Source organism: Delphinus delphis, chromosome 15 (assembly GCF_949987515.2).
Source record: "Delphinus delphis chromosome 15, mDelDel1.2, whole genome shotgun sequence".
Taxonomy (NCBI): domain Eukaryota; kingdom Metazoa; phylum Chordata; class Mammalia; order Artiodactyla; family Delphinidae; genus Delphinus; species Delphinus delphis.
Window position 1 is genome coordinate 372,380 of NC_082697.1, and position 270,726 is coordinate 643,105.

The 270,726-nt window shown below is 60.3% G+C and overlaps 14 protein-coding genes, 1 long non-coding RNA gene and 1 other non-coding gene across 27 annotated transcripts in view; 8 read left to right on the plus strand and 8 right to left on the minus strand.

Annotated features, from left to right (window-relative positions):
• The first annotated feature begins 3,341 nt into the window (after window positions 1-3,341).
• On the plus strand, window positions 3,342-58,207 carry ZBTB46 (zinc finger and BTB domain containing 46). The gene is made up of 5 exons (XM_060032611.1): window positions 3,342-3,528; window positions 22,871-23,839; window positions 37,387-37,671; window positions 54,547-54,722; window positions 57,669-58,207. The coding sequence occupies exons 2-5, from the start codon at window positions 22,903-22,905 to the stop codon at window positions 58,041-58,043; spliced, it is 1,773 nt and encodes a 590-aa protein (XP_059888594.1). The 5' UTR covers window positions 3,342-3,528; window positions 22,871-22,902; the 3' UTR covers window positions 58,044-58,207.
• A 2,950-nt stretch (window positions 58,208-61,157) lies between these two features.
• On the minus strand, window positions 61,158-64,886 carry SLC2A4RG (SLC2A4 regulator). Its single transcript, XM_060033256.1, is given in 9 exon segments — window positions 61,158-61,679; window positions 61,770-61,861; window positions 61,949-62,186; window positions 62,275-62,375; window positions 62,447-62,625; window positions 63,118-63,227; window positions 64,153-64,277; window positions 64,568-64,759; window positions 64,761-64,886. Coding segments are annotated over 9 exon segments (1,275 nt in total). The 3' UTR covers window positions 61,158-61,567.
• Window positions 64,887-65,644: 758 nt separating this feature from the next.
• On the minus strand, window positions 65,645-66,786 carry LIME1 (Lck interacting transmembrane adaptor 1; the record flags this gene model as incomplete). Its single annotated transcript, XM_060032849.1, has 5 exons — window positions 65,645-66,026; window positions 66,125-66,232; window positions 66,296-66,474; window positions 66,559-66,646; window positions 66,706-66,786. Coding segments are annotated over 5 exons (741 nt in total), but the record flags the coding sequence as incomplete, so codon positions are not given.
• Window positions 66,787-68,184: 1,398 nt separating this feature from the next.
• On the minus strand, window positions 68,185-80,415 carry ZGPAT (zinc finger CCCH-type and G-patch domain containing). 2 transcript variants are annotated; one of them, XM_060033263.2, is made up of 6 exons: window positions 79,363-80,415; window positions 70,393-70,526; window positions 70,016-70,171; window positions 69,238-69,357; window positions 68,743-69,151; window positions 68,185-68,598 (listed from the first exon to the last, which is right to left on the minus strand). In XM_060033263.2, the coding sequence occupies exons 1-6, from the start codon at window positions 79,944-79,946 to the stop codon at window positions 68,460-68,462; spliced, it is 1,542 nt and encodes a 513-aa protein (XP_059889246.1). In that variant the 5' UTR covers window positions 79,947-80,415; the 3' UTR covers window positions 68,185-68,459. The 2 variants fall into 2 exon arrangements, with proteins under 2 accessions (XP_059889246.1, XP_059889247.1); XM_060033264.2 differs by lacking the exon at window positions 70,016-70,171.
• A 109-nt stretch (window positions 80,416-80,524) lies between these two features.
• ARFRP1 (ARF related protein 1) lies at window positions 80,525-87,621 on the plus strand. 5 transcript variants are annotated; one of them, XR_009522248.1, is made up of 8 exons: window positions 80,525-80,673; window positions 81,164-81,262; window positions 81,530-81,617; window positions 81,825-81,907; window positions 84,948-85,029; window positions 85,212-85,277; window positions 85,781-85,881; window positions 85,950-85,986. XR_009522248.1 is itself a non-coding variant. In XM_060033267.2 (8 exons), exons 2-8 carry the CDS (start codon window positions 81,170-81,172, stop codon window positions 86,035-86,037), a joined length of 606 nt encoding a protein of 201 aa, XP_059889250.1. In that variant the 5' UTR covers window positions 80,525-80,673; window positions 81,164-81,169; the 3' UTR covers window positions 86,038-87,621. The 5 variants fall into 5 exon arrangements, 2 of the variants coding, with proteins under 2 accessions (XP_059889250.1, XP_069397560.1); XM_060033267.2 differs by having other exon boundaries at window positions 85,207-85,277; window positions 85,950-87,621; XR_011246734.1 differs by lacking the exon at window positions 85,950-85,986 and having other exon boundaries at window positions 84,860-85,029; window positions 85,207-85,277; window positions 85,781-85,848.
• Window positions 87,622-87,745: 124 nt separating this feature from the next.
• TNFRSF6B (TNF receptor superfamily member 6b) lies at window positions 87,746-89,418 on the minus strand. Its single transcript, XM_060033266.2, has 3 exons — window positions 88,875-89,418; window positions 88,581-88,784; window positions 87,746-88,164 (listed from the first exon to the last, which is right to left on the minus strand). Exons 1-3 carry the CDS (start codon window positions 89,269-89,271, stop codon window positions 87,875-87,877), a joined length of 891 nt encoding a protein of 296 aa, XP_059889249.1. The 5' UTR covers window positions 89,272-89,418; the 3' UTR covers window positions 87,746-87,874.
• Window positions 89,419-89,539: 121 nt separating this feature from the next.
• On the minus strand, window positions 89,540-118,136 carry RTEL1 (regulator of telomere elongation helicase 1). 6 transcript variants are annotated; one of them, XM_060033258.2, is made up of 35 exons: window positions 117,041-117,482; window positions 115,934-116,129; window positions 115,567-115,660; window positions 114,978-115,059; window positions 114,748-114,808; window positions 111,379-111,454; window positions 110,849-110,933; window positions 110,491-110,556; window positions 109,681-109,831; window positions 103,690-103,728; window positions 103,539-103,617; window positions 102,573-102,670; window positions 102,022-102,077; window positions 98,588-98,659; window positions 98,390-98,471; window positions 97,309-97,441; window positions 97,078-97,191; window positions 96,962-97,002; window positions 96,740-96,825; window positions 96,535-96,612; window positions 96,127-96,204; window positions 95,549-95,695; window positions 95,352-95,488; window positions 95,073-95,196; window positions 94,835-94,982; window positions 94,528-94,688; window positions 93,814-93,942; window positions 92,321-92,519; window positions 92,046-92,186; window positions 91,311-91,427; window positions 90,914-91,144; window positions 90,688-90,825; window positions 90,424-90,561; window positions 90,231-90,309; window positions 89,542-90,093 (listed from the first exon to the last, which is right to left on the minus strand). In XM_060033258.2, the coding sequence occupies exons 1-35, from the start codon at window positions 117,140-117,142 to the stop codon at window positions 90,006-90,008; spliced, it is 3,846 nt and encodes a 1,281-aa protein (XP_059889241.1). In that variant the 5' UTR covers window positions 117,143-117,482; the 3' UTR covers window positions 89,542-90,005. The 6 variants fall into 6 exon arrangements, with proteins under 6 accessions (XP_059889244.1, XP_059889245.1, XP_059889241.1 ...); XM_060033257.2 differs by having other exon boundaries at window positions 89,543-90,093; window positions 90,231-90,334; XM_060033259.2 differs by having other exon boundaries at window positions 89,544-90,093; window positions 90,231-90,334; window positions 95,352-95,467.
• A 2,574-nt stretch (window positions 118,137-120,710) lies between these two features.
• Window positions 120,711-130,891, plus strand: STMN3 (stathmin 3). Its single transcript, XM_060033268.1, has 5 exons — window positions 120,711-120,852; window positions 127,104-127,196; window positions 127,409-127,584; window positions 128,755-128,946; window positions 129,529-130,891. Exons 1-5 carry the CDS (start codon window positions 120,834-120,836, stop codon window positions 129,586-129,588), a joined length of 540 nt encoding a protein of 179 aa, XP_059889251.1. The 5' UTR covers window positions 120,711-120,833; the 3' UTR covers window positions 129,589-130,891.
• Window positions 130,892-131,586: 695 nt separating this feature from the next.
• LOC132438941 (uncharacterized) lies at window positions 131,587-138,075 on the minus strand. The gene is made up of 3 exons (XR_009522249.1): window positions 137,956-138,075; window positions 132,237-132,324; window positions 131,587-131,938 (listed from the first exon to the last, which is right to left on the minus strand). It is a non-coding gene; the product is annotated as an uncharacterized lncRNA (long non-coding RNA).
• On the plus strand, window positions 134,972-135,044 carry TRNAE-UUC (transfer RNA glutamic acid (anticodon UUC)). The gene has a single exon. It is a non-coding gene; the product is annotated as a tRNA-Glu (tRNA).
• Window positions 138,076-138,265: 190 nt separating the features above from the next.
• On the plus strand, window positions 138,266-161,383 carry GMEB2 (glucocorticoid modulatory element binding protein 2). The gene is made up of 10 exons (XM_060033269.2): window positions 138,266-138,363; window positions 147,012-147,176; window positions 147,541-147,638; window positions 148,193-148,320; window positions 154,026-154,129; window positions 156,547-156,704; window positions 158,525-158,596; window positions 158,955-159,092; window positions 159,408-159,530; window positions 160,026-161,383. Exons 2-10 carry the CDS (start codon window positions 147,046-147,048, stop codon window positions 160,682-160,684), a joined length of 1,611 nt encoding a protein of 536 aa, XP_059889252.1. The 5' UTR covers window positions 138,266-138,363; window positions 147,012-147,045; the 3' UTR covers window positions 160,685-161,383.
• Window positions 161,384-171,511: 10,128 nt separating this feature from the next.
• On the minus strand, window positions 171,512-172,501 carry FNDC11 (fibronectin type III domain containing 11). Its single transcript, XM_060032854.2, has one exon. It carries the CDS (start codon window positions 172,470-172,472, stop codon window positions 171,516-171,518), a length of 957 nt encoding a protein of 318 aa, XP_059888837.2. The 5' UTR covers window positions 172,473-172,501; the 3' UTR covers window positions 171,512-171,515.
• Window positions 172,502-174,587: 2,086 nt separating this feature from the next.
• Window positions 174,588-189,307, plus strand: PTK6 (protein tyrosine kinase 6). The gene is given in 17 exon segments (XM_060032861.2): window positions 174,588-175,056; window positions 175,059-175,236; window positions 177,857-177,981; window positions 178,138-178,270; window positions 178,318-178,348; window positions 179,528-179,886; window positions 182,727-182,845; window positions 183,134-183,297; window positions 183,833-183,910; window positions 183,912-183,987; window positions 184,620-184,697; window positions 184,700-184,765; window positions 186,076-186,257; window positions 187,365-187,541; window positions 187,776-187,823; window positions 187,826-187,978; window positions 188,966-189,307. Coding segments are annotated over 17 exon segments (2,493 nt in total). The 5' UTR covers window positions 174,588-174,872.
• Window positions 189,308-189,439: 132 nt separating this feature from the next.
• Window positions 189,440-191,008, minus strand: PPDPF (pancreatic progenitor cell differentiation and proliferation factor). Its single transcript, XM_060032612.2, has 5 exons — window positions 190,872-191,008; window positions 190,368-190,448; window positions 190,073-190,150; window positions 189,889-189,985; window positions 189,440-189,813 (listed from the first exon to the last, which is right to left on the minus strand). The coding sequence occupies exons 2-5, from the start codon at window positions 190,420-190,422 to the stop codon at window positions 189,696-189,698; spliced, it is 348 nt and encodes a 115-aa protein (XP_059888595.1). The 5' UTR covers window positions 190,423-190,448; window positions 190,872-191,008; the 3' UTR covers window positions 189,440-189,695.
• A 20,426-nt stretch (window positions 191,009-211,434) lies between these two features.
• On the plus strand, window positions 211,435-220,278 carry EEF1A2 (eukaryotic translation elongation factor 1 alpha 2). Of its 2 annotated transcripts, none has more exons than XM_060032613.1 (8): window positions 211,435-211,591; window positions 213,265-213,486; window positions 215,069-215,248; window positions 215,716-216,012; window positions 216,862-217,012; window positions 218,084-218,340; window positions 218,984-219,218; window positions 219,868-220,278. In XM_060032613.1, the coding sequence occupies exons 2-8, from the start codon at window positions 213,343-213,345 to the stop codon at window positions 219,993-219,995; spliced, it is 1,392 nt and encodes a 463-aa protein (XP_059888596.1). In that variant the 5' UTR covers window positions 211,435-211,591; window positions 213,265-213,342; the 3' UTR covers window positions 219,996-220,278. The 2 variants fall into 2 exon arrangements, with proteins under 2 accessions (XP_059888596.1, XP_059888597.1); XM_060032614.1 differs by lacking the exon at window positions 211,435-211,591 and adding an exon at window positions 211,632-211,764.
• An 11,476-nt stretch (window positions 220,279-231,754) lies between these two features.
• KCNQ2 (potassium voltage-gated channel subfamily Q member 2) overlaps window positions 231,755-270,726 on the plus strand; it is a 53,035-nt gene continuing 14,063 nt past the window's right edge. Inside the window, exons 1-11 of the mRNA XM_060033270.2 lie at window positions 231,755-232,053; window positions 246,398-246,488; window positions 248,160-248,286; window positions 248,554-248,729; window positions 249,708-249,833; window positions 253,712-253,822; window positions 254,501-254,596; window positions 259,800-259,894; window positions 260,992-261,021; window positions 265,603-265,671; window positions 266,529-266,558. Of these exons, the coding sequence (XP_059889253.1) occupies window positions 231,758-232,053; window positions 246,398-246,488; window positions 248,160-248,286; window positions 248,554-248,729; window positions 249,708-249,833; window positions 253,712-253,822; window positions 254,501-254,596; window positions 259,800-259,894; window positions 260,992-261,021; window positions 265,603-265,671; window positions 266,529-266,558 (1,247 nt within the window). The 5' untranslated portion in view covers window positions 231,755-231,757. The remainder of the gene's footprint in view (window positions 232,054-246,397; window positions 246,489-248,159; window positions 248,287-248,553; window positions 248,730-249,707; window positions 249,834-253,711; window positions 253,823-254,500; window positions 254,597-259,799; window positions 259,895-260,991; window positions 261,022-265,602; window positions 265,672-266,528; window positions 266,559-270,726) is intronic.

Sequence of the window (270,726 nt, forward strand, 5' to 3'; positions counted from 1 at the left end):
GGCGAGGGGGCTGGCCCAGGGGGACACTAGGAAGGGAGAGGTGAAGGGACATTTCTTCCCAAAGCGCCTCTGGGGCTCTGCCTCACAGGAGCAGCCCCCGGTGTGGGGCTGGGTCCCCTCCCAACCACTCTGCCCCCTGAAGCCACGCAGTGGGGGTGGAGGGCAGGTGGAGGGCTGGCTGAGCACGTGGTGCAGGGGCCCTGGCAGCCAGGCAGCTCTCGGGACTGAGCCTGCCCTTCAACGGCCCCGGGGTCTGCAGGTGGGAGTGAAGGCAGCGCGCTCAGAGGGGCAGCCATCGGCAAGTACATCTGCGGGCCTGGCCGCTTCTGCACCTCGGCCCCTGGGTTCCCAGCCCTGGCCTCGGGGATGCTTAATCTCTCCAGGCCCCCAAGGCGTCTCCTGGGCAGGCTCCAGAAATGCTCACACATGTGGCTGGGGGTGAACCTGCAGAAGGACCAGCGTGTGGCAGGGACCACCGACCATTCATTTGTTCATCTGTCTTGTCCTCCAGCGAAGCAAGGGGCGGGAGCCACGTCTGGTTCATCGTGGCATCTCAGGCACCTTATTCCCCAGGCCCTCCCAGACTCCCATCTGTTGGCTTTGCTGCCTCTGGACACCGGGTGCCATGGCTGAAGAGTGCCACTGAGGCCAACCCCACATGCTTGGTCCTGCCTGTCGCTAGCGCCACCTCCGGGGCAGAGCTGCCCTCATGGAGGCCACATTTCTACTGATGGTGAAGGACCCACTGGTTGTCAGGTGCAGATCCCTCCTAGGGTCTATGCCAGTATTAGGGGTGAAGTGCAGTGTGTGTCACCTGCTCCAGGGTCCAGGGGACCGCAGCAAGAGTGGAGGCTTTTTGACCAAGCCTGGCATCTGCCCGCTGTGAGTCCGAGCCTGGGCACTGATGGGCGTGGGGCCCCTGGGTCTGTGCTGCCAGCATCTCCCCGTCAGAGCAGATGCACCCGGGTGGCCCCAGGGAGCCCCGCCGCGTGACCCCCTCTTCCTCCAGCTCTGCCGAGAGGCCACAGCTGCTACTATTGGCTCTTTCTTCCTTCTTCTCTTTTCCCTTTCTTTTTTCTTTCCTTCCTCCCTTTGTCCCTTTCTTTCTTCCTCCCTCCCTCCCTTCCTTCCTATGATAGGGGGTTATTAGCTCCCAGAAGCTTCACTGTCTTCAGTTTTAGGCAAGGCTTGATCAGAGCTCCCTGGGACGGTCCTTGGTTCTGCCTTTGTGGTCTGTCAGCCTCATCCTCAGGCTGCTCGCCCTTCTGTTTGTTCTTGGAAGAGAAGAGACGAGACTCTCAGTCCCCAGTCACTGGCAGGGCTGCTGGGGTCGGGAGGGTCGATTCATCATCATGCAGGGCAGGGGAAGGGGAGAGAGAGTTCCAGGACCCCAGGGACTCATTCCAGAACTCAGTAAGACTTTCTACCAAGACCAGAAGCCCTAGGCTAGCTAACAGGTGGGGTGAGCCCTGGTACTGGCGAAAGAGGCTAGGTTCTCGTGGGCAGGCCTCCTGAGCAATGGCTAAGCACCACTGTGTGCTCCAAGGCAGCCTCTGCAGCTCTCCGTTCTGCAGGGACGATGGACGCGGCATCCTAGCAATGCTGTTCTCCTTGGAGAGTGTCTGGGGGTCGAACCTTTTTGGTGGTGAGGGGGGCTCTCTCCGGGGGTGGGGGGCAGCCATCAGGGGAATGGTCCTCCTCTGTTTGGCGGGCTGCCCTCCTCAGTCTCCCCAGCATCCTTTGCTCCATGGGCTACAACTGCACTCCAGGCAGGCAGGTGGGGGAGGACCCCCGCAGAGAGTGCCCTCCGTCCCGTCAGGAAGGACAGAGTGACCGGCCAGAACCTCCTGGAGGCCGAGAGGCAGCCACTTCCGAGGATGGCTGTACCCAGCCCCACCTGAGAGGGCCCAGGAAACGTGGGCCTGCGGTGCCAGACCCGGGATCCTCCGCAGGAAAGGCCTGGGAGGGGCCCTGTGCCGGCAGGGCCAGCGCAGGCAGCGGGGAGCGGGGTGAGGGTGTCTGCACAGCCATTTCCAGGCGCCGGCTGCAGTGAGGGAGTGTCCCAGCCTTTCATCGCTGGCTGCCAGACCGCGGCCGCCCTTGTTCACTCAAGGAGAATCCACACACCGCCCCCCCCCCCCCCGCAAGCCTGCCCTCCCCCAGCAGCCCAGTGAATGCCTCCTTACACATCCTGAGAAAGCATCCATAATGGCCCGCCGCCTCCCACCTTCCCAGGAATTCCGCGGCGCTGGGCCCGTAGGGAGGTAGGGCGCAGACGGCCTGCGGCGCCTCCCCATTGGATGGCCAGGTCGTGCTCGACTCCCTTGCCGCGGCTGGCCAGCCACAGGCTCACCTCCCTTCCCACCGTCGCGTCCGGGAGAGGAAGCGAGGTGGCCTTTGCCCCCGCACAGGCCAGCCAAGAATGCGGGGCCACGCTTCCCATTCTGTCCGCCCGAGGACTCGAGGACAGCGGGGGCGAGAAGGGACGCGCAGGGCCCATCTCGGGCAGCACGATTCGAGATCTTTTGCGGGGGAAGCGGGGCACCCGCTGCTTCGCAGGACTCCGCACCCCCCAGAGAGACCTCGCGGGGGGGGAAGGACCGACGCGTGCGCGGCCGCCGATGCTCCTCAGTTGGCCAAACTCAAGCCCCGGTGGCAGGCACCGTCCCGTGGCCCCTGCCCCGCGGTGCGCCTCTCGCTGGGAGCGCCGAGGTCCCCGACAGCTCGGCCCCGAGCCCCTGGGCGCCGTGGGAGCGCTTTTTCTCTGCACAGCGCGCAGCCAGCACAACCGGCGGGGAAGGCGCGAAGTTTGCGAGACACGCGCGGCCCGTCTGTGCGTTGAGGGGCGCGGACAGCCTGCGGCCCGGGGACCCCGCGCCCCCGAGGAACAGGCGTGTGGGCAAAGACAGGGGCGCAGTACGGGCGGGGTTGGGTTGCCCTAGTCCCGACCCGCGTCTCCCATCGGTGGTCTCCCGGCTGCTGGGTCCCCGTGGGAAGGGGCTCCAGCGCCTGGAGACCCCACGCCGCGCCGCCCCCGCCCCCCGCCAGCCCCGCAGAGGGGGCTTCCCACAATGCCGAGCGAGCTCCAGCCCGCACTTCCGCTGTCCGGCCGCCCACGGGGGGGCGGAGGCGAACCGACCCCCGCCGAGGCCCCCTCCGCCCCGCGAGCGGAGCCGGCCGACCGAGGGGCGGGGCGGCGGCCGGGCCGGCGGGGCGGGGCCCGGGGCGGTGGCCGGGGCCGGGGCCGGGGCGCGGGCCAATCAGCAGCGGCCGGGCGCGCGCCGGGGGGCGGGGTCAGGGTCCGCAGGCGGGGCGCGCGCGCGGGCGGCGGGGGCCGCGGGGTTGGAGCGGCGCGGGGGCGCGCGCCGGCCTGACGGACAGACGGACGGACAGACGGACACAGCAGCCGAGGCGAGCGCGCAGCTCGGACCCGCCCGGACGCAGCGCTCGCCCGGCGGCCGCGGCGATCACCCGCGCTGGTCCGGCGGCCGCGGCGCCCGCCCTCGCCCGCGCCCCATGGGGTCACAGGTAAGCGGCGCCGGCTCATTGTCCGCGGCCGGGCCGGCGCATCGCGGCGGGGCCGGGGCTCGAGCCGGGTCGGCTGCTCCGGGCCGGGGCCGCTCCGAGTCGGGCGCGCCCCCGCCGCCTGCCCCTCGCGCCCCGCCGCGCCCCGCCCCGCGGGGGCGCCCTCCCGAAGGCGATCGGCGCGCCCGGCTGCGGCTCCGGGGGTGGCGGTAGCGACCCCCGCCCGGCCCCCTCCGTTCCCTGAGCTCCGGTGGCGCGGGCGGGGCGGGGCGGGCGAGGGCGACGCGGGGTCCCCGCGGGGCTGCGCGCGGAGGCGGAGGCGGCGACGGGGCTGCCCCGCGCCCCTCGCCCTCGGCGCCTCCTGCCGCCGCCGCCGCGGTCCCTCCCCCGTCACCTCCGAAAGGGGAATTTTCCAGCTGGTAATTTCTGCTGCGTCAACGCCCGGCCCCAGGAGGCAGCCCGGGGGCGTCCTGGCGCCCCCCGCCCGCTCCGCCCCGCGCGCCCCCCGCCCGCGCCTGCGAGCCGCACCCGGACCCGCCCGCGCCGAGTTTGCCAGGAGTCTGAACTGCGGGAGGTGGGCGCGGCGGCTCCCCGCACCCCGCCGGGCCTTGGGGGTCATTGTCTCCCCCTGAAGCCGGGCACCGGCCTCGTCTCCATTTTAATTACTGGCTGAACCTGGGCGCAGGGGCCTCGAGGCCGGGTGGCTAGAGAAGCGCGGAGGGGACGGGGCGCGCAGAGCGGACGGGGCGCGCGGAGGGAGCGGGGTCCGCCGCGAGCAGCGTCTTTGTTTCTCTGTAAATAGACATGTCAGTTTCACAGGGTAGCAAGAGTCACTGTCTGACAACTCAATCCCGATGGCAAATGGGGGATTTTCTGCACCAGGAGGAGGATTCTGGCTAGTTGGGGTTCCTCCACCCCTGCTAACAAATTCATTATTTGTAGGTTTAACGGAGCACGCACAATAGGGCTGGACGGACGAGCCTGGGTACAAACCAAATGGGCGAAGAGCTGATATTTTCTGACACCGAGGAAATACAAACAAAAGAAAGTTTGACCGAGATTCGCAGCGAATTTCCTCACGCTTTCCGTGCTCCAATCTCAGCGACGCGTTTGTCGTGGATTGCGGAGGCAAGATTGTTATCAGCATTGTTTACAGAAATGCTAATTAGGCAACGGGTTTAGCGAACCCGGCTGGGCGCAGACACCTGTGCGGAGTCCTCGCGTGCGTTTTAATTGTATCGGTTGTAGAATCTTTCATACTGGATTTATCATCAAAGCTAACTTCCCTTTTGGGTAGCAGACTGTGGATTCACTCTGTCGCTGGCCTGCGTGCTGCCTGTGAAAGCAGTGTTTCCACTCTACAGGAGTGGGAAATAGTTTGTTCCCCAAAGGCAAATTTACGGAAGGGTTTTTCACATGAATAATGAAGTAAACAATAGAATTTTATCATAGTGGACTCCTTCCTTCTCCTTGCTATATTTCATGGTAGTTTTAGGTGCTGTGAACTGGAAACTTTGGGACACCTTGCTATTACAGAAAGGACTAAACGAGGGGCGTACTGAGGCAGAAGTTACTGGATTTAAGTAGGAACTTAGACACTGTGTTCCCCTAAAAAGCTAGTAATTATTTTTATATCGTTTCCTGAAGGGAAGGAGGTGTGTGTGTGGAGTTTGCTGTGAGAGTTCTCTTTAGGGAGTGGTGGAATGGACGCATTTAGGCTAAACCCAAAATTCAGCCTTCCTGGAGGCCAGCCTCCGGACAGGATTTCATTAGGCCTCATTGACATCACCCTGCATGAAAGAATTTTGTTTTGATGAGATCAGTTCTGTTCAGGTTTAGCTGTTTCGTGTTTGGAAATGAGCTGTTTTTCCACGTCCAGTTTCTGATGTTCAGGACTGGCGGACTGTTGGCTGCAGGGGCTCTTGGGCGCTCTGTGTCCCTGCTTGGTCACCCAGGGCAGGGGGCCACCGCCCTCTCCTTGGTCACACATTAGCACAGGAAGGTGAGGTCGACCCTGAGAATGGGTGAGACTCCTCCGGGGACCTGGAAGGACACTCTTTTACAGTCAGAAGATGTGTTATTTGCAAACACGTTAAACCAAATATTAACAAACTTTCCAACACTGTCCTTATGTGGGGTTTTTCAAATTAAGGGAAACTGGGCCACTGTGTCCCTGTGGTCTGTGTTTCTGGGGCAGCTGTGCTTCTGCTCTGCTCTCTACCAGAGGTCTTGGACCAGCTGAGGACAGCCCAGCAGAGCATCTTCAGCAGAGGCTCCGCGAGCCGTGAACTTGAACTCATTCCTCGTTTTGCTGATGCTTCATGTGCCCAGGTGCCCTCCTGGCCTCTGTGTTGAAGTAGGCGGAGAGTTCTTGCGCCCCGTTCTGGGGGCTTCATGTTCTCATAAAAACGAAGGCTTTTTCTTCTCTCTGATCGAACGTATTCTACTTTGAAATCGGTTGAGTGATGGTAGGTTGTCAAGAATTCCCTTGTGAATCTGCTCCCTCCCCTGAACAAAAGAGATTCTTCTTCTTGCCACAAGTGTGCTTGAATGGCCTAACTCCCAAGAATACACAGATGATTGAAAAATCGCTACTGAGGCCACAAGACTCATTTCGGTCTTTGCAACACGGTTGTCTTGTTCTGATCCTGGCTCTCGTGTCCTCTGCTCTTGGCTCCGGCTCTGGTGTGACCAGTGCAGCTGTGGGGTCTTCAACCGTGGGATCATTTCTGCCTTTCTAGCTTCAGTACTTTGTGCACCTGACACGTGCGTCCCCGGGCTTCGTGTTCTGCTTTGCTGATGATGACAGAACACGTCCTCTGGTTCTGCTCGTAGACAGAGAAATCATGGAAAAGAAAAATAACTGTTTCTCACAGACTGAAAAGTCGTTCTAGTAAAGGATAAGTTCAAGCTAGACCATTCAGATCCGACCTTAGTGTGATTTATGCGAAGCTCCCCCTTCAGTATCTCTCAACAGTGCCTTTAACTCTTATTAGATTTTTAAATGACTAAGTATTTTTAAATGCCGTTATTTGGATTTAAAAAATTAGCGACCTAGGCACTTCAGAAAGTTGAGGAACAATGTTACCATATTTTTCAACAGCATTTACGGGGGGGGGGGGGGTGTGTTTTGACAGGTGTGTTTTTTGAGTCATGTTAGACATTCCCAGAGTTTCTTACTCATGACGAGTTTTGGCCTTATCGAGGGCTTGCTGTGGACCAGCCTTCAGGCAAGGTTGGGGACAGAGTTCCCACGGAGGGGCCGGTGACCCGCTGGGAAGGGTGGGGGGGCAGGTCTACAGGAACCACTGATGGGACCTGATGTGGTGACAGATGCTAGTGAGAGCTCGGAGCAGGACGGGGTGTAGCCCACCTGGTGGGCTCTCTAAAGACTCTTGGAGGGAAAGGGTGTCCGTGCTGACACCTCCCCCGCCCCTGATGGGCCCATGGCGCCAGCCTCCGGTTCCAGTACGTGTGCAGCAAATTCTGTTCTAACTTCTGCTTTGCCGAGAGTGGGTAGCCAGTGAGAGGGCAGGACTCTTGGGGCCAGGCAGCTTTTGGGGGCTGATTGGCTGTCCGGATGGGGGCGAGAGGTGGTGTCGTTTCAAATGACGTCTTCCAAAGCCCATGTTTCAGCACAGGAATCTCTTCCTGAACATCCATGCCCACAGACCACCCTTCGTCTCGGGGAAGCTGTCCTTTTCCTGGCCCCCAAGTGACACCCCAGCACTGCTTGTCCGAGTGGACCAGCTGTGCAGCCCTCTCCTGAAAAGATCCGCATTTGTGTGTGAAAACCCTCCTGTCAGAGCCGCGTGGTGGCCTGAGGCCCCGCGTCAGACCCCTTCTGTGTAGAGCGGAAAGAAGGCACCTCTGTGTCTTGGGCCGCGGATGGACGGTTCGAGAATCTCAAGCACCCAGAGCTGCCTCTGTGAAGGTGCACACACGTGGGCGGCACGGCCCGGGCGGCTTGTCACCCTCTGAGCGTGTGTCACTTGGTGCGAGGAGGGTCTGACCTGTGTTCTGCGGCCGCTCTGAACGGTGTCCCACGGCTGAGCCTGGGGCCGGAGAGCACAGCCAGGACTGTCGCTCAGCGGAACACGCACGCTCCAGACCCGGCGCTCGCCGGCCTGCACTCCGGACAGACTCCCGGGGCTCATCGCCCCCAGTCCCAGCGGTGGCTGCGCCAAGTTGCACGGGGCTGGTGTGGGCGTGCACGCGGACGGGAGGGCTTTCTGGAAGCACACTACGGGACCCACTCTGGGCCCGCTGGGCAAGGGAAGGCACCGGGGCTCTGTGTGCACTGGAGGGTTGGCTACGGTGAGAGGGTGGACAGGGCGACGGACAGGCCACCAGGAGCGTGGCCCAGAAGGACCGGCACGGGGAGGGTGAGTGTCAGGCGTGCTGCAGACTCGGGGGGGGAGGGCCAGGTCGCCTGGGGGAGCTCAAGGGTGTGGGGCAAGTGGGCAGCGCATCCGCCTCTGGTGTGAGCGGGTCAGGCAGGCGCCTAGAATGGGCCTTCGCGTACCGCTGTGGCCCCATCCAAGTCTGAAGCAGGTGTATTTTGTTCTCTCATCCCGTCCCATCCAGAGCAATGTCGCTTCTGAGTAGCAGTTTCCTTTTCCTTAGGAGGTTTAAAGACAGCTCAGAAAGGACTCTGCTTCCTTCGGGGGCAGGAGGGAGCCGGCTCCTCGGGGAGCACTCCCAGAATCGTGGGGCCACCGGCTGCTCAGCCCAGGTCCCCGCCGTCCAGTCCCTGGGCCAGCGATGTCCGCTGTGCCCCAGACGAGGTCGAGTCACAGACGTCTGATGTTCAGAGTCAGCGCACAGGTGGCCGTCGCCCCTTCTAGGGAGCCAGGCACCTTGGCCTAGGACCCACCCTGACCCCCGGCCTCTAAGGAAGCCGCCCGTCTGTGCTTGAAACCCGGTCCTTCCCGGCAGCCCTGTGGCGGCCGGCTCCGTGGCCCACGCCCCGTCTCACACAGAAAGTGGAGCAGGCTGGCCAGCCGGAAGTAATGGTGTTTTTCCATTGCCTCTGGTGATATAGAAACATTTGTTATTTCATCGCTTTTATTTTATATGAAGACTTTCTCCCCTCAACCTCAGAGTGTTTTGAAGAACTTTTCAGAAGTTCAGGGACCACGTATCATGACAGGCTCACTAGGCACCTGAAGAAAGTGGGTCTTTAATATTGGGTACCTTGACCTTTCCTATTTTTTTCTTTTTCTTTTTTTTGGCCACACCATGCAGCTTGCGGGATCTTAGTTCCCTGACCAGGGATTGAACCTGCGCCCTCGGCAGTGAAAGCACAGAGTCCTAACCACTGGACCGCCAGGGAATTCCCCTATTTTTTTCTTACGTTGTTGGCAGAATGAGACCAGAACAAGGAGTGACAAGGTGACAGTGTCCTTGGACATCCCTTACCATTAAAGTCACTGAGCTCCACTGGCCAGTGTGATACACACTTGGCTGTGGGTGGGTGGTCTTTTAAATCTCTTTCCTTCTCTTCTCTGGTCTGGCTTCTCCATCACCTGCTGCTTTTGATTCCTTTGTGGGGTGGAAATCCCACCTGCCTGGACCTGGCAGCAGAGGGAGGGTAGAAGTCTCCAATGGTGGCAGTACCACGTGGCTGCGGGGACCGTGGTTCCTCTGTGATGAGCGGGGGGCCCAGGATGCCGCGGAGCTGGGAGCACTTCCGGGTGTGGGAGTGCCCTTGAGGGCCCGAGAAGCAGGTCGGGAAGGGTTAGTGCCAGCGGACCCGCCTTCGCTGTGGCCGGCAGATCTGCTCCATTGGGGCACAGGTGGTCCTTCAAAGACGGGGTGTCTTCCCCTGAGATCAGCAGACTCACCGAGCCTTGGAGAAGCAATGCAGGGCGAGCGCCAGCTCTCGAGCTCACCCGATGCAGCCCGTGGGTCACACCGACCTCACATTGACTTAACATTTCTTTTGCCTCGTCTTAAGAAGCAAGAATACCCGTGAAGTCGCGAGCTTGGTATCTCGGTTATATTCTTCTTGGTGCGCGCTGAAACGGACATGTAACTGTTAGGATAGACAACGATTTGTCCCTTCTCCTGCTTGGCAGGGAACATGCACTCCCCATATCCCCTCAGCTGCTCGCTGGGAGGGGACCAGCACCCTGGCCCAGGGTCCAGGGGTGAGGCCGGACTGTGTGGATCCTGGGTGGGAACCCCTCATGCCCCATCTCAGAGGCCTTTCCTGCCGTCTGGCCGGGGAGAGACGGTTGCGTTGTGACACCGTTGTTGGTGTAAGTTAGGCTGCTGTTTAAGTGCGTTCCCTGGGGCTGTCAGAGCACAGGGCCACCAACCTGGCAGCTTAAGACAACAGAGCTGTATTCTCTCACGGTCTGGAGGCCAGAAGTCCTGAATCAAGGTGCGGGCAGGGCCACCCTCTCTCTGGAGGCTCCAGGGAAGGACCCTTCCTGCCTCTTCTAGTCTCTGGCGGCTGCTGGCCGTCCTGGGTGCTCATGGCCAAGACACATCCCTCCTACCTCCTGTCCTGTTCTCATGGCCTTCACCCTGGTGTCCAAATTTCCCTCTCCTTGTAAGGACACCAGTCACGCTGAATTGGAGCCCACCGTAATGACCTAATCTTAACTCTATTACGTCTGCAAAGACCCTCTTTCCAAATGAGGTTACGTGCCCCTGCAGTCAGGACTTGAACGTATCTTTTGGGGGGACGTGATTCAACCCACTACACCGTTACAGCTTGTATTTGCCTGACACGTTACCACATACATTTCTCAATCCCAGCGTTTCCTGGGGCCTCTTCGGTGTCTCCAGCTGTCACCTCTCACTCCTGCCCTTCCCTTGCTGGTAGAGCAGACGTGGCCAGTGACAACGGTATTGGTGAGTTCGCTCTGCGGACCTGCACTCACCCCAACGCCTGCAGCAAGCCGGGCTCTTGGACCAGGGACACAGCAGCCAACAAGGTCCTTGCTCTGCGTCCCAGAGGGGAAGGGACAGGGCAGACAGATGTCGACACCTGCCACGGAGAGGGATGCGGCAGGGCCCAGAGGGAGGGCGTGGGGCGGGGAGCAGAGGCAGAGCCCAGGGTCCCCAACGGGGCCACTGGGGTGGGTACTGGCTGCCGCCGCTCCAAAGCAGGACCCAGCCCCTCCTGTGGACCCCTCTGCATGGCTGGATACCCGTGTGCCCGTCTGCCCCCCCAGGTCAGACCCAGGCCTTTCTCGCCCCCTGGCAGCTGGTGAGACTTGTGGCCCGTTTTCTGGATGGTGTTTTTATTGCTTCCTGTAGGAGACACTGGAAAACGAAGTGTAGCAGCTATTGAAACGTAGTCTTCACAATCTAGAAAACTTTCTTCCATGCTGTAGTAACAGGAGGAACTTCATGTACCATCAAGTAAGGCTGTCGAGTGGCTGGTCTGAAAGTCCTGATTCTTGCCGTGATGAGTGTGGAGGTGCCCCATGGTGACCAGCGGCCGTGGTTGTGGACAGGGCTGTTGTCCCTGGCGTGTCCTCCACATTCACGGGCGAAGTCCCTCTACGGTGGGTCCCAAGGTCACCAGGAGCCTGGGGGCCCCGCAACCTTGGGAGGCCAGGGTCCTTGCTGTCACTTCGGTTGACCTTCACGGTCACCCCCTGAATGAGGACCCTCGCCAGCTGGGGTGGGACGGGGCGGGTTGCACGTGGGGTGGCGCCTCTGAGATCTTTATTCTGTTCTGTGCTGTTTGTTGAAAAATCGGAGCTGTTGATCCCACGTGGTGGTCTGGCTGGTGGCATCCTCTGACCGTCAGGAGCCCTGCCCTGTTATCCCGTGAGGGGTCATAGGGCCAGGCGAGGGGGACCCATGTGTCCGGTACTCAGGGTCCAAAGTGTGACGGTGACGTCTGCATTGGAATTTCTGACTTAAAAATGAATCATTTTCATATGTGCTGCCTGCTGTGAAAGATACTTGTACCTTTTGTTAAGGAGATGTATATGTTTGGGGTTTTTATCTTTTTCTTTTTTTTTTGGTTGTGCTGCAAGGCAGTCGGATCTCAGTTCCCCGACCAGCGATCGAACCCGTGCCCCCTGCGTTCGAAGCGCAGAGTCCTGACCACTGGACGGCCAGGGAAGTCCCAAGGAGATGTATATGGAATTTCCAAGATAATTATCACCTATATAAGTTTTATTTGAAAAATTCTAGATTTGCCATTGGTTACTAAAGTATAGGAACATCTTGGAATTTTTTTTCACATAATTTGTTTGGCAAGATTATTCCTTTCGAATATTTTAATGTTTGTTTGGAGGCATGAGCTATTTTTACCTTAGTTTTTTCCCAGGTAAGTCGTTTTTATCCCTGGGTAAAAACCACTCCTGGGTCTGAAGTGTGAGAGCTGGCCCCTCTAGAGCAGTGGCGGCTCATGAAATAGGTGTATGGATGGGTGATGGGAGCTTGGGTCTAGAATTTCTGTCTCATGAGGAAGACACTGGGATTTTGGCCGAGCTGGTGAGGGAAGTGGGGTTTGCTCATGGTCGTGGCCCGGTTTCCCAAGTCCTGAGAAGGTGAGGTTCTCGGGTGTGTTCCTGTCCGCCGCCTGGACCCTGATACCAGCCAGCACAGAATCGCGCCGGGGCAGCCCCGGCCCCAGAGGATGACACGGTGGGTCCCTGCAGGGCCGTGCCCAGCGTGTGCTTACCGGCCGGCGGGTGTGTCCAAGCGGTCATGCGTCCAGCTCAAGGTCCTGGTGGGAAATGTCACATGGCTGCCACCCCCCTTCCTGGAGTCACTCAGCAATGTCACCGTATTTAAGGGGACCTACAAGGCAGCACAGCATGCCTGGCCACTGTTTCCTGAGCCTGCGCCTTCCTCCAGGCTCCCAGGAAATACCGGAGAAAGTGCTGGTTGTACCCAGGGCGCCAGCGAGGGGTTCCTTTTGCTCCTCGGAAGTCGGGGCTGCGGGCAGGAGGGAGCCGCCTGTGTCCCCGGGGGCCGCCCCAGGGCAGCCTGAGGTTCTGGATGAGACAGTGCGTCCCTGCGGGGCTCTGGGCCCGGAGGGGTGGCCCGTCCGCTGTCCTTTCAGGCAAGTGTGTGAAAGTCCAGCATGGACCACCCATCGTGTGACCCCAGCCCACACGCGTTCGGGGCCCGTAGGAGTAGGAAGGTCAGCGTGGGTTCTCTCTCATCAATGCCAATTCTGCCTCCTGGTCGTCGGTCTGGTGTCATCCGGCCCCACGCGAGCGGGTGGTGGACAGGCATGTCATCTCTGAGTCTGAATAAGGGACTGGCGTGGAGGGATGGGGGTTAGAGCACATGTGCCGGGTCCGTGCTGCTCCGATGCCCACTTATTTCTCATGAATTCTCAGCACCCCTGGCAGGCACGTTGTTCTTCTCCTCCGAGTTGGGGCGTGTTCGTTCTCAGCGTGCTGGGGTTATTTCCTTGGGGGAGGTTCCAAAAGTAGAATCGGGGCTGAAGATGCAGCACATCTGGGAGTCGGGGCACGCGTTCCAGAGGGACACCTTGCGTCACGGCACAGCCCCTGTGTGGGCTTTGTCCTGACACAGGGGTGCCCCCCCCCAGCAAGCGCTGCACGGTTCTGTGCCAGGGACGGCGAAGCCCCCGGGTCGGGTGGGGGACCCCTACCCGTGGGCTGCAGCCACTTGTCACCAGGGGAGGCTTGGGAAGCCCCTGCGTCCCTGAGGCCCTCCCCAGGTCAGTGGCAACTCCCAGGTCCAACCTCGTGAATCAGGGTTTCACATCTTAAAGCACCTTGGAGCTGTCCCAGCTGCACTTGACAGAGAGGGGCTTCCCTGGGGGAGGCTATCCCTCCCACGCCAGAGCGGGGACAGGGTGCCCTCAACCTCTGGGCCCTCCCTGGAGCCCAAGCCCGGCCCCAGCCAGGGGGGAGGAGGAACTGGCCCCCAGGGGCTCCTCCTCCCAGGGATTCTCCCCGAAGGAGCCCCCACCCCGGGGCCCGCAGCACCTGCTGAGCTGGCGCCCAGCTGAATCCTAGTGGGTCCAGGTAATCCCCATGCTGGGGCCCGTTTCCCGCCAGGTCTGTCCCACCTTGGCCTCCTGCGTCCACCACACGCCCCTGCCTCAGGTCCTGTGGCCTGGCCTGGGCCCCCAGCTGCTGCTGCATCAGCCCACCCCACCCCCATCAGGGGCCAGCGTGACCACTTCACTGCTGAGGCCTGGTCAGGTCCGGGACTGCTGGGTCATTGACGTCCCTGCTGTTGGAGGGCCGCGTGGTGCAGGTCCTTGTGGCGGACACACACTCTTCATTCACCCAGCAGCCGTCCACCCAGCCTTCATTTACTCAGCATCTAATGAGTGTTTACCATCTGAAAGGCCTGTGCGGAAGTGATAGCTGGGGACTTGGAAACATCCGATTAGTGGCTGAAATTCCGTTGGATGCCAGAGCAAACATCTGTGCTGGTCCAGGCCTGTGTGGTGCTCTCACCGCCGCTAGCCGGAAAGTGATGGACCACGTTTCTGCCCGCCCCGCGTCCAGGCCTAGCGACCCATCAGTACTGGGTTTCCCAGGCAGAACCTTGGGTTGTTGGGTGGCTTCTCTCGTTTTCCAGCGATGCAACTTTTAAGAAAAAAGAGACCTATAGGGCTTCCCTGGTGGCACAGTGGTTAAGATTCCACCTGCTGATGCAGGGGACATGGGTTTGAGCCCTGGTCCAGGAAGATCCCACATGCCACGGACTAAGCCCGTGCGCCACAACTACTGAGCCTGCGCTTTAGAGCCGGCGTGCCACAACTGAAGCCCGTGCACCTAGAGCCCGTGCTCCACAACAAGAGAAGCCACCACAATGAGAAGCCTGTGCACGCAACGCAGAGTAGCCCCCGCTCGCCGCAACTAGAGAAAACCCAGGCACAGCAAGAAGACCAATGCAGCCTAAAATAAATTTATAAACAAACAAAAGAGAAAGACCTATGAAAGATTCCAGCAGTTACTTGATGTAAACAAATGTTGCAAAATGTTAAAAAAAAAAAGTGGTGTTTCTGGTTAAGGGTTAGGTGGGAGTTCTCTGAAATTATTCTTATAAGTTTTCCTTAGGTTGGAAAGTGTTTCAAAGTAAAATGTTGAAAAAGACAACAAAAGATTCCATCCTATAGCTTGAGAACAGGCATTGCTTTGAGGTTATTTCCTATTTAGATTCTGCGTTTTCCTTGGCGGCAGGGCGCACAAGTGTTAGTTAACATTTCGAGTCACAATGTATCTCAGATTTAAAACCCTTGGAAAGCATTCTTCTGCCTTGTTAAGCCGATCAGCTTTCTTTTTAAGAAAAATTTACAAAAATTTTAAGTGGACGCGTGGCTTTTTCTAGGGCTTTTGTAACCAAGTGCCACAAAGTGATGGCAAACTCGACAGAAATGTTCCCTCTTAGCAAGGGCTCCAGGGCTGCGCCCCCTCTGGGGGCTCTGGGGGACGGTCCTTCCTGCCTCTTCAGCTCTTGGGGCCCAGGCGCCCCTGGGCTTGTGGCCACGTCCTTCCCATCTCTGTCCCTCTGTGCATGTCTGTGTCCAGATGTCCCCCTTTGGTGACACATCAGACCCACTTGGGTTATGACCTCATCTTAACTTGGTTAAATCTGCCAAGATCCAATGCGACAATGAGATGGGGCAGGGCCAGGGAAAGACCCCGCAACCAGCCAGGTCGCGGGCTTTCTCTAGTTGTGGCGAGCGGGGGCTACTCTTTGTGGGGGAGCACGGTGTCTAGGCAGGCGGGCTTCAGTAGTTGTGACTCACGGGCTCTAGAGCGCAGGCTTCAGTAGTTGTGACTCACAGGCTCTAGGCAGGCGGGCTTCAGTAGTTGTGGCTCACGGGCTCTAGAGCGCAGGCTTCAGTGGTTGTGGCTCACGGGCTCTAGAGCGCAGGCTTCAGTGGTTGTGGCTCACGGGCTCTAGAGCGCAGGCTTCAGTGGTTGTGGCTCACGGGCTCTAGGCAGGCGGGCTTCAGTAGTTGTGGCGCACGGGCTTAGTTGCTCTGCGACATGTGGGATCTTCCCGGACCAGGGCTCGAACCTGTGTCCCCTTCACTGGCAGGAGGATTCTTAACCACTGCACCACCAGGGAAGCCCGGTACTGTCGTTTTGTTGACCACCCCCCGCCCCGCCCCCGCCAAGGGTGTGCACCAGGACAGCGTCGAGATGTGGTCCCTGTGTGGAGAGGCTGTCAGATTCGGCGGGAAGATGTGAAGCTGTCGGGAGACAGAGGCGCCTTGCGAGCCATAGTGGGAGGAGCCCCTGGAGGCTCCCTGGAGGAGGAGGCAGTGTCACCAGCTGGGCGCTTGCATCCCTTTTGTATTCCACAGCAGGGTTTGCCTTTGTCGCTCCACCTGTAAAACGAGCACTAAGGGAGCTGACAGTTTAGCTGCCTGTTATGACGAAGCGTGGTTTAGAGACGAAACGTCCAAAATGGGGGTTGAGTGTAGCAGGAAGTGCCTGGGAGCACAGGTAAAGTGCTGACCTCTTCCTCTTTCTCTCCCCAGTCCCGCAAAACAAATTCCCCCGACCAGCTTCCCACCAGCAGAAGTGACAGAGCTCTCGGGCCGACGCGCCCGGCCGGGGCCTCGGCTCTGACTTAGGCCTTTATGGGAGGTCCCCCCTGTTCCTGCTTGGTCTCTTCTGTTCTCTCCCTGCCCCTACACTTGTTCCCAGGGCCCTGGGCACCCTCCCCTGTGCCAGAACCCGAATCAGGATGTCTGGGACCCCCCCCGGGGGGGCTGCTCTCCCCTGAGAGTCCAGGTCTCCCCTCAGTGTGTTGGGCCCTGGGCTCTTGGTCTTGGTGGCTGGTGCCACCCTGAGGCCCACACTGGCACTGCCCTGGCTGGTTGCGGGGTCTTTCCTTGGCCCTGCCCCATCTCACTGTCGCGTGCTCTCTCCCGCCAGACGCCCAAGGCGTTGTGCCGTCTCTGGGCTGCCTGTGTTTCGGCCACCGCTCGCTGCACACTCTGCCCACCCTGAAACACAGGGGCTCTTGTGTGCCGAGGTGCTGGGGCCGACTTCCGCGGTTCTTCCGTCGGTCAGGGCCGCGTCCTCTGGGGCTGGGCTGGAACAGCCAGGGCGGTGGCTCGGTGGCCTGGCACCTCCAGGGTCAGGGCTCGGCTGGGTCACTGGGGTCGCTGTGTTGTCTCCACGCCAGCGCAGACCTGGAGTGCGAAGGTGGACTCTGTCCAGCCCCCTTGAGGCTCGCTTAGCCCCAGGCCAGGGTCACCGTGGGAGGGCCCCCCACCCCGAGGCCCTGAACCCGGGAATGGCAGCTCACGGGGCCTTGTGTGGAGGCCAGCGCCACCCGCAATGTGCTGCTCCCTCCTGGGGCCCTCCCCCCTCCCTCCCACCCCCAGCGCCTACTCCCTTGTCCTGACTGGCCTGTGCCCCCTTCTGGGAAGTCTCCCCGACCCTGGCACCTGCCCAAGTGCGGGCGCCCTCGCGGCACCTGTGTGCTGCTCTGGAATCGTGGCTGGGGGAGCCTCGTCCTCAGCCTGGGCGCCAGCACCCAGCGCAGCTCCAAGGCTCCTGGGCACCGCAGGGGCCAAAGTGGAAACAGCCTGGGGAAACGCCGGGACGTGGGTGAGACCCTGGGACTCTGTGGGTCCTTCCTCGCTGAGAGCGAGAGCTGGGCAGGCGGGGGGTGGGGGAAGCCACCCCAACGGTCTTGGAAGGGGGGGTCCCCGTGGTCACAGGATGTGTCCGGCCCTACGCGGTCAGGGTGTGCGCAGGTAGGAAAGGCGGGGTGGGGGGCCGCTCCAGCCTGGATGGAGGCGGCAGCAAGGGAGAGGGCGGGGCAGGGCTCATCCTGGCGGCACAGTTTTGCCTTCTGAGATCACGCTGGTCTCCAGCACCCAAGGGCGTCGGACTGTGGTCACCGGAGAAACTTTGGGCGAAGCCACCCCCATCAGGCAGTCAAGGATGACTTCTCTTAACGCACGTGGAGTATTTCTTCCCAGGCAGGAGCTCGGTTTTAAATCTTAAAAGGCAGCCGTGAACACTGACAATACAATGTATGTAAACTGTGGGTTGTAACGTGATTTCCCATCGTTGGCGTCTTGACCTTGGGTTTTTCAGAAGGTCGTAGCCGTCGGGGTGAGGGAAGTGCTGTCCGTGGAGTGACGGTGCTGAGTTGCTGGGTTCTGCCCCGGGACACCCGGGGTGAGGCAGAGCGGGCTGTTCTTGTCGAGAAGCGTCAGAGTGCTTTCCATCCACGCCGAATCACGCCGTCGGCGTCAGTGGCGTTCCGTGGTAGACATGCTATGTCCCGGGGCTCCTGACGGAACCCGGGGCTGAACGTCTTAAACGACAGAGCTTTATCCCATCGCAGTCCCAGAGGCCAGAAGTTGGAGGGCAAGGGCCGCGCCCCCTCTGTCCCAGGCATCCCTCCAGCTCCTGCTGGTTCCTCGGCTGTGGCCTCATCACTGTTAGCACACAGCCGCCTCCCTGTGAGGTGTCTGTGTCCCCGTGTCCCCTTCCTCTAAGGACACGTGTCACATCGGATCAAGGCTCACCCTAACGACCTTGTCTTAACCAGTTACATCTGCAAGGGCCCTGCTTCCAAATACGGTCACATGCCGAGCTCTGGGGATGAAGGCTCCAGGAGTGAGTTTGGGGGATGCGGTGCGACCCCCAGCAAAAGGCAATAGACACGCACATGTTTGTAGCTGAACAAGGGTGTTTCCATAAAAATAGATTCTAATCGACCTTGTAACGATTTGTTTACGACAAACTACTCATCAGAGAGCGTAGTTGGGTGGGTTTGCACACGCCTGGGGTCTCCATCCCTCGCTGTCCCCAGGCCAGGCAGCCCCTGACCTTCCTCCTGTCCCCTTCCCTGTAGGTCGCCTTGCAGGTTCCGGTTTCATGGCAGGGACTCCCGCACTGTCTCCTTTGTCCAGCTGCTTTCACGCCGCGTAGTTATCGAGAGAGTCACCCGTGTCTTTGTGGAAGGGCCGTTTAGGTGGGCTCGGCCGGTTGGCCCTGCGGGAAGCAGCTTGGCTTCTGCAGACCAGCGTCGGGGCGGCTTGGTCCTAGCGCTAAAGGTACCTTGCTTCTGCTTTAAAACAACATTTGCCTGTTAGGTAACGTCTGAAGGAACATTTCAAGGAAGTGTAAATTGAGGGCAATGAAAGTGCAGAAGTGAGAAGGGAGGCGAAGCTGGGTCGGGAAGGAGGTTCTGGGGGTGTTGGAGGTACTCACCTGATAGCGTTGGGTTTTTCTGGACTGAGACTTGGTGACTGGCCCAGGGGAGGGGCCGGCCCACCAGGGGCCCAGGTCCCTGTACAGACCTGGGGCTTGTTCGGGTGCAGCAGGACACACGTCCAAATTGCATCCACTGTTTTACATTCTTATTAAAACCAGTTGCCTTCCAGGTGGAGCTCCTTAGAGACCAGAGGAAAAAAATACCCCGTCCAGCTCCCGGAATTACTGCTTTGAACACGCAGTGCAGCAAATGAAACATGCTCACGGCAGAGTCTCCACGTTTCATGGTTCTTGTGCGTTCCGAGGCTTGGCGGTCTATTAGGCTTTTGCCCACGAAGCATCAGTGGTCTCATGGACGCGCTGGTTGAGTAAGACACATAGCGCCTGCTGATAATTTGTGAAGATGGCTTTTGGTTGAGACCCTGTACCTTCAGATGATGTAGGGAAGAGGTTCGGGAGGTGCTCTGGGATTGAGGTGCCGGGGGCTCTGAACCCTGCAAGTGACAGACAGGGGAGCACCCCTGACACCCACATCGGGTACCTGCCTCTCAGAGAGGCTGGTGGCTCACATCTGAGTGCGGCTTGTTTGGGGGAGACCTCAAAGCCTCCCTCGCCCCTGGGTCACCGTGCTGAGCAGCCGAGACCTGTGTCTCGCAACAGTGAGGCTCGGGGGCCCAGGATGGCGGCTCCCCGACGGCCGGACTCTGGGAACCTCCAAGCCTCAGTTTCCCTGCCTGGCAGCTTGGAGACCACCTCCGCCCTTCCCGGAGGCTGCGGGATTGGAAATGGGTCCCGCAGCAGGCAGGCTGCCCGCTGGGCAGGACAGACCCGCGGCTGCCCCCTCCGTCACTCGCTGTGGGGTCTCTGGCATGGTCCCTGTGCCCCAGGTTGCCCGTGTGAGGGCGGCCAGCCCCGAGCCCCGCGCTGTGCAGGGCGACGCAGCGTTTGGAGTGTGGTCTGATCATGGATTCAAGTTGTTCTGGCACCAAAGTGGCCACGTTTCATAAGTGATACTGTCCGAAACTGAAGCGTCTTGAGATTAGCAAGCTATAAATAAAATAGACAGTAGAGACCCCGCAGGAGAAACAAAAACACTGGAGAGATGATGTGGCTTCCAGGTGGCACGTGGGTCACTTTGGTGAAGTCTCAGGTGCCGGTGTGGCAACAAATGCCCCTTGGTCTCAGCCAGCCTTAGCTGTTCCTGTCAGTGTGGCATCGGAGTCCCTGAGGACCGCAGGCTTCTCTCTGAGGGTCCCTTCGTCACAGGGCTGCCTGCGTGGAACTTTGTGCATGAACGTGCCCTGTGATCTGTGCAGCAGCCCCGGTAACTCAGAGATGACAGTCAGGTCATCAGTCCACAGGTGTGTGTCCTGTGAACAGGTGTGGGTCCATAGGTGTGTGTTCCCTGAACAGCTGTGTGACCCACGGCCAGGAGCATCTTCACTGGACGGTAGCAGATGCTCTGCTGCCCTTGCCCTCAAAGAAAAAGTGTGGTGAGCTGCTTTAGTCTGCAGCCTGCATCTTTCTTATCAGGCCATCATGTGACATGACCACCCAGATGCTTCCATTCTTAGGGTCACAGCTGCTGAAATGCAACTGGGCAGCCGCTCTTCTGCTGCGGTCAGGTGGGTGGGACCCTCATGACCGCCTACTGATGTGGAGACATAACCAGCTTTGTAATGCAAACTCAGTTATTCCCTTAAAGTTTCCTGGATAAATTGGATAAATTACGTGTATCCTTAATGTTTCCATAGCAGACTAATCTGCTTTTTTTTTTTTTGGCTGTACCGCACGGCACGTGGGATCTTAGTTCCTCAACCAGGAATCGAACCTGTGCGCCCTGCAGTGGAAGCGCGGAGTCCTAACCACTGAACTGCCAGGGAAGTCCCCCAGACTAATCTGTTTTTGATTATCATTCCTTTAGATGCCTTTTCTTTTTAGTGTACAGGTGACTTTTTTCCCTAATGAAAATTGTGTTTTCTTACGACAAAATCTCTGTGAAGTACATAACTGATTTTAAGCTGCTCTGACTGAATGTTAATTTATTTTAGAACTTTCCATATGAGTTGAAGTTATTTGAGAAATGCAAAAGCCAGCTGAGGTAGTTGTTACTTCTCTAAAATGGCCCCGGCATTCTGCCCCTTTTCAGGGTTCTTCCTAATTCTTAGGCTCTGTCTCACTGGCGAGAAAAGAGCCTTATTATTCATATAGGAAGTCAGGGGATGAAACATGCCTCTCCCTAACTTGAATATAGGGTCCTTAGGGCTCTCAGTACCTCCCCCCATGTTCGGCCGGAGCTCCGCATGGACTCGGGGCATGAAGCCGATGCTTTGAGTTTAAATGGTCGATTTCCTGGTTTGACGTGTGTTTCGGATCCTCCCTCAGCGTCTGACTAACCTGAGTCTGTAACGCCAGGTGTGCGGTGTGAAGCCACACCTGGACGGCCTTTCTGTCCCCCTCCCCGCCTCCCACGCCCTGGAGGAGGGGCAGACTGGCTGCCGACAACCCTCGGGGGTGGTCCACGCACCCAGGGCCGAGCACCGCAGCCAGTTCTGGGCTTGCCTGCTCTCCTCAGGGCTCGTCCGCGGGGTCAGGTCCCGCTGCTGTCACACGATCGAAGCAGAGTGTTTACTTCTGGTCTTCGAGTCGGGGGGCTGGTTGGAGTGGGGGGGTCTCTATTCTCGCCTGGCAGGGACGGAGCTGGGTGGGCTGTTGAGGGAGACAAGGGAGTGACAGGCTTGGACCCTCCCCAGCCTTGTTCTCCCAGCCTGGGGACTGTGGGTGTTTCCAGGTGACCTCAGATGGTGATGCGAAACGTAAAGTCTAAAGGAAGGTGTTGCACAAATGAGGTGGCCCCTGCCCTCCGCCCCTGCCCCCCCCCTCCCCCGGGGAAAGGTGGACGGATGTCCGCACATTTGACCAGCTGGAAAATGGTGTGTTTATCAGGGACGACCTGTCTTCTGCAGGGCATCTTATGCTGTGAGCCTGGCCCCAGATTTCGTACAGTGAAGTCCTAGCCCCCAGAGCCTCAGAACCTGAGCTAGTTTGGATGTGATTTGTACTGAGGTAGTAGGATGGGCCTAATCCGATAGGACCGTGTCCTTGTAGGAGGGGACACTGGGACAGACACGCACACAGGGAGGCGGCAGAGGCAGAGGTGGGTGACGCTTCCACGAGCCAAGGACGCTGAGCCAGTCACCACAGAAGCTGACGGAGGCCAGGATGCAGCCCCCGGTGGGGCCTTTGGAGGGAGTCCTGCCCGCACCTTGGCCTCGGTCGGGCTCTGGCCTCCAGTCGGGCGGCACTGAAGTTCTATTGTTTTGTCTGCCCAGTCCGGTGGCCCCGGGAAACTTCAGGAGCAGCAAAGAACTGGGGAACGAGTCTGGGGAGAGCAGCGCGTGGGGCCCAACTCGAGAAATGATTCGGGTGCTTGGGACCGCGAAGGGGGTTCTCATCACCTTGGGTCCCTCCCCCAAAGATACCTTCCTGGGGGCTGAGCTGGTCACAGGGCCTTCTCCCTCTGGAGCTGGCTTGGGCTGGAGTTTGGGAGTTTGTGGATGTCCAACTTCAGTCCTTACTGTTCTAGGGGTTTTGTTTGTGTAGGATGTTGTTGCTTTGTTTTTTGTTGGTTTTTTTTTTTGCGGTACACGGGCCTCTCACTGTTGTGGCCTCTCCCGTTGCGGAGCACAGGCTCCGGACGCGCAGGCTCAGCGGCCATGGCTCACGGGCCCAGCCGCTCCGCGGCATGTGGGATCCTCCCGGACCGGGGCACGAACCCGCGTCCCCTGCATCGGCAGGCGGACTCCCAACCACTGCGCCACCAGGGAAGCCCTGTCGCTTTGTTTTTAAAGGATGCTTCTTCAAGGGTGAGGGATGAAGGTGCCCCTGGGTTACTTGGCCTAGATGTTCTGATTTTCTGTTTGGGTGAGAAAGTCGCTTCGACTGTGGATGGGTGTTCTCCTCCTTTCTGGAATATTTGTTTGCTCGGAGGGTTGGCTGCAGCCTGTAGGATTCTGTTCAGAGCGCCACGTGCCCGACGACAGGTGAGCCTCAAACTGGACGCTGGTTCAGGTGCCCACCGTCGAGTGCCCTGTGCCCGGTGGCCGCCCTCTGTGCACCCTCCTAACTCCCTCGGTGTGTGTGTCGACCGTGCGGGTAACCCTTCCGTTCTTGCCCCACAGAGTCCGTAGAAGAGACCACCCCAGGATCCCAGATGAACAGCCGGCGGGAAGATATGGAAATCGCGTCCCACTACCGGCATCTGCTCCACGAGCTCAACGAGCAGAGGCAGCACGGCGTCCTGTGCGACGTGTGCGTGGTGGTCGAGGGCAAGGTCTTCAAGGCCCACAAGAACGTCCTGCTCGGCAGCAGCCGCTACTTTAAGACGCTCTACTGCCAGGTGCAGAAGGCGTCCGACCAGGCCACGGTCACGCACCTGGACATCGTCACGGCCCAGGGCTTCAAGGCCATCATCGACTTCATGTACTCCGCCCACCTGGCCCTCACCAGCAGGAACGTCATCGAGGTGATGTCCGCGGCCAGCTTCCTGCAGATGACGGACATCGTGCAGGCCTGCCACGACTTCATCAAGGCCGCGCTGGACATCAGCATCAAGCCGGACGCCTCGGACGAGCTCTCGGAGTTCGAGGTGGGCGCCCCACCCAGCAGCGGCGCGGACGCCCTCATCTCCGCCGTCATGGCCGGGAGGAGCATCTCCCCGTGGCTGGCCCGCCGCACGAGCCCCGCCAACTCTTCTGGGGACTCGGCCATCGCCAGCTGCCACGAGGGCGGGAGCAGCTGCGGGAAGGAGGACCAGGAGCCCAAGGCCGACGGCCCCGCGGACCTGTCCTCCCAGCCGCTGTGGCCTGGCGACGTGGGCTACGGGCCCCTGCACATCAAGGAGGAGCGGCTCTCGCCGGCTCACTACGGGGGCAGCGAGCCGCCGTCCGCCGGGGATGGGGCCGCTCAGAACTCCTTCTCAGAGCAGGCGGCAGGGGACGGCTGGCAGCCCACGGGCCGGAGGAAGAACCGCAAGAACAAAGACACGGTCCGGCACATCACGCAGCAGGTGGAGGACGACAGCCGGGCCGGCTCCCCGCTGCCATCTTTCCTCCCGACGTCCGGGTGGCCCTTCAGCAGCCGAGACTCAAGTAAGCCTTTGGTTTGTTACAGGCCGGGCTCAGGCGCCCTGGGGTCATGGGGAGCCCAAAGGCACTGTTTGTCGGCGGCCCCGGGGCCGCTCGTTTTGTCCATGCAGTGGCAACTTTCCAGGCTCACACTGGTGGCCTCCCGCGGGTCACCCCCTTTCATAGTAAATCGGTGTGAGCGCGGGGAAGGTGGCCAACGCATCCCAGCGGGTGCGCCAGGGCCGCCGACACACCGAGGCTGCCGGGCTGGGGAGTTTCTGGAGCTGGAAAGGGGGTGACCCCCGGAAGGAGCCCCAGCGTGGGGTGTGGTGGAGCCTCTCATAGGCACTGGGTGGCGTAACTTAATTTTTAAAGATTTAAACGTGACGGTGTTAAAAAGATGAAGAACTGCACGAAGTGGCGTGACTCGGGTGGAAGGGAAGGCCAGGCCAGGTGTGCGGGCTCCAGCCGTGGCCACGAGCTCCCCTCCTGATGAGGGGTATTTCCTCGTTGCCAACAAGTGCGGGTTCTGTGGTTCGCCCACAGGGCAGCCGGTGGGCGTTACCACACAGGTGGGGAGCCCCTTCTGGGCCCCGAGTCCGTCAGCCGTGAGGGCTCTCAGCCTAGCTTTGTTGACGCTGGCCCTCACCCTCTGGAGGATGGTTTTATCTGTCTCCCAGGCTAGTAAACAAGTGAAATGTTTACGAGATGCCATGTGCTAATTACGGCTGCACCGAGCTTTCCCCAGTGGCAGCTGGGACCACGCGGGCTGCGTTTGGAGTGGCGAGGGGCTTAGCAGGATGGAGGCTTCTCAGCAAGTGACCGCGTTGGGGAGGCCCCTCCAGGAAGGAGGTTAGAACCCAGTGGGGGCTCAGAGGTGGACAGAGGTGGAGAGAAGGCAGTGAACCGTGGGCACAAGCGCTGAAAGGTGTCACCAGTGCTAGGCCTGTGCTGGGGCTGGGAGGGCGCCCCGGGGCTCTTGATACACTGGCTTGATCACTGTGGTAAGACGTGCGTATCATGAACTTCACCCCTTTAGCCATCTTTAGGTGCATTGGCATTAAATACATCGCCACTGTCCGTCTCCAGAACTTTCTCATCACCCCCAGGAGACACTGTAGCCTTTCTTATTGCTTCTCATTCTCATTGCCCCTGTGCGTCCCCAGCCCCAAGCGCTGGGCCAGCCTCCTGCAGGTTCAGTCCAAGCGGGTTCCACCAGCGTCACCCCCTCGGCAGGATGATTCTGTGTGAGGTGGCGTCCTTCGCGCTGTAGGACATCGGCAGTGCCCTGGCCTCTGCCCGCTGCATGCCAGGAGCCGCCCACCCCTGCTCATGACGTTGCCAGTGTCCCTGATGGGAAGCCCCCCGCAGAACCGTTGAGTGTAACTGAACTAACTCAGAAGAAGGTTAAGTTTCTGAGATGATAGAAAGCCCACCTGCCTCTCTGCCAGCGGTCGGCACAGTGGTTGTCTGTGTCTGCTCTCTCCGTGACGACTAAACGTCCCTTTAGCTCTGACTAAAGCCTGGAGAGCAGCGTCCACAGGGACTGACTTCAGGAACCTTCTGGGTGGGTCAGGGCCGCAGAGCCTTCCCGTCCTGTCCTGCACCTGCTGCATCACGAGTCGTCCGGCCGGGCCGCGGGGCTGGAGGCCCTAGATCGGAGAGCCCACCAGCATGTTAAGAACGAGGATGCTCCCTAAGCCTGTGGGTTTGATGTTTTAAATGCAGTTGTCGAGCAGAAGGTGTTTTTAGAATCCAACAAGTGATTTCTCCTGGTGTACTCTTGCTAATGTCTGAAATCCCTTGGGTTACCAAGGCAACTGCGAGATTTCCCCTGAGTTGCTAAGACAAGGACCCGAGGTGTGGGCTTGCGTGGGATGGCTCTGCCCGTCACGGTGGCCATTTACTCCTCTGCCCTGGCCCTGGGCTGGGGTTTGGAAGCATAAATTGTGATCCCCAGTGGAGGAGAGTTTGCCTTCATTAAAGATCTATTACATCTTAGAGGACAGTATTGTTTCCTTCTCATCCCGTTTATAGGAGAAAAGGCCCTTTTCCAAAGGAACGTGTCAGGCGGTTCCTGCCGATCATTCAGGGCGCTTGACGAAGATGCTCTGATGCCAGCCCTGCAGCGGACCACCGCCCTGTCCCCCGTGTGTCCCCACCTCGGCGTCAGGGGCTCTGGGGCCTGTTCGCATTTAAAAGTGATTCTTCCAAGCAGGCAGCCAAGTGCTTTCTAACCCAGTAGCTTCCAAGAAAACATCCATTGAAATGTACCTCCAGGTTACAGCTGTGGGGAACAGCGTTTAAACGTGCAGGTGCGATGGACACAGGCCGGGCCCGTGGTAGCTGCCGGCTCCGGCCTCGGCCCCTATGATCCCAAGACCGAGAGCCTCCAATGCGGTGGCTTGTACTTTTTCAGAAGCTGGTGTCAGGAGAGCCCAGGTGCCCCATCCCGACATCCCACACGTGTTCCGAAAAGGATCTGCAGAAATAAAGTTCTGAGCTAGAATAAAGCGTGTGGGTCTTGTGAAGGAACTGTTCATCCCTGAACCTCGGTAAGGGTGGACCCTGGCGTCCTGGGATTTTGAAGAGTACATGGGGACCACAGAGCGGGTTCAGGGTGTGCAGGCGGCCTCTGGAGACTCTGGTGGGTGCTCTAAGCTCGCAGGTGCCGTCCTGCTGGGGCCAGGGCCCAGCCCTCCCCTGCCCAGGTCGGAGGGTCTCTTCCATCGCAGCTCCATGCTGGGGCTGAAGCCAGGCCGGCAGCTCCTCCCTTGGCTGTACCCCCAGATGTTTTCCTTTCAGAAAGGAGCGGAATTGCCTGGAATTCCTCTGGTCGACCTTGGGGCCGTGGTCAGGGGACAGCTGCCGCCCTGACACCTCAGCAGTGGTCTTCATGGGGCGGTATGTCGGTCGGGAGGGGAGCGGACCTGCTGCTGAGGAGGGAGGTGGGGGAGGGGCCCTCGTGCTGGCCCCGGAGGGCGGGATCGCTGGGCGCGGGGCCTGGGCGAGGGCGGGGCTCGGCCCTGACCGAGACCCTTGGCCTGTGCCCCCCTGGCCGCCCAGCCCTGGCCTGAGGCCACACTTCCGAGTTACCACCTGGACTGGAGATCCTCGTCACTGTGGCTTTGCTGAGTGGCCAGCGGAGCTTCTTTTCTGATGAAATGGAAGTTCCTGGACTTTCTAGAAAATTCAGTTCCTGAAGACAGAGCCCCTGAGGTCTCTCATCATCTAGATGTGGGAGCCGAGGCTGGTCACCCGGGGCCACCCCCCGACCCCGCCCTGAGAGGGAGCTGGAGGGTCTGGGTCTGGGTGCGTCAGGACAAGGCGGGGCCCCTGGGAGGCGACAGGTGGGACCCGCAAGGCTCCGCTCGCGACAGAGGGGTGGGGGTTGGCTGGGGCCCTGGTGCTGGCAGAGCCGGCTGGCAGCTTTTCGACGGCTCATTTGCTCCGGGGTGCGTTTCTGCTCTTCCTGGTCTCGCGGGCGCCCCCTGCTGACCTGACACAGAGGCCACCTGCCTGTGCTGCTTCCAGGCGGGTTCCCAGATGTGCCGCCACCTCGCTGGGTCCTGTGTTGATTTGAATTTGAGGGGTTTTGTCCTCTTCAACCAGGTGTGTGTTTTCTTCTGCTCTTTGGACACTGTGACAGTGACGCCCCCAGGGTGCCGACCGGGGTGGGGACCGAAGCCCCACAGGCACCCGCCTCCCAGGGACGAGGAGGCTCTGGCTGTGTTGAAGTGCCCGGGGAGATGCTCGTACATTTTGTATTTGCCGTATATACGTGTATTTATATACACACACTTAAGAGCACAGCTTGGGAGCTTACGTTGAAATGGAGATTTTAAAAGGAGCTGTGAGTGTAATTTTTAACTGTTCATTTGAAAACTTTTATGCTGCTGCTTTTATCAAACTTTTAAAAGATGGAAGCAAACATACACATTTGACTCCTTCTAGGTCAAATCCCAGATGTTCAGCCGGCGAGGGGGGCATGACCCACCCCCCCGACACCCCGACACCCGTCCTGGGGACCGCCTCCCCAGCCAGTGTGTCCTGACTTGGCCCCTGTGTGCTGGTTTCTCCCGGTCGGTCTGCTGTGGACGGAGCCCACGGGGGTGCCCGCCCCTTCCCCAGCCGTAGGCTCTGTCCTGACCTCGATGGGCCTGGCCGCCAGGACCCTCGGCGCCTGCCTTCTGGTGCTGGTGGCATGTGTGTCTTTGGTGTAGACCTAGAGGTGTTTCTAGGGGCGTGTCTGTTTCCTGCTGCTATGACGAATCGCCGCAGACTTAGTGGCTTGAAGCAGCCCAGCTATTATCTCTCGCCCAGATGTCGCCGATTCGCAGGGCCGGATCCTTCTGGGGGCTCAGGGGAGAATCCCAGTCTTTTCCAGCTTCCAGAGGCGCCACGTTCCTTGGCCCGTGGCCCTGTGTCACTCGGACCTCAGCTCTGGTGCCGCATCCCTTTCGCTGGCTCTGGCCCTCATGCCTCCCTCTTCCTCTGAGACGGACCCTTGTGTGGACAGGGACCCCTGGACTGGCAGGGTGATCTCCCATCACACTTGCAAAGTCCCTTTTGCCACGTGAGGTGACATGTTCACAGAGATTAGGACCCAGACACATGGGGACCATCATGGGAACACAGATAATAACGAGGTGTTTTGGTGAAAACTGCCATTCCCTTTCCTATTGTTTTAAGTATGGTATACATTCAATGAACTGCACAGGGCTTCCCTGGTGGCGCAGTGGTTGAGAGTCTGCCTGCCGATGCAGGGGACACGGGTTCGAGCCCTGGTCCGGGAAGATCCCACATGCCGCGGAGCGACTAAGCCCGTGCGCCACAACTACCGAGCCTGCGCTCTAGAGCCTGCGTGCCACAACCACTGAGCCCACGTGCCACAACTACTGAAGCCTGAGCGCCCAGAGCCCGTGCTCCGCAACAAGAGAAGCCACCGCAATGAGAAGCCCACGCACCGCGACGAAGAGGGGCCCCCGCTCGCCGCGACTAGAGAAAAGCCTGCGCACAGCAGCACAGACCCAATGCAGCCTAAAATAAAATAAATAAATTTACAAAAACAATAAAATAAACTGCACAGATTTCAAGTGTATGGTTTGAATAATTTATTGTCTCTCTCCCTGCCATTTTATTGGGGGAAATATTCATACTTACAGAAAAGATGAAAAAACGAAAGTGAGCCTGCCTGCGCTGAGGTTCTCCACCTGCTCACGTCTTGCTGCGCTTACATGTTTATGCATCTGATCATCCCACACCCACCTCGTTCTCTGAATTTCAGAGGGCCGACACCAGCACCTCGTCCCAGCCCTCCGGCCAGCCTCTCACCAGAGCCCGCATTCTCCACACCGTACACGTGCCTTTGGACGACGGATGTCCCCTCAAGACATCCCCTCAGCCTCTGGACACCCCCCACCCCACCCCGCCTCCTGCCAGCCTGGGGGTCGCGAGGGAGGGCGTCACACAGGGTGTGCTGTGCGGCCCGCCTGTGTCCATCTTGAGATGATGCAGATTTGCAGTCACTTGTGAGAAGTGATGCAGCGAGAGCCCGTGCACCTGTTGGGTAGCTTCCCCCGACGCTGACGTGTCAGCATCACGGCCAGGACACCAGCCTGGCCCCGCACAGTCACCACCAGGGGACCCCGGGCCGCTTCCCTCCACAGCCTCGGGAACTTCTCATCTGTCCCTGGCTGCGATTTCCAACATGCTCTCAGGGTTCGCTCAGGCCGCCACGTGCGTCCACCAGTCATCCTTTCACCGCCAAGGTTCCTCCGTTCTCTGCTGTAACACCCCTGCTGATGGACGTTTGGGTTGTCTGGGTGATTTCCGGCAGTCAGGATCAAGCTGCCGTGAACGTCCCAGGGCGAGTATCTGTGTGATTTCTCTGCTTTGCTCCCAGGACTGGGCTGCTGGGCCGTCGGGTAGCGTGCGTGCAAGAAACCAGGGGTGTGTGGGATGTACACTCGTGTCAGCGTCCCGCACACCGTGGATTGGTTTGTTTTTAAATCGTAGCGGTTCTGGAGGGCGTGGGGGCATCTCCTTACGGTTTTCTTTCTCTTTTTTTTAACATCTTCATTGGAGTATAATTGCTTTACAATGGTGTGCTAGTTGCTGCTGTATAACAAAGTGAATCAGACAGATGCATACGAATATCCCCATTCCCCTCCCTCTCGCGTCTCCCTCCCACCCTCCCTGTCCCACCCCTCTAGGTGGACACAAAGCGCCGAGCTGGTCTCCCTGTGCTATGCGGCTGCTTCCCACTAGCTATCTGTTTTACATTTGGTAGTGGATATATGTCCATGCCACTCTCTCACTTCATCCCAGCTTACCCTTCCCCGTCGGGTTCGCCAGCCTCCCCTGTCTTCCTCTGAGCGGTTTCTGCTCAGGGCTGTGCATGGTGGCGGGTTTGAGAGCTGGGCTGTCCAGCACCCTGTGCTGGCCGGGGTCCCGCTCTGACGACGAGCATTGTTTCCTAGTTGCCATTGACCCCTCTTCCTGGGGAAGCGTCTTCTGCTGAGTAGAGCGTCCTCCGAGTGTCCTGGCGGCAAGTCCTTCGTCAGGTGTGTGCTCTGAAAGCACTGTCTCCCAGCCTTTGGCTCGTTTCTTCCTGTAACGGTGTCTTTTGAAGAGTGTGCACATTTTAAATTTTCATGAAGGCCAGTATGTGAACGTTTTTCTTTTGTGGTTCATGCTCTTTGGGTCTAATCCAAGGGACCTCTGCCTAAGGTCACAGAGATGTCTCCCGTGGTTCCCCTGGAGGATTGGGTGTGACTACAGGCCTGAGATGCGCGTTGCTCTTTGCGTGTGGCAGGCGAGGGGCCCACCGTCACGGTCACCTTCTGCGTGTGGTGTCCAGCTGTTCTGATACCACCTGCCCATGGAACTACCTTACTAACTGTATATATTTTTTTAATTAAAGCGAATTTCTTCTATGAGGTGAAAACATTTTGGTAGTTAAAGAAAATGAGGTAACTTGATTTTAACTTGGATACAGAAGCACTTAAGAAATAATACACCTTAGACACATAAAGTAAGAAGGTAGATTTTGGACAAAGTGCATAATTACAGTTTTTTGAACTTTCTTTTGCATTGTTTGTGAGACCTAGCGGAAGTTAGGACTAAGGTCTGGTTTGAGCTGTAACTCAGGAGGGTGGAGTCCCCCGGGGAGACAGCCTTGGCCCCGCAGTTTCCACTCTTCCAGAAGGTTCCGCCGTGTTGCTGTTTGCACATCTGTGTTCGCGGGGTGCCTGTTCCCTGGATGAGAGGCCGCAGGCTGGGCTGGGACATCTGCAGGAAGCCTCTCAAAGGCAGCTTGGAAGCATATTTGAGAATCGTGAAGAGTGGAGATCTGGCGAAATCTTCGAAGCCGAGTGTCTGCTTTTGACCAGGCCCTCGTGGTGAGGCGGCCCCGTCCCATCACCCCCGGCCCTGGGCTTGTTCCCTCCTGTGCTCCATCATCTGTTTATTCCCCACTTTGCAGCTCACACAGCGTCTTCTAGTTTAATTGTTGAGACTTTCTGCTTATTTTAATTATGATCTCTTTTCTGCTTTTCAGCTGAAGGTTGTGAGTGAAATTTTCAGAATGTGATCATGTATCACTTATGGGAAGAAGGACCCCCCCCGCCCCAAACCCCTTTCTGCTCTAGAATCAATCTTTACATTTAGCACTTGGCCCTTTACAGTTAGACGTTGGTATTTTTCATCCTGGTTGCCTTGTTTATTAAAAAGAGGTCAGCCTGGGGAAGAAGCCCTGAGCGCCTTTTCCCCTGCCCTGGGCGGTCGGTGGGGGGACATTTCCTGCCATCACACGCGTGTGTGAAATGGCTACACACACTCTGTCCCTTGTCTTGGTGGCCGGTCTCCCCGTCCAGCTGCCGTGGTCTCTTCTGTACGAGGAAGCCCCCTGTGGCATCACCAGGTGACCCGGAAGGGGTCCACCGCCCCACAGCTAACAGTCGAGCCCGTCGCACCTCATCTGGCCCCTGGTTTGTCAGTTTTTTTTTTTATAGTTGAATTGCTGGCTCAGAGGGTCTGCACATTTTTAAAAAAATTTTTATTATTTTTGGCTGTGTTGGGTCTTTGTTGCTGTGCGTGGGCTTTTCTCTAGTTGCGGCGAGCAGGGGCTACTCCTCGTTGTGGTGCGCAGGCTTCTCATTGCAGTGGCGTCTCTTGTTGCGGAGCACGGGCTCTAGGTGTGAGGCTTCAGCAGTTGTGGCACGTGGACTCAGTAGTTGTGGCTCGCGGGCTCTAGAGCGCAGGCTCAGTAGTTGTGGCGCACGGGCTTCGTTGCTCCGCGGCATGTGGGATCTTCCCGGACCAGGGCTCGAACCCGTGTCCCCTGCATTGGCAGGCGGATTCTTAACCACTGCACCACCAGGAAGTCCCTGTCAGTTTTTTAACCTCACTATTTAAGGTTTTTTCTGAGTCACCGAGTCTGAGTTCATCACTGTTCAGAGGTAAAATGTTCGATGAGACGTTTTCAAGGTTGTCACTTAGTGGATGAGCTCTAGCAGCTGAAGGAAGGAGCCCCTGGGTCCTCGCTCAGGAGATGTCCCTGCCTGGAGGGGACTTGGGGACAGTCCTGTCACACACGGTGGCTGATGGCTCAGGCTGGAGGCCGTTCCTGAAGCTCGGTCCGAGCCTGGCTTCCCCGCTCTCCCGGCTCCAGCTGAGATCCACCTGAAAGCGGCACAAAATGAAGTCTGGGTTTAACCCGTGAATGTCAGGTTGCTAAAGGAAGGCCGCGGCTGCTAACGCGCAGGACAGCTGTGCTGGCGCCACCCCTGCCCCCACGGAGTGTTTGCAAGGGTTTTAGTTTTTTGATAACAATGATCTAGTAAGAGCCTATTTTGTGACTTTATGTAACATCAAATTCTTTATCTATGAAAGGATTTGTTGCAATGTTAACTATTGCTTTCAACTCCCTGTTCTGTTTGTAGAATTTCATTTTTGACCTCATCGTCTTAATCCCTCCTTTTGAAGTCAGGCTGTGGTCTGCAAGGGCCTGGGAAGGACCTGCTCTCTCTCCTGGCGCCTGGCCGGTGCCCCCAGGCGCCACCCCTGCCCCCTGCCCCTCGCCAGGCTCCCAGCCTGCCTGCCCGGCAGGAGGCTCAGGACCTGGGAGGGCCCAGGGTCGGCCTCACACCCTCTCCCTTCTGGGCCCTTTCCTCCGCTTTCTCATTTGAACAAGAAATTCTGGGGAAACTGGGTCTCCCTGCACCTCCAAAGTGGATGCCAGAGTGAGTGCAGGAGCCCACCCGGGCCAGCGTGGGGCGCCCTAGGCCGTGCTTGTGCGTGTGCCCGGCCCATCAAGATGACGTCGGAGAGTCAAGTCCCCTTAGCCCTTCTGGTCTCCTTCACAACTCTCATCTTCAGAATGACCAGTTCCTTCCAAGCTCCGTTGGACTGGTATCGTCCCTATACTGGGAGACGTCCCAAGTGCTGTTTCCAGAATTGGGGGCTTGAATTTCGACCTGGGTGCTCGGCCGACAGACGGCAAGGCTCGGGAGATGGAGGGTGCACTCGGGCGCTGAGAGCGTGTCCGCGTGTCCTACCACGAGCTGCTGGGGCTGTGCAGCTGGCTCTCCACTGGACCCGCGAGGGCTCCAGGTTAGGACACGGAGTGACCGCAGGTAGCCTGACACCTCACAGGCGTGTCTGGTCTCGATTCCCTGGACGGTGGTACCTTTCCTGAGTCATAAATATTCATGTGGGAATTTTTCAGTCGACGGCTTTCATTCCCTTCACTGTCACCTTACATCTCGTGGACCCTCACCGCTCACCCACGAGCATCTTCAGAGCGTCGACCCACGAAGTGTGTCTGTGGCTCGTGCTTGCCGGTCCCCCCCGCCCCTCGTTTCACGGCAGTTAGCAGCCGGTTCACCGTTTCACGGCAGTTCTCAGTAACAGACCCCAGACATCCTTCTTCGAAACCCAACTTTTAGCTTTTCACATGTGGTTGGAATCTTTCAGCTAATCTTGATTTCTTTAACACGCTTTTGAACTTAAACTGTTAATATAATTTCATTAAAATTTTGGTTTTGAAATCTGGTGTTTTTTAGTTTTCAGTCTGTTATGGGCTGAATGTTTGTGTCCCCTAAATTCATGTGTTGAATCCCTAGCCCTGGTGTGGCTGTATTTGGAGATGGGGCCGGTGAGAAAGTCATCAGGATAAACGGAGGCCCTCGGCATCTGCGTCGCATCAGAGCCTGCCCTCCGTCCGCCCACCCACCGAGGTGAGGCCAGCGGGCAGGTGGCCGTCTGCAAGCCAGGAACAGGGCCCTGCTGGACCCAGATCCTGGCCTTTCCAGCCCCGGAACTGAGAACCGCTTAAGTCCTACAGGAGCCCGTGCAGACAGAGGCAAAGCCTTCAACTCAGTTTGATTTAATCCCTACACTTAGTGGCTAGAAACGCAAAGTCAGTGCTGATATAGCATTTAGGGACTGGCAGGAAAATATGAAAAGGCTTATAGTTTGAAAAGAAGAAAGTATCCTTCCGGAGCTTCGGCCAGCAGTAGCCTGACGCTACACCTCAGCGGTGTCCTGAGTGTCTCGTATCCTTGGGGAGAGGTTAGACCCATCCAGGTGGTGGCACCCAGGGTGTGCTGCCCTGTGGGACGTGACGCCCCTGGTCGGGGCCCCTGTGATCTCTCAGCCTGTTCCCCGGGGCCCTAGTGCCCCCAGGGCGCTCGACACCTGAGGGGCTCTGCTGAGGTGGGCCCACTCCACACCCCAAAACCCAGTTCCTATGCACCTTGCGTGGACAAATGTGCCTTTCCAGTTCGGGAGTGTCTGTAAACATCGGTCAGTGGCCATGTGTCCCCAGGGTGCCTGGGGCCCTGGCTCCTGGCACCGCCTACCCTGGCTCTTCGGTTCTGGTCCTGACTCCTGTCCAAGGACCACAGTCAGAAATCCAGTCTGTTGCAGTTATCGAACTGTTGTGTGAAAGCTGTCTGAGGCATTTTGGGTGAGTCTGGCGGGTTGGCTGATGGTGGTTCTTGCCTCCGTGCCCTCTGGTTCTGCAGCTTCGAGTAATTTCCTCCAACACGAAGGCGCACCGTGAAGCAGGCTGGGTCTGAGTTTTCTCGTGCACCCATCAGGGCGGCTAAGGAGTGGCCTCGTCACGGAAGTCGCTCTGCCCTCTGGGGGCCGTCATGGGGCAGGCTGGCTGAGCCCCTTCAGGACAGAGGGGACCCTCTGTCCTCCCGCGTCTCCTGGGGAGGACCCCCGGGCTCTCGCCCTCGTCGTGTTCGGTTCAGCTTTCTGGAGCCTCCTGTGTCTTTGCCTCGGCGCTCAGCACCACCCTGGCGTGCAGGTCTCTGCGGGGAGCTCGTGCGCCCCCAGGCCCCCGCCGTCCTTGCCTTGCACACCTGGCTCCGCGGACCGGGTCCTGCGCTTTGTGAGCGGGCGGTCCACCCACCGCCCTCCGCTCACCTCCAAGCATGTGTCTGTGGGAGGAGCCATAGAACCACCACATGGGGCCCCCTGTGGTGCCGCCTGGCACCTGCTGGCCCCACTTCCCAGGTGCACGAGGCTGTGTCCGGTCCTGATGCTCAGGCTGGTTCGGGGTGTCTCTGATTTCCGCAGCCTTGGGCCCTGATTCCTTGGGTTCTGAGGAGGGACCTGTCGTTTCCGGGACCGGCTCACGGGCCCGTCCCACATTTGAGGCTGCCCAGCTTCCCCCCGCCACCAGTGACCCCGCTGCCCCCTCCCAAGACAGCCTGGGGGGTGGGAGGAGAAGGGGGGCCCATCCCTTTCCCCCCGCCTGCCTTCCCCTCCTCTCGGGAATGGTCTTGCTTCCCCATTTCTGTTGATTTCTCGAGTCACCACTTGTTTCCAGGGGGCCCTGGCCAGGCAGCAGCTCTCCCTGGGGTCCGTCTGGCGCCGGCCCGTTCTGGGGGCACCTCCGTGGCCCAGATGGTACAGGAGGCTCCCGGTCCTGCCTGTGCGGCCCTGAGCTAGAGGTTGTCACAGATCCTGTTAGTAGCAGCTTTCTTGAGACGTAATTCCCACTGCCGACGACTCACCCATTTAGAGTGTGGTTTGCTGGGTCCTCGTCTCTTCACAGGGCTGTGCAGCCGTCACCACAGTCGACTTCAGAACATTTTCATCGCCCCAGAAGGAAACCTGCACCCGTCACCCCAAGACCTGCCCCCTCCATCTCCCCCGGCCCTTGGCAGCTCCCAGTCTCCTTCTGTCCCCGTGGATTTGCCTTTTCTGGGTATTCCACGTGGTGCACTCGGACAGTGTTTGTCCCTTTCACCGGGCATAACGTGTCCGACGTCCATCCGCATCCTAGGCTGCACCGGCGCGTCGTTCCCTTTTACGGCTGAATCATGTTCCTCTGTGTTTATCCTTCATCGGCAGGTGGGCGTTTGGGCTGCTCCACTTCTTTTTTTTTAAATTTTTTTTTAACCAAACCCAGTTTTCATTTATTTATTTATTTTATTTTTTATTTTTTGTGGTACGCGGGCCTCTCACTGCTGTGGCCTCTCCCGTTGCGGAGCACAGGGTCCGGATGCGCAGGCTCAGCGGCCATGGCTCATGGGCCCAGCCGCTCTGCGGCATGTGGGATCTTCCCGGACCGGGGCAGGAACCCGTGTCCCCTGCATCGGCAGGCGGACTCTCAACCACTGCGCCACCAGGGACGCCCTGCTCCACTTCTGACCGTCAAAGGTGCTGTTGCTCTGAGCGTGGATGCGGGTCTTACCCCTCTTGGATGTCCTCCCACCAGTGGAAATGCCGGGCCGCGTGGCAACTTGGTCTGAGGACCCGCTACGCTCTTGCACCGCGGCCGCATCATTTTACGTCTTTACCAGCAGCCTGGAGGGCTCCAGGGTCCCACGTCCCATTGGCACTTGTGGGTGGCAGGCGTCGCAGAGGGAGTGGGAACGGCGTCCTGGCGCTGAGTCGCGTTTCCCTGGTGACGAATGGTGCCGAGCACTGCCCACTGGCCGTTTGTGTGTCCTCTTCGGGCAAATATCTGTTCATGTCCTTTGCCCACTTCTAAGCTGGGGTGTTTGTCTTTCTTTGGAGCAGTGAACTCCTCTGTAGTGTCTAGACGGGCTCTCGTGTCAGGCATGCAGTTTGCAGATGTACTCTCCCACGCATCCTCTCACTGTGTTGATGGTGTCCTTCGAGGCCTTCAGGGGGTTACTGTTTGACGGAGTCCAGTTTAGTGTCTGTTTTAGTGCTTGTGCGTTTGGTGTCGCAGCTGAGAACCCGTGGCCCAGCCTGAGGCCGCGGGGGTTTTCTAAGAGTTGTGTAGTTTGGGCTTTTTGGTCCATTTTGAGTGTTGCCCCTTCTCTGAGCGATGTTCAGCCCCGGCGCAGACCCGCTGTCCTGGGTGGGCGTCCATCCCCGGGTTCTGGGTTGAGCCCCACGCGAGGTCTCGGCTGTGATGTCACCACCGTCCTGGGACTTCGTGTCGGGCCGGGATCGGGCTTGAGGCCAGGCCGCTGGGGTTCAGGACGCTCGTGGCTCCGGCTTCTCCTAAACTTGCCTGCTTGCTGTTCGGAGGGTCCTGAGTCGCGGGCGAGGTCTCTGACGTGTGTTTCCCTCCCCAGACGCGGACTTGACCGTCGCTGAAGCCAGCAGCTCCGACAGCCGCGGGGAGAGGCCCGAGCTCTACGCGCATGTGGACGAGGGGCTCCTGGGAGGAGAAGGCAGCTACCTGGGAGCCCCGCTCACCCCGGAGAAGGACGACGCGCTGCACCAGGCCACCGCGGTGGCCAACCTGCGGGCGGCGCTCATGAGTAAGAACAGCTTGCTGGCCCTCAAGGCCGACGTGCTGGCGGACGACAGCTCCCTGCTGCTGGAGTACCTGCCCAAGGGCACCCACTCCCTGTCCCGTAAGTGCCGCGCGGGCGCGCAGTGTGGGCGGGAGTGGCGCGCCTCAGCCCGCGACGGGATGTGCTGAGGGCGCGTGCGTGTGGGTCGTGGCGGTTGCGGGGCCTTCGGAGAGGAGGCAGCGCTGTCGGGGCACCGGGAGGGAAGCGGCCGAGTGCCTGTGCGAACGTTCGTACTTGAAATCGAGGCATCTAACCCTAAACCCTGAGCGGGCTGACAAGTGCTGGGCCGTGCGGGCCCGGGACGGGGACCCCTGCTGGGGAGGCCTTGGGACGTGCCGGGCTCGGGCTCCCTCTGCTGGCCTCGCCCCCTGCCGGTGCCGACTCGTCCTGCCTGGGGAGCGTGGCCAGGCTGCAGATCCTCGCTTCCTGCCAGGCAGTGCCGCGGCACGTGAGATTTAACGAGGATTTGGGTGTTGTGTTTACACCTTGAGCGTCTCCAGCTAAATTCCAGTTGCTCACAGCAAATAACGGAGTAACCCGAGGAGCGGGTGAGGTACAGCGGTGCTGGCCGAGGGCCCCCAGGCGCCGGCCTGGGAGGGTGCCACGCCCCCTCGGCTCGGGTGCCCTGACACCATCCATCCTGGGTGCCCGGGTCCTGGGTGTCTGGGGCAGTGTGACCGTGTCTCCGGCGTCCCGAGAGAAATGCTCTGTTGGGTTGGTGTCTGTGAGGGAGAGTCGGGTGTGGCCCCGTTTCCCTCTTCGGGGCAGAGTGACACACCCCAAAACAGGCGGCTCTGAGTGCAGAGGGCGTGGGAAGGGCCCCGTCCCAGGGCCCTGCGGTCCAAGCGTGTACGGCTGGCGGGGCTGTGTGTGGGTCCCTGAGCACCGCTGAAGGAAGCAAGGGGAAAACTGCAGCCAGTGTTGGGGGTCTGGGGAGCGTGTCTTTCATTTTTACTCTAATCTTAAAAACAATATTTTCACGGCTTTGTTTTCACGAGCACGAAAATATCCAAAGGGTTGTGATGACAATTGCTTGTGGCTAATAAAGTCTGACCGTGGGGAATAGCATCACGTTCTCTTTATTTATTGTGCCGGGTCCGAGGCAGGTGGGACGCCAGGGCGGTTGTAGGGCTTGGCTGTGAAGTCAGATCCAGGGGTGCATCCCCGAGGCTGTTGGACACACTTTAGAAAATCCGTTTAGGCCTCATTTTTTGCATCTGAGAAATGGGAATGGCAACAGTCACTCACACAGTTGTTGGGAACGTAAAACGCGGGACACGTAAGCAAAGCGTGTTTGATAAACGCTCCACATCAGTCCACTTCCCGCTCAGCTCAAACCCTGAACTTGTCAGCAGACACTGTTGGGTTTGTGACGATCTGATAGCTTGAGGAGGTGGTCCTGGGGTATCTGCAGTATCTGGGGTTTAGAATCGGCGAGTCCGCAGGTGAACGTCCTGCTGAGGGGACGGCTGGGCAGCTTCACAGACGTCGTGGAAGGAGCAGGCTGGGTGTGTAACTGCAGCGCTGGACACTTGTTCTGGCTCTTTCTGGACGCTCCCAGTTGGTGGGAGTGAACCCCACGTGTCAGAGGCCCCGGGAGGCGCAGCAGCTCCTCCGGGGCTGAACCGCGTTGTCACGAGGGGGACGGTTTCTCGGTGTTTCTCCTCCTGTCCCCATGTCTGGCAGCCTTCTCCTCCGGGGTGGGCCTGTTCCCCAGGCCTTTGGTGCTCTGTGCAGAGCTGTGCTAGGGATGGGGCAGGCGTTCGGGTGGCCCGAAAGCACCGGTTGCACCCGCATTTGGTCAGGCCATTAGCCGTGAGCCAGGGGTCTGACTGTGGGGCTCTGGGACGAGTGAGGCACAGGGAGAGATGCTCTCCACTTCCAAGGGCCCCCCCGTCCTCCGGCCCTGTCGCTGCAGAGGCGCAGACCCGGCCTGGCAGCAGGTGGGGCAGCTGGGCGGAGTCAGAGGGCAAGCGGTGGCCCTGTCGGGTGGTCTGTTCCCAGTGGACTCGCAGTCGGGCAGTCGCAGCACCCCGGGGAGTCCCCAGGCCCCGTGCGCGCACGTGCCCCCCTCGCAGTTCGCAGGGAGCTGGGCGCGGGGGAGTACAGCCCCATCCGCTCTATTTTAGCACGTCCGTGACTAACCCGGGGTGAAGTCGACCAGTGGGTTTTGATATTTTGTTATTTCTATCATGTTTTAACCTCTTTGCTGTAAATACTCTAAATTTCCCACTTTTTTTGTTAGCTCTGCCCTTACGAGAGGGTTGAGAAGTTGGCGGCTGGGAGCTGGTGACTTGGGCCGTGTCCAGGGGGCCAGGCATGGGCTCCCATGTTCCCTCAGGCAGAGAGGCTGAAGGGCTTGCTGGAGGAATGGGTTGTTTTAGAACATTCTTTTCTGACATCCCAAGGAAAATCTGCCTGTTCTGGGCATACACTAAAATGAGGAATGGAAGTATTCAGAGAAGAACTTCATTTTCCAAGACTGTGCGGTCACCTCCCTGTGGCAGGTGTTCCGTCCCTGGCGGGCAGGTGGGCAGGGGTGGCGAGCTGCCTTCCTGTGTTGAGCCGGGGCTGGGCGGCCCCTGCGGAGCGCCCGTGGGCGCATCTGCTCCGTGCCGTTCAGTTCACAGGCGCCGGCATCTGTGCACGGATGTGACAAAGCATCAGGCCCCCCAGAGCCCCTGCATTCACCCCCTGCCACCGCTCTGCTTCCAGACGGGCCACGGTTTCCGTTCAGTTGCAGAAGTTGTCAGGGGTCGCCCAACGGGAACGTGCGGATGGGGAGACCCCTCCTGGGTGCCGCCCACCCCTCCTGGGTGCCGCCCAGTGGCGACGTGAGCCCTGAGCCCAGGCGACCCCCAGTCTGGGGAGCACAGGGGACCTAAAAACACATTCAAAGGAGAAAACTGGATTCACACTGGGCACTACTGACGGCAAAGCAGTGGCACCGCCCCCCGGGCTCCAGTATGGAGACACCCCCAAGCTCGGTGGGTGCAGAGCCTGGCGCACTTCCTCTGGGGAGGCCCGGAAGGGAGATGGGAGCCCTGCGCTGCTGTGTTGGGGGTCCCTCGCCCCTGGTCTGGTTCGAGGGCGTTGGGGGGGCTATTTCCTGGCTCCGGCCCCCAGGTTCCTCAGGTTGTTAACAAGATTTTTCCAGGGCTGAGCCTTTCGTTTTGTGATATTGGGGGGCCCGTAGGACTGGCGTCCCAGTAGCCATGACTCGTGGTTGGAGGAACAGGGGGAGGGTACGTCCCCGTCGTGATGTCTGACGGTGGCAGCTGTGTGGTGTGGGGTGTGCTGAGTGGGGCTCTCAGCCCTGCTGGGTCGTCCTGGTCTTGAGGTGGCGAGCCCTGCAGTGTGTCAGCGTGGCCTGCCGGGCATGCGGTGTTGAAGAAGAAAGGGGTGGTGGTCGCAGATGTTCAAATTAAATGCAGCAAATCCGCAGGCTGTGCAGAGCCGTAACCGATGGTCCTTTCTGGAAGGTTCTGGAGCCTCCGAGAAAAAGCGACTTTCCTTGCTTTCCCAAGTCTGATAGCGTTTGGCTTGGCAATTAAGTTCCACAGATGGTTTCGTTGCTGGATCATCACTGTTTAACTGATTTCTCCATAAGAGGACTTTTGTACTTTTTGTTTTGATTCGGTTTAAGTTGATTCTTTTGCTCTTATTACGTTTGCAACAGGCGGCTGGCATCCCACCGGTTAAAAGTCACTGTTCACTGAATAGAAACCGTGACCAGCATGTTCATGGCACACAAATGGAGCTATTTCCCTGAGCTGTGTTTGTGGGTGTGTGTTGATCCGGGAGGGACCTTGAAAAATGCTGAGAGAACACAAGTAACTTTGATTTCACGGGGATGAAGTGGAGATGAAGCAGCCGCCCTGGGTATTGGGGGCTGAGTGCCCGAGGGGCGGCGCCGTCCCCAAACTCCCAGAAACCCCGACTGTCCTGCGCACGTCGCCACCACGGCTCCGGCAGCAGTCGAGGATTCCTCCTGACGGCGATGGGCAGTGCTGCCCTGTCTGGCTGGAAGGATGTGCTGCTATGGAGGAGAGCTCAGACCTGGGGTGGTGGCGGGCGGGGTCTGCCCTGGACCGGGGGGCCACCAGCCGCGGGCTTCCCCCGCCCAGCTTTTCTCCGGGGACGCCCCCGACATCTGTCAGGGGACAGTGGCAGCTGAGTTCGCTCTGATTGTGGCTGAAAGAGTATTTCCTTCTGGTGTTTAAAATGATCAAGGATTTTACTTGAGTCTGGCTTGATCCTGGAATCTTAAGCAATCTCTTATGAAAGGGCATTTGATGGAAGTATTACCACCCTTTTAGGTAAATAGTCAGGTCGACACACCACGAAGGACTTTCCAGAAGATCCTTCTTCAAGCACAGGTGAGCGTGTGCCATGTCCACGCCACGGGTTCTGACTTCCTGTGCAGACACCCCATTGTAATCACGTTGCTTCTGGGAGAGAGATCCCGCCCCAGACAAGTCACGTGTGGACACCCTGGCGCTTGGGAGTGGCGAGCTGATAGAAGCCCCCAAACGCCCTCGCCCACGAGATCCGGGCCTCGCCACATGGCAGCGCACGGCTCACCGCAGGATAGCCAAGGACGGTGCTTCCTGAACTCTCTACAGCCCGCCAGCTGGTGTCCGTTCACGTGGGTGAGACTCGTTTCCTGTGTCCCCAGGGCCTGGCGCCAACCCGAGTCACCTCCCTCCAGCCCCTCCACCCTCCTGCACTCAGAGCCCGGGATGCCCGCTCTGGGGACCGGCCAGACGGAGCCCAGGGAGCCGGCCACCTCCCCAGCCCAGGTAAGACGGGAGGGCGGCCAGCCACGTCGGGGCAGCCCCGGCCAGACGCCCGTCCACCGCGCATGTCCTTGTGGGCATGGCGCCCCAGAACCCGCGTGCTCAGCATGTCCTGGGCGAGCCTGTGTGGTCACAGCTGCTTTCCCGTCCACCCTCTGCTCCACAATCCCCTCGGCCCCATGTCACTCAAAGTGACACAGGTGTCAGCTTTGCAGTAATAGTTGCAACATGTTGTATGAAGTTAAATCTGTTTTGATATTTAAATTAAAATAGTTTTTGGAGGCATTTCCCCCCTAATATACAGACTCATACAGCAGCAGGTTAAAAACCCAGTTCCTCAAACTGAGCAGCGCTGGCCCGTCTCCACCAGGTTTTGCCCCGGTGCCGATGGCTGCGCGTTAGTCCCGAGGCGTCTGAGATCCACTTCCTGTGCCTCAGGTCACAGCTGCTTATTTAAAGACAGGTCTGTTAGGTTCCACTGTTTCCCTGAAGGAAAAAATATTTAAGGAGGGAGAGCTTGAGCACATATTTTGTAATTTGAAATAAATCAAATGCTATTCCCCGTGCGTTTGAAAACAGGATGGTTTTGGTGGGAGGGGCAGGCGTTCGGTTGACGTGGAGTTTTCGCGCGTCCGTTCATCAAGAATTAACTGCAGCTTCCTTTCCAGACGCGTGGCGGTTTCCGTGCGGTGACTGGACGGGGACACGGTGAGTAGGGGGTGACGCGCGTCTGCACTCCAATCTTCCCGATTCCATCGCGTCCCGACGGCCTGTGACTCATCTGTCTCTCCTTCTAGGTCGACGTCCCTCGGACCGGGAGGCCTGGGCCGAGGGACGGGCCCCTCCGGAGGTGGCTCCAGCAGGTGCCTGGGGTTTCCACGGGGTCCGCCGGCCCGGCCAGGATGACCAGGGTCTCCTTCTGGCTCATTGTGTGGCCAGGAGCACTTTCACGGCCTCGATGGACTTGCCCAGGGCTCCACCCTGAAGTCAGCTAAGGAGCCCCAAGGAGACGGACGCCTCCGCTGCGGACAATGGTCTTGAGGCGGCCAGGCTGGAACAGGCGCTTGGCACTTGGGGGCGGACGCTGGCACGGGCCTCTCTGCCGCGGGCAGCCTGGCGTTGGGTCCAGGTGGCCAGCAGGTGACGGCAGAGCCGGCACCAGGCGTCGCTGTGAGCCTCTAGAACGGCCACTGCCCAATCCTGCACCAGGCCTGGTGAAGGCCTTTCAGTGCCCAGGGGTGGGCAGGTAGGACAGGTGTACCTCCAGCCTCCAGGCAGTGGGGAGTGCCAGGTCTTGGAACAAAAGGTCTCTGAGCCCGTTCCCTTCCAGAAAGATGTGAGGATGAAGCCCAGCCTCCACGACCTCGGAGTGCCCTGCCTGCCGCATGTGAGGGAGACAGAGTTACCAAACTGGCTGCCTCTCAGAAAGAGCACATTGTCCCTGCTGGTGTCCAGCCGCCCTGGACACGTTGGGCCCACGTCTGCGGGTGGCTGAGGGTGCAGCGACTCCAGGACCCTTGGCCAAGCAGCAGGTGGACTTAGGAAGGAAGCAGGCGGCCCACGCCAGGTTCCGAATTCCTGGAGTTGCCAGGCCCATTCCCAGCCCCTGTGGCTGTGGCCATGGTCAGGGCGTGGTCCACGTGCAGCTCAGGCTGCCCACCTGCCCCAGTCCCTGCAGTCTTTATAATCATTAGATGAGTTCTGAAGATGGAGAAAAGTTGGGCTTTGAGAGAGGCCCAGGATGCTTGTTGCCAAGGTGACCTCACCGGAGCAGTGTCCCCGGGAGTTCAAAGACCTGTCGGTGGTGTCACTCCTTCTGAGAGGGTTTATTAAGTGCCTGTTTGCATATAAACAACATTTCTGAGAAAAGGAAGCTTTCCTTTCCTTTTTTGCTGGTCACGGTGGGATTTTTGGCTGTTAGGTCGCAGAGATTGTGTGTCCAGACGGGGTTCCGCTGTTGTAGAATGCACGTGTGCACCACCCACGTTGGGCCCTGGGTTACCTGCGCCCCCAGGGATGCGACCCTGTGGCTGCTTCCCTGTTACTTGCTCGCTTGTGGGACTTTTCCCTGCGTGGGTGGAGCGTGACCTGCGCCTGCAAGGAAGCCTGCCCTGTGGAGAGGCCCCGCACTGTTGTGCGAAAAGGCTTTGTTAATTTTTTTAAATAATGAAGACATTTCAGAAAGTTTCCGTTGTACCTAAAAGAAAGAGGTTTGTTCATTGAAGCAGTATTTACAATATCCAAGATATGGAAACAACCTGAGTGTCCATCAGTGGATGAATGGATAAAGAAAATTCAGTGTGTATACACACACACACACACACACACACACACACACACACACGTGGGATATTACTCAGCCATAAAAAAGAATGAAATAATGACACTTGCAGCAACATGGATGGATCTAGAGCTTATCATACTAAGTGAAATAAGTCAGACAGAGAAAGACAAATACTGTATGATTTCACTTACATATGGAATCTAAAAACAAAAACAGACAAACAAAAAAAACAAACAAACCGGCCTTCCCTGGTGGCGCAGTGGTTGAGAGTCTGCCTGCCGATGCAGGCGACGCGGGTTCGTGCCCCGGTCCGGGAGGATCCCACATGCCGCGGAGCGGCTGGGCCCGTGAGCCATGGCTGCTGGGCCTGCGCGTCCGGAGCCTGTGCTCCGCAATGGGAGAAGCCACAGCAGTGAGGGGCCTGCGTACCGGAAAAAAAAACAAAAACAAAAAAACCCATAGGTACAGAGAACAAACAGTTTGGTGATTTCCAGGGGTGGGGGTGGGAGAAATGAATGAACTGTTTTGGTGCATTTTTTAGTTTACATGAGTTGAATTTCTTTTTCAGATATAGAGAGAAAGAGAGATAATATCTTTTCCTTTAAAAAAGATGTATAGATGGTAAAGTGATGGGAACATAGGAAACATTTTAAGATAGATGGCCCCTGAGTTTGTTCTTAGTTCTAATATTATTTCCCTTAAAACAGTACTGTCATCCAACATAAGAAATTTTAAGCAAGTTCATTTAGGTATTCCATTGCTTACATTTTATTGAATTTCTCATTGAAATATCCTGGCTCAGGAATTGATTTCAAAGAGTTTTGAAAAATTTATCAATATGTAATGTTAATCTTTCTTGAATACAAAGGATTGCAATAATAAAAGGTTGGTAATTTAGGTCTCTTTACTGCCACAAAACTTGCTCCATGTCTACAAGTTTACTGTGGGCTTCCTGGCCTATTACCACTTTCACAAAATGTGACTGGGTGACCTCACAAACTCGTGTACCAACCATGTGCTGTAGGGTGTGTGTGCATGTGTGTGTGTATGTGTGTAGAAATGGGGACTCCTACTTGATTGGGGATACTAACTTACTGTTTAGACTGCATTTAAAATATTTAAGAATCCAGTCTGGATCATTGTCAGTTTGGTGGTTGCACATAACTCAGGAGCTAAGAAAAGGCACTAATTTATTTTAAAGAAAGAATTCTGAAATAAAATTTGAATTTCCAGTTTTAACCATGACTAGCTTGTATTGGGCTTACCCTCCAGGCAAAAACTACCTGAAAAGCTGGCCTCCCAAAACCACGCACACATATACATACATACACACACTTACATACACATATACACAAATATAGACACACACACACACACATCCTGGGGAGCAATCAGTGCAGGTGGGACGTGAAGGCTACAGTCCTTGAGGGAAGGAAGAATCTGTAAAAAAGAGTCCAGCGAACCTGCTGGAACTGAAAATACAATGTGTGAGGCTGGGATCCATTAAGTAGTTTACAGCAGTCTGGGTACCACCTGAGACAGGACGAGGAGACTGGAAGACAGAGCGATGGAGAGGATCCAGGCTGAAGCTTAGGAAAGAAAAGCATGGGGACAAGCAAAGACACACAGAGGAGCAGTGCAAATGTCTAATACATGTGTAATTGGGGTCCAGAGGAGAGAGGAGAGAAAATGGAGCAGAAGCAGTACCCGAAGAGACAATAGCAGAGAACGTTCCAAAACTGATGAAAGATATCAATCCACAGATTCAAGAAGCTCAGCAAACCCAAAGCAGGATGAACACTAAAATAAAACAACCACCAAAAAACAAAACTGGGCATGTTGTAGTCAAACTACTGAAAACCAAAGACAAAAATAAAAATCTTGGTCTTCCCTGGTGGCGCAGTGGTTAAGAATCCACCTGCCAATGCAGGGAACACGGGTTCGAGCCCTGGTCTGGGAAGATCCCACATGCCACGGAGCAACTAAGCCCATGCACCACAACTACTGAGCCTGTGCTCTAGAGCCCATGCTCTGCAATAGGAGAAGCCACTACAATGAGAAGCCCGTGCACCGCATTGAAAAATAGCACCCGCTCGCCACAACTAGAGAAAGCCCGCGCACAGCAGCAAAGACCCAACACAGCCAAAAATAAATAAATAAATATTTAAAAATATAAAGGTTTTTTAAAAAAAAAAATCTTAGAAGCAGCCAGAGGAAAAAGACATTAAGAGGAACAACATCGAGATTGACATCTGACTTTTCAATGGAAACGATGGCGCTAGTCTCTGAGGCGCTGCAGAAATGCCGAGACCAGTATTCTATACCCAGCAAAAGTATCCCCCAGAGACCAAGGCTACGTGATGACAATGTCACACAAAGAAAAGAAAACCGAGGGGATTCATTGCCGGCCGACAAGAAGTACTAAAAACCAGCCCTCTGTAGAAAGATCTTAATCATTTAAGGCAATATTTACGGCTCCTTGTGGGGTTTTTGACTCAAATAGGAGCATAACGCATGACACAAACAGCACAAAGCGGGGAGGCGGGGGCGGCGAGCTTGGCCGTTGGATGAGTCTTGCCTTTTCTACAAAGTTGCAATGAATAATGGCAAAAATCATCACGTACAGCTCAAAGGCTTATGAAGAGAAGAATGGGATAATGCGTGATTAATATGAAAGCAACAAGCAAGGAAGTTTAAAGGAACAAAACCATAAAAGGACAGAATAGAACACACATAGGGAGATGGTAGACGTCACCCAACTCTACTAATAAGCCTGTTATTACCAATGGACTGAACACTGCAGGAAAAAGAAAAGATTATCAGCTTGCTTTTTAAAGAAAATTTGTTGTTTGTAGATAACATGTTTTGTAGATAAGAGCACAGAAAGGTTTCAAGCAAAAAGATAAAAAAGAGAAGGCAAGGAAACACCAGCCTAAAGAGGCTTGTTGATGTCAGCAGCAAAGTAAACTGGGAGGGGTGTTGCTCTAAGGCCACTACACGATGACGAGAGAGCTCAGTGGGAAGCGCAGACCCTGAAACGCATAGGCTTGCTTTCTAAATATATGGAGTGAAAACTGACAGCACTGAAAGGAGAAAGAAACAAGTCCACGATTAGAGTTGAGAATGTTTAACAAATTTCCTCAGTAACTGATAGATCAGCATACAAAATGTCAGTAAGGATGGAGAAGGTTTGGACACAGTTTTCACATATTAACCTGGAATTCCTGGAATAAACCCACCGAGTCACAAGATGCTGTTCTTTTTCTGTACAGTTGGACTCAGCTTGCTATTTTGTTCAGGAGTTTTGCATCTTTTTTCAGAGAAGTATTGGCCTGTAACAACATGGTTAACCAAGTCATACATTGCACCAAACAAGTGCAGAACATTCCAAATGCACAGGAAACATTTACAAGATAGACCAAGCGGGAATGTGACGCAGGTCTCAGCAAATCCCAAAGGATGAAATCATGCAGACTGTGCTCTCTAACCTCAGTGAAATTAGATTGAAAAAATCAACAATAGAAAGATACTAGAATAAGTCACAATGGAAATTATAAAATATTTTGAACTGAATGATAATGAAAATTCAACATATCAAAACTTGTAGGATACACCTGAAGTGGTATTTAAGGGAAATTTATAGCTCTAGTTGCACTTACTAGAAAAGAAGGAAAGTTCTAATTTGGGCGGTCAAGAAGTGAGAAAAAGAATAGCAAATTAAACCCAAAGAAAGCTGGAGGAGCAAAACAGAGAGCAAATATCAATGAAACAGAAGGCAGACAGACAATAGAAAAATGACCAAAGCCGAACGCCGGTGCACTGAAAGATGAATGAAACAGACAAACTCCTATCACAGTGATCTGTAAAAAGAGAGGGAAGTTGATTGTCAATAAAAGGTATAAAAAAGATCATTGCTAAGATCCTATAGACGTTAGAATGATAGTAAGAGAATATCGTGAACAATTTTGTGCTAATACCTTTGACAAGTTGGAAGAAATGGGCAATTTCCCTGAAAAACACGGTGTATCAAAACTGAGCAGAGGGCAGCCCCGTTGGGCACACGGGGCTGCCCCTGCTTGTCTGGTCGTGGGGTGATCAGGCTGGGATTGTGACTCAGAGTGTGAGAGCTGGTAGAGGACAGGGTGGCTCTGGCTTGGTCGCCAGGAAGCTGTGCTCACAGCCCGGTTATTTGTCATCTCTTGGAATGCCCCCCACCCCCCCGCCCCGGGAGGGCAGCCCTGCCGCGGTCACAGGGCCCCAGACGCCGCAGGGTGCAGAGACTGGGAACAGGGTCAACGCAGACAGCGGGGGCTCCAGGGGAGGAGGGGCAGACGCCCAGCCTGACAGCGGCCGAGGGGGCCAGGCAAGGAGGCCGTGGGTGAGGGTCTGACTGGACCGTGATGTGGGCCCCGTCAAGGACGCTGGGGCGGGTGGTCTTTCCATCATGGGGACCCGAGTGAGCTGGATGCTGGCGCGGATGAATCTTGATTCCTGCCTCAGAATTAAGATGGGAATGACCACAAACCTAAACGTGGTTCGCAGGGGACGGTGGTGCTTGTGATCATGGTGATGGGCAAAGTTTCTTAAGCACTTGTTTTTTTTTGTGGTACGCGGGCCTCTCACTGCTGTGGCCTCTCCCGTTGCGGAGCACAGGCTCCGGACGCGCAGGCTCAGCGGCCATGGCTCACGGGCCCAGCCGCTCCGTGGCATGTGGGATCTTCCCGGACCGGGGCACGAACCCGCGTCCCCTGCATCGGCAGGCGGGCTCTCAACCGCTGCGCCACCAGGGAAGCCCTAAGAACTTCTTAAGAAGCACTCGCGATGAAAGTTTGATAAAATTTTTTATTAAAAAAATTAACATATGGGACTTCCCTGGCGGACCAGTGGTTAGGGCTTGGAGCTTCCGATGCAGGGGGCCCGGGTCCAATCCCTGGTCGGGGAACTAAGATCCCCTATGCCATGCGGTGCAGCCAGAAAATTAAAAAAGCAAACAAACACAAAGTACCCCCAAGAATAAAACATCAAAGGAAAAGCAGCTCAGTGAAGGGTCAGAAGACGTGACAAGCACGTCACAGAAGAGGGCGTGCGAATGACCGGGGCGAGGCGTCGGCGGTGGCTGGGGGATGCTGACACAGAAGAAGGCGTGCGAATGACCGGGGCGAGGTGTCGGCGGTGGCTGGGAGACGCTGATTCCACTGGGGCCCACATGTTCTTCTCAGGTGCGCGTCCGGCAGAAGTGAGAGCCTGGCCCACTGCCCGTCGCTGCTGAACAGGCACGGGGTCCTGTGGTCACGTGGATGACAACATGGCAACGAGCAAGGCCACACCTGGGTGTCAGGTCCCCACAGACCGAGTTGTAGCCCAGCGTTTGGTGATGGGTAGCCGAGCGGCCGTCGCCTGGGGTGCGTGGTACTGACCGGCCGCAGGCCCCTGGGTGTGCGGCGTCCTGTTCGGGTGGTGGTTCCCAGGCCTTTCTGCAGGTGAAAGCTCACCGAGGGGTACACTTAAGGTGTGTGCGCGTCACGTATGGTTCAAAACCTTCCGAAAGTAACGTGGACACGTCATAGCTTCACTATGTTCTGACACACGATGAGTGGCGGCCGCGTGAATGTATAAATGGAAGAACAAAGTTTGGTCCACGTTAGAATCCCTTTCTGAAATGCACTTGAAGTGCAGTGTCTTGAGAATTACGATCGGAGGAAGAGTACAAATCCAGGACAGTGACGGACTAAGGACTTGAGTGCCCTTCCGGAGGAGCCTCCCCTCTGCTCGCCTGCCACCTGCCGGGGCCTTCTGTTCTCTGGCGGTCCCTTGGTGTCCTGTGCGTTGTCGTGAAATCGTTCTGGAACGTTCACGCGTCAGTGGCGTTTACGACAGGTCTGATTCTCTGCAGGGCTGCGCGGGGGCGTGGCTTCCTCTCAGGCTGCTTTGCTGAGTGGTTTTCTCGTATGTGCGTTTCTGCAAAGTTGTAGCTCAGTGATGCTGCACTTCATGCTTCAGACAATCTGGTGCCAGCGTCTGACGTCACTTCCTCATTTGCAAGCTTGCCGTTCATCCTGGACTCTTGGTTCCAGACAAAGGGGCTCCATTTTGAGGGCAGATGGGTAGAGAGTGTCTGTTTCAATTTGATGCTATTTGTGCTTTTTCATTTATTTCAATTACTTTTTCTCTATGTGGATTTTTAAGGCTTTATTAGTGTGTTTATGGGAGTCAAACTACATGACGTTGAAAGGTTTTCTAAGACATATAGACTGTAAACCACGCGTTATGGAAGTGTTAGCTTCTTTCCCATGTGAAGTTATTATTATTATTATTTTTTTTTTTTTTTTTTTTGCGGTACGCGGGCCTCTCACTGTTGTGGCCTCTCCCGTTGTGGAGCACAGGCTCAGCGGCCATGGCTCACGGGCCCAGCCGCTCCGCGGCATGTGGGATCTTCCCGGACCGGGGCACGAACCCGTGTCCCCGCATCGGCAGGCGGACTCTCAGCCACTGCGCCACCAGGGAAGCCCAATGTGAAGTTATTTTAATCATAACAGTCAATGAAAACTTTCCTCAGTACTGTTCATGAAAGTAGTGGGTTGCATGGTGCCCTCCACCCAAAAGACACGTACACATCCTAATTCCTGGTACCTGTGAATGTGACCCTTTTTGGAAAAAGGGTCTTTCCAGACATAATTAAATTAAGGATCTTAAGATGACATCACCTTGGAATATCCAGTTGGTCCTAAATCCAGTGATGGGTGTCCTTATAAGAGACAGGAGACACAGACACAGAGGAGAAGCTATGAGAAGACGGAGGCAGAGACGGGAGAGATGCAGCCACAAGCCCAGGGCCGCCTGGGCCTCCAGAAGCTGGAGGAGGCAGGAAGGACCCTCCCCTGGAGCCTCTGAAGAGAGTGCGACCCTGCCCACACCTTGACCTCAGATGTATGGCCTCCGGGACAGAGAGGACAGGTGTCTGGTGCTTTAAGCTGCCCAGTTCGTGGATATCTGGGACTTCCCTGATGGCGCAGTAGGTTCAGAAGCCTGCAGCTGTGTGCCCAGTGGAGGCGTGGGGCGGGGGTCACGCTCATGTTCGCGCAGCTGAACTGTGTTTCTGGGGAAAAAGTACAGCACTTATGTTCAGAGATGAGTGTTTTTTTAACATGTAGGTCTGAATTGTTAAATGCAGCCTAGAGTAAATAAGTCAGATTTTAATTTTATGTTTATAGAAGCAAAATAGAAAGCAGAAAATAACTCAAAAAAGTTATTTGAAATAAAATAACCTAAAAGCTTGTCTCCTCACCTGCCTTTTCCATCCCAGAGTGGGTGGTGCACTTGCTGTGTTCCGTGCTGACGTGAAAACCGGGGTCTGTGCTGGGGGAACCGGCGGGAGGCAGGTGTGGAGGGCCGTGCTGCTGCCTCGTCGACCAGGCGGGTTGGGCCGGGCCTGGTGGTCAGACAGGAAGGGAGACGTAGAGTGGGGGCTGCCAGGTGCGGTCCATCCAGACGTGCCAGGCTAGGTGCCCTTCCCTCTGTCCTGTCTTGGACCCTCACCCGGACCCACCTGTCTGCGGGCCCTCCGTGGGGAGGCTGGAGCTGCCACCCGGGAAGGGCTGCTTCCTCGTGGGTCCAAGAGCTGCCGGATGCTCTGGTCGCCCCTGCAGCTGGGACCCCGGCCTACAGCCTTGCAGGGAGCAGCTCTGCTAACAGCGGTGACCACCATCTGTGTCCCGCGTACCGGACCATGGCCTTGGCCCTCGGGAGGACTGAGGGTGCGTGGCCCACGGGGCCCGACGGCCGGCATGGCCCACTTCTCAGGATTTCTCTCCAGGGGCAAAGGTTCCTTTGTAAGCACTTTGCTGAAGCATTGTTCACAAGGGTAAAAAAATGGAAACACTTTACATGTTTGTTGAACAAATCATGGTGTACTCGCACATTTAAGAACTTAACAGTTAAAAATCGTAGCACGAAAATGTGGTCACAGCCGTCATGCTGTGAACTGTGGCCGCCTTGCGTGAAGGGGTACGGGCGACTGTCCATGCCTCTCGCCTCTCGTCTGCCCCGGCTCCCAGCCACATGCATGTCGAAAGCTCCCCCACGTGAGAAAATGCCTTACTTCTTAGGACAGGGCTTGGATTCTCAGAGACACCTGGTGACTGCCCAGCCTTTGTGGGGACGTGGGGCCCCTTCTGGGTGCACAGACACCGTCAGGCAAGCGGGCGGCTGGGCCCCAGGGGTGGCATCGGTCATGAGCTGTGATGGGGTCCGCACAGCCGTTTTGCGGCCGTGATGGCCTCCCCTGGTGAAGCTGTCTGGCCTGCGCGTGGACAGGGGTCATCCTGGGCGGTGTGTCCCTGGTGCCTGCCATCCGTGGGTGCGGGAGATGACAGAGTGAGAGCTCTTGGGTCCATGAGAATGGCCAGGCTCCTGGCAGGCCCTGCAGACGGCCTCACTGACCCGTGTTCTGGAAGATCAAGAAATCTGGTTGCTTGATTATTTAGGCACCCTTTAAGATGTCTCAGGAGAAAATGTACGGCTTAAGAAGCAAAATAAAACGTTACACCCAGTGTTGCCTGGTGTGTTTCAGGGATGGAGGCGCAGAGTGAGCGCCAACCTCTCGATGCTCAGGGCACCTGGGTGCGTCCAGGGCCTTGGGCTCCGTGTCACTGCAGTGCACCTTCCAGTTGGCACCATTTCCATGGCGACCTGCCCGGGGCTGGGTCTGAGCACCGGAATGGATTGGAGGCCTGGGGCACGCTTCACGCTTCGCGGAGATGGCGGCGAGGACCCTGCCCCCGTGTGATGTGCGGGGTGGCCCGGGGTTGGGGGAGCTGGGCAGGATGGAGCCGTCCCGTCGTTTGTGCAGCGGCCCGGCCGGCTCCCTCGAGTGAGAGGGGTCGGCTTGGGTCACCTTGGCTTCCCCGGCTTCTCCGCACGCCGTGGGCTGGGTCACTTGCAGCCTCTGTTTTCTTGCTTCCCTCTGGCACTTCCGGGGGCAGCTGTGGGCGTGGCCGGGGCCCGGCAGGCACGGACCCTTCGTGGGGTCTGACCGGGGCTCCCGCTGCTGCTGTGCCTTCCTCCCCCTGCCTGCCTTTGGCCTGACCGTCGGGACCCTTGGTCTGTCCCCTGGGTGCAGGTGCTGGGGTGTGGCCGGTGAGCGCTGTGGGTGGGGTGAGGGCTGGGTCCGCTTCCAGAGGCCCGAGAGCAGACATGGACCCGGGCTCCCCACCTGGACGAAGTGCTATCGAGCACCTGGGGGCTCCCAGCAGCCCTGGCGAGCTGGGGACGACCAGCCGGGGAGGCCTTAGGGCCGAGTCCTCGATGGATGCCCCTAGGCTCAAGAGGGGGTCACTGTGGTGTCCGCGGGTGCTCGGCACAAAGGGCGTCACTCGGGGTGAGCTGCCCAGTGCCCGGGGGCCTCGCAGAGCGGGCCTGACCCCACGGACCCCAACCCCTGAGCTCCCCCAGCCCCCTGGAATGTGGCCCCGGCCCGGGGGCCCAGGGTATCCCCGAAACATGGGGAGGGACAGCTTGCTGTGCATCGGGGGCTGGTGGCCTCTCGCTGGGCCGTGTCCACCAGGTGGCACCCCTGCCCTGGCTGCGCCGTGTGGACATGTGGACGGGGTGGAGACGGGTCCGCGCTCCCGTGTCTGTTGATTCCGCGCGTGCACTCGTGTGTTTTAGGGGCTGACACGGGAGGTACTGGCTGATGTGAGAAGCGTGCTTTCTTAGAACGTGGGAGCAGCCCTCTCTGCTCTGGGCCAGGCTGACTGGAGGCTCTGGACCCCCAGCCCCACGGGACAGCCGAGCGCGGGCGGCGGGTGGGCTGTGCAGGGTCCGCAGGCTGACCGGCCACCACCTGTCTTGCAGTGAACGAGTTCACGGTCATCAGGAAGAAGTTCCGCTGCCCCTACTGCAGCTTCTCGGCCATGCACCAGTGCATCCTCAAGAGACACATGCGCTCCCACACGGGCGAGCGGCCCTACCCCTGCGAGATCTGTGGGAAGAAGTTCACGCGGCGCGAGCACATGAAGCGGCACACGCTGGTGAGCGGGCGCAGGGCCGCGTGGGGCCGGCATGTGGCCAGTGGGGGCTCGGCGTGGGTCAGCATGGGGTCATCATGGGGTCAGCGTGCGGTCAGCGCAGGGTCGGTCCAGGGCACGCTCTGCATGGTGCTGCGGTGTCCGGGCAGGATGGGGCCCTGGGCTGTCCAGGATGCCACGGGAAGCCCTGAAGTGGGGTCCGCCCGGCAGTGGGAAAGACCAGGACAGCGGGGAGGCACCCCAAGCCCACATCCCTCCTGAGCAGCTCTGCCCCCGGCCCCAGGTGCAGAAGGGCAGGTGAGCACATCGCCCCGCAGCCCCACTCCTCAGCTTCCCCTTTGGGACCCCCTCTGCTCCAGCCCGGCCTCTGCAGGTGCTCCCTAACCTGCCAGGACCCTGCCCCTGCCCCCCGGCTCCTGCCACGTGGCCACTTCCTCCGTGCCCCACCCTGCAGTTGCCGTGGGACCCTGGCCTCTCTCCCCAGCAGCCCCTGGAAGGTTCTGACGGCCTGGCTCGCAGCTCAGGAACAGGTGCTGCGCAGATGAATTTGCTTGGCCAGGAAGTAATAGAAAAGGTCACCCTTGAAACAGGGAGGCAGATTCACCAAAACACAGCGTGAGGAACTCTTGGGTGGGTGAGAAACGAGGGAGGCCAGGCGGCTGGGGCATGGGTGGGGAGAGGACGCTGGGGTGATGTCATGAGTGAGGGGGCCTCAGGGCCACACGGGCTGGGCCGGACCCCCGCAGCACCCTGATCCTCTGACCAGCAGGAGGGGTGGAGGGGCCACATCCCTGCGGCGAGGGGGGCCGAGGCGAGACCTCAGGGGTGGCCCCAACGGGGTGAGCCACACGAGGGAGCGAGGGACAGCCCATGGCCTGGGCCTCATTTGGGGCTGGGCTCCCCGGGGAGGCTCCCTGAGGCCAGGTGGAAAAGCTGGAGGGGGAGGCAGCCCTCGGAGCCAGGGCCCAGGCTGGCGGACTCCCCCCGACGGGCAGGTTTGCAGGGCTGGGAGGCAGCTGAACCTCCCCTGACGGCAGAAGGGCAGCTTGTTCCTGCCCCACCCGCCCCGGGAGGCTTAGCCAGGGGGCAGGGGGTGGGTGGGCAGTCTCAGCAGCCGCCTCCCTGTGGAGCCGAGTTCTGGGTCTCCACGGCGCCCACATCCTTCCCCGCCCATCCATGTGTTCACTGGGACGAGTGTCCAGCCATCTGGTTCCGGAGGACAGGCTCCGTGGCTCCCTGGGAGCTGTCCCCACTGCCCAGCCCTGCTGTGACCAGACTGGGGTCCCGGAAGCCCTGGGTTTAAAATGTAACAAATGAAAAAGACCCAGGAAGGGTCCCGGGAGCCGAGTGACTTGAGGCTTCGTTTCTGGAATCAGAACCTGTGAGGCGGCCCAGCTCCTCCTGACGTCCGGCCAGGGCGCATCCGGCCTCTCGCCTGCCTAGGCTGGTTGGCAGCAGTCGTAGGTCCTCGTGGTCGGGTTTCAGGGAAGGCTGTGACGGGGCAGACGTTCACGGTGGTCTGCGGGACCGCTGAGCTGGGAAGCCAAGGGCGCTCGGCCAGGCCCGTCGGTTGGAGAATTCAGAGAGGCAGGAGGCAGCATTCAAGCAGCAATCACGGTCCCCCTGAGACCCCCGACCCTGCCGCCCCGCGGGCTGGGCACTCAGCCCAGCTCCCGGCTGTCCTGACGGCTTCCCAGAAGGCAGGTGCCTCGAGTCCCTCTCGGTCACTGCTGTCCTGGGCTCCCATCACCTGTGCCCCCAGGCCCCCCAGGCCCAAGCCGGGAGCCGCCAGAGCCCTGGCCATCCCCTCATGGGGCAAAAGCGGGGGGCGGGCAGAGGTGAGCGCTCTGCCTGCTTCGCTGGGAGGTGTGGGGGCAGCAAGCCCCCGGGGTGGGGGGGGCACGGCCGGCCTAGTGCCCAGCAGCCCTCTGGGTGGGGGGAGTTCTGGCGGCACCTGCAATTTCTGCGTGTTCCGGCTTTGTGCAGCGGCCCCCGGCCAGGGCTAGGGGTCTGAGCAGCCTAGCAGACTGCCCCCACCCACCCACATCTCAGCTTCTGGGCCACCCAGACCTCCCCCTCCACTCACTAACAGTACGTCCCCCCGCACTGACCATCATCCCCCCGCACTGACCGCCATCCCCCCTGCACTGACCATCGTCCCCCACACTGACCATTGTCCCCCGCACTGACCGCCGTCCCCCACACTGACCGCCGTCCTCCACACTGACCGCCGTCCCCCACACTGACCGCCGTCCCCCACACTGACCATCGTCCCCCACACTGACCATCGTCCCCCCGCACTGACCATCGTCCCCCCGCACTGACCTCCACCCCCCCTGCACTGACCGCCATCCCCTCGCACTGACCGCCATCCCCCCCGCACTGACCGCCATCCCCCCCGCACTGACCGCCGTCCCCCACACTGACCACCGTCCCCCACACTGACCGCCGTCCTCCGCACTGACCGCCGTCCCCCACACTGACCACCGTCCCCACACACTGACCACCGTCCCCCACACTGACCGCCGTCCCCCGCACTGACCGCCGTCCCCCACACTGACCATCGTCCCCCCGCACTGACCATCGTCCCCCCACATTGACCATCGTCCCCCCTTACTGACCGCTGTCCCCCCGCACTGACCGCCATCCCCCCGTCCCCCCGCACTGACCATCGTCCCCCAACACTGACCATCGTCCCCCCGCACTGACCGCTGTCCCCCACACTGACCACCGTCCCCCACACTGACCGCCGTCCTCCGCACTGACCATCGTCCCCCCGCACTGACCGCCGTCCTCTGCACTGACCATCGTCCCCCCGCACTGACCATCGTCCCCCAACACTGACCATCGTCCCCCCGCACTGACCGCTGTCCCCCTGCACTGACCGCCATCCCCCCGTCCCCCCGCACTGACCATCGTCCCCCCGCACTGACCGCTGTCCCCCCGCAGGTGCACAGCAAGGACAAGAAGTACGTGTGCAAGCTGTGTAGCCGCGTGTTCATGTCGGCCGCCAGCGTGGGCATCAAGCACGGCTCGCGGCGCCACGGCGTGTGTGCCGACTGCGCGGGTGGCGGCGGGGCCGGGCCCCTGGATGGCGGCGGCGCCGAGGGCTCTCCTGAGCTGTTCGCGGGCGACGGGCCGTACCTGGAGGACCCCGAGGACCCACGCGGCGAGGGCGAAGAGGAGCTGGGCGAGGACGAGGACGACGTGGGCCTGGCCCCCGAGGACGCACTACTGGGGGACGACAGGGAGGTCGAGGACTCGCCGCGGGGGCCTCGCAGCCCTGCCGGGGGCACCGACAAGGACTTCACCTGGATCTCCTAGGCTGGGCCGGGCACTGGGCCGCGGCCGCCCCCGCCTGCGTGCGCCCCGGGCCCCCTTCACCTGCTCTCCCCCACCCCTCGAGGACACCCGGGGCTCAGAGGCGGGCGCTGCCCCAGCGAGTGGGGCTGGGGACACGCGTGGGGCGGGTCTGAGCCCAGGGAGAGCCCTTGTCACCTCCCCCAGCAGGGGCGCGGGGCGGGCATGAGGGGTGCCCAGGACGCACCGGTCTGGCGTCGGACGCGCCGTGACGTGTGGTCCGGAAAGGGCCAGCGCTGGCTGTGGTCCCAAGTGTGGCCCCGAGGCCCGGGTCCGGGAGCTGTTAGGAGAGTTCTCCTCACCCTGGGCCCGTCCAGGGCCGAGTCCCCCCGCCTCCGCTCCCCCTTCTCAGCAGTGGGGTCACTGCTGGCGGCTGCCACTGCCCCCGCCCTCGAGGGCTGTGCCGTCCGGTGGCAGCCTGCGAGATCCAGGTCTGGCGTCCAGAAAGCCCCGCGGCCCCCCCGCCTCTGGGCTTTGGTGCTCAACACACAGCAGCAGCCGACCTCGGCCCGGGTGCCCAGGTGCTACCCACCCCCGAGGCAGCTGGGCAGGGGGCCCAGGTGCTACCCCCGCCCCGAGGCAGCTGGGCAGGGGCCCAGGTGCTCCCACCGTAGGGGCCTCCTCTTTCTTTGTGTGCACTTCTCTGGGCCGGCTCGCCCCTCCGCCCCTCCCGTCCTGCCGCGCCCAGGCCACTCCTGCTGACCGCTCCGGGCGGCTTGCCTTCGTTGCTGCTCACGCCGCCTGCGGGGGCCGCCCCTCCCCAGGTGCTCGGGCCCCAGTTCCGTGAGTAGCTAAGGAAACTGAGGCTGGCACGTGACATGGTTCTGTTTGGCGTTATCTTTCCCGCTCGACCACACTCGCAGACTTGTCTTTCCTTTGGTTTCTTCCCAAGCCCCCTCGCCGTCTTTTAAACACGCTTACGACCCCTTCTCTATCTTTTTTCTGAGAAGCCGGGGTCCCGCCGTGTGCTGTGAGGACACTGTGGGCCCAACCCCGGCCCGTCTCCCTTTCAGGCTCATGACACGTACATTCCATCCCCTCCACCCGCCTCGCTTGGGAGCCGCTGCGGGACACCGTGCCAGGGCCCCTTGGGTGCTGAGCTGGAGCCGAAGGAGACGCTGGCTTGATTTCCTCTCTCCCCACAGCCTGCAAGCCGAGTGGCTTTACTGCATTTCTCCCGGGTCCCATCTACTCTTTCTAGGTGGAGAAAGGCAAATCCCACAGAATCCTCCTTAGTAAGTGGCTGGCTGCGTGGACACGGACGGGTGCTGTCCTTGAAGCCCTGCCCGGGGAGGAGTCGCAGCTTCATTTTCTGTCTTGCCTTGTTTTAAACATAGCCACCTTTCTCTCAGTCAGAAGAGGGCTGCCCTCCCATCCTCAGCTGGGGACGCTGCGAACTCCTCAACGCCGGCATACTTAGGGAAGGGCCGGGCCGGGCCGGGCCGGGGGCAGGAGCCCAGGGCAGGTTGGGGTGCCTCCGGGGCCGGTGCCCCGGTCTGCCTTTCACAGTGGGGCCCAGCTGAGCCCCTCAGTGGGGCTCCCCACTGTGTACCTTTCCCCCACTTTCTAACCCCTTTTATAAACAGACTCACTTTCTTATCAAATGCGTTTGGAAACCAGACCTTTGCTGCCAAGCGTCTCTGGGTTTTGTACGGGGCCACCTCTCAGCCCGCCGCCCGCGCCCCGGGCCACCTTTGCGCCACACTCAGGACCTGCTCACTCCCGCTCTGGACCGTCCTGGCTGACTTTTAACGGGGCCCTCAGTGCCACAAGGGCATTTTCTTCCTCAAAACAATACCCTGGAAAACCGAGGGTCCCACCTCCCGCCCCCGAGCCCCGTGTGTTCACTATTCTCGTGTGCGGTTAACTCGAGAGCTGGATTTCAGAGATGCAGGCGAACACATCGCCTCCAGAGGCGTGGAGGGAAAGACGTGTAACGAAGGTTTCTTTTTTAACGTGATCTTTTTTTTTTCCCAAATCAATGTTTAAACTAATAAATATTTTTTTATGAAGCGGAAAAGCGTGTAGATCACATCTCACATTTTGTACCTTTCCGTCTGTGTGCGTCTGTGTTTGGTGTCTGCAACGCCGATGTGGGACGCGGTCCATCAGGCGGCAAGGTCTTTGGGGGTGGGGGAGGGGCGGGGAACCAAGATTTTTGTATCAAGCTCTGGATCCTGACCGGGTTGTATGCCTGAACTCTGGGTTTGGGAACAGTCACAACACTGCCAGGACTGGATAGGGACCTCAACTGAAAGAACACAGCTACTGCTTCCAACTTTGCACATCTTCCTTTTTAAAAAAGAGAACTCTGAAAAAATGCAAAAACTGGAACTTTTTGCAATATTATATGAAAGATAATCTTATTTTCGCTCATTCTGTGACATGTGCAACTCTTAAGAAAGCCATACTTAATGGTGTTTTTATTTTTTAGATCCTATATTGTGTTTTGTATGTGGCCCTTTTTAGAACTACTTGTAGTGAGGGCGCTGTGTGTGTGCTTTTCTTAAATATTTATTTTTTCAACATGCTTTCAACCTGTCAACACAAACGAAACAGAAAAAGGGCAGTGTTTGAAGATTGTTGATTTTTTTCTGGGGATAATCTATATTATATCGACTTTATATGAATTATTATAAACCTGTGTTTGTATTGGAGATGTGTTTCATATTTGGGGGAGTCTTTTGTAACTGGTCAGTGGGACATCACGGCCATCGCCTGCTTCCCCGGAGCCGTCAACGGCCAACAGCACCTCCTCCCTAGTGGTCTTGAGATTTCTTGTCCGCGGGCGCACTCCGGGCCCGCCTGTGGGTCTCCTTTCTGTGACGGGGTTAGTTAGACTTTCTTGCAAAGCGATCACTTTCAATAAACTGGGAAATTGCTGCTTGAGCAGGTGCCTCGTGTGTGTTTCAGACAGCATCTCCTCCTCCGGCCTCACCCTGGGCAGAGGGGGCCAGAGAGTAAGCCCCACCCCCAGCCCTCTGTGGCCTGGTTGCTGGCCTCCTGTCTGCCCACCGCCATCCCTGCCCATGGCGGGGTCCCGGCTCCGTGTCCCTCCCCCCAGGAGGCAGACACAGCTTTTGGAAAAATCCCGAATCTTTAATGTTACTCCTCGCCTGGTTCAGCCCAGACGTGAGACACCTGAGCTTGGCAAACACGGTACAAATGTGCACCCGGGCCCTCAAACAGTCAGATTAAGTGCGGGCAGGGGCGCCCCCTCCCCGACACCCCTCAAAGTGCATCGAGGACGGCCCCATGTGGCCCCAAAGCGGGGCCCGTCACACCCCTGACAAGTCCAGGGCCGACAGGTGGGGGGCGGCCACCCCTGGGGACCCCAGGCCAAGGGGACAGCTGTGAGGTTTGGCTTTAGTGCAAAAGGCCAAGAGGCTGGTTTCTTCAGAGGCACTTTGAGTGGTGGGGCCCGGGCCCCCCCCCCCCCGGGTTAGAAAGAAGACCCTGCAGCTAGGAGAGGCCCCGGCGGGCGGGGCTCAGTCCAGGAAGCGCTGGCAGGCCTTCTTCCAGCGGCAGGCCGTGCACCACAGGTCCCGGTGCTCCACGCCATACACCTTCCGGCACTTCCTGGCGTCACCTCGGGGCTTCCTGGGGGACACATGGGGGGCATGGGGTGCTGTCGGGCCGGGAGCCTCCTGCCCGGTGCCTTCCCCGGCCCCTTCACACACACACACGCACCTCGGGTTGGCACCGGGCTTGGCGGGCAGGGCGGGCGCGCAGGCCCTGACCGGGATGGGCTGTGGCTCCGGGTGGACGGGTGCCAGGCAGCCCTGAGAGGAGACACCGCTGTGGCCTCGCGCCCCTCCAGAGCCACCCGAGGCCTCACCCACCTGGCAAGCGGGGCCACTGGCGCACACCTGGGGGGCGGGCAGGGAGCTCAGCACCGGGGGTGGGGGCAGGGCGGGCGGGCGCAGCAGGCTGGGCAGGGCCGGGGGCTCCAGCGGCTCCAGGCGGGGGAAGGCGGGCGGCGCGGAGGCCGTGGGGGACCCCGGGGTCAGGCCAGACAGCCCATCGGTCAGCGAGTCCACGCCGACATCCAGCTCCGTGTAGTAGAAGTCCTCCTCGCCGTCGCTCTGCTCTGGCTCTGCCTGCCGCCTGCTGGGGGGCGGGGGGTGGGGTGCGAGCTGACGCAGGGGCCTGCCTGGCGCCCCCCGCCCCTCCCCCACCCCCGGCCCCGCCGCACCCCAGGTGCACCAGACGGATGTGTCTCTGCATCCCTGACGCCGAGCTCAGCACCTTCCCGCAGCGCTTCCACAGACACTGGAACAGCCCCTGCAGCGAGCTCTGGGTGACAGGGGGCGGTCAGCCTCGGCGCCCCCCACGTCCACCCCGCTCCAAGGGCTGCCCTGGCTCACCTTCCTCTTCCTCAGGGCAGGCTCCCCGAACAGGAAGTGGGCTGCCTCAGGTGGCAGCGGGGGCGACGGGGTAGATGGAGAGGACTGGTCACTGGCCGGGCCCCAGCCCCCATCCCCGCTGCTGCCGCTGCTGCCCGGCGGCCGCACCGGGGCCTCCCTCCGAGGCTCCAAGCTGGGCTCTGCGGACACACACACCGGTGCCGGCATCAGGACTTTTGGGGGCCACGGCTGTGCTGCAGACGCTGCTGGCTACGAGTCCCTGAGTGCAAAACCTCCGCCTGTTCACCTGTCCACAGGTGAGCCTGGAGGGCAAAGAACCTCTTGGAGGAGGTAGTGGCCGGGAGGAGCTGACCACGGCAGCCCGGGGACGAGCCTCTCCAGCACAGAGAAGGAAGACCAGAAGAGCACGGGGTGGGGAGCTGCCTGGCCAGCCAGGTGGAGATGGACAGGTCACGGAGGCCTGCAGGCCTGGGGCACTGCAGCTTTGGCCGCAGGGAGGGGCCGTGGGGGTCCTGATGTCGCTTTAGGCCTCAGGAGATGGATGCGCTTAGAAGATGGCATTCCAGGTGAGCGGCTCTGCCTGCCCCACAGCAGCTTGTAGGGTCCTGGAGGGACAGTGGTCCTGAGCCCTGCCGGCACCCCCCACCCCAAGCCAGGCCTCTAAGTCTCACCTGTGCTGAAGGCTACAGCCGGGGCCCCCAGCAGGAGGGGGCTGGTGGACAGGCTTGTGAGGGCTGCAGCAGCCATGACCTCGTCCAGCCGGGCTTTTCCTGGGGGGGCTCTGGAGGAGATGGGGATGGGGGGTGGAGGGGTGGAGGGGTGGGTAGGGCCCAAGAAGTACTCCAGGCCCGTCCCCGTCCCGGCACACGTGCAGGCCTGGGCACGTGTGTGCACCCAGCTCCCTCACTCCAGGAGCCGGGCAGGAGGCCCAGCTCCACCTCCAGCTCGGGTTGCCGAGCTCCAAATCCCCAGGAACCACCGGGAACAAGCCTGGGCTGGGGTCTTTCCAAAGCCCGACTTCTCTGCAGCCTGGGCTTTGTTCCACCGTGGCTCCTTCAGACCCTGCTGCTGGACAGGGGTCTGAGGCCCCGCCGGTGGGGCCAGGCCAGGCCAGCCCTCCCCGCAATCACACATTAACCAGGGTTGTGCAACAGCAGCTGCGGGCCTAGCGCCAGACCTGGGAGGGCGGGAGCAGCCAGCAGCCAGCAGCAGCCAGCGGAGCCTGGGCTCCAAGCACAAGCGGGTCCCTGGGCCCCAGCGGGCAAGGCCAGGGCCCGCCCCCGCCTGCGCAGCCAGCCCGGGGTGTCAGGCACCTGGGAGGGTTTCTCTCTCTGCAGACAGAGCTGGCGAGACAGCCATCAGGGGCCCCGGGATGCCTGGACAGTCGATTCCACGCGGGCCTCACAGCCTCCTGGGCACAGAGGCTGACAGGCGCCCCCTCCCAGTTCTGCGCTCTGGCTCTCAGGGTTTGGGGAGGAACAAGGCATACTGACACATGGGTCATTTCTGCTTAACTCCTCCAGGGCTGGAGAGCCGAAAGGCAAGGACAGAAACCCAGTTCAGGATGCTGACCTGCCCTCCACCGAGGCGCCCCTCGCAGGGGTGGGGTCTGGAAGGCTCCAGCCCGCGCCCCATCCACCACCCCTGCACACACAGGCGCACGGGTGCACACGCCCCCTCGGCCTGGCACGCGAACCCCGGCTCACCTATACCCTGGCACCGGGATGTGCGCCGACGGCGTCGGTGGCCCCGCCGCCCCCGCCCCCGGGGCCCCGAGGTCCGCGGCCCGCGGCTCCGGCTCCTGCGGCAGCGCGAACTCCACGGCAGGGCCCTGCGGACGCGGCCGGCTCAGCGCGGGCAGCGGCCGAGTCCCCACCCCCACCGCCACCCCGACCCGATGGTGCCCGCCCCCAAACTGGCTGCGGCCGGTGCGGCCCCGCCCCCGGCCCCGCCCCCGGCCGCCGCGGCGGGAAGCGCTCCGGGCGCCGGCCCAGCCCCGCCGGACCCACGGACACGCGCGGCGACGCGCCGCCCCCGCCCGCCCCGCCCCGGGGCCCAAAGTTCGTGCAGCCCGACGCCATCTTCGCAGCGGGAACTTTGTCGGCGCCCCCAGCCCGGTACCTGCGGCGGCGCGGGCACCGACACGGGCGCGGCCGCGGGGTCCCGGCCGGCGGCGCGGAGTGGGGGGCGCCCGCAGCCCGGGCCGGGCGCCGGGGGGCGCTCGGCCTCCATGGCCGGCCGGTTACCGAGGCTGCAGCGGCGAGGGCGGACGCTCCGGACGCGGCCCCGGGCCGGGCCGGGCTGGGCCGGGCTGGGCCGGGCTGGCCGGGCCACCGACCCCCGCCCTCGATCGGCCGCCGCCCGCGCCGCGCCGCCCGGAGGCTGCCGGCCGGCCCCGCCCCCTCCTCGCGGCCCGAGGCCCCGCCCGCCCCGCGCCCATTGGACCGCCCCGCGCCCATTGGACCGCCCCCCCCCGCGCCCATTGGACCGCCCCGCGGCCACACCCCGCCCCTGGCCGGCTGCTCCCGCGCTGGCCGCTCCCGCGCCGCTCCGGGAGGGGGCCCGGCTCCTGCCGCCCGCCCGCCCGACGGCCCCCGCCCCGGCGCCCCCGTCGCCGGGGCGGGCCGGCTTCCTCGAGGGATGCCCCTGCGCGAGCTGCCGGACCCGGGAGGAGGCCGCGTCTCCTTGGCGGCCTTCCCGGGAGCAGGTTATTCTTTAACGCACGACTGCCCACCTCCCGCGCCCCTTATGTAACTCCAGGGGCTGGGTGGCGGAGCCTTCCCTGTCGTTCAGGGTTCAGGTCCCACCTTGGGGTAGCCACCCTGTGGGCCGGCTCACCGCTCGGAGGAGCCCCTCGGCCTGAGGACCGCCCGCCAGGGCTTGCCTCCCTCCCCACTCGGTCTTCTGAGCCCGACCAGCCGGCGGCCCCAGGTGACAGGGCGCAGGTACCCAGCACCCCCAGCGGGAGGAAGCCCATTCCCAAGGAGAGGTTTTCACTCCTTCCAGACGCCACCCCACCAAGCCTCCCAGGCTTTCAAGAAGAGCAGGCTGAGGTATAGCAGTGTTCATGCTCCCTGAGCTGGGGCTTTATTGAGACCCTGCCCTAGAGAGGACATGGCAGCCAGGACCCTAGGGACCCCATAGGCTGACAGCACTGCTATCCGGAATTCGTGCTGTTAGCCGCGTGTGGGGGAGGGGACTCTGTGGGAAGTGAGGGGTCGCACCCCACTCTGGAGGAAGGATCATCTGTACCTGGGTGTTCAGGGCAGAGGGGATGAAGACCCCCTCCCCAGGCTTAGACAGGAAGCAGGGGGTCTCCATGCCCTGCACATGTCCTCTCCTGGTAGGAGTTGGAGCTGGGGGGTTCCAGGTGCCCGGGGGCCTCCGTCCCCTGGATGCTCTCATATATGTTTTCCAGGAGGCTCTTGTCCACGCCCAGGCCCCTGAGAGGGAGGACCTCGTAGACCAGGTCCCTCCCCAGAGCCAAACTCGCTTCCCCGCCCTTGGGGCCTGGCTGGTCTGTGGAAGGTCCTGGGTCCCTCCTTTTAGGCCTGCTGATCCTGGAATACAGGATGTCCACCTGGAGAGAGGAAGCCAGTCCAGGGAGGGCTCAGCACCACCCGCTCGGCCGAGGATCTGCCCAGTCCCGCCCACCCTACCTCACACCCTTCACTTCACCTGAGCAGCTGGGGTCGCCTCAGCTTTCCCGTGCTCCAGGCCTCGGGGGCCCCTATCTGTTCCCTTGAGCTTCTGGACACACGCATACTCAGCCCCCACGGGTCTGGCCTCGGGACCGGGCCTGGCACAGCTGCTGGTCAGCTGTGCCCCTGCCCACACCCCAGAGGTGACTGCCAGCCCGGTCCTGGGGATGGCAGCCAGCCCCACGTTGGAATAGGTGGCCTCAGGGCCGGTGGAGGGCGTGACCAGGGGCAGCTCCTGGTGTGGGAAGGCTGCCGGGGGCCTGGACGTCGTGCCTCTGGACGCCTCCAGCCATTGTGGGCGCAGATCCATGCTGGCAGGCTGTGGGGCTGAGGGTGGGGGCAGGGCAGAGATTACTTAGGGGTCCGGGGACGCCTGCCCGCTGCTAGGCCCCAGCCCTTCCACCAGCTCACCTCTGCTGCAGAGCCAGCTGCGGTGCAGCTCGTGCAGTCTGGTGTCCGACTTGCCGAGGGAGCAGTGGTAGGGTCGTCTCAGCAGTGACTGGGGGCAAGGAAGGCTGGCCGGTCCCCTGCTGGCCCCAGGGACACCCTGGCACTCACCGCTTCTGCTGGCATTACACTGCTCTGTGGCCCAGACAGCTGCCTCTGTGCCCGCTTCCTGGGTGCAAGAGGGTCATCAGAGCGGGGAGGCAGAGGTGCGGGTCAGAGGCGTCGGCCTCCGGTCCAAGGCCAGTAGGGACGCGCGCGCGCGTGCGTGTGTGCGCGCGCGCGCACGCGCGCCTTGTGCTGCCAGAAGGTCCCCCACCCCGTGCTCTGACTCAGCACACAGGAAACCCCAGGGCTCAGCAGCCCCTCTCTCCTATGGAGGCCGAGGGGACACAGCCTCAGCGCCTACCCTCCCGCCTCTGCGCAGGGGCTGCTGGTGAGGGGTGAGGCATGCTCTGTCTGGCCCCCATGAGGACCTGAGTTGGCAAAGATGACTCAAGTGATGTCCAAGCACGGCCAGTTGAGGAGGGGCAGGGCAGCTGGGACCTGGCCAAGGCCCCACTGTGGTCACTGAGGCCAAACCTGAGAGCCGGGGAGGCCCCCAGGTCACACCCCAGGCTAGCAAGCCACAGGCCACAGACTCACCTACAGCCACGTCCTGCCCAGGCATGGCTCCTGTCCAGGTGATGCCCCCTAGCTGTCCACTACAGAGACTGACCCCCTGGGAGGCTGGAAAGCTGGGGGTCAGCAGGCAGGAAGGGCTGCTTTGGACACTGACCACCCCACCCCGGCTCTCCATCCCTCCCCTCCAACTGCCCCTGCCATCGGACGTCCGCTTCCTGGAGTCCTGGCACAGGTGCCGGAGGTGAGGGGCCAGCAGCGTGGAGCTATCTCCGAAAGTGGGGGCCGGTCTGCTCAGACCCAGGGAGTGGGCTTTCCTCACCAGAGGGCCCAGGTCCCAATGCCCTGACCTGGTAGGGCCCATTCAGCACCTAGGGTGGCGGGCAGCTTGGGCACCTCGAGCCGCAAGGCCTGTGTCGCCCTTGGCCCAGCTCCCCACCTAACTTCCTGCCCGTGCACCACGCCGCGTCTTCCCACGCAGCCGCCACGGCAGCCTCACCCACCTGCCGTGGCCCTGCCTGGGGCCTAGACGGGGCTTGGCAGGGGTGTGCTGCGAGCTGGTGCTGATCGGAGGCCCTAAATCCTGTTGTCTCCACCCACGATGCAGTGGGTGCATGTGGGCGACAAAACACGCGGGCACTGACCCAGGGTGCCAACACCCCCCGCCCCACCGGGTCCTCCTGCCTCGATAACGGCGCTCCCTCTTGGCCCCGCACAGCCACGGTCTCCTTCCATCACTGCAGCACCGGGCTCACCTGTCTATGGGTGTCAGGCAATGTGGGGGGCACCCTAGGCTGTGACCGCATCTGGGAGAGCAGCAAGGATGCCCGTCCTCCCGGGCCCTCTGCCTCTGGGCAGGGTGCTGGGCAGCACCCTCACTCAGGACCCCTCCAGCCCAGCCCCGTGACCCGGTGCAAAGACCCCTCCTCCTCAAAGTCCCCACAGCCAGCCGAGCCTCCACTAAAAGACACTGCAACAAAGTCACTTTAATGTCCTTGCTCAGGAGACAGCCCAGGACACTGGTAGGTGGGCTCAATGGTCAAGGAAGTGTCAGGAAGGGACCTGACAGGGACCCCTGCAGCCTGTCTCCTCTCAGCAGTGGCCACATGCCCGAGGCCGGCAAGAAGGCCAACTGTGAGGGCTGGCCCCTCTTCCGGTGGCATTCTAGCTGTCGAGCGACAGCTGGTCTTCCTGAAGGCAGCGGGAGCCGGGGTCCCTGAGCTCTGTCCACGCCACGTGTCGGGGCCCTAGAACTCGGTCATCTTCTTGTGGGTGTCCGCCTTCCTCTGTTCCCTCTGCAGGCCCGCCTCCTGGGCCCGGAGCTGCCCCAGCTGCCGCTGGGCTCCCGCCAGCTTCTCCTGCAGCTGGGCTGCTGTCACGCTGTGCCTGGGGAAGGGCCCGCCATTCAGCACTGCCCATCATCCTCCAGCCCCTCCTCAGATCTGGCCCGCCGCCCTCAGGTCGGGGCGAGCTCTCACCCAGGCACCACGGGCAGGGGTGCGGTGTGGCTCGGGCAGGGCCCACACGTACCGGCCAGCATTGCGGGCAAGGGCCTCCTGGATGCCCCGGATGGCTCGCTGGGTCTGCTCGATCTTCTCCTCCGTCTGGAAGAGCTGCAGGCTCAGGGCGCGCTTGGCACTCCTGCTGGCGTGGTACACCTCCTCGCCACTCCTCCTTCCCGGGGGCGCCACCCCCGCCTCCAGGGCCCCGGGGGCCCCGCCTTTCAGCTTCTCGTTCAGGAAGTCAAACACATTGCGAGACGGTGGGCGGCCCCTAGGCCCACCCCCTCTGCCCCGGCATTTTGGGGGCCTGCTGGCGCCAGCCTGGCTGCCCCTGGTCCTCTTCTGCAGGATCTCCGCACACTGGTCCAGCGACTTCCCTCGCGGCAGCACCACAGCGTGGATGGGCTCCACCCGGCCCTCCGCATGCCGGCCCAGACCTGGGGGTACACCGAGCTGGCACTGCCACTGGACTCTGGGGCCGTGCTGAGGGAGCCCTTCACCCCCCCGTGCAGCACACACTCACCCTTGCCAAACTCATAGCCCATCTTGGCGAGGAGTCTGGAGCCGATGCCCCGCGTGTGCACCTCCCAGCCGGCGAAGGCGGAGCTGCAGGTCCCAGGGTCAGCAGCAGCAGGTTCCACCACTGCAGGCATCAGAGGGCAACAGCTTAACCCAGCTGGATACGGGGCATCCTGGGCTCCGGCCAAGGTTAGCCCAAGAGCTCAGCTCTGGGCCAGGGCCAATCCCCGGCACCCCTGGCTCCCTGCCAGTTGCCCAGGGCTGTGTGGTGAGCACAACAGGCAGAGCCTGTGGCAGAGCCCAGCCCGCTCCACACTTCAGGGTCACAGCCTGGTCACGTGGTGGCCCCCATCCTATTCCCTGGAGGTGGGTGCTGCCGTTCCCTTAACAGAGAGCAGTACTCGCCTCTACCTGGCGGCTCAGTCCTCCCCTCCATCAGCATGGACAACTTGGCTAACAGATCCCAGGCGGACACCCCCCTGGGGGAGGGCCAGACACTGCTAGCCAGTTCCTCTGTCCACCCGCCAGGTCCCCATGCCCTGCAGGAAACCGTCCCTTCCTGTGCGTCCCACCTACTCCTGTGGCTCGCGTGGGACTGTCATCATTCTGGGTTTCTGCATCTGTGGGTCTCCGGACCTGCCCCAGACCCATCACGCACCCTCTCATCTCCCCTGCCCGCTGTGGGGGCCTCGCGTCTGCCCCCTGCCCCAAGTGCGTCCTCGTACTGACCACAGTATGGGACCCTGCCAGCCAGGAGCCTCTCGGGGTGGCAGCAGCCATACCTCGAGCATAGCTGGGGTCGTCCACGTCACTGCCGTCTGAGTCAGAGGAACCTGTGGGCTCCGTGCGCAGCGGGGGCAGGATGCTGTCCCCCTCCACCACGGCCTCTTTCAACAGCAGAGAGTCAAATTTGACCGTGTAGTAGCCACTGTCCACATCTGGGGGGGGCACAGAGGCAGCAGGGCAGTGGCCTTAACACATGGAAGGAGCCACTCTGGAAGCTGGGAGCAGGGCGGGGCCAAGGCGGGGCCTTGCTCCTCTTGGGCGTGGGGTGGGATCCCAATGCCCAAACAGAGGAGTTGTTGGGCAGGACTAACATGTGACACACGGGGAGGGTTCCCAGAAAGGACCCCATCAGGGAGGCCCCAGGCAGCCTCACCAGTGATCCGCGCTGGGTGCCAGAGGCCATCCTGCCGCTTGGCCAGACACGCAGAGCCGGCCTGCAGGGAGCTCAGGTCCGGGTCTTGGAAGGGGCGCAGCTCATCCACAGAGACCACCTGCCCATGGGAGAACCTGCAGCGAGGGCCATAGGGATGCAGACTCAGACACGGCCACCAGGGCCCCGTGAGCCGGGAGAATCCCGTCTACCTGCCTGGACACCGCCCGGACAGGAAGGATGGACGGGGAGACAGACACACACATCTATATACATATCTGCTGAACACGTGTGTACAAAAATATGACACACACACCCATGCACACATGTACACACATCCACTGAACACACACGTGTGTAAACATGCACACAATACACACCCACGCGCATATACACTGAACACGTGTGTACAAACAACACCCACTCACACGTGCACACACAATATACACTGAACACATGCGTACGCGTGTATGCACACAACCCATGCGCACGTGTGCGCACACACATCCATGCCCATACATGCACACGCACACACACATGCACAACACACCCACACACGTGTGCATGCGCACATGTGCACACACACGTGTGCATGCATACACGCGCACACAAGTATGCAAGGCACACATGCACACGTGCACACACACGTGCACACAAACGTGTGCACATATAGGCACACACAGCATACACAAGCACTCACCCACACACGTATGCAATGTACACGCACACATGCGTGGACGTGTGCATACATGTGTACATGTGTGCGTGCATATGTATGGACACACACACTTGTGCTTGTGCTCTCACTCTCAGGATGGACCTGGGTACCCTGAGGAAAAGATGCTTCGAGTTTCTCCCCAGCCTTCTGGGCTAGAGTCATGTATACACAGGCACACACATGGCTGGTAGACATCCTTGTGAAGAGAGCTCCCCGGCGCCTCTCCACCAGATACAACAGGTCATCAAGGCAAGTGTGTCTGCGTGCTCTCACAGGACTGAGTCCTCCCCAGCCAGTTAGAAAGAGCTGTTGTAACAGTGCTGCCTTGACTTCTAGATGTCAGTGAAACAGTGAAACCAAAATGAAAACCGGGAGAGAGGAGGTGGGGGAGGAAGTGGGGACAGAGGGCTGCAACCTTTAACTTTGCCAAATAAAGACATGAAGCAACCACGCACACATCTCCTGCTGTGCCCCCATTTCAAGGAGGAAGCGGTTCTAACCCCATGAGAGTAAGTGAAGACAGGCACTCGCTCTGGACACACAGCCAGCCCTGCCGTGGCTGGCCTCCTAGGTGGAGTCCATGGGGAGAAAGGAGAGGAAACAAGGCATTTCAGTCACCTTCCAGGAGCAAACAAAGGTGGCCTCGGATGCCTCCCTGGCGGGGTTCTGGCCAGTTCCTTCTCACCCCTGACTGTCCTCAGGCCCCCAGGGTACCACCAACGGCCAGTGGCACCAGCAGCTGCAAAACTGGCCCACGTGTCCTACAGTGGGCACAGTGGTTGAAAAGCCCTCTTCAACCGAGGAAAGATGCCCAGACTCGGTGAATTTGGCCAAACACCCCTCAACACACCCAGACACTACAGACACCACCAACTAAACCTCCCCGCAGGAATCTTTGGTACTCTTAGAAGCCCTAAAATTTGGTGTCTCCCTTAATCCAGCAAGCGCTTCTAGGGAATGACCCTAAAACAACAATAATGAAAGTATGTAAGGACTGAGCCAGAAGGATGTGACCCAAACACGAAAGATTTGGAAATAACCTAAGTTCCCAACCATGGGGAGTAGTTAACGGCGTGTCCATGAAACAAACGTCAACCAAGAGCACAGGCAGCCTGATCAATGGAACGAAGTGCACCCAGGAAGAGCCTCTCATACAACAAACTTCATGCAGGACAGGGGAGGTGTTACCCATGAGGCAGGAAAACACACACTACGGATTTCATAAGGAAAAAATTAAAAATTGGTTCCCATACAAAAAACCCCAACAACACCCCACTCGATCATCTGCTTCACAACATTCACGAAAATACACTCCAGAACAAGTAAAAACTTGAACCAGAAAACAAGCATTTAGAATGAGTATACACCACAACTCAGTTCGGTTTATCCCAGGAATGCAAGGGTGGTTCAACACATGAAAGCCATTCAATAAAACAGAGCACATTAATAGAAAACTAGCACGTCAACCGATGTACAAAAGACACTTGAAAAAATGCAACACCCTTGCATGTTAAAAACACTCAGGGGCTTCCCTGGTGGCGCAGGGGTTAAGAATCCGCCTGCCAATGGAGGGCACACGGGTTTGAGCCCTCGTCTTGGAAGATCCCACATGCCACAGAGCAACTAAGCCTGTGTGCCACAACTACTGAGCCTGCGCTCTAGAGCCAGCGAGCCACAACTACTGAGTCCACGTGCCACAACTACTGAAGCCCGTGCCCCTAGAGCCCGCGCTCCACAACAAGAGAAGCCACTGCAATGAGAAGCCCGCGCACCACAACAAAGAGTAGCCCCCTCTGGCCGCAACTACAGAAAGCCCGTACACAGCAACAAAGACCAAATGCAGCCAAAAATAAATAAATAAATTTAAAAAAAACAACCAAAACAACACTCAACCTGATAAACAGCAACTATGGAAAACCCACAGCTCACATCACACTCAGTGGTGAGAGACTGGGTGCTTCCTCCCTAAGATCAGGAACAAGACAAGGATGGCTGCTCTCGCTACTTCTATTCAGTGTAGTATGGGAAGTTCTAGGCGGAGCAGTTAAGCAAGAAAAATAAATAAAAGCCATCCAAATTGGAAGGGAAGAAGCAACAGTGGGCTTCCCTGGTGGCACAGTGGTTAGGAATCTGCCTGCCAATGCAGCGGACACAGGTTAGAGCCCTGGTCTGGGAAGCTCCCACATGCCACGGAGCAGCTAAGCCCGTGCGCCACTACTGGGCTTGCGCTCTAGCGCCTGCGAGCCACAATTACTGAGCCCGCGTGCCACACCTACTGAAGCCTGCGTGCCTAGAGCCCATGCTCCACAACAGGAGAAACCACTGCAGTGAGAAGCCCGCGGACCACAATGAAGAGTAGCCCCCTGTTCGCCGCAACTAGAGAAAGCCCGAGAACAGCAACGAAGACCCAATGCAGCCAAAAAAAAAATTAAAAAAAAAAAAGAAGCAAAAGTACCTCTATTTGTCAATGACATAACTGTATATATAGAAAGCCCTAAATAATCCAGAAAAAAATCCTATTAGAGCTAAAAAATGAATTTGATAGTGTTATAGGATATAAGATCAACATGGAAAGATCAGTTGCATATTAATACACTATAAATGCACAATCTAAAAATGAAATAATTTCATTTACAGCAGCATGAAAGTGAATAAAATACTTAGAAATAAATTTAACCAAGGCTTGTGAACTACAGAACATTGCTGAAAGAAATTAAAGAAGACCTACATAATTGGAAAAAGATCCCATGTTCATAAATTAGAAGACTTCATATTATTAGGATGGCAATACTACCCACATTGATCTACAGATGCAATGCAATTCCTATCAAAATTCCAATCTTCTTTTACACAGAATTGGACAAGCTGATTTTAAAATTCATATGGAAATGGAATGGATCTTGAATAGCCAAAAGAATCTTTGAGAAGAAGAAAAAATGTTTGAGGACTATGTACTTCCTGACTTCAAAACTTACTACAAAGCTACAGTCATCCAAACAGTATGTACTGGCATAAACACATCCAGTCCATTGGTGTGGACCAATGAACTGGATGAGAGAACCCAGAAATAACCCCTCACACACATCAGTCCGGTCTCGTCAGGGGTGTCATGACAATTCAATGGGGAAAGGACAGTTCTTTCAACAAATGGTACTGGGAAACTGGATACCTACATGCAAAAGAATGAAGCTGGACCCTTACACCATTAGAGCATGTGATTTACAAGGGAAATTTTCAACAATATTTTATATCAAAATAGAATAAGTTATATGAAATATTCAAGGAAAGTAATACGAGATAAGAATCTTATACAGTAAGTCCCCTACATATGAACCTTCAAGTTGCGAACTTTCAAAGATGCAAATGTGCCACTGCACGCCAGCTGTTGTACTGTACTACTGTACTTCTCAAGGTACTGTAAGATTTAAAATGTTTTATTTTTTGTGTTATTTTTTATATATTACTTGTGTGAAACGTACTAACAGCCTATTACAGTACAATACTATATAGCTGATTGTGTTTGTTGGGTACCTAGGCTAACTTTGTTGGACTTATGAACAAATTGCACTTACGAACGCACTCTCAGAACAGAATTCGTTCATATGTAGGGGACTTAATGTATTCAACAAAACTGCTCTTCCAGTATAAAAGACACAAACAGAACCTAATCAACATGTCAGATCTCTGAAAACATTATTCCTGTGAGCCCTTCCTGAAGAACCTACCAGAAAACGAGTCTCATACAACCGAAATGCTAAAAAGACCCCAACAGATCGAATGATGGTAAGCATGAAATGCAAAGGTCCTTCTAGAACTAAGGTTGGGAGTAAAAGGGAAACAATGGCTGTAACGGCCACAAGATCCAACAACGCAGGTCTAGTGCAATCACAAAGACAGAGGGAGAATGTGGGTAGTAGTACGTGTAAAAATGCTTTTAACAGTTTTCAATCATCATAATGGAAGAATGAATGAATGTTATTCTGAGTGTCCTGTGTGTGTAAAATGGGATAAAACAAATTAATTATGGGTCCTTTGGAGCCCATCATTCCCTATGTCCTTGAGAACCAGAGTCCTGGCATAAAGAAGGAAATACGGATGTGATCCAGAAAAGATTAAGTAGAAACACTGCAATCCTTAATTTGAATTGAAAATATCAGTATAAATTCACAAAGTATTTGTCCTTAAAAACATAAGTATGTGGTATGGCTACATATACATTAACATGTACATTAGTGTGTGTCCACCTGTATTTCCTAGGTCCGTCTGCTAAAAAAGCCTACAGCAATGAACCAACTAGCAGCAAAGTACATCCCAGTGCCCCCACTGTGGGTTGTGAAATACCATCTCCCATTAAAAGAAACCAGGGCTTCTTGGAGACTTGGGTGCCTTCAGGTCTGGGGTAGGAAGAATGCAGATGACTGTGGGAAACCGTGACTCCTGGGGCTGTGTCAAAAGGATGTGGGAGCCAACCTGAAGAAGCTCCCACTTGACAAGGGTGAGACAATTTGAGTCTCAATAAAGATAAGAATCTGGGCTTCCCTGGTGGCACAGTGGTTGAGAGTCCGCCTGCCGATGCAGGGGACACGGTTTCGTGTCCCGGTCCGGGAGGATACCACATGCCGCGGAGCGGCTGGGCCCGTGAGCCATGGCCCCTGAGCCTGCACGTCCAGAGCCTGTGCTCCACAAAAGGAGAGGCAACAGTGAGTGGCCCGCGTACCACAAAGAAAAAAAAGAAAAAGATCAGAATCTTCATGGACTGAAATTCATCAAATACATTTAAATCCATCAGTCCATATGGATATTAAATATTTTTTAAAAGCCAATTTATCACCTCAGGATGAAAGAGAACCAATTTGCTATCTTGGAAACCAAGGAAACAAAACAGAAAAGTCCGGCGTTACCCTGCCTTTTCCATATGATCTGTACCACTAGATAGCCAAATTGTAGACAAGGAAAGGCATCTCTCTATAACGTTCGGCTAGTAAATGAACCGACAGAATTAAAGAGCTCTTTTGCAATCCACACTGTATCAGTGGATCTCGGCGTTGAGCACCGTTGGCAGCTGTACATCAGGTGCCTCCTGACGAAAGCACAACACCTAGAGACATGCCCAACTGGGGGTCCTGAGTGTGACCAGGTCCCTGGATCCAGATGCCAGCCTGCGGTGAACACAGGAACATGCTGGGCTGCACCAGGGCGGTCGGTGACAGTCAAAGGGTCTGGTCCTTCAACAGTGAAACTGTGAGGCCAGGAAAGGCAGGGGTGGGGGGGCGGGGTGCAGACTCAGCAGCCTTAAAAAGCGAGCAAGATTAAACTACAACGTTTACACCCGGCCGCACCTGAGTGATAAGCAACAAAGAACACAAGGAAGTGATTATCATAAAAGTCGAGACAGTGCTTCTTTTTGGCAGAGGGAGAAGGCTGTGTCTGGGCTGAGGCAAACAGAGGGGCTCGTGGGGTAATTGGCAAATTTGTAGTTTTGATCTGAGCAGCGAGTACTAGGATGTTACAATGATTCCTCATGCTACTTCTTTACTTCCTCTGTCTGATTTTATTTTACAATAACAAGATAAAAATTTGAAGTTTACTGTGTCCTTACTACATGTTAGCTACCGTTCAATATTCTTTTACTTCTATTAACGCATCCCGTTCTCCCAACAACTGCGAGAGACATCCTCATCTCTGTTTTTACTGATAAGGACATTGAAACAGAATGATGAAGTTAGAACAAATGTACGAAAAAGTGCTCAATCTTGCTAATAATCAAGGAAATACAAGTTCAATCAAGATCACCTCCCCAGCTCTCAGTGGGCACGAATTCGCAAGTAAGAGAACGTGACCGAGGGTGACTACGGAGCAGACCAGGGACTGGGAACCGTACGGCGCACAAGGACAGAAAATGCGCGTGTTCTCCACACTGCTACACACCGGGGACATTCTCACCAGGGATGAAAGATGTGCGCTAGGATGTTCACAGCACGTTGTTTGTAATAAATAACAACTGGGAAAATGGACTTCCCTGGTGGCGCAGTGGTTAAGAATCCGCCTGCCAATTCAGGGGACACAGGTTTGAGCCCTGGTCCGGGAAGATCCCACATGCCGCGGAGCAACTAAGCCCGTGCGCCACAACTACTGAGCCTGTGCTCTACAGCCCACGAGCTACAACTGCTGAGCCTGCGTGCCACAACTACTGAGCCTGTGCTCTACAGCCCGTGCTCTGCAACAAGAGAAGCCACAGCAATAAGAAGCCCGTGCACCTCAATGAAGAGTAGCCCCCACTCACCTCAACTAGAGAAAGCCCGCGCACAGCAATCAACCAATAAATTAAAAAAACAAACAAACTGGGAAACACCAGGAGACAGAATAAAATGTGGCATATTCATGAGAAAAATAACACAGCAGTTAAAATGCACAAAATATTTCTATAAACATCAACATGGACTTTTCTCACAGACACGCTCTCTGAGAAGAGCTGCAAAACGAAGCATCCTGCATGCTAACCACTTAATCAGAAAATAAAGCACAAATATGTCCTATTCACAGATACACGTGTCTATAAAGGTCTCATGTGTACTAGAGGGAAACACACCACAGATGTGCCAACGAGCCTCCCAAGAAGGGGAGGGGCTGTGACAGAGCAGTGGGCCACAGGGTGCTTCAACACTATTTTATCTTTAAAATAAAATTTTAAATAAGTAAATTTTAAAAATCCAAAACAAATGCAAGAAAATAACTATCAGACCAGGGTGGTGGTGAGGGGCATGTTCGTGGGCTGCATGGGTTGGGCCTAAAGCTGACAGCAGGCAGCAGCTGAGACCACGGCAGAGGGGAGCCGGCCCGTCTCAGAGCCTGACTGCCTGGGAGGCCCAGCGACCACAGCAGCCTTACGGCCTACCTGGCGGGCCTGCTGCCAGGTGAGTTAATACGCATGAAACCCTCGGAACAGTGCCTGCCCAGAGGACGCAGCACAGGGACACGTTAGTTCTCATCACCACACAGGACATGGCACAGGGATGGGGAGGAACCCTCCGGAGGGACCAGTGGCAGAAAGGATGGAGGGCTCCCTCCTCTGCTCCATGACTGTTTGCTGAGGATAGGGGCGCACCCACCCTGGGGAAGCTGGAGGAGGCTTATGACTGATTTGTCGTGCACTTCCCTGTATGCACGCTACGCCTTTCACAAAACTTACAGGGAATGAAAGGAAAAAAGGGGGAAATGTAGCAAATAAGACTTAGGGCCCAGCAAGAATCTATAAAGAAATAAGACAACGGAAGAACTAAAGGAAGTTACTCTGGACTATTGGCTAAAAAAGAAAATCATCTATTGGAAATCTCGATAAGTATTCTTTGCAAAGAAAAAGTAAAAAGAAGCAAAGTTAAAGTCATGTGCTTAAGCAAAAAGCAACATCATTACAACTGTGGAAATTTGAATACGAACGAAGTATTGCTGTTAAATTCTGTTAAGTGTGAGGGCGACACGGAGATAGTTTTTAAAATAACATCCTTATCACTCAGGTTAGGGTAGTATCCTGAAGTATTTATAAGAGAAAGCCCAGTAATTTCTACAACTTGCTTTAAGGTAATCCAGAGGCAGGAAGAGTTGAAACAAGACTGGCACGATCTTGACAGACAATGACGCCTGAAGCTGGAGCACGGGCAACCTGTACACTACTCCCTCCAACTTCACATGTGTTTCACAACTTCTATAATCAAGTTTCTATAATAAAAGCAAATTTTAGGGCTTCCCTGGTGGCGCAGTGGTTGAGAGTCCGCCTGCCGATGCAGGGGACACGGGTTCGTGCCCCGGTCCGGGAAGATCCCACATGCCACGGAGCGGCTGGGTCTGTGAGCCATGGCCGCTGAGCCTGCGCGTCCGGAGCCTGTGCTCCGCAACGGGAGAGGCCACGGCAGTGAGAGGCCCGTGTACCGCAAAAAAAAAAAAAAAAAAAAAAAAGCAAATTTTAGAAGTTTCATTCTGAAGAATAAAACTGGTGATGGGGGCGGGGGGGGGAGTCCATTCTTTTCAACATCAGCCCTTCCATACTTCTTCATCTACCCAGGGAAAATCCAACTAAACACCTAAACAAGGACACTGCTAGAAGAATCCCCTGTCCCCCACGGTCTCTTCTTGTCAGCACTCTGCTGGGCAAAGAAGCACAAAACTTCAAAGTCCAGAGGGCCCACCTAGCCCCTGATCCTGTGTGCAATCCACCCCCCCCACCACGACCCCAGGGGCCCCGGGAACCCAGGCCTTACCTGCAGCTTTCCTGGAAACGGCACTTCCCCTCCAGGAAGAACGGGCAAGGCTTCAGGGACTTGTGAGTGGGGTAGAGATAGAGTACGCGCACGCCCGGAGAGCCATCATCCATCTCCTCGGTGCCCACGATCATGGCGTTGTGATACTCCAGGGTGCCCCAGGTACTGTAGTAGGGGGCGTTCACCTTCCTCCCACTCAGCTCTGCCCCGTCTTCGTCCTCCCCATCGTCCTCCTCCCGCCCAGGCTCCGTGGGTCCTGGCCCGGTCTCTCTCATAGGAACAGTCTCCAATTCTGCCTCGGGGGCTACTGGCACCTCCACTGCCTCAGCAATGGCCTCCTGGAAAGCCAAGTACTCAGCATCCTCCTGGGCTGGGCGCTCTCCATCCAGCGCCGCCAGCAGCTTGCTCTTCCTGACGGACACCAGGCTGGCCTCAGTGAGCTCGATCAGCTCCTTCAGGTCCCCCTGCAGCTGGCGCAGATCTGCCAGCTCCGAGGGATCCAGGCCAGTGCCCAGAGCCAGCTCCACCTGCTGCAGCTGCGCGTCGTAGGTCCGGAGGGCGGTCTGCAGGCTCTCCTCGTCCATCCTGCCGGGAGGGGCCGGGTTCCTGGGTCCTCAGAGGGGAGGCGTGGGAGCCAGAGATGCGGGGAAGAGAAGCCGGATGAACCCGGGACCGGCCGTCCCCGCGAGGCTAGTACTGAGCGCTGGCCAACCGCCGCCCTCGGCGGACAGCCTGCGGAACCGTCAACCGCCCTGCCTCCTGTTTGGGCCGAGAGAAGTTTCCACCTCCGAGAAAAAGAGCCAGAGCCAGCCCTTGGCCGCTGGCCCCACGGCCTCCGCTCCCTTCCCGGGAGCTGCCGTCAAGTTCCTCCGGGGTATCTGCGTCCCAGCCCGATGCCCCCGGCCGGGCCCACCCCCCGGGCCCCGCGCCGCCCGCCCCCGCTCGGCCTGCCACCAAGGGCCCAGGCCCAGTCGCCCAGACCCCCTCGCCTCCGGCCCTCCTCTGCGCAGTCTCCCGGCCGCCGCCTCAGACGGCCTCCCGGCCTCACCGGCCAAAGACGCCCCACGCCCGCTTCCGCCCCCGCAACCGACAGGCACTTCCGCCCGAGCGCCGCCGCCGCCGCCGCCGCCGGAAGTGCCTGGCGCGGGGGCCGCCGGGACGGCTCCGCCCCTCCCCGGGTGGCCAGCCGGCGTCCCGTCGGGCGCCACGCGGGGTCAGCGCGGGGTCAGCGTGGGGTCAGAGGGCCAGGTGCGCTGCGGTTCCGCTGGCTCTTCGGCTCCCCGGCTCCGCGGCCCGGCCGGGCAGGCGCAAGTAAGTGGAGTAGGGCGAGCAGAGCTGGGCCCGGGCCCGGCGGCCGGTCCGCAGTCTGTCCGCGCCGCCCTCCACCCGCACCCATGCGCCCCGCCTCTGAGAGGCGCCCGCGGCGGGCCGGGTGCGAGGCGGGCGGCTCGCGGGGAGACCCGAGCGGAGCGAAGCCCGAGGGGAGCCCGGGCTGGGGAGCGAGGGCCGCGCTCGGGGTGAAGCGGGGCGGGACGGGCCGCCTTTTGCCTGCGAGCGGAGCGCCCTGGCCGGGCCGGGAGTGGGAGCGAGGGCGCCGGGAGCTCCGGGCCAAGGCGGGAGCAGTTGCGGAGGCGAAGGCGGCGGCGGCAGTGCCGGGCTGAGGGGAGGCGGGTCAGGAGGAGCCCAGCTCAGGGCTCCAGCTCTGAGCGGTCAAGCGGGCAGACAGACCCTCTGCCCGTTGAGGGGCGCTGGGGAGGCGTGGTGCGGGCCGGTTCGCCCGTGACCGATCTCGGGTTCCCAGGGCAGGATGTACACGCTGCTGTCAGGCCTGTACAAGTACATGTTCCAGAAGGATGAGTACTGCATTCTGATCTTGGGTCTGGACAACGCCGGGAAGACGGTACGTGCGGTCCCGTGTCAACACCCCTACTCCCCCGCTGCCCCATGGTCCTGTTGGTTTTATGCTTTTAGCTGCATGTTCTGTACCCATACAGGATCCGAACTCCGCTTAAGACCATGGGACAGTTACCGCTAGCTGCTTTAAAAGCAAAACGTTGTTTTGTTTTGTTTCAGTTTAGAGGAATAGGCCCAAGTAGGGGTATTTGTGAAGCAGCCATGAGAAGTCTCCCAGTTCTCACGTCACCCCTCTTTCTGTCTCTCCCTTTAGACCTTCTTGGAGCAGTCAAAGACCCGGTTCAACAAGAACTACAAGGGGATGAGTCTGTCCAAAATCACTACCACTGTGGGCCTAAACAGTAAGGAGGTCCTTTACGGCTGTGGGTTTGGGGGGCAGAACCCTGAGGATGCTGCAGTGTACGGAGGCCGAGGGTGAGGCCACTGCTCCGGCTCCCACTGGCCCCAGCATCGCGGAGCGCCGGCACCGCCTGGTCCTCCCGGGAGGGCTGGGAGCCCGTGTGTCAGGGACCAAGGCCACAGCCTCACCTGTCTCCTTTTCTTCCCAGTCGGCACTGTGGACTTTGGAAAGGCCCGCCTCATGTTCTGGGACTTAGGGGGGCAGGAGGAGCTGCAGTCTCTGTGGGACAAGGTAAGGTGGGCGGATGCCACATCGACTCCCTGGCCTGCCTGTCGTGCCATCTCTCTAGTTGGCACCGTGGTCTCTTCCTGCCTTTCCTCAGAAGGCCTGGGACTCCCCTTCTTTTCTTCCTGCTGGCGGCTTCCGTCACCCACTTGGTTCCTGAGGCTCGCCTCCATCCCAGTTCCCAAGTCACTCCCCCCAAGAGCAGAGACAAACTCGGTTCCTTTTGGCTTAGAGATTTTGTTGCTGATCAGAACGGGACGAGATGAAGAATGGTCGAGGAGCAGACCTGGGGGAGACGCAACGCCTGTTTGGTGCTCAGGTGCAGCACCGGGGCCTGAGTCTCCCCTACTGGGTCCTCCCTCAGTCCTAGCTTAGGGCCTGTCCTCCATGGTGGCCCCTTCCCCATCAGGGGAGGGTGTCCTCCACGGCCCACAGCACGTGTCTCCTCTTTCGAGGTAGGTTTGAAGCGTTTCTGAGACCTCGAGACTGGAGTCGGTGTTCAGCTCAGCCTGTGCCAGGCACCGGGGTCCAGCAGAGAACAGGGCAGGACAAGCCTCTTCCCTCAGCCCCCTCCCAATGGATTGACGTGGCGGCTTTGGTACAGCCTAGTGCCAGGGGCACTCTGACAAGCTCAGACAAGCTCACCCTGATTCTGGGGGCAAATGTGCCCATCCCAGCACTTGCCGGTGGCTCGCATGCCCTGGTCTTGATTTCTGGTTTGACCCCAGCAGCACGTACCTGGTCACCTTTTCCTTTTTCCTCCCAAAGTGTCCCCCTCGTCCTGACCTCCAGCCAAGAGGACAGGTTCCATCCTGCGGCCAGAAGGTCACTGACAGACCTCCTGTGGCCATTTAAGTTGGACCAAGGCAGACCCAAGCTAGGGGCTGTCTGTGCAAACTCTAGACTCACGCGGGGAGTGTGAGACAGGTCCTGATATTCTGTCATAGGCAAGGGTCTCGGAGGCAGATGCTGCGGCAGAGGTTGGGGTGCAAGTGTATGGGGGGGGATGCAGGCCTGGGCAGGGGTGGGGTCATCTCAGATGCTGCCCCATGTCGGGCCAAGCTGGCTGGGACTCCATCCCTGTGGCAGGTCACCACGGTGGGCTGCCCTGGGCGGCTGTGACATGGTCAGATGGCTCTTTATGGGTCAGAATGGGTCTTGCAGGAGCCAACAAGGGGATCTGCACTGGGTGCACTGCTTGTCACGGCAGCCAGGCCACGGCCGGTAACAGGTGCACCTGCACACACACGCCTCTGGTTGGGGACTGGCTTCTCCTGAGGCGAAACTGGGTTGGTCGTGCCCCCCCATCCCCCCACCAGCTTCCACGTCTGTTGGTGGCGTGGCCTCGTTGCCTCAGCACGAGGGGCTGAGCCCCGATCGCTGAGCCTGCCGTCTCGGAGGGACCCTGGGCTGCTCGCGTGCTCTGTGACTCAGGTGGAGTGGGTGCCCTGCCGCCTGCCTACGGCGTCAGGTGCCCCTGCCAGGGTGGGCGCCCTGCTCGCCCTTGTGAGCAGGTAGCATGGAGGTGACCACACCCCTAACCCCAGCTCTGAGTCACCAGGAGGGGTGGAAAGTGGGGCTTCTGCTCCCGCTCTGGATCTGAGCCGCTGTCGTGGGGCCTGCCCCCCACCCCCGTGCCATCCAGCACGGTCCGGCGGGTCTTCACTCGCGTGTCCACTACTGTCCGTCCACCCACACCTCCGCTCGTGCCGCACACTGCTGCCCACGGGTCTGTGCGCGTGCCAGCCTCAGGCCAGGTCTGTGGACCAAGCAGACCCCCTGGCGCCCTGCCACAGGGGTGACTTCTGGCCTCTGTCCCTCCAGGCCACAGCCGAGAGCCCTCCAGCGCGAGGCCACAGGTGACACCACCATCAGGGTCTGGGCACGGCGGTTGCCGCGGGCTCAGGGCAGCCCCTTGCCCTCCAGGTTGGGCTCACGCTAAGCCCCAGGGGTGCCGCCCCTATCCCTGCCGCTGCTGCCTGGCCGTCACGCGATGCCCGAGGGCGTGGCGGTGGACCTGGGCCCGTCTGCCGGGGCCCGGTTGCACATGGGTTGAAGTCCCCTGCCACCACAGGGGCCCCAGGGGCAGAGCAGTGATTCCCTCACTGACTCGCTGCAAACCCCCACGCTGTCCCCTCCTGCCTCGGAGGCCTCCACGGTTGGGCCGCAGCTCCTGGCCCTGCGTCACCCAGCAGGCTGGCCAGAGAGGCCCCGGGTGTAGGACATGTGGTCTGCAGACCCAGAGGCCACCCGTGTCGGGCTTCCTTCTCTGTAGCGAGTGCAGGTACAAAGGCTTGACTTGTACTGGGGGGGCGGGGACAAGTTGGCGTCATGCCCTGTGGGACATGTGCGTGTTCCCGGTTCTTGGGATCATGCTGGGCAGGAGCTGGAGTGCGCGTGGGGGCGTCACCCGCTCCGCCAGCGTGGGCATTTCTGTACTCTTTTCTGAGCGGAACAAAAGGCTGACTTGCCAGGCCCGCTTCGTGTGTCTGTCCTTTCCCAGGGGTGCTGCCGTTCACCCCCCATAGCTCTCCCCATACCCCGGGCTCTGGTGGTTTTAAGTGTCGGGGTGGCTCCTGTGTGGCCGCTGCTGGGAGGGAACCCAGGGCCAGCCACCCTCCCGGCCCCGGTCCAGCCTGCAGAGCTCCGAGCTCGCTGGCGCTGGCTCAGGTGTTGGTTCTGTCCCGCGCAGGGGGCAGAGCTGCTGTGAATGTTCCGGACTCGCCCCTCGGCGGGCTTTCCGTGGCTTCCCGACGGCAAGCCGCCGCTGCCCCCACCCCCAGGCCTGCTGAGACCCCAAGCCCCTGCCGTCAGGCCAGCAGGTGTGGGTGGGTCCTAAGAGCGGAGGCTGAAGCGGTGTTCGGAGCACAGCACCCGGCAAGTGGGTGAGGGAGGTGGCCACCCCGGCCCGGGGGGTCTGGGGCGCCTCTCCACTCTGCCCTCCCTCCCCACCCCCAGGAAGCACCCCAGAAGGGTCTTCCAGCTGGGGGCTGCCTCAAGGTGGCCGGGTGCCCGCGGCTCAGCACCCCGTTCTGCTCCCGCCCAGTACTACGCGGAGTGCCACGGCGTCATCTACGTCATCGACTCCACGGATGAGGAGCGGCTGTCCGAGTCCAAGCGAGCATTCGGTGTGTGCGGCTGGCCAGGCTGCCTCCAGAGCTGGGCTGGGTGGGGGAGGGGGAGGGCGCCAGGTCAGGAGGGCCCCGCTGAGTGCGTCCACGCCTCTAGGGGGTCCGTGAGGGCCTGGGGACCTCTGGGCAGAGGCGGACAAAGGGCGCTCACTGCCTCCTCTCTGCTCGCCCCAGAGAAGATGGTCACAAGCGAGGCGCTGGACGGTGTCCCCATCCTGGTGCTGGCCAACAAGCAGGACATTGAGGTGAGCCCCTGGGCCCAGTGGGCCCCACTCCCGGGGGACAGGGCGCCTCTCCCAGGGGAGGGCTGCTGCCTTCCTCAGACACCAGGGCATGGCTGCCCTGGGGGCAGAGCCGCCCCCCCCCCCCCACCAGGCTTCTGGCCGCAGTGCTGCCAGTGGGAGCCTCCTGCTGGGCAGACCCAGGTGAAAGAAAGCTCTGGAAAGAAGATGCAGAGGGACCAGGGTGGGAGTCAGCCCTGACCCCGACCTGTCTGCTGCCCTTGAGCACAGCAGCTGTGCTGGCCTCATCCCCTGGGACCACTGACCACTGGTGGTGCAGAGCCATCCGCGTGGAGGGGGCCCTGAGCACTGCTTCCCTGTAGACCTTCCCTGACACCTGCTCCCCTGAGGTGGCTCGCCAGGCAGGACCCCTCCTGGATGGAGTAGCCCCGGGGTGCCCCCTGCAGCTCTAGGAGCTGCCCTGGGGCCGGGCCTGAGCCTGATCCTCGCAGCCTCGCCTCCCCCAGACTTGCCTCTCCATCCCCGACATCAAGACTGTGTTCAGCGACTGCGCCTCCAAGATCGGCAGGCGCGACTGCCTGACCCAGGCCTGCTCGGCCCTCACGGGGTGAGTGGGGCTTGCCCTGGGCGCCGGGGGCCACGGCTGGCCCCGCCTCACACCCACTGTCTCCACAGTAAGGGGGTGCGCGAGGGCATCGAGTGGATGGTGAAGTGCGTCGTGCGGAACGTGCACCGGCCGCCGCGGCAGCGGGACATCACATAGGTGCAGCCGGCCCAGGGCGCCTGCCGCTCGTCCTGAAGAGCTCCTGCTGATTCCGCCGCTGATCCCCCCAGGGGCTGGGTTGGCTTTGCCTTGTGGTGGTTCTACTTGCTTTGTTTTTCTTCTAAGACAAACTTTTCTCTGTATCCAGAAAAGCGTAGGCATCCGGAGGCTTCTTCTGCCGAGGGGAGCTGGGGTGGCAGGGACCCCACCAGACCCTCACATCGGGCCTGGGCCCCGCCCCCAAGGCCCAGTTTTGGGGTCCCAGGGTGAGGCCTTGGCAGGCCACCACTCCCTTTGGAGCTGCTGCTCCAGCAGGCCTGCCGGCCTGGACCCTCGTGGGGCCTTGTGGGGCAGCTGCTTGGAACTGGGTTTTTCCAGAGGTGTGGGGCCTTTCACAGTGCCCAGGGCTACATCGTGCCCACGGAGGGGGCCGGGGGGCCATGGCTGTCCTCAGCCTCTGTCCCCTCTGATCCTGGAGGCGGACTGGGGGGCTGGTGTCAGCTTCAGGAAAACCTGGGCTTGCCTCCGTCCCTGTCCTGATGCAGCCTCAGGACAGGGCAGGGGAGACCTGCCTGGGAGGCTGTGTGCCCCCTCCACTGGCCCAGCCACCTTGTTTTGATCCCCAGCAAGGACGGTAAAGCTAGGCGGTTGTGCTGGGAGTGGGCATCACCCCACCCCCCACCCCCCGCAAGCCTGCCTGCCACCCACCTAGGATGACCACAGTTACCACCTCTGGGGTGGGCTGGTGGTGTGCTGGGCCTGCGCTTCCAGCTGGCGGTGAAGGGCGGGGTCCCCCTCAGGGCTGGGGTGAGCCATCTAGAAAGCCCTTTCCAGGCCTGTGTCCAGGAGCAGAGGCCCTCCAGGCAAGACTGGTCCTCAGGACCCTCCCACACGGCCCCTGCAGGAGCTGCCAACCCCCCATGAGCCTAGCTGTGGGTGAAATAAAGACAGTTGGAGTGGCTCCTGTCCACTGTTCCTCCAGAGGCCTGGTGGCTTCGTGTCTGAGGGTCACAGTCCCAGCTGCTCTCCCCGATGGGGCCCAGGAGGAGATGCTGGGAAATGGATGAGTCAGGGCTGGGGCTGGGGACCAGCTGCAGGTGATGTGAGTCATGGGGGAGTGGGGGGCTGTGAGTCTGCCTCCCCTGGGGCCCTTCCTGGGGGTCAGGCAGGGGGTTCCGGGGCTGGCAGGGGGCTGCCAGGCCAGGACTGGGAGTTCCCCTGGATTGGTGAGTCAAGCCGTCATCCAAACCTGCCCCAGAAGGGAAAACCGACATTTCCCAGAAAGCGAGTGAGACACGCTGTCCTACCGGGAGGTCTTGCTGGGAAATCCCCTGCTGCTTTGAGGGTGGAGCCCAAAGGAGGGGTAACGAGGGGGACACTTCTCCTGGTGCCCCAGGACACACGGGCTGGCGTGTTGACCACTCCGGGCTGGCTTCTGTTCCACGGGGAGAGCCCAGGGACTGGGCAACCCTCCCTCCACACCATCCTAACCACTGAGAGCACAACTGGGGTGGGGAGGATCACGCAGTGAGGCCTGGGGACGGCTGCCACCCGCTGTCCCCGTCTCCCACAACCCTTCCCCCATCGAGGGTCCGTCCCAGTCGGGGTGGGGAGGGGGGGAAGGCAGCAGGCCGCGCCCGGGCAGCCTGCCCAGGTGTGTCCCCTGCGAGATGTGCCCACTGCGCGCTGGCCAGACAGCACACTCGTTTGCCAATCGGCTTTATGAAAAATAAATTTAACGCCACAGGAGCCGGGTCCAAAGCCTCCTTAGGTGCGACTTGCGGGCCGCCCATGCGGGGGGCTCGGGCCGGGAGCGAATAAATAACGGGGAGAGTGCTCAGCGCGTGCGGAGGAAACGCTCGCGGACGCTGCGCTCCAGCCCGCACAACCTGGCCGCGCGCAGCGCCCGCAGCAGCCGCGCCCCCAGCGTCCCGGGCCGCGCCTCTCGGAGCTCCGTGAGCTGCAGCCACAGCCTCCGCCGCAGCGCCGCGCGGTCCTCCCTTTGCGGCGGCGGCGGACTCCGCGCCCTGGGGCCCGCAAGCGCCTGCTGCAGCCGCTGGAGTCTCCTGGGAGAGATGTCCTGGAAAGCTACGAAGTCGACCACGGCGCGCTGGCACTCCTCGGTCCCTGCGGGAGAGAGGGGCGAGGGCGTACCCGACTAGCTGCCACCGCGCCGTGAGCGTCCCTCCGCGTTGCGGAGGGACAGGACCGAGGGATCCCCGCGCACTAACGAGTGGATGAGGCGGGAGCCGTGCTGGAGGAGCCGGGGCGACCGCGGGAAACTCGGCCGGCAAGGAGGCGGGGCTCGTGGGCCGATGCCGGGGGTGGGATGCGACGTGAAGGGGACCCGCCACGTTCGCTGCCGTTCCCTCCCGCAAGCCATTTAAACCCTCGAAGCCTGCTTCCCAAGGTCGGCGGGAAACGGCATCACCCGCCAGCGCTGACGCCCTCAGCCAACGGCATCCCCTAGGCTGTCCCCACCGCACTTCCGGAAGCCCTTCCCAGGAGCCCACCGAGGCCTCCGCGCCCCCCGTCCCGCTCACCCGGTGCCCCCGGCTCCAGCGAGCCGAGCGGGAAGCCCGTGCATTTGGTGCACAGGGCATCGTGGAACGGGGAGCCCGGCACGTTGACGGCCAGGCCCAGGGCCGTGCAGTTGCGGTGGGGCTGGCACCGCTCCGAGCTCGAGCTGCTGGCGGAGAAGGTGCCCGGGGAGCACGGTTGGCACTGCGTGTTCTGGCTGGAGGTGCCTGAGGACGAACGCGGAGGCCGGCGTCAGGAGAGCCGAGTTGGCTCCGTTCGGCGGAGGGCCCGGCGCCGCGGCCCCGCCCTGCACCCACCGGGGGCGACCACGCCTGCGCCGGGCGGGCAGGGCTCGTGCTCCAGGCAGAAGCCGGCGTGCGCGAAGAAGCCGGGGCGACAGCGGCAGGCGCGGTTGTGGGTGGCCCCGCACGGCCGCGCCTCCTCCTCGCGCTCCCCGCAGATGACGTTGCAGTATCGGCAGCGCTCCAGGTAGTTCCAGAACTGCGTGTAGTGGCGCGGCGGGCACGCGCCGCACGTCGTGGGGTTGTCCCGGCCGCAAGGTCGCTGCACGAAGGTGCCCGGGGGGCACTTGTCGCACGCCAGCCACTCCCCCGTCTCCGCGTCCCGCCTCGGGTAGGTCGGCGCGCCCGCCGCCGTCCCCCGCGCCGCAAGCGCCAGCAGCAGGGCCGGTAGCGGCCACAGCAGGGGCCTCATGGTCTCGCTGGAGTGGTAGCGGCCTCCGGGGCCGCGTCCTATAAGGGCTGGCTTGGCCACGCCCCCGCGGAGCCCCGCCCCGCCTGAGGGGAACGGTCGGCCACCTGGGGGCCCAGGCTTTGACCTCTCCCTCCGCAGAGCCCAGTGCCAGGGCGGTCCCGTGCAGGCCACCAGCACCACGAGCAGCTCCTGACCCCGTTACCAGGCCTGGCAACCGGCGGGTGGAGGGGGTAGCGGCTCCTGCTCTGAACAAACCAGGTGCGAGGGAGGCTGCCCAGGCGCCTCCTTCCTTCCAGGCTCCCCCACCCCACCACCGAGGCCGGGCCACACAGAACGCTTCCCAGCAGTGCCGGCAGCTTTATTAGAACCCTGGCCCCTGAGGAACAAGCAGGTCCCTGGAAGGTCCCCGGGACAGAAGGTGCAGGGCTCCCCTCCTTCCTGCTGGGGCTCCACCCACAGGCTGGCGGTCAGGGAGGTTCTGGGGAAGCACCTTCCAGTGGACCCACCCCAGACCCCAAGGTGGCCTCGGGGCCTCTCACAGGGGGCCCAGATCCTGCAGCCGTCTCAGGGGGCTCCCCACGGACACTAGACTGGCCTCCCCGTCAGGTGCGCTCTCGGCCAAGGGGTTTCTGGTATCAGGCCTGGCCCACCCACAGCCGACAAGCAAGTGTCCAGGCTGCGCCCCAGGCAGGGGCGGCCTCAGCCTCCGCAGACCCTGCAGCGCCCAGAGGGTCTCAACGTTCACTGGGGCTCCGGCCAGAAGACCTGCGTGAGGCTCTGCTTTCTGGTGGCAGCATGGCAGGCCGGGCACGTCCTAGAGACCTGTGGAGAGAAGGCGCTGGACACACCTTCTCAGACCCCACTGCCCACCCCAGCCCCTCAGCCCACCATGTGGGGCAACGCCCAGCAGGCCACGTCCACAGGGGACAGGGCCGGGTCCACAGGGTCTGGCTGCCGACCTGGAGGTGCTGTCGCCAACAGGCCCGGCAGCAGTGGAAGTCGCAGGAGGGGCACTGGAAGGGGACCACGTCCTCCGCCCTGCAGCCAGGACACACCAAGCCCACTGCAAGGGGGCTGACGTGAGCGCCACAGGCCTGCTCGGGCTGGGCCCCCACTCCCAATGGTCCCTGCAGCCCCTCCCACGAGACCTACCCCACTCGGACTGTGCCTGCCCGCAGGGGGCACTGGGGGGCCGGCTGGGAGCCCCCACCCCCCGAGCCGGCCTCTGCGTAAGGAAGGAGAAGCTCTTGCTCTGGGTCTTCCCGGGGGGTTTCTCTGGCAGTGAGGGGCCTGGAAACAGGAGGGAGCGAGTCCGAGGGGTGCCTGGCACTTCCCTGCTGCCCACCTGCCCACCCTGCCAGGGCTGAGGGGAGCTGTGGCAACAGGGCAGCAGGAGCACCAGGCAGGTGGCCCTACCTGTCCCGCGAGCCTCACAGACGAGGTCAAAAGGCACAGCAGGGCTCCCCTCCCAGGGTCCTGGAGCCTGGGTGCCCAGGTCCACACACGTCTGCCGGAAGCGCTGCTTGTGGTGAGGGCGCACGAACATGCCGAACCCTGCCGGGAGCGCGGAGCATCGCTCAGGCGTGGCCCTGCCGCCCACCCCACTGCCCGCCCCCACCCGCCCCCCACGCGGGCCACTTGCTCTGCAGCAGGGTCAGGTCCTCAGGCTTGGCGGTGGTGAGTGAGGCCACCACAGCCACCACCTTCTCGAAGTCGTCATCCTGCTTGTAAGTGGTCAGCGCCGCCAGGAGCTGGCTGTAGCCTGTGGCCCCCAGGGCCCGGTGGGCATCTGCCAGGTAGGCACTCACGGCGGGCGGGTGCTTCTTTGCTCCAGGGGCTCCGGACCCCTCAGGAGGCCGGCGGCTGGGGTCTCCTGGTGGGAAGGTAACACATCTCAGTCCACCAGCTTCCCAGCACATCACATTGGCCTCCCCTGCTCTGGGGGCACAGAACCACAGCGGCTCCCAGGAGACTCCTCCCCGCCAGGGTCTTCCCTCTGCTCCTGGCTCTGGTCCAAAGCCTCTTCAGGGACCAGGTACCTGTAGGGAGCAGCCCGGAGGCCAGGTGGGGCCGGCCCTGGTTCAGGTGTTCACAGGGGTCCAGCTGCCTGGCTGCACCCTGGGACACGGTCAGCTTGGGGTCAGGCTCCCTCCTTCCTGAAGAAACACGGAGACAAGGAGGCGCCCAGCTGGTCCCTGAGGGTCCAGAGCATGACCAGGGAGGGGACGGGTCTGTCCAAGGGGAGACCGGGCCTCAAACTCTCCTCAGACAACCGCTGGAGGCCCCCGACAGGAGGGAGCAGGCAGGCCTCCTCCCCTGCCTTAAACGGGGGGCAGGAAAGTGGGGGGCAGGCACAAGGACACCCCAGTCCAGAAGGGAGCAGAAGGGTGACTTAGGCAGGAATCTCCAACCCCAGGGGCCCCGTGATTCCCATCCTTGGGGAAGTCTCATCCAGAGATGGGCTCTTCCTTAATAAATGGGGACAGCAACTCCCAGGCTCTAGACGTGCAGGGCCCACTCCAGGTAGAGACGGGGGTGGACGGGGCTCCAGGACCCCTGTGCATACACGACTCCCCAGGCGCAGGTCCTCCTCGGAGGCCCGGGCCATGTGTGTTCTGGGGGTCCACACCTCCCCAAAGTGGGGCCCCCCGCACAGATCTGTCAGCCTCAGGAACAGGGAGGCTGGGCCACATGAAGACCCACTCCAAGGGCCAGGTGCCACCCACCCTCAGGGTCTGAGTTTGAGGGTCCCACCCAGGCAGGGCCCGCCTCACCGCTGGGGCCCAGGGCCGGTCGTGCTCCCTGCCTCCAGGGAAGGCCATGCTCGGGCCGGGAGCTGCAGCCTCGGCCCGTCAGTTGGCAGCAGACCTCCTCAAACTGCTGCTTGTGGTGGGGCCGCACGAACTGATAGAAGCCTGTGGGGAGGGGCAGGGTCTGGGCCTGCAGCCACCACACGGGGTCCCCACCGACACCTCTGCAGGTCAACCGGGGACCCTGGTGGCCCCCAGGCTGGGACCCTCAAGTGGGCAGCCTCTACTGGCCAAGGCACCTCGGAGCAGGCTGTGCTTCTTGGGGTCCTCGGCAAAGAGGGGGCCAAGGTGAGCGGCCAGGGCCGCGAGGTCATCGGTGCTCTTGTACTCCCGCAGGGCCCGGGTAAAGGTGTCGAAGCTGGCCTGGCTCAGCGCCTGCTTCACGGCTGCCATGAACAGCTTGGCCCTGCCTGTGTCCGCGCCGGCTTCTGGCCCCTCCTGCGACACACAGCCGGTGCCCGTCAGGAGGCGCCAACGCTCCCCATCTGCGGGGGCAGCGAGCTGCCGTCGGGGGCTGCTGGGGAGGATGCTTAGCTGGCCTGGCCCAGCTGGCAGGGGACCCCCCGGCTAGCTTCAGCTTAGATGGCCAGGCCCGCTGAGCACCGCAGAGGCAGAGTGCAGGCTGGCGGTGCCTCCTCTGCTGAGGTCCCGGTGCCCACGGCAGGGGACACTTCTCAACACGCCAGGACTTCAAACAGCCCCGTGCCCTATTTGTGCTGCACACCCCAGCCCTGATCCCGGACCCTCGAAAAGGACCCTCCAGGCTCCCAGGCTGCCCCCCAGCTCGGCCCTCAGAGGCCCAGGCCCCTGGCACCTAGGCCACTTCCTCAGTGCCAGTCCCCCGGGCACCACCTGGTTCTTCCCAGAAGCCAAGGGTGGCGGACAGAGGCACTGGCATTTGGGGCTTTCCGGAGCTTCTAGGATGTAACTCAGCTGCTCTTAACTGCTTTCATCCGAGGCTGGGAACGCCACGTGCCTCACACGCAGGCACCTCACCAGCCAAGTTCGTGCCAACAGCCCAGCCTGACCTGGGCCAGGGGAGCCAGCCCGGCTGCAGGCCCCACACCAGACCTGCCAAAGGGCCAGGCCTGGCTCCTGCCCAGCTGGGAAGACAGCACCTTCTGTGGATGGAGCCCACGGGCCTGCGTGGACCCGACCACCCCACCAAAAAGCAACACAAAACGAAAGGCCCAAATCTGCCAGGTGTGCAGGACTCCAAAGTGTGGAGGGTCTGCCCTGAGGGGGGCGCACTGCCCAGGCACCCCAGTAAGGGGGAGTAGACGTGAGGCAGGCGGTGGCACTGCAGCAAAGGGCTCATGGGAACCCCGTGCTGGTTCTGAGAGCTGAGTGGAGATGAGATGTTCTCACAGTAAAATATCAAAGCAGAAGAGGGACGGGATCAGAGCAGGCCAGGCCCTAGCACAGCATGAGCCTGGCGGGTGGAGGGTGACAGCGGGATCCGCAGAACAAGCAGCTCGTCTGTGAGGAAGTGAATCCAGCCAAACACCGGTGGTGGGGTTGGTGCGGGCCCTGGGTCTGCTGCCCTCCCTCCACCCCTGCACCCACCCTCAGGCCCAGCTGCCCCCTCCCCTGGGCCCCGGCTCCAGCCGGCACACCTGCAGAGCGCCTGCAGAACCTGTCCCCCAGCGGGGACAGCTGAGTCAGGCCACTGGGCAGGTTTGGCCCGCTCACACCTCACACCACCCTGAGCCACACCGGCTGAGGCACCCACCAAACTTCCGCCGTCTGCAGGTCGTCCACATACCGGGCCGCCGACCAGCCTGACCTTCCTCCGCCTGCCACGCTGCTCCTCCGCTGGCCTCTTCTCACGAGGGCCCCACGGGGCGGAGTGGCGGGGGGCCTGAGGGCGACACAGGTGTGTCCCACAGGCCCTCAGGGCCCTGAAGCCCTGACACTGCCCTGGGCGGCAGGGCGGGAGAAGTACCCTCGGCCCCTTGCAGGGAACCAAGTGTGAGAGCAGGTCCCGGGCAGCAGCGTGGCAGTAACTGAAGGGCACCGGCGGGAAGGGACAAGAAACACGAGTGGGGCAGCTGCGCCCTGGGCCTAGAGGGCGGGACAGCAGGGGGCGGGCACTGACGCCCGGCGGGAAGTGGGGAGCTTCAGGTCAGCTGGGGAATTATGGGCTTCTGGACAAAGGCCCCAGGGCAGAAGGTCCTGCCCGCAGCTCAGGCTCCCAGAAAGGGCCAGGCTCGGGCACAGCAGGAGCGGGAAGTGAGCGGACCATGTCCAGCACGGGGGTGTGTTGGGGGCCCAGCTGAGGGCTGGGGGCTGTGCTGGGGCGGGGCACGCACACAGCACCACCACGCATCTGCTGAAACCCCCCTGCCCTCCCGACCAGCAGGTGTGCAGGGATGAGCACGGCGGTGCCTGAGCCCAGGTGGGCCGAGCCATCCGTGTCCCCCCCCAGGGAGCCCGGCCCCCGCACCTCCTCCTCCGCGGGCAGGGCCTCGTCCCCAGGCCCCTCGGCCAGCTGCTCGCTGTGTTCCAGGGCGGCCAACAGCCCCACGGGCCTCCGCCGGGCCTGGACGGCTTCCTGCTGGTACTCCACACAAAGGCTGCCCTCGGCGTCCCCGGCGACCAGCAAGCCTGCGGGAGCACGCGTGGGTGACGAAGTCCACCACCGCCTGCTGGGCACTCTAGTCGTCGGCCCCAGCGTGCCACCAGCCTGCGGGAGGCGCCTCGCCCTCCACCCTGTGGGGCCCCAACCGGCCGTGTCGCCCAGCCACACGCACCCGTGTGTCTGCGCCTCAGGCTAGGGACGTGCACATCCAGACTTGTGGCCTTCCTGGTGCGGAGGGGGCCGGGTGACACGGCCACCGAGGCAGTGCCTTCTCCTTCGCCCAGACTCGGAGCAGCAGCTCGGGGGGCCAGCATGGGCATCTAGATGTTCACAGGAGGTTGTGGAGGTCCCGCCCTGCTCCTTCCCCTGGGCGGGACACGAGGGTACAGCCAGCTAGCGCTAAGACTCACGGTTCTCTGAGCGACGCGGAAGAACTGGGCCACATCTCGGATGACGTGGCCGAAGCTGTCGTACACCTTGACGTGGGGACGCACCCAGGAGGGCAGCTGGGCTCTGGCGTCCGCGGAGCTGAACCTGCAGGGCGGTGGGGCCGTCAGCCCGGGAGCCCCGCCTGCCCCGGAGCCCAGCTCCCTGGCAGACTCACCAGAGGGAAGAGCCGGTGTCCGGGGGCAAGGGCTCTGGCCCGAGAGCACCGGCGGGGAGGGGGTGGGGGGAGGGCGGGCCTGCACCTGTGGTCGCAGAGGAAGACAGCCCCGTAGTCATGGCGATGCCGGATCACCCGCCCAATGGCCTGGTTCACAGCCCTGGATGCCTGCTGCCGGTACCAGTCGTGCCCGGAGAGGAACTGCAGGGCCAGGGCGGGGGGCTGCCTCAGCCACGGGGGCTTGAGCACCACCTGCCCACCCTCAGCCGCACAGCCTCTCACCTGGTCCCGGGCCCCATTCTGGCCCTTCATCTCATCCAGGAACTGCATCTTGAGGACAACCCGGGGGTCCATGCGGGGCGGGTATGGGAGGCCCGTGACGATCACTCCACGGCCATTCGCATCTGCGAAGTCCAGCCCCTCGCTGGCCTGGGAGGCAGCGGGCACTCTTTTCCCCCATCTGCCTCCACTCAAGCCCAAGACCTTCCCTAAGGGCCCACCCATGCCTGGGCCCTCACAGCCCCACGGCCCCCAGGATGGGCAGGGTGGGAGAGACCTCCAACTTCGAACCAGGCTGCACCTGGGGTCCACCGCTCCCAGAATCCCACAACCAACTTCTTTTTCTCAGCACCTCCTCCGGCCCACCTGCCCACTGCCCATGCGTGGGCCCCAATGCCCAGCCTAGGACCCGAGGGCCGGCCCTACAGGACCAGCAGGGCCACACCCTCCTGTGTCTGCTGGACATGGGGCCTGAGGGAGGTGACCAGCCTCTCCTGCCCACGGTGCGGCCCCCCTCAGGCACAGGTTCCAGGCGGGGATAAGGAGCCAGGTGTGTGGGACCTGGACCTCAGAGGCCTCACCTTCCCCCGGCACACAGCCAGGAAGGTGGCCCCACTGGACCCGGGGGCGGCGACTCTCGTGTAGAAAGCCTCCATCACCTGGAAGGGGAGGCTGGTCAGCCCGGCCTGGCCCCTCGCCTCCTTGAGCAAGACCCCAGAAATCACCCTGCAAGACGAAGCACCGTCCGAGCCAGGAGGCAGGCCAGCAGGGCTGCAGCAGCACCTTTGTGGCATGGGCTCCCAGGCTGACCCGGAGCCAGCACCCAGTGCCTGCCTGCCGTGCCCAGAACACCCAGGGGCCCCGGGGCTGGGGGGTGGGCGCAGACCTGCTGCCATCGTCCCCAAGCCCAAACTTCCTAAAAGGCCAGCAGGATCTTGGCCACACACACCCTGGGGCTGCCAGGGGGAGGGAGCCCCGGTGACCCAGACCTCAGAGAAGCCTCCTTTGGTCCTCGGCTCCACGAACAGGGGCTTCAGGGCCTCCAGCTTCCTGGCAAAGTCGCGGGCCTACGGGAGGAGGCAGAGAGGGAATGCCCGTCACGCCTTCTCAAAGACACGCGGCCCAGCCCTGCCAGACCCTTGGCTGTTTGGGGCTCCCTCCCGCCCCCAGAAGACACTGCAAGGAGGGACTCACCCGCCAGAACTCCAGGCTTTTCTCCATGACGGGGTAGGAAGGGAAGAAGACCAGGAGCCCATGCGGGACCACACGGGCGATGTTGCCTGCAAGCACCGTGGCCAGCTCAGCAGCAGAGGACCCCTCCAGCCCCAGGAAGACCAGGCAGGACAGGGAGTGGAGCGGGGGCAGGCGACCTCGCAACAGGGCAGGGGCCCAGGAATGGACAGCATGGGCACTCACCCAGTGCCTTCCCCAGGGACGACAAGCACTCGTCAGAGAACCTGCAAGGAACCGGGGGGCTGTTGCCACGAGGGGCCTGGCACTCGGCCACCCGCCTCACCCGCCAGGCCCCCTACCGTTTGTCAAAGGCGGAGCTCAGCTGGGCTCCGTCGGGGCCTTTAGGGACAATCCCCACCCAGATCTGGTGCTTGTCGATGACGTGTGGGTTCTCCAGGCAGACTGGGAAAGGGCTGGAGGGAGGCAGGGGGTGGCCCCTGTGAGATCCTGAACCCCCAGCACCCCGGCAGCCCAGGGCGGGGGGCTGGCTTTGGGAGCCCCCCCGGGGGGGGCCAAGGGTCAGCACTTACATCTGCATCTCCTGGGTGAAGGAGGACACGGGGGCCAGTGTGCCGCTGGTGAGGATGAGGGTACGGACGCCCTGGTGGACCAGCTCACGCATGCTGTGGCCAGGGCTGAAGCACCAGTAGCTCAGCACCTTCCCTGCGGGGGGCGGGGGCACGTGTGTGAGGCCCAAGCCGCCTGCCCAGCAGCCATCGTGTGTCCCCCAAGGCGGTGCTGGGCCCTGGGGCCCAGGTGCACAAGTCTTCCCCGGGGGTCCTGCCCGCCCTCCCGCGGGGTCCCAGGAGCAGGAAGCAGACCAGAGAAGCCCACCAGCATCCTGGCGCCGGGGGAGGGGGACGCTGAAGTCACTTCCAGAGAGGTCAGCCTACCCCAGCCCTAGATGTCCTTGTGGCTCAGTGAGGAGCCGGCCTCCCCGTGCCTGTACTCCGGGTGGGACTGCAGAAGAGGGAGGGGCAGAGGCCCACAGCCCCTGGAGGCAGGAAGCCAGGGGTGACCTCCTACACACGTCCTGCCCAGCCAGGGAGGATGCCAGAGCATGGCCTGCAGGCAGACACGCCAGCCCTCCCATGCGCTCCCAGTGGCTCCGGAAACAGGAGATGGAATAACACAAGCGGATGCTCAAACTGTGACTCTCGGGTCAAGACCACGTCACAGGTCAGCAGGGACACTTCCCACAAAAGAGCAAACCACTTTCTGGGACCAGAGAAGCCTTTCCAACTTCTGGGATGGGACCTGCCCCTCAGTGGGGAGGATGGAAGCGAGGCTCTGAGTCCACAGTGTCCTGGGCCAGCCCTGCACCAGCAAGGACAGGAGTGACCATGGAGGACACTGGGGAGCCAGGAGCCCGGTCTCGGGGCGCTCTGGCTTCTCTGTCCAGCGGGGGTCTGAGGGCCAACCCCCGTGGAAACTCCAGGCAGGCCCCGGGCCGCCGGGCCCTCGGAGGTCTCTCACTTTGACAGCTCTGACTCTTAGAGGGCAGGTGGGGAATCACCTGGAGAAGGCTGGACCGACAGGCGGCCGGGAGCCCATAGCTGGACGGGGCACCGCCCCAGGGGGAGCATGTCGCAGCCACCTGAGGTGCCGTACCTTGCTTTCTGGCTGCCGTGGCGTTCCAGGCATCTGACCGCTGAGCCGTCCTCCGGTGACCAGCATCAGGGTGGATGTGCACCTGGAGAGGTGGAATGGATAGGTGTCCTAGGCCCCACTCGGGAGCCCCCATCCTGGAGGCAGCCCCACCTTGTGAGACCGCGGCCTGGGAGCTCCCCATCCAGGAAGCAGACCCACCTTGTAGGACTGACACCCCGGCCCCACCACGGCACTGGGGCCACCTTCAGCAGGGTCCACGCCAAACACGATCTGAACAGCAGAGATGAGGGAAAAAGTCAGCAGGACACATTAGAGGCTGCCACTCCTGCTGAGTCCCTCCCACACAGGACAGATGGACACTCAGGACACAGCCACCACCTGCCCCTGCTTCCAAGCCAACAGCGTCCCTGGGGCAGGACCCCAGGCTAAGGAGCCGGAGCTGCCTGTCCCCTCCCCTCAGGGGCCCCGCGCACTAGAGACACAGCTGCCCTGCAGGCCCCTCCTCGGCAGCCAGTCCAAGGCTGTTACAGGGACCGAGTCCAGGTCAGCAGCCCGCCCTCTCCGCTCTCCCCTAGGGATGGGTCAGGGGATAGGGGAAAGGAACCCCGTTTACATGGAGAAGTAATAGGATGAAATTAATCCCTAAGTACAATAAGCAGAATTGTACTCTTAGCCAATGCAACGAGCCAAGAAAAAACCACAAGAGAGATAAATATGGGGGCAGAAGATACAACACACTAGCCGTTACAAACAACAGGCCCATCTACTTAGAAAATCCAGAAAACCAAACAACAAACTTTTAGAACTGAAAACTTAGTAAGATAGCTTCACACAAGACCAACAAATAAAAGTCAACACTTTTCTTGCACACAAGCACCAGTGAGTTAAAAAGACCCCTTTCACAACAGCAACAAAAAGTATGTAACACTGGAGATAAAGCAAGAGACAGACGTCACCTCCTCCGGAACAGTCTGTGAGGTCGCCCTGGAGAACAGAGCCCCGGCTCTCCCCACAATAACCCGAAAGTCCAAGGCATCCCGGCCAAAGCCCAAGAAAGGGAACACTCTGACTCTGACACTCGGCTGGTAGAAACAAGGCCAAGACACGTTCAGGAGGGACGGCGTGTTCCACAGCCCCGTGTCTTCACGTCACTCCCAGGCGCCTTCTGCTGGGTTAGAGGCTGAGGCTGAGGCCACGACTTCTACCCGGTGTCCGTGAAAACAGAGAAGACCGGCACCACCAGCACCCATGGGCAGGAGCCTCACCCACCAAATCTTCCTACAAACAGGAAAGGCCTTGGAAGCCCGGATCAGCAGCCTGTTCTCAGCAAACTCCTGCCAGGCCCAGGGGATGTGGGCGCATGGCCGGGAGGAGCAGCGGGCACCCCATGGCCCTGCACGTGAGGGCCCAGAAGCACGGCCTGCGGGTACAGTGCAGCCTGTGAGGAGTAAGTTCCAAGGGCGAGAGGAGCTTCGAGAACCACTTTCCTCGTCCAGACGGCAAAACACATGGCCTCGCGATTCACCAAAGTGTCCGCCTGCAAGGGCGGAACCACACACACTGGACCTGATCCCGGAGTGGAGGCCACACCGCCTGGTGAGGCCACTCTGGGGCCATGGCTTCCCCTGCAAACCCCTGCACTGTGGCCCCAGAGCGGCCCTCACATCTCAAGGGATGGCCAGGAGTTGCAGACAGCGGTGTGGCTGCCCTGTGTCCGAGTGCCAGACACGGGTGGGCGGCGGGGAGGAGGTGGCAGGCACGGGTGCAGCTGTAGCCCTGGGGGAGCCCGCTGCAGCCCCCCTCCCCGGCTTGGGCTCTGCTGCCTGCCCACGGCTGGCTCTGCACTCCACCCTGGGGGCTCCGTCCCAACCGTGAGGCGGGGATGGGGCTGGAAGAGCAGCCGGGGTCACGGAGAAGAAGGAACATTCTAGCGTGGCATCCTGCAAGCCTGGGCTCTGCCCCCCTCCTTCCATCACTTCCGGCCGGGGCAGCGAGCGTCCCAGGCCTCTGCCCCCCGGGCGGTGACCCACCAGTACTGCTGGGTCTCCAGGGAGTCCCGAGCCCCAGCTGTGGCGCCCCGGCCCTGCCCTGGAGGCCCTGTCCCTTCCAGGCGGGCCCTCCCTCTGTGGCGCCCTCTGCCCATCCTCCCGCCCTCCTCAAGGGTCCCTGCAGCTGAACAGGCCGGCAGGGCGGCGCACCCTCGCTTCCGGGCCTGCACGGTCCCTCCCTGCTCCATACTCTCTGGAACCCGAACACCACTAACCCCATTGGGTTGGAATTTCCCTTAGCAGCTGCTCTAAGCAGCCCCTGGCGGGTGACTCAGCTTCCTCTGCTGCCCAAGCTGCCTACGGGCCATACTCGCTCACCAGCCCGTCATGTCCCCTCCAGCTGGAGGAAGTGTGACCCAGCAGGTGCTCACCCCACATCCCATCATGATGAGCACCTGTGAGTGCGGTCAGGGGCCCCGGGGATGCCGCCCTGCGCAGGCCGACCGCAGGCCTGGCGGGCAGTGTGGAAGGTGTCGTGTAGCCGTGGAAGCACCGCGAGGGGTGGGGAGAGACAAGGAGGGGGCGACAGAGTGACGCGCTGCAGGGCAGGTCACCCAGGGCCTCGAGCCCACTGAGCCTGTCTGCAGCCAGGCGCACCCCACTGTAACCCCGTGCAGCGTGCGCAGCCACGCACGTGCCACACGGGGCCTCGGGTGCCCCGGTTTCCCCAGGACCAAGAGCCGCCGAGGGGCCTCTGCAGAAAGGCCCAGCGAGGAGGCCCCGCGAGGCGCAGGAGGGGCTGGAGTGCCCGGAACCTTCAGACTGGCCCTCAGCGGCCAGCTGGGCAGCCACGCAGCCAAAGGAAGGCAGGCCCTGGTCTGTCCACTTGAGCTGAGGAAGCGGCTCAGCTGGGCCCGAGGAGGACAGCTGGACACACGGGACGGCACGTCAGGGGCAGGAAGTGGTCACATCCAGAGGCCCTGAGGCGTGTGACAGCTCCCCTGGTCGCCTGGCCTGGGGAAAGTGGGGTCTGCACGTGGCAGAGGAGGGGCTCGGTGAGCCCTGGAGGCTGCCCCTACCCCCAAGCGGATCCCAAAGCCCAGATTGAGGCCGGCCTGGCCCAGAGGACCTGCAGACCACCCACTGACTCCAAACACCAGCCCCAGGCCCCACCTAGTGGGCGTCGACGGGACACACTCACCCCTCGTCTCAACACCCTCTGGGCGAGGCTGGCCCAGCAACGCAACAGGGGCTGGGGGACAGAGTCCACGCCCCCCACTCCAGTACGGGCTTCTGCATTAACTTTCCCCTGAAACGCTGTGTCAGCGAGAAACTGGAGAACAGGCGGCAGCTGGCTGGGCAGGAGCCGCTGGGCCTGTCTGAAAACTGGAGGGACCTGCCAGACTCTCACCCTAGGCGCCCCGCCCCCGCCGGGCCCCGCCCCCGCCGGGCCCCGCCCTCAAGGCCTGCGGCGGTGCTGCGGCGAGAGGAAACCAGCCCTGCAGCGCGGACTTGAAGCGTGTGCTGGGGGAGCCTCGTCCTTCCCCGCGTCTAGAATCTACCGCAGCTCTGCAGAAGGAAGCCCCGCCAGCTTCCACCGGGAAAGGAAAGGAGGTACCACATCCTCGTGGCGGCGGTCCCTACCTGGATGATGTCTGCCAGCTTCTGCAGCCCTGCCGTGTTGGTGAACAGCCCGGCACCTGTAGGGGCAGCGGGTGCTGACCGTCCACTGGGCTCTCTCCAGCTGAGGGGCCCTCAGAGGGCAGCTCTCCCTGTCTTCCCAGTGGGTCTCCCGCGGGTCAGTGGGACAAGCGCGGCTCTGCAGCCAGATAAGGCTGGGGCTGCCCAGAGCCCAGGAGCCTGGCAAGGCTGGGCGCCCCCGGTCAGACCAGAGGGCTCCGTGGCACAGCCTCTGGAAAGCGGGCCCATGGAAGCCCTCTGGGCAGAAACAGAGCGCAGGAGGTTTGGGGGAGAGGGTGGTGGGGCCCACAGCTCACTGCCCCACCCACGCCCCTCACCGCTCTTTCCTAAAAGGGGCTGAACAGGGAAGACCGCTCTTTACAGGACACACGCCACCAAACATGCTAAGATCTCAACATCCGAATCAGAAAGGCAGTTCCATGGGCCAAATTCCTGTCAGGCTGCGCCCTTGAGTAAGGAGTCAGCCACAGGGCACACGGTGGCCGGGGACTCACGTCCTGCCAGGTGTTGGATGATCTGGTCCAGGGAGTCAAGGATGCAGCCCTTGGTGTGAAACGTGATCTGGGCTTCGGCAAACAGCTCAAAGATGTAGCTACGAGGAAAGAGGCAGCTCAGGCCTGGCAGGAGATGAGGCTGCACTTTGGGAACCTAACAGCCAAAAGCATTTTAAGTTTCCTTCACCCAGAAACAAGCTCTGGGCCTCCGGGGAGGCCCAAACCTGGAGGTGAAAGGCCTCTCCCCTCAGGAGCCTCAGTGGGGAGGACAGTGGCCTGCAGGAACCCGGCGTACCCAGAACAAGGCCTGGGCTCGGGGCTCGGGCTCCGCATGGGGGCCAGGAGGAGGTCATCAGGGCCTCCCTGAGGTGGTGGCTCTGGGCAGGGCACCCAAAAGGCAGTTCTGGAGAGTCGGGAGGGAGGGTGGGCAGTGGAAGCTGCAGAGGAAGCCCTGTGGGTGTGGGAGCCAGGGAGGCGTCAGGGCCATTTGGGAAGCAACCGGGCCCTGTGAGGGCCTGAGCAGAGCGGAGCAGATGGGGCTCAGGGACAAGGCAGGCAGCCCAGCGCTCCAGAACATTCCCTGCCTCGACAGACCTGGGCCTGGGTCCCAGCGCAGCTGGCAGTGGTGCACCGAGGAGAGTGACACCTGCCCCAGGCCACCATCCCATGGGGAACAAACCCTGCGGCTCGGAGGCCTGTGGGACGTTCAGACGTTCCAGGTGACTTTTCGTCCTAACAGAAGGTGGCACGGAGGCAGGTGCCTCGTTCTAAAAGGCAACTGCAGTGCAGACAGAGAGGTGAACCAGAGAAGAGGGTGGCGGTGCCGACACTCTCGATAACCAAACCCTCCCGGACCTCCAAGACGGAAAGACTCTCTGGATTTTGACCCAGTGACATTCCAGGCCACATGGGGTGGAATGCTGCAGAGGGACAGAGCCCAGCACAGCCGCCTGCTAGGTCTCTCACCTCCCAGGCTTGGTGACGCCGCCGTCACCTCCAGGCAGCTCCACGGCGTCGATGGCCCCCTCCAGACGAAGCAGGATCGCTGTGGGGTTAGAGGCTCTCAGGGCGGGGCTGTGGGGGGCAGGCCACGGCAGGTGGGGGGAGGGGCACCTACTCTTCAGCTTCGCGAGGTCCTCCAGCTCCAAGTTCAGCCCTGGGCAAAGGAAAGCGCAAATGCACAAGTCTGCATCCTTCTAATTCCACCACCCCGTCCTAAGGAGCCAGGATGCTGGTGTGGAGGGCAAGACACTGACAGAAGAGGCTCTGAAACCCACACGGCTGGAACTTGACCTGGAAGCAGCAGCCTGAGCTGAGGGGGGCGGTCACCTTCAGAGCGACCCTGTGGCTATGCACATGGACATGGTTCTGAGCTACGTTTTCCTGGTGACCAATGGGCTCCGTTTTCCACGTGCACACTGGCCATCTGTGTGCCTCTCAAGAAGCGTCTTTTCATATCTTTCGCCCATTTTTCAATTGGGTTGGGTTGTCTTTTTGTGAGTCGTTAAAAGGTTTCCTCCCTATTTTAGATACAAATCCTTTATCGGATATGCTATTTGCAAAAACTTCTTCCTGTTCTGTGGGATGTCTTTGCTTTCTTGATGGTGTCCTCTGACGCACAAACGTTTTTGGTTTTGTTAAGTCCCGTTTATCTGTTTTTTCTCTGGGTGCTCGTGCTGTTGCTGTTACTTCTAAGAAGCTGCCGCCTAACGCAGGGCCATGGAGACTGACACCCGGGTGAATAGCCCCGCTCCTTAGGTGTGGGCTGTGCAGAGTGACCTCCGTCCAAAGAGAACAGTGTGGAAGGAGGGGGACGAGTAACTTGGAGCCCCTGACAAAGCCGATTTCAGCTGGCAATCAAGGTCATAAGTCATGCGGAGTTAACTGCAGGGACCTGGATAAGATACAGTGAGGCGGGCCCTGCGCATCTGAGCCCTTCCTCCCCAAATCCCACACCCCTGTACGTCCAGGGGAGAAACGGCACACAAATCCAAACCCCCATGAAGGGGCACTCTACACAACGTCAGAGCAGTCCTCCTCCAAACCACCAAGGGAGGTCTGAGAAACCGTCCTGGACAAGGCAAAGGAGGGCTTCCCTGGTGGCGCAGTGGTTGAGAGTCCGCCTGCCGATGCAGGGGACACGGGTTCGTGCCCTGGTCTGGGAGGATCCCACATGCCGCGGAGCAACTGGGCCCGTGAGCCACAACTACTGAGCCTGCGCGTCTGGAGCCTGTGCTCCACAACAAGAGAGGCCGCGACAGTGAGAGGGCCGTGCACTGAGATGAAGAGTGGCCCCCGCTTGCCACAACTGGAGAAAGCCCTCGCACAGAAACGAAGACCCAACACAGCAAAAACAAATAAATAAATAAACTCCTACTCCCAACACCTTCTTTAAAAAAAAAAAAAAAGGAATCCACCTGCTGGGACTTCCCTGGTGGTGCTGCAGTGGTTAAGAATCCACCTGCCAATGCAGGGGGCACGGGTTCGAGCCCTGGTCTGGGAAGATCCCACATGCCGCAGAGCAACTAAGCCCGTGTGCCAGAACTACTGAGCCCACGTGCCACAACTACTGCAGCCCGTGCGCCTAGAGCCCATGCTCCACAACAAGAGAAGCCACTGCAATGAGAAGCCCGTGTACTGCAATGAAGAGTAGTCCACTCGCCGCAACTAGAGAAAAGCCCACGTGCAACGGAGACCCAACACAGCCAAAAATAAATAAATAAGATCAACATAAACGGCAAAAAATGGACTATGAAATGAAATATAAACATTACAAATGAGCTTAAAATGAATAATATGACCCCAGTGAAGCGGAAAGAAACAACCCAAGGAGCCTCTGAATGAGCGTTTTCACTCTGTGGTCGCAGACCAATGACGAAAAGGACGTGAACAAGCATTAAACCTAGTGAGTAGATGTTCATTTATCGTGGGTGGGCTGGCAATTCTCAAACAACTGTCTGTGGGTTCTAGGATCAAACAAGTTAAGTACGATACTGAGAAAAAATGAAAGCTCGTTTCCTCACAAAAGGCGTTACAAACGTGGAAAGGGAGGAAAAAAGAATAACTGCGTGGTTCTGGACTAAAACTGGGGTGGGGGAGAGCATGAACTCACAGTTCTACGCACACGGGCGTGGGGGTGAGTGCCTAAGCACGTGGACTCACATGCTGACACGGATGCGGAGGTTAGTATAAGACCTCACGCAGAAGACGAGAGGATAAGAAGACTCATCGTTCTGCAAACATCATAGAAATCATGACTTCAGGGACGACTCATTAATGGATGCCACAGGTGACTTCAGAATCACAAATGGAAAAGCAGTGACCGCGCAGCAGAAACACCCGGCAGCCGTCACGTAACCAGACTGAAGTTAACGCCACCAACATCACCTGCGAGACGACGCAAGTCCGCGGTATTCCCACCAAAATGCAAAACCTGAATCCAACCACGAGAACACAGCAGACAAATCCAAACTGTAGGACAGTCGATGAAGTAACTAGCCTTTCTCTTCACAGGCCCGGAGACCACGGCACCGGGCAGAGGGGTGGCTGTGTTTCGGGCCTTACCGAGGACAGCTGGGAAAATTCTAATGCGGCTGCCGATTAGACGAGAGTGCAGTACGGATGCTGGTTTTATGATCGGATCATCAAAGAGAATGTCCTTGTTCTCAGGAAACACACGCTAAGACACAGAGTAAAGGTGTCAGGCCGGCAACCGCCCTGAAGGAGGCAGAGAAACAGGGAACCTGTCCGCTCAGTGGGGGGCTGGTCAGATGGGGCAGAGCATCAGCCGCGGGGGCTGGGGAAGGCACGCAGCAGCTGTAGCAAGTTATCTGTGAGCTGGTGACAAAACAGAAAATGACGGTGTCGGAACAGGATAGAAGACATGAAACGGGGACTTCCCTGGTGGCACAGTGGTTAAGAATCCGCCTGCCAACACAGGGGACATGGGTTCGAGCCCTGGTCCGGGAAGATCCCACATGCTGCGGAGCAACTAAGCCAGTGCGCCACAACTACTGAGCCTGTGCTTAGCGCCTGCGTGCCACAACTACTGAAGTTCGCGTGCCTAGAGCCCGTGCTCTGAAACAAGAGAAGCCACTGCAATGAGAAGCCAGCGCACCGCAACGAAGAGTAGCCCCCGCTAGACACAACTAGAGAAAGCCCGCGCGCATCAACGAAGACCCAACACAGCCAAAAATAAATAAATAATTAATTAATTAAAAAGAAAAAAAGACATGAAACGACAACACGAGCCAGGTTTTCTAAAGCTCAGAAATGAAGCAACAGAACTCAGAGACAACTAGGAGAAAAAAACACTTGAGAAATAAAGATTATGTTAGAAGAACACAAAAGTAGATACAAGCCACATCGTCTTAAAAGAAACAGTGAAAAAGGGGAATTTTTATAAGTCAAAGAAAAATAGAGACAAAAGGATCTGAGAGAGTAACAGGTTCCGAACTCAGGTGGAAGAGACACGACATGATCCCTGGAGCAGAAACCGAAGCCAAGGCCGGGCCGTGAGCGCTGCCGTGCGGGACAACATCCCCCCAGGTAAGAGGAGACTTGGAACTACAGGCTGAAAGAGGTCATCATACGTCGATCCGGAAAATCAACACTGAGACAAACTGCAGCAAAATTACTGGGCTTTCAAAAGAAAAAAAAGTCCTAAAACAACATCCAACTTTAAAAGTAAAAGACAATTTTAAAACAGCAAGGTTTATGATGCACGTGACTGTCAATCAGAAAATCCATTCCTAGATACGTCCCCGGAGAAACGCTGACCTATTTACTCATGTACATGCGTTCGGGGTCGAAAGCAGCTGACTTAGAAATTCCCATCGCAGGTAAAGACGGTGAAGCAAGGACCATGCGTCCACGAGGATACCTAAGCAGCAGAGCACAGCAGGCCAAGGGACCTGGCCCGAGACCTGCCCAGGACGGCCGCAGGGCCAACCTGTTTCCGTGGTGCTGCTACGGCCGCTGCTGCTCTTCCTATGGGTACACGATTTGCCTTTTTCCTTCTTTCTCTCACAAATATACAGTGTAGTTTCCCAGAGGCTGATACTGGTCCCCACACACGTCCGCGGTCTAATCCCTGGAACCCATGAATAGGTCAGCTTCGCAGCAAAAGGGACCTGCAGATGCAATGAAGTTGAGGACCTCGAGATGGGGCGATAACCCTGGATCATCTGGGGTGGCCCAAAATGGAACAGTAGGGTCCTTACGGAATCAGAGGAGACCGAGGAAGCAGAGGTCGGAGACGTGGGGCCACAAGCCAAACAACATGGCACCTCTAGAAGCTGTAAAAGACCAGGAAACGGATCCCCGTCTGCAGACTCCAGAAGGAAGAGCGCTGCTGGCCCATCCTGGGCTTCTGGGCACCATGAGGTAATACATTTGAGTTGCCTTAAGCTAAGTCTGGAAATTTCTTTTAGCAGCACTAGGAAATGAATACAGCCATGGCGCGTAGTATCACGTCAGCCAAAGCAGGAAGTTACAAGATCCAATTACCTTGCATTAAGCCAGATACTAAAGAGATTTGCAAAACTGAAATAATGCCACTCTTCTAATTTTTAAAATACAGTTATTTTTCCAAAAAAGTGTTATTTATGTTAACAGGTCATGGATTGAATCGTGTCCTCCAGAAAGCTATGTTCAAATCCTAAACCCTGACCCCTGTGAATGTGACCTTATTTGCAGATATGGTCAGTTAGGATGAGGTCCTAGAGAACTGGGTTGGGCCCTCAACCAGTGACAGGCGTCCCTATGAGAGAGGACACCATGTGAAGATGGGAGTGAGACTGAAGTGAGGCGTCTACAAGCCCAGGTCTGCCAGTAGTTGCCAGAGCTGGGACAGAGAGGCCTGGAGCACATGCCCCAGGAACTCACAGAAGGAGCCACCCCGGCTGACACCCAACACGTGGACATCTAGCCCCAGAACTGAGAGGATAAACTTCTGTTGTTGAAGCCTCCCAGTTTGTGGTACTTCGTTAAGGCAGCCCTAGGAAATTGCCATGTAACAGTTTGTTATTTAGTTTTTCCTTCTAATATGCTAATTATCCATAGATGTAACTCACATAAACAAAGCTCAGTATGTTTCAAGAACGTAAAGTTTGGGCTTCCCTGGTGGCGCAGTGGTTGAGAGTCCGCCTGCTCATGCAGGGGACACGGGTTCGTGCCCCGGTCCAGGAAGACCCCACATGCCGTGAAGCAACTAAGCCCGTGAGCCACGGCCGCTGAGCCTGCACGTCCAGAGCCTGTGCTCCGCAACAGGAGAGGCCACAGCAGTGAGAGGCCCGCGTACGGCAAAAAAAAAAAAAAAGAACGTAAAGTTTAAGACATAAAGGGTCCTGAGGCCAACACGTTTGAGAACTTCTGTGCTAAACACACAAAGCCGTTTACAAACCTTCTCTCCCCCAACACAGCCTGTGAGTGCGTCAAAGGAGGCCCGGAGACCCTCGCAGAGGGGGCCGAAGCAGGTGGCCTGGCGGGAGAAGGGGCCTGTGCGCCCTCTGGAGTCTGCCCATGTGTGTGACTGTAAAGGGACCGGGAAGCTGAGGCTGTTCACGCCCCGCCCCACACTCGTGTGAAGGACACGACGGGACGTGGGTGACGTCCAAAGGACCGGGCGCAAATGCTATGAACCTGCAGCAACTCGACAGTAGGAACGCTTGCTACAAAGTGGTCTGGCGAGCAAAAGGTGGATTCCTAACACTAACAAAGGCCACGCAGAATGTCTGGACAAACCAACTGCGTCCACCAAGTATTTCTACACACGCTGCAATCACTGCTGCAAAAGGGAAATGCGGGATATGACTCGCTGAGCGCCGTTCCTGTGGACGATGCTTGCGGGTCCTTACAAAACGTCATGACGGCTGACACCCTTGGTTTTCACTTCTATGCAGTAGAGGCAAGTTCACACCCCCGGGGAAACGGTGAAAAGGACTTGAGAGAGTGCTGACAGGTTGGGCGGTACCCACCTCCCCGCGTCCATCTGTGAGGCCAAGAAGACTCTTACAGAGGCTGGCGCTGCCCCTGAGGCAGACTTGAAAGAAGGGCCCTGGGCAGACTGGCCCCTCGTCTGGTCTGCGGTCCCTGCCCGCGAGCGCACCTGAGCTGGCCGAGTCCGCGCTGAACTCCGGGTGGAGTGCCTGCCGCGCCACCTTGGCCTGCTCCTCCAGCACCTGGTCTATCACGTCCAGTCCCGAAGCCACGTCGTGGGGCGTCAGGTCGAAGGACGCGGCCTCCTCACACATCTTCTCCTGTGATCCCGAGCACACCCGTCACGGGGCTCGATGAGGCAGAGGTGACGGGGGGCAGAGGGAGGGGAAGCAAGAGGCCCCTTGTGTTCTCAAGGCCGGGTCTCAAACTGGCCCAGAGATGGATGTCTGGCCCAGACAGTGTTTGAAAACAATTTTACTTGAGCTGCCTACATTTTATAGTTAGAAAATTTCCCGCTAAACTCTAGCTTCTAGCTTCTCTCGAAAGCCGAGTCTGGCCCATGGGCCCACCGTCCCCACGCCAACAACCGCCTGGAACCCCGTGAGGCTGAGGATGCCAGGCTCTTGTGGACCCCTCCAGGCTCCCCAGGTGGCCTTCCTCCAGTGCTCTGGTCAAGGTCCACCACTCCTGGAGCCAAGGGTCCTTGGGCCCTGACACAGGCCACAGGACAGGAGGGGCAGGGCGGGCAGGCAGCAGGGAGGCAGCCACCAGGGACAAAAGGGAAGAGAAGGAATGAGATGGCAGGAAGGGTCTGGGGGTCTTGCGTGCAAATGGCAGGCACAGGTCGGCAGCCCACCTTGCCCAGTTTTGCTTGGTCCTGACGGTGGGACGCGGGGGTCTGGACAGAAAGGCCCAGCTGTTGTGCACAAGAAAGTGGGCTGGAGGAAGGGGGTGTCAGGAAGGCCACTCAGACACTCACCACGTTGTGAGCTTCGTCAAAGACGACGACCGCCCCTTTCAGGTCGATGCCATATGCACGGCGGCTCTACAGCAAGAGAGGAGGACGCCAGGCTGGGGCCGATGCTCCCAGGCGGTCTCGCGGGGTCCAGCTGGAGAGAGGGACAGGGACCCCGGCCGCGCGGGGTCCCCTCACTCCTACCAGGCCACACACTCCCAGAGCTCAGAACGAGTCACAGCCTCGGGCTGGTGAGGGGCTGTGGCTCCGAGCGCTGGCTCTGAGCGAAGGTCTGATCCCAGCACGGGCTCCGCCGGCCCCTCCTGAGCCTGGGACATGCCCTGCCATCAGGCACCGTCAGCTACGCAGGCCGAGGCCTCACCTTGGCATCCAGCAGGTAGTTGTAGGGCATGAAGATGATGTCGGCCTGCTGCTTCAGGTTCCGAGACAGGTAGTAGGGGCACACTCTGGAGGGAGAGGAGGTGCTGGGACACAGTGCAGGCTGGGAGGGTTCCCCGGGGCGCGAGAGAGCCACGGCCTGGGGCAGCGGGAAGGCTTGCCGGCCACCCCTCACACCATCAGTTTTCAACCGTGTGAGTGGGTCACTCATTTAAAAATCTACAAAAACAAAAAGACCAAGCCTGATCCTGGGCAGGTGGATGAGATGGTGAGAAGCAGGGCAGTCGGGCATGTGTCACCCGACTGGAGGCCTGAAGCTACAAGGTCGTAGCCAGCTTCAGAGAGGAGGGGCAGTGTCAGGTGGAGGACGAGCTGGATGTCCCAGGAACAAAGGCCCAGTGGGCGGGGGCAGGGGGCTGGGGGCTGGGAAGGAGCGTCTCATTTCTTCCGATGCTTCAGGAGAGAAACGTGCCTGCCTGTGCGCGTGGAGGGAGCCCAGCCCTGGCAGGTTACCTGTGCCTCGTCCCGCTGCTGACCAGGTCCTCGATGTCCAGGATGCGGCTGGCCAGCTCCGGCTCCAGGCTCTTCTCTGGGGACACGGGCGGGCGTAAACACAGGCTCTCTGGTCCAGAGTACCCAGACCGCGGGAGGCACCCGGGATGGAATGGCTCCTGGCAACAGGCAGCCCCTGGAGAGGGCGCCAAGCCTAAAGCGAGTCCCAAGGGAGCCCTGCTCTGTGCCTTGGGCAGATGCAGGCCTGAGGCTGAACACCAAGAGGAGACCCCAGGGTGGGGTGGGGTGGGGGCTGGCCCTCAGCCTGTCACCACCAGACCCTCTCCAGGCCGGGGCGGCTCCCATGAGCCCCGGGGCACCTGCCCTGCAATCAGGCTTCAGTCTGGCAGCAAGTCCCTTCCTCTCGCTTCACCGCACCCCCCCAAGAACAAGCCCAGAGTCTCCCTCTTTTTTTTTTTTTTTTTTTGCGGTACGCGGGCCTCTCACTGCTGTGGTCTCTCCCGTCGTGGAGCACGGGCTCCGGATGCGCAGGCTCCGGATGCGCAGGCTCAGTGGCCATGGCTCACGGGCCCAGCCGCTCCGCGGCATGTGGGATCTTCCCGGACTGGGGCACGAACCCGTGTCCCCTGCATCGGCAGGCGGAGTCTCAACCACTGCGCCACCAGGGGAGCCCCAGAGTCTCCCTCTTAAGGAAGCCAGGCTCCACACGGCCAGCAGCAGAAACAACTTGCTGTCACTGCCTGTGCTGCCCGGGCGGGAGGCGCAGAGCCCACCTGAGGCCCTGCAGCCCTGGGGCCCCTTCCTCAGGATGCAGCCCAGACAGGCCCCACTCCCTGCTGGCTGTGTGTCCCTGGGCGGGACGGGCCTCAAGAAGGGACACAGGCCCCCCAGTTGGGCCCGTAGGAATCGGCCAGGCAAGTACTATAACCCAGCGACACCCAGGCCTGTCCCAGTAGATGGGAGCAAAGGTCTCCTCTAATAAGCACCCCGAGTCTCAGGGCAGCCCCATGTGGACACAGGTCCCCGGCTCCCAGTTCCACTGGGGCAGGTACCCGGCCCAGCCCTTAACTGCACAGACCAGAACACACAGGCCCTCTGCAGTGACCGCCCCCAGGGTGCCCCCACCAGGCAGCAGGCAGGGGAAGGAAGAAGAGCCATCCGCTCAGCAGCACCATAGCAACAGACCAGCCAATCGGCACGCTCTGCAGCAGGCTGGCCCCACAGCTTAGTCACCTACCTGGGGCGAGGGGGGCTGGGGAGGGGGGGGCGAGGAAGAGCGGGCAGTGAAGAGGAAGGGACAGTGGAGAGGAGGGAGGGACCTGGCCGGGCCACACTGCTTGCTCCCCGCGGGACGCAGCCAGGCAGGGCTCCGCTCTGCACGCCTCTCAGACCCCTCCTGGGGTCTCTGCCCACTCCTCTCCCCCTGCAAGGCCTGGGCACCTGCTAGAGACACCCCACTGCATCCCGTGCGTCAGCTGGCAAAGGAGGCTGAGACAGCCGGGGGGCACCGGTTTATGGTGAGTGGATGCCCTCGATGAACAGGCAGAAAGAGTACAGCAGAGCAGGGGCAGGGACTGGGGAGGGGACAGAGAGGCCGGAGCCAGCAGGCCAGCTGGGACAGCCCCTGCTCTGCCACACAGGGCCTGGGGCAGCGGGGAGGGGCCTGCAGCCAGGGGCCCAACACGCAGCAGCTCCAAGGGTGCCTCCACCGTGGATGGGAAGCTCCCCCCAGCTCCCACCCGTCCCCTGGCCTCCCGGCCCCTCCCTCCTCAAGGACCCTCCAGATGAGGTGAGGGGTGCTGCAGGTGAGGGACAGGACCCTGCAGGTGAGGGCTGATCCAGCAGAGTGGGCAAGCTGGCCACTCCAAGCTGCTGTGGAAAGGTGGCTGGAGCGGTTCACACCCTAACGGCTCTGGCCTGTGACCAACAGGACACCTGGAACCCCCTTTGCCAGGGACAAGGACAGGGGAGGCAGCCACAGTGCAGCAAAGGGGGGACGGCTCCGTCGAGCATCACGGGCCTGACACCAGGGCCCGTGGGAAGGCAGGACTGAGGGCAGAGGGCCAAGCAGCGGGGGGACGAGGACAAGAGAGCAGCCTTCAGGCGACCCAACACCCACAGGCCTGACGCCGACGGGACAGCAGAGCTGGCGGCCAGCAGTCTCCAGCCCGGGGCCACGACAGCTGCCACAGGCCATCCTCAGCCTTACACTTCACTGCTGTCCTGCGGGTCCTCGGCGCCACCAGACCAAGGGACACCGCCAAGGGGAAGGCAGTGAGGAATGAGCCTGGGACCCTGGGTCATCACCCCAGAGGCCAAGCCGTGCAGCCCTACCCACAGCCGGCCCGCCAGAGCCCAAGCCCGCATCAGGCAACCCCCCTCCCTCTCTCCAAGGGCGCTGGGACTCCCAGCTCAGGCCTCTGGGACCGTCCTGCTGTCCTGACCCACTGCCTAGCACAGGCCTGGCCCGCTGGTGCCCTGCGAATCACCGATGTGAACTCTCTGGGGCCCGGCTCACTGCAGGGTCTGAGTCCCAACCCTGAGGCAGGAAACAGAGGGAACCCTGACCCCACAGGAGCGTGACCCCGCCCCCAGGCCACACCACAGAGAAGCCTCTCTGCCATCACCTCCGGCTCCAGAAGTCCTGACAGACACAAAGGGCAGCCACAGGCGGAAAAGCAGGAATTCGGAGGCAAGGGCACCAGTGCCGCCCCTCCACTCCGGGCCCCAAGAAAGTCAGTGACAGGAGACAAAGGGTCCCCTTCACAGGGCCCTGGGCACCTGCGGTCACACAACCACGCCGCACCTGGGCCGGCCGTTGTCACAAACACTGCGCTTTCCACTCTCATCCGTTTCTGGATGAGGCTGGAGGAGTCACTAGGAGGACCCCAGGGGCTCAGGGCACGTCACACCCGCCGAGTTACAGGCGGCAGTGACAGGACGCACCACAGAATCAGCAACGGGAAAGACACGTGGAGGGGCTTCCAGCACCCCCTCCCTGGCCGACTCCCCCAGAACAGCTGAGACCACGAGCGAAATGCTCTCCAGAGACCCAGCGCCCAGGGGGGCACCCCTGACTGGCAGGCGCCCGATTTCCAGCCCTCCAGAAGGGAGCACGCACTCTGCACAACGCATGCTGTTGGCACGGTTCAGGCCCTTCCTTGGCCCCACCGCGTGAGCTCCTCTGCACGCACGCCAATGCTGGTCGTCAGGAGACAGAGCTCAGGCACCTCGACAGCCCAGAGCGGGGCGCTGAGGGGCAGCAGCCAGCAGCCCAGGAAGCCGCTGAGCCCAGCCCTCAGAGGCGCCCAGACTCCACGCCCCCTGCAGCTCTCCGTGGGCAGGACGCACCACCTCGAGCCTTCTCACCTTCCACGTTGTTGTAGAAGTGACAGGAGCGACTTGCCACCTTCTTGCGGCACAAGTGGACCTGGGTGAACATGAGGTCTGGGCTCGTGTGACGGCCGAGCCCTGCCCCAGCCAGGCACCCCCTGCCAGCTCCACCCCCGCCAGCTCTTTACCCCTCCGTCCCCCAGGGGCAGCACCCACGCAACAGCAGCAGACCCACCAAGGCCGGGCTGGGAGCCCCAGGAGCCCACCTGCATGTGGTTACTCTCCTGCTTCTTCACCTCAGGATGGATACACAGCTGTTCCCGGGAGCCCAGCACACACACTCGGGGCCTGGTGGAGGAGACGGTTGGGGGGCCCAAGGATCAGAGGGCGGGGGCCCCAGTGCTGTCCAGCGGCAGGAGCCACGTGGGCTGCACCGGGAGCCCAGGGAAGCTTGGCTCACACGCCCGGGCAGCCAGAGGGAGTGGCTGGGGCGGAAGTCCGCCCCAGGCTCGAGAGGGGCTTTCACCGTGGCACGGCCTGCTCTGAGTCAGCGTCCAGGGCGAGGCCGAGAGACTGGGGCAGGCCTCGGGGAGACCTTGCCACCTGCATCCTCCCTCTCGTGGGAGGCCGGCGGGGAGGGGACACCAACCCTCCTGCAGCAGTGCTGGGGGCTCCAACACGGGGCAGGGCCTCCCCTGCGCAGCTGCCCTGACCCACGCCCACAGCTGACACCCTGATGGCTGCGAGGAGCTCAGGGCGGCAGCCCCACAGCCAGAGCACGGCGCGACCCCAGGGTGGGGTCCAGGCAGAACACCCCCGTGACCCCAAGGCAGGGGTGGACGCCGCCTGACCTACCGGTAGGAGGTGTTCCGGAGCTCACTGATGACCTGAGTGAGCTGCGAGTGGGTCCTGGAGGCGTAAATGATCTTTGGGACGTCCGCGTAGCACACTGCCCGGCACAAGGGAACAGGACAGGTCACGGCCCACGTGTGCAGTTAACCCGGGGCACTCAGCTAACTCGGCCCGGGGACAGCTAAGCATCGATGCCCAATACTCGCTACAGGAAGGAGTGCAGTGGGTCTCTGCAGGGTCCTCATTTGGCCATAAGGCTCTGACCCTAGGTTTACAGCCAGGATGGCGAGAAATGACGTGGCAGCTACAACCCCCCTTCCTTCCCCGCCTCCCAGCCCGGGACCAGGAAAGGGGCAAAAAGGGGCAGCACCTGGGACATCTCCTTCCAGGGCAGCGTTCCCCCAGGACGCCAAGGCGCGGTCAAGGAAGAGCTCCCCTGACACCCTCTCGGCAATCTTGCGGGCAGAGACAGCGTCTCGGAGCTGCTCCCGCCAGGCCAGCGTGCTGCAGAGGAGACACAGCGTCTTCCCCGTGCCGGTGGGGCTCTCCAGAACGCCGTTCACTTTCTAAATGGGGTGGGGAACAGGGTCACGGGGGAGCAGGGGCAGGCTCCGCAGGCCACACAGCCCACCTGAGACAAGCCCTGCAGCCCCTGGGGCAGCTCTGCCCCCACTCAGCAGGGGACGTAAAATGCCGCAGGACCTCTCCACTCTCAAACCAGGTCTCATTAGCAAACAATTTACAGAGCATTACCCAAAATACCACGGTACTTTTCAGCCTAATATAAACAGAAAGATGACGAATTCGGTCAAGCCCCAGAATGGGAGTTTGACTCTGATTCTGGATCCAAGCAGTTACACTACCTGCATGGAGCCTGACAGTCTACATAGCTCTCGGCCGGTAGCCCGAGTGGAAACCTGGGCCGACACAGCCATGTCTGCAAAGCTGCCCCCAGCTGCCGCAGGAGTGGGAACATGGGCCCAGCTACAGAGGCAGCCCTCAAGGGCTGGGGGCTTGGGCAGGTACAAGAGGGCGTGCCCAGAAACCCAGCAGAAAGCAGGCTGCACCCCCCTGAGGTTTAACAACCTCCCCTAATGAGGGCTGGGCGCCACCTGTCCCTCTGTGTGCAAATACTTCCTCCAGGCCCTCAGCTGGGCGCCCTCATCGCTTGGCCTCACTCACATTCCACCTGCGCAGAGAGGCCCCCCCCAAGGCGCTCTGAAGTCTATCACCTTATGTCTTTTCTTTACAGCACTCCTCACGGTCTAGAATTATCCTTTTTGTTTACTTGTTTAGCATCTCTCCTACCCCAGCTAAAACATGAGCCCTATTTATGGTCGACTCCCACGTCCAGAAGGGTAGCTTCACCAGGAGGACCTGGCCGGTGTAAAGACAGTGCATGTACATTGGGTCTTACTGAGGCTCTACCCACTCTGACCCATCCCCCGGGTACAAGCCCCTCAGTCTGCAGCCTCACCTTCTGCAGACACTCCAAGACCTTGCTCATGTACTCCTCTTGGCATTTGTATGGCTGGAAAGGGAAATCCACTGTCACACCATTCAGGGTTATCTTGGGCATACTGGCCTACTCTCTGTCTCGGGCGGACACAGAAGCTGGCTGAAACGCAGGCTGTGTGGGTCTGCGAGACAAACCCCTCTCCGAACATCTCAGGGTCTCAGACGCTCCAGGTAAGTTATGCCAGCCTGTGCCGCTGGGACACGTTCTCCACGGGAGCCCCTATGGCAGAGACTGCAATGACAAGACTGTTTGTAGCGACCCTTTCCCGAGCGCCAAGCCACTTCACCAGTCCCCTCAGGCAGTGCCTCCGCAGACAGGTCCGAAGGCGAGCCTGTGACATCCTGTCACAAGGAGCTCAGAGAGGTGTCGGCCCTGTCTTGTTCTCCCGCCCCAGGCAGCTCCACCGTGCTCCGGGAGAGGCGACAAGAGAGGGGCCAGATGCAGCTCCACGTGCTCCACCCGCAATAACACTGCATTGACCTCCGCCAAAGCTTGAGAGGCCAGTTCCCAGCGGAGCGCCCCCAGCCTGGGCCGGTCGGGACCCCCCGCCCCTGCGGCTCCCAACTCTCCGCTCCACGGACCAGCCCCATCCCTCCCAGGTGGGCAGCGAAAGAGCACGTGTGCTGCTCTGATCTGGGACGCGAATCCGTGCGGCGCCCAGCAAACCACTCAGCCCCCCGAGGCCTGGTTTCGCATGGACACTCGGACTAACAACCCGCGCTCCTAAACCCCGCCGGGCCGCCCTTCCCGCGGACCCGGCGCCCTCCACGAGCGCGGAGCCGGGCACTACGCGCCCCACAATGCAGCGCGCCAAAATCGCCAGCGCGCGGCCCGAGGGCTGCGCGGGGCCTGCCGGGAGTTGCAGTTGCGGAAGCCCCCGCTTGGGCACAGGTTCCAGTGCCAGGGTCTCGGCGGGGAGCCTTCCACGACCGGGATCTCCAGGACTTCGCCCCTGTCCGTCCGACTCACCACCACCGCGTCCTCAGCAGGCAGCCGGTCCGACCTTGCGGGCTGAGGCGCGCAGTCATCCGTGAACGCGCTGCACTTCCGCCCCCAATTCCGGTCCGCTGCGCAGTGCTCCGGCCGGAAACTGGTCCCCTCCCTCGGGGTCCGCGCTCTGCTGGCGCGCAGCGTTCCACGTCCCACCCGCCCCTTCAGTTGACCCTGAGCCCGGTGACCGGCACCTCCTCGCCCGCGGGCACGAACCTGGGGTCCCGCCGTCTCCTCCCTCCCCACCAGGGTCTCCATTCCACTTCCCCCCGGGCCAAGCCCCCTTGGACAACTGCCCGGACAACAGCACAAGCCTTCTAACAGGTTTCCTGTGGCTTCCCTTTTCTCAAAAGACCCAGAGGTCTTTTAAAGACTCGAGTCTGAGCTGATCACGCTCCTTAAATTTCGCAAATGGCTGCCCCTTGCCCGTGACTCGGCTCCTGAGAGCCTCACCAGTTCCTCTCCTTACTGTCCTCTAGGTCCAGCCGCTTTTCCGGTCAATGTCCCCCACTGGTCAGGGCGGGACCTTTGAACCCCCAGCACCCAGCACCAGCTGGCAGTCAACAGGGAGGTTCCAGGGGTCTGCACAGCTCTGTGTGGTCAGAAGTGTTTGTCCATGGACGTCCCTGGTGCCGCAGTGGTTGAGACTCTGCAATCCCAATGCAGGGGGCCCAGGTTGCATCCCTGATCCAGGGAACTAGAACCCACATGCATGCTGCAACTAAGAGTTCACATTCCACAACTAAGGAGCCCATGAGCCGCAACTAAGACCCAGCGCAACCAAATAAATAAATATTAAAAAAAAAAGAAGTGTTTGTCTAGGTGACCCCAGCATGCCTCAAAGAGCACCAGGAAGAAACTGACGCTGAAGTGACAGCCCACAGTCAGGTGGCAAGGCTGATTTTAGAGGGTCTCGTGGGCTGTTTAATGTCCAGATGTTTTCCCACTGATGGCACCTTAATGCCACATGAGTGTCTAGGCTGATGTGTGTGAGATCATGCTTGGGGAAGCCCCTGGCGCACACTGGCATCCACACACACCCACTTATTCCAGTGAGGGGACAGTAGAGTGTCTATCTCAGCAGGCAGCTTGGAGAAGAGGAGACCCGGCCACACACTTGCTGAATGCTCACTAGGCACACATTTCAGTACCATCCATGCAGGCATTAACACGGTTGTCCTTCCAACGACCCCTGAGATAAGTGCTTTTATGACCCACTCCTTACAGGTGAGGAAAGGAAGCACGGGGTGGGTGGTTAGTAGATTTCCTGAAGACGGCAGCAAGTCCCAGAGCCAGGAGTCCCACTGTTTACCTCCACACCCCCCATCTTCTGAGAGGAATGGCATTTCCCCCACAAAAGTCCAAGGAAGGGAAGTCCAGGACCCAGAGACTTGGCAAACTCCTGGGCCAGAAAGGGAGCTGAGGACCCTGGTCACACATTGTGCATAGGGACTCCTGCCCAGGCTCCTATTAATTATAACACGTAAATACTGTGGTACTGAGTCCTGAGAGGTGAGCAGAAGGGGAGAAGAAGGCTGGCCATAGCAAGCCCACTCAGCAGGCACTGCGATCTCGAGCAAGTCAACCAACTCGCACTGAGTGTCTGCTCTGCCAGGCTCTGTGGGACTCCCACGGTGGACCAGACCCCATGTGGACCACAGGACAGATGTTAACCAGTCACATGCTTGCTGTGTGTGCACACAGAGGTCCTGGGTCCTCCTCATCTCTCTGTGTGTTCCCGAGGTTTCCCAGAGATCTAGCTCTGGCTCTAGGACTTCATTGCTTGTGGAGTCAGCACTTCTCTTGGCCTCAGTGGCTCCATCCCTAAAACGGGAATGATGCTCCATCTGCCTGACTTCCCATCCCCACCACCAAAGAGGTGACATGGTCACTGCGGGAACAGCTCTGCCTTTGGGGGTATCAACCAAACCCCTGAGTCTGGCAGGGGGAGGGGCAGGACGCCACCAAGTGTGCACATCTCTCCTACACCACCTGGGCACTGACACCATTGTCTCATCTCACACCCGAGAAATGGAGGCCCAGAGAGGTCAGAAACTCACCCTCAGTCACACAGCAAGTAGATGTCAGAGCTGGGATTGGCTCCAGTCTCCCTCTCGCTCCAAAGCCTTTGTTCTAGGCCTCTTCACATCAATTTACCCTCTTCTCTGCCTCAGGAGCTGCTCTCGGATGCCCCTGGAGGCCTTCCAGACCAGCCCCCACCCTCACCATCCATGACTCGCTTAGCCCTCAGCACAAGCCTGGGCGCACAGAAGGCACCTCCCAGCCTCCACTGGCCTCAGTGAAGAGCTCTCCTACCCCACTCTGATGTTGAGTCCCATCGTCTCCTGCTGCACCCACCCTGGGGAATTGGGGGCTGTTTCCGCCATCCCCCCGGGGAGTGCACAAAGCCAGGTTGGGGGGGCACCAGCTCCAAGTGGTGAGCGGTGGGAGGATGGGCAACGGGTTGCAGCGCTCAGCTCTGCGTCCCAGGCTGATCTCTCCCCTCCCATCATCCCCTCCCTCTGACGGCTGCAGCCCGTGCAACAGCCAGGCGCTTTCTCTCTCTCTCTCTCTCTCTCTCTCTCTCTCTCTCTCTCTCTCTCTCTCTCTCTCTCTCTCTCCCTCCCTCCCTCTCCCCGCTGCTCCCGCCTCCTGCCCTCCCTTGCCCCCTCCCCTCCCCGACACTGCAGCATTCGCCGACTGCAGCTCCAGCCACCGCCCGCGCCTCTCCGGCCTCCGCAACCCCACCGCCGCCAGCACCATGGCCAGCACCGTGTCCGGTAGGCACCGGGGCATCGGGAGTCCTGGGGCGGCGGATCTGAGCAGAGGCTATTGTCTGGCCTCGCCCACCGCTGGGCCGATTACGGAGTGTTTTCCCATCTCGGACCCCACGCTCTGCAAGGGCGCGGGCGCTCTCCGGGCGGAACCCGCAGGAGACGGGGTTCAGGGCCGCCGGGTGGGGAGACCCGGTGCCCATAAGGCGGGGATTGCGGCGCCAGCCTAACGGACTTGGGCCGCAGAGCAGGGGCTCCGCTCGGGGTGGGGGCATCGGTGCGGGGGGCGCTGCTGTGCCAAGCCGGGAGCGACTGCCTCTGGATGGCTCCGAGACCCATGGGTGGGTGGGCGCGCTCGCGGGATGCGGGCAGGGTCCCTGGAGGCGCCCGGGGACCCCAGACCCGGGTCGGACCGCGCCTTCTCGGGGGTCAGAGGGAGGAGCGCGGGACCCTTTGCAGGAGTCCCAGCCCGGGGCGGGCGGGGCCCGGGCTCTCCCTGCGCCAACAGAGGGGCCGGGGGACGGGAGGGGGCGCTGCGAGAAGACGGGAAACGGAAACCTGAGCCGAGCCGCGCCCGCACCTCGCGTCGCCGCCCCTCCCCTCGCCGCTGCGGGCTCGGGACCACCCTCTGTGACACGGTGCCACCCGCGCCGGTCGAAAAAGCCACCGCCCTTTACGCTGCGGGTTTGGATGGGGGATGGGCTGCCGCTGTTTCCGAGCCTTTCTAGGATGGGGGCGTCTGCCCCTCCCTCCCCCGCCGCTCCACCTCCCCAGCTGCAGACCCACCGCCCTCAACGGCAACGACCCTCTCCTCCCGGGCCTGCAGCAGGCGCGGAGCTGCCGCGGAGGGGCGGGCACCGGGCGAGGCGGGAAACGCGGGTCACATACTGGACGCGGGAGTGCTGCCAGGCGACCCCCGGGGCAAGGACGCGGGGGTCGCTCTCCTCAGGAACGCTCTGCCCAGTCTGGCTTTCCCAGGACCGGCTTCACCTTTGCACTCGGTGCCCGAGATGGCTAGGCGGGCGGGCGGCCCCCACCTCCACCCCGTCACCTCGCCCACCCTTCCGTCCGCCCTGGGGGCGGCTCTCTGCAATCCCCTCTCCCCAGCTAGTTCGACTCTGTCCGCAGCGCCCGCTTCTGTCTGAGGCGCCAGAGCTCCGCCCACCCACGTGTGCAATGCCCTGACCCCCGCCCCTCAGGGCCGGCGGTTCTGGCCCCCAGTGACTTCTGCAGGAGCCTGGCAGGGGACCACGTGCGTCACTGACCACCCCCCCCCACATCCATCTGGGGGTCTTATCCATCTGGACTTCATACGCCCCCTGCCCTCTCCCTGACATCCCCAGAGATACTGGGACCAGCAGGTGAGGGTGGCCAGTGCGGCCCCAGTCCCACACTGGGGCAGGTCTGTGCGTCCTCATTCACCATCTGTGCCTGAGCTGGGGGACAGTGGGCAGCCACTTCTGAGAGCATTTATCAGCTTTTCACCTCGTTGGTAAAACCCCTGCACAGGCCTCCTTCTCATCCTTCTGACATGAGCAGACTGAGGTTAGGCGCTGGAGGGACGCAGACGAAGCCACACCATCGATGGCCATCAGGGCTTGGGCCCAGACCCTCCGACCTCAGAGTTTCCTGGCACCAGACCCTCTTCTTGGCCAGACTTTGGGGCACTGCTGACCCATGCTTTTTCCCAGGATTGTTCTGGGTGTCCAAGTTACCCCTGGTGTCAAGAAGGAGACCATGGGACTTCCCTGGTGGCACAGTGGTTAAGAATCCACCTGCCAGTGCAGGAGACACGGGTTCGATCCCTGGTCCGGGAAGATCCCACATGCCGCGGAGCAACTAAGCCCGTGCGCCACAACTACTGAGCCCACATGCCACAACTACTGAAGCCCGCGTGCCTAGAGCCCGTGCTCTGCAACAAGAGAAGCCACCGCAATGATGAGAAGCCTGTGCACTGCAACGAAGAGTGGCCCTTACTCGCAGCAACTAGAGAAAGCCTGCGTGCAACAGCAAAGACCCAAAGCAGCCAAAAAAAAAATTTTTTTTTTAAAGAAAAAAGAAAGAAGGAGACCATGAGTGCCATTGGTCAGTTTTCTCCAGCATGGCCAGCAAAGACATACTGCAGTACCAGCTGAAGAACTGCTCATAGCTGACATCACATGGCGCTGGGCCTTTCATGTTCTGTCATCAGCACTGCCCTCTATAGAGTGCAGCCCGTGTGTACACACACCTGTGCTCACCTGCAGCTTCTCCTGGCCATAACAGTTTGATAGGAGAGAGGTCTGGCCCAGAAGTGGCTACGTGACAGCGCCGATAACTGTGGCCAAAATTGGTGTAAGTGAACCAGCTATGGCTTCTCTCTGAAAACACATCTTTGATTGGAGCAGACTTTCGTGCCTTAGTTGCCTTGAAGTGTCACCTCTGCTCTGGTCTGTGGCCGCTGCAGGATTGCTCTTAGCCTCATCTTCGTGCATAGATTGGAAAGCTTTGCCCCTGCCTCGCCCTTGAGTGCCTCCTGGTGGGCCGCGTACTGAGGACACTGCGTCTTGGTGTCCTTCCCAGGTGCTCAGCTCTTCAGGCACTCTTGTAGACTCGCTCATGTTCATCCCCTTATGCAACTCTGGCAAGCTGCAAGGCCTTGCACCTGCTACCTCGCCGCTCAAGGGCTCAATCTCCCCATCGGGGTGACCGTGATAGTGACAGCACCTCCCCTAGGCTTGTTCTGAGGGTTGAATGAGCTATTTCAGGAAACAGTGCTTGGCCCGGGGCCTGGCAAGAGGTGAGTGCCCAGTCCACGCCAGGCAGCGTGACTGTTGCAGCCACCTTTCCCAGAGAAAGGTGAATGCTGCTGTCAACTCCTGCCATGCTGGGCTCCCGACACTGAGGGAGGAGACTCTGACAAGTGAGAGAGGGGCCGCCTGGGTGGCAACAAGCTCTATCTGTCAGGAGGCAGTTAGCAGCAGCCTCCAGGGCCCTTTTAGGGTGAGCGGGAATCTGTGGGCCCCCTTCCCTCCTAGTTCTGGAAGATCCCCCACCCACCCACCATGAGGCTCCCAACAGGAAAGTGCAGAGGCCTGGGCTCATGACAGGGCTGCCATCCTGGCATGCTGTGTGACTTTGGGGGTGCCACTTGCCCTCTCTGCACCTCCTTCTCCTCTGTAGAAATGAGGCTGATGAGGGTGTCTGCCTGGGCTGGCTGGTCTTGAGAGTCAGTTCGGAGGAAGGGTGTGGTGTGCCCACCCCATCCCCCTTGGGCACGATTACTGTTGTCACCAGGTGCCCTAGGCTGACCTGGTGCCTTCTAACTCTTGCTCTTCTGAGATGTAATCATCCAACAGGCCAATATGCACTCTTGCATGTGTAACATTTACTATGAAGGGGGATCAAAGCAATCCAGTTCACGGTGGAGATTTGTTTTTAATGACTTTCTTAAGTCAGTGATGGGGACGGAAGAGAGGGTCCTGGTGAGGAGAGAAAAGGGAGGGCGTGCCTCGAGGCCCCACTTCCTGGCTGGAGCTATGTCTGTGGAGAGGTCTGGGCCTCCACCTCTTCGCTCTGCAATGAGAGGAACTTTAAGCCCCTCCGGCTCTGAAAATACAGGCGTACCCTCCCGTCTTGCATGTGGCTGGGCCCAGCCCTGATCTCCAACCCCGGTGCAGGCTGCCCCCTGCTCACTGTCTCCAAACTTGCCGGTTCCCCACCCACCATGCCGTCCCCTCTGACTTGCAACCAGACGACAGCGCAGGACTCACTCCCAAGCCCCCTCCTGGGGAGTTGCCCCTTCCCACTGGGCTTCTTGAGGAAGGGTCTTCTGAGAAGGAAGGTCCTCATAGGCCACCAACCCAGGGGATCTCCACGACCACCAGACGCCAAGCTGCATCCCTGTTTGCAGCCGCGGGACATAGTCCTTCACTTCCCAGTTGGACCCTTGTCCCCTGGGCAGAGCCATGACCTCGGAGACTCTGACCTCAGTCTTGAGCCCCCAGCCCTCTCCCCTCTCACCTGCCTACACTCACACCTGCCCAAGCTCCCCCTCCTGCCCCTGAATTGCCACCAGCCCCCCTCCAGGCTGAGGTGACAGCTGCCTGGAAGGGAGCCCCTGGCATTTGTCTGTAAAATTCCTCTGTTATTAATTTGCAACCCTTTTCCTGGGAAAATCTCAGGCTTGAGGCAGAGAGGGCCTTGAGCAGCTGTGAGGCCCCAGGTTCCTGGCCTGTAAGGTAAACTCTTTCAGAGGTTTTAACAGGGGCTGAGAAAGGACTCTCTGAAAGGTCAGGGTAGGGGGCTGGTGTCTATTGCCAGAGTGGTGGGTGCTGGCAGGGTTAGACTGAGGTCCCTCTTCCCTGGCCTCTCCCAGGACCCAGCTAGGCCCCTGACCAGACTCCCTCTCACTCCCTGCCCCACCTTCCCTTCTGAGCACAGACCTGGCTACCTCCCCAGCCTCTGCAAGGGTCCAAATATCTCCTGCTCTGCTGTTCCTGGAGAGCCGCTCTGCCTGGTCCTGCCTCCTCTAACTCCCAAGCACACATCCTGGGAGGTACCCCTCAGCCTCCTTTCTAAAGTTAACTTTTAATGACATAAGTAATACGCGAGTAGATTCTGCTTGTGAAAAAGCAAAATCGACAAGTCAGGCCAAAATCCCCTTTGAGGCCCACCCCTACCTGGCCCTCCCTCCCACACTCCCGAGCCAATGACCAAGTCATGTGTCTTCGCCCTGCGTCTCCTCCAAGACCCCAAAGGCTCTCCCTGCTTCTTGCTCAGGATTCCTCTGTGCTCCCATCACAACTTCTCGGGCTCTCTCCGGAAGAGTCTGGGTCATCAGGACACTTAGATCAAATAACATCATTCTCTGCATTGGTTGTTGGAGGACCCCGCTCACAGCAAGCTGTTCTCTCAGACAGGGCCTAGTCACTTCTGTCCTGTGTCCTGTTTCTACACAAGCACTTTCCCCAGTTTTACGTGAAATCAATTTAAAAACATTATCTTGAGTGAAATTTCATCAGAGAGTTTCTTGTCCAACCTGTCTGCCCCTTGGAAGAATGCTGTGGGTAACTATGCATGCTCTTTCATGGAAGCCAGAGTCGCTCTCCGTGGAGTATCTCTCTAGAGACCTATACTAGCTTCTCCAGCCAGGGAGGCAGGTGCATGGGTCTGAGCCCCCAAGTCTGGGACCTACTGCAGTGGTGGAAAGAACACAGACCACCTGGGGTTGCCCTGGAGGAGCTTTGAACAAGTCACCCAGCTACCTGGGCCCAGTGTCCTCTTGGTGGAGTGGGGGTGACAGTATTGGGCATACAGGATTCTTGAGAGCCAGTGAGACATCAGACCCATGTGTCTACTTTGGGGCCTGGCTTGCTATGAACCAACCACAAAGAGCTCAATTATTTCCATTCTGAGAGCGAGCATCTCCCCTTCCCTGACAAGGCTCAGGGCCTCAGCAGGCTTACCTCCTTTTCTGGTTGGGTAGTGTGGACACTGGCTGTGGGCACTCACCCTGCAAGGCCAGAGGGCGGGCTGTGGTGCTGAACGGACAGCTCCCGTCCCTTTGGCTTTCGATGAGCCGCCAGTGCGTGTCTGGTGAGAACCTGATTTCATCCCACGGTGGGCGCACTACAGGGTAAATGGGGGGTGGGCTGGGGGGCAGACAGGAGGGTCTGAGGGCTTCACCTAAGTGCACAGCCAAGAAAGTGCTGCCTGCAGAAGCTCTCCATCTGTGCTGGCCCAGTCACCAGTGTGGTGGTTAACCTCTCCACCAACCGGGCAAGTGTCCACGAGAGCGAAAGGGGAGGAAGGAGAAGTACGCGGAGGGGCAGGGGGAAGGGAGAGTCGGGAAGATACACAGGGACAAAGAATCATGGAGACGTAAAGATATAAAGAGAGGTAGTGACAGATGGAGAGCCAGAAAGACAGAAGGATGAACGGAGACACAGACAGAAATGCCAAGAGAGAGAAAAGGAGGGAGAGAGAGGCAGAGACAGACAGAGCGAGGGGGGCAGGGACTCCGAGACAGGAACAGAAAGACCAATGCAGGACACCCACAGGGAGGCGTGCCCAGGGAAAGACAGCCAACACCTGGGAGGGAGGGAGGGACGGAGAGAGTCAGAGATGTGGGACACAAAAGATCAAGGTAAACAGGCTCCCAGACAGGCGCAAGGGGGCAGCAACAGGGACAGAGGCAGGGAGGCCTGGGCATCCAGGGAGGTGGGGCTGGAGGTGCGATGGGACGGCGCCTGCTCAGGCCGGCCTCACGCCCACAGCCTACAAGAAGATGAAGGAGCTGTCGGTGCTGTCACTCCTCTGCTCCTGCTTCTACTCACAGCCGCACCCCAACACCGTCTACCAGTATGGGGGTGAGTGTGCCCGGCTGCTGCCCTGACCTCGCTACCCCCTCCCGTGGCGTCTGTGCACCCCCGCTTGGCTGCCTTCCGGAGAGAGGTCCCTGTGGGGAGGGGCCGGTCCTGGGAGTCCCAGCCCTCCTCTCAGACCTTGACTTGGGTGTGTGCTCGGCCTGCCCCCTCCTTGAGCAGCCCTCCTGAAGCCCCCGTCTGCTCTTGCCCTGCAGACATGGAGGTGAAGCAGCTGGACAAGAGGGCCTCCGGCCAGAGCTTTGAGGTCATCCTCAAATCCCCTTCCGACCTTTCCCCGGAGAGTCCCATGCTCTCCTCCCCCCCCAAGAGGAAGGACACCTCCCTGGAGGAGCTGCAGAAGCGGCTGGAGGCAGCTGAGGGGCGGAGGAAGGTAAGGAGCCAACCCTCTGGGTCCTGATAAAGACGGTCGGGGGCCTTGCTGGCCACAGACAGCGTCCCCAAGGTGCGGGCTGCTGCAAGCACTCGACTGGCTGTGGGCCTGTGTAGCAAAGAGGGTCTCATGGTCCCGCGGCCACCGCCTGAGCCATCAGAATGAGACGGGGGAGGAAGGATTCCTCAACGGCAGCCATCTGGAGGGAGACAGGAACCAGATCCTGCTGGGAGGGGCACCTTGGCCATGCTGGCAGGGTGGGAGGGTCAGGTGGTAGCCCCAGGAGGGGCCCTGGGAGAGGAGGCTGGGCGACAGCCTCCTGAGCAGGGGAGCGTGAAGGAAGGGCTTTCCATGAGCTGGGAGCTCAGGGGGCCCCTGGGAGAAGCAGGCCCCTCCCCACGCTTTCTCACACCAGCCCCCCTGAAACTGAGACACAGGCAGAGAAGCACGTGCTCTCAGGAGTGCAGTCCTGGTGCCCAAGCCCACTGGGCAGGGGCAGCAGCTCTATCCCCCTTACGGCAGGACCGGTGAGCCCTGGGGACCCAGGCTTCTCAGGGTTAACTAGTAGTAAGTGGCACGTGGGTGGAGCCCAGCAGCCTTCTGAAGGAGGCTGAGGGAGGCTAATTACCTCTGGGAGCCTCGGGTCCACTCCCGCGGCCACCAGCAGGGCCGGACAGTGGCGCCAGCAGCCCCACCCTCCTCGTTCCAACTCATCCCTTCCCTAGCGGCCCTGGGACCCCTCCCCGCCCCCGGCACCTTAGGGAGCTCAGAACCCGGTGTGTATTAAGCACCTACTTCGTGCTCAGCGGGCAGACGTTTGAGAAAAGACGGGGAAGGCTCCGTGACAGCCCACAGGAGCTTCCTCCGCGCCTCCCACGTTCCCCGAGGGCAGCTGGGACTCTGGAGCGGGATGGAGCGGGGGCGCCCGGAGCCCAGCGGGGAGGGGCAGCTCTGCGGCCGAGGGTGGACAGGGAGGGCTTGCCTGGGGATGAGGTGGTCACCCCAGCCAACGGCAGGACAGGGTAGGCCCGAACTCCCCGAGGACAAGTCCGGTGGGCGGGAGGCGGTGGGCTCGGGCTGGGCGGCGGGGCGGGGCGCGGGGCACTGGGCGGGGCGAGGCGGGGCGGGCCCGGCCGCCCCTCACGCTCGCCCGCCCGGCCGCCCGCGCAGACGCAGGAGGCGCAGGTGCTGAAGCAGCTGGCGGAGCGGCGCGAGCACGAGCGCGAGGTGCTGCACAAGGCGCTGGAGGACAACAACAACTTCAGCCGCCTGGCCGAGGAGAAGCTCAACTACAAGATGGAGCTCAGCAAGGAGATCCGCGAGGCGCACCTGGCCGCACTGCGTGAGCGGCTGCGCGAGAAGGTGCGCGCCGGGGCGGGGCCGAGGACGGGCCGGGCCCGGCCCGAGCGGGGGGCGGGGCCCGAAGCAGGGGGCCCCCAGGAGCCCCTTCTTTTGGCGTTTGGCCGGTCCCTGCCCACTACGCCAGCAGCGCTCCCGCAGTCCGGCCTCCCCGTGACGCCCCGTCCTACTGGGGCTAGCCAGGGTGAGGCGAGCCCCTGCCCAGGCCGGAGCAGCCTCCCTGCGAGCGGGACCAGGTTAGTTCCGGGGAGCCCCGAGCCTGCACTCCCCGGGAAATTCCCGGAGTCACAATGCTCGGGTCTGGACACCACCCCAGGCTCCCTGAGGGCCAGCCCCCACCCTCAAGCCGCACTTGCAGTCCGTGACGCAGGCCTGCCCCTGCCCTCTGTTGCTCCTGGTCACTAAGGTGTCCTCATTGGTCGCATCTGCCGCACCTGGGACCGAGCCAGTCTAGGGAGGAAAAGACCCCAGGGTTCCCAAAGCCCGGGAGCCGGAAGGCAGGGCCCCCAGAGCCCAGGAGGGGTGGGGGGGCAGGACCCCGCCCCTGCCGGCTGCAGGGCCCCGCCCACCCCGCCTGTCCCGCAGGAGCTGCACGCTGCCGAAGTGCGCAGGAACAGGGAGCAGCGAGAGGAGACGTCCGGCTAAGGGGCCGTTTGGACACCGCGGCGCCTGGATCCCGAGATGAGACAGGAACACGTCTGGGTTTCGGTTTTGTTTTGTTCGACTTTGTCTAGATGCGGCTTTTGCTCCCGTCCCTCCTCCCCTCCTGTTCTCCCAGCTTCAGCTTCTCTTTCCGCGTTCCGAGCTGTCCAGCCCTCGTGGCAAGGCTTTGCCCACAGGCTCTCCCTGTGGGGCCCCCAGGGCGTGGCACTCAGCCCCGCAGTTCAGGCCCCAGGCTGGCCGTGGCTGGGTCCCCTCTCGGCAGCCCTCTTAGTGGGCGTGGCGGCGACCTCAATGAATCCAGCGGTGGTGGCAGGAACACGCAGGTCGTTGTGCTGTGAGCGCCTCGTCACTTAGGGCACGTCTTTTGAGGTAGCTCCTGCCGGTAGGCAGGGCCACCTCCACCTGGATGTCCTCCTCTGGGGGAGGGGCTGGGCACGCAGGAGTGGGCGGAGGAAGACAGACTTGGACAGAGAAGGATCTCTGGGCAGTGGGGGGCAGGTACCCTGTCACTGGCCAGCCCTGGGAATCCCATGTGCAGTGGTGCTTTTTGGAACTGGTGGGTAGGAGCTGCAGCACGCTTTAATGTGGTGGCACAGGGGCCCTCTGAGACCCCCTGGCCTGAGGTTGGCACCCTCGGCTGGCCTGGGAGGCTTCGGTCATTGCCCTTGGCTGGAGTGGTGGTGGGGTGTGGCTTGGCCTGGGTCTTCAGGGGAGTGGGCATGTTCCACCAGGGACCTGTGAGCGAGCTGCTGTGGTCTAGAGGGTTGTGGACAGCATGGACACGTGCCGGCCCCTCCTCCCAGAAGGGCCTTCTCCTTCTGGCCCAGCACCTGTGTGGGGAAAGCCAGCCTCCCACTGTCCCTTCTCTCCTCCACGCTTTGCGGATGCCCTTGGAGGACCCATCCTTATATCCTTTGGAGTCTCAGCCCCCTCCCGTGTGCCCTCTGCTCTGGTCAAAAGATGCTCCCACACTGTTCCTGGCCACAGGGCTTTCAGGCGCACCTCTGGACAGGTGGCCCAGCGTGAGTGGGTGGCAGCCACAAGTGCCCCTCTGGGAGCCCTGAGTAGATGCTGGGGGGCGGGGGACCAGTGCCTGAAGATTCAGATGTCGGGGGGCAGGGGACAGGGTTCCCAAGCCACCTCCTCCGTCCTTCCATTCCTGGCTGGTGGCCCACTCTGGCCAGCCTGCAGGTTGGAGGCCTGGCTCTATCTCCTGCCAAGACCCTGCTCGGCTGGCCTCCTCCCCCTCCCTCAGTCTGGGGGGACCTCCAGACCCCCCAGCGCCAGCCTTTGAGGACGGCTACCTGCTTGGACACAGCAGCAGCCTCCTCTTCTCCCTGGCAGCCCAGCTCCACGACTGGGTGCTGGGGTCTGAGTCCTCGCTGGCCAGCCTCTTGGTGGAAAGCCTGAGGCGTTTCTTGCAGGAAGGACCCAGAGCCAGTGCCTCAGAAACCAGATGATTGCAGCCCTCAGTGCCCCTGGCTTTCATTCTACAGAAACCTATGGGGACACTGCTGGTGACCTCCCAGAGCCAAGCCAGGGAGCACGGGTGGGTACTGATCCATTGCAGTGGGCTTCTGGGGAAGTTGGGACCTGTGCCCCCCATCCCTGTCCCCACTGAGACAGCCCCCGAGGGAGTGACAAGCCAGGACTGGAACCCAGCAGTGCCCACCGGTGGCTTCTGTGGGACTCAGAAAGGGGAGCGGAAAGGGCCTGAGGGTTGGATTTCTCTGAGCGGTGGCAGCTCTTTCATAGCGGAAGCCCTAGTGTAATACAGCCCATCTCATCCACGTAGTAAAAGTGAACTCAAAAATTAAATCAAATGAACAATTTAAACAAATGCGTGTGTTTAAGAAACGGTTGAACTCTCCCAGCGTGTGTCCTGCATCTGTGGGGTCAGATGAGCTGCGAGGCCACTGCCTGTGCAAGCGTCCCCCTGGAAACCCCACCCTTGTGTGTTATCACCACAACTGCGAACAGTTCTCATGACGATGGCGATTTTAAGAAAAGAGCATATAAACAGCACGCAAGCCCACTTTCCCCTCCGGAGCCCCAGGAGACAGTGGGGGTGGGAGGGGGGAGGCTGGGACCTCCGCTGCAGGTGGGGCCGCCCCAGCTCCCCCAGGGCTGCGCCCTCCTGTGGGCCGGGCTCTCAGCTTGCCGCTGCAGAGGAAGATCAGGGTCTGAGGTCTGGGGCCTGCCCTTCTCACCACGGCTGTGGGTCTTGCTTGGATGGGGGGTGGTCCTAGAATCCCAGGGTGTGTCCCATCACTCTGTGGACCCCGTTGGGCAGCTGACGGTTCACAGACAGATCTGGCCCCAACATGGGGACCTGCAGTGGCAAAAAGAGACAAGCAGACATCGTGACTCACACTGGTGGACATGTCTGTCCTAGGGGACCCGAACTGCCCCTTGGGGTGCCCAGCAGGGAGGGACCCCTCTGCTGGGGAGGAGGCATGTTTGGTAATGTCCACGCTGAGCCGTGCTCGGGTCCACACATGGACCTCAGGTACAGGCCCTGGAGAGATGCCTGCTCCCCAGGACCCAGAGACCCACTCACCTCTCCCCAAACCCACAGCCCTCTCCTGGGGCAGTCCTAGCTACTTCCCCAGGCTCCAGGGAACTCTCACCATCTCCCCACCTTCCCCTGTCCAGGGAGAGGTGGGAAAGTCAGAACCCAGGACACACAGCCTCCAGTAAGGTGGAGACATCAGAAATCTGCAGGAGTGGAAGGAAATACATGGAAGATATTTTTATGAGGTGTGAGTTATGCATGCCTGTCATCTGGGTTCACAGACACATGCTCACCACATAGAAGCGCACAGCCCTGGAACTCCCAGAAGAGCAGCTGATCAAGGTCAGGGCCTCTTACCTCTTAGGCAGCCCTGGTAAGGCACTGAGGGACAGTCACCATATGGAGCCTCTGAGGTTGGGAGATGATGGGGAATCCTTTGCAGAAAAGCAATCATGCTTCTCCTTAACAAAGAGCAGCAAACAAACGGGGGACTCGTGGGAGGCCAGTCAGAGCTGTATTCGTTACCTAGTGCTGTGTAACAAGTGAGTCCAAGCAGTGGCTGAAAACAACAAACATCGTTTCTGTTGAGTCAGGACTCCAGGAGCTGGGTGGTTCTGGCACAGAGCCTCTCAGGAGGCTGCAGTCAGGACATCAGTGGAGGTTGTCTGGAGGCTGCGTGGGCTTGGAGTACCCTCTTCCAAGTCGGCTGGCTCACATGGGGGTGAACTAGTCACGGAAGCAGAAGTGAGTCATTAAGAACAGCCTACCCTCAAGGCGGGGGTGGGGTGGGTGAGGCCCCACCTTTGGAAAGGAGGAATGTCACAGACTCTGGGGACAGGTATCAAAACCTCAGACACTCTGCCTTGATGACCCTATGAGTTCTGGACACAGTGGGTGCTGGCTCGGTGCCTGGGGGCAGCAGTGGTGTCCAGCGAGGCAGGCAAGGTGGGAGCACAGACAGACACCTGTCGCAGCGGGGCCTCCCTCCAGCCCCTCACACGTCTTTGCCGGGCGAGCTCGGGTGTGGCTGAGTAGAAGGGACGGTACGAACTGCAGCTGCTTCTCTTGCTGCTGAGGAAAAATTATTGGGCTCCTTGGCAGTTGTATTAGTTTTCTCGACTGTAACGTGTGCAACAAACTGGGGGCCTTGAAACCACAGAGGTGTCTCCTTTCAGCTGGAAGTCAGGTGCTGCCAGGCCACGTCTGTCGGGACTGGAGGGGAGGGGAGGACCAGGACCAGCCCTCCCAGCTTCAGCTGCGGGGAAAGGCCGTCTCTCCGCCCACAAAGGGCCACTTACAAACGGCACCGTTTCTTCTCAATAGATGGGGGCCCCTAGAGCCTGTGTGGGGACCTCCCTCCGGTTATGAGATGGACGCACCCCCAGCGCTCAGCATGTCAGACTCCTCAGGAGGGGTCAGGTCCTTCCTGCAGCACAAGATGGGTGCGTGCAGGCCAGCAGGGTGGGGAGGACCCAGCGTGGGGACGAGGCCCACGGCGGAAGCCGACCTGGTCTCTTCTCTCCTGAGTAAAGCTTGTCCTGTCGGTGCTCAGCTGCCTCGCGCTCTCCTTGGCGACCTGGATGTCAGGATGCCAGGAACGAAGTGTTTGGACTTCTATCCCCTGCAGGCGGCTGGCGCTGTGATGAGCAGTGCCAGCCTCCACGCAGTGGGGGCCTCCCCAGGTATTGGGAACTTGAGCCTGGGCTCTGCTGGACACCGGCTATCCTTGGCTTGTGGACGCAGCACGTGTGTCTGCCTCTCCCTCTGTGTGTCTGTCCCTATGGGACACCAGTCACTGGATTAGGGATCCCCAATCCAACACGACCTCGTTATTTCACTAATTATACCTGCAACAACCCTGGTTCCAAATAAGGGCTCATTCTGAGGTCCTGGGACTTGTGATGTCACCACATCTCTGGAGGACACAAGTCAATCCCAGGCAGCAGCTGTAGGTACATAATTCGTACCTTTAAAGCATCCGCGCACTAATTTGTGTATTCAACATGAGTTTAGCGAGTGCTTATTACATCTGTGTGTCTCACTCCGGAGAACAGTGATGGATTTGAACACCCAGGCCCTGCCCTGTGAGAAAATGCATGTTAGTCAATACAACCTTATGTTACATATGGTAGTTTATGATTTTTTAAAGCACGTTAAAATGTTTTTAACCGGGCTTCCCTGGTGGCGCAGTGGTTGAGAGTCCGCCTGCCAATGCAGGGGATGCGGGTTCGTGCCCCGGTCCGGGAAGATCCCACATGCCGCGGAGCGGCTGGGCCCGTGAGCCATGGGCACTGAGCCTGCGCATCCGGAGCCTGTGCTCCGCAACGGGAGAGGCCACAGCAGTGCCAGGCCCACGTACCACAAAAAAAAAAAAAAAAAAAAAAAAAGTTTTTAACCTTCACCAGGTCCACTATGAGGAAAACAGAGTAGGCATTATCTTATGACGTTAACATTTTTTCTGGTTACAAACATAATACGTGCTCACTGCAGACTACACAGTATAAAGACAAAAATCCTGATCCACCAAACTCCTTCCCCTGGAGAGGACCTACCCCTCAAGAGGTGCTGAAGTGAGCCCGAGTTCAGACCTCTGAGACGCGCACAGTGATGTGTTCGCACTTACCCTACGTCCTCACAAACATCGCTTCAAGCGTTGGACAATCATCTATTTCATGGATGTACTAGGATTTCTGAGAAAACTTCCCCAACTTTATGGATTCAGGGACCTCTTATAATTTTAAAGTTTATGGAGGACCCCCAAAGAGCTCTGTTTATGTGGGCTATTCGGGTCGACAGGGACCACACTGGGAATTAAAACGCAGAAATTAAAAAAACAGTAATTCAGGGAATTCCCTGGTAGTCCAGTGGTTAGGACTCCGCACTTTCACTGCTGAGGGCGCAGGTTCGATCCCTGGTCAGGGAACTAAGATCCCGCAAGCCATGTGGCGCGGCCAAAAATTAAAACAAACAAACAAAAAACCCGCCAGTAATTCAGGGACTTCCTTGGTGGTCCAGTGGTTAACACTCTACGCCCCCAATGCAGGGGGCCCGGGTTCGACCCCCGGTCAGGGAACTGGATCCTGCATGCTGCAACTAAAGATCCCGCACGGTGCAACTAAGACCCGGCGCGGCCAAATACATATTTTAAAAAATCAGTAATTCAGGGGCTTCCCTGGAGGCGCAGTGGTTAAGAATCCGCCTGCCAATGCAGGGGACACAGGTTCGAGCCCTTGTCCAGGAAGATCCCACATGCCGCGGAGCAACTAAGCCCGTGCGCCACAACTACTGAGCCTGTGCGCCTAGAGCCCATGCTCCGCAACAAGAGAAGCCACGACAATGAGAAGCCCCCGCTCTCTGCAACTAGAGAAAAGCCCGCGCGTGGCAATGAAGACCCAACGCAGCCAAAAATAAATAAAATAAATAAATTTATTAAAAAAAACAGTAATTCACTAAAAAATGATACACCCATTACATGTTAACATTTTAAAATGAAAAAGTGAGGTTTCCTTAAAAAAGAAAAGAATTAGTGAGAATGGTTGAAGCATATGAGAAAAAAATCTAGCCACACACAGATATATGGTTGGAAAAAGAAACTATTTCAATAGCTTGGTCTTTAATACTAAACCAAAGCTAGATGAGGGGTAGTTTCTTAAAGGTTGGCTGCACTGTGAATCTGAAACCATATCAATAAACCTTTCATACTCTTCCACGGGTTGAATGGTCTGTCCTGAGCTTAAACACACCTTTTACCCATGCACGGTTCTGTAATTCTTAGTGTGTGTGCCACCCTCCCCCAGGCAGGAGGTCCTGGGCCTCAGGGCCTGCAGAGTGGAGGAAGGGAGGGCCAGGGTATTGCTGGGTAAGCCGGGCCTGCCGTGGTCCTGCTTCCAGTCTGGTCAGGGGCTGTGTGTGGTGGAGCCCAAGTAGAGGGTGGGGCATGACAACCCCACAGCATCCTTGGGCCCACGATGACAGTCTCTCCTGGTTTACCCTCCTCTGTAGTAAACCAAGAGTGGAAGCTCCCCTCCCCTTGGGAGCACAGGGGAGAAATCACCACCCCAGACCCCAGGAGGAACTAATCCATCCTGTCAGCCAGGCAGAGCCCAATGCTGCGGAGGCAGAAAAGGTGAGCGCAGGTTCACATGCCAGGCCTGAGGTCCTGTGGCAGAAATACGTGGAGGCCACGCAGCAGTGGAAACTCAGACTGGGGAGTCTGGGGTGCCCAGACTCCAAGGCCAGCGGCCACAGCTCACCCCAACTGTGCAGCAGCAAGACCTGGCCTGGTCTGCCTCCTGCATCCTTCTGAGCTTTCTCCCTTTAACATTTTTTTAAAGTTAATTAATTTTAAAAATTTATTTTATTTCTGGCTGTGTTGGGTCTTCGTTGTTGCACGCGGGCTTTCTCTAGTTGCGGCGAGCGGGGTTACTCTTCCTTGTGGCACGTGGGCTTCTCATTGCAGTAGCTTCTCTTGTTGCAGAGCACGGGCTCTAGGTACGTGGGGTTCGGTAGTTGGGCTCAGTAGCTGTGGCTCACAGGCTCTAGAGCGCAGGCTCAGCAGCTGTGGCGCACGGGCTTAGTTGCTCCGTGCCACGTGGGATCTTCCCGGACCAGGGATCAAACCCGTGTCCTCTGCGTTGGCAGGTGGATTCTTAACCACTGCGCCACCAGGGAAGCCCTCTCCCTTTGACTTTATGGGCATTTACTTCCGGAATGTGAGGACAGGGAAACTCAAATAAATGATATGCACAGACCAGACACACCTGCTCTTGTATTTACCAGATAATAAAATAGCTGCACTGACATAGGCTCAATAGTTTAATCTTTAAAAACAGTGACTTCTTCATCACTTGCTTGAGTACACTCTATATTATTGAAAACAGAATGAAAGCGATAACTCTCCCAATTATAACATCCCTGAAATGAAGTTTGCTTGAAACTTCCCAGTCTGGGAAATGGCCTTCAGTGGTCTTCCTACCTAAGTATGAACACAGGTTCACGGCTTGGTCTTGAAGAAGGCATTTGTTTTCTGCCTTCTCTGTCTCCTGAGGGAGCATCCGCAGACCCCGCAGCCTTTCACTGGGCACCGGAGTCTCCCGCAGCTGCCAGCTGCCAGAGCAGTGACACCACACACGAGGAAACTTCGTACGTGCCTTCCCTGGTCTGAGAACAGCCAGCCTCAGCCACCCTCTGGGTCCCCCTGACTGCCCGGTGCAGGTGGGGAGACAGAGCACAGGGAGATGTGGGGATGTGCCCAACGCCACCACGGCTGCAGCGCTTCCTCCAGGAGTCCTGGGGCAGGAACAGGATGCCTCACAAGTGCCCCGGCCTGGGCAGGGTAGGTGACCCCACTCACCACCCCCTGGGCCCCCAATGCACCTTTCAATCAAACAGCAAGGCCTGTTTGTACTCGCTCCCAAGTCAAAGGAACTCCAGGAAAGCTGAGTGATGCTAACCTTCCCACGTTCTGGAAAACGCAGGGACTTTGCACTCCAGCCATTAAAAAAGAGCGTTTTCAGGGCGTTCCTAACCCTTCATCAGGGTGGCTTTTAATGCCTCTGTGATAGCGCAGGAACTGAATTTTAACTTCAGTTAACGTAAATTGAAATGAGCACACGTGGCCAGTGACTACAGCACAGGGGAGCGCGGCTGGGGGTCGACACAGGAACACTGGGGGGAGCCGCGCGGATCCAGAAGTGAGGATGTTTAAAGCCGTTTTTAACGCTTGCTACAAAAATAAGCCATGATAATCGCAGGATTCGGACTGTACGACTCCCGGGGCAGCCTTCCCGCCTGCCTCTGGGGAGACCCTTTGCACACGCGGGCAGGTCACTCACCTTTCTCGCCAACCCTAAGCGCGTCCCCCTACGCACCCTCTCCCCGGGAATTTCGCGCCGAGCGGGTATGTCGGCCAGTCCCGGCAGGTGAGCCAGCGGGCGGGGCGCGGAGCAGCCACCTCCGGCCCCGCCCTCGCCCGCGCGCACGCGCGTCGGGCCCAGCCGGGCCTTATTTCTCGGCACCTCCCGCTTCCCGGCTGAGCGCCAAATAAATATCCGGGCTCGCCCTTGCCCGTGCGTGCGCGGCCCCGCCGCCTGCGTCACTAGGAAGCGCGCGCCCGGGCCGCCGCCGCCGCCGCCGCCGCCGAATCCCCAACAAGGAGCGGAGCCCGCGGCCGCCGCCGCCGCAGCCGCTGCCGCCGCCGCCGCCCGCCCGCTGGCGCCCGCGCAGGCCCGGCCGCGGCCCAGGTAAGCGCCCGCCGCCCCCCCCGCGGCGAGGCCTCTCGCTCCGCCGCGCGCCGCCGTCCAGTCAGGGGTCCCTGCGGAGCGTCAGGACGTTACGGCGGGGGGAGGGGAGCGGGGGAGGGGCGGCGGCGCGCGGCGGGCGTCACGGGCGTCACGGGCCCGCGTCAGGCGCGTCGGCGGCGGCGCGGCCTCCATCTTGCCGGAAGGCTGCGGGCCGCGGGCTGCGGGTGCCGGGGAGGGCCTTAGGCCGGGCTGCGTGGAGAGGGCCACGTGGCTACCCCCCTTCCCGTGGGACCGCGTGAATTCTCCCCTTCCCTGGGGGCCTTGTGGATGTCCCTCTCCCTTGGGGGCTTTGTGGATACACCCCCTCTCGTGGGGGCCTGGTGAATGCCCCCCCCTTTCCCGTGGGGGCTGCGTGCGTGCAACCCTTTGGTGAGACCCGTATCTCCTTGGTCCCCGTGGTAGGAACCAATCACTATGGGTCCATTGCCAGTAATGACCTGTCACATACTTAACTTTATAGTTCATGTAGTCGAGCGACACTTCCAGTGAATCAACGTTTTCTTTCTTTGCTAACACTGCAAATACAGTTTCAGTTACATCAGTATTTTTTAACTTAAAAAATCTGTGCATAACTGAAGTATATAACTTGATGAGTTAAGTGTGCACCCGTAAAACCACAGTCTATGCTATTAACCTGTCAATCACCTCCAGAAGTTTATTCCCGCTCTCATTAGTTTGTGATAAGAACGCTTAACTAGCAAAATTTTAAGTATACAGTACGATATTGTTAACCACAGGTCCTATGCTGTACCTTAGATTTCTAGGGCTTAGTCATTTCGCATAACTGAAGCTTTGTACTTTTTGATGTGTCCCATTCCCCCTCCACCAGCTCCTGGCAACCACCATTCCACTGTCTGCTTCTCCGCGTTTGACTATTATAGATTCCTCATGTAAGTGGTAGCATGTAGTATTTTGTCCTGTGTCTGGCTTATTTCTCTTAGAATGACGTTCTCTACATTAAACCACGTTGTCACAAATGGCAGAATTTCCTTTTTTTTTTTAAGGCTAAGTTATATTTCATTGTATGTGTATACCAAATTTTTATTCAGTCATCTGTCCGTGGGCATTTAGGTTGCTTCCATATCTTGGCTATTGTAAATAATGCTGCAGTGAACATGGGGTGCAGGTGTCTCTTGGGTATCCTGATTTGTTTTCCTTCCGATGTACACCCAGAAGTGGGGTTGCTGAACATATGGTAGTTCTATTTTTAGTCTTTTGAGGAACCTGGGTACTACCGTTTTCATAGTGGCTGCACCAATTTACCTTCCCACCAACAGTGTATGTCAGTCCGTTTCGGGTAAAACCAAATGGATTAAATAAATTCCAAATGTAACAAGATAAATTAAGCAGACTGTTAAAAAATTGTTTCTTTGTAGGAAGTATAAAACTTTGGGAAGACATACTGGACGGGGGGCGGGGTGGGGCGGGGATTTGTACATATACATCATACACTTAAGAGCCAGGTGCGTCCTGGCTGGGTGTGACGCAGGGTGTGGTCGAGACTGGTCAGCTAGTGCATTGCGCCCCCCTCGCCCCCAGGAGGGCAGGGCCAGGAAGCCCAGATTCTCAAGGAAATGCAGGACTAGGGAGGGGGACCACCTCTAGGGATGAATTCTTGTGACATTTTTCAAGAGAAGCCGGAAATCTGATTTTTAAAATGTGAACCCTGTAAAATTTGAAAAAGCTGGCAACTAATTAAAAATTTTGAAACACAGTGAGAATCAAAGAAATTGTGCTGGGACTTCCCTGGTGGTCCAGTGGGTAAGACTCTGCGCTCTCAATGCAGGGGGCCTGGGTTCGATCCCTGGTCAGGGAACTAGATCCCACATGAATGCTGCAACTAAGAATTTGCATGCCACAACTAAAGATCCCGCATGCTGCAATGAAGATCCGGCGTGCCGCAACTAAGACCCTGCGCAGCCAAGATAAATAAATAAATATTAAAAAAATAAAAGTTGTGTCTGTGGGCCACTGCTTTGTGACCTCTGCTATGTTTCTAGTGGTATTTTTATCAAAAAAAAAATATTTGTGATTATTTGGAAGACAACGGAAAGTCAGATCTGAATCCAATGTACTGACCGCACACTCACATTTTTGTCCTGTTTTTGTATATTTATGCCTAAGAATGCTACTTTAGAAATACTTCCTCCTATCTTCTTTACCTCAAGGTTAATTGGGAAAGAAGAATTTTGAAAACTTGATATTGGAGAGGCAGGAATTCCGGTTTGTGTGTTCCCACTGCTTAGCGCTCTGTGCGGTTTTGAGATGTGGGTGAGGACAGCCGCCCATAGGGTGGGTCCCTGCCTTTCTGCAGCTTCGAGCTCAAGCGTGGCTTTCTGGCCCCCTTGGAGTCCACCCGGTGAAAGCAGCGGTACCTCGGTGAGAGCCAAGCACCACGGAGCAACGTTACTTTAAGGGCGACTTTAAAGTGGTCTTTTTTTTTGGCCAACGTGCGGCTTGTGGGATCTTAGTTCCCTAACCAGGGATTGAACCCGTGCCCCCTGCATTGGAACCGCGGAGTCTTAACTGCTGGACCTCCAGGGAAGCCCCCCTATGTGTAGCTTTTTGAGGAACTGCCAGACTGATTTCCACAGCGGCTTCACTGTTTTGCTTGTATGCTGATGGTGCACAGTGTTTCCAGTTTCCCCGCATGCTGACCACATGTACTTTCCGTTTGTTTATAATAACCATCCTGATGGGTGTGAAGTGGTGTCTCCTTGTGGTTTTTGTGTGCATTTCCCTAGTGATTAGGGATGTTGGGCATCTTTTCAGTGGCGTACAGGTTCTTTGCATGTTTCCTGTGGAGAAATGTCTACCCAGAGTCCTTTGCCCATGCTTTAAGTTGTTTTGCTCTTGTCGAGCCGCATCCTGGATGTGAATCCCTTGGCAGACACGTGCTTTGCAGGCACTTTCTTCCAGTGTGTAGGTGGTCTTTTCAGTCTCCTGAGAGTGTCCTTTGATGCACAATCGTTTTTAATTTTAACGGAGTCTAATTTATGTGTTTTTTCTTTTGTTGCCTGTGCTTTTGGTGTCATATTCAAGAAATCATTGCCAGGAACCCCCGATGGTCCAGTGGTTAGGACCCTGCGCTCTCACTGCCGAGGGCCTGGGTTCCATCCCTGGGCAGCAAACTAAAATCCCACAAGCTGTGCTGGTGCAGCCAAAAACAAAGAAACAAAGAAAGAAAAGAAAAAGAAAAAGAAATCTTTGCCAAATCCAGTGTCAGGAAGATTTTCCCTTGTGTTTTCTTCTAAGGGTTTTACAGTATTTGCTCTTATGTTTGGATCTTTGATCCGTTTTATGTTAATTTTTGTCTGTGGTGTAAGGGTCCAGCCTCATTCTTTTGCCTGCAGATGTCCAGTTGTCCCAGCTCCACATATGGATGAGACTGTCCCCATTCCCCATTGAATGGTCTTGGCACCCTTGTCAAAAATCAGTTGACCATATATGCCAGGATACAGTAGCTTTTTTTTTTGGCCAATTTAATTTTTTTAAAAGATTCGCAAATGGTAAACTTTTATGGTTGTTTGTTGTACAGTTCTGTGAGTTTAACACCTGTATAGATTCATCGTGTAGCTGCCCCCATGATTGGAATACAGAACAATCCCGTCACCCCCAGAATCTCCCTTGTGCTGTCCTTTTATGCCTATCCTCCTCCCCCAGCCCCTGGCACCAATGATTGGTTCTCTTACCACTAGAGTTTCGTCTTTTCCAAAATGTCATGTAAGTGGGCTCATACAGCCTACAGGCCCACCTTGTTTTATTGGGCTTCACTTTTTGTGCTTCGCAGATACTGTATTTTTTACAAATTGAAGGTTCGTGACAACCTTGCATCGCGCAAGTCTATCAGTGCCATTTTTCCAACAACATTTGTTCACTTTGGGTCTCTGTGTCACATTTTGGTAATTCTCGGAATTTTTGAAACTCTTGCATTATTAATATGTTTGTTACAGTGATCTGTGATCCGTGATCTTTGGTGTTACTACTAAGACTCTGAGCGCTCAGATGGTGGTTAGTATTTTTTAGCAATAAATTATTTTTTCATTAAGGTATGTATGTCATTTTTAGGCGTAATGCTATTGTACACATAATAGACCATAATATAGTGTAAATATAACTTTTATATGCACTGAGAAACGAAAAACGTCACGTGCCTCCCTTTATGGTGGCATTCGCTTTATTGTGGTGCTGATACCTCCAGGGTCTGCGTGTGTAACCCACTCAGCATGATTCTCTGGAGATCCATCCGGGTTGTTGCACATGTCAAGTAGCTTATTTATTTATTTACTTATATTGCTGAGGAGTATTCTTTTGTAAGGTTTGTTTCTCTTTTCATCTACTGAAGGTCATTTGAGTTGTTTCCAGTTTCTGACAGTTATGAATAAAGCTGTCATAGAATTGTGTGTACGGGTTTTTAAGGAAACCCAAGTCTTCGTTTCTGTGGGGGAGATACTTAGGAGTGGGGTTGCTGGGTCCTGTAATAAGAGTACACGTAGCCTTCTGAGGAACGTCCAGACCCTTTTCAGAGTGGCCGCACCAAGCAGCTGTGTGAGAGTCCAGCTGCCGCACATCCTCACAGTCTTTGTATCGCCAGCTTTTTGTTGGCGCTTTTTGAGCCGTTCTAATAGGTGTGGTGGTATCGTTATGGTTTGGGTTTGCATTTTCCTGTGGGTTAATGATGCTGAGCATCTTTCTGTGTGTTTACTGTTTTTTCTTTTACTATTTATTTGGCTGCACTGGGTCTTAGTCGCGGCACGTGGGCTCCTTTAGTTGCGGCATGCGGGATCTAGTTCACTGACCAGGGATCAAACCCAGGCCCCCTGCACTGGGAGCGCAGAGTCTTAACCACTGGACCACCAGGGAAGTCCCTCTGTGTGCTTATTTGGACTTCCCTTTTGGTGAAGTGTCTGTTCAAACCTTCTGCCTACTTTTATTTATTTATTTAAAAAAATTATTTGTTTATTTGGCTGCGTCGGGTCTTAGTTGCGTCGTGCAGGCTTAGTTGCTCTGCGGCATGTGGGATCCTAAGTTCCCTGACCAGGGCTCGAACCCACGTCCCCTGCATTGGAAGGCGGATTCTTAACCACTGGACCACAAGGGAAGGCCCCACTTCTGCCTGCTTTTAAATTGTGTTGTTGTTGTTGAGTTCTTTGTATATTCTGCATACAAGTTCTTTGTCAGACATGCGATTTGCAAGCATTTTCTTCCACCTATAGCTTGTCTTTGCATTTTCCACTATATTCTCTATTCGCTGAATTGTAATATACATACTTCATTTTGGGGCAGGTTTATGTTCACAGCACAGTTGAGCAGGAGCCCCCAGAGTTCCCAGGTACCCCCTTCCCAGCCTCCCTCAGCACGAACATCCTCACCAGAGTAGTATGTTTGTTACAATCACAAACCCCAGTTGACCCATCATCAACCAGAGTCTATAGTTTACATTGGGGTTCACTTTTGGTGTTGTACAGTGTATGTTTTAGTTTTATATTTTTTAATTAAGACTTAAGTTTTCAGAGCACTTGCAGGTTTACAACAAAATTGAGAAAGAGTTCTAGAGACTTCCCGTGTACTCCCTGCCCCCACACGTGCACGGCTTCCCCTATTAATGAAATCACTCAACAGAAGGGCATGTTTTTTTACGAAGGATGAACCTACATTGACACATCAGAACCATCCAAAGTCCATAGTCTACCTTGGGGCGCCATCTTGGTGGTGTACATCCCGTGGGTTTTGACAAATGCGTGATGGTGGATATCCACCATGACAGGATCACACAGAGTGGTGTCACTGCCCTAAACATCCTGTGCTTCGCCTGTTCATCCTGCTGCCCACGCCCCCAACCCTCTGGCAGCCACTGGTCTCTTCAGGCTGGCTTCTGTCACTTCACAGTGTGCATTTAAGGGTCTGCCCTGTCTTTTTTTTTTTAATAAATAAATTTATTTATTTATGGCTGCGTTGGGTGTTTGTTGCTGCGCGTGGGCTTTCTCTAGTTATGGCGAGCGGGGGCTGCTCTTGTTGTGGTGCACGGGCTTCTCACTGTGGTGGCTTCTCTTGTTGCGGAGCAGGGCTCTAGGCGTGCGGGCTTCAGTAGTTGTGGCATGTGGGCTCAGTAGTTGTGGCTTGTGGGCTCTAGAGCGCAGGCTCCATAGTTGTGGCGCACGGGCTTAGCTGCTCCATGGCATGTGGGATCTTCCCGGACCAGGGCTCGAACCCGTGTCCCCTGCATTGGCAGGCGGATTCTTAACCACTGTGCCACCAGGGAAGTCCCCGCCGTGTCTTTCTGTGGCTTCATACCTCACTTCTTTTGTCTCTGGATGACCTTCCAGAGGTCATTACATGGAATATCCAGCTTGCTCACCCATTCGCATTTTGAAGGACTTGATTTTTCTGTCTGCTTAGAACAGTGTTCTCCCCTTCAGAGGGATATAGAAGCAGGACCACCATGTGGGCCCTGGCACCATCCGCTTTGAAGCTGTAGATGGTCTATGTTTGCGGACATTGAGTCCCACCAGCAGTGTTGAATGTTTGCTTTCAGCTGTCAGACATGCCTGAAGAACTGAAGGGAACGATCATTTACGTGTTTATCCAGATATTTCCCGTTTTGGTTGCCTTCCTTCATTCCTGACGTTCCAGGCTTCCCTCTGCTGTGATTTCCTTCTGTCTGAAGTACTGCATTAGGTCTGACTGTGGCCCGTTCTCTTCATTTTCCTTCATCTGGAAATGTCTTTATTGTGCCTTCACTTCTAAAGGGTCTTCTCACTGTTGTAGAATCCGGGCCGAGGCGCTTTTCTTTCAGCGTGTTAAGAATGTCCCTGCATCGGGCTCTGTGCTTCTGAGGGGAGAGCCCCACAGGCCTTCAAATTCTTATTCTTACGTGGAAATACACACCTTCTTATCTGCTGCTTTGGGGATGTTTTAACATTGTCCTTAGTTTTCGGCAGTTTGATTATGTTCTGGGCGTAGATTTCTTTGAGTTTATCCTGTGTGAGGTTTGTTGAGCTTCTTGAATGTATAAGTTTATAGTTTTCACTACATTTGGGAAGTGTTCGGCTATTATTTTTTCAGAGTTTTTTTAGCATCACGCTTTTTTCTTCTTTCCTTCTGGGCCTCTGTTGTTACAGATGGCCACCTTTTTATATTGTTCTGCATTCCCTGAAGCTCTGTTCATTTTGTTTTTCCATCTTCTTTCTGTTGTTCAGATTAGATCATGTGTACTGATCTATCTTTATTTTCATTGCTGTATCTCTTTCCTCGCTCATCTCCATTCCGATATTGAGCCCACCAGGTGGATTTTTTTATTTCTGTTATTATAGTTTTTAATTTTCCGATTTCCACTAGGCTGTGGCTTCGGTTCCTGAGGCAGCCCGTTCGAGGATGGCTGGCTCCACGTGTGGAGCAGGAGCGCCCGCAGCTCTGAGGTCACTGTGGGTTCCGGTGGTCGCCTTGGATTGGGCTTCTCTTGTATAATTTTTCCCTTGAGAATCGGTCAGACTTTGCTGGTTCTTTGTGGGTTAGATAATTCTGGATCATATTCTGGATACTTTGAATATTGTGTTGTGAGGTTCTGGCTCTTGTTTAAACCCCGTGGAGGATGGAGCGTTTTGTTGTAGCAGGAAATGGAGCTGGGTTGCGGGTTCTGAGCCCCCTCTGTGGGCGGGCATGGACCTGAATCAGTTCAGCCTTCCAGCCTGTGCAGTGTTCTCTGGATCTGTCCCATAGGTGCCACCCAAGGCCAGTCTGAGACCTGGTGGGGGTCGATCCTGGAGGTCGGTCCGCGAAATCTTTGGTTTGCCATTTAGGGTCAGGTCCACACACGGACAGGTGAGGAGTGACCCAGTCCTTCGCACACAGCTGGGGGCAAGCGCTTTCCGCCTCCCTCCTCTCCGCAGTCTCCTGCGTTCTCTCTGACCCCCAGAACGCCCTTCCTTGTGCTTTGGCTAAAAGCCAGGTCTCTTACGTGTCCTCTGTGCTGCGATGCATCAGTACCTGGTCTGCCCTGAGCCAAGCGCAGAGGATGGAGAGCAGGAGAGCAGTGGGGTGCCTCTGGGTCCCCGGAGTTTTTGGTGCCTGCCTGGCCGTGACTGTCATGGAGTCTAGAGGGCCTGGGGCTTGCTGGAGGGCAGAGCCAGCAAAGACAATAATGCCTGGGAGGGTCTCGCAGACCAGAGACAGGATCCATCTCCGAGGGCTTTCTTTTGTTTATTTTTGGGTCGTGCTGCAGCATGTGGGCTCTTAGTTCCCCACCAGGGATCGAACCTATGCCTTCTGCAGTAGAAGCACAGAATCTTAACCACTGGACCGCCAGGGAAATCTCTCCGCGGGCTTTCTGTGCACAGCCCTGAGTTCAGGGCGTGGGACCCACCTCCAGAGGCGTATGCCCACATTCTGGTTCCTTCCCATCCCCCGCAGGTGACCACTGGGCTTTCAGGCCTGTCATGGCTCCGAGGTTCTTCCAGGGCTTCCTTTCTCAGTGCTCACTGCATCCTCGCCAGAGCCCGAGGCCCTGGAAGAGCCCTTCTCTTGCATTGCTTCTGTCAGAAGGTAGCGAGGTCCCCGTGCAGACCCTGTGCCCCCCTGTTGCCCTGCAGGCCCGGTGCCCTGGCACCTCCTGTCCGCTGAGCCATGGCCACCCCCGACGTGAGCGTCCACATGGAGGAGGTGGTGGTGGTAACGACGCCCGACACGGCGGCGGATGGCAGCGGCATGGAGGAGGTGAAGACCGTGCTGGTCACCACCAACCTGGCCCCGCACGGGTGAGGATGGGCACCCGGCCTGGGGGCAGGGGGCGCCAGGGGACGCAGAGCCGCCACCCGGCCAGGAGCGAGTAACGCTTCCCCGACTCTTCTCCCGACACCAAGGTCATGGCTTCATGCCCCTAAGCGCACGGTAACTTCTCCTCTGACAAGAACACAGTAGGGCCAGTTAGGAACTGGGTTTTCCAAGGGAACCTGAGGAGCAACGCCTGTGGGGTCAGCGGCGCGGTGAGCGCATGGCCCTGAGCCTGCCGTGCCGTGACCTCGGGCTGGACTGGCAAGTCGGGCAGAAATGGCAGCAGAGTGCGAGGCTGGCTGTTGTTGGGGGTGTTAATGTCTCCTCTCTCCTCCCCTCTGTTCCCAGGAGTGACCTGACGGAGGGTAACATGGAGACGGAAAACGCCGCGGCAGCTGCTGCAGCCGCGTTCACAGCGTCCTCGCAGCTCAAGGAGGCCGTGTTAGGTAGGGAGCCTGCCTTCTCGTGGCAGCGCCCGTAGGCAGCTCTGGAGGTGGCCTTTCCGAGGGGGGGGGGTCCTCCCATCAGTAGGGGACAAGTCAGAGGTTCCCGAGGCTCTTCTGTGGGCTCTTCCTCAGAGGTGGCGCCACAGAGGCCCTGGCTGCAGAGTCTCCAGTGTGGCCTTGGCCTGTGGCTGGAGGGGAGAGCTTGGTTTTGTGGTCCTACTTAGTGTAGCTGTCAGTGAGCGGCGGTGAAGATGATTTATCACCTTTGGTCTTTTCCTGTTGCCTAACGCTGAAGGCCTCAGAGCTCTTCCAAGTGTTGAGAATAGGTTTTCTCTGGAATTGTGCCAGGCAAAGTTTGTTTCCTTCAGTGGCTCTGCACTTTGGGCTGATGAGAAATGTCCCGCCCACCTTGGTCCTGTCTCAGTCCCTCCTGGATTTTAGTTTCTGGTTTCTAGGTTGGTAGTTAATGTTGTGCTTTTGCAGAAAGTGCTTTGGAGAAGTTGTAACTGATTTTCTATGTTGCCCCTTTCCCTGTCGACACACCTGGTGAGAAGTGAAGATGGCTGAAGAGGAGGAGAGCCTGGAGGCCGAGATCGTGTACCCCATCACCTGCGGGGACAGCAGAGCCAACCTGATCTGGAGGAAGTTTGTGTGCCCCGGCATCAATGTGAAGTGTGTTCAGGTGAGGGTTCTGATGCAACCAGAGCACAGGCCTGCGTGCCGGGCTGCAGGGAGGGGCCCCCAGTCCCGCAGCTGTGAAGCAAACAAAAGAAGACCCCTACGGCAGCGGGTGTGACCTGTAGGGGGCAGTTCAGAAGGCAGAAATCCCGTGCTTGGGAGAGCAGAGGAGAAGGAAGGAGCCTTCAGGGACAGACAGGATTGTCGCTGGGGCACACGGAGAGCCTCAGGGCAGAGATTCTCTGTTCCTGGAGCAAAGCTGTGGAGAGAGGCTGGGAAGGCAGCTCTGCTGAAGTTGGGATCGGCAGGTTGAACGAGAGGGATGCTTTGCAAAGACTCATGAGCAGTCATGAGTGAGATGGAGGGGAGGGGTCTGCTCTTTCCGCAACATGGTAGTTTAGGTACCCAGACTCACCTTGTGCTGAAAAGAGCCAAAAATGCCACTTAAGGTATTTTCGTAATGTATCTTCTAGATGCCTCCTGAGGCTGGCAAAAGAGGAGGCAATAGCCATGCCCAGGGCCTGAATAAAGGCGTATTAGAGAGGGAGGCCAAGCACCTACCCCGGCTTTTGTCTGAGAGCCTTTGCCTGACGCTGATTTTCTCAGCCTCGTGGAGCTGGAGATGAGAAGGTGAAGCCCAGGGCTCCCAACTTGGGTGTGTTGTTGGGGGCAGAGATTGTCCCTGTGATGCTGCTACCCCTCAGTGTTGGGGGTTAGAGAGTATGCTAATCACATACTCCCCGTCCCCTCTATCCCCCAGGGCATGGAAAACTCCTGTCTCATGTCTTAGCACCGGGTGGAAGAGAGAACCCTCTTGAGGATTCACATGTGGCCTGTATAGTGTGAACACCTTTAGCTAAGAGTTTAGCTGTAGGTTGTTCCTGGCTGGCAGCTCCTCCAGGGATCTGACAAAAGCAAGTGAAAAATCCTTTTTGGTAGAACTCATCTTTATCTCAGGTTTCAAGTAATTTTGACAGACAAAGTTCCAAGAAAAGGAGCAGCTCACAGTAAAGCAAAACAAAACATTGAGCACACAGGAAATAAAGCCCCTGAATGAGTGCACTCAGAAACCACAGAGAGAAGAACCAGACCCACAGATGCTGCAGCTTGGAATTTGGAGACACAGAATATAAAATAATTATGTTTAATTTACTTCAAGAAATAAAAGAGGGCTTCCCTGGTGGCGCAGTGGTTGAGAGTCCGCCTGCCAATGCAGGGGACACGGGTTCGAGCCCTGGTCCGGGAAGATCCCACATGCCGCGGAGCAACTAAGCCTGTGTGCTACAACTACTGAGTCTGCGCTCTAGAGCCCGTGAGCCACAACTGCTGAGCCTGCATGTCACAACTACTGAAGCCCGCGCGCCTAGAGCCCGTGCTCCGCAACAAGAGAAGCCACCACAATGAGAAGCCCGTGTGCCGCAACGAAAAGTAGCCCCTGTTCGCTGCAACTAGAGAAAGCCCATGCACAGCAATGAAGACCCAACGCAGCCACACACACACACACACAAAAATTAATTAAAAACAACAACAACAAGAAGCTAGAGGGACTTCCCTGGTGGCACAGTGGATAAGACTCCAAATGCAGGGGGCCCGGGTTTGATCCCTGGTCAGGGAACTAGATCCTACATGCATGCTGCAACTAAGAGTTCGCATGCCACAACTAAGGAGCCCGTGAGCTGCAACTAAGGAGCCCACCTCCTGCAACTAAGACCCAGTGCAACCAAATAACTAACTAACTAACTATTTAAAAAAAAAAAAAACAAACTAGAAGTGAAAAACAGAATTAAAATTGAACACTTAAGTGGTTGGATTTTACAGCACATTAGACACAGTTGAAGAGATAGTGAAATGGAAGATAGAAGTGAAGAAGTTATCCAGACAATGATCCCCCAAAATGTCATGAGGGAAAATGGAAGCACAAGAAAGTCTAATGCATCTATCTGAATTCTGAGAGGAGAGAGCGTCTGAGAACTTTCAGAACCAAGGAAAGATAGCAGCCCACAGTTCAAGAGACTTAACAGATCCTAAACTGAATGAGTAAGAAGAAACCAGCCACATTTCAAAATCCATATAGGTGCCAGCTCAGAGGACCTTCCACTGGCTCCTGGGACACTTTAGCATCAAAATAATGAATGATAGTTAGGGATTATGATTCAAGTAAAAACGAGAATCTATGGGCCCGTATTTATTGCAGTGTATTTCATGTTATTTATTTACATTGACACAAGGGAGAGGTTAAACTCCTACACCAACTAACAAATGTAGAAGGGGTGCTGGAGCCAGAGTGCCACAGGGGGTGCTGAAACTAGTCAGGGGAAGCTGGATGAGGGACAGTTGGTCTCCAGGTACCCCCATCATTGAGGTACTGCTTACAGAGGCAAAGCAGGAACGGCAGGGGGAAGCCTGCAGATCACTCGCTAAATGTGATGACGTTTGGGCATCAGTATCGGGACCAGCCTCCATCCCGGCCTCCTGATCGAATGGGCAGGGATTCTGTGGCATTCCTGACAAAACCCCACAACCCGACTCTACTCGGGAAAACGTCAGACAGACAAAAACTGAGGGGCACAATTTTTGTCTACAAAAACACTGACCTGCATGCTTCACAGATGTCGAGGTCAGGAAGACACCATCGGGCCGAGGAGCTGCTCTGAGTCAGAGGCAAGACGCAGTGGTCAGTGCAGCGCAAAGTCAGGCCATGTCCTGCATCAGAGAAAAGTCGCCACAAAGGCCGTTATTGGGACAGTTTGTGAAATTGGAATATTGCCTGTGCATCAGATAATAATACATTAATGGTAGTTTCCTGATGTTGAGAGCTGTGTGTGGTTATGTAGGAACCTTGTTCTCAGGAAATAGGTGTGAAGGACTCAGGGCGGCTACCCCACGAGCGTTTAGAGATGGGCCCTGTGTGGAGAGCGAGCCTGGGGAAGGGGCCGCTGCGGCTCTGTACTGTACCTGCAGTTATTTTGTAAGGTTGAAATCACAGCAGAATTAAAAGTTAGAAGCAAAAGAGGTGTAATAATGAGAGCAGTGGAGCAAGACCCCCTGGCAGCTGAGCTCTAAAGACTCCCGGGGAGCCGGGGGACCGGCGCAGGGCGGGTCTCCTCAGGGAGCCGGGGGACCGGCGCAGGGCGGGTCTCCTCGTGCCAGGAGAGGAAGGCTGCACGCAGTGGAGTCGCCTTCAGAAATCGGGGAAACAGAAACGTCTTCAGGCAAAAGTGTGTTTGCCACCAGCAAGTCGTAACTAAAGGTATTCTAAGAAATGATTTCAGGCAGAGGGAAAGTGGCTCCAGAGAGGAGCTTTTAGGTGGCCAGAGGCGTGGAGAGTGGAGGAGCTGGGTGAGTCTAAGGTGATGGGCTCTGCAGTGCTGGTGTGCGTCCTAGGGGGCTCCGCATGCTCTGTGGTGGGACGGTTGGAGGGCTGTGAGTGGGATCAGCTGGCCCACCCTGACAGTGGGGCACACCTGCCCAGCCAGCAGAGGAGAGCCTGGTCCCCCAGAGGGAGGTGGGATGGGGGGCGCACAAGATGCAAGGGAGGGACAGGCCGGCAGGTGGTGCTGCAGTGTCCGGGTGCGGGCAGGGCCAGAGGCGATGGCCAGAGAGGGTGTCACGTGGTGGGGGCGGAGGCCGGGCCCAGTGTGGACTTCCTGGGCTCGGGCAGTGGCCAGCGAGGTCCTCCGACTCTGACTCTGCCTGTCTGCCCAGGCTCAGGCCTGGCTCCCGACCAGCTGACTGAGGGAATGAGTGGCTTCCTGACTCAGAGAGAAAGAGTGCAGGGCTCAGGCAATTAGGACAGCTGCTTCCGTCAAGAGGGGCTTCCCAGGCTGGTGGCGTTTGCCGCGACCAAGTGCACTGGAGATACAGGCAGACCTCGGAGACGCTGCAGGTTCAGTTCCAGACCGCCTCAGTAAAGCCCGTGTCTCAGTAAGAAGAGTCACACACACTGTTTGGTTTCTTCACACATATAAAAATTATGTTTACACTAGACTGTACTCTGTTAATGGTGTCATAGCAGTATGTCTAAAAACGATGTACATACCTTAATTTAAAAGTACTTTATTGCTAAAAAATGCTAGCCGCCATCTGAGCTTTTGGAGTGGCAGTAGTAACATCAAAGGTCACTGCTCACCATAACAACTATAGTAATAACGAAAAAGCTTGAAACATTGCGAGAATTACCAGAAAGTGTCACACAGACCTGAAGTGAGCAACTGCTCTTGAAAAACGGCGCCGATAGCCTTGCTCGAAACAGGGTTGTCACGAGCCTCCAATTTGTAGAATATGACTATCTGTGGAGCGCTACAGAGCACGTGTGGCTGAGTGCAGGTGCTTTTGCTCCAGCGGCATGGTAACCTGGGCCCAACCTGACACAGACTGCAGGGCGCCCGAGAGGCAGCCGCCCGGGAAGGGGACGCCTGGGACGGCCGGCACCCTGGCTGGGGCCCAGCTGTGCATCCAGGCCACAGTTGGAGCTTTCGTTTCTGCCTCTGCTGAGACCAGTGACTTATCCATCCCCAGCCTGCTTGTTTTCTTTCTTTTCTTTCTTTTTTTTTTTTAATAAAGCTGTGCGTGGGCTTTCTCTAGTTGCAGAGAGCGGGGGCTACTCTTCATCGAGGTGTGTGGGCTTCTCACTGCGGCGGCTTTTCTTGTTGCTGAGCACAGGCTCTAGAGGCATGGGCTTCAGTAGTTGTGGTATGTGGGCTCAGTAGTTGTGGCACGTGAGCTCAGTAGTTGTGGCTCGCAGGCTCTAGAGCGCAGGCTCAGTAGTTGTTGTGCACTGACTTAGTTGCTCCATGGCACGTGGGATCTTCCCGGACCAGGGCTCGAACCCGCATCCCCTGCACTGGCAGGCGGATCCTTAACCTCTGTGCCACCAGGGAAGTCCTTTGTTTTCTAAGTAAATGCAGTTTTATGTTTGTTCTTTGGTTCCAGTAATTTCTTGTTTAATAAGACTGAATAGGATACTTTACCTTCTCAGGCCACTGTTGGGGGAAACTAGCAGACCTGTGAGGAGTGGGGGCAGGTCCCTGACTTTGAAGTGGACATATGCTCCTGGGCCGTGAAGGGTGCCGTTAGGGGTGGGCCAGACCGGCTGAAGGGACATTCACAGCTGACCCTGTGCACTGTGTCTCCTGTTACTTGGTGTGATATATGTGTACATTATTTGTGGAATAAGTTATGCGTAAGGAGGTTTGCCAGTTGCTGTCTGAAGGGAGGGAGAGAGCGCTGTGCCTTTCTGAGTGGTGTGGGGTCCTTGGGTCCCCGGCGTTGGGTGTGTGGCTGGGGGGAGGCGCCAAGCACTTAGCTCCCTCCCCGCTGGGGGTCAGTGTCTGACTACCCGCTGGGGGTCAGTGTCTGACTACCCGCTGGGGGTCAGTGTCTGACTACACGCTGCGGGTCAGTGTCTGACTACACGCTGGGGCTCAGTGTCTGACTACACGCTGGGGCTCAGTGTCTGACTACCCGCTGGGGCAGGAGGAGGCCAGCTCCCCACTCCAGCCCCTGTGCACAGGGGTCAGGCTCGTCTCACATGGTGGTTCTTTCCTGAATCCTGAATGTCAGGGTGAGAGCCAGCCCACGGCTCCACCACATCTGCCCTGCCGTCCACCCCCTTTCCCAGGCCAGCTCTGGGGGGGCGGTGGTGTCAGGCAGGAGAGAAGGGCGGTGGGGAGGCTCTGTCCTGATTTTGCTCTGCTCTTCCCTCCACAGTACGATGAGCATGTCATCAGCCCCAAGGAGTTTGTGCACCTGGCCGGCAAGTCCACCCTGAAGGACTGGAAGCGAGCCATCCGCATGAACGGCATCATGCTCAGGTCGGTGGGGCGTGGGGGCGGGGGACCGGCTGGAGGGACGGGGCAGGGGTGGGCCGGCGACCCTATGTCGGGGGGCACTGTGGCCACTGCTTTTTCCTTGGGTTTTGCGTTTTGAGGATGAGGGGCATTTTCTACGTGAGGATTGTGGACAGCGTCCCGGAGCTGGGCCGCCCACACCCCTGCCAGCGCGTGACCCTGTCAGACTTGCAGGGCTTTCTGTCTTGCTTTTTTTTAAATTTATTTATTGTTTTTGGCTGCATTGGGTCTTTGTTGCTGCATGCGGGCTTACTCTTCGTTGCGGTGTGCGTGCTTCTCACTGCGGTGGCGTCTCTTGTTGTGGAGCACGGGCTCTAGGAGTGGTGCGGGCTTCAGTAGTTGTGGAGCGTGGGCTCAGTAGTTGTGCAGCGTCGGCTCAGTAGTTGTGGCTTGCGGGCTCAATAGCTGTGGCTCGTAGGCTCTAGAGCTCAGGCTCAGTAGTTGTGGTGCACAGGCTTAGTTGCTCTGTGGCATGTGGGATCTTCCCGGACCAGGGCTCAAACCCGTGTCCCCTGCATTGGCAGGCGGATTCCCAACCACTGCACCCCCAGGGAAGCCCTTTCTGTCTTGGTTTGATCACCACCAGTCCGTTACCGAGGCACCTGTGACTGTGTCACCAGGAAGACACTGGCCGTGAAGCTGTCTGCACGTCAGGACAGTGGCCAGGGCAGCCTTCTTCCTTCTGAGGCAGCACCTACCCCCGTGTGTCTCCCACCATCACCCCAGACTCGGGTCCCTGTTGAGAGCCTGCGCTTCTTTAAGCTGCTGTGTGTTGGTCTGTCCAGTTGTCCAGACATCGTCCTTTCTGGATGACCAGTCTGCCAGCAAGGGTCCTGTCCGGACTGTCTTTGTTCACTGGCAGCATTGGTCTCCTCCAAGCTGCACTGTTCCTGTGACCTTGTGACAGTCGTGGCGTTGATGCTTTCAGGGTGTCTTGGCCTAGAGCCCCAACTTTCCTGTTTTTAGAGTCAGTCCTGCTGGCCTGTGCCCCATCGGCTTCCCTTGTTGGTGGCGGGGTCTTGGTGTGGCGTCCACTCACCTTTCTCCCTGTACACTGCGTCTTCCCTTTGAAATTAAGTAGGAATTGGTGGGAAGCTTCAGGCTGGCTCTTCGCTACTTCACACCGACATCAGGTCCTAGAATGTCGAGGGTCTGGAGTGTCCTGCTCAGGCTCTCCCGTGGGGCCCTCTGCGGTGCCCGTTCCACCAGCCGCCCTGGTGGGTGTGGCCTGTCACGGGTGGCCTTCGGAGTTCCTCCCTTCCACCTGTGAAACGGGAAGGGTGATGCCGCTTCCAAGAAGGCTGAGGACAGACTAGGCTTTTGCATTTATACCCCCAGGAGCGTTAATGCCTGATTTCCGTGTTCTAACATTTTCTGCTTTGGTGGTAACGGCTCGCCCCTCCGAATTGGGCCCTGCTGCGTGCCTGTCCAGAGACAGCCATGGTTTTTCATGGTGTCCAGAGGGGCGGGATCTGGTTGCTTTGCTGCTGAAGGGGCCCCTCTCCTTCCTGTGTTTATTCCCGGGGGAAGCGGCTTCTTGCTGTCCTTGGGCATGTCTGCTGCCCTGGGTGCCTGCAGCCCGTGGGAGCCCTGTCACTCTCCCTGGGGAGCCCCTTCCTTCCCCCGGAGCAGCTTTGCACCCTCCCATCAACCCAGCTCTTTCCTCTCTCAGCCCCACCTGCCGCCGGGCGTGAGTATCTTGGTGGTGCGGCTGTGACTGTTTCATTGGAAGAGCACCGCCGGGAGGTGCCGTCTGCTGCACTCCCTGGAGCCAGCGCGTTCACGCTGCCCCAAGGCCGAGGTGGGCGGCAGCCCCAGAGCCGTCCGATCCTTTCGCGGGTCGAGGCAGGCCAGTTGAGATGCACCGAACTGAAGCCCAGGAGCTCTGGGAGAGGCCAGAGAGGAGGGCCTGGGGGGCGTCCCAGCAGGCAGGGCACATGTGGCGCCTTCCTGGTAAAACTGAGGCTGGGAGGTGACACAGCGAGAATCCAGAGGCGCTGGCGCTGTTGGTGCTTCTGGAGGGTCTCGATTTTTGGGCCACGCACCAGGCGGGTGTGCCGCCGTCAGCACCTCTTTTGGCCCTGAGTCGTCCCCCTCACCCCGGGGCTGACGGGCAGCAGAGCATCTCGGAGAGGCCCAGCCCCTCAGTGCTGACCGGCGTCTCTGGACAGCCACCTCCCTCGGAGCACCAGCCACTGTGGTCGCCCTTCCTGTGGACAGAGCCACACGCAGGCGTCCCCACGCCACCTGAGAGAGCTGTGCTGGGGTGTTGGAGAGGCCTGCCCGGGAGCCCCGGTGGAGCCTGCCTCCGCAGACACACCACTCTGGGCCCACCCCGGGGCAGGCCTTCCGTGGCTGACACCCCGCCCTCCTCTGCGCAGGAAGATCATGGACTCCGGGGAGCTGGACTTCTACCAGCATGACAGGGTCTGCTCCAACACCTGCCGCAGCACCAAGATCGACCTCTCGGGGGCCCGTGCATCCCTGGGCAGCCCCACGCCTGCCGAGTACATCCCGCTCACGCCTGCCACGGCCGACGGTACGTGCTGGGCCACCTCTGCTGCCGGCCACAAGCGGGGCCTCCCTGTCCACTCAGCTGTCCCTTCCAGGCCCCAGGGGTCCGCAGCCACCTCCCTCCTCACCGAGGAAGTCTAGCTGAATTGCTGTTTCATCCACAGGGAAGACTGAAGTACTTCCTCTTTCTAAGCCATTTTTATTATAAAATACAATGATTCACGTGTAGAGAAAAGTATGAAGAATAACAGAGCAAACGTGCAGTGCCCACCCCCGGCTTCGGCCAGTGCAGGGAGCGCCCCACGCGCCTGGTCTGCCCTCTGTCCTTGCCCTGGGGCCGCTCCCCATGGCGCTTGGTTCCGGCTCGTGCACTTCCCGCAACTTGAGATTTGTTGATGTGTTTATGATGTTCTGCGTTGGCATCTGTTGCTCTAACTGGTAGAAGGACTAAACATTTCCTGGAATTCTTTCCAGATTTTTGAATACAGAGGTTCTTTTTAAAACAAGTTAGCATGAAATCCGGTCCCAAGTTCCCTGTTCATGTTGCCCATTGATAACTTGGTGGCGCTACCTTTCCTGTGATGGGAATTGCATTGTCCCTAAGTTGTTGCTCCACAGGTCAGTCTGGGCCTGCTGCCGCGTGGCCAGGGACTGTCCTATGGCTGACCAGACGGTGGTTGGTCGAGGGGCCTTGTCCTGTACTTAGGAGGATGGAGAGGGAGGCTTGGGGGCAAAGTGAGGTCCTGGGGTTCACCCCAAATGAGTCCCTGCCCCTACCTGCATGGGCTGGCAGCTGGCCCAGTGTGGGAGTCCCTCCCAGGAGCTCTAGGAACACGCAGGCTGCCGGCAGTCAGGGCTGGCCCTGGGACTGCACTACACAGTGTGGGAGGGGCTGGGTCACGGTAAGGCCCCCACCCCCGCCCCCAGGAGACACAGGGAGACAGCACTCCTGGTGGGCCAGTGGCTTCCGTGGGAACAGGGCCTCCTCCGGGTCATTGGGTCCAGACTCTCTGTTCTGCCTTGTAAAAGGCGGCCGCAGTGACAGATCTCCAGGAAGGCTCTGGGCGCTGACGCTCCAGTCAGAGCGCCGTGTCCGGTAAAGGCCACATGGGGTTTGGGATTTAGCTCTTAGAAGCCTGTTGTCCCTGGGTGGCTTGGATGGTGTGTCGCTTTGTTTAAACTCACCTCCATGGTGGTCTCTTCAGCCAGAGTCCTCAGAACACCTGCGTTGCCTCTCTGCACCAGCCCAGACTAGGAAGGAGCTATTTCAGGCATCTCGCATCCCCAGCCGACGTCTGTCGGATGTGAGCGAGGCTGGCGTGAGGTCAGGGGGCGCACCCAGAGGCTAGGCTTCCAGGCTTGTTGCTCAGCCCCAATGGCCAGATCCAGACCGTGTCCAGGACTCTGCAGACACTGGAGTCAGAGGTGGCCCAGCTGGGGTGGCTTGCGTCTCTAAGTCCCGCTTCTGATTTACAAAGACGGAAACATGGTAGCTGCTGAGACGGATGCTTAGTGTCAGTGAGACAGAGACCCCAAGAGCAGGCCAGGCAGAAAGGCTGGCCTGTGGCCCCTGGCCAGCAGGCTGTAGAAGCTTGTGGCCGTGACAAGGACAGCAGCATGTTGAGGACACGTGGACAGGTTCGAGGAGGCATGTTCCAGCTCCTTCTTTTTACATGTTTAACAGTGAATTTAGAACGCAGGGCACGTGCATGCTCTGTTGTGCTCGTGCACCTCATTCAATTTTGTGAAAATGCGGGTGGCTGCGGCGAGTCAGAGCTGGGGTGGGTGGTGGGCGGGACGCTGGCCTGTCGCAGGCGAAGCTCACCGGGCTCATCTTGGTTGCAGTGAACGGTGCTCCTGCCACTATCACCATCGAGACTTGTGAGGACCCTGGGGACTGGACCACAGCCGTCGGAGGTGCGGGCTGGGCTTCTCACGGTGGGGGCGGGGCCTTCCTGGGCTTCTCACGGCAGGGGCGGAGCCTTCCTGAGCGGCTCACGGCGGGGGCGGGGCCTTCCCGTGGCTTTTCACCGAGGGGGTGCGTTGGGGCGGGGCTCCGATCTGCGGCTGGTTTCGCCTTTGCGGACCGCCGGGCGTCCTCTTGCAGGAAGTGCAGGGCCCACCCACTGGACTTGGCGCGTATGGTTGTGGGGGGCACTACTGCCCCTCAGAACCGTGTTCTCCTGGCAGTTCTTTGCTCCTCCGTGTGGTTGGAACCGGCGGTGGGGCTGCCTGTGCAGGACTCCCCATCTCTGAGCCGCTCCTTCTCTCACAGATGACACGTTTGCCTTCTGGCGAGGGCTGAAGGACGCAGGCCTGCTGGACGAGGTCATACAGGAGTTCCACCAGGAGCTGGTGGAGACCATGAAGGGTCTGCAGCAGCGGGTCCAGGACCCTCCCCTGCAGCTCCGAGGTGAGCGGTCTTGCCCTGCCTTGGTCTGTGGGCCCGGAGGCCTCTTCTGCTCGTGGTGGTGGCGGTGGTGGGCGGCTTCAGGACGCCCGTGGGTGCAGCCTGCTCCTTCTGGCTCCGAGCTGAGCCCAGCAGCGTTGGCGGGGGTGGGCAGTTAGCCTGTTCCCACCAGGTCCCTCCTTGCCACGGGGACGAAGCTGAGGCCGGGAATCAGTAACCTGCTGGGCCCAGCCCCTCATCTCACCGGGGGGCGTGGCGTGCCCCAGACCCTGCTGTGGGCCGGTGCGTTCTCACTGTGTGCTCGCCCTGCCCTTGTAGACGCCGTCCTCCTCAACAACATCGTGCAGAACTTCGGCATGCTGGACCTCGTGAAGAAGGTGCTGGCCAGCCACAAGTGCCAGATGGACCGCTCGCGGGAGCAGTACGCCCGCGACCTGGCAGGTATGCTGGCCTTGCGCCGTGAGCCGCCCAGCTGCGCGGGGGTGGTGACCCCGAGATGACCCCAGCCAGGCTTCCGGTGAATTCCCCCTCGGCCCCGCGGTTTGCCTGTGAGGCGGCACCTTCCTGGGGGGGTGCCTGCGGCCACGTGTGAGACAGGCTGCTTACGCTGTGCCCTCCTTATCTTAGTACGTCACCGAGGCAGCTTTCCTGCGAGCGCTAGGATGATTGGAAACAGTACAGGGAACAGGGGAGGCCTGTCCCCACGTCGGGCGGAGCAAGGTAGCTGCTCAGGATGACTCTTTTGCTTCCTCAGAGCGGTGGGTCCCCATCAGAGCAGGCCCCACACAGAGTGTCACTGCAAGGGCCGTGGGGGACAGGACAGAGCATCACCGTGAGGACGTGAGGGTCAGGCCCCAAGTCAGCGCAGGCCCCGGCCAGGGCAGGCTGTGGGTGCCCGCTGTGCCCCGCGGTCACGCCCTGTCGCTGTCGCCGCAGCCCTGGAGCAGCAGTGTGACGAGCACCGCCGTCGGGCCAAGGAGCTCAAGCACAAGTCGCAGCACCTCAGCAACGTGCTCATGACGCTGACGCCTGTCTCCCTGCCCCCCCCCGTGAAGCGGCCCCGGCTCGCAAGGGCCACGTCCGGGCCGGCCGCCATCGCCTCGCAGGTGCTCGCCCAGTCCGCCCAGATCGCCCTGACCCCCGGTGTGCCTGTCTCCCAGCTCACCAGCGTGCCGCTGGGCAAAGTGGTGTCCACCCTGCCCTCCCCCATGCTGGGCAAGGCCATGCCCCAGGCTGCTCCGGCAAGCTCCCCCGCTTCACCGCTGCTTGGGGGCTACACGGTGCTGGCCTCCTCGGGCACTACCTTCCCCAGCACGGTGGAGATCCACCCGGACGCGTCCAGCCTCACGGTCCTGAGCACAGCCGCCATGCAGGACGGCAGCACTGTGGTCAAGGTGGTGAGCCCGCTGCAGCTGCTCACCCTGCCCGGCCTGGGCCCCACCCTGCAGAACGTGGCCCAGGTGTCGCCCGGGGGCAGCACCATCGTGACGGTGCCCACGGGGGCTGTTGAGAGCGCCGTGGCCGCCCCGGGACCCGAGGAGCACACGGCCACCATCGAGGTGGCCGCCATGGCGGAGGGCCATGAGCACAAGTAGCCGTTGGCGGAGGGCGAGGCCCCTCGTGAGCACAGGGCTGGCCGCCTCTCCTCAGGCCGTGGCTGGCCGGGAGCACAGCGCTGGCGCCCGGCGGGCCACGCGGGGCTGCTGAACCAAAGAGAGGAAACGCCAAAACAGACGGAGAGGAGAGGAGAGGGACGTGGCAGCAGCCTGAGACGGGTCCCCGGGTTCTGAGCCTCCTCCCCTGTTTTCTGGGAAATATATTTTTCCATCTGTTGCTTATTAATACTGTTTACATGTGGGGCCTTGGTCAGGAGCCAGGCCGGGGAGGCCAAGGGGGCCCAGGTGCAGCTGGCAGCAGAAGCAGGGCGGGGGGCGGGGCCTGGCCCACCGGCTGGGCCGGGCCGTTACTGACACGTGTCTTGGGAACTGTCCCAAGTGTGGAAACCCATGGATCCTATGGATTTGGTCTCTTCCCACAGTTTTCTGTAGGTTTAGCGTGGCCAGCGCCCTGTTCTCCCACCTCTGGAACAGGCATCAGTGGTGCTGCAGGGCACCCAGGGGTCGGGGTGCAGACCCCGGGGCACCTGCCTGGCCAGAGGGGCCGAGGGGCCTGAGCAGCACAGGCCGGGGGGGGCACCCCGCCCCCACTCCTGCCTGCCAGGTGCTCAGGGGCTCAGGGGCCATTGCACACGCTCTGGGGGTATTTTTAAGTGAACTCCTTAGTAGGCTTCTAGGAAGAGTCAGGTTTATAGTGTTTTCAACCTAAACGACGCTGAGTGCCTAGGCTTCCCGATCTGTTCTGGGTTCCAGAGTGTTTTGTACACAGGGACTGTCGGGAAGGCCCCAGGGGAGCAAGATGGTGGGCGTCCCCCGCGGCTTTGGCCTGAGGAGGGCGCGTGGAAAGAACAAGCAGGGGCTCTGGAGGGTTCACTCCCAGTTGGGACGCGCCCCAGGTCAGGGCTCGTGATCCCCTGTGTTCGGCGTGCTGGTGGGCCCCCTCCTGGAGGCGGGCGTTCGGGGCCAGTGCTGGGTGAGGTGGGGGCACCCAGATGCTCGCGGGAAGGATGTCCGTGGGCCAGTCGGCCCTCTGCCCTTCTGGTTGTGGACTCAGGAGGAAGACCAGGGAGGGGCCTTCCTGCAGGCCTTGAGCCACTGCAGCAGAGGGTCCCCACGGGCACCCTGGGCCTCCTGTCTGTCACCTGTGGAGACCCAGAGAGAAGCCACTGCCCGCCTCGCACTTTGAAGGGAACTGGGCTCCGTCCATCCATCCATCCGTCCTTCCGTCTGTCGGGCGGCCCGGACCCCCCCTCAGCACCCTCGCCCCGCGTCAAGCACCGAGGCTGTTTTGTTTCTGTCAGGTCCGGTTGGCCGTTGTCTCGGGCCTGCTGGTTTCAGCGCGGTGTCACTTCCCTGTTTGCTACACGCTCCTCTTCCAGGCGCGTCTCATACACGTGTGGTGGGAGCCCGCGGGCTAGGCGCCCAGCCCGTCCCGAGTCTGGCTCAGACCGTATCAGAACGCGTCGCGAGTGGAGCCGGGCGTCTTGTGCTTGGAGCCTCTCCGGTCAGACCTGCCACCTCTCGGAAGCCGCCCCGCCCGCAGGCCACGTGGCACCGGGAGGAAAGTTGGTTTCAGAGCCACACGGACGGAAGCCACCGACAGCTGCTCCTGTGGACACCGGCGCCTGGCGGGCCCTGAACCCGGGGTGTGGGGAGGGGCCCACTGTCCTCCAGGAAACCTCAGCCCACTGTGGGGTCGGGCCATCTCGCTGTCGCCACCCGCCACTTCCCCCTTCCACCCACTGGGTGCGTGCAGGCTGTCCCGGCTCGGGCGTCTGGGAAGGTAGAACCGGATCTGTGGGGCTCGGAGGCAGCCTGGGGAAGGGAGGCATCTGAGTTCTACTTTGTATGTTGTTTTGCAAGTATCTGCTTGGTACTTTGATTTAAAATAAAAACGTTTTTCATAACGTGTGTGTGTCTGGTGATGAAAGGCTGTGAGTGGGTGGGTGACATGGGGACGTGCCCCCTGGGGGCGGTGCCTGCCCGCTCCCCAGCCTGCTCTGGAGAGGGTGGTCCGGGGGCCCACGGCCCTTCTGCTGCCCTGAGGTCGAGCAGCTGGCCTTGGATCTCCCCCCTGTGCAGTGGACTTGCCTGGAGTCACCGTGACCAGCAGACCATGGCCAGTGGGCTGTGCTCTGCGTTCTCACACGTGAGGGTGGTCGGGCTTAACTGCTCACGGGCAGCGGTGAGGCCTCTGGGTCCTGGAATCAAACGTGGGCTGCCGCACTGATGGGCCACGGCCTGATGACCCCTCCACGTGGTAGAGGTTGAGCCGCTTGTCCGGAGCAGTGTAGGGCCGGTGTGGGAACGGGGCTCCCTGGACGTCCGGGTCGGAGGCTCCTGCCAGTGCCCAGGGCTGGGGTCTTCCTGCCCATCGTCCCCAGCACCCATTCTCTGCCCCAGGGTCATCGTCCTCAAGCCCCGACAGAGAATGGGCAGGGGGCTCGCCTCGGGGCGGTGCCGACGCTGGGGAGGCCTGTGGGGGGAGGGAGGCTGGTGTTGTTCGCTGGAGGGGGCTGGCAGGGGGCATCCTTCATGACCGGTTTGGGGGACACGTTGGCTCTCTCTGGTTGGTCCTGATCAGAAGCTGCAGTTGCTGACTGAGCTGACCGCCTAGGCTGGTCCTTGCAGAGGCTGTGGGTCCCTCTGTGTCTTCGGTCTCTTGCATCTCCACGCAGCCCTTTCTAGGGGTCACGTGACCACCATCCCCCATCCCCACTCCTCAGGAGGAAAGCCCCTGGCCACGCCGCAGGGTCCTCCTCGCCCGTGTCCGTGGCCGAGGTGTTTGGGGAGGCTCTGCAGCCCAGGCAGGCGGCCGCCCACCTCCGCCCACTCCCACTGGCTGCTCCCGTGTTCTCAGCTGTGGGGCCTGCCCAGGACCCCACTGACTCCTCTGAGCCTGGCTCCTGTGGCCTGAGAACCACGCAAGGGGGCATGTCGGGAGTGGAAGGTGTCCAGGGCCGTGAACAGGGCATAGCCACTCCAGGGGCAGAGCGCAGTGAGGGGCCCTGGGCAGTGTCAGCGCCTGGGCAGGCAGGAGAGACCACGTGTGGAGAGTGGGCAGTGGGAGGGAAAGGGGCAGGCCCGAGGCCGGAGCGGAGCAGTCACCGTGGCTCAGAGTGATGGAGGGGCTGTGTCTTGGAGGTGAGGTCTCAGGAGGCTGGCCTGAGCAGCTGGGTGGATGGCGGTGCCCCCAGAACTACGTCCTGGGCCATCAGATCTGGGGTGCCCACAGATGCCTCAGGGACGGTGGGCCCCGGTGAGCCAGCATGGGCGGGGGCGGGGCGGGAATGCAGCTGAGAGCTTGTTAACGCCTGGTTCTTGCAAGAGAGGGCGTGCACGGAAGCACCCCAAAACTCAGAAGGGTGGGTTTCCAGCAGGGGCCGTTGCACCCAGCGCCCGGACCCGGGGAGTGAGGACCCTGCCTCACGGCATTTGCTGCTTCCTTCTCTGCGTTCCAAACTGATAGTGGACCCGGCGTCTCCCTCATCCTCGGCCTGTGCGCACTGGTTCCTGCAGCCTTGGGCTGGATGGAACCCTGGCAGGGAGAGCCGCGCCGGTGGAGAGCAGGGTCCGGGAAAGGGTGGGGACTTGAAGGCGGGGCAGCCTCCTGGTGGGGGCACCTCGGGTCAACTTTTCTCCTCCAGCGATTTGCAGATCACCCTCAAAAACCGGTTCTTTGATCATTGAAAGCACACTGAAGAGAGTCATGGGTGCGGGTGCAGCCTCTTAGCACAGCCAGGGGGCGGACAGAAGGACCCGTCCCCTCCCAGGGGCTGGGGCACGAGGGCACTGCCCACCTCAAGCGAATTCCTGCCCAGTGTGTCTGAGCACTCCTTGTGGGCAGAGTGGCACAGGAACCCGAGGGGGCAGGGGCCATCTGTTTGCAGCAGGGCTCACCAGACGGGCCCCGGGGGCGGGGCCAGATGCCAGATGCCCTCAAGAGGGACCCCGCCCTCTCCCACGTGGTCCCCATCTCCCAGTGTCCCTCCAGCCCCCACACAGCCCTGCCTGAGGTCCTCCGTCTCAGGGGGGCACCGGCACCCATATGTGATGACATGTATCTGCCCATCGGTGCCCATACCACATCGATTCTTGTAAGCGGCCACGTGTGCTTGGAAACAAAACGCGTATTTTCTCTTGGCTGAGCGGGTTTTGCGTCTGTTGGGTCAGGTTCTTACCTGTGCTGTTTGGCATTTCGTTACTTGTGGATGTTTTTTGTTCAGCTTGATCCATCGGTTTCTGAGCGAGATGACTCACAATCGCCCTCTTGGTTGGTGCGTTGGTTTGACATCCCTTAAATAAAATACTTTAAAATTTATTATGTATTTATTTATTATTCTTATTTATTTATGTATCTATTTTAGGTTCCCAGCAAAGTTGGGTGGAAAATAGAGATTTCCCAACCCCATCCCCCATCCCCCTCCAGCTGGCGCAGCTTCCTCCACAACCCACGACAGTGGGATATTTGTTAAAGCCAGTGAGCCTACGTGGATACGTCGTCATCACCCAGAGTCCGAAATTACATCAGGGCCCACACTTGGTGTACGTTCTACGGGTTTGGACAAATGCATGATGACCTGTATCCACCATTACAGTGTCATACAGAGTAGCTTAACTGCCCTAAACGTCCTGCTCTGCCTGTTCATCCCTCCCTCCCCGCAGCCCCTGGCAACCCCTGATCTTTCTGCTGTCTCCATAGTTTTGTCTTTTCCAGAGTGTCATAGAGTTGGAATCATACATTCTGTAGCCTTTTCAGATTGGCTTCTTTCACTTAGTAAAATGCATTTAAGGTTCCTCCACATCTTTTCACGGCTTGATAGCTCATTTCAATTAGTGCTGAATAATATTCCACTGTCCGGGTGCACCACAGTTTATCTATCCGTCACCTGCTGAAGGGCATCCTGGTCGGTTCTGAGTTTCGGCAACTAGAATACAGCTGCTGTAAACATCTGTGTGCCGGTTTTTGTGTGGACATGAGTTTTCAACTCCTTTGGGTAAATAACATGCAGCATGATTGCTGAATCCCATGGTAAGAGTATATTTAGTTTTGTCACCCAGGTGACACCACCTAAGTGACTGCGCCATTGTGCGTTCCCACCAGCAGCGAACGGGAGTTCCTGCTGCTCCACACGCTCACCAGCGTCTGGTGTTGTCAGTGCTCTGGATTTGGGCCATTCCAGTAGGTGTGTCGTGGTGTCTCATTGCTTAAATTTGCATTTCCCTGATGACATATGATGGGGACATCTTTTCGTGTGCTTATTTGCCATCTGTATATCTTCTTTGGCAAGGAGGTCTGTTAAGGTCTTTTGCCCAGTTTTTTTTTTGTTTTTTTTTTTTTCAGTACGCGGGCCTCTCACTGTCGTGGCCTCTCCCGTTGCGGCAGAGCACAGGCTCCGGACGCACAGGCTCAGCGGCCATGGCTCATGGGCCCAGCCGCTCCGCGGCATGTGGGATCTTCCCGGACCGGGGCACGAACCTGTGTCCCCTGCATCGGCAGGCGGACTCTCAACCACTGCGCCACCAGGGAAGCCCGAGGTCTGCATTTTTGAGGCTGTGTCCCCCGCGATGCATCATGCCTGGGGCTCATGAAGTCAGGCTGTCCTGTCTCTGGGGACACTGATGGCTTTCCCTTTGTAATTAGTAGGTAGCTTGGGGAGATAATTTGAGACCACACGGACGTCCTGCTTCACTTACCACTATGATGGCTACATACACTGTGCTTTCCTAGACCTCTGTATTTATTCCTGAGCAGAGTTTTGAAAGGACGGCTGTGTTCCTAGCAGAGAGGGATGTGGATAAGGGACCCAGCTGGGAGGCTGCTTAGGATTGTAGACTTGGACGCAGGCATCTGGTTCTGGATCAACTTGCTGATGGGTGTAGGGAGGGAGGAGGGGTCTAGGATGCCGTGTGTGACGCCTGCTTGGCGAGGAGGGTAAGGGGCTGAAGAGGCCGAGGACTTGGCCCCCCAGTACTCTGTTGAATAGAAACGGTGAGTGTGGGCTTCCCTGGTGACGCAGCGGTTAAGAATCCGCCTGCCAACGCAGGGGACACGGGTTCGAGCCCTGGTCCGGGAAGATCCCACATGCCGCGGAGCAATTAAGCCTGTGCGCCACAACTACTGAGCCTGCGCTCCAGAGCCCGCGAGCCACAACTACTGAGCCTGTGTGCTGCAACTACCGAAGCCCACGTGCCTAGAGCCCGTGCTCTGCAACAAGAGGAGCCACCGCAATGAGAAGCCCGCGCACCGCAACGAGGAGTAGCTCCTGCTCACCACAACTAGAGAAAGCCTGTGCGCAGCAACGAAGACCCAACACAGCCAAAAGTAAATAAATAAATAAATAAATAAATAAATAAATAAATAAAAGAAACGGCGAGTGTGGGCATCCCTCTCTTGTTCCTGATCTTGAAAGTCTTTTCACTTTTCACCATCGAATTAAGTGTGGGTTTGTCACATGCGGCCTTTGTTATGCTGTGGTATAGCCCTTCCATAAGCCCAGCATTTTAAATGTGCTGTTGAATTCAGTTTGCTAATATTTTGCTGAGAATCTGTGCCTCTGTATTCGTCAGGGGTGTTATCAGTCTGTAACTGTGGTTTCCTGCGGCGTCCTCCTCATCTGGCTTCGGTATCAGGATGATGCTCAATTCGGGAGTGTTCTCTCTCCTTCAGTTTCCTAGTTCTCGTCTGTGTAATAATTTTCCTGCCCATTCTTGCTTGTGTATGTTGTGCTTTTCCAAATGAACTTTAAAATCAGCTTATCAGGGGCTTCCCTGGTGGTCCAGTGGGTAAGACTCCGGGCTCCCAGTGCAGGGGGCCCGGGTTCGATCCCTGGTCAGGGAACTGGATCCGCATGCACGCTGCAACTAAGACCCAGAGCAGCCAAATAAATAAATATACGCTAAAAAGATAAAAATAAAAACATAAAATAAACTCAGCTTATCTGCCCTCTGATTCGTCTGAGCGTTTTTACTGGAGCTGCATTAGACTCTTAGATCCATTTAGGAAGGATTGACGGCAGCAGTCGTGTTGCAGCGCTTTCCCATCCCATTGTCAGAGGCGTCCTATTGTGGCTCTCGGGGGCGTCTCAGTTCTCTTGCGTATTTACTGGCAGGCTCGTCCACGGTCTTCTGTTTCTGCTGGTATTTTTGGAATGTTTCCTGCAGCTGGATGTTGTGTGGACGTTGAGGCTCCTGACATGACAATTCATGGCACTCAGCCAGCTTCCTGACTTAACGGGCATCTTCCGTCGCCGCCCCTCCCAACAGGACGCCCACGTGGGTGGGCATGGGTGGGCTCTCTGTGGGAGGGCGGGTGTTGGTATATCAGTCATCTGTTGCTGTGCAAGACAGCACCCCAAAAGGTGGCGGCTTAAAACAGTCATGACCACTTCGTCTCACTGCCTATTACCGCACGGTGGGAGCGGTTAACTGGTGGCACAGTCTGGGGGCCTCTGTGGTGGAGCTGGGAGATGCGTCTGACTCTGGCGTCTCCCAGGAGAGCCAGGAGGAGCGCGGGGTCCCTGACACGTCCCCGTACCTGCTGGTTGCACGGCCGGCCCTCCCCTCGTCCAGGCAGCTCCACAGTCTAGGAGGTGAGGCTGGATGAGGTCACGGCAAGGAATGGTGGGTGATGCCTGGCACAGGTCAGACATCTTTGGTGGATTTTAGGGGGGTAGATATAACCACAGAGTCTCCCCGGCTTAGAGGGCAGGTCCCCTCCCACCCAGGCTGGCTGGTGCCATTGAGGAAAGGGCCCCTTCCTGGGTGGGGGCCGCCCACCAGCTCTGCTGGGAGCACCTTTCCACATGCTCTGTTTTTCTGGGTTTCTCTCCCCGCAAACCTGCAGCCCTTTTAGCAAACTGCCCAGGGTCACACTCTCTCTGCCCTCCGGCGACCCCCGCGGGGCCTGACTGGAATTCTGCACAGAGACCCAGGGGCTCTCCCACCGTGGACCAGCGGAGGGATCGCGGGGCGACCCCAGGGGCGGAGAGACCGCTGTGGTCTGGGGGCGGCCCTGGTACTGGGGGAGGGGGCGGTGGAATGGGGGGCAAGAGGTAATTTCCACACTCAGACGTTTGAGTCACCCGGGGGCACAATCGCTCAGGGGAGAGTCAGTGATCTCTGGACTCTGGTCCTGAACTGGCTCCAGCCACCCCTGTTTATGGCCATCAACCCAGGCTGGGGTCGCACCGCTGGTCCCCTGCTGGAGGTGGGCTCAAGTTTTCACTTTGGAGCGGTGGGTTCTCTGACTCAGGGCTGACGCTCCATTTCCTTTTAAAACATCACCTTTGTGTCGCCGTCAGTTCCCTTGCCCGTGGGAGAGGCAGAGTGTGTCCGAGCCCCTGCCCGGTGTGCACGGCCCCTCGGTCCTCGTGTCCCAGATTTCTCATCGCAGGTGAACAGCGCAGAGGACCAGCTGAGCCTCAGATACCGCCCCGCAGAGCCAGGCCAGCATCAGAGACGGCATTGCCAGGGCCGCGAAGCCGCCGAGGAGCTACCTCTGGCTGGCCTGCGCGCCCAGGTGGACCTGTGTCTGGGCTGCTTCCGCTGCACCCAGTGGCTTGATGGAAAAGACTTAGCTCCTGAGCAGGCTGGAGCACAGCTGCTGCAAGATATCCTGCTGGCCCGCCTGAAGCCAGCCGCCAGGAGCAGGGTGCGGCGTGAGGCAGACCGCCTGCCCACGATCCCGCGGCTCACGCAGCCATGTCTGCCGCTCCTGCAGCCGGGGCTCGGCTGCCGGCGCCACCACAACCAGCACCCCTTTGCCAGGAGCCCCGAGGAGGCGCTGGTCTGGACCTTTGACTGTGGGCACTGCGGCAGCCGTCTGAGGCTGAAGACCCGGGTGCGGGGCCGCGGGGCCGCGGGGCCCGGGGTGAGCGGCGCGCCTGGCTGAGGCCATCCGCGCAGAGATGGGGGTCGCTTCCTCCAGCTCTGCTCTCCACGCTTCCAGCGCCGTCCGCCACGCCTCAGCCCCGTGGGCTCCCGGGGCTGCTGCCCCAGGCACGGAGCCTGTCCCTCTCTCCTTTCCCTCGTGAGCACCAAGGCCGCCGGAAGCCGCAAGGTGTGGAGGTGTGGCCACGTCTCCCGCACGGCCAGCCGCTGGCCTTCCGCAAGTCTGTGGGGCGAGGGTGGCTGTGCGGGCAGGGGGCGTCCTGATGCGGGGGCAACCACCGCGCCGTGGAGATGGCCGTGCGGGAGCCTGAAGAGCTGAGTCTCCATGACAAGGAGCTGCTCACGCCGCGCGCCCTCACTGGGGACGAGCACACAGACCCCCACGGCCAGCCCCCCGGAGTCCCTCGGACGGCGTGCCAGGCCCCAGCACCCACGGGCAGCTCCCTTGGCGAGCCCTCACCCCAGCGTGCAGGCTCTGGATCAGTGCGACCCAGCACAAACCCACATCTCTGGTCCCCTGGCCTCTCCTGCCCTTCTCCCCTCCTCAGACTTCGCTCTGCCATGCCCCGCCCTCTGCTGCTCCGGACATTTCCTTGGAGCAAGCACAGTGACTCTGCCCGGGACCCCTGGGAGCCTTGGGACAAGTCCGTCTGCAGGACATCCAGGAGGGAGCCCTTCATAGCCACGCGATGCCACAGACAGCATGACAGTGTGGCTGGACGCCCTGGGTGGCATAGAGCAGCACGCAGGTGGCTGGAGAGGCCTGGGAGGGGAGCTGCCGGCTGAGACATACCAGCGCTGCAGAGGACACTGGCCATAGCTGGGGTGGTGGTGCTGGGCCTTTCTGACCCAGTTAAGGTCCCCGCCTCACCAAACCGCCTCTCAGTGGGGGAGGGACCCTGTTCCTGACCCCTTGCCCTGGCCACACCTTATCTTCTCAGGGGCCTGCTGTCCTAGTGACCATCACGGTGTGTGTACGGAGAGCTGGTTAGCAGTGTACCGAGGGCGGCTCTGGCCTTTTCCCGTGGACAGTCCTCCTCCGCCGTAGCCAGGGTACACGGCGCTGCCCTCCTGGACCTGAAGGGCCAAGCTGCTGGAGCAGGTAGACACCGATGACTGCGTCGCCTTCAGGAAGTGAGCGAGCTGCTGGCCGAGCTGCGGGGCACACTGGCGGCAAGGACAGACTCTCTAGGTCGCCCGTCTGGGGCTGGACACCAGGAGCTGGTGGGGAGGGGCGATGGGCTGTAGGGAGGCCCCGCCCCCAACAGGAGGTATGCATTTGTGTGGACCTGGGGGGGGTTACCTACCAGGCTCCCTTGCTAGGACCCTAACCCACCTCGCAATGGGGGTTCTTCAGCTTCTTTTGGGGAGAAGATAGTACTTTTATTTTCATTAAAATGTCCTTTTGGCCTTGGGCCCTGGCCTCGATGAAGCTGGGGCTGACAGTACTGGCGCCTATCTGTGCCTGCAGGTAGTGACTGCCCCCACGGGGGTCCGCGCAGGACTTGGGGGTATTGCCCTCCCTTGAGGAATCCCAGCGTAAGAGGCAGGAAAGGCGGCCAGAGCCTGTGCCCAGGTGTCACAGCTGGTTGTTGTGATGGGGATGGGGGAAGGGCTGGGGCTGCCCCCTGGCAGAGCCTCGGAGCAGCTCTTCTCATTGGCAGCGGCAGCTACGTGCCAGGGCTGAGGCTTCTTGCTCCAGGGGTCAGTGTCCTGGAAAGGCCAGCCTGGGGCACCCCCTAGAAAAGGAAGCAGGAGCTGGGGGGGGGGGCAGGGACTTGTGGGTGGGCTGGGCTGAGTCAGGAAAAACGCTCATGTGGCTGCCACCCCCTTTAATAAGGAAGTAGGTTTGTTCCTTCAATTGCCGATGCGTGTTTATACTCCTCTTTATTAGCGTGTAAGTATTAAAAAGCCATTTCTAGGAAGGTGTGGTCAGGGCCGGGCCTAGCTTGCCCAGCCGCCGGGGGGCGGGCCCTTCAAGGGCCCTCGGCCCGGTCTGCAGGGTGAGGCTGTCCAGCCAGGGCTCGTACACCAGCGTGTAGCCCTCCACCCTCTTGATGGTGAACTCGTAGGAGCGGTTGGGCAGCAGGTTGGGGACGTCGAAGGCGTAGGCGGCCACGGGGATGATGCTATACTGCACGCGCTCCTGCTGTGTCTGCGGGTCCAGCAGCTTGTAGCGCAGCTCAAACTGCTCTGGCGCGGCCGGCTGGAGCGTGACAGACCAGCGCAGGCTGGCCCAGTCCTCGTGGGCCACCGACTCCTTGCGGTCGAACGTGACGGGCGTCTTGGCGCTCAGCGTGACCTGGAGGTTGGGAATCTTGGTGGCGTTGATGTCAGACACCAGGCGGTGTTTGATGTGCAGACGCCCTGGCACCATCGTGGCCAGGAAACTCTCCATGACGGCCGACAGGTCTGCCAGCCGCTGCTCCACGAGCCCCCAGCCTGCCAGGAAGGGCTGAGGGTCCGGTGACTCAAGCAGGGCGTCCAGCTCAGAGCGGCCGTGGCCCAGCTGCTCCAGCAGCTCCCCTAGCAGCAGGAGCTGGATCTTGGCCTGGGTCGCGCCCACCTTCTTCATGCGCTGGAACTTCTGGGGCTCGATGAACTGGAACGTGGTGGGCAGCACCCGCGGGTTCTGGTCGCCCAGAGCCAGGTGCTTGGGGAGGATCTCGATGTAGTAGGAGCACTTCCTGAGGAGCTCCACGTGGGCGTGGTGGCGCTTGAGCAGCTGGGGGCTCAGGTCCGCGGTCAGGAACTTGCGCAGAGCGATGCGGCGCTCCGCGTACGTCCGCCACGTCTCGGGCTCTAGCAGCTGCCGATCCCCGGCCTCCCCCGCCTCCTCCTGGTCCAGGAGGCACTGAGGGCTGTCCAGCTTCATTCTGTCCGGGTCCAGCCTGTCACCTGCAAGTTCACTGTCTGGGAGCAGCGGGTGGAGGGCCCGGTGTGAGCGGGACGGTCAGACCGGCCTCTGCCGCCCACCCAGGGGCTCACTCGGGGCAGTGTTTGTGTGGGGGTTACTTCAGGCCCACTGGCCCTCTAGCCTGCTGGGGGGCGCAGGGAGAACTTTGTGGGGAGGGCTCGTCTCTCTGGAAAGAGGCTGCTTGGAGGGCCAGGTGAGCAGGCTGCAGGTCTAGATAAAAGCGGACACTGCGGGGCCAACACGACACTCTACTGATGGTCGTTTGTGATGACACAAGGCAGGGCTGAGACGGGGGCTCTGGGCCAGGGCGGCCCGTGCGGAAAGGAGTTGAGAGGCTGAGTGACTCGCCCAAGGCTGCTCTGCTAAGGGGCAGGGTGAGGTTGGGACCCAAGTTGGTCTCCCTCCCCAAATGCCAGGCCTTGACCTTCCTGGGGCAGAGGTGGCAGACCCCGGTCCTGAACACTGCAGACAGGGTATCTGGGCTGAGGTGCAACTGAGACCAGGACCCAGGACTCCTGCCCTAAGTCCTGCGGTGGCCGGAGCCTGGGGCAGATTCAAGCTGCCTCTGGAGGGAACTCTAGCTCCAGACCTGGCTACAGGTCCGGGTCCGAGGTGTTTCCAGATGCCCACCGTCTCTCAGGTGGAAAAGGCAGAGGGGCTGCTGGTGAACTCCTCCAAAGAAGCCTCTGTCCTGGCCCTCCTACCCCAGACCTACACCCTCCTCGCCTCCGAGACCCCCTACAACCCCCACCCCCGGCCCCAGGCCCACTTCCCCCCAACCGACCCCCCACCTCCGCCACATCACCCTAGTCCTGCATCCCCCCAGCCCGCCTCCCCGCGCCCACTTGCCTTACGTCGTGCAGCGGGCGGAGCAGTGCTGCCGACTGTGCGCTGAGCCGGCGTGCCCAGCCTTGCGCCGCGGCGTTCCGCGGGTTGCCATGGGGACCGCGGGCGTTTGTGACGTCCCGACCCCCGGGGGGTGGGGGCGGGGTGGGCGGAGAGCCCAGGGCGTGGGGGTCGGGCGCCCTCAACCTGAGGGGCTGCGGGCAGGTCGCGCGGGGCTCGCTCCCCGCCCCAGGACCCGACTGAAGGAACCAACGAGTCTCAGCCCCGGGCCCGCCCCCAGGTTTCAGCTCAGACAGACCGTCCAGAGGCTTCGCTCCCTTCCCTGGGACCGTCACGGCCTGAGCCCCGGCCGGGATGCCTCTTCAAGCCAGGGGACGCCACTTGCCTCCACCCCCTTGCAGGTCAGTGGTGGGGACCCTTCCAGGCTAGGGTGTCTGTCTCTGAGCTCCCCTCCCATTCTGTTCCGTGGCAAGGCCTGCCCCCCAGGGCACGCCCACCACTCCCGGTAACCTCAGTCTTGGGAGGAGGCTTTGCCGGGCTAAGCGCCCATCAGATGTCCTCTGGGTCCAGGCCTGGGAAGGGGTGCGTGGGCGCCCTGGGCGCTAACTCTGTAAGTTGTAGCTGTTGTGTCGTTATTTAGGGGTCTGAAACGCAAGAGTTGGATTATTTGAAAGGGGGTGCTATCTGGAGGTTGAGAGGGAGGCTGGCACCTGGAAAGTGGTGAGAGGAAGCCGCCCGCAGCCCTGCGGCCCACCCACAGAGAGGGGGTGGGCGGCAGAGCAGTCTCCCCTCCTGCTCTGGGTCAGGCATGTCCTGGACCTCTGCCATCTCTGGCCCCATCTTTTTTTTTTTTTTTCTATTTCTTGTTACTCAGCTAAATTTTTAAAATTAAACTTTCAGTTTTGAGATAATTGTGGATTCACCTGCAGTTATAAGAAATAACACAGAGACCCCAAGCACCCTTTGCCCGTTTCCCCCAAGGGGAACACCTAGCGGAGCTGTCCTACAAGATCACACCACGAGAGTGACCTTGACAGTCAAGACCCAGACGTCTCCTTCCCCACAGGGACCTCCCTGCGTCGCCTTCTACAGCCCACGAGACCCCACCCACCACGGCCCCACCCACCGAGACCCCGCCCCAGAGCCCCGCCCAGACGCAGGTTTCGGGAAACCCTCTTCCAGGCCCCGCCCCGACGCCGTCCTGGGACAGATCCCGGCCCAGACGCACGCGGCTCGGAGCGGTCGGGGTACCAGTGCCGCCTGCGAGACACCCTAGAGGTCGAGGAGAGCAGCGGCCGTCGTGTGGCCGGGGCTGGGGGGCCACCCTGTGCTGATGTGAGCACCGCGGGGAGCGGGCGGGGACTTCTGGAGCGACTCTCACCCGCCCCCCCTGCGCCAGCGAGGCTCCAGCGCTCACCGTCGCGCCGCGCCGCCAGTTTCTCCCCGTCGGGGTCCCCGAGCCCCGCTGCTGCACCCTTTCCGACCCCTGCAGGGCCTGGCGCACCGCCGGGCATGGAGCCCTTCTTCAGGAAGCTGCTGACCTTCCTGTCCTTCTTCTGGGACAAGATCTGGCCGGCGGGCACGCCGCGGTTCCCGAACCCGGACTCCGACGCCGACGTGGAGCCGGAACCCGCGGCAGCGGAGCCCCCCACCGCGGAGCCCTGCAACCCCCCGGCCCCCGCGCAGCTCTTCAGGGCGCTGACTTCACGGCGCGGAGCGCGGAGGACCTGAGTGTCAGACGCGGGGAGAGGCTGCACGCCCTCAGGGAGGAGGGCGGCTACATCCTCGCCCGCCGGCTCGCGGGCTGGCCCAGCACGGGGCTGGTGCCCATCACCTACGTGGCCAAGGCCGCCCCTGAGACGCTCTGGAACCAGCCGTGAGTACCGCCCCCTCTGGGGAGACAGGAGTAAGCCTGGGCACCCGATTCCGCTGGGAGGGAAGGTGGCAGGGACTCTGGCAGGCGTGGTTAAGCCGGGCGCGAGCCGGCTGGTGGGTGTGTGTGCGTGCTGCACTCGCCAGGCCCTCCTGATCGCACCCAGGGATTCAGGCCTGGCATCCAGCAATCTTTGCTGACGGGTCATTCCTTGGAGGGCAGGGGACTGGGGACTGGGATGCAGTTCTGAGTGAGACGGTGAGGACAGTAGTGAGCTTGTGCTGTGACGGGGTGAGGTGGTGACCCGGGGCTGGAAGGGGTGATAAGCTGGGTCACAGAGATGTCTTCGCCCACCCTTCTCACCTGTCCTCACTCACCTGGCCCCCTCCCCCTGCTCTGGGCCAGGTATGGGGCAAACATGGCCCTGGCCTTTGGGATTGCTCCCAGAGAGGCTCATTTGGAGGCTGGATCCAGGTGGGGGAGCCCACCCACTGCCCTGAGTGCCCTCGGCCCCTAGGGCCAAGGCAGTCTACAGGTGGGGAGAGGCTGGCACAGACACTTGTCTGTTTGCATGCCAGTCTGTGATCATGGGGGGGAAGCAGAGGCTGGGCGCTCTTCCAGAGGAGGTGACCTCTCGGCGCAGGCTCAGGGTCCGCAGGACAGGGTAGCCTCCCGGCACAGCTGTGTGCCAGCGCTGAGCAGGGCCCTGCCCTGTGGCTGTGGACACAGTGCCCTGTGGCTGTGGACACAGTACTGGGCCTCAAACGTTCGATCCACGCCCCGGGCGTGGTCCTTCCCCGTCTTTCTCCTGAACGTCTCGGCCACTGTAATCCCTGGCTTCTATTTATTTATTTTATTTATTTTTGGCTGCGTTGGGTCTTCGTTGCTATGCGGGCTTTCTCTAGTTGCAGCGAGCAGGGGCTACTCTTCGTTGCGGTGCACGGGCTTCTCATTGCGGTGGCTTCTCTTGTTGCGGAGCACGGGCTCTAGGCGCACGGGCTTCAGTAGTTGTGGCTCGTGGGCTCAGTAGTTGTGGCTCGTGGGCTCTAGAGCACAGGCTCTGTAGTTGTGGCACATGGACTTAGCTGCTCCACGGCATGTGGGATCTTCCCAGACCAGGGCTCGAACCCATGTCCCCCACATTGGCAGGCGGATTCTTAACCACTGCGCCACCAGGGAAGTCCCATCCCTGACTTCTAGATGGAGGGGGCGCCAGCTGGGGAACCCTGGGGCAGAGACGCCTCTTCCCAGCCCCAGCACCAAGAGGTGAAATGCTGGCTGAGAACAGGCCAGAAGCTGGTTGGTGAACGGGGCCAGCAAAGCGAGGCTCAGCTGCCCAGACCTCGCCCTGACGCAGGCCCCTGGTCTTGCACCAAGCTCGGTCTCTGCCGACCAGCAGCAGGTCTCAGCTTCACTCAGGCCACCTTCAGCATCCTGGGGGCCCCTCAGCATTCCCACAGTCTCCTGGGGGATTTGCATCTGGGGGAAAAGCCTGATTCCCAGGAAGGTGCCTTCTGAGAGGACTCCAGGCCACCACCCCACAGCCAGCCGTTCTGATGGGTAGGGGCCTACAGTCATCCCAGGTGGAGGACGGACCCCGAGAGCAGCTCCTGGAGGCGGCTGGCAGGGTCCTGGGGGAGGGGAGGGGCTGCTGGGAGGAAGAGCTAATGACTGTGTGTCTGGGCTGAGATGCAAGGGCTGCCACACTCGTGGTGTCCTCAGCCCCAGCTACCTGGCTCCTGTCCCCAGGCCGGCGGGCCGGGGAGACCCCTCAACCCCCACAGAGAGGCTCACTGCTCTCCAGCTGCAGGGCCCCCGGTCTTGTCGCCCACTGCTGCACACTCCGGGGACGGGCTCCAAGAACGTCGCGGAAGGCGGGATGTGCGCGGGGGCTGGGCCCAGCCCCCCAGGCCCCGAAGTGGGTCCAGGGGAGGGGTGGGGTGGGAAGCACTGCTGTCCAGGGAAGGCCCCCTGTAGCCCTTCCCGTGGGAGAGGCTCTCCTGGCTAGAGGGTCCCAGACAGCAGGCCCGGCTGCAGGAGGAGCCCGGCAGCTGCACGGGGCTGTGCGTCCTGCTCCCACATCAGTGTGTCCCCAGCCTGCCATCCAGCCAGGGCTCGTCTCGGGAGACCCAGGTCCACAGGTCCTTGACACTTCCCCGCGTGTCTGCTGATTTCCCCCCCAACGTCCCTCAGGCCTGTGCCGCTCTGCCCCCCATCACCCCACCCCTTCCTGCCTCCAGCCTCAGCCCAGACCCCCGACTGACTCCTTCCCTGTAGCCCCCCAGGGTGGGCACAGGCCTCTGTGCCAGGGCAGGCCTGTCTCAGCCGCTGATCTGCAATATCAGATCACCCCAGGCTCCAGCAGCACCCGCCCGCCAGCTTTGCCTACCTGGTCCCCTCTTTGGGGGGCACCCCCACCTGTGTCCAGTCCCCGATGACTCCAGAGGCTGGGCCCTGGGGGCTGGGGCAGGTGTGGATCCCGGACTGGGTCCCCAGTACCGGGAGCCAGGTGTTCCTTCTCCCTCTCACCTGCGCGGAGTGAGCCTCTGGGGCCTGGCCCGTGGTGGGCAGGGCTTGCTCGGGGCTGGGCTGGTGTGGGGACCCCTGGGCCTGCCCTTTGCAGCGAGTACTTCAGTGGCATCAGCCGAACCCAGGCCCAGCAGCTGCTCCTGCCCCCACCCAGCGCGCTGGGGGCCTTCCCCGTGCGGCCCAGCGAGAGCAGCCATGGGGACTACTCCCTGTCAGCTACCAGGTGCCCTTGACCTTGGGGTGGTTGCTTCCCAGGCAGTGCCAGCCCCCAACCCGCCTCGGACCCGACAGTATGCATCACCTGGTTGGGGTGGCGGGAGGGTCAGGGCAGGCTGCAGCCGAGATGTGGCCTCCGTCTCTGTGCCCTCCCAGTCTGGGCCCGGACCAAAGTCCACCACTACAGCATCCCCACAGCAGCCACCGGCAGCCTCTCCCTGCAGAAGGACCAGCTCGTCCCCAGCCTGGAGGAGCTGCTGGCCTATTGCAAAGCCCACTGGAAGCTGCGACAGCCCTGTGAGCCCCAGGTGGGCCCATGCCCACCCCCCTACCTGCCAGGTTGCCCCTCCTGAGACACTGTCCAGCACGCGTCCAGCTGGCCCACTGGGTGCTGCCAGGGGGGGACCTGATGAAGCCTGGGAGCAGGTGCCCCAGTGACTCCTCCACACTCTGATTCATCCCTGTGGGTTATATTTCTTTTTAAAAATTAATTAATTCATTAATGTTTGGCTGCGTTGGGTCTTCATTGCTGTGCGTGGGCTTTCTCTAGTTGTGGCGAGCGGGGGCTACTCTTCGTTGCAGTGTGCGGGCTTCTCACTGCGGTGGCTTCTCTTGCTGCGGAGCATGGGCTCTAGGCGCGCGGGCTTCAGTAGTTGTGGTGCACAGGCTCAGTAGTTGTGGCTCGCGGGCTTAGTTGCTTCACGGCATGTGGGATCTTCCCAGACCAGGGCTTGAACCCGTGTCCCCTGCATTGGCAGGTGGATTCTTTTTTTTTTTTTTTTTTTTGTGATAAGCGGGCCTCTCACTGCTGTGGCCTCTCCTGCCGCGGAGCACAAGCTCTGGACGCGCAGGCCCAGCGGCCGTGGCTCATGGGCCCAGCCACTCCGCGGCATGCGGGATCCTCCCGGACCGGGGCACGAACTTGTGTCCCCTGCATCGGCAGGCGGACTCCCAACCACTGCGCCACCAGGGAAGCCCTGGCAGGTGGATTCTTAACCACTGCGCTGCCAGGGAAGCCCAGGTGTTATATTTCTATGGGATTCTCTGGGGTGGGGGGAAGATGAGGCCTGTAGGATGCCCTCCCACCCCGCCCAGCCCTGTAGAGCGGCCAGGAGGGGAGGGCAGGTTGGGGAAGGCGCCCACGGCAGCCCCAGGCCAGTGCGGAGGTTGTGGGAGGAGATGCCAGTGGGGATGGCGCCACACCTGCGCTGGAGCCGTGGTACCTGCGCCTGTCCCAGGTGAGCGGTCCTGCCGGGGGGCCGGGCAGCCATCTGGTTCCTCTGGTCTCTTAGTGACAGTCCGGACAGGGGCAGTAACGAGCGCTTGTGGATGGATGCCTGCCGCCAGCAAAGGTGCCATTAGGTCTGGAAGCAATTAGGGCCAGGCCTCCGGAGGTCAGCACCCGGGCCCCCTGCCCCGGCCAGGGCCAGAGTTGAGCGTGTGCTGGGGCGCAGGGGCAGAGGGCCAGAGGCCTGGGGCCCCAGGAGCAGCTGCCCACTCTGCCTAGGGAGCCATGGGCAAAGGCCCTGAATGCCCCCCACACCCGCAGAAGCCCCCTGAACAGGACGAGTGGCAGCGACCCCGCTCTGCGTTCACCCTGCGGAGGAAGCTGGGCGAAGGCTACTTCGGGGAGGTGTGGGAAGGCCTGTGGCTGGACTCCATGCTCGTGGCGGTCAAGGTCATCAGACCAGGTGGGTGGGGGCCCCTTGGAGCCTGGGGCAGTGGCGGTGGGCAGCAGGAGCACAAGTATGTGGGCCTCTGGGACTTCGAGGCCCGCACAGCCCAGGAGCTGAGCTTCCGGGCAGGGGACCTCTTCCATGTGGCCAGAAAGGAGGAGGAGTGGTGGTGGACCGTGCTGCTGGACCGGGTGGGCAGGGCTCTGGCCAAGGAGACGGTGGGGTTGGAGCCGTGAGTCTCCCCGCGGCCCTCGTGGGTCACTCCAAGTTGCCCGTCCCTGGGCCCTGCAGGGCGTCTATCGGGACAGAGCTCTGCGCCGCTGTGGCTGGGCTCTGGGTGCGGGCAGGGACCCTGGGCTGCCAAGGAGGGTGTCCCGTGGCTCTGTCTCCCTGCCCCCCCAGTGGGGCTGGGCCTACCATCCTGGCCTTGGGATCCCTGGCCGGGCTTCTGCTGTGTGACATCTGGGGATGGGGGCTGCAGAGGCTCCGGCCCCTCCTCCGTGCCGGGACCCAGAGAAGGGCAGCCAGCTGACAGTGAGTCCAAGGCAGAGCCTGGGCCTTTTGGGGTGTGAAGCCTCGCTCACCTTCCAAACTCCGGAAACCAGCCTGCTGGCCTAGTCAGGGAGCGGGAAGGCCACTGCGACAGGCCCGCCCGGGGGTGGGCCACAGACCTGCGGCCCGTACCAGCACGGCTGCCCGTCGCTGGCAAGGTGGCTCCCAGAGACGACTGTGGGCCTGAGGGCGGCCCAGCAAGCTTGGGCCACAGGCGCAGCCCGGCGTGCGTGTGTCCTCGCGACCCCAGGTGGTTCCCTGAGCTCTGGACGGGAGGGTCTGGGGGGGATTCCCACGGCCCCCCCGTGTGCCTGTGCCGGAGCCGACGCGGGCAGGGCCGCCCCTCCGGGGGGAGACACTAAGCCTGGTGCAGACAGGACCATCTCAGGCAGGGGAGCCGACGCGGGCAGGGCCGCCCCTCCGGGGGGACACTAAGCCTGGTGCAGACAGGACCATCTCAGGCAGGGGAGCCGACGCGGGCAGGGCCGCCCCTCCGGGGGGACACTAAGCCTGGTGCAGACAGGACCATCTCAGGCAGGGGAGCCGACGCGGGCAGGGCTGCCCCTCTGGGGGGACACTAAGCCTGGTGCAGACAGGACCATCTCAGGCAGGGGAGCCGACGCGGGCAGGGCCGCCCCTCCGGGGGGGACACTAAGTCCGGGGGGGGCACTAAGCCTGGTGCAGACAGGACCATCTCAGGCAGGGGAGCCGACGCGGGCAGGGCCGCCCCTCCGGGGGGACACTAAGCCTGGTGCAGACAGGACCATCTCAGGCAGGGGAGCCGACGCGGGCAGGGCCGCCCCTCCGGGGGGACACTAAGCCTGGTGCAGACAGGACCATCTCAGGCAGGGGAGCCGACGCGGGCAGGGCCGCCCCTCCGGGGGGACACTAAGCCTGGTGCAGACAGGACCATCTCAGGCAGGGGAGCCGACGCGGGCAGGGCCGCCCCTCCGGGGGGGGCACTAAGCCTGGTGCAGACAGGACCATCTCAGGCAGGGGAGCCGACGCGGGCAGGGCCGCCCCTCCGGGGGGACACTAAGCCTGGTGCAGACAGGACCATCTCAGGCAGGGGAGCCGACGCGGGCAGGGCCGCCCCTCCGGGGGGACACTAAGCCTGGTGCAGACAGGACCATCTCAGGCAGGGGAGCCGACGCGGGCAGGGCCGCCCCTCCGGGGGGGGCACTAAGCCTGGTGCAGACAGGACCATCTCAGGCAGGGGAGCCGACGCGGGCAGGGCCGCCCCTCCGGGGGGACACTAAGCCTGGTGCAGACAGGACCATCTCAGGCAGGGGAGCCGACGCGGGCAGGGCGGCCCCTCCGGGGGGGACACTAAGCCTGGTGCAGACAGGACCATCTCAGGCAGGGGAGCCGACGCGGGCAGGGTGGCCCCTCCGGGGGGAGACACTAAGCCTGGTGCAGACAGGACCATCTCAGGCAGGGGAGCCGACGCGGGCAGGGCGGCCCCTCCGGGGGGGACACTAAGCCTGGTGCAGACAGGACCATCTCAGGCAGGGGAGCCGACGCGGGCAGGGCCGCCCCTCCGGGGGGGACACTAAGCCTGGTGCAGACAGGACCATCTCAGGCAGGGGAGCCGACGCGGGCAGGGCCGCCCCTCCGGGGGGGACACTAAGCCTGGTGCAGACAGGACCATCTCAGGCAGGGGAGCCGACGCGGGCAGGGTGGCCCCTCCGGGGGGGACACTAAGCCTGGTGCAGACAGGACCATCTCAGGCAGGGCCCCCGGCAGCGACAAGGCAGGGGCCGGCACTGCCAGTGCAGAGGCCGCGGGCCCTGGGAACCCAGCACGCTCGAGAAGGGGAAGGAGGCAGGGTGGTTCGTGGGGGGTGGGGCAAATGGGAGCGATTCCAGAGGTGCTGGATTGGTGGGGGTGGCCCGTGGACCCCACGGGGCTCAGTGCTGGGCAGTGGTCTTCCGTGCAGGGACCCACGTTCCGACGGGGCCTGAGGGAGCCGAGGGCGCAAAGGGCGGGGCGGTTGGCAGCAGAGGTCCCCTGGGAAACTCCGCAGGCCCAGCCCTGCCCTGGCGCTGGGAGCTGGGGTGTGAGAATGCCTGTGCACGTGTGTGGGTGCATGTGCGTCCCCAGGTCCCACGGTGCCAGAGCATGGCGTGCCTGTGGCCCGGGTACACAAGGCGGCCACAGAGTCACAGAACGATGTGGTCCGAGAGAATGGCCACAGAGCCACGGCCGAGGTCGGGGAGGGTTGCTGTACCCACAGGATGGGGGGCTCTGTCCGCACAGACGGGGGACAGTCCGGGAAGGGTAGTGGGAGGGGCCTTCTCCACTTCTGGGTCACCAGGGTCTTTCCTGGGGTCCAGAACTGGCCACTTGGGACATTTGGGGTCGGTGATGGGCAAAGAAGGGGCCTTTGGGTCAGTGAGTGTCCGCGGGCAGCTGTGGGCCGGCGTTGGGGGCACGAGGAGGCAGCGGATCAGGTGGGCTGGGACTTGGTGGGGGGCACAGGCGGGGAGCCGCGCGGCTCAGGGTCCCCCCGCCCCGCAGGTGGTTCTTTGGCCCGATCTCTCTCTCGGAAGCCCTGCACTGACTGCAGGCCACGGGCAACGAGCTGGGGGCCTTCCTGATCCGGGTCAGCGAGAAGCCGGGCGCCAACTGCGTCCTCTCGGGTGCCCGCTTCCCGCCCCTGCCTGCTCCGCAGCCCCACCTGGGCCTGACTTCGGGGCTCCTGGTCCCTAAGCCCTTCGTGCATGCAGAGCCCGGCCCCTCCGGCCTGTCCCCTCCACTGCGCTGTGACGTCCAGGCCCTGCTCTGGGAGCTCTGACCCTCAGTGGGTGCAGGCCCTGCGGCCTGGGTGCCTTCCCCAGGGTCTGGCCGGTTCTCTCCTTTCCGCGTTGGGGGCACCCCTGCCAGTGGGCCTCTCTCAGCGCCTGTTCACAAGCGTCCCCTCCGTCCGGTGCGGGACCAGCAGACCGTTCGCCACTACAAGATCTGGTGGCAGGACGGCCAGTTGCACCTCAACGAGGCTGTGTCCTTCCTCAGCCTACCCAAGCTCGTGGACCACCACGAGGCCCAGAGCCTGTCCCACGGCCTGTGGCTGACCTCGCCCTGCCGAAAGGTAGGGCCCTGCCCCCAACAGGGACACAAACCCTCGGGTGGAGGTGGGTGTGGGTCCTGACTCCCTGACTGGCTGGGGGACCCCTGGGAACACTCAGCCCAGGGACTCTGGCTACGTGGGAACCGTGGTTGTACAGAGCCGGGCGCGGGGGGACGGTGGGCAGGGGACGTGTCCTCCTTTGCCCAGTCACTCTCACCCTTGGGCCAGCTAGAGGTCAGCTGTGCTCCTGCTGCGTCCGGAGTCTCTGGGCTGCTGGGAGCTCGGGCCACGTGCCCCGGCGAGCAGCCAGACGGGAGTTTTGTGTGGGTGGCAGTCAGGCCAGTGTCGCTGGCCCAGAGCAGGTGCGGGGGAGGGGTGGTGGTGGCCTTTGTTTGCAGGACACAGCAGGGGTCAGCCAGGCTTGGGGCAGTCCCTGGGAGAGCCTGGCCACATGCCGGACACTGGGACCCTCCCAAGCAGGACGTGGCCCTACATTTGATGATAGACCAGGGGCTGACTTCCCGAGGATGGGGGCCCCCGCCCCGTGTCCCTGCAGCATGCGCTGGAGCCCCTGCCCCACTGTGACGATTGGGAGAGGCCTCGGGAAGAGTTCACGCTCTGCAGGAAGCTGGGCTTCCGGCTACTTTGGGGAGGTCTTCAAAGGGCTCTGGAAGGACAAGGTCCGAGTGGCCATCAAGGTGATCGTCCGAGGTGAGCGGGCTCCAGGCCGGGGACTTCTGGCTTTACTCACGGGGGTGGGGCAGCCCAGCAGCCCTGGGCCCTGACGCCCTGCCAGCCACTCGCTGCCCTAACTTGGATCACCTGTGGCACCTGCCGCAGTGTCCGGGTGGCATTCTCCTTTCATGCTGTTATCTAAATGCATTTATCTTAAAAGGGAATTTTAAATTCTTCATGTAAATGGAAGGAAATCCATTAAAATAAGTAGATCACTAGAAATCTGAAAAGGTTCATCTAAAATCTTCTTGGGACCCACCAGAGGTTGGGATCGCCCACTTCAGGAACCAGGGGCCCAGGGGTGCAAGGGAACACCCTTGGGAGGGGTTGTTCCAGCTCCACGTCTGGCTTGGGCAGGCATAAACCACATGGGGGTGTCTGTGGTCCCTGGGGTGTGGGGAGAGCAGCTGGTGGGCACAGTGGACCCTTGTGTGAACAGCGGGGGCCAGGCTGTGTCTGCCCTGGCATCCTGGCTTGGGAGCTGGGGCGTCGGGGAGGGCGCCCACATTTCCTGAGCCGCTGCTGCGTGCGGGCGGGGGGATGGGTGGGACAGGGGCTCAGCTCCTCCGAGGGCTGCACCCAGCAAGGCCGCCCGCCTGCCCCGACAGCTGAGCTTCTGCGTCGGCACACGTTCTAGTCGGAGATCCAGGCCATGAAGAAGCCGCGGCACAAGCCCATCCTGGCACTGTGGGGGACCCTGGGTACATCATCACAGAGCTCCTGCCCAAGGGGAGCCTGCTGGAGCTGCTGCGGGGTGAGCGGGGTGGGGGGACCAGAATGACTCGTGCCGCTGGAGGGAACGGGAAACAGGCACAGAAAGAAAAAGAAAACCCGCCCCCGCCCCCCCTCCGCCCCCGCCCCTCCCCCTCCCCGCCCCCCCGCCCCCCCGCCCCTCCCCCCCCCCACCCGCCCGCCTGCCATTCACCAGACAGCCTGGGATTGCTCATCAGCCTTTTCTGTTTTAAGAAAGGATTTAAAATATCTTGTGATAAATGTTACCATCCGTTCATTGCAGGAATTTGACAAAATACAGATAAGAACAAAGACAAGAAAAGCCACTCATCATTCCTACACCTTCGGTGAACTGAGGCCATTTTAATCAAACGCTTGGCGTGGCCTGCCCCCCCCCCCCAACTTCTGGAACACACAGGCCTGGTTCTCACTGCTGTTCTCTCTTCCTAGAAGGCGCTGTCCCTCCTTCTGGTGTTTGTCTGCTTACACACTCACTCGCACACACGCGCTCACACACCACGTATCTCGTTGCTGCACAGACCTCATCATCTATAACAAGCCCCGGTGTTTCATTAAACACCCAAACCAGACAGTCGCAGCCAGTTCGTGGAGGCGCCATTGTATGCAGATGCAGCCCAATTTCAGAGACGCTGAAATGGGAGAAACGTGCGTGCACCGTAGGATAAATGACACCCAGTATGCATATGTGTGTATCTGGGGGTATATTTTATTTTATTTATTTTTAACATCTTTATGGAGTATAATTGCTTCACAGTGCTTGTCAGTTGCTGCTGTATAACAAAGTGAATCAGCCATATGCATACATCTATCCCCATATCTCCGCCTCCTTGCGTCTCCCTCCCTCCCTCCCTATCTCCCCTGGGGGGTATATTTTAATACGGCCACATTTGCAGCGCTTTTCACTTGATCTTTGCAAGCAGTTTCCTGTATCACTAATTGTTCATCAGAAATGAAATCCTGACGGTCTCTGCACCACCACGTGGATGTGCCACGTCCACTCAGGTGCCTGTTGAAACCTTTTGAGGTTTTTAACCGTGTAAATAATGCTGTGATGAACATCTTTGTACATACGTCTTTGAGTTCCTATTGCTTCAGTGTGGATTCCCAGAAGGAAATTCCAAAGGGTATGTATGGACTGTGGTAACTCTGATACCTAACAGCTCTCCACAAGGGCTGCAGTGGGTCCACAGTTCCAATTTTAAACCAGCCCATCTGCCCTTTGTCCCAGCCCCACCCCTGAGCGCAGGAGTCTGCAGAGAGGACTTGGCCCTGGCTGGCCCCACTCACGCTGGCTTCCCCTGGCCTCTGCAGACTCCGATGAGAAAACCCTGCCCATCTCGGAGCTGGTGGGCATTGCAGCACAGGTGGCCGGGGGCATGTGCTACCTGGAATTGCATAATTACATCCACGGGGATCTGGCCGCCAGGAACATCCTCGTGGGGGAAAACAACATCTGCAAAATCGGGGACTTGGGGCTGGGCAGGCTCATCAAGGTAGGGCCAGGGGAGGGCGGAGAGCAGAGGGTGCCGGGAGCTGGAGGTTCCCGTGGGCCTTCCGCCCTCAGGTGAGATGTGGGCTGTGGAGCCCGAGCTGGATCTTTTTTTTTTTTTAATTATTTTATTTTTGGCTGCATTGGGTCTTCGTTGCTGCACGCAAGCTTCCTCTAGTTGGGGCGAGTGGGGGCTACTCTTCATTGTGGTGCGCGGGCTTCTCATTGCAGTGGCTTCTCTTGTTGCAGAGCACAGGCTCTAGGCGCGCAGGCTTCAGTAGTTGTGGCACGTGGGCTCAGTAGTTGTGGCTCGTGGGCTCTAGAGTGCAGGCTCAGTAGTTGCGGCACATGGGCTTAGTTGCTCCGCGGCATGTGGGATCTTCCCGGACCAGGGCTCGAACCCGTGTCCCCTGCATTGGCAGACAGATTCTTAACCACTACGCCACCAGGGAAGCCCCCGGAGCTGGGTCTTAACGGGATCAGGAGGCCCCTGGGAGGGCAGTGCAGGCACTTGCCTGAGTCCAGGACAGCTCCACGGGGCCAGCTCGGGCGCCCAGCGGCTGGGGGCAGCACAGCAGGGCATGGTGCGCAGGTGGCAGGGCGTGGGGGGAGCGGGCCCACCCCTCCCTCGCCCTTGGCCAGTGTCCTGCTTCCATGCTCAGCCTGGCCCAGCAGGCAGGTGATACCAGCACCTCCGGGACTCTCAGTCACACGCTGAGAAGTTGAGGGGCTCCTTGAATCGTGATACCCCAGAGCTAAGCGTCAGCCTTTCCAGTGTGCTCCGCGAGCGGGCCCCAGCGCCACGCCAGCTTGGCTGCTGACCCACCGCCCCTCCCGGTGTCTCCTTGCAGCTCACTTCTGGAGAAACTCTGCCCCTTGTCCTGGGAAGCTCTCTGCTGGGTTTTGCGACTATGGTCCTCTGGGGCAGGGCCTGTTGGGGCGGGTTCTGCCTGCTCAGCTCCAGCAGCACGGGTCCCAGGGAGCCCTGACGCAGTGTGGGTCCCGACCGCACACTTGCCCACCAAGCACTGGGCTCCCCGAGCCTGTCCATGCTGTGGGGAGGGAGGGTGCAGGCGGCCCCCAGGCCCGCCCCCAGCGTGTCTGATCGCAGAACGTCTACCTCTTCCATGACCACAGCATCCCTTACAAGTGGACTGCCCCCGAGGCACTCTCCCGAGGGCATTACTCCATCAAATCTGACACCTGGTCCTTCGGGGTTCTCCTCCATGAGATTTCCAGCAGGGGTCAGATGCCCTGTCCAGGTACTGGGCACCCAGTGTTGCCAACTGCGGGCAGGGCGGGAGGGGGCCGTCACCTGGACACGGCCCCTGCACCATCACTGGGTGCCTGATGCCTTCCAGGCGTCACCGTCCAGTGGGAGGGCGTTAGAAGTGAGTGCCAGGGATGCAGAGGGCGAGGGCACAGCCCAAGGCTTCCTGCGGGAGGGGGGGCGGCACTGGCCTCCCTGCCTCCACAGTCCCTCTTGTCCCGCCCGCCACAGGCACGTCCATGCCCTCCTGAGGTAGAGGCGGGCTACCGCATGCCCTGCCCCCTGGAGTGCCCACCCACCACACACACAAGCTGATGCTCTCGTGCTGGCACAGGGACCCCGAGCAGAGGCCCCGCTTCAAAGGGCTGCGGGAAAAGCTCTCCAGCCTCAGAAGGTACGAGAGCCTGCTGCGTCGGCCGCCTCCTTGCCACTGCCTGAAGGCCAGGCCAGCCCTCGTGAGGGGCCTGAGCAACCTCGGATCATGGGAGTGGGCTGACCCAGATTTACTGAGGATTTGCTGAAGGTACCAACAGCTCCCAGAATCAACCGGACACTCCCGAGAAGGGGCTCGGGCAGCCCTGGGCCCACCTGTTGCCCAGTGCAGCCAGGAGCTGGGACTGCCCCTCCACCTGACACCAGCTCCTGGAAAGTGCTGGGACCTCCACAGCCAACACCTGCCCTGGGGCTCCAGGAGCCAGGTCGCCCCTCCTTCCAAAGGGAGTGGACCTGTCCCTGGTCCTGACCCAAAGCCCACCGGCTGTCAGGACCAGGGCTGAGCTTCCGGGCCATGCGCGGTGGGGACCGAGGCTTTGGCTGCACTCCCTGTGCCCTCTGGCCTTGCCTGAGACCTGGATATAAGGGGGTGTGGACCCCCCAGTCCTCTGTGGAGACAGGGGCACTGACGCCTGCTCCCCGGGGCCAGCCGCTGCTCCTATCCAGCTGCCCCCGGGGGGCCTGGGGGGCCACGTCTGGACACTGTGACCGAAAGGACTGGGTGGGGGTCAGGCTAACTGTGCCTGGACACATTTGAGGGCAGGCAGGACAGAAGGTGCAGCCTTTGGGGGCCACGAGCCACCCAAATGCCTTGGGATGGACTCCCGACCCCCGTGACTTAGAGCGGAGCTGGGGCGGGGTGGCCAGCTGAGCCCAGCCTGCTAACCAGTGGAGACCACCCCTCTAGGCCCCCGCCCTCACACCAAGCCTCCGTCCGCTCCCTCACTGAACTGCCCTCTCCTGACCCCAGGCCCCGGTCAGTCTCTGCCGGCCACTGAGGCACGTGGACGCCACCAGCCTACCCCCCACGCCTGCCCCCAGGAGGCCAGCAGAGGATGAGACGACTCCCCAGCCACACACAGAGCTCCCAAGTAGGACTCTGCCCAAAGCTAGGCTGCCCCGGGTGGGGCCCCGTAGAGCCTCCCACACCCCCTTCCCCTCACCCTTAGGCTGCCGGGGGCCCTGCCCAGAGTGTGCCTTACAAGAGGCTACAGGAGACGCCGCCCTTACTGGAAGGCACGTGGGAGAGCAGGGCGCGTGAGCTGCTCCACACCAGGTTGAGGACGGCCTCCTCAAGGGCGCCGGGCCCCACGTCTGAGGGCTCCGGACCCAAGCCAGAGACCCTGTCTCCTGCCGCGGCAGCAGGGGCCGAGGCGGGCTTACTCCGAGGACCCCGACCTCAGTGGCTGCCCTGGGACTGCCTGCTCTCCCCGGCTCCCCAGGATAGCAAGGCACCCCACCTCTTCTCAGATACAAGGCTCCACACTCACCGGAGCTGTCTGCCCACGTGAACCGGAGCCAGATCTCGGAGGTGGCCCGCTAGGGAGGGACCCCAGGAGGGCCCAGGAAGTGAGAAGTTTGAGGGGTTGGTGACTCCTCCCGCGGGGGTGGGGGTGGCATGGAGCTCACACACACACACCACGTGGCTGCTGGCTGCTTGTTTATTTTCTACTCGGTGCAAGGCACAGGTTAGAGGGTGCCGGGAAGGCTCTCATGTGGCTTGGACAGTAAAGAGTGGAGTTCTCTCAACTTCCTTTTTGGTGTTTTGCTGTTTTGATATTAAAAAACCAACTGCTTGTGTTGGCTGCAGCCTGATCACTCTCAGGGAGGGGAAGGAGGGGGGCTCTGATGAGCCCAGCGCCTGGGGAGGAAGCCCGCCCGGCAGCTGGTGGTGGCCACTCAGGACGGGGGCCTGGAGTTGGTTTGGCCAGGATGGCCGCCAGGCTGCTGCTTCCCCACGGCTTCCCGAGCCAGGTCACAGGTGATCATGCCGGTGGAGGCCTGGGCTGGTTCTGAGCTGGAGGAGAGCACGTGGTCAGAGGCTGCTACCACCTGCCCCCCCCCCCCACGGCCCCCAGGAAGGTGGACTCACTGCTCTGGGGACTCCAACACTGTGGCCATGAACGGGAGAGTGGACTTCCCGAAAAAGAAGCTGGCCCACCAGTGTCCCGGGTCAGCTCTGGGGAGACCTGAGAGAAGCAAAGTGAGGTCACGGTACTGTTACCCACCCCCTCCAGTCAGTCCCTGGGAACAGCCAGGGGTGGACCTGCGCTCACCGGGGTGGCGGGGGATGCCTTCCCCAGGGTACTCGGCACTTCCGCAGGAGCTGTTACTGGAAGTGGAGCCCAGGCGGCCTGGAGAGAAGAGGCCAGGTCAGCTCCACAGGGCACTGAGCCCCCAGCCCACCGGACCAAGGGCTGGCTTTGCCTGCAGCACAGGCAATGCCAGGGGTCCTTAGCCGCTCACTCCCCACTCGGATACGGATTCTCAAGGAACTGGAGCTGACACCACAAGCTGGGTGGGGGAGCCCGGGTCAGACTTGGTGGGGGGGCGGGCAAGGGGCTTACTTACGCCGGTAGTAGTCGTGGGTGGCCACGAGTGAGCCGCTGGAGGGGATGGCTGCCATGCTCTTGCTTGTGGGCTGGTGGAAACCTGCGCACGCGGGGGTCGGGGAGCCCCTTCGGTCACCGCTGCCTCTCGCGAAGGGCACTCCCCACCCGGACCCCAGGGTCAGCCGCGTGGGTTCTCGGGAGGGGCGGACGCCAGGTTTGTTTACCGAGCCGAGGCGGGGCTCCGGAACTCCGGGACCGCCCTCTCCGCGCGGGCGGCTCTAACCAGCCCGAACAGGCCGCGCGGGACAACAAAGGCGCTTTGTGCGCGGGGCCGCCGGCCTGGGGCTCCGGGAAGCGGCCCTGCCTGCAGCCGGCGCGCTCCCAGCTCCGCGCCCCGGGCCCTGCCCGCCGCCCCCTCCCACCCGCGCTCTTCGGTCCTCCCGGACGCCGGGCGGTCCGCCCCGCCAGCCGTCGCTCCTATTCGGGCCGCTAGACCCCACCCACGCGCCGCCCGGGCCCTCACCTCGGCGGCGACCCCTCGCGGGCCTCGGCGCTCGATCACGGACGGCGGGAACCGGGTCGCTAGGCCACTGAGCCCATCGGCACAGGAGACCGCGGCCGACGGCTCCACGACCCAGACGCGCCGGGCACGCACGCGCGGACGCGCCCCCTTATATGGCGGCACCGCCCCGGGCCCTGCGAGCCCCGCCCCGATCCAGGCCCCGCCCCAGCCCCGGCGAGGCCACGCCCCTGCTAGGCTCCAGTCCCGCCCAGGACCCCTGCGAGGCCTACTAGGCCCCGCCCCAAGCTCAGCCTGGCCCCGCCCCGCCCTGCCCTGCCCCGCCCCCGTGGCTTGGCCCTAGCTGGCTGCCCTTGGAGGAAGTCCAGCCCTGCAGCGTCCGTCCGACCTGGGCTGCCTGGGCAGCGCATCCAGGCCTGGCCTGGGCTTGGGGTGGTTAAATAACCGCTGCCCCAGTCCTAGAGCAGGGCCTGTCTCCCTCCCACCTCTCGTCCCACCTTCCCGGGCCCTGGCCATCCTTTTGGACCCAGGCCTGCTGCTGGTCCAGCCTGTCTCCACCTTTCCAGCTCCGTGGAGGCGGCGGGGGTGCCGGACGGTGGCCCCTGCACTTCCGGTCTGTTTCTGCCGCTGCCCCCAGTCCTGGGCTGAGCCCCGCAGGCCCAGCCCTCGCAGTGCCCCTCTGCTCTGGCCTTCTCTGCTCAGGATGGGGCACTCCCCACTCTCACCCATACTGGGGGGACATCTGCTCAACCAGACGTGGGCCCCCGCCAGCGGGTGCCCTCCCCCAGCTGTCGGCCTGGGTGCCACCCAGAACGAGCTGTGTGCCTCTAGCTTTCCAGCCCTTCAGGGACCTCATTGCAGGTGGGAAGCTGGGGAGCCCACCCATGTCTCCCTCACAGCTCTGGGGGCTCTGGAACCCACTCCCCGTTCTCAGTGCCAGCTTGCATCCAGCTGCTTGCAAGGCATGGGTGGGGGAGGAGGGAGAGAGGAAAGGAGGGCAGGCAGAGGGGAAGCTTATGTCAGTGGGTGGGGTAAAGACCTCTGTTTGGGGATGTCACCAGTAGCTGGAGGCGAGGCCCCCAGTTTTGGGCAGCCCCAGAATGTTCCGTGCAGGGCCTGGGCCCTGCCACACCCTGGCTCTTCAACCGGGAGGGGGACTTCCTTTCCAATGTGGAAATTGGCCTTCCGCGCCCCGCCCCCCCGACCCCTAGCCTCCCTCTGTAGGGAGGGGAAGTCCCCCTGTCCTCTCCCTGGCTCTTTGGCACTAGGCCCTAGCTGGGCAGTCTCGCCCCTGCTGGCTGGGAGGGTCTCAGGAGATCTGTGGTGGCTTCGGTGGGGGGCCATCAGGAAGATCCCATAACCCCCTGGGCTGGGCCCTCTATATCCTCACACCCCCTCAAGGACCCCTCCAGGATTCCTGAGCCTCAGTCCAGCTTCTCACTCAGGAGACGGACAAACTGAGGCCCCAGGAGGGGAGCAGCCTTGCTGCCCCTGAATGTAACCCTTTATTGGGCTGTGTGGGGGTCAAAGCTGCTGACCTCCTAACTGCGACCTGGCTTGGGTTGCAGTGTGGCCAGGGGACCCTGGAGGAGGTGCAGCTATACCTGGCCCAGGTGACTCTCATTCCTTCTCGGCCTTCCCCGTCTCTTCCTGGTGTCCCCATGGACTGGACCTCTGCTGGTCACCGGGAAAAGGACGGTTCCAGCGTCTCTCCCTGCCACCCATCCAGCCACATCTTTCATGGCTTCCAAGATGACCGTGGTTCACAGCGAGGGTCAGCTGGATTGCTCATAGCCGTGAGACAAGACCCTGAAGGAGGGACGCGTGGCCCCCCAAGCCCTCACCCCAACCTCCCTTCACAGCCAGAGACCTTTGCTTCCCAGGGTCACCACAGGCACGGCCTGGCCGTCTTCCTGCCCTCCTCCAGGGCGTTAATTCTGGATGGTGACTTTACTGCAAATCAGATTTAATTCTTAAGGGCCATTTGCCATCCCCCACTCCTCCCATGCTCACCAAACCCTGAGCCTGGTCGTGGATCAAATGTACCAGGGCCCTGTTGCTCGGTTGTTGGCCGCTTGGGTCCATGTGGGCTCTGGCCATCAGCTCTGCTCAGGGCCTCACAGAGCTGCCCACGGTGCGGGGCAGCCTCTCCCCTCTGGTCTCAGCTCTGCTGCCAGCCCCTGACCACGTGTTTGCCTGGGATGGGCAGCAGAGCGCCCTCACCCCAGCCCACCGACTTGCCCGGTTGCACGTGTCTACCCCTCCTGCCCTCCCCTGAGACACACCAGCGGTTGGAAGCTGGCAGCATCGGGGCCGTCCCCAAGTGGGGGGCAGCCCCCGGCGAGCTCGAAGCACGATTGGATTGGGTGTTGTGTGGTTTGCGAAGGTGGCGGGTGCCAGCTCTGGCCGCGTGCTGGGGAAACTGAGGACAAGGGCACCGCCTTCGTGGGTTTGTGGTAGGGACACAGGAGCCAGGCAGGGGCGCTGACAGGGGTCTCTGAGTGAGACGGGGGCCCTGACTGGACCGTGTGCTGCTCTGTTCACCCAGTGCTTGGGTTGGCTGAGCACCTACTGTGTGCAAATGGCTCGGCCGGGCATGGGGAGTGGGGGTGAGTCAGGTAGGCGCCCCTTCCAGCAGAGGCGCAGGCCTAGAAGGAGGGTCCCCACTCTGTGAGGGGGGACCGGAGAGGGGTTGTCAGTCTTCAGCTGAGGGGGAGCTGGGGAGGGCCCAGTGCTCAGAGCTGCCGGGCAAGAGCAGGGGGGCTGCTGGCCTTGGACGGGGTGGGGGGCCAGTGGCAGGACCTGCAGTGGGAGAGGCAGCCAGGCCTGAGGGCTCACCGACAGGGCAGATTGGTCAGTGCAGTTGACATCAGGAGGATGGAATGTTCCAGCAAGACCCAGGCTTGTCTTGCTCTGAAGGACCCTCAGCCACAGGGCTCTCTGCCCCTTCTGTGAACTCCCGTGTCCCTGTGGTCAGCGGCTGAGTGTGTGGGCATCTCGTGGGGTGCCCCTCATGCATGCCTCCAACAGGACTGGGGTGCCAGGGCCCGAAGCTGGGGAGGCCAGCCTGAGGGGCCTGCCCAGGGCCACGGACCGCTCATATGGTCAGGAGGGGGTAGGGTTTGGCGAGGTGACCTGTCCAAATGCTGAACCTGGTGGTCACTGAGGAGGGGACACAGCTGGGGGAATGAGGGTTGGTGCCATTCCGGGGGCCCAGGAGGCACGCCGAGTACTCCCGGGGGAGGGGGGAGCAGCAGTGTGAGAAGTGGGAGGCCAGATGGATCGGGGCCCCTGGGGTAGAGCCATCCCATGGCGGGGTCTGAGCAGAGAGAGCTGAGACTTGGGGGCTGCTCTGGAGAACAGGGTCAGCTTAGGGGCAGGAGGGCCACCAGGGCTTCTGCTGGGAGGGGCTCGGGGAGGGAGGCTGGTGCTGGCCTTGCTGCTGTGGCTTCCAGCCATCCAGAGCCATGGGTAACCCGCCGGCGAGGCAGGCAGTGCAAGACCAGGTGTGCCAGGGGCGGTGAGCAGTAGCCCCTGCCCTCTCCAGGCTCAGTCCCCAGAGGCTGAGGACGTGCTGTCTCAGCACTAGTGCAGGGAGGTGCAAAGGCCCTGGGGCTGGAGAGAGCCGCGGTGCACTGGGCTGTGGGTATGGGGAGGCTGAAGTCAGGTTCTGCCTCCCGGAGGGGAGCAGAAGATGAGATGTCCCAGGGGCTCCCCAGGGGATGGGGTGGGGGAGAGCATGTGGCACCTTTGTCACTCTGTGCCGGCCTCACAGCCTGGGCCATCCCGCCCCCGGGGCCTCCGCAGCCTCTCCTCTGCCCGGCTCACAAACAGTGCCGGGCCCCTGGGACGGCCCCGACACAGCCACACCCCCATCTGTTCCCCGTGGGGCCCAGGCTGCTGCCTCCCTGGGGCTCCCTGGGCCTGGCTCAGGCCTGGGCAGCTGGGGAGGAGGGTTCGGGGAGGGGGGACAAGTACCGGGAGGGGTTCTCTGGCTGCCCCTTGCCCAGCTCGGAGCTGAGACTTCCTGGGGGCTATTGCTCCCTCTTCCACATTCAGAGCTTGCTGGCCCTCAACTCTGTTCCGTTCTCTCCACCAGGTTCTCTGGCTTCGGCCAGCAGGGCCCTCCTTAGGCTGACCAGGCCACGTGACGCCCTTGCTGGGCAGAGCCTGTGAAGCCTGTGCCTCCGGGGCTGAGGGCGAGGCCAGCCGTGCCCTGGGGTCACCCTTGGCCGCCAGGGTTTGGGAGCCTGGGCCGGCAGGGCACGCAGCTGTGGCCCGCTGTGGCCACTTCCTGTCTGGAATTCCCTCCTCTAGAAGTGTCTTGGGAGCAGCTGCTGAGGCAGAGGTTGGGGTGCAGGATGTGTGTTGGTGACCTGCACCTGTGGGGGGAGCCGGGAGGACGCAGCACTGGGCGAGAGGTGGTGTCAGCTCAGGTGGCTGCCCAGTGGGGCTGCGGCGGTCCCATGGGGAGCCCTGGAGCGAGGAGAGACTGTCAGGGTGACCTGCGTCAGGCCCCAGGCAGCCAGCGGGGGAAGTGAGCCTGGGGTGTGGCGGCTCTGCGGCCCAGGCCGACCCTGGAGGAGGGGCGGTGGGGGCTGTGTGCTGACCACTCCTGGCCGGGCGGGGAGGCCTTCCCTGAAGGAGCCCTGGTGGCGGCGTCTCGCACCTCCCCAGGCCACCCTCCAGCAGCCTGCTGGGCCAGCCTGGCCCTGTCCGCCTCACTCTCAACCTCACCAACGGCTTCAAGATCAGATAATCCATAAAGAGCGTTTGTTTTGTTTGTTTTTTTAAAAGCGAATGTGTAAAGGCTGTATTTACTAAGCCAGGAAGGTGGGGCTCCGCCAGTCACTCCCCACGGCTGGCATCGGGGACCCTGGTTAGAATGGGGGAAGGGGTGAGGGGTCTTGGCCTCCATCTGGTCCACCCCAGCCCATGCGTAGATGGCACGGGATGACCCCCAGAGGGCCTGCACCCCCGTCTGGTGTCCTCGGAGGCGCTGGGTCCACCTCAGGGCCCTTGTCTTGCTGGCTACCCCCGGGTGCGGCTCCAGCCTTGGGGAAACACAGGCTCATGCAGGTTCCCAAACCCCAGCGGCCAATGGTGACCCGCGAGGCCTGGGCAGGGGCTGCTCCGTCTTCAGGGTGGGTGGTGACGGGGTCTGGGACAAGGGCCAAGCTCAGGAGAGGTCAGCCCTTCCCTTCCGCTGGCCCCAGGGGGTGATGGCCCGTGTGCTTGGAGGCTCCTGCAGGGCTCAGGGTGGGCAGGCTGGGCGCGGGGTCAGGACGCAACACGTGAGCCTCCAGCCACCCGGGAAGCTGTGACAGGAAAATCGTCGGGAGGGCTGGAGATGGCCACACGCAGGACGTCTGCACTGCGGAAGGGGCAGGATGGCTGATGGCCATGGGCTCCCAAGGCTGGGGGGGCAAGGCTTGGGCCTGGGGTTCGGGTCCTGGCTGTTCCCGAGCCCCATCCCCTCCCGCCAGGATTGGGGTGGTGACGGCACCTTCCTGACAGGTGTTCCGTGAAGACCGGACGGGAGGGGCCAGGTGCTGCTCTAACCCAGGGGCCTTTGCTGTCACGGTGCCTGTGTGGTTGCTGTGGCCGCAGGCGTTTGGGGGTGAGGTGAGGGCTCTGGAAAGTCCGAGCAGGGTGGGGCCCTCGGGGCTCCTCCACCTGCTCCCCACCAGGACCACGGCACGGGCCGCCCCTTGCCTTCCGGTCAGAAGACCTCTTCTCTGGTGGCAGTGACTGCCGGGCTCTCTAGCAGGAGCTGGGCCTCTGTAGGTGAGGCCACCATCTGCAGAAGAAATAAAACTGCTGACGAATGTTTAATGAATGCCTACGATGTGGGAACACTTTGCTGTTTCCCAGCGTCCTTGTGGGTAAAACGGGAAGCGCCAGGACCTGGCGCATGGCAGGTGCTTGGTGAAAGTCACTATTTATAGCACTTTTCACTACTGGAAATAACCTAATTGGTTTTTTTGCTGGTTAAGTAAAATCTAGGAGGGCTGACCTTGCACCTGTTCAGTCCCCAGTGGCTAAGAAAGACTCAGCCCTGTTGTGGGTGTTCAAGAAATACAGTTGATGAAAGGGTGAATTGTGTAGTAAAAGACATTACAGGTTTCCAGCGTGAAGGCGTGAGGAGGTCAGAAAGACTCTCTCCCCAGAAAGCAAATACAAACCTGGGAACAACTGTCAGAAGCGAGCACTTCGGTGCCCTGGAGTTCCACCCGAGGCGTACGACAAATCAGCGTTTATTCCTCGAGAATACCGAACCTCAGGGTGAGATCTAAAATTACTCGGCGAGGGAATTCCCTGGTGGTCCAGGGGTTAGGACTCCGTGCTTTCATTGCTGAGGGCCTGGGTCCAATCCCTGCTACTAAGATCCTGCAAGCCTCACGGTGCGGCCAAAAAAATTAAAAATAAAATAGAATTACCCAGGGCAAAGCGTCAGGAGAAGCTCGGCTGGCCTGAGAAGCAGCACACAGCCAGCAAACGCTGACTCTGGGGTGGCAGATGCTGTAATGACTGACAAAGGCCTTAAAGGGGCTGCTGTAAAAATGCACCAGCACACAAGCGTGAGCTCGTGTCAAATGACGGGGAATGAGTTTGGCAAACACATTCATGATCAAAACCATGCAAACGAGGAATAGAAAAGGACGTCTTCAATCTTGTAAGGAGCATTGCTTACACCCGCGAACTCCCAGCAAGTACGGCCAACAGACACCGTGCTTGATGGAGAAAGACAGGGTCCTCCCACCAGGACTGGGTAGGGAGCAAAGATGTCCACTCTCGCGATGAATATTCAGCGTCTACTGGAAGTCATGGCCCGTACAATGAGGCAAGAAAAAGAAACAAAAGGCATACTGATTACAAGTGAGAACTAAAACTGTCCCTCTTCACAGACAACGTGGTGGTCTGTCATCCAGGAATCTATAAAAAGCCTAACTGAGTGAATGAGATTAGCAAGATACAAAGTCAGTGGGCAAAAATCGTAGTCCTACATGCTAGGGATTTTACAAGCAGAAATTTTTGTAAATACCATTTATAATAGTGACACTCTGACATGAAACACTTAGCCATAAACCTAATAAAACACGTATAGGATTTGTAGGCCAAAAATTAAAGCTAATGAAAGAAATCAAAGAAGGCCCAATAAACGAAGACCCAACACAGTAAAGACATCGGTTCCCTCCACACTGACATATAGGTTTAGTGCGATTCCAATAAAAATCTCAGCAAAAGTTTAAAAAGCTGTAGATCCTAAAATTAACACAGAAACACGAGTGATCTGAGAACTAAAACCTTTTTGAAAGATAAGAATCTAGAGAAATTGCAACGCCCAAATCCTTTTATTGAGGTAAAATTCCCATAAACTAAAACTAACCATTTTAAAGTGGGCAATTTAGTGGCAACCATTGAATACATTGACAATGCTGTGTAACCATCACCTCTATCTAGTTCCAAAGCATTTCATCCCCAGCCCCAAATGAAACCCTGTATCCATTAAGCGACGCCCCTCCCTCAGCCCCATTAATCTACTTTCTGTCTCTACGATTTTGCCTGTTCTGGACGTTTCATATAAATGGAATCACACAGCATGTGGTCTGGTCTGTTGTGTGTGTCTTCTTTCACTCAGCGTACTGTTTTCAAAGTGCATCCGTGTTGGGCTTCCCTGGTGGCGCAGTGGTTGGGACTCCGCCTGCCGATGCAGGGGACGCGGGTTTGTGCCCCGATCTGGGAAGATCCCACGTGCGGCGGAGCGGCTGGGCCCGTGAGCCATGGCCGCTGAGCCTGCGCGTCCGGAGCCTGCGCGTCCGGAGCCTGTGTCCCACAACGGGAGGGATCGCAACAGCGAGAGGCCCGCGTACTGCAAAAAAAAAAAAAAAAGTTCATCCATATTGTAGCACACATCAGTACTTTCTTTTTTTATTTTATTTTATTTTATTTTTTTTAGTACTTTCTTTTTTTTTCAATTTTTTTTTTTATTGCAGTAAAATACACATAACAGTTTAACCATTTTTGTTTTCCTTGGGCCGTGCTGCCGGCTTGCAGGACCTTAGTTGCCCGACCAGGGATTGAACCTGGGCCTCGGCTGTGAAAGCAGAGTCCTAACCACTGGACTGCAGGGAATTCCCGTCTTAAGCATTCTGAAGGGTGCGGTTCGGTGGTAATAAATACGTTCATAATGTTGTGCAGCCCTCAGCGCCAACCGTCTCTAAAGCTCGTTCACCTTGTAGAATTGAAGCTCTGCCCCCATTAAGCGAGCACTCCCCATTTCCCCTCCTCCCAGAAACATCCTTTGACTTTCTCTTCGTATGATTTTGACTAAGTGTCTCGTGTAGGCGGGATCACACAGTATTTGTCTTTCTGTGACTGGCTACCTGGTACGTACTGTCCTCGAGCTTTACCCGTGGTGTAGCTTGTTTCAGAATTGCTTTCCTTTTCCAGGCTGAACGATATTCCACTGCATGCATAGGCCACACTTGGCTTATCCATTCACCTGCTTACGGACACTTGGATCCACTTCCGCATTTTAACTATTTTGAATAATTCTGCTGTGAATATGGGTGTACAAATATCTCTTTGAGACCCTGCTTTCAGTTCTCTAGGGTATATACCCAGAAGTAGAGCTGCTGGATCATATGGTAATTCTATTTTTAATATTTCTGGGAACTACCATAGTGTTTTGCATAGTGGCTGTACCATTTTACATTCTTCCCAACAGTGCACAGGTGTTCATATTTCTCTACATTCTCTCAATGTGGTATCTCATTGTAGTTTTGATTTGAATTTCCCTAATGATCAGTGATGTTGAGCTGCATTTCATGTGCTTCTTGGCCACTTGTATATCTTCTTTGGAGAAATGTCTGTTCAAGTATTCTTCTCATTTTTGAATTAGGCTGTTTGTTTTCTTGTTGAATTTTAAGAGTTTTTTTTTTTTTTTTTGCGGTACGTGGGCCTCTCACTGCTGTGGCCTCTCCCGTTGCGGAGCACAGGCTCCGGACGCGCAGGCTCAGCGGCCATGGCTCACGGGCCCAGCCGCTCCGCGGCACGTGGGATCTTCCCGGACCGGGGCACGAACCCGTGTCCCCTGCATCGGCAGGCGGACTCTCAACCACTGCGCCACCAGGGAAGCCCGAATTTTAGGAGTTTTATATATTCTGGATATCAATTCCTCATCAGATATCTGCTTTGCAACTATTTTCCTCCGTTCTGTGGGCTGCGTTTTTACTGTTTATAGTTTCTTTTGAGGTGCAAATTTAAAATTTTTTTCATGAAGTCCAATTTGTCTATTTTTTTTCCTTCTGTTACCTGTGCTCTTGGTGTTATATTCAAGAAATAATCACCAAATGCAGTGTCATGAAGGTTTTTTCCTGTTTTCTTCTAAGAGTTTTGTAGTTTTAGGTCTTACCTTTAGGTCCTCCATCCATTTTGAGTTAATTTTTGTATATAGTGTAGGTAAGGGTCCATCTTCATTCTTTCGCAGGTGGGTAGCCAGTTTTCCAGCACCGTTGGTTGAAAAGCCTCTTCTTTCCCTGTAGTCTTGGCACTCTAGTCAAACATCATTTGACCATGTATAGGAGGACTTAGTTCTGGTGCAGTAATTTGAAGCTTCTCTCTTTGTTTTCTTCACCTATGAAGCTAAAGGACATTTTGTGGATTTTTTTCAAAGAACCACCTTTTGGCTCCACTGATTTTCTCTACTGCTTTTATTCTATATCACACTGAGCTCTTCTCTAATCTTACTACTTCCTTCCTTCTTCCAGCTTTGGGTTTAGTTTGTCCTTCTTCTAGTTCCTTAGGGTGTAAAGTTAGGTTGAGGATGTGAGATCTTTCTTGTTTATTTTTTTTAAACTTTAAAAATTTATTTATTTATATTTTAAAATTGTTGGCTGTGTTGTGTCTTCATTGCTGCGCACGGGCTTTTCTCTAGTTGTGTCGAGTGGCGGCTACTCTTCGTGGTGGTGCGCGGGCTTCTCTTGTTGCGGAGCACGGGCTCTAGGGACACGGGCTTCAGTAGTTGTGGCTCGTGGGCTCTAGAGCTCAGGCTCAGTAGTTGTGGCGCATGGGCTTAGCTGCTCCGCGGCATGTGGGATCTTCCCGGACCAGGGCTCAAACCTGTGTCCCCTGCATTAGCAGGCGGATTCTTAACCACTGCGCCACAAGGGAAGTCTGAGATCTTTCTTGTTTTTTAATGTAAGTGTGTATAGCTATAAATTTTACCCTTAGCATTATTATTTTCTATGTCTCATAAGTTTTGATATGTTGTATTTTCATTATCAGTCATCTCTAAGCATTTTCTAATTTTCTTTGTGATTTCTTCTTTGATCCATTGGTTGTTTGAGTGTGTTGTTTAATTTCTACATAGTTGTGAATTTTACTTCTGTTACTGATTTCTAACTTTATCCCATGGTGGTTGAAGAAGACACTTTGTATGATATCTATCTTAAAAAATCTACTGAGATTTAATTTGTGGGCTTAACACATGGTCTATTGTAGAAATTGTCCCATGTGCACTTGAGAAGAATGTGTGTTCTGTTGTCAGGTGGGGTGTTCTGCACATGTCTGTTCCATCTAGTTGGTTTAGCACATTATTTCAGTCCCCTGTTTCCTTATCTTCTCTCTGGTTGCTCTGTCCTTTATTGAGAGGGGAGTGTTGAAGTCTCCATTAGTGTAGAACTCTCTATTTCTTCCTTCAGTTCAGACAGTTTTGCTTCATATATTTTGATGGTCTGTTTCTAGGTACGTAATGACTAATGACGTTGAGCAGTTTTTCATGTGCCTATTGACAATCTGTGTATCTTCTCTGGATAAATGTTTATTCATATCCTTTGGTCATTTAAAAATTGGGTTATTTGTCTTTTTATTATGGAGTTGTAAGTGTTCCTTATATATTCTGAACACTAGACCCTTACTCATTATGATTTGACAATGTTTTCTCCCATTCTGTAGGTTGTGTTGTCACTTTCTTGATAGTATCCTTTGTTGCATGAAAGTTTGAAATTTTGATGAAGTTCAATTTACCTATTTCTTCTTTTTTGCTTGTGTTTTTGGTGTCATATCTAAAAATCTATTGCCAGATCCAAGGTCACGAGGATTTACACCTATGTTTTCTTCTAACCGTTTTATAGATTTATTGGGCCTTTGGTCCATTTCGTGTTCATTTTTGTCTGTGGTGTGAGGTAGGGATCCAACTTCATTCTTTTGCAAATGGATGTAGAATTATCACAGCACCGTTTGTTAAAGAGATTATTCTTTTCACACACTTCCTGATTTTAGCAATTGCTATAAACTGCAATGATTGATTCAGTGTGGTCTTGGTGTGGAGATAGACACAAAAGTCAGTGTGACAGAACAGAGTCCAGAAATAGCTCCACACATAGGTCCAATGGTGCTTCGAAAAAGGTGCAAAAGCAATTCAATGGAGAAAGTATAACCTCTAGACAAATGATGCTGGAAGAACTGGACATCCATATGCAAGAAAAATGAATCTTGACCTAAATCTCACACCTTATAGGAAAATTAACTCAAGATGGATATTGTATGTAAGTGTGAAACGTAAAACTATAACACTTTTAGAAGAAAAGAGGGGAGAAAATCTTTGTGATCTGGGGTTTGCCAATGTCAATGGATCATTCCACACAAGAAAAAATTGGGTGCATTGGACTTCATCAAAATGAAAAACCTTTGTGCTACGAGTGACTGTTAAGTGAATAAAAAGCCGCAGACAGGGAGAAAATATCTGCAAGTCAAATATCTGCTGAGGGCCTTGTATTCAGAATACATAAAGAGCTCTCAAAACTCCACACTAAGAAAATAAACAACCCACTGAAAGATCGGGCTAAGGCTCTGAACAGACATTTTTCCGAAGAAGATATACATATGGCTGATAAGCGCATGGAAAGATGCTCAACATCATTAGTCTTTCGGGAACTGCAGGTCAAAACTGCAATGAGACACCACTTCAGACCCATAGAATAACTGTAATCAAAAAGACAGACCCATAACAAATGTTGGTGAGGATGTGGAGATGCTGGAACGCTCCTACATTGCTGTTGGGAATGTAAAATGGTGCAGCTGCTGTGGAAAACAGTTTAAATATAGTCACCATATGACCCAACAATTCTATTCCTAGATATCTACTCAGGATAAGTGAAAACATATATCCACACAGAGAGCTTAGACAGGAATGTTCATGGCAGCGTCATTCCTAGTATGTAAAAACTGGGAACGACCCAGATGCCCATCAACTGACGAACGACGACCAAACATGGTGTAACTAAGGAATGAGGTACTATTGACACATGCTACGGTGTGGATGAGCCTGAAAACACTCTAAGTGAAAGTGTCCGGTCCTGTAGGATTCCATTTATATGAAATGCCCAGAACAGGCAAGCCCACAGAGACAGGAAGTAGATTCGTGGTTGCCAGGGGCTTGCTTCGGGGTAGGGGAGTGACTACCTAATAGTGCGGGGTTTCTCTCTGGGGTGATAAAAATGTTCAGAAGTTAGATTATGATGGTGGTTGCACAACTCTGAATACACTAGAAGCCACTGCATTACGCTTTCTATATATGTACTTTACGGTATGTAAATGACATCTCAATAAAGCTGTTTGTTTTTAAAAGGATAAAAGACCTGAACGGAACTTCACTAAAGAGAATGCACCATTCAGCACAGAGAAAGTTCTTCAACGTCATCAGTTATAAGAGAAATGGAATTAAAACCAGGATGGGATAGCATCGCACGCCCATTAGAAGAGCTAAAACAAAATCTCCAACAAGAGACTGACGAGAACAAGTGCTGTTGAGGGCGTGGAGCAACTGGAACTCTCACAGGCTGCTGTGGCATGCGAAATGGTACCAGTACCCTGGAGACCAGTGTGGCCGCTTCTTAGAAAGTGAGTCACACGCCTGACAAATGATCAAGCGATCCCACTTTTGGGCATTTGTCCAAGAGAAATTCAAACTTATGTTCGCAAAAACCTGTACACAAATGCCTATGGTGGCTTTACTCAAACTGCCAAGACTGGAAACAACCCAAACATCACCTAGTGGGTGAAGGATAAGCAAATTGCGGTCCATCCACACACGGAATACCGTTCATTGTTAAAAAGGAACGAACCACTGAAACACGTAATCACCTGGGTGACTCTCAAAGCATTATGCTGAATGAGAGAAGCCGGACCTGGGACCTCCCTGGTGGCGCAGTGGTTAAGAATCCGCCTGCCGCAAGAGGGAGGAGATATGGGGACATATGTCTATGTACAGCTGATTCACTTTGTTATACAGCAGCAACTAACACACCATTGTAAGGCAATTACACTCCAATAAAGATGTTAAAAAAAAAAAAAAGAATCTGCCTGCCAGTGCAGCGGACATGGGTTCGAGCCCTGGTCCAAGAAGATCCCACATGCCACGGAGCAACCAAGCCCGTGCGCCGCAACTACTGAGCCTTCGCTCTAGAGCCTGTGAGCCACAACTGCTGAGCCCATGTGCCACAACTACTGAAGCCTGTGTGCCTAGAGCCCGTGCTCTGCAACAAAGAGAAGCCACTGCGATGAGAAGCCTGCGCACCACAACGAAGAGTAGCCCCCGCTTGCTGCAACTAGAGAAAGCCCGTGCGCAGCAACAAAGACCCAACGCGGCCAAAAATAAATAAATAAATAAATGGGAAAAAAAAAAAACACTTTAAAAAAAGAAAAGCCGGACCCAAAAGATAACACACTGTAGGCTTCCATTTACATGACATTCTCAAGAAGACAAAGCTATGGTGATGGGGAAGAGATCCGTGACTCTGAGTAGGAGGAAGAGGTGAGTATAAAGGGTGAGCACAGGGGAGATTTTTAGGGTCTTGGGGGATTCTGTGTCCCAACTGATGTGGCTACAGGAGTCTGTACCTGTGCTAACATTCACAGAACTGTACATCTTTCAAAAAGTCAATTTTCTGTATAACTCAAAAATAAAAATATATAAATAACTTAAAAACACAACCATCACAGTAAAATTGATTCAGTTAAGAATTCTCCATGAGTGCTAAGTTGAGAGGGATTTTAACGAGGAAAAGGATACTTATCGAATCCAAAGTGCATCCTCATTAAGTATTTAATCATTACAAAGGGAAAAAGAGTAACTTCACGGTAGGGAAAGCTGGTGGACACCACCTCCATCAGTTGGTCGAGGATAACGCCACCACTCATGGGTAAGCTGACGTCAGGCACCTGCCTGTCTGACATGCATTGCTCCTGTGGAATTCCTGCCGGAAAAATAAAGTGTGAATCTATTCATGCAGAAACATGAGAAAACCCCCCAGCAGAGGGACATCCTGCAAAACAGCTTGTCTCCTCTCTTTAAAAACGTCTGTGTCATGAAAGACACAAATGGCCGAGGATCTGTTTCAGGTTAAGGAAACTAAGAGCCTTGACCACCAAAACCAACGTGTGATCCTGGATTGGGAAAAATACAGCTACGAAAGATATCACTGGGACAAGTGACACAAGTAGAAGCTGGACTGCAGATTGAGGGATTGTATCAACTGGAAACATACACTGAAGTATTAAGGGGTCGAGGCAATGATTTATGCAACCTTTTCTCAAATGTTTCAGAGACAATAATATAAGCGGACACAGAGAGAGACAGAGAACAGTACAGCAGACAGGGCAGGTATGAAGAATTAGTGATGTGGACGCAGGGCATAAGGCAGCGTTCTTGGTCCCCTTCTTGCAACTCTTCTGTAAGTTTGAAATTGTTTCAGAAAAGAAGTTGACATGTGTGGACTCAACTCCTGCTTCCAACCGCAGAGAAGTGGCGGGAAGGCCAGCCCGTGTCCAGAAATGACTGTGAAACTGGACGAAGTCTGGCAGCAGCTGCTCCAGTCAGTGGACACTGGACCCTCAGGGCCGTGAGCTCTCAAGCGCCCACCCTCCTGGCTCCCCGGGGACAGTCTGACCACAGCCCTGAAGCAGGGCTCCAAGCAGAGCACGGTGGTCCCCGCAAGCTCGGAGGCCGAAGCTGGGGTTTTCAGTAGTTCAAAACTGGAAGTGGAATACTACACAGCAGTGAAAAAAAACCAAACACCTCCCAAATGCAGCAGCAAGGGCGCATGTCACAAACATGATGGCAGGTGAGAGAAGCCAGAAAAAAGAACACAAAGTGCACACTCCATTCACGCAAAGCGACGTATAGCGGGAGGGGCCAAGGCAGCGGTTGGCTTTGAGGGCATGAGGCAGCGCTCTATTTCTTGATCTGGTGGTCAAGCACGTTTGTAATTTGTGCACGTTTCTCTAAGTCGTTCAAGGGCAGGCTGGAGCCCTGTCTCCTTTGGTGCCCGGTCCTTTCCCCGCCCAAAGCCTCCTGCATCAGTTCATCCCAAGAGCCCCTGAGGCCACCGGCTCCTGAGGCAGGTTATTCCCAACTGCCCAGCTGAGGGGAGCTCTGTTCAAAGAGCAGAAAAGCCAGGCTGCAGAGTTGCTAAGGCTCTTCCTGTTCCCCAGGGAAATTTCTGAACCTGGGGGTGGGGAGGCTGGCTTAGCACTGAGGCCTCTCCCTCCCCCACTCCAGGGGCCCAGGGGAACCGAGCAAGGTGCAGGAGAAGCTAGGTGATGCAGCAAATGCCCACCTGCTCCCTTCTTTCTCCTGGGCCCAGAGAAGGCTGGCCGTGGAGGGGGTTGGTGAGCCTGCAGCCCTCCCCTGGTTCTCCCCCGTGTCCCCAGCCCCACTGCAGGGCTGCCCCTTCTTGGCGCGAGAGGCTGGTCCCTCCCCATCTCTGGTTGGCCTCCCAGCCTGCAATGGGCCAAATGGGGGGCCTGGCCACTCCCTCTTCCTGGCGCCAGGCTGGAGCCCCTGACCCTGCAGGGCCCAGCCCGCCAGACCCCCTCTCTGCTCGCCGGAAGCAGGGGGAGCTGGGCTAGCGCAGGCAGGGCTGCCGCTGCCCTCTAAGCGTGGGTGCCCGCCCCCCGCCCCGGGTGCCTGGGGAGTGAGGGCCTGTGGGGAGGAGCCTGCGAGCCGCAGCTCCTTCACCATGGTGACGGCTCCCTGCTGCGTGGCAGGTACCGGTGGCCCGACGGCTCCAGTGGCCCCAGCATGGGTGGGCATGGGTGGGGGCAGGGCAGGCCAGCTGCAGTCCTCTCTGAGGGGCTGTGTCCCCCTCTCTAGGCTTCCCTGGCTGGTCAGGTCAGCCTCAGCCTCGCAAACCCTCCCAGACACACTGGGTTTGGCAGGAGGTGTGTTTGGGGGCCTGGACTGTCCAGTCAGTGGCCCCGGCTTACTTTCACATGGCCCAGAACCCGAGCACAGGGCTGGCAGGCTGGTGGGGCCTTGGCTGGCCTTGGGGGCTTGCTGGTGTGCACGTGGCCCGGCCCCGCTCCCTTCTCTGATTAGGGGCCGTGACCTTGCTCTTCTGAGGGGATCTGGTAGCCAAGAGCACCTCTTCACCATGGAGACCACTTAGCTTGCGGCCTCAAGGGCATCTCAGTCCCCTGGGTGCCCAGCCTGGAGAGCCGGGGGCAGGGGAATGTGTCCCTGGGCCGTCCAGGGGCCTGCTGCCCAGGTAGGCTGGGAGACAGGTGCGACTGACCCCACATGTAAGGATGCACACCAATGCCCCAGGGACAGAGGGCAGCCTGTGGCCCGAGGCCAGGGGTCGATGTCATTCTGAGACACCCGCAGCCCTCCCTCCCCCCCGCCCCACCCAGGCCGCTGTCTGGGCCCCTGTGACCATCACCCGGGTTGCTGGCCCCTACCTGCTGGGGCCGTGGCCCCCCAGGAAGGCACACGCACAGGTGGAAAGCTCTGCATTCGCAGGTTATTATTAACCCAGCAGTGACATCACCCGCAGCCAATGGGAGGCGGGTTTATTTCCAGGGCTGACAGCTTGATAACGGTTAATTTTAGCTGGATCTTCTTTCCCCAGGCTCGTGAAAATCCCTGCCCGCCAAAGAGGGGGCTGTCTGTGTCGCCCCGCCCCAAACAGCTCGTGTCTGGGCCTGGGAGCTACAGGAGGGGCTGAGAAGGCGGGGCCTGTACTCCTCCCTCTGCCCGCTGCCCAGAAAGTGCCCTGGGAGCCCGTACCAGCCTCATTAGCAGGAGCCCTTTCTTTGCTCGTCCCCCCACCCATACCCTTGGCTGCTACGGGGGCCGCCGTGACCAGTGGCTCAGGTGTGGGAAAAGGGCTACAGGGGCGGAGCCTGACCTGGGAGAGGGGAAGAGCACAGCTGGGACCTGGGCGGGCTTGTCCAGAAGTACCGCTGCCGCAGCTCAGGCCTTCCAAGCCTTCCGCGAGCTCTGCCCTCCTTGCTGTGTGACCTTGGGCACTGTGCTTTGCTTCTCTGTGCCCAGCTGCCTCTCGGTCCATGGGTCCTCAGGCTGCCTGGGAGCCCCACCACGCAAGGCTTGGTGACTGTGGCTGTTCAGTGCATCACATAGTGTTTAGTATTGCTTAGTATTCCATAGTTATTCAGTACCAGTCAGTGATTAGTAGTTATTTAGTACTGTTCAGTGGTTGTTAAGTACGAATCAGTAGTTAGTAGTAGTCATTAAACACTATTCAGTAGTTAGCAGCTGTTCACCAGTTAGCTGGACCACGCGGTGGTTAGCAGCTGTTCACCAGGTAGCTGGGCCACGCGGTGGTCAGCAGCTGTTCACCAGGTAGCTGGGCCACGCGGTGGTCAGCAGCTGTTCACCAGGTAGCTGGGCCACGCGGTGGTCAGCAGCTGTTCACCAGGTAGCTGGGCCACGCGGTGGTCAGCAGCTGTTCACCAGGTAGCTGGGCCACGCGGTGGTCAGCAGCTGTTCACCAGTTAGCTGGGCCACGCGGTGGTCAGCAGCTGTTCACCAGTTAGCTGGGCCACGCGGTGGTCAGCAGCTGTTCACCAGGTAGCTGGGCCACGCGGTGGTCAGCAGCTGTTCACCAGGTAGCTGGGCCACGCGGTGGTCAGCAGCTGTTCACCAGGTAGCTGGGCCACGCGGTGGTCAGCAGCTGTTCACCAGGTAGCTGGGCCACGCGGTGGTCAGCAGCTGTTCACCAGGTAGCTGGGCCACGCGGTGGTCAGCAGCTGTTCACCAGGTAGCTGGGCCACGCGGTGGTCAGCAGCTGTTCACCAGGTAGCTGGGCCACGCGGTGGTCAGCAGCTGTTCACCAGGTAGCTGGGCCACGCGGTGGTCAGCAGCTGTTCACCAGGTAGCTGGGCCACGCGGTGGTCAGCAGCTGTTCACCAGGTAGCTGGGCCACGCGGTGGTTAGCAGCTGTTCACCAGGTAGCTGGGCCACGCGGTGGTCAGCAGCTGTTCACCAGTTAGCTGGGCCACGCGGTGGTCAGCAGCTGTTCACCAGTTAGCTGGGCCACGCGGTGGTCAGCAGCTGTTCCCCAGGTAGCTGGGCCACGCGGTGGTCAGCAGCTGTTCACCAGGTAGCTGGGCCACGCGGCCGTGCAGCCCTGCGCTGCTGCTCGGGGTTGGGTAGCACCACACCTCCCTCCGTGTCTCCACTGTGTGAGCCCAGTGCCTCCAGACACCACGTTGCTCGGGCTCCCAGGGCCCTGCAGGTGGTCCGGCTGAGGACGGATGGGCAAGTCCTGGGGACACGGAGGCCTCTTGGGGGGACCACTGGAGACCCCTGCCTCAGGTCAGCGAGCAGGTCCTTGCGGGGGGACGCTGGCTTCCACTAGCAGCGGCCATTGCTCTGGGGAGCACAGCCTCCCAGCCCCTGGTGCGGGCAGCCCAGTGCGGTTTGGTTCCTGCCAGGCGACAGCAGCGGGTGAGCCCAGAGCAGAGAGGCGAGCCTCAGGCCTGTGCTTCAGGCCTCTGAGGCTTCCGGCAGCTGGAGATCCCTGGGGGAAGTTGGGGTGGCGTCCACAGGGACCCGGGCCTCCTGCCCTCTCGGTCCGTCCCATGCCAGCCTCCGTCAGTCACGGCATCTCCCAGATCCTGCCTAAGCTTCGGCAGAAGGGGACGCATTAAACAGAGGCCAGCTGGGCAGGGCGGGGGGGCCGTGCTTTCCGCACAGGCGTTTATTTTTAATTCCTGGCTCCTGTTTGATGGCATCAGCAGACGAGGAGGTGCCGGGTCACTTGCCAGCCCCTCTCGCCCGGTCTGTGGGCGGACACAGCGCCCGGTCTGTGGGTGGACACAGCGCCCGGTCTGTGGGCGGACACAGTGCCCGGTCTGTGGGTGGACACAGTGCCTGGTCTGCGGGCGGATACAGCGCCCGGTCTGTGGGCGGACACACTCCCCTCCCGGAGAGACCCTCCCCACGGGGCAGGGAGACCTGCTTGGCGCCCAACCACTGCCCCGGCCCATCTTTACTTCCTTACCTGCTGGGGGGTCCCACCTCTGGGGGTTCCCCGTGGGCACTGCCCCATCAGGAGGTGCTGATCCCTGGGCCTCTGCTCCCCCCACACACATTTTTTGAGACCCTGCCCCAACTTCTCCAAGACCCTGACCCTAACCTGAGTGTCCTCGGGCTCTGAGGCAGATGGAGACATGGCCATGGGGAGATGTGGTAATGGGTGAGCTGACAAGGTTGGAGGTCCCGGAAGAGGCCATGACCCTGGTCTTCACTAACCCATCCCCCCCACCCCGAAACCCATTTTGGTCATTGCCCTGGTCTGCCCAGGATCCTCAGGGACATCGCACTTCCTACAGATCGAGGGGAGGCCTCAGGGCCACAGCCTGGGACTCTCTCTGGGAGCTGATTTCTTTCCTTGGCAAACTCTGCGTCCCTGGGAACCCGGCCCGTGTGTGCAGACCAGGGCGGCCCTCAAGGATTTCAGTGGGCTCTGGGGGCGGACTTCAAGTGTTCCCTGTACCAAAAGGGGCCCAGGGTGGAAAACAGTTCTTCCCAGGGCTTGGAGGGAGGGTGAACTGACTGGATCTGCGGATGCAGCCTCAGGCCACTTGGCCGAGCTGAGGGGACCCTGGAGGCCACAGTTTCCGTGCCACACCACGGAGCCGGGGTGCAGAGCCTGGCTCTGGGGGCCTGCTGGGGCAAACCTGTGTCGCAGGCACATAGGGGGCAGGGGACTTGGAAAGAAGCAGATTCTGGGGTCCCACCGGGGGCCTGCACCCCCTGGGCCACCCCGGAGAGATGCCTCAGAACACAGCACCACGTAAATCAGGTGCCGGCAGGACAGCCGCCCAGACGCCGACCTCAGCCACCCCCCAGGCCTGCCCTGCTCCTCCCCTGCCCCCACCGGCCCCATCCTCGCGGACTGGCCCTTCCCTGGGACCTCCTTTTGGATCCAAATGTCTTTTTGTGCTCGGCGCGGCGCTGCTCTCCCCTCGCGTGCCCGAGCCTGGCGTTTCAGCCTTGCGGTATCTGCCCTCTGCCGCTAGCTGTTTCTCTCCAGGCCTCTCTCCATCTCTGCGCCTCCCTCCTTTCGGCTCCCTCTCCGCATCCGGCTCTCGCCGCCCCCGCCTGTTTGGCTCTCCCCGCCCGCGCTCCCTCCGGGTGCGTCTCGTCTCCGCCTTTGTAGCTCCCTCCCTCGCCACATGCTCCTCTCGCGTCCCTGTCGCGCTCGCGTGCGCCCGCGGGCCCGCTGTCCCTGCATCCCTGCATCCCTCGCATCTCCGCCCCCGGCCCCGCCCGCGCCGGTGCCGCATTGCCGTACTGCAGGGGTGCAGTGCACTGCGCCTGCTCCGTCAATAGGTGGACCCCCCTCCTGGAGAGATAAAACCGCCGGCGCCGGCGCCGCCAGTCCCTCTGGCTGAGACCTCGGCTCCGGGTAAGGACGCTGGGCCTCCGGGTCCCCACCCCCGCCCCCAGCTTTCCGCAGAGGGTCCCTTCCCCGGGGACCAGTCCCAGGGGCAGAGACTGGTCGGCCCGGCGCCTGGCGAGGCTGCGCTGCTCCCCGAGGAGATCGGCTGCCCGCCCGGGGACTCCGGACCCAGCACCGGGGTCAGTCCCCCGGGCGGCCCTGGGTGGGGTGGGGGCACCGCGGTAGCGCTTGTTTACGGGGCCGCCGCGGCGGGGCCGAGTCTCCTGGGCGGTGGCGATCAACCTGCAGCCGTGACCTTGGGATCGCCGTGGGGGGGGCCCTGTGGGGTTCGGGAAGGGTCGTCAGCGCTGGGGGCTGGTGAGGGTGGGCGCTGGGGGTGCCCCCCCGACGTAGAGGGGGAGGGGAGGCTGTGAGACCTGAGGGGTCCTTGCCACCCCGCCTCCGCCCGGGCAGGCGGTGTCCGCACCCAGGGGTCCGCACCCTGGGGTGCGCCGCTTTCTCCCGCTTTCCCTTCCCCAGCCACCTGCCCCCCCCCCCCCACGGGCTGCCTAGGTTTCTCCATTGACCTCCAGGATGAGGCAGGGGCTGTGACCCTGTGACCAGAGGGAAGGGGGAGGGCATGGCCCTCTGCCCCCACCAGGCATCTCTGTCTGGCATCTGCTGAGCATGGCTGCTGGGGCCAGATTCTCCCTGCTCTGGACACAGCAGGGACCCCCACCTCCCTGCCCTACTGCCTGCCCATGTCCAGACCCCAGGGAGGGCCCGAGCTGGACACAGCAGGGACCCCCACCTCCCTGCCCTACTGTCTGCCCCCGTCCAGACCCCGGGGAGGGCCCGAGCTGGACACAGCAGGGACCCCCACCTCCCTGCCCTACTGTCTGCCCCCGTCCAGACCCCGGGGAGGGCCCGAGCTGGACACAGCAGGGACCCCCACCTCCCTGCCCTAGTGCCTGCCCCCGTCCAGACCCCTGGGAGGGCCCGAGCTGGACACAGCAGGGACCCCCACCTCCCTGCCCTACTGTCTGTCCCCGTCCAGACCCCGGGGAGGGCCCGAGCTGGACACAGCAGGGACCCCCACCTCCCTGCCCTACTGCCTGCCCCCGTCCAGACCCCGGGGGGGGCCCGAGCTATTCTGGGTCCCTGATCTGGGCACCGCATCGCCCTGCTTGAGCTCTGGGCCAGGCGTCTCCCCGGTGCCAGCCTTCCGGGCAGGGATGAGGGGAAGATGGTGCCGTCCCTGCTCAAGGAGGGGAGTGGGAAGCACTGACCGTCTCTCCACCGTGGCAGCTCTGCGGGGCGGGGGGTGGGGGCTGGGATCGGGTGGGCGCGGTGTCCCAGCCCAAGGCCGGGGCCAGGGCACTGGAGAGCGGGGCAGGGTGACTCATCACCGGCTCCTGACTGGTCACGGGGCTCGCCAGGCTGGTGTTCCTCGGTGTCTCCGGATGGGGTTAGCCTCTCAGGGTGGGGGGGCTCTGTAGGCACAGCACTCAGACGTGTGCGGCTACTGGACTGTTTGGGCTTTTGCCCCCGGGCTCTGCTCAGCTAAACATGGAGACCTGGCTCCGGCCTTGGGGGCCCGGACTGTGCTCAGGGTGTGCTCCCAACCTGTGCAGGGCAGGGCTTTGCTGGGCTTCTCTCTGAGGCCCCCCATCACCTTTGCTCCCCACCTCGACCCACAGAGTCACTGCTCAGCGTGCCCCTCGCCCTGAGCCAGAACACCCCAGGTCGCGCCAGCCCCTCCCCACACCCCGGGCAGGATGGGCAAGGAGAAGACCCACATCAACATCGTGGTCATCGGCCACGTGGACTCAGGCAAGTCCACCACGACCGGCCACCTCATCTACAAATGCGGGGGCATCGACAAGAGGACCATCGAGAAGTTTGAAAAGGAGGCGGCCGAGGTGAGCCCTGAGGGGGGCTCCCACCTTCGCCTCCACCGTGAGGTTGGGTTCTCACAGGGCAGCCGGGCTGATGCTTCCCTGACCCCGGGGCACATAGCTCAGATGAACTCCTCTGGGGCAAGAGGGGCGTGAGCCCCAAGGACCCCACGTGGGAGATGTGTGTGTCGCAGCATCCGGATGGGAAAGGCCTGGGGGCAGCTGGGGGAGCCTCTCTCTGAGGAGGTGCCTGGTCGGGGGGAGGTGGGATGACCTGCCGGACCAGCCCCCGGCAGGAGAGGGGCTGGAGGTGCATTTCTCCCAGGATAGGTCACTGTCTCTGAGCCCCCAGGGTTGGGTTCCCGTGTCCCCGGGGCTGAGGTCTGGGGCTGGAGGTGGCGCTGTCCTCGCTTGTCCCGGGGCTGGGCCAGGACTCAGAGCGGCTATTAATAGCTGATTGATGGGCACCCAGCCCATCAGCTCCATTTTCTCCTGCCGGCCTGGGGCAGGCTGCCTGTCCAGGGTAGCACCCTTTTTTTGGGGGAGTCTTTGTCACCTGGCGAGGAGGAGAGGGGCCCTGATGGCTGACCCCCCATTTCTCGAAGCTGATCCTCTCAAGCGTCCGAGACCCACGGGTGGGAAGTGTCCATGGAGTGGGGTCTGCTCTCTGTGCCTCCCACCTCCACCCCTGAGCTCTGGGGGAGCTCCTGTTGGGGAGCTGTGAGGGGTCTCACCTGGATGGCCGGTGCCAGGGCTCAGGAGGGGCAGCTGCTGGCCTGGGCTGCGGGGATGCTCCTGGGCCCCAAAGCTGTGTCTCTTCTTCCCTGCGGGGCTGGTGTTGAGGGGCGCTGAGGGCGTTCGCAGGGCGTCTGGTTCGGGTCTAGCTGGACCCTGGCTGGGCAGCCTCCCTGGAGGGCAGAGCCCTGTCCGTGCATGGCCCTGGCAGGGAGCTTTGACCAGCTGGGCAGTGACCACAGCTGCCACCCTGACCGCAGCCCTGACCCTGGGCATGGGGGTCTCACTGGGCACTTGGCACAGGTGTTGGGAGAGGGCGGCCCGGCCTCGCTTTCCCTGGTCAGGTGGGGCGGGGAGTGGAGGAGGAGCCTCAGAGCCACTGGGGAGCTTCAGCGGCTGTGGAAAGAACTGGAAAGCCAGGCCCTTCCTTACCACCTCATCTGATTTCTTTCTTTCTTTTTCCCTAAAAAAAAAAAAAAAAAAAAAAAAAAAACCACAGAGGGGCTTTTTGGTTGGACAGCCTGAAGCCCAGCGGGGTCATCAGCTGACACAGGGATCTGGGGGGTGCGGTGGGGGGGACCCTGGCTTCAGATAAAGGGAAGCCCTCAGCCAGGGGAGGGCTTGAAACCAGGGCGGCTCTCAGGCTGCTCCCAGGCCCTTGCGCCCCCTGCTGGTGGAGCCTGTTTAGGCGGCAGGAGGCCGGCCGGGGCAGGGCATGGATGAGGTCCTGGTGTCCCCGGTTCCGGAGGTGGGTCCAGAGCCCCAGGGTTCCAGCAGTAGCGAGGGGTCTCTCTGCTGTGACATGCTGCTCCCGCGCCCCAGGGGGACCCGAGTCCCGGTCCCGTCCTGAACCACGTCCCCACCCCTCCAGATGGGGAAGGGCTCCTTCAAGTACGCCTGGGTGCTGGACAAGCTGAAAGCCGAGCGGGAGCGCGGCATCACCATCGACATCTCCCTCTGGAAATTCGAGACCACCAAGTACTACATCACCATCATCGACGCCCCGGGCCACCGCGACTTCATCAAGAACATGATCACAGGCACATCCCAGGTGGGCGGGGCCTCGGGGGCCTGGAGGACGGGAGGTGGGGCGGGGGCACCGTTCAGGAGAGCCTGGGGGGCCCTGGAATCAGTGAGCGGTAGTTGGGTCTCCTCTGCTTCCTCGCCAGGGCATGAGACCCCTCACCTTTGTCACCACGTGCCCCCCCAAAGAACTAAGTGTCCTGGCATCTCAGCCTGGCAAGGGTGCCTGTAAGGACAGCCAGCCACTGTCAGGGCCGCCTTCACAGGAGACACAGAGGCCAGAATGGGGACATGGAAATGTGGGCAGAAATGCCCCCGGACAGTCCGACATTGCCAGGGCATTCACACAGACAGACAGACAGACACTGCCCCTAAGGTTGGGACCCCCAGGTTCCATGCCCAGGCGATGGCCCAGGCCCCTGTCTGCTGCCCAGAGGGGCCTGGGCTTGGGTGCTGGGCGAGGTCTGGGCTCACCTTACCCGACCTGCCGGGCAGGCGGACTGCGCCGTGTTGATCGTAGCGGCGGGAGTGGGCGAGTTTGAGGCGGGCATCTCCAAGAACGGGCAGACCCGGGAGCACGCACTGCTGGCCTACACGCTGGGCGTGAAGCAGCTTATCGTGGGGGTCAACAAGATGGACTCCACGGAGCCCGCCTACAGCGAGAAGCGCTACGACGAGATCGTCAAGGAGGTCAGCGCCTATATCAAGAAGATAGGCTACAACCCAGCCACCGTGCCCTTCGTGCCCATCTCGGGCTGGCACGGCGACAACATGCTGGAACCCTCGCCCAACGTGAGTGCCCAGCAGCGGTGGGGCTGCTCAGACCTCCCCCTGAGGGCCCTGGGTCAGGGCGGGCACAGACAGCCAGCAGGAGGAAGTGCGGTACCAGCCCCCTGTGGGTGTCCGCGCTGCTGGAAGCCCCAGACTCCTTGGGGGCCGGACGCTCTGCCCTCAGCTCAGCCTCCCTGTGAGGCTGGCAGAAGCCACTGCAGCCCCTTCTCTGGCCAGGGACACGCCCCCCTCGCCCCCCAGGCTGACACTGCGGGGGCAGCGGCTGCCGGGGCCCAGGCCCACTTGCCCCGTCTCTGTCTCCAGAGATCTGCGTGGCAGGGTTGCATCTCCCCCAGGGGCCAAGGCCACGGGGCCTCCCAGGCCCCTCCCCGAGGTCCAGGGCAGGCCGGGACAGCAAAGGGCCGAGGGCTGGCTCTCTGGGGCCAGCTGGGAAGCTGGCGGCTCTGGCAGCCCATGTCCTGGGGACTCTGACTCGGCAGGAGGTGATGAGTGGGACCTGGTTGTTTTGAATTTGTGGAGCCCGAGACCAAGTGCCTCACCCGGTCAAGCCAGAGGCCACCCCTGGCCCAGCAGGGGTCACTAGTCCTGGCCAGGCTGCAGCTGCCCACACTGAGGGAGGTGGGCATGGGGGGTATCTCAGGAGAGCCAGGGGAAACTCAGCCCTGCACCTGTGGTTGGGGGCCGCCCCTTCTGGCCGGGCTGCCGGCTTGTATGCCGTGGATCGAGCTCCCCTCGTGGGGTCTCACGTAGGGAGGGGTGAGCCAACCGTGGGCCCGGAGGCCACGGCTGTGGGGTGGGTGGCACGGGGGCACGTGGGCTCTAGGACGGTGCTTTCTTCCTCCTGCGCAGATGCCGTGGTTCAAGGGCTGGAAAGTGGAGCGGAAGGAAGGGAACGCCAGTGGCGTGTCCCTGCTGGAGGCCCTGGACACCATCCTGCCCCCCACACGCCCCACAGACAAGCCTCTGCGCCTGCCGCTGCAGGATGTGTACAAGATCGGCGGTGAGTGAGGGCTCCGTGGCCACCGCCCGCTGCAGCACCCACCCTGCAGCCTGGCCAGCTCTGCCCTCAGACCCCCTCCTGAGAATGGGCCCCTGACCAGGAGCATCCGGGCCGGGTTATTTCAGCCCCTTCCCCCATGCTGCACACTTTCCGGGGGGCCACCCATCCACCCATCTCCATCCATGCATCTATCTGTCCATCTATCCACCCCCACCCCCGACCCATCTATTATCCATTTCTTCATCAGTCCATTTATCCACCCACCTCCCCCCGCCCGTCCATCAGTCTGTCCCGAGTTAGCCAGGGTCTTCCTCCCTCCAGATAAGTGCCCAGCCCTATACCAGGAGCTGGTGGCACAGGGAGAGTCGCATATTACTCTCCACTTGGAGATTCCTGTCTTGTGGGAGACACGATCCACTCCAGGAGTGAGAAAAGCTGGTCATGAAATGATATAGAACCATAAACAAGTGTGAGGCCCACGAGGGGGCAGCGATGGGGGACTCCCAGCCAGGAGGCTGTGGCAGAGATGCAGGGGCTGTGTGCAGGATGGGGGTGTCACTCACCCAGCACAGAGAACAGCCACCAGCCTCAGCCTCCGCAATGCCACACGAGCCTCTGTCACAGCCAGGGAGACCGGCTGGAGTCCCCACCGCCCCCGTCCCCCACTCTGGGGAGCATCAGACCCCCACTGGGCAGCCACACAGTATCAGCAGATCCTGAGAAGTGCAGGGGCACCCACGCCCCTTTGGGAGTGACCCTCAGGACAGCAGCGCCAGCGCCAGGCAGGCCACCTTGGGGGGGCTGGTCCTCAATCCGCTCAGGGCTTCTGCCTCACAGGGTGGGACCCCTCCTTGCCCATTCTCCCTGTGCTCTGGGAACTCTCTTCCTCAGTCCCTTCTTCCGCTGGCGGGGCGCGGAAGCCTCCACTTCTGTCTGAATGTCTCAGCGTCCGCCTTGCCCGGGGTCTCCCTGTCCCCTCCCTCCCGCCACGTGGCCACCCCCCACCGGCCAGGGAGGACAGGGCACCCCTGACGCCAGCCTGCCCTCATGGCCCCCTTCCTCTCGGCCCAGGCATTGGCACTGTGCCCGTGGGCCGAGTGGAGACGGGCATCCTCCGGCCGGGCATGGTGGTGACCTTTGCGCCTGTGAACATCACCACGGAGGTGAAGTCAGTGGAGATGCACCACGAGGCGCTGAGCGAGGCCCTGCCCGGGGACAACGTAGGCTTTAACGTGAAGAACGTGTCGGTCAAGGACATCCGCAGGGGCAATGTGTGCGGGGACAGCAAGTCCGACCCACCCCAGGAGGCCGCCCAGTTCACGTCCCAGGTGGGCAGCCCGGTGGCCGGCAGGGCCCCCCCCCCCAGTACCAGGGCTGTCCTCAGGTGAGGGGGCTGCCTGGCGCTGGGGAGGACTGAGACCCCCGCTTCGCAGAGTGGGCCACTGAGGCCGGGAAGGGCTGAAGCCGGCCGAGGGCGCAGGTGGGAAGAGCAGGCAGGGTGCACCCCAGCCTCGGTGCTCCTGGCCTCACTGAGGTCCCCCTTTGGTCCTGAAAACGCTTTTATCAGTTTATTGCCTGGGACGGGCCTGTGATACTTAATTCTCCACATTTGCACTGTGTCCTCTTCGGTCACCTCTTTATGTGACTAGGACTTTTTAAATTGGCTTTACTGAGATACAATTGAAATATGATAATCTAAGTCCTGTCTTGTCATCCCCCGTCCTTGCTCTGGCCGCTGGCCCTTTCACACCGTGCCCTCGTCGTTGTTTATCTCTTGTGGCTTTTTAGATGCTTGAAGAGGACCTCGGGGTCCAGGTCCGGGGGCCTGGGTCCCCCCTAGACTGACCTTCCTCCATGGTCGGCACTCTGGGCCCCAGGGACCTGGGGGTGGGTGGAGCCTCCTCCAGCTCTGTGCCCTCCCCCTGTGCCCACCTGCGTGTGCCTGATGGCCTCATGCACCTCTGTCCACAGGTCATCATTCTGAACCACCCTGGGCAGATCAGCGCTGGCTACTCGCCGGTCATTGACTGCCACACAGCCCACATCGCCTGCAAGTTTGCTGAGCTGAAGGAGAAGATTGACCGGCGCTCTGGAAAGAAGTTGGAGGACAACCCCAAGTCCCTGAAGTCCGGCGATGCGGCCATCGTGGAGATGGTCCCGGGGAAGCCCATGTGTGTGGAGAGCTTCTCCCAGTACCCACCTCTCGGTGAGCTGGGGGGTGAGGGAGGGGCAGCCCTGCGGTGGTGGCCAATCCAGGCCAAGGGCAGAGGACCACTGTGGGGGTGGGGTGGACAGAAGGTCCTGCACTTTTGCGCTGCAGCTTAGAGCTTAGCAGGTGGCCCCCGGCCTTGGTCTTTGTCTCATGGAGCACAGGTGGCCCCACTGGGTGGGCCTGGGATGGTATCCTGCTCTGCAGACTCACCCAAGGCCCACAGCTGGTCTGGTGGCAGAGTTAGGACTGGCCGCCTGCCTCCAGCTGGCCGGCCGCACAGATACCCCAAGGACGACCCACAGACCTATATCAGAGAGCTGCCTTATGCAAGGCTGCTGGCCATCTTCAAGATAGCTGAAAGGGTGTGCTGTACTCCGCGCCAGCCTGCCCTAAGTACTGTCCACATACCATTTAATTCCCACAACGATGGCTTGGCGGAGTCCTATGTGTGTTATTCCTGCCACCTAAGGAGACAGGAGCCTCGTACTCCACTGCCCCGCCCCCCCGCCCCGAAACAGGCGCAGAGAGCTCGGTGCCCAGCGCTAGGGTCCCGCCCCGGGGCCTGGGGCTGGGGAGGATGCTGGGGGCGCGAGTGCGCCTGCGCGCTGTATCCCGGCCCGCGCCTCACGCCCCCTCCCCGCAGGCCGCTTCGCCGTGCGCGACATGCGGCAGACGGTGGCCGTGGGCGTCATCAAGAATGTGGAGAAGAAGAGTGGCGGCGCCGGTAAGGTCACCAAATCGGCGCAGAAGGCGCAGAAGGCGGGCAAGTGAAGCGCGGGCGCCCGCGGCGCGACCCTCCCCGGCGGCGCCGCGCCCCGCCCCCGCCCCTACCCCCGGCCCCGCTCCCGGCGCGGTCCCGGCGCCCCGCCCCCTCGCCAGGCGCATGTCTGCACCTCCGCTTGTAAGAGGCTCTCCGTCAGCGACTGGATGCTCGCCATCAAGGTCCAGTGGAAGTTCTTTAAGAGGAAAAGCGCCCCCGCCGCCGCCCCGGCTTCCGCGTCCAGCCTTTGCCACGCTCAGTGCCCGTTTTACCAATAAACTGAGCGACCCCGGAGCCGTGTGCGCCTGCTGTTGGGGGGTGGGCGGCTCGCCCTGCGGGAGGGCGCTCGTTAGGACCCCTCCTGGCCCCCCACCAAGTTGCCAGCCCCGTCCCACCTGGCGTCCCGCCCAGCACCCACCACCCCTGTGGGCGACCTGGCCAGGTGTCCACCTGTGCTACCCAGGGGGACGGTGGGGCACTGGATCCAGAGTCCAGCTGGTGAGGGGGCTTTGGCGTTCCCCCAGTGGGGGCACCCAGGACAAAGAATGAGTCACTTTGGATCCGCAGAAGCGGGGTTGAACGTGTTGGGGGTCTCTCTGAGAATGGGATGAACTGAGGGCTCCTCCCCCACGAGTGACTGTCACACACACATTGTTGTTCACCCGGGTTTTCAAGCTCCCACGCTCTTGGAAGCCCACTCTTAACGCCCCCAACTCCCAGCCCTAGGCTGGTCACTTGTGGCTGGACTCAGCGCCACTGCCGTCCTGCTCCTCAGTGGGGCCCCCGGCACAGCCAGGAACCCCAGCCCCTGGAACCCCAGAACAAGCCCTGACCTTGGTCAGCAAGCACAGTAGAGGGGGGAGGGAGGGCTTGCTGCCCAGCTCTCCCTGCTGCCAGAAAGCAGCGCCTAGCCCGAGCCGGGTGTTGGTGCTGCAGATGGAGCTCAGGGCGGGGCTGAGCGGATCCCTGACTGCGGGCGCAGTGCAGACTTGCCCGCCTGCAGCGGGAACTGGGCTGTGGGGCGTCCCCTCCAGGGTGAGCAGCAGACCAACCACAGGGTCCCCTAGTGTATGAGTCCCCTGGGGCTGCAGCAACAAATGGGCCTCAAGCTGGAAGCTTAAAACGACAGAAATGGACCCTCCCGCGGTCCAGTACCCCTGGGACGAGATGCAGCGTGGGCAGGGCCTGCTCCCTCCAGAGGCTGTGGGGGAGGGTCCGGTCCGTGCCTCTTGCAGCTCCTGGTGGCTGCCGGAGTCCCTTGGCTTGTGGCCACAGGCCCCCAGTCTCTGCCTCCATGGTCACATGGTCTCCTCTCCTCTGGGTCAAATCTCCCCTGCCAACCGCTTATAAGGGAGTCACTGAAGACCCCCCTGGATAATCCAGGGTCATCTCCACTCAAGATCCTTGATTTAGTCACCTCTGCAAAACACTGTCTTGACACTTGTCACATCACAGGTTCCAGGGCCTGAGGCCTGAACTCTCTGGGAGCATATCCAGCCCACCACCCTGGGTGGTGATGGGAATTATGCCACCGAGTGAGGGGCCAGCCAGGACAGATGGGTGCTGGGGTTCAGGGGTGTCCACGGAGGGACGGTGGTGTCTCCCCGCCCAGTCCCAAAGTGGGGATGGGCCCCTGGAGGGCGCATGAAGGGAGAGTAGGACCAGAAGAAGGGCACCAGGCTAGCCAAGCCAGTGTGGACTGGGACCCACCTCCCCGGTGCCGGCGGCCTGTAGACCCCCGTGCGAACTGGGACCCACCTCCCCGGTGCTGGCGGCCTGTGGACCCCCATGCGCAGGGTCTGGGCCGACCCTCAGAGGCCTCAAAGGAAGGCAGCTCGAGTAGGCGAACAGAGACACAGAACCCCAGGCAGATCTGGATTCAGAGAAACAGTGGATACTTTTGAACATAAATATGTCCCATGCACTATGTACACTGAGAAAGTATTTACTGCTTACCTGAGATTCACGCTTGTTGGTGCGTTTTATCTGGTGGCCCTACCCAAGGAAACTGGGTGCCCCCTGCCACTCTTCTGAGCTGCGGCTCGTCCTGGGCCCCCCGGGCCAACCTGCTGTGACCCTGCCAGCTGTCTGTCCCAGGAAGCTGTCCTCTTACACTTGGCCCAGATAGAATTGGGGTCAAGCCAGAGAAACCTGTCAGCATGAGACAGGGTAAGAATGAATCCAGCCCCGGCTGGGGTCAAAGGAAGCCCCCCAGCGTGGTCCCTGAGGGGACCCTCACCCTCTGGTCCAAGCGGCTGTTGTGGTCCAGATGCCAAGGGTGGGGGGATTTCAGCCATACTTCCCGCCCCCTGCAGGTGAGTGTGTTCCTGGGGTGGGGGACACAGATCATTCCAGGCTCATGGACTCTCAGGGCAGTGTGAGGACAGAGGTGGGAGCACTTCTCCACTCCCACCGGAGTCTGAGGAAGATGGGGGTCCCCGCCACGGTGGAGGGTGGGGCTTCTCAGAGGGTCTCGGAGGGGGCCTTGGGCCACCTTCGGGGATGGAGTGATTAAGGCAGCCCCTGGAAGGTGCAGCTCCTAGTCTGTTGCCTGGCAGGGCACTGGACCTCTCTGCATCCCTGTGCCTTGATCAGGGTGGGGTTCCCCAGGACAGAGGAAGAGAAATCCGGACCTCACTCTCGGGGACATGCAGTACCTGCAGGTGTCCACGTGGGGGCAGCACATGCAGCACCTCTCCCAGGATTTTTCTGCTGACCTGGGGCGGGGGCGGGGGGTCCCCCACCAGCAGCCCCCTGTAGAGCTGGGGTGGGCAGGGACCTGGGTCTCTGGGCTGTTCCGGGAGCCAAACACACTCAGCGGGAGGGGCTTCAGGGGGAGGGTGGGCACTGGCCACACCTCGGGACTGGCAGTGGGAGGGGAGGGCTGGGTGGGATGGCAGAGGCCCAGCGTCACACTCTGGGTGTCGGTTCTCAAACCCTCGCAGGGTCAGACACCACTGAGGTGGTAGCCATAGACTTGGTGCACCGGAAAGGAAAGCAGAAATATTTAAAACTCAAGGTCACACAGCGCAGTCGTCACACATCGCATGGCTCTGAAAACCCCACTGTACGAGGGGGACGGGCGGAACAAAGCCAAGGCCTTGGCGTTACTGGGAGAACAGTCTGATCTTGAGGGGCTTCTGGAGGGCTCTCGGTCCCCGGGGTGCCTGGACCTAAGTCTGAGAGCCTCTGATCTGGGCAGTAGTGCAGGCGGTGAGGGCGCTGGTTCCTGCCCCGCTCCACCCACCGCCAGCGGGACAAAGCAGATGGTGGGTGGAGGAACCCCCTGCGGTCAGGTGCTCGCAGGGCTTGCGCAGCTGCCTCCTGGCCCGCCTCCGCTGCTGTCCAGCTCCCGGCACGGCCATCGGAGTGCGGGCTGAGGCTGCGCGGTGAGCGGAGGGCGTGGGGGCCCCTCCCTTTGGTCTGGTGGTGGGTGGGGCAGGGAAGCAGGGTAGGGGGCGGGGTCCACTGGGCCTTGGCGTCGGGGCGTCAGCTTCAGAGGCGGAGGGTGGGTGGACAGGGTGGGTGGTACCACAACCCGGACAGGGCACCCTGGGGTGCAGGCGGGGGTACAGCCTCAGGGCCAGGACCCGAGCGGGGGGCACAGACCAGCGCTCACACTGGGCTTGGATGCCTGGGCTGCCGCGCAGGACGTGGGGGCCACAGGGCTGGTGCCAGAGCCCAGGCTGGGCGATTGCCCCCTGAAGCTGAGGCCCGGGGCTGGGTCTTCCACCCTCTGCTGGGCTGGGGAATAATTGAAAGCAAGATCTGCCAGGACCCAAGTGGCAGCTTCAATCTGCACTTTGGGTACCTCCGAAAAATTCATGGGTCCTCGGGGTTGCAGGGTCCTGCTGAGCCGGCCAGATCGGGTCTGTCTCCTGCCCTCGTCTCCCCAGGGCTCCCGGAGCCCTCCCCTCGAGACAGGAAGCACCTTCCCTCCCTCCCCCAGGGACCTGGGTGACCTGGTGGTGACCGTCCTGTGTCTGGACGGCGGCCTCAGACCCCAGGGCTCCTTGCCAGGGAGTGACCGCCCTTGTGAGGGGCTGTGGGTGTGTCTCCTCCTGGGTGCCCTGGTGCGTCTCGGAGTGGGACCAAGGGTGTGCCAGGTTACACGAGTGCCCCTGGTGTGTGTACCCAGCCGTGCACACCTGTGTGAGTGTGACCTGGGTGTGGAGCTGTGCACGTCTGCCTGTGGTTGTGTGGAGTGTGGGGAGAACGTGGTGGGGGTCCTGGAGCCCACGGGAGCCAGGGCAGCGAATGTGTGCAGGTGAGTGCGCATGCGTGCATCTCGTGCGTGCTTGAGGGAGCACGCGTGCGCATGCACACGTGTGCACGAGTGTTGAGTGTGTGTGCGCCCGCACAAGCTGTGTCCCGGCTGTAGCTGCACTGCTGGCTGGCTGGAGTCAGGATTGAGCCCAGGGCGCCGTGGGTGGCCGGACTCAGGCAGCGCTGGGGAGCTTTCCCGGTCCCGCGCCCGTGCGGGGAGAAGCTGGCTGGGGGCTGCGCTGGCTGCTCATGACTTCACTGGGGTGGGTCTGGGTGGGTTGGGGAGGAACGGAGCTTGGTGTCCAGAGGAGCTGCTTCCTTTCCTGGCGTCTCTCTTTGGGGGTCGGCTGGGGAGGGCGAGGGCCGCTCAGACGTGGGCTCGTGGCTGGGAGCCCGGCCGAACCCGCTGCCAGCGCAGAGGTCCAATCAGCCGCACACCGGGGTGCGGCCGGAAGCGGGGGTGGGGGAGGCGAGAGCTCCCAGGCCCTGCCTGTTCCGTGTCCGCCCTGGGCGGAGTGGGTGGACCTGGAAGGGTCAGTGGGGCAGGGACCAGATCATTCTCTTTGGACCGCCTCTGTGAAGATGCTCGGTGAAGTGGCCCCAGGCTCCAAAGCCATCTTCTTGTCAGGGATGCTGGCAGCTCTGGGGGGTGTAGGGGCCGTGGTTGGGCTGTGCCAGCCCCGAGTGACGGATGGGCCCAGCTCCCTGGCCCAGAGGGCCCGCCCTGGGCTCTGGTGACAAGGACCGTGCCAGCTGCTGTTTGAAGCTGGGTCTTTCGAGATGGCTGGGGTCCTGGTGTCTGGGGTTCAGCTGCCCAGAAAGGGGGGGCGGCAAGGCTGAGCCAAAAGGGGAGCTGGAGGACAGAACAAAGGAGGGAAGAGGGGCGGGGGAGGGGGTGGGGGTCATGCTTCTGAGCCTCACGGTGGAAGTTTGTGAAATGTCCCCTTCCATCTCTGGCCTCTGCGCAAACCTCGCGCCCCTCAGAGTGGGCAGGACCTGGATGGGTGCCCTGCGCACCTTTAGGGCTGGGGTCTGTATTATATGGCGCTCCCCTGAGCCCCGGCTCTCTCGGACCTGCAGCCGCCTCCGCTGGCGTGGGGGTGAGGCCTCTGGGATGCTGGCTGCCTCTGGTGTCCTCTCATCCCTTCTTTACTGTGTGTCTCCGGAAACCCAGGGTCCTCCCCGCAAGTGTTGAGGAAGGTGGTACATGTTGGAAATGCAGGATTGCAGAGCCAGCCCTGGAATCGATGCATTTATTTTTACTTTGAAGCTTATATAATGCTTACTCATGCCAGACATTGTTCTAAGTGCTATGCAAACCTTAACTCCGCGAATGGTTGTGACAATCCTGTGGTATCATTTACGAGGGCCAGAGAGGTCCAGCGCCTTGCCCAGTTACACACAGACAGAGCCGTGAAACAGGAGCAAACACTGCACTGTTCTGCATGGTGTAAAGGTAGATTCTGTCATCAGGCTAGAAAATAGCAACATGGAAAACGCAGGGTTACTTTGTCGAACTCTGATGATGAGCCGTCCTGTTGCCTCTTGGCAAGTGTGCCCCTCACCCAGATGCTTGCCCCGCCCAAAGCCCTTCCTGGGGTCGGGGAGAGTTGCTCTCCTTCCCAACATTGTGGAGTCCTGCCGTGAAAATTCTCATCCCTTGGCTTGGGTATTATTAGGAGCTTTAGGGAGAAAATCCATTTGTTGGCACTATTTTATACTAAGGGGTGAATGGCTAACTCCTTGGAAATATTTGCGACTTGAGAGAAGACCTTGTTAACCTAAATCATGGTGTCTTAACCTCATCACTATTGACATCCAGGGATAGATAATTCTCTGTTGTGGGGGTGAGGAGCCTGTTCTGTGCCTCTACCCATTAGATGCCAGTAGCACCTGTGCCCATCATGACACCCAAAAGTGTCCCCAGACGTTACAGATGTCCCTTGGGGAACAAAGCTGCCCTGGGTAAGAATGACTGGCCTAAGTGGATCTCATCTCTGTGGGTGGATGCCAAGAAGGGAGGGGGTCAGCGCGTCTGAGCTGGGGGACTCTCCCATGGGGGAGGGTCTGTAAGAAACCAAGGACGAGGGCGCTTCTAAGCCAGGACTGGGGTCACCATGCATCTCCCTGCTGCTTCGTGGATGCTGCTCTGTGCTGGGTGGTGTTTTCAAGGTCGCCTCCTTTCAGCACCCACTGACAGCCCCATGAGGTGGGAGCCGCTTCTCTTCACTCGACCAGCGAGGACCCCTGGGCTCTGCAAAGGTCACTTGGCCAGCTCGGATGAGCCCGCGGGGCCGCCCCAGGGCTATGCCCTGCAGCCGGCAGCACCCTGCCTCTGGCCACGCTGTGGGTGGACCGCGTTTGCTGGTGGACTGATTCATCAGGGGCCACCCTGCCTGAGCCCGTGGTGCTGGCTGAGGCTCCAACTCTGTCTAGGCTGATGTGTCCTGCTTTTGCTGGTCCAAGAGTCCAGCCTTTCTGTCCCATCTCCCTGGCTTAGTGTGTGGTGACCTTGTCCTGGGTGAGGGGGCCGGGGGTGGGCCCTGCGCCAGGCTGGACAGCTCTGTCCAAAGCCTACTGGACATCTGGCCAAGCAAGCCGGGCACTCAAGCGAGCCGGGGCTGGCGGTGGGCTGGCAGCCAGGACCCAGATGCCCACACCCGTGTGTGGGCAGGGTGGCTGACCGCTCTGCTGGTGGGCAGCCTGTCTCCACGGCATCGCACTCCAGCTCACATCCGCCTGTGGTCTACCTGGGCAGACCCTAAGCCACACAAGCCCCGGGCCGGTCACCAGGGACACATCCTGGCTAGAGGCTCCAAGCAACATCTAGCTCTAGAAAGAAGTGTTCGCTCAGTCAGGGAATGTGACGAGCAGCTTCTGTGGGCTGGGCCAGGGGCCGTGAGAGTGTGCACGGGGCTGTGTGCCTGTGCATGTGGCTGTATGTGTGTGCACGGGCCCATGAGCGTACACGGGGCTGTGAGTGTGCACGGGGCCGTGGGTGTGTGCACAGGGCTGTGAGTGTGGCACCATCCTCCTCTTGAGCTCCCTGTCTAGTGGGGTTGGGGGATGGACAGGTGGTGAGCCAACAAGTAACACAGTTTCAGACTGTGATGGGGAACCTGAGAGCTGGGGCTGGAGTCGCACCTCAGGGGAGATCCACGAGCAGGGCCTCCCTGAGAACCACAGGGACCTTTGGGTGCTAATGGAGGGAACAGCATTCCTGCCAGAGGGAACAGTATATTCAAAGCCCCCTTTACCTGCTTGAGGGTCCTTGAAGCTGCCGTGTGCCCAGGGCGGGGAGCTGGGAGGAAGGGACGTGGGGTAGAGAGGTGGAGGTCTGCGACCGCCGGGCCAGGTCACACAGGTAAAGAGGCCACGGCGAGGAAAGTGGGTCATGGGAGAATTGACTCGGAGAGAGAGAGCGCTGGTGGGGCCTGGATCACACCTCAGAGATGACAAAAGACACGGCCTCCCAAACAACCCCCGCACCCCTCGCTCCTGGGAACGGGCCCCCCCGCAGAGAGCGGGGGCGGGGCCCGAGGGCAGATGGCCAAGAGGGGGCCCCCTCGAGAGCCCAGAATCCACGCGATGCTTCCCACCCATCCGGACGCCTCCAGGGCCACCTTTGCTGCCCAGCCTGTCTCCGCTGTCACAGGCGACCATGGACTCCCGGCGTCAAGGTGTTATTGGCGGCTGAGAAATGCAGGTCAGCTCCCGCGTGCAATCAGCTGGGGCTCGGGAAGCTTGTTGAGGGTTCTGAGCCGTTAAAAGAAAGCCCTATAAATTGAATTTATGTTGACTTTAGTGCAAGACGTTTAAAAAAATCAGTGCTTTCGTATCTTGAATTTTTCCTCACTTCTTTTTTCCCCCCATGAGCTGGATAAATAATACAGCCCTTCCTCCTAATAACGGAAAATTCCTTGGAGGGGGTGGGGCTTTCTGTCTGGGTAGGTGCTTCCTGTTGCCCAAATCACAGCACGAAGACGACAACAGCCCTGACCCAGGTTATGTGATTGAGAACATGTCTCTTCTCATTTCCCCAAGTTGTCTTGTTTCTCGGCCTGGTGGAGTTTTCCCTCTGGGCCTCTGCGGGACCATCTGTTTTTCTGGAGGCGTGTGGCTGGGGAAGCACCTTGCTCCTTTTCTACTGGGAGGAAATGGGGTGGTGGTGAAACAGGAAACTCTGCTTTTCAGGGTCTGCCCCCATGTCCACGTGGTCACTGGCCATGAACTTGAGCATGGCTGAACACCGGGAGGTAAGTATCTTTTTGGTGACTGCAGGTGTCAACAAAGCATCAGATGGGGCTGAACAAAAAGGGATCCCACAGCAGGGTGCCGGAGCTGCCTCCCCCGGGGACGGCCTGCGGGACCTTGCCGCTGGTGGCCCTCAGACAGACGGACGGGACGGACGGCCAGGGGAAGCCTGCAACCTCTCCACTCGCTCCCCTGTGCTCTGAAGTCTTCTGGTTCCACCATCTGTCTGTTGTGAAGCTAGAGTCACAACCCCCGGGCTTGTGGAGAAGCGGCTTCCCGGGAAATGCTGAGCCCGTGGTCTGAGCCGTGGGAAGGGTCACCATGAAGCTTCCCAAAGAGGGGATGATCCAGATGCTTCCATATGGCCTCCGACACCAGCCGCTGTGACATGCCCTGACCACACAGCCGCTGTGACATGCCCTGGCCTCATCTGTGCCAGGCTCTGGGGGACACGACGGTGAGTGAGATGCACCCAAAGGCAGTGGAGCCGGGCCGGGAAGCAAGGTCACAGCCCGGTGTGGTGAGCTCCCCCACAGGAAGGGAACACACAGGAGTACTGGGGGGCAGGGGGTGAGACTCTGAGCTGGCCTGTGATGTGACAGCTCAGTGTAGCCGGTGATGTGGGGGACAGGAGGGGGAGGCCAGGGGAGAGGGCAAAAGAAGACTGGGCTGGGCTCAGCAGGTTCTGGGGTGGTGCTGAAAGGACAGCGCCCGGCGTGGCAGCGGCCGCCCCGGAGTCCCGGTGGAAGCTTTCTCCCCAGACTGGGGCTGGGCGTTGCGTGCCTCCGAATTTTTCCACTCCCCTTCTCTGGATCCCGTCAGTGCAGTCTTGGCAAAGATGGCTTGAGCCTGAAAGCTTTTCCCATCTATTTTTAAATAAATGGAACTCCTGTCACTTGCATGAAATTCACCCCGACTGACTCTTTTCAACGACCTGTTTTGCCTAGGTGGCAGGGGTGGGGGCACTGGTGACCAGACTGCTGACAGTGCACAGCCCGTGGTGTGCAAGACACAGATGATCATGGAAAGGACGCCCTAAACAGAGCATGATGCGGCGCTCGCCTTCCAGAGCCTCCAAGAGGTGCGGTGAAGCTCTTGGTGCCAACGCCACCATAGACAAGCGAGCAGGGGCTCGGGGAGGTGGGGACGCCTGCAACCGAGCCCTGTCCCCTTCCAGCCGGGTGGGGGCTCCCTCTCAGCACCGCCTCCCCCAGGAGGTCATGAAGGCAGCCAGGGGCCCCTCGGACCTCAGGGACGTGCCGTCCTTTCTTCCTGCTCAGTGCCCTGGAAGGCCGAGCCCAAACCTTGCTGCTGTCTCAGGGACACCTGCACAGGTGACAGGGACACCTGTCACCTGCACAGGTGACCCCTTCATCCTCGGTGAGCCACGCTAACCGTGGGCTCACGTTGCCCTCCATCCAACCCTGGGGAGGGGCTCCCCCAGGGAGGGACCATGCCCAGCCCAGGTGGCACCCGAGGGTCTGGGAGGCCTCCCCTCAGCAGGAGGGGGTGGCCCAGCCCTCGTGGTGTCTGCACGTCTGAGTCCCAGGTGTTTCGCCCAGTTTCTGAGGACTGAGCATGTGTGTCCCCCAGACGCCACCCCCGTGCAGACCCAGTGCGCGCGGGACGCAGTGGCCCCTTCTTCCCGTTCGTAAGCCAGGGCCTCCGTCTCCTCCCTCGGCCTGGGCTCAGCGGGGGAGAACCCACCTAACGCTGGAGATCGTAGCTAGTGAGCAGGCCTGGAGGCAGGGAGGTGGGGGTCAGGAGTGTGGCCCCTGGGTGCACCTGTGTGCACAGGTGTGGGTGTGGCATGCGCTGTGGTCTCCCCAGCATTCTAGATGACTTAGCCCTGTGCCTGCACTGTCCATTATGCTTTCTGCCCAACTGAAGAAAAACAAAACCACACCAATGCCTTTGGAACCCAAAGGGCAAACGACACAGCTGACCTGGCGCCAGGGGTCCTGTGTTAGCAGCCGTTACCGGTGAGGGCATCACCAGCTACTAAACAGGGCCTTTTGCTTGGTACATCCCACGATGCCAGGTGAATGTGGGAGGAGTCTGGGTGTAGTCAGGAGGGGCCCCTGAAGCCAACACCATCCTAGGTGTGCAGATGGGAGGTCCGGGGGGGGCATCGTGAGGAGCTGACAGCATCGAGTGTGCAGGGGCCCCTCGGGAGCTGAGGAATGAGCCCTCTGGTCTTCCAGCAGCAGGTTCCTGAGTGACCCCCCAGGACACCCACAGCCACAGGGGAGGCCAACTCTGCCCACTCCCCGCCAAGGGGACACGCTGCCGTCTGCGTCCAGAGCCTGCTCTCCTGAGGCCTAGGTCTTGCCCTGGGGCCCACTCTCCAACCCCCTGCCCCTGCCTCCGGCCTCTTTGGGGTCTGCAGAACAAATCCCAGGCCCCTTGGGGGACTTCAAGGCTCCCCGGGGTGTCTCTCAGGTCTGAGCTTCCTGACCCTCCTTCCTGCCGAGAAGCCTCTGCACACTCCCACCTTTCCCCAGCTGTCTCCCCCGCGGGGACGTCCTCTCCAAGGCCCAGTTCACGCTACCTCTTAGGAAGGAAGTCTCCACAAAGGCCTCCCTGCACGTCCAAGGGCCTGGGTTCTAAAGCGTCCTCATGCCTGGCCCATCTAGAGGCCAGGAGCATAAGGTCCCGGGGAGCTGGGCCTTCTAACAGAGAGCCTGGCCTCCCCGGCTCCAAGGGGTCCAGTCCGGGCCCAGCTGGTAAGAATTCGCCTGGGGCCAGGCCCCGGCACCGCACCGCCTGGGGATCCCAGGGAGAGCTGGGGTCTCTGCTCAGGCGTGTGCTTGCTTGGTCCTGCCCACCCCAGAGGGGACCAGGGGGCCGGATCCCCTCGTCAGGGCACACGTGGCCGGAGGGGCGGGAAGAGGTCGGCGGGGTGGCGCAGCCTGACCCTCCCTCCTCTTTCTTCCCCCTCCTCTCCTCCCCTTCCCTCCCGCGGCCGGGGCGGCGGCGCAGGAGTTAACGGAGGGGGGGGCGGGGCGAGGCGGCGGGCGGAGCCGGCGCGGCCGCGGGCCAGGCGCCCAGGCGCGCGCGGAGCGAGGGGGCCGCAGCGTCCCCGCGCGCGGCCCGGACCCGGCAGGAGCGCGGAGCCGCCGCCGCCGCCGCCGCCGCCGCCGCCGCCGCCTGGCCATGCGGCTCCAGGGCCGGGGAACTGGGCTCGGGCCCGCGCCGCCCCCCGCGCGCCGCCCCCGCTGAGCCCGCGCCCGCCCGGGCGCCGCCCGGCACCATGGTGCAGAAGTCTCGCAACGGCGGCGTGTACCCTGGCCCGAGCGGGGAGAAGAAGCTCAAGGTGGGCTTCGTGGGGCTGGACCCCGGCGCGCCCGACTCCACCCGAGACGGCGCTCTGCTCATCGCCGGCTCCGAGGCCCCCAAGCGCGGCAGCATCCTCAGTAAGCCGCGCGCGGGCGGCGCGGGCGCCGGGAAGCCCCCCAAGCGCAACGCCTTCTACCGCAAGCTGCAGAATTTCCTCTACAACGTGTTGGAGCGGCCGCGCGGCTGGGCTTTCATCTACCACGCCTACGTGTGAGTGCCCACCCGGGCGGCGGGCGCGGGTCGCGAGGCACCCGGGCGATCGGCCGCTGGTGGCCCGTGGGCGCACAGCTGCGGGCTACGAGGGCCTCCGTGTGTGTCCGAGCGCCCGCGTCAGTCACACCGTGTGCCTGGGGTACCTTGGTTCAAGAGAAGGGCAGAGGTTGGAGAGCGATTTTGGAGACGTCTGGTCGGAAGGAGTTCTGGGGTCGGGGTGGGGGCGCCTGTCCCCCTCTCGCGCCCGCCAGCGGCCTGGTTGGGTTGCATCAGTCCCTCCCCCGCAGGATGGGGAGATGTGCAGCGCCCCAGCCTCCCCTCCTCAGCCCTGAGAGGCCCCTCCCCACGGCCACTGCACCGAACAAAGGGCCGACCAGGGAGGGAGGGCGGCGCTGCCCGTCCTGTCACTGGATCTGGACTCCTAGAGGGCCCCCTCTAGATGGGTTCCCTCAAAGAAGGGGGAATGGGGGGAGGGGTTGGCCCTCCTTCTAGGGTGCGCTTCTGGGGTGCTGCAATGGCGGAGGGGTCCCGTCGTTACTCTCCGCCCCCAGCCGTGGGCTCAGGGTAGATAGTTGGCTGTTCCTGCCCCGTGGTGCCTGCACCCACCCCTGGCCTGGCCTGCGTCGCCCCCCTCCCCCCCCAGCACAGCCTCGAGCCCCTGCCGCGGCTCGCTGGGGGAGCAGGTGCATGCCTGACGCCCCTGCGCGCGTTCTGGGCTCCAGACCCCCTTTATTGCAGAGTGGACCCCCAGGAAGAGGGGGGCCGCCAGCCCTGGCCCTGGGAGGGCTGTCGGTGGCCCTGGGCCCGTTGTTCAGGGAACTCCTGGCTCCTGCGCCAGGGCTGGTGGCCACAGGCCGGCACTGTGCGCACACGGGTGTTCGAGCGTGTGGTGTGTGTGTGTGTGTGTGTGTGTGCGCGCACGCGCGCCTGTGCTGGTGGCGAGCACGGCCTCTGAGCCTACAGGCGCTCTCTCCCATCCCAGCTAGACTGGGCCCAGGACTCGGCCATTTTGTGAGAAAGAGGCATTTGGGGATGGGAGTGAGGGGTGGATTCTGGGAAACCGTCTCCGACCAAGTGCCCACCTGGGATGAGGGGGTGTGTGCCCGTGAGTGTGCCTGTGACCTGTGAGTGTGTGCTCTGGACGGACCCTCTGTGGGTGGGGGAGAAGACCCTGGGAGGAAATGCCAAGCTGCTGGAGGGATAGGTGTCCTGGGGGTCCCCACAGCCCTGGAGGCCTCCTGGCCACTGTTCCCAGCCCCAGCGCTGAGCCACCCCGGGAGTCCCAAGAGGCAGAGGCTCCCCTGGCACTGTGTCAGCCCCCGCCTGCCCCAGGGAGGTGACCTGGTTCTTCCCGGGGCGGACATGCCCAGGTGCGCTCTTCCTCCTTGGAAGAGCCCCGTGCCTCCTCTCCCTGCCGGGCGGGGGCCAGCTCTGATCAGCCAGGTCCTGGCCCGAGGTGGCCTCTGGTGTCTGGGCACAGCCCAGCGGTGCCCCCACTCCTGTCTGACCTGTGGTGCGGCTGCTGGAGGGTTCGCTGTGCTTTGGGCACGAAGGTCCCCGCCGGCGGCACTTCCCGGGGTCCCCTCTGTGTGGCCTCTCCCTGCCCAGGCCCGAAGTGGCCGGCCCCTCCGTGCGTCCTGCGTCCTGGAAGCTGCAGCCTTCAGAGCTGGGAACAGAGTGTGGGGACTGGGGGCCAGGCAGCTGCTCTCGGGTGTGGGTCTGCATTGCCCCCGCCTCGGGAGTGCCCGAGTCGGGACAGGTGGGCCTGCAGTGTGTGAGGGTCCAGGGGCAGTGAACGGGGCAGAGCTGCCCTTGCCCCCAAGGCATTGTGGAGGCCACCGCGTGGGGTCTCCACCCTCCCGGCGCCGGCCCGGGGGTGCTCCTGAACGGCGACATCTCTGTCCCGCTGTTGCTGCTCATCGGTCACCCCCCGGCTCCCCGGGCCTGGAATTCACTAGCTGTCCCCAGGCCCAGCCCATCCTTGGGCCCAGCCCACTGGACTCAGGAGGCCTTCACTGCCCCCATATGCTGGTCCCCAGTGGTGCGGCCTCCCCTGTGCACCCCCCGCCCTCCAGCAGGGACTGGCCCTTGTCTGTTTGGTTTGTTGATTAAACCAGGTCAGGCCCCTCCTGAGCTGGGCCTGGGAGGGGCAGTGGGGGCCGGAGTGGTCGCGGGGCTGGGGCAGCTGCCCTCCTGGGCCACCTTCCAGCAAAGCCTGGCTTCTGGAAGGCAGAGGTGTGCTGAGCCCTCTGGGTGTCAGAGGCGGGGAGGGAGGTGGCCGCCCTCTGGCCCCCGGGCTTTGCGCGCATCAGGCCAGGTGCCCCTGCCCTTTGCGGACGGGCTGTCTCCATGGACGTGCCTCTGGGCCTGGAGCCATCGCCATCACTGCTGCTGCCTGTGGGGGCGGGAGGCTTCCCTGAGTCAGGAGGATCCTGGACCAGGCTGAGGGGAGCCCGCCCGGGCCCCCCTCCCAGCCCCGAGGCCCCTGCAGTGTCCCTTCCTCTGCTCTGGCTGGAGAGGGAGAGCAGTCCCCGGTTGGGCAGGTCCCCGCCCCGCATGGCTCTTCACCCAGACCTGGCCGGGATTCTGGGCGGGCAGGCTGGTGTCGTCCGCAGTGAGTGGGGGCCCTGTCGCGAGGAGCTGGGCCGTGTGGGGTGGGGAAGGGGTGCATCTCAGCTCACCATTGCCTGCCCTTCACAGCCCCAGGCAGGTCTCGGGGCTCCGAGGGTCTGTGCACCCCTAGAGCAGGGCATCTTTACACGAGAGGATTTTCTAGCTACGGTCTAGGGTTTTCATGAGTTTCTCAGAGGGGGTGTGAGCCACAGAAAAGGCCCCCAAACACTTCAGGATGCGTGTCCAGGCCAGTGGGGCCCCAGGGGCTACTCATCTGCTTCAGGCGAGCCCTTGGGGGTCCTTTGAGAGCCTGGGTTGGGTGTGCGGCCCCCTCCCCTCACGGGTGGGAGCGGCAGCTGCTCCACCATGGTGAGGGGGTGGGGGGTCTCCCCGAGGCTCGAGTTAGGAGGGGAGGGGAACCGCACGTCTTCTGGGCCGGCCCTCTGTCCGCTGGTCTCAGGGCTTCCTCACTTTGTGGCCCCATTTTCACTGGTGAGGAAACCGAGGCTGAGACGGTCGAGTTCCTGAGTTGCCCCACTCACGCTGGACAGAAGGGGTCTCGGCCCAGTGATGGGAACTTGGGGTGCAGATCGGTTGACTTTTCCAACATCCAAAAGCCACTTGGAGTTGCCAGGTGAGACTGTGTTTGAAATAGGTGGGATGGAAAATGCCGGTGACTGCAGGGCAGGGACTGGCCCCTGGAGGCCGGGGCTCGCCTGAGCGGCTCACTCTTGGGAGCTGCCTTCTCTCGGGCCAGTCCAACGAGCCCCCTCCGTCCTCGGATGGCGTCCAGGTGGGTCTCGGGGGGCCGCTGACATTTCGGGGCCTGTGGCTGGGGCAGCGGGATGGGGGCCTGGGGCCTCAGGGCCCAGCTGCAGTCCCCTGCGTGGCCTCGGATAACTGGTCACGTGCAGGCCGCCCGCTGCCCCTCTCACCTGTCCGCCCTCGGGTGGGCAAGCGTGGGCCCACGTGCTGGCCTCTCTTTTCCTCGGTGTGACTGCACTTGGGGGGCGTGGGGGCCCCAGGGCAAGTGGCCCTGGGTGTCTGCTTCTGAGAGGAGCCTGGGGTCTGAACGGCTGTATTCTCAGCTTCTTGCAGCTCCCAGACCTCGCTGCAATCCTGGGGAGGAAATGTCTATCGATTGAAGAGTTGGAGAATCTCATGGAAATTTCCCCAAAGGTGAAAACGGCAGGAGGGTTGTGGTTTCCAGGGAGACCAGGGCTCAGTAGACTGTCCCCAGTAGGCTGTCTGGAGACCTCAGGCCTCATCGTAGGATTTCTCACCCACAATAAGACAATGAAGTGTTTTTTAATGAAGTGTTTCTTAATCACGGTGTCTAATTACACTGTCGTGAATCCCCGCAAACGGTCTGTGTCCTCAGGGTGATGGGGTCGGTAGGAAGCTCCGTTCTTGACAGTTTCACAGATCAGAACAAAGAAAAATCTGTTTTGTTAGAAACCGGTACAAGTCAGACATTGAAACTAGTCTCTACGGAGACTCGGCGGGGGGCTTCGACGTGGGCACCGCCTCGGAAAACACCTAAACCCGGAATGATTGTGAAGAGACCGGCTTGTTTCCAGGAGCGCAGCCCGAGCCTGGTGGTGGATAGAGCATCTCAGGGGGTTCTTCCCGGTCCGTTTTGGTCAGTAAGTGAATCCTAGGCTGTGTTAATCCCCGCGCGCCTGCGTGTCCACGGTGAGGCCCGGGGTCTGCTCCTGGCCACTGCTCACAGGCGTCCTGAGTCCGTCCTGGCAAGCCCGCCAGGCTGCCCCCACCCCCGGGTGCTGCGTTCTGAATGCCCCGGAGAAGGGACAGGCTCCAGAGGACCGAGAGTTCTCTGGGGGCTTTCGTGGAAGGTGCTGAGGGCCAGGATGGCGGTGGGGGACCCCGCGGAGGGCCGAACCTCCGCTCGGCACGACAGGGCGGGACGTGCTGCAGGCACTGCGGGCTTGCGACCCTTTCCTTGTGGGGGCCGGGGGTGGGGTGGGGCTGGGGGCCAGGCCTGGGGCTCACGATGCTGGGCTGGCCCTGGGCTGCAGCCTTCTGCGCCTTCCTGAGCCAAGGCTTGTGAGAGACCTTGGCCTGTGTCCGGCAGCCTCATTATAAACCGTGCTGCCTGGGTCACCTCGTGGGCGGGTCATCTGAAACGTTCTCGAGTGTAAACGGAGGGCCTTTCCTGCATGGAGATCGCCGGGTACGTGCCTTAGTCACGGACGTCACCTCGTCACCCCCACGCCCCATCAGGTGTGGTGTGAGGTTATAACCAGTGATGGTTCAGGGGGCGCGCGTGGGCAGAGGACGGTGAGCCGTGGGGACCGTGGGCTCTGCGGGGGCCTGGCGGGGAATCCTGCCTTGGGCCCGGTGTCCCCTCATCTGTGACGTGGGGACACCACTCTGTGCTTGTCTCCTGTGACTCACTCAGCACAGTGCTCGGAGCGTGTGACGTTCACGGGGTCCTGGCCGCGTTGTCTGTCACTCAGCAAGGAGGAAGACCAGGCAGAGGGAGGCGGGCGCGTCCGGGACAGCACCCCGCGCCGTCCGCCCTCCGCGCGGCCCGGGTGTGTTCTCAGTCCCGTCGGCCAGTGACCGCGCCTGGATGGAGGGGTTTGGGGCTGCTGTGAACGTGGCCGCGTGATTAGACACGGGGCCCCCGTCTGAAGCTGTGTTTGTCCAGGAGGACTGGCCGTTTTCCTAAAGGACCTCACTGTTCCACAGCTGCCCGGGTATTGGGGGAGGTCTTCCTTCCACGGCTGAATGGTCCCAGCGCCCTGGACCTCCGAGCATAGAGGCCAGAACGGTTTTGGCTTGAGAAGGACCATTGCGAGCGGGTTGTACCAATGGACCCCCAGACCGTAAAGGGGACCCCAGGTTTCCGCACGGGCTGCGTCCTGATGAGCTGCACCCCCTCCTAAGCTGTCGTGTGGTGACTTAGTGTCACGTGGGCCGCCAGGCTGAGCCCATCTCCTGGCGCTGCCCCGGAGCATGGGAGACTCCTTCTAGCACAGCCACTCCCTTCTGAAGGCTGGTGCCCGGCTGTGCTTTCCAACAGCGGTTTGCTGACAGCTCTGCGGCATCGGGAAACGGGCCTCATCCGTGCCATGCAGTTCCCTCCCAGCTGTGGGGCACCTGGCCAGCAAGCCCGGGCCAGCTTGGTGAGATCCGAGGTAGAAAGAAGAGGGGCGTGCGGCCCCGAGGTTGTCCCCCAGGGACTCTGCCTTCCATGCTGAGGGGAGGGTTTGACGCAGCTGCCCCCGCCCCCTAGGCCTTCTTTCCACTGTTCTGCAGGCGGCTGTGGCCCGATGACCGCTCCCAGCTTGCTCCCCTGGCAGCTGGTGGGTGCCGGTGAACCCCCAAAACCCCTCTTGGTGAGGTGGGCGCGTGCAGGAGGGGTCAGGGCAAAGAAATGACTGTTTCTAAAGCCTGTTTGTTCCTCGTGTGAATTAAGGCAGCCATGGCCGGAGCTGGGGGGAGGTGGTCCGGGTGCTGTTTTGCAAACGGTCTGGAGTTAGGGAGAGGGCTGGTCTTTGTTGTCTGAAGCTGGGCTGCACCAAGCTTCTAATTCATCCAGGAGGAAGCAGGGCTGGGGATGCCTGGGTCTTGGAGGCCCTGGGTGGGCAGCTCTGGGGCCTGCGTGCCTCCCAGTGGGGCTGCAGGGCCCACATTCCTCAGTTTGCCCTAGTGCGTTTGGGTGGCTTCATCCACAGCCCAGCCAGAGCCCCGGGGCATGCAGGCCCCAGAGTTCCCTACTGTGAAGGCCTGGGTTTGGCAAGTGCAAAGGGGGTTCCCTGGGGAACGGGCAGGATGGTGCCTGCTGAAGGGAGAACAGGGACAGCGGCAGGACTTCTACCAGGTGTCCTGATGCCGCGGGGCGGGGCGCAGGTGAGCCGGGCTGAGTGACGGACCCAAGCGCGCGCTGGTGAGCGGGGCCAGCGGCGCTCAAGCCCGGCAGAGGCTGGGTGAGGGCTGCGCCTTCTCCAGCAGCCCCAAGGACGGTGGGGAGACCCCTGGCCTGGGGCGGGTGCCCACCCACGAGGGGGCTCTCGCCTCTTCTCGGCCACCAGCGGCCCAGAGCCTCGGTCCCACTGCCCAGCAGCTGGGATCGGCCCAAGGGAGGGTGCGCTGGAGCGGGCGGGCCTCTTCCGGCCACTCCTCGCAGAGGCCATGTTGGCTTTCCTTGGTTGAGACGTGAGGGTGGGTGTGTTCCAGCCGCCAGCCCTGAGTCTGACCTTCATCTCCAGGATGTACTCAGAGCCGAGCGTCCTTAGGCTCTGCCGGCTACCCGGCTTGAGTAAAATTAGGTCTTTAATGTCTTCAGATTACCCGGGATATTTTTTTAAATATTTATTTATTTGTTTATTTGGTTGTGCCGGGTCTTAGTCGCAGCACGTGGGCTCCTTAGTTGTGAACTCTTAGCTGCAGCGTGCATGTGGGATCCAGTTCCCTGGCAAGGGACCGAGCCCGGGCCCCCTGCATTGGGAGCGTGGATTCTCTGCCACTGCGCCACCAGGGAAGCCCCCTGGAATAATGCACAGAATAAACGTACAGAACCGCGTTTGTTCCAGAAAGTCCTACTCGGACTCGTTGGAAACAGCGTCTCCAGAGATTCCTTCATCGTCTGTTGTGGGGACGGGTCTCAGCTCCCAGGTTGTCCCTGGCTGTCTGCTGCGTGTGCCCCCGCCCAGGCCCCTCCCTCCTCTGGGTCCTGTCTGGTCCGCCCCTTCCTTCCCTGGAGCCTCATTCTTGACCTGACTAGAGAGCTTAGAACTTCCGAGCTTGCTTTTACATTTAGGCTTGGAAAAAAATATTGGAAGGGTTTGTCTGAGGAAAAGGCCAGTTTCTCCTGGGATTCCAGGCTTCGGGGGAGGAAGCGGGGGCGGGGGAGGGGAGTGGAATGTGGAAGTGGGAGGAGCCTGGGTGAGCACCTGCCGATCCATTTCTGTTCCTGGGAGCAGGGCTCTGAGCAGGGCTGCCAGTCCTGCCGGGCCTGGCTGGGTCCACTGGCGTTTAGAAGTCTGTTCTCCCTGGAGGCCAAGCCTTGGTGGGGTGTGGTGGCAGCACCGGGACGGGCCCTCCAGCAGGAGGGCAGGGCCTGACCCGGGGTTCGACTTTCACCCGGAGGAACAGGAAGCGAGAGCATTTGGAGCTCAGCCTCTGGCGGGGGTGACCCGGGTGAGCCGAGGCGGGACGGCGTGCAGGGCGCTGGCCGCGGTCCTGATCACGAGCCCACGGCCGTCTCTCCAAGCGAGCTCCGTGCGGGACATGGAAAGTGGGGAGATTGGCCCATCACTGGCTGGCCTGCGGACGGGGCGCTTGGGGCAGGCGCGTGGCCGCTTGCTTCCGCCTCCCGATTCAGCCTCTTGTGCTCACAGAGCTTGTGCTCACAGACCAAGGAGGACTTGGTCAACGTTCTCCAAGACGGTCCTCTCCGCTTTGTGCGGTTTGATTAGCTGAGAGCTGAATTAATATCGTGTGGACGGAAATCCAGTGTTTCAGGCCAGGTGGTGGGCAGACAGCACTGCGTGGTCTGAGCGAGAGGGGCTGGCGGCCTCTTAGAGAAACACTTGGTTATGGTCCATTACCTCTTCTGATTATGAAAATTACACACGTCCACCGTAGGAAATGGAGAAGATGCAGAAAAGCTGAGGAGGAGCGTTTGTCTTTCCCGATTGCCTTCCGGGCATCTGTGCCTGTCTCTGCGTTTCTTAAAGGAGATCGGATTCAGGCTGTCGTCCTCCTTCGTGCTAACCGTGTGTGGTGGGGATTTTCCCGTGGAATCAGACAAGTCTCTGCTGGACGAGTGTTGGGCTTTGTCTCTGTCATCAGGGCTCCTGGTGCCCCTGGGGTCGGGGGAGCATGAGGTGGCCCTGTCACTGATCCCTCACCCTACGCCCTCGGTGGCTTATGGCTGGGGAGCAGACGGCGCTCTGGCCTGGAGAAGGACCCAGGCAAGCACGTGCCTGGTGGCCCCCCGGGGTCAGGACCAGGGCTGGTCCGGGAGGGGGCTTGTTAAACCGAGGTCCTGCCCATGGCTGCCACTCGAGGTGTGCAGATGGAGGCCAGCAGAACACCAGGAGTGTTTCTAGGGGACCCCTGAGCTATGACCCATGGGGCGCGGGGGGAGTGGGCCAGCCCGAGAGCCGCTTGGAGGGTGTTCAGGAAGAGTCCGGGGGAGCAGGCCTGGCCGTGCTGTCGACCTGGGGAGGCGGGTCTGTGAGGGGCCCTGGTGTGGGGGTACCCTGAGCGCCTGCATGGGTTCCTGTGCTCACGAAGGGGATGTCAGATGCCCAGGGTGGTCCAAACTGACCCCTCGTGGCGGGGGAAGCACCTCTCCCCCGAAAGATGGTATTTGCCCTGGGCCCTGACCTCAGAGGGCTGTCCACGGCAGTGCCTCCCACAGGGGACCCCTCCCCTCCTCACCCCGCTCCTGCGCAGGCTTCCGCGCGGTTGGGGCTATGGGACCCGCAGGGCCGGGGGTCAGCCATGCTGACCGTTTCGTCAGGCCAGCTCCCTGGACAGAGCCTGGCACTCAAGGGACCCCAAAGGTGGCTGTGCTGGGGGTGTGTGTGGTAGGCCTGGGGGACGCACCCCAAGACGGGGACCCCCAGAGTGAGCCGGGGCCGGGGGAGACCAGGACTTACAAGGACAGAGCTCAGTGTGGACCGTGGAAGAGAACACACCTGGAGGGGGACCCCCGCACCACAGCACAGGAAATCACCCAGCCAGCGGCTGCCTGATCCCCACGTGTGGATGCTAAGGCATCCCGGGGGAGGCTGGGGCCCTCCTTGCCCCCCAGGAAGCCTCAGAGCAGTGTCCTTCTTTGAAGGATGGGGTCAGGTCCCCTGGTGGCAGGGGGTGCGGGGAGCAGTGTGGGCAGAGGGGTAGGCTCTCCCGCCCAAATCTGTGCTGGCACAGGGGGGAGCTGAGGCACGGGTGGGGAGGGCAGAGGGGAGCTGAGGCACGGGTGGGGAGGGCGCAGAGGGGAGCCGAGGCACGGGTGGGGAGGGCGCAGAGGGGAGCTGAGGCACGGGTGGGGAGGGCTTGCCCGGGCACAGACGGGCGGATGGGCCTTACCCTCTGCTTCAGTCCCTGACAACCTGGCCTGTTTCTGTTTTTTTCTTTAATTGATGTGAAATCCACAGAATGTGCAATTATTCAATTTAATTTAATTCAAGGGAGGCCTCAAATGCCAAGGCCGGAGCTGGACCTTCCCAGGGTCTGGGACTTCCTGGGTTGGGGCCTGTCAGGTCTGAGGCGTTTACTGAGCACTTACTTGCCGTGTACGGGGGCCTGGCGGGACTGCAGTGGGCCTGGGTGGGCGGCCCTGTGGGCGGGGCTCGTTTCCAGGGTAGGGTCTGCACACGGCCGCCCACTCCCTCGGGCCGCGGCGGGATCTCAGAGCGATTCCTCGCGTCTGGCTTGTTTGCGCCCGGAGCAGCCATCAGGAGTCCAGGCTTCCTGTCGCCCAGAGACTGGCAGTGGCCCCAGGTACTGGAGGCAGAGCAGTTCATTAAGGGTGAAATTAGATTCCGGGCTGCAGCGCCAACTGCAGTCCTGATGGACGAGGCAGCGGGAGGTTCCCCGGGGACCCGGTGTGGGAGCTTGGACCTCACACTGGCGGCTCCGCCCCCGTCCCCTCCTGGGCTCCCAGGCCACCCGGCCTTATCGGGATGGGCGTTATCCTGGGGAGACCCCGCCAGTGGAAGCGTGCTCAGGCTCGGCCCCGCGTGGCCGCGGGGAGCTGCATCACAGCCTCCGTTTTCTCATCTGTAAAGCGGATGAGCACCTTCTTCCAATCTGCTGGGCTGTCGCCTGCCTGGCGCGTAGCTGCATTGGAGCCTGGGGGGTGGTGCTTGATGTCAGGGACCCCTCCCCATCCTTCTCTCCCAGCTCTGCCAGCCAGGGGCTGGGGCTGAGCAAGTGGGGTGCTGGTAACACGACTTCCTGCCGTTCGCTTATGAAAGGTGTATTTCACTGAATATGTAGAATGAGGTGAATAATCCCAGTCATCGCCCAGCTTAGTCCTTGAAGGGAGCGGGGAGTCTGGGCTGTGGGCCAGCACCATGACACCCCCCCTGGTGCCCTCCCAACAGTGGGAACCAGACGTGGGAATGAGGTGGCGGAGACCTTGTCACGTTTTCCGGAAAAGAAATATTCCCTGCAGTCAGATGGGGGGAGGGGGTGGGAGGGGAGAGCGGAAAGCAGTGGGGTCTCCCTCTGGGGGTGGCGGCCGCCCCCTCCCGAGAGTGCAGGGCAGGCAGAACGCACACGTGTGCACCCAGGACCTGCGGCACGGCTGTGGGTGGGCTGACCGCCTCGAGGGGTGCTGTCAGGCCTTGACTGGGGGGCTCCCCTGGCCAATGCCCAAGGCTCCACCACCCTCAGTCCCTCCCGCCTGCCCTGCCTGTCTCTCCATGCGTCAGAATCCCTACACTGAGGACCCTGCCGTGCCTCCACCTGTTTCAAAAGAGGGGTCCATCTCTGCCCAGAGCTCAGGCTGTGGAAGTCCCTCCTGATGTCTGGCTGAGGTCTCTCCTGCTGCTGTGGGTCCTGCAGTGCTGGGGCCCGCCCCACCTCGTGGCCACTCGTGAACTGGGTGGTGCAGGCCTGGTTGTGCATCTGGGATGCGGCTGCTCTGATGCTCACTCTCCAGGTGGCCTACCTCCCCCCTGCCCAGGTGAGCAAGGTCTGAGGTCCCTGGCTGGCCTGCCGCTCCGCCTGACCCCCATCACAGCCCCTGGAATCTGGGGCTGGGGACCAGCTGCTTGAGCTGCTCGTCTCCTTGGCAACCGCTGCCAGGGAAGCATCCTGACGATGAATTCATTATCATAATCAGCCGCCATGTTCTGCCTTTGCAGCCACCTCCTGCCTCCCCTCCTTTCTTTTCCTGCAGCCTGGACAGTTCCCAGGCTGGAGGGCATGAGAACTCCCCTCCCCCAGGGCCCTGGGGCCTCGGTCCCGGTGCTGGGGAGATGTACAGGATGGTGCTGGCCGTTGAGCTGAACCTTGCAGCAGGGGGACGGGTCTCCCAGCCTGTGGGCGGGTAGAACTGCTCACCGATCCCATCTGGGGAGGAAGCGGACCCAGCTACTAGCCACCACGTCCTCTGGGGCCTGGGGGTCGGTGCTAAGCACACAGCTTGCCTCCCGGGGCCTCCCAGTGGCGGCGGCGTCCACCCTGCACCTCCCCAATGCCTCTCCAGAGGAGGAGAGGGGAGAAGGGGAGTCCCTTAGAGCCACAGCTGGCAGCTCCCGTGAGCCTGCCAGGAGCCAGAACCCGGGTCACCGAGGCAAGAGAGGTCTTTGGGAAGGAAGGCCCCCGCCTGGCTCAGACTCCCCAGGGTCTCCAGGATGCTCCGGTGCCCAGGGCCCCAGCATAACGGCAGCGGGCGGCCCTGCGCTGGGCCTCAGGGCTGGGGGTGATCACCTGCGTCGTCCTGCGGGAGGGCTGGCCCCCCCACCCCCTGGCTCCCCGGGGGCTGGGCCTCAGGAAAGTGTCCCCTGTAATGGAGGATGGCGTGCCTGGGACCACGAGGCCAGAGGCGGAGCCCCTTTCAGCCTCGCTGGATGGCCGTGGGCTTCGGACGTCTCCGGGCCCAGGATGCGGCTGTGTGCTGGGCAGGGGTGGTCGCCGGTCACAGGGTTACCCGCAGACAGGAGGGGACCTGGAAGTAAGTGCCTTTTCCCCATTGTGGCTACCTGTGAGTGGCCGGGGGGGGGGCACCACTGCCCTTTGGAGTTGTCCCTTTCTTGATCTGCGGGGGCCCTGCCTGCACCTGGAGGCGTGGCTGGGGTGCCCGCTGCGCGTGGGAGTCTGCTGCTGCCTCTCCTTCCTCCTTGTCGTGTGGGTGTGCTGGCCTCTCTCTGGAGCATCCATCCTGCTGCACCCCCTGCGCGCCCCAGGCGGTGTCGCCTGCGACCATCTGTCCCAACACATCAAAAACAAAACTTGGAATGTCACTGGCGCTTGGGCCGCAGCTTTGGCTCCTGAGCTGCTGGTGGGGCTCCCGACAGCCTGGCAGCTGCCTGCTGGGAAGGGCTGCGCTTTGTGCAGCGTACCCTGGCCATTCTGGAAGTTTCCGAGATGCTGGTCAGAGCGCCCTGGGGAGGCGGGGCTGAGAGGGCCTGGTCACCTTGGGACCTGGGTCTTTCCTGTTTTTCTTTAGAGGAATGTTTTTATAAAGCACGAGGAGCTGCTCTGCGTGGGCGCAGCCCTGGACTCAGTCTCCCTGACAGGTGACGATGGCGTCAGGCATCCCGGGGCCCCGATCTCCAGTCTGGTCAGACTTGCCCGCTGCCGGGTCCTGGACACACTGTCTCCCCCTCCCCCCCCGACCCCCTCCTGGCGCCAGTCCACTTGCCCTTTCCTCTGCCAAGGAACACTTTCCCTTCCCTGTTGGCCCCACCAGCACTTCATCCTGCAGCGTTGTGAACACCTCCACAGGGAAGCCCACCATGCTATGCGTCCCCCCGACTCCCGCGCCCAGTGCTGAGCTGAGCTGGGGATCCTGCCAGTCTCTCCCACCGCCCAGGCCCCGGGGTCCTGACTCACCACCCTGGGATCTCCTCTGACCCTGGCAGATCCTCTCTGGGCACGTGGGCTCCTTCCCACCGCAGGCAGAGAATTACGAGTATAAGGCACATGAGGCATCTGGACATTTTTCCCCCCAGGGCTCAGCTAATTGAATAAATTGGCTAATGAGCAAAGGAAATTAATTGAGGTTTTGAAACGTGACCGTTTCCCTGCGTGCGTTTTGTCTGTGCCAGCGGCCTCTGTTATCTGCCCGTAGCGCCTCTGCCCTGGAGCTGGGGGCGCATCCGGAGACATCCTCGGGGCCACGCTCTGGGGAGGGGCTGCATGTGGAGGCGGGTCTGCGCCTCTCTGGGCCTGGTTGTCAGGCCTCTGGGGCACATGGGCGGGGCCGCCGCTCCGTGACCAGGCTGGGCTGGGCGGGGTAGGGCCCGAGTCACTGTCGCTGTGGCCCGGCTGAGGTTGGACCACGCGGCTTTGGCTCTGAAGGGTCTCATCTCCCCTCCTCCACCACTACCACGGTGGATGGTGGTCTCGACACTCTGGGGTGATGGGGGTGTCCCAGTGGTGATGAAGTGGGAGGGGCGTGGTGTGGGGTCCCTGCCCAGCTTCCCGTACCAGGTGCTCTGTGCCTCAGGAGGCCTGGACGCTGACCTCAGCCCTCAGGGGCTCTGCTCCCTGAGACCCCAGCCCCGCCCTGTCCGCTCTGGCTGGACACCTGCTGCCCATCGGCTCCCGGCTCCGTTGGTGCCCCCGCCAGCACCGCCTGCAGACACAGGTCCTGCAGACACAGGTCCGGCGGCCAAGGGCGCTGGGACGGTGTGTGTGAGGCTGGTGTGAGCCGGGAGACAGGAAGTGTCTACTTCGGGGCCTCGTGAGGAAACAGCTGTGGATGAGGAGAGGGGTGACTGCGTATGGGGTGCCCTGCGTGGGCACGGGCTGTGCGGTTCACTCATTTCTTGTTTGCCCAGCGGCCCAGAAGGCAGTGTCCCCCGTTTGTGGTTCCTCTGAGAGGGACGTTGGACGTTGGCGAGGGACGTTGGTGGGGGCGGCGGGGGGAGTGTGGTGGGCGTCCTGCAGAGCAGCTGGGCCCAGGCATCGCCGTGGAGCCCTGGGCTGCCGCGTGCCCCTGCCCTGCCCTGTGCCTTCCGCGCCGGCTGGCTGCCCGGCCTGGCTGACCGCCTTCTGCTCCGGCCCCCAGGTTCCTGCTGGTCTTCTCCTGCCTCGTGCTGTCTGTGTTCTCCACCATCAAGGAGTACGAGAAGAGCTCGGAGGGCGCGCTCTACATCCTGGTGGGTCCCGTGGGTCGGCGCAGACGGGCCTGATGGCGGCGGAGACCGTGGGCGGCAGCCTGTCCCCGGTCCCGTTGGTCTGATCTCCCAGACGCCCACCGGCAGGGACCCCCGTCCTCCTGGCACCCATGGCCCCTGCTCTTCCTGGTAGCCCTTGGGTCCCTCCCAGCTTCCCCCCCACGTTGGTGATGCTGCCGCATCCTCAGCCCCCACCCGTCCCTCCCCCGAACACCCCCGGCACCCTGTTACCCTCCAGCCTAGGCTGGCCCCTCCCTGTGTCGTCACAGTGCCTGATAGCGCCCCCCCGTCCCCACCCCCTTTCCTGTCTTCTGTTCTCACTAGAGCCTGAGGGCCCCGGGGGCCCCCTCCACCCCATAGTGTGGGGTGTTCCCTGGCAGATGTGGGCGTGGGCTGGGGGTTGGGAAGCTCACAGCAGGCGCCATGGCAACCACAGGTAATTTCTGTGTTGCCGTTGGTGATGGAGGCATATGGGGCACCTCCGGGGAGCCCTCCGCCCCTGCCCACCCTGCGCTGTGTCCTGGGCCCGCCCCCGGGCATGGGAGCCCCGCCCCCTTGGCAGTTACCTGAGACCCTCCATCGGCTCTGCCCTCTGGGTCCCCACTCGCACACCAGCTACACAGGATGGGGTCCCCACTCGCACACCAGCTGCACAGGACGGGGTCCCCACTCGCACACCAGCTGCACAGGACGGGGTCCCCACTCGCACACCAGCTACACAGGACGGGGTCCCCATTCGCACACCAGCTGCACAGGACGGGGTCCCCACTCCCACACCAGCTGCACAGGACGGGGTCCCCACTCCCACACCAGCTACACAGGACGGGGTCCCCACTCCCACACCAGCTACACAGGACGGGGGTCCGCACTCCCACACCAGCTACGCTGCACAGGACGGGGTCCCCACTCGCACACCAGCTGCACAGGACGGGGTCCCCACTCGCACACCAGCTGCACAGGACGGGGTCCCCACTCCCACACCAGCTGCACAGGACGGGGTCCCCACTCGCACACCAGCTGCACAGGACAGGGTCCCCACTCGCACACCAGCTACACAGGACGGGGTCCCCACTCGCACACCAGCTGCACAGGACGGGGTCCCCACTCGCACACCAGCTGCACAGGACGGGGTCCCCACTCCCACACCAGCTGCACAGGACGGGGTCCCCACTCGCACACCAGCTGCACAGGACGGGGTCCCCATTCGCACACCAGCTGCACAGGACGGGGTCGCCACTCGCACACCAGCTGCACAGGACGGGGTCCCCACTCCCACACCAGCTACACAGGACGGGGGTCCGCACTCCCACACCAGCTACGCTGCACAGGACGGAGTCCCCACTCGCACACCAGCTGCACAGGACGGGGTCCCCACTCGCACACCAGCTGCACAGGACGGGGTCCCCACTCCCACACCAGCTGCACAGGACGGGGTCCCCACTCGCACACCAGCTGCACAGGACGGGGTCCCCACTCGCACACCAGCTGCACAGGACGGGGTCCCCACTCCCACACTAGCTACACAGGATGGGGTCGCCACTCGCACACCAGCTGCACAGGACGGGGTCCCCACTCCCACACCAGCCGCACAGCACTCTCCCCTCCCCCCCCCCAGCGGAGCCAGCAGTGGCTCAGCCGTGGCTTCCCCTGCAGGAAATCGTGACCATCGTGGTGTTCGGCGTGGAGTACTTCGTGCGGATCTGGGCCGCGGGCTGCTGCTGCCGGTACCGCGGCTGGAGGGGGCGGCTCAAGTTTGCGCGGAAGCCCTTCTGTGTGATCGGTGAGGCCCGCTGCGGGGGGGGGGCAGGCAGGACTGCAGGATCGGCTCCTTCTGGAAGTTTCTCGTCACCTGCCCTCTTGGCGTCAGAGCCCGTGGTTATGAGGTGTCGGGCGGCCGTGCCCAGGGCAGGGCTGGGCTGGGCGGACAGTGGAGCCAGGCCCACGCCAGCACTTTGTGTGCTTCCGTCTGTCCGTCCTCCCGGGGCCCTGGTGGGGGCTGCCCTTGCGCGGCAGGGGGCCGGCCCGAGCTCCTCCGCTGTCCCCGCAGACGTCATGGTGCTCATCGCGTCCATCGCCGTGCTGGCCGCCGGCTCCCAGGGCAACGTCTTCGCCACGTCGGCGCTGCGCAGCCTGCGCTTCCTGCAGATCCTGCGCATGATCCGGATGGACCGGCGCGGCGGCACCTGGAAGCTGCTGGGCTCCGTGGTCTACGCGCACAGCAAGGTGAGCAGGCGGGACCCAGCCCCTCGTTTCCTCTGGGCGTCTCCCCATGACTTGGCCGTCTTCCTCCTCTCTCCAGCGTGTCTGCTGTCCGGTCCCTCTGGGCCCGGAGCCGGCTCGCTCCTTGGTTGGGTGGCCGTGCCGGATCAGCACCCACTGCCCCCCAGCACCCACTGCCCCCCAGCACCCGCTGCCCCCCAGCACCCACTGCCCCCCAGCACCCGGGCTCCTGCCCGTTTAGGCTGAGGCTCGTGGTGGCCGCTGGCCGTGGGAGCCGCGAGGGGGCTGCAGCCCCATGGCCCGTCCAGATCCCGTCCCTGTGTTGCCAGGGGCCCTGCCCGCCCAGACCCTGCCCTGGCAGGCTCCGCCAGGAGGCTGTCCTCTTGTGGGTGGGCTTATTGGCCCCAGAGTCCCTTCCCCCCCACCCTTCCTGTCTGAGCAGGAGGCCGTCCTCTTGTGGGTGGGCTTGTTGGCCCCAGAGTCCCTTCCCCACCACCCTTCCTGTCTGAGCCCGGAGGCTGGGGCTTGGCTGGCAGGACGGAGAGGGTGGTGGTCCCCAGGGTGCTGAGGTGCTGGACCCCCAGGGAGGGCACTCAGTCGGGGTGTCTCCCCCAGGCTCAGGCAAGTTGGGGTAGGGTCCCAGCAGCCCAAGCTTCTCCAGCCTGACGGGCTGACGGCCGCCTGGGGACACTCCCTTCCTGGGTGGATGCGGCGCTGAGCCGTCCGTACCCACCGTCCTCCAGGGGTGAGGTGCGTAGGTGTGGGACCACCCGGGGCTGGAACTGGAAAACACGCTCCCCCTCCTGCCTGCCCCGGGATCGGGGCTGCTGGGGCTCTGCGGCCGGCTCTCGGGAGGGGTGCCCACCCGCTGAAGCCCGGGGGATGCGGCGCCCAGCAAGCCTCCTGGCAGGCGGGGCCTCGTGCTCCCGGGGGAGAGTCGGGCTGGACGCTGGCCCAGCGGCTGTGATGTGCCTCTTTCAGGAGCTGGTCACTGCCTGGTACATCGGCTTCCTCTGCCTCATCCTGGCCTCGTTTCTGGTGTACTTGGCGGAGAAGGGGGAGAACGATCACTTTGATACCTACGCGGACGCGCTCTGGTGGGGCCTGGTGAGTGCCCAGCCGCTGGGGCCATTGCCCTTCACTGAGGACACGCTCACCGGGTGTGGCCTTCCTCGGGGTCCCTCCTGCGCGTTGTCTGCCCTCCCCTGCTCCCCACTCCGGGGTGTGCCCCTGACCCCTGGGCCTGGACAGGAGATGCACAGCTCTCCCTGGCTGACTGGGCCAGAGACGTCTCTCTGGGGCCTCTTGCTGGCCACTACTGACGGTGATGCCACGTGGATGTGGCGACCCAGGCGGGGTGGTGGTAGGGGATGCGCCGGTCTGTGTGGGGTGGAGAGGGGCCTGGCCTCAGGGAGCCTGTGCCTAGCCATGGCCAGTCACCTTCCCTCCTTCCTCACTGACCACCTGTGTGACCTCTGTGATGGGGGGAGGGGTCCTGCGGTCCTGTTGATGGGCAGGAGAGTTTGCAAAAGGGGAAATGGACGCCCTGGCTCTCCCAGCTCAACTTCCCAGGCTGCCCCTGCCCAGGGTGGGTCCGGAGCTGGTGCCTTTTCAGCCCATGCTCACGGCCACCCACCTCCTGAGCCCCTCGAGGGCCTCTCTCCTGTCACCGGGTGCACGTGGTCTCTTCTGAGAAAAGCCTTCCCGGGCCGCCCTCTGCAGGGCCCTCCCGCGCTGAGAGGCGATGCCCCGCGTTCTTGGAGTGTGCCCTCTGGAGACCAGGCTGGGCCCCGCGGGCTGAACGGACCTCGGCCTGGCTCCTCCCCGTTTCCACGACGTCCCCAGGCAGGGGGGCCAGAGTGCCCTCCTTTGTGAGCTCTTCCTGGGGGTACTGGACACTCAGCCCGGGGGCACTGGGCCGGGGGTCGGTGGAGGGTCCCGTGGGAGGTTTGAGCCCATTGTCTCCTAGGACCCCAGACCCAGTTCTGAAAACGAGGACCACGTGACCTGGGGCAGATGCTGCAAATCCAGTCGCTGGCAAGAGGGGTGCCTGCTTTCTCCCGGCCTTTAAGCCGGAGAGCAATTTACTTGCAGTTCTTGTGTTAATTGCCACGAGGCCCGGAGTCTGTGTCCCTCTAGCGACCACGTGGGAGGCGGGAGCCTGGCCGGGCTCGGTAGGAGAGGGGAGTTGAGGCCCGGGCACCGGGAGCCGCGCATCGGAGCCCACAGCCGCTGTGCGTCCGGCCTCTGAGCGGACAGCCCGGGCCTGGCCGCTCTCTCGACCTGCCCTGCGCAGGCCCTGCGGGGGGGCCTCCCCATCTGTAAGAATTGAATCAAAATCTTAAACACGCCAAATAGTGCCTGAGTGTTACAGTGAAAACGTGCCCCGCTCCCATCCCCCCCTTCTGTCGCCCCTCCCGTGCCCCGCTCCCATCCCCCCTTCTGTCGCCCCCCCCCCCCAGGAGACGGGGGACCCATCTGTACATTCCCCGCCTCCACGGGGTTCCCTCTGTGAGCTTTAGTTTTACTTTACTTTAGGCCGCGCCTCGCGGCTCTCGGGATCTTAGCCCCCGACCAGGGATTGAACCCAGGCCCTCGGCAGTGAGCGCGCTGAGCTGTAACCGCTGACCCTCCGGGGAGTTCCCTCCCCTGTGAACTTGACTTCAGAGGCTCGCTTTGTTCTGCGCTAGGGTGCGGTTAGCTCCCTCCCTCTCCCTGTCGTTCTCGGAAATCGTCCTGCCGGAGTCCCCTTTCTTCTGCTCTGTGGGCCTGGGGTCCTCGGAGGGGCCTCACTGGCGTCGGGGGAGTCCCCCCACTGCAGCGCGCTGAAGCCAGCCCCCCGAGCGCCGGCCGTGAACGCTCCCCCCTGAGGGCTGGGCCCCCCGAATGCTGGGCCCCGAGTGCCGAGTCTCCCAGCACCACCCCCAGTCTGCCCTCGGTTTGGAGGTCACAGTCTTCTGAGGGAAGAAGTTTTTGTGAGACGTGCGTGTCTGAAGGTGCCCCAGTTCCACGCTCCTGCTGGCGGCCGGGCCCCTCCCTCCCTGACGCTCTTCTGGAGCGTGGGCCCTGTGGAGGGGGGGCTTCCTTCCAGGAGGCTGGTGCCCTTTGCGGCTTCAAAAGGCTACTGCTTCCTCCTTCCCTTCTTCCCGGGGCTCCGAGGCCGCTGGTGAGGCGCTGGGCCGTGGAGTGTGTCCTGCCCAGACTCCCCACCCCTGCCTGCGTCCTGGGAGGTGCCTCCCGCCTGACTCTGTGACTTTAGTCTCGTTTCCAAGGCTCTTTGTTTTGTGGGTACACTTTGTTCTTCTCTCTGTCCGGGGATAACGGAATGTTTAGGAAGTCTTTGCCCCGTGGGAGGCTTTCTGACCAGCTCTGGGGTCCCCAAGAGTAGGGCCAGGCATGGGGGGTACAGGCCCGGCTGCTGGTGGGTGGGCAGGAGGGGAAGCGTCTCCCCTCTCGCTGCTCCAGTGTTCGCCTGTGTGGAGAGGACATGGGTGTGCGGTCCTGGGGCAGGTGCGGGCGCCCTGGCACAGACTCGCCATCCTGCCCTGCGCGCCCTGTGCCCACATCAGTGCCAGGTCTGGGGGCCTCTCCTTGAGCCCCGAGATGCCTTGGGTTTCTCCCCACCTCCTGGCCCTGAGTCAGGCCCGCATCGGCCCCCACCTTGGCGGTTCGCTGCCCTCGCCCTCGGCTCGTGTCCTTTCACAGCCTTTCCTGTCGCGCTGCCGAGTTTTGCGGGGGGAGGGCGCGATTTTAAGTCTTTTACGTCTTTAAAATGTGTTTAGTCTCTGTTGAGAGCAGTCGAATAGAGGAGCCCAATCACCGGGAGGCTTCTGGTGAGAAGCGAGTGTCCTTCTCGCTCCACCCAGCTCCCCGTTACCTGCGCCCAGCTCGCTGGCTCCTCCCAGAACCTCCTATGCAGGCCCGAATGCCTTGGCTGTGGTTTCGCAGGTGACCAGCACAGAAGTCCCTGCTGGCGAAGCCAAGATTATTCAGCCCCGTTTCGCAGACTTTCCTCAGACTGCACAGTGGGCTTTGGGTGGACTCTCTGCATGGCCCCAGAGTCCGGGGGATGGATTCCCAGGGTGGACGGTGGGTGGACGGTGAGAGATGTCCGTGCCTCTGGCGTGGGGGCCAGTTGACCCTGCTGTCCGAGTCCCCCGAGGAGCAAACTCTGCTCCTGTCCGCCGCCTGGCCAGGGCCGCCGATGCCCCCAGTTCCCTCTCCTGCTCGCACCTCGGCCCCTCCCGCTGTTTGGCTAAGACCTCGCCCCTCAGGGCCCGCCTGGGCCCACCTCCCAGCGCAGCCGGCCACGTGGTCTGTCCTGAGCCTCCGAACCTGCCTGTGTGTGTGGCCTTGGTGGTCCTGCACACCAGGCCTGGGCCTCCACTCTGGCAGGTTTTGTGGGAGCTACCTGAAAACGGCCCCTTTCATTTGGGCTCCTGGGAAGGCCCATCCGGGCCCCACTTCCTCCTTGCCAGCTCCCCACTGCAGAGCAATTCTAAACCCGTGGCCCTGCCTGCCACGCCCTGGGGAGGGGCTTTTTCCTTCTCCAGTCTCGCCCCTCCTGTCGCCTCCTCCAGCCCCACCCCCGCCCCTCCCGCTCTCCTGGCCTCAGCTTACAAGCCACCCTCCGAAGGGCCCACACGACCCTCTCCGCGTCCCTGGAAGGTCCCTCGGCACTGTCACCTCTCAGGCCCCTGGCTCTCTCCTAGCCTCTTGGCCCCTGGCTGGGTGTGAAGTGAGAGCAGAGCCTGACCCCCACTCCCAGCCCACAGGGAAGGAGCAGAGGTTCGGAGAGTGGATGTGATCGTTGAGGGGGGAAGGGCAGCCAGCAGTGACCCTGGCCTCTCGGGCCCTGGGGAGGCGGCACGGCGGGGGTTCTGTCCAGCTGCCCTGAGGCCTCAGGAGGAGGGTCTGGCTCGGGTCGCGGGCCTCCAGGCGGCCACTGTCCGGCCTGGCTGAGCGACGGGGCCTGCTGTCCGCAGATCACCCTGACAACCATTGGCTACGGGGACAAGTACCCCCAGACCTGGAACGGGAGGCTCCTGGCGGCAACCTTCACCCTCATCGGCGTCTCCTTCTTCGCTCTTCCTGCTGTGAGTCCTGCCCCTTCCTGCCTTTGCTGGGGACGGGGTCTGGGCTCCCCTGGTGACCACAGCTGCCCTCGGGGCCGTGTGGGGCAGGGGCAGGGCTCCCAGCAGGCCCACAGCCCCCAGGAGTGGATGTGGCAGCCTCCACAACGTGCCGCCCCAGGCTGTACCTTCTGACCCGTGTCTGTGGGTCACCGTCAGCGCCTCCCAGCCTTGTGGGATTGGCTAGTTGGGTCCTAGTGACCAGGAGCGGTGCTGTATGGTGACACAGCTCCGTCAGGTCTCCTTCAGAAGAGGCAAGGGCCCTGTTAACCCTCTACCCGCAGCCGTGAGGGGCGGGGCTGGCGCTGCTGCTCTCCTGGTGGCCCTTCTCTGGGACCCCGGACCACACCTCTCCACTCACTCCAGTGTGGACAAACTGGGGAGGAGGATTAATCTCTGGGCTGAGATGCGTTCAGAGTGGGCCCTGCCAGGCTCCTGTAAGCCTGAAGTTCCCTTTACCCCAAATCCAAGTCTTTCCCCCCAGCCTGTCTCCTGGCACTGGGGGCTGAGGAGGCGGGAAGGTGGAGCTAGAAGTGTGCAGGCACGGGTGGGGGGGCTGCGGTCCCCCGGACATGGTCTGACCCTGAGGAACTGTGTGGGGCTGTGGTCCCCGGGGCACCGTCTGACCCCAGTGATTTGCAGGGCATCTTGGGGTCTGGCTTTGCCCTGAAAGTTCAAGAACAGCATCGTCAGAAGCACTTTGAGAAGAGGCGGAACCCTGCGGCAGGCCTGATCCAGGTGAGTCCGGGTGGCCCCCCGCACGCAGTGCCACGTGGACCTCCATGTAGACCGGCAGAAGCCCTGGCCTGGGCCCACGGTGTTGGAGTGGAGCCCTGCTTCGCGCCCGCCTCCCTGCTGGGGAACTCGAGTCCGTGCTGAGAACCGGCCTGATGCCCTCAGCTGTCTGGCAGCTACAGCACAGGCAGCAGCAAGGCGGGTGCTGGCCAGCGTTCCGTGGGCCCTGGGTCCTGGGCCAGGCTGTCACAGGTGCCCCCGAGGTGTCCCTTCACAGCACTGACACCCATCCTGCAGTGGAATCAGGGTTCAGAGACTCCCCACGCAGGTAGGTGCCAGAGCAATGTCTGTGCTGCCCCAACTCACAATGCCCACCCCATCACTGGGGGTCACGGTGGCCACTCGGCCTCCAGTAGTGCTCCATGAGCCATCCTGAGAGTGTGGGCCCGAGCACGGGCTGCCCGATGGGCCCAGCGTTCCTGCAGCCCCTCCCAGAGCCCAGGGGACCCAGTGGACCTTTGGAGTTGACTGGCCTTTCCTGCTGGCTGGACACTGCCCTGGCCCCTCAAGTGCATTTCTTTCTTAAAGATGTGGTCTTGCCCTGGTGCAGCCTACTTTTGTGTATGTATGTATGCCTGTGTCTTTCACCATAAGAACTTCAAATGGCTACTTCTTTTAAATGCAAAAGAGTGTGAAGAAGAACAGAAACGCCCCCCCGTCCCACCCACTATCGACATAAAGTCACAGCACTACGTGTGGTTCAGAGGTTTGAGTAGCACAGGGAAGGAGCGTGGCCTGAACACGCAGCACCTACCCTCTGCCCCTCCTCTCTGAGAAGCTCAGAGGTTTGGGAAGGAGACGTGGAAGAATTAGGGCTTGGGAAGGACCCACACACACTGGGGGATCTAGGAGGCACACACATGCCCAGTGCTGGATGCAGGCTCAGAAGTGACGGGAGAAGACACTAATTGCTCACTTCAGGCTGATCTTTAGACTCCGTGCAAGCAGGAAGTGATGGCTAAGGCAGAGCTGTAAGTGACCTTCTCAGATGTTGGAGGAGTGCCCCAACACAGGGCCGGTCTGCAGAGGCTGAGAGCATTTGTTTCCTCTTTGGTTCTTTGGGTTTAAGGGAACGTCTGTCAAGTCACCATCTGACAACTGAGCTAAGGGAACAGACTTCAGTGACCACACACAACAAAGAATACAGCGTTTATGGAATAGCTTAGAAAAGTCACTTAACAAACTACTACAATCAACAACAAGCAGCAGCAACAAACTCCGGGGATGGGGAGGAATCTGACTTCCAGAGGTACCACATTACAATACCCAGAATGTCTAGTTTTCAACAAAAAATTGTGAGGCATGCAAAGAAACAAGAAAGTGTGATCCAGTCACAGGAAAAAAAAAAAAACAAGTAATAGAAACTGTCCCTGAAGAAGCCCTGATGTTTGATTTACTAGACAAAGACTTTCAATTAGCTGTTTAAATACGCACAAAAGACTAAAGGAATCCATGGAAATGAGGAGAATCAGAAGAATGATGTCTCACCAAATAGAGACTGTCCATAGAGATAGAAATAATACAAAGGAAACAGATAGAAATTCTGGAGCTGAAGAGTACAATAACTGAAATGAAAAATGCACTAGAGGGTTCAGCAGCAGATCTGAGCAGGCAGAAGGAAGAATCAGCAGACTTGAAGACAGGTGAGTTGAAGTTACTCAGTCTGAGGAGCAGAAAGAGAACAAGTGAAGAAAAATGAGCAGAGCCCATGAGACCTGTGGGATACCATCTAATGTACCAATATTTGCATAATGGGAACCCCAGAAAGAGAAGAGGGGTTGGGCAAAAAGAATACCTGAAAAAATAAGGCTGAAAACTTCCCAGATTTGATGAAAGACATGAGTCTGTACATCCAAGTAGTATAAAGTCAAAGAGATTCACACCAGGGCTCATTATGATCAAACTGTTGAAGCCCACAGACAGGGGGAGGCTTGGAAGCAGCAGGAGAGAAAGGACTCTTGGTGCCCAAGGGTCCTCAGTGAGGGTAACTGCCGATTTCTCATCAGAAACCATGGGGGCCAGTGGGATGACGTGTTTAAAGTCTGCAAAGGAAAAACTGTCGACCCAGAATTCTGGTCTGGCAAAATTATGCTTCAAAAGAGAAATCACAGCATTCCCATAAAAACAAAAGCTGAGGGAGTTTTTAGCTAATAGACCTGCCCTACAAGAAATGCTGGAGAGGGCTCTTCAGACGGAAGTGAAAGGACCCTGGGCAGTAACTCAAGCCACACAGACACTGGTAAAGTTAACTACACAGGTAAATGTGAAAGCGAGTAGTATTATATTTTTGATTTGTAACTCATTTTTTCCCTTATATGAGTTAAAAGACAAAGGCATAAAGCAATAATCATAAATCTGTATTTCTGGGCACACAACGTAGAGGGTGTAATTTGTAACAGTTACAACATAAAGGGGGTGGACCGCGCAAGAGCAGAGTCTCTGTTCACTATTGAAGCTGAGTTGGTGTTAATTCAAACTAGATTGTTACAAATTTAAGATGGAATTAATCATAATCCCAGGGTAGCCCTTAAGAAAACAACTAAAAAATACCAGAAAAGGAAAAGAGAAGGGACTCAATAATAACTAGGAAAAAATGAAACTCTACAGAAGGCAATAATGGAGGAATTGAGAAACAAAAAATCAGCAGAAGCAAGTCCTTCCTTATAAGTAATTACTTTAAATGTAAATGGATTAAACTCCCCAATTAAAAGGTAGAGATTGGAGGAATGGATAAAAATCTATCCAACTGTACTAGATCCAAAGACGACAATACGCTGAAAGTGAAAGAATGGAAAAAGATATTCCATGCGAACAGTGACCTAGAGCTGGGTTGGCCACACTTGTATCAGACAAAATAGACAAGTTAAGACGAAGAAGGCTGTTATGTATTGATAAGAGGCAATTTATAAAGATGATTAACAATCATAAACATTTATATACTAACAACAGAGTCCTGAAACTATATGAAGCAAAAACTGACAGAATTAAAGGATGAAATAGACATTTCTACAGTAATACCTGGAGAATTCAATACCTCACTTTCAAAATGGGTAGAAAGGTATTTCCCTGGTGGCACAGTGGTTAAGAATTCACCTGCCAAGGCAGGGGACACGAGTTTGAGCCCTGGTCTGGGAAGATCCCACATGCCACGGAGCAACTAAGCCCATGCATCACAACTACTCAGCCTGCGCTCTAGAGCCCACAAGCCACAGCTACTGAGCCTGAGTGCCACAACTACTGAAGCCCATGCGCTTAGAGCCCGTGCCCCACAACAAAGAGAAGCCACTGCAATGAAGAGTAGCTCCTGTTCGCTGCAACTAGAGAAAGCCCGCAGGCAGCAGTGAAGACCCAATGCAGCCAAAGATAAATACATAAGAAAAAAAAAAGGGTAGAAAAACCAGACAAAAGATCCTAAGGAGACAGAGGACTTGAACAAACCACGACGCAGCTAGATCTGCAAACATCTGTCATTAGACATGTGTCACCAACCACAGAGGACACATCCTTCTCAAGTGCACGTGGAACGTTCCCCAGGACAGACCATGGGTTGGGCCAAAACAAGTCTCAATAGTTGGGTGCCACATCTATCCAATGAGGAAAGGACAGTCTCTTTGACGGTGGTTCTGGGATACTGGAGACCCATTTTTAAAGGAGTGAATTTTGACCCTTACCTCACACCAATACAAAATTAACTCCAAATGGATTAAAAACCTAAATGTAAGAGCTAAAACTAAAATTCTTAGTTGAAATCATGGATGTAAATCTCTATGACTTTGGTTTCTTAGATATGACACCAAAAGCACAAGCAATAAAAGAAAAAAATAAATAAGACTTTAGCAAAATTTAAAACTTCCATGCGTTAAAGGACACTATGCATAGCATCTCTTTAGAGAGTGAAAAGACAACCCACAGAATGGGAGAAAATATTTGCAAATCATACATCTGATACGGGTCTGGTATCCAAAATATATGAAGGACTCATACAGCTCAACAACAAACAGACACACAACCCAATTAAGAAATGGGCAGAGGATTTAAGTAGACATCTCCCCAAAGAAGGTACACAGATGGCTAATAAGAACATTAAAAGATGTTCAGGGGCTTCCCTGGTGGCGCAGTGGTTGAGAGTCTGCCTGCTGATGCAGGGGACGCGGGTTCGTGCCCCGGTCCGGGAAGATCCCACATACCGCGGAGCGGCTGGGCCCGTGAGCCATGGCCGCTGAGCCTGCGCGTCCGGAGCCCGTGCTCCGCAGCGGGAGAGGCCACAACAGTGAGAGGCCCGCGTACCGCAAAAAAAAAAAAAAAAAAAAAGATGTTCAACATCCTTCTTCATGAACGAAATGCGAATCAAAAGCGCTTCACATCCACCAGGAGGGCTAAAATTAAAAGAAAAAGTGTCGATGAGCATGTGGTGAAATCAGAATCCTCGTACATTGCTGGGGGGATGTGAAATGGTGCAGCCACTGTAGAAAAGTTTGGTGGTTCCTCAAAAAGTTAAACATATCACATGACCCGGGAATCCCACTCCTAGCTACACACCCAACAGAGCCGAAAACAGATGTTCGGCCAAAAAGCTTCACACAGGTGTTCGTAGCAGCACTATTCACAGGAGCTGAAAGGTGGGGACAGCTCAGACGTCCCTTGCTGGGTGAAAGGACACAGATGTGGTCCATCCATACGCCCGAATGTTGTTCAGCCTTAGAAAGAACGAGGCTCGGATGCAGGCTCCGGCAGGGATGGGCCTCGAGAACGTGCTAAAGGAAGGAGGCCAGACACAGGAGGCCACGCGCTACGATTCCATCGCTACCACCCACAGGGACCGATGCAGATTGGGGGGGGCAGGCTGGGGGCAGGAGGGGGCGGGGAGGGAAGGAAGGTGACCACGATGCCGGGTGACGGCTTCCAAGCATCAGGTAGGGCAGATGGAAGGAAAGAACCGAAGCTCCCTGCAGCCTCGCCGGGCGCTTGACCTGTGCCCCGCACCCCGCCGCGTCTCCATTCTGCAGAGGCTACTGAGGCCTGAAGGGGTGGGAGCAGCACGGGGCCTCAGTCCAGAGCCCCGTGCACGGGGATGCGCAGGGGCGAGGCCCTGGGAGAGGCCGGTGGGACCCCTTAGTGCCCAGCTGACGTCCTGTCCTCCCCGCAGTCCGCCTGGAGGTTCTACGCCACCAACCTGTCACGCACGGACCTGCACTCCACGTGGCAGTACTATGAGCGCACGGTGACCGTCCCCATGTACAGGTACCTCCCCCACCTCCCCAGCACTGCCTGTGTGCAGCCCCCTTTGTTCTTAAACCCCATTTTTCGGTTGTTGTTCATCATTTTGGTTATTTTTTGTTTCTTTTCTGTAAAATGTATGTACTTTTCAAAAAGGAATCGTGTGTGATTATTTGATTAATTTTGTTCTGTTTTCTAGTTTGCGGCTTTTATTTTTCACCTTCATTCCGCCCCCTGCTTAGTGTCCTTGCTGTCAGGTGCATAGTGTGTAAACCTTGTGACGACAGCCCCCCAGAGCTTGCGGAGGTAAATGCTAGCTGGTTCCGGGGACCGCAGCCCCTCCAGGGGGCCCCGTGTTTAGAAACAAAAGGATAACCTTGACCCTCTGACCCCCAGTGAGGGCAAGAGTCTCTGCTCAAGTAAGGAGAGCACCCCAGACCCCACAGCGAGGTCCCCACAGGGCAGAGCACAGACACCCCCAGGCGCCCTGAGGGGGAGATGAGGGGGCCGGGGAGGCCTCCCTGGGGGCCTGCGTGGTCAGCAGGCGGCTTTCCAGGCACGGCTTGTGCCCCCCGGGGTTTGTCTGTGCCAGGCTGCGGCTTAGAACAAGGTCTGAGGTGAGAAGGGCGAGGGCTGGCCAGCGTCCATGCAGGTCAGGTGCCCCCGGGCTGGGCGCTGCCCTGCCAGCCCGCCCTCCCACCTCAGGGCTGACGCTGAGCCCTGGGGCCTCTCAACCCGGGGAGTCCCCTTACCTGCCCCTGGGGGTGTCCACCCACGGAGCCCTCCCCCTGGGGCAGGGTCCTCCTGCGGGTCCCTACCTGCCACCCGCCTCTCTCGGGATCTGCCCGCTCCCTCCTCCAGCACCGTCCTACGGGCACTTTCGGGGACCCTCAGCTTCGGGGTGGTGGGGGCCTGGCGCCACCCGCTTCCCGGAACCGCTGCAGGCACTGTGCTCTCAGCCCTCCGGCCGAGGCAGGACTGACCCTCGTGCTAATTTTCTTTGTTCTGTTGTTTCCCCCACTTTCCTGGACTATTTTTTTTTCATTTTCTTTTTCTTATCCCGTTCTTTTAAAATCTTTCATTCCTTTCCCTTTGTGTGTGTGTGAAAACACTTGAAAAAGCTCGCAAACTCAAACCTACGGGGCCTCCAGGTAGGACTGCATGGGCGGAAAGCGTGTGGTGTGGTTCTGTTCTGTTGGGGACTGTTCCGGGGCCCCCCCGAGCCCACCCTGCCCAGCCTGTGGCCCCGCCTGGAGCCACATGTGCCCTCCTCGCTCCCCGGTTCCCTCTCCCGACCGCCCCTCCCCACCAGCTGCTTTCTCGTGCTGGTCTGTCTGTCCAGGTGTCCTCCGTTCCTTGTCTGCTTCCTGCCTTGTCTCAGTGGCTGGGGTCTCGCCCCACGGGCCCCACTTACTCCCAGTGCAGAGGTGGTGGAGATGGGGCATCAGCCATCCCAGCTCGGGGGCACCCCAGCCAGCGGCCCCCGGTCCTGGAAGGCAGCTCTGGGCTTGGGGTCTCCCTCTCTGCATCCGCCCCCCGCCCCGAGAGGGAGACGTGAGGCCCTGGGCGGAGGGGGCCTGCGGTCCATCCGTGTGGCCCCACTGACCGTGTCTGCCCCGCACGGCTGTCTTCCTGCTGCACTTTCAGTCTGGGGCCCCGTGCCCAGACGGGGGCGCTGCACTGCTCCACAAGGGCCCCTGTGCCTGGGGCCAGGCCCCTTTGTAGGCCCTGTGCTTCCCCTCGGAGTGGTGGTACCGTGCTGCGCCTCCCGTGGCGCCCTGCGTGGGAACCGTGTTAGGAAGGTAACCCCTCCGCTCCCAGGAGAGAAGAGGGTGCCGTGCTGGGCAGCGTAGGGCCAGGCTCCGGGGGCGGGAGGGTCCTGACCCCTCGGCATCTCCGCCCCAGCAGTGCCTGCCTTTCACCGTTGGCCACGGGCCCCACGGGCTTCGCTCAGCAGAGGGTGGTGGTGGGAGCAGCATATCCTCCCCCGTCTGCTGGCCCTGGACCCCTGGGGCTCCAGGCTGCCGGGCAGTTGGGGGGACCCTGCTTCAGAGCCCAACAGGCTCCTCCCAGACCCGGTGGCCCCCTCGGTCCATCTTCTCCAGAAGCCCCCCATCCCCTGACGTCTGTGGAAGCACCCCATCCCCACCCCGGGCCTGGGGGCTGGCCTTGTCCTCCGGAGGTGTCTGACCCCAGACTAGCCGCTGCTCGCTCCTGGGGACGCCCCCCAATGTGTCCCCCACTCCCATCGCCCACTGCACCCTCGTCCTCCACGACTGGGGCTGTGTGTGGCCCTCACGTGCGTGGTGCCTGCGCGTCTCTGTCCGCGGCCCTGCCCGTCCGTGTTCTGTCCCCTGCCTCTGTGTGTCCAAGGCATGACGTCCAACTGTGTGCCCCTACCCTGGACCTGCGTGTGTGGCGGCCGAGTGGGGCCAGCTGCCCAGGGTCTCTGTTCCAGGCCCCGTGGTGGGTGGCCAAGGGGGTGGGGAGAGCAGCTCTGTCCCGGTGTCCAGTCCTGGGGCTCTGCTGCGCCCACGGTGTGAGCCGACCTGACCGCGCAGGCCTCCTGCTAGGTCTGGACCTATGAGGACAGGAGAGACCTGGAGGGCGAGTGGGGAGGGGAGAGAGAGGGCTAGTGTTCCCAGGTTCCAGGCCTGGCCGGGCTTGGGCGGCAGAGGGAACAGAGGGGCAGGGCCGCCCCTGCTGGCCCTGGAGATGGCAGTGACTGGGGCGAGCCCGGCGGAGGGGGCACTCGGATGGGCGCTAGGGGGCGTGGCTGGGTAGAGGAGGGGTTGGGAGGGACCAAAGCAAAGCCAGACTGGCAGGTGGGCGGGGGCGGGTCAGGGCCAAGGGTGCAGGGGGGTCACAGATCCTCCTGTTTCGGAGACAGCGGGCAGTGTGAGCAGGGGAAGGACAAGGACACATCACACGAGGAGGCTGGGCATCCAGGGAGGCCCAGGGAGAGGAGGACACCAGGGACGTGGGAGGGGACAGGAGGGAGTGAGGGCTGGAGCCAGGGCTGTGTGTGTGGCGGGAGGTGGTGCTGTGTACCGGGTGAGGGTGCCCAGGATGGCTTGGACACAGGTGCACAGGAGGGACGGGGTCCCCAGGCTCAAGAAGGCCGGAGGCTCAGGATTGGGTTTGGGGGTTGGTGGGGGGGTGTCACAGAGCAGGTGGGGTGTCACAGAGCAGGTGGGGGTGTCACAGAGTAGGTGGGGTGTCACAGAGCAGGTGGGGTGTCACAGAGCAGGTGGGGGTGTCACAGAGCAGGTGGGGTGTCACAGAGCTGGTGGGGTGTCACAGAGCAGGTGGGGTGTCACAGAGCTGGTGGGGGTGTCACAGAGGTGGGGTGTCACAGAGCTGGTGGGGGTGTCACAGAGCAGGTGGGGTGTCACAGAACAGCTGGGGTGTCACAGAGCAGGTGGGGTGTCACAGAGCAGGTGGGGGTGTCACAGAGCAGATGGGGTGTCACAGAGCAGGTGGGGTGTCACAGAGCAGGTGGGGTTGTCACAGACAGTGGGATGTCACAGACAGTGGGGTGTCACAGAGCAGGTGGGGTGTCAGAGAGCAGGTGGGGGTGTCACAGAGCAAATGGGGGTGTCAGAGAGCAGGTGGGGGTGTCACAGAGCAGGTGAGGTGTCACAGAGCAGGTGGGGGTGTCACAGAGCAGGTGGGGTGTCACAGAGCAGATGGGATGTCAGAGAGCAGGTGGGGGTGTCAGAGAGCAGGTGGGGTGTCACAGAGTAGGTGGGGTGTCACAGAGCAGGTGGGGTGTCACAGAACAGGTGGGGGTGTCACAGAGCAGGTGGGGTGTCACAGCGCAGGTGGGGGTGTCACAGAGCTGGAGAGGTGTCACAGCAGGTGGGGTGTCACAGAGCAGGTGGGGTGTCACAGAGCTGGTGGGGTGTCACAGAGCAGGTGGGGTGTCACAGCTGGTGGGGCATCACAGACAGTGGGGTGTCACAGAGTATGTGGGGGTGTCACAGAGCACGTGGGGTGTCACAAACAGTGGGGTGTCACAGAGTATGTGGGGGTGTCACAGAGCAGGAGGGAGTGTCACAGAGTAGGTGAGGGTGTCACAGAACAGGTGGGGTTGTCACAGACAGTGGGATGTCACAGTGGGGTGTCACAGAGCTGGTGGGGGTGTCACAGAGCAGGTGGGATGTCACAGAGCTACCGGGGTGTCACAGAGCAGTGGGGTTGTCACAGACAGTGGGATGTCACAGACAGTGGGGTGTCACAGAGCTGGTGGGGGTGTCACAGAGCAGGTGGGGTTGTCACAGACAGTGGGGTGTCACAGAGCTGGTGGGGGTGTCACAGATCATGTGGGGTGTCACAGATCATGTGGGGTGTCACAGAGCAGGTGGGGTGTCACAGAGCTGGTGGAGGTGTCACAGAGCAGGTGGGGTGTGACAGAGCAAGGTGGGGTGTCACAGAGTAGGTGGGGTGTCACAGACAGTGGGATGTCACAGACAGTGGGGTGTCACAGAGCAGGTGGGGCGTGACAGACAATGGGATGTCACAGAGTATTTGGGGGTGTCACAGAGCAGGAGGGAGTGTCACAGAGTAGATGGGGGTGTCACAGAGCAGGTGGGGTGTCACAGAGCTGGTGGGGGTGTCACAGATCATGTGGGGTGTCACAGATCATGTGGGGTGTCACAGAGCAGGTGGGGTGTCACAGAGCAAGGTGGGGTGTCACAGAGTAGGTGGGGTGTCACAGAGCAGGTGGTGTGTCAGAGACAGTGGGATGTCAAAGTGTAAGTGGGGTGTCACACAGCAGGTGGGGTGTCACAGACAGTGGCATGTCACAGAGTAGGTGGGGGTGTCAGAGAGCAGGCGGAGTTGTCACAGCAGGTGGGGCTGGGTCAGGAAGCAGAGACCAGGGCCTGGAAACACGCAGCGTCACTGATGGCGTGGAAGCTGTGTGAGAGCCTAAGGTGGCCAGGATCCACTGGAGGAGTTGGGAGTGGGGCGGGGTTGGGGTCAGAAGTGTCCCCAGACATTGTGGGGACTCGAGTCTCGGGTGAGTCTCCTGCAGCTGGAGGTGGGAGAGCTGGCCTTCCCCAGGAATGTCCCAGGGGTACAAAACCCTCCCTGGCATCCCAGAGGGACTGTTCACCCCTCGGCTTCCTGGCCGGTGGTCGCAGCACTGAATGCTGGGCCGGCAGGCGGGCCAGGCGTGCGGCTGTCCTGGTAGGTGTGACTGCCTCTGGGAAGAGGGGCTCGGAGCGGGGCCAGGCCAGCCGTCCAGGAGGCCCGCTTGCAGCCCTGTGGGCTCTGCCCAGCACAGTCATTTCCTGTGACCTCGGCCCCACTCAGCCTTGGTAGAGCGAGTGGCTCTGTAGAGAGGGGTCTGGGAGCGCCACTATGTTGGGGGCTGGGTTTGCAACTGTGCTTCCCCTGAGGGTGTTCAGGGATTGGGAAGGGGGAGGGCGGGAGCCCCTGTCCTCCCTGCAGGACCAGCCCCACACAGGCATCCCCTCTAGGGATGGCCCGGGCCCCGCGCACTCCCAGGGCTGAGGCCCCCGGGAGGATGAAGACAGTGCCCCAGCCCCAGAGGTGGCGGCCCGGGCTCCCTGGGGTCTGCCGCCGCCGTGCACTCCTCCCCTTTTTCTGCCTGTGACGGGCACAGCCCGTGTCCCCGCGTGAGACACGGATGCTCGTGAGAGCTGGGCTGAGGGCCCCCGGGGCTCTGGCGGGCGGGGGCCCACTCACCTGTCCTCCTGCCGCAGACTGATCCCGCCGCTGAACCAGTTAGAGCTGCTTCGGAACCTCAAGAGCAAATCTGGACTCACCTTCAGGTGAGCGGGGGCGCCTGGGCTGGCACTCGGGGCACGGCGTCTCGGGGCCTGGCAAGGGGCTGGCAGCAGCAGGATGCTGGTGGTCGGGCTGCCGTGGGACCCGGTGACGCCGGTGGCTTTCCGCTTTTGCTGACCCCGGTCTCGGCTCCCATCCTGAGGGCGGCCGGGTGCGGGGTGGGCACAGAGAGGGGAGCTCCACGTGGGGCCAGGAGGCTGGTGCTCTGGCCTGAGGCGGGAAGAAGAGTCCAGCCGTGCACGTCCCTGGAGCGTCGGGTGGACACACGCGGCGGCACCTGCTGGCTCTCCCAGTCACAAACCCCGCGACTCCTCGAGCGCTTGATGCGCGAGGGGGGTGCGGAGGAGATGGGCTGGGCTGCAGGAGAGGGGAGGGGAGGGTGCCGTGACCAGGCCTGTTTGCCGACAAGGAAGGGCTCTCGGTGGGCGGAGCGGCCGAGTGGGTTGAATGGTGCCCCCCCACCGGCCCCGCAAAGACACATCCATGCCCTGGAACTGTGAACGTGACCTTATCTGGAAAAAGCCTTCGTGGGGGTGATTGAGTGAAGGACCTCAGCCGTCCTGAGCGTCCATCGTGGAGGAGCTTCCTCCACACTTCCTCTCTGAAAGTTTGTTAATGTCGGTGATTCTGATGAAAGCGCGTGTCCATAAACACGGGGCGGTAGCGACCGCAGCCTCAGAACTTCTCGTGACCCCTTCCGGATTCCCTGTCCCCTGGGACCCGCCTCCTCCGGCCCCTCACACGCAGCCCCCGGCCTGTGGGAGCTTGGGGGGTCCTCTGGGCTGTGCGCGGGGTCGGCCCGGAGGGCTGCCCGCGAGCAGGCTTGTGCTTCTGTTTGCAGGAAGGAGCCCCAGCCGGAACCATCCCCAAGGTCAGTGCCACCTGCTCCCGCTGCCTCGGCGCCTGCCCTGTGTCCTCGGGGGGCGCGGGCTGCCTCCGGGCTGTGCATGTGCCTGCGTGCTGCTGAGGGTGGCGCCCTGCCTGCTGGTGATGTGGGCCCTTAAATCACGCTTCCCGTGGCCACGCCCCTCCCCAGGCCCCGGGCCTGCTCAGCAGCTGAGGGGCAGCTCCTGCCCTCCTGTGACTGTAGCCCCGCGGACTGGACGCGGGGGGCTTCCGGGGGAGCAGTCCTACCAGCTCCAGCACAGGGCCTGGGCTGTTCTGAGCCGAGGGCGACCCAGGTGGACACTCCCACGGGGTGTCCCCCCGACACTGCAGGTCAGGGTCAGACGGCGGGAGGAGGGGCAGCTCTGAGGAGGGGTCTTCGCATCACCCCGGTCAGGTCTCGGTTTGTGGAAGGTTCTCGAGGAGTGGGAGAGGGTCCCCTTCGGGGCAGGGTCTCCTGCCCTGCTTCGCAAGCCCTCGGTGGGGACCGGTCTCCCCCTCCCTGGGTCTGTCCAGGCCCCTGCGGTTCTGTTTGCTTTAGGCGAGCTCGAGGCTGGGCCCCCAGATGGGGACTCGCAGGGATCATTTCTGCTGGAGGCAGAGGAGGGGTGGCAGCACCCTGCTGTTTTCCTAGTGTTGGAAAAAAACCCCAGACCAGTTCACAACGTTCAAGTTGGTGACCTCCAGCCCGTCCGCGTATCGCTGTGTACCTCTGAGCTCAGGGTCCCCCGGCGCCCCGTCTACACCTGCAGAGGGAGCCCTGTCCCCGAGGCCGTGGGCCAGAGACGCTGCCTGCCCACATTAGTGCCCTCCTGGATCAGAGGCGGCTCAGCTGGCTGCCCAGCTGGGGAGGCGTTGGGCTGAGCCCACCCTCGGCAGCCATCGGAAGGGGGCACGTGTCCCCACCCCCACGTCCCCAAAGGGGGCTGTCAGCTGGGGCCTGGGGTCGGAAAGGTCGGCAGCGCTTCTGCCCCGAAGCAGCCCAAAGAGCAGCAGTGGTGAACCCCTCAGACCTGGACCAGAGCGGGTTCAGCCCAGGCAGCGACCTCTGTTTTCCTGGGCAGGCTGGGAGCGAGGGGGCCCGACGCAGGGCTGTGGTCAGGGCGGGCGGGGAGGGGCGTGCAGCAGGGCCTCGCGTGCTTTGTGGGATCCCGTCGGTGCTGCCATCTGCCCCTTCCGTGAGCCCCGGGACCCTGAGGCCGGGGAGGCGGCGCGGCTGCCCGTGGCTCGGCCGGGGTGGGCGCCTCTCTGGCCCTCGGCGCGGCCCGCCCACCCGTCCGGCCCCTCCGGCCTGACGCGGCTTCCTGTGCTCGTCGCCCTGCTTTATCTCCTCTCCCGACAATTTTCGTCTCAGCCTCTCTCTCTCTCTCTCTCCTCTCCTGCCCTCCCTCCCCCAATCTGGAAAATCTTGCCTGCCCCCCAAGTGCCTTTAATCATGTCACTGCCCTTCTCGGGCCCCTTTCACGTCTGCTCTGTCTTTGGGGATGAGGTGCTGACCCTGAAAGCAGGACTCAAGGTGAGGATACGCGGGAGCCCCCCGGCTCTCCGGCACGTTCTGTGGCTCCCCCCGCCCCCCCGCTTCCTGCTCCTCCCTCCCTCCCCTCGTGTCCATGTGTCCCTGCCTGTGACCCAGCGGCTTCCCCTGGGGGCCCCGGGCCGAGGCCCTGGGACAGAGGCCCTGCCCCTCCTGGATGCACACCGGTCAGCCAGGAAACAGGTGGCATTTCTGTTCCCTGACTGGAGCAGCCGTGAGCCCCTTTGTAGCGCCCAGTGCATAGTAGGTCTGCAGGAAATGAGCCTGCCACAGGACCCACGGCAGGGTGGGCCTGGCCCTGGGCTGCCTGGTGAGGGGACCCTGTCCCGTGAAGCACAGGTGGACGGGGTGGACGCAGGGACCCTCCCTCAGCTGCCGTGAGAGCCCCGGTCCTGGCTCAGGATGGGGGCGTGCCCCGTGGCTGTGTGGGCGTCAGACCAAGGTGTGGGGCTGGGGGCGGGGCAGGCGGGGGTCTCAGGCTGTGCTGCTCTGGGTGTGGCTCTGACCTGCCCTTTGACCCACCCCATTTCTGACTGCCCCCGCCCCTCCCATGCCTGGGGGAGCCCCTGTGCCCCAGCCGCTTTGCCCCTGTCCTGTGGCTCCCCTCTTCGTCGCGGGGGGCAGTGTGCCGTGTTCGGGTGCGTGTCTGTCCAGTCTGGTCTTGGTGAGTGTCCGTTGGCGCCTCTTCCACCCTCTCGAGCCCGGGCACCCAGGCTTGCCTGCTGGCAGTTCTGATGGGGTGAAGCTCCACTTGGCTGCTGTGGGCAGGAAACCCCAGCGCCAGCCTGGAACCCAGAGGCAACGGGCTGGAGTTGGGGCTCCTCGCCCCCTCGAAGCAGAGGGGCAGTGCTGGGGGGGGCCAGGCCACCAGCAGCCCACCTCCCCCCGCTCCGTCCCACTCTCAGGCCGCGCTGTCTCATGCCGGAGCCGCTGGCCGCGTGAGGCTGTTTAAGTTTTCGTTACAATTAAAGACAGTCACTGCGGTTAGAGAGCCTCTCCCCGGTCTCGTGCGCTTGGGAGCCAGGCGTGGGCGGTCACCTAGGAAACGGTGGGTTCGGCTGTGCTGGGCTGTGGGCGGGTGAGCGCAGCGAAGCTGGTCAAGGTGGGGGCTTGGAAGACCCCGCCCCGCTTGGTCCTCTTTCCCTGGGGAGGAGCCTCCAGGTGGGGCGGGGCGGGGCGGGCCTGGGGACCCCTGGGGGGAGCTGGCCATGGGGATCCCAGTCTTTAGGCTCCTTATCTGTCCTGCAGGCCCTGGTGGGGCTGTGGCTGCCTCGGGGGTGCACTCTGGAAGAGAACGTTTGCCCTACATTTGAGGGGCTCCTGCTGGCAGGGGGGGTCCAAGTCCTGGGGAGGTCTGCCCCCATGTGGGTGCACTCGGTGGACAGCTGGACCCCAGCTCCCTCCACCCGGGGCCGACCTCTAGTTAGTTTTGTTCTACAACCCGAAGTGACTGGGGAAGGTCCCACTGGGGAAGCACGCACGCTCGCAGGGGACTGCGTGCAGGGCGAGGCCGGGGCGGCCGAGCGAGGGCTCCTTGAGGAGACTTGACCTTGGCTTGCTGGCGTCAGTGGGGAGATCCTTGTCTGGACGCTGGCAGGTGCCGTCGGTGTTTACGTGAACGTGGGGACACTGAACACGTTTGTGAGTCGAGACCGCTGGCCGCGTCTGGGTTCGTCAGGCACAGAGTTTGAGAACCGCGGTCTCAGAAGCAAAGGTGGGGGCAGAGAGCGAGGCCCCGGGGAAGTGAAGGGTTTCCTGAAGCTCTTGCTGGTTCTTCTCATTTTTGATTACAAGTTTTCAGGTTCTAGTGCAGAGCTGAGTCTTGGGCCTTTGGGGAGGTTCTTGGGCAGGGTGACCACGGGCAGCGTCTCCTGAAGGGCCGCCCGCAGGTCCGTCTCTGCCCTCAGCACGGGGTGGACTTCACCCAAGGCCCGACCTTGGCGGCCCTTTCAAGTCCAGGAGCCCCAAGCCCCCTTCTCCTTAGCTCCCCTCCAGGGAGGGGCAGCCACTGCCTTCTGGGTAAACCGAGGCCACTTCTGATCGGGACGCTGGCTGGGTTGGTTTGTGAAGCAGAACTTGCACGTTTTTCCTCTGAAACGTGAGCCTTCTGGAATCCTGTTCCTCTAGAACCAGCACAGCCTCAGCCCATGTATTATTTTTGTTGTTGGCATGAATATACCAAAAAAAAATAATACATCTTTTGAAAGACGTGGCCCCAAACTGACGCTGGGAGGAAAAGGTATTTTTGGAGGAAAAAACTGGGATTTGTTTCTTTTTCTCTCCAAAAATAGGGACTACTTTTTTTCCAGGCCGACGGAGGACTTTATGCGCGGCTCCCTTGTTCTCCTCGCTCAGACGCGAACTCTGTAGCGGGTGCGGCTTGAGCACAGAGCCGCCCCGGGTGGTTGGTGCCTCGTGTCCCTGCGCCTCCTGCCCGCGCGCCCGGCCCAGGCTCCCTCTGGTCGCGTTGGGTCGCCGGCGCCCCCGGGACTAACTGTCCTCTCCTCATTTCCAGTAAAGGCAGACGGTGCACAGAGTCCCTGTGTGGATGCTGCCCAGGACACGCTAGGTACCTCAGACACGTCGCTCGGACGACCATTGCTGCACGGCTCTTGTCCCC

What these genes read in the sequence shown, in the direction of transcription:
- TNFRSF6B (XM_060033266.2), bottom strand. Translation starts at nt 89,271, where the DNA reads ATGAGGCCCCTGCTGTGGCCGCTACCGGCCCTGCTGCTGGCGCTTGCG. An exon ending in CGCAGGCGTGGTCGCCCCCG is followed by an intron (nt 88,785 to 88,874) that starts GTGGGTGCAGGG and finishes GTTCGTCCTCAG; the next exon opens with GCACCTCCAGCCAGAACACG. An exon ending in GCTGGAGCCGGGGGCACCGG is followed by an intron (nt 88,165 to 88,580) that starts GTGAGCGGGACG and finishes TCTCTCCCGCAG; the next exon opens with GGACCGAGGAGTGCCAGCGC.
- ZGPAT (XM_060033263.2), bottom strand. Translation starts at nt 79,946, where the DNA reads ATGGACGAGGAGAGCCTGCAGACCGCCCTCCGGACCTACGACGCGCAG. An exon ending in CGACCCCAGCTATGCTCGAG is followed by an intron (nt 69,358 to 70,015) that starts GTATGGCTGCTG and finishes TGATGCCTGCAG; the next exon opens with TGGTGGAACCTGCTGCTGCT. An exon ending in GGGCTATGAGTTTGGCAAGG is followed by an intron (nt 69,152 to 69,237) that starts GTGAGTGTGTGC and finishes GTGTACCCCCAG; the next exon opens with GTCTGGGCCGGCATGCGGAG.
- EEF1A2 (XM_060032613.1), top strand. Translation starts at nt 213,343, where the DNA reads ATGGGCAAGGAGAAGACCCACATCAACATCGTGGTCATCGGCCACGTG. An exon ending in TTGAAAAGGAGGCGGCCGAG is followed by an intron (nt 213,487 to 215,068) that starts GTGAGCCCTGAG and finishes CCACCCCTCCAG; the next exon opens with ATGGGGAAGGGCTCCTTCAA. An exon ending in GGATGTGTACAAGATCGGCG is followed by an intron (nt 217,013 to 218,083) that starts GTGAGTGAGGGC and finishes CTCTCGGCCCAG; the next exon opens with GCATTGGCACTGTGCCCGTG.
- FNDC11 (XM_060032854.2), bottom strand. Translation starts at nt 172,472, where the DNA reads ATGAAGCTGGACAGCCCTCAGTGCCTCCTGGACCAGGAGGAGGCGGGG.
- ZBTB46 (XM_060032611.1), top strand. Translation starts at nt 22,903, where the DNA reads ATGAACAGCCGGCGGGAAGATATGGAAATCGCGTCCCACTACCGGCAT. An exon ending in CTTCAGCAGCCGAGACTCAA is followed by an intron (nt 23,840 to 37,386) that starts GTAAGCCTTTGG and finishes TTCCCTCCCCAG; the next exon opens with ACGCGGACTTGACCGTCGCT. An exon ending in ACATGAAGCGGCACACGCTG is followed by an intron (nt 54,723 to 57,668) that starts GTGAGCGGGCGC and finishes GTCCCCCCGCAG; the next exon opens with GTGCACAGCAAGGACAAGAA.
- PPDPF (XM_060032612.2), bottom strand. Translation starts at nt 190,422, where the DNA reads ATGGCAGCCATCCCCTCCAGCGGCTCACTCGTGGCCACCCACGACTAC. An exon ending in CACCCACGACTACTACCGGC is followed by an intron (nt 190,151 to 190,367) that starts GTAAGTAAGCCC and finishes TCTTCTCTCCAG; the next exon opens with GCCGCCTGGGCTCCACTTCC. An exon ending in AGGCATCCCCCGCCACCCCG is followed by an intron (nt 189,986 to 190,072) that starts GTGAGCGCAGGT and finishes TGCTTCTCTCAG; the next exon opens with GTCTCCCCAGAGCTGACCCG.
- GMEB2 (XM_060033269.2), top strand. Translation starts at nt 147,046, where the DNA reads ATGGCCACCCCCGACGTGAGCGTCCACATGGAGGAGGTGGTGGTGGTA. An exon ending in TCAATGTGAAGTGTGTTCAG is followed by an intron (nt 148,321 to 154,025) that starts GTGAGGGTTCTG and finishes TTCCCTCCACAG; the next exon opens with TACGATGAGCATGTCATCAG. An exon ending in CACGCCTGCCACGGCCGACG is followed by an intron (nt 156,705 to 158,524) that starts GTACGTGCTGGG and finishes TCTTGGTTGCAG; the next exon opens with TGAACGGTGCTCCTGCCACT.
- RTEL1 (XM_060033257.2), bottom strand. Translation starts at nt 117,142, where the DNA reads ATGCCCAAGATAACCCTGAATGGTGTGACAGTGGATTTCCCTTTCCAG. An exon ending in CCTGGAAGGAGATGTCCCAG is followed by an intron (nt 115,661 to 115,933) that starts GTGCTGCCCCTT and finishes TGTGCCGGGCAG; the next exon opens with TGTGCTACGCGGACGTCCCA. An exon ending in ACCGGCCCTGGGCCCCAGCG is followed by an intron (nt 91,428 to 92,045) that starts GTGAGGCGGGCC and finishes GTGTTTCTTCAG; the next exon opens with GAAGGAGGGAGCCTGACCCC.
- ARFRP1 (XM_060033267.2), top strand. Translation starts at nt 81,170, where the DNA reads ATGTACACGCTGCTGTCAGGCCTGTACAAGTACATGTTCCAGAAGGAT. An exon ending in TACCACTGTGGGCCTAAACA is followed by an intron (nt 81,618 to 81,824) that starts GTAAGGAGGTCC and finishes TTTTCTTCCCAG; the next exon opens with TCGGCACTGTGGACTTTGGA. An exon ending in TGCAGTCTCTGTGGGACAAG is followed by an intron (nt 81,908 to 84,947) that starts GTAAGGTGGGCG and finishes GCTCCCGCCCAG; the next exon opens with TACTACGCGGAGTGCCACGG.
- STMN3 (XM_060033268.1), top strand. An exon ending in CACCGTCTACCAGTATGGGG is followed by an intron (nt 127,197 to 127,408) that starts GTGAGTGTGCCC and finishes CTTGCCCTGCAG; the next exon opens with ACATGGAGGTGAAGCAGCTG. An exon ending in GTGAGCGGCTGCGCGAGAAG is followed by an intron (nt 128,947 to 129,528) that starts GTGCGCGCCGGG and finishes CCTGTCCCGCAG; the next exon opens with GAGCTGCACGCTGCCGAAGT.